The following is a 288,358-nucleotide window of genomic DNA, read 5'->3' as shown; positions in this document are numbered from 1 at the left end:
TCTGGCCTTTGCACAAGTCACTCTCAGGCCTCATGATTCATTCTCTGCCTTCTTTACCAGGCAGTTCACTGTGCTTGTCCTGAGGCCCAGCTTTTCTCTGAACTCAGCAGGGCCTTGTGTATGCCTCATCATGGCCCTCACCATGCTATATTGCACTTGTCTGTTCACTTGGATATCCCCTCTACCTCGTCATTCCCTTGGTGAGAAGTCTATTTGGTATGGTTAAGAAGAACATGGACGTCATTGTGCCAGGTTTGAATCCTGGCTCCTAGCACTTCCTAGCTATGTGACTTATGGCAAGTTGCCTCACCTCTGTACCTTCATTTTTCTTATCTATAAGGGCAATGAAAAGTCTTACCTCATAGGAACATTTTGAGAATTAAATGAATTACTTGGAACCATTCCTGGTACATAATAAGATAAATAAAGGGAGGCTATTATTATTGCTATTGCTATTATTATTATTATTATCCCTGTCCTATTATGAATTGGGACCTCAAATAGTACCTAGTAAAAAGTCAGCAACATAAGTAGGTTTTAAGATAAAAAGACAATGCCCCCAACTTGAGCCTGATTTCATTGCTTATCACTGGGTAACAGATATTTGCAAGCACTTAGACCTCACTGCTCCCACTGTCCCACCAGGGCAGCCCCCTGAGGGATGCACTCAGAGGCCAGTTCCGAGGACCCTGGGTGGCTTGGGGCAGGAGAAAGAGTGTGCACTTTGGAGCAAGAAGTCCAGAGTCTGCCACCATAAAACCCATTATACTCCACACAATTTCCTTAATTTCTCTGTTTCCTCTGTAAAATGGAAAATCATACCTACTTTGCAATGAAATGTATAAAGCAACTGGCCTTGTGCTGGCATGTAGTAAATAGTGTCTACTAAAGTTAAAAAAGAGGCAGGTGGGAGGCTCACTAGGTTGAGCATCCAACTTCGGCTCAGGTCATGATTTCACGGTTCGTGGGTTCAAGCCCTGCATCTGGCTCTGTGCTGACAGCTCAGAGCCTGGAGCCTGCTTTGGATTCTGTGTCTCTTCTCTCTGCCCTTCCCCTGCTTGTGCTCTGTGTCTCTCTCTCCCTCTCTGAAAAAAACTAACCATTAAAAAACATTTTTTAAGTTAAAAAAAAAACTTTTTTTTCTCAGCATTAATGCAGAACCATTCTAACTAATCAAAACACCCAAAAATCTTACAGAAGAAAGTTGTTAAAAGTGAATATTGGTATAATGTTAATAGGAAAGGAAATGGTTATTAAAGAGAACTCTCCAGGTATGTTTTGGAGATGAGGAATTTGTGTAAAATAAATCCTTTCTGATAATTTTCTAATTCCCTGAAAGTGAGATCCTGGCAAGTACAATCTTGTAACAAGAAATGTCATGTGGAAGAGAACTGGCTATTTAAAGCCTGTTCTGGTATCTGTCTTTGATCCGTTCTGGGCCTTTCCCATACAGTAAGTGAGCCACATATCTGACCATGATTCCTATACAGACCTTTATTCCCTATCCCACACTGGCCAATGGGACTGGGCCCCTGCTATATACCAATGCCTAATAAATATTTACTCAGTTATTGAATGAATAAATGATCTCTTCTTAGCTCAGTGACCAGAGTTATTTGGTTACAGCCAAAGGCCACAGCTATGCTCACGTACAATTCCTAGAAATTACTTGTTCACCACTGCCTATCAAATAGGTCATGCATAGGAGGGAATATTTTACATGTGTGAGCTACACACTGCTCAAGTGAGGACTCCCCCCTATTCTTCTAGAGCATTCATTGTCTGGCCCCAAGAGATAAAGTTTGCCTCTTTCTCTTAAAAAAAAAAAAACAACAAAAAACTATAAACAACAAACAGTGGCTCCAGAACTAACTTCATAATAAAGAAAATTCTCTCTACCTCCAACCCCCTCATCAAGAAAAAGAAATCCTTAGTAACAAAACAAAAACAACCATTACTGAGCATTTTCAGAACATAATTTGTAGAACTCCTGGTAAGCATTCCAGAAGACAGGTGCCTCTTTATTCTGAGCAAGTTCTGCTATCCCTATGTCTCCAGGACAATTGTGCTGAGCCTTAACATAGCCAAGGGGCCGAGAACATAAAGTCATCACATGACCAATCATGAGTTCTGGGCATCATGATTACACTCCTTCTGGGCTTTACTCTCATTTCAAAGTTATTCTGTGGAGCACTTGAAAAAAAAATCTTCTGTCATGGTAGGCCAAACTTTGTATACAATCAAATGCTTAAAATATGATTGTTTTGACTTTAGAGTGAGACAGTTCAGTACAGAGCACAAAGCCTTGCCTGTGGAGTCAGGAGTCCTGGGTTCTAGTCCACTAGCTAGTTGTAGGACTTTAGGTACATCACTTAGTTCTCAAGTCCTCAGTGGTTTCAGCTGTAAAATGAGGTGAATTGGTCCAGACTATCTCTAAGTTTCCTTCAAGGGTGAAAACATATTCAAAGCCATGTGTATTTAGCACATCAATTTTATCATATAGTACTGCTTTTGAATTAACTAACATAATACATCCTAACAGTTCCATTGTAGAAGCTAAATTAAAGGGCACTATTTTAGCTTGAAAATCTTTTCCTAGATTACTTTTCCAAATTAGTATATAGGGTAAACCAAAAGTCCCTGTTCATCTATATTTAAAATGGCCACAAATTTGTATGTACCTTAACAAATAAGACAAGAACTGTAAATGACATCTACAAGCAACTGGGGTATATTTTCAACATTTATTGTGACATAATGAATAAGAATTGTACTAATACCTGTGTGTGGAGTCACTGATAACATATTTGCATGATATATGGATAGTGACGCTAGGCAGATTCAACACATGATAGTAAAACATTTGTTATTTAGAATCTCCCAGAAATTAGTATGAGAAACCAACCAATCATGAACATAAAAGCACTTTTTCTTCGCAGCTGTGATTTCACTTCACAGCAAAACAAAAGATATTAAAAAACAGAGTCCCCCACCCCATTTCCTCTTGGCTTTACTGCCTTACACACATTTACTCACACTCCCTCCAGTCTCAATGGAGGTAAGGCTCATTCTTGAAAAAGTCAGTGTCTCTCCCTTGTATTGATAATAGTTTTGCTCTTTGATGGATATGTGCCTAAACCAGAGTTGCCACACTCTGTCTCACTCATATATCCTCAGTCCCTCTCTTTCTCCTGGTTCCTCCCTCTTTTCTACTAACTCATACAGTTATCCTGTACAATTAGAATAATTTGCTTGGCTATAATGAAACCTGTATTAAAACTCCTTCTATTTAGATGAAGGGAAGCTTCCAAATACATTCTATGAGGCCAGCATTACCCTGATACTCAAACCAGAGAAAACACTACAAAAAGGAAAACCATTGTCCAGTATCCCTGATGAACACAGTTGCAAATATCAACGAAGTATCAGCAAACCACATTCAACAATACGTAAAAAAAAGGATCAGACACCACAATCAAGTGGGATTTATTCCAGGGATGCAAGGATTGTTCAACGTTTACAAATCAATAAAAGTGATATAACACATTAACAAAATCAAGCATAAAACATACAATCACTCAAATAAATGCAGAGAAAGCATTTGATGAAATGCAACATCTATTTATGATAAAAATTCAATAAGGTTGGTTTAGAGGGAATATACCTCAAGGCCATATATATCAAAAACTCACAGCTAACACTAAACTCAATGGTAAAAAACAGAGCCTTTCCTCTAACATCAGAAACAAGACAAGGATATCCACTTTCACCACTTTTATTCAACACAGTACTGTAGGCTCTGGCCAGAGCTATCAGACAAGAAAAATAAATAAAGGCATCCAAATTGGTAAGGAAAGTACAACTGTCACGACTTGCAGATGATGTGATAGGTGACGCAGAAAACCCTAAAGATTCCATCAAAAACAATTAGAAGTAATAAATAAATTCAGTAAAAGTGCAGGATACAAAGTAATATACAGAAATCAGTTACGTATCTACATACTAATAACACAATAGCAGAAAGATAAATTTAAAAAAAACAATTCCATTTACTGTTGCACAAAAAGAATAAAATACCCAGTTGTAAAGTTAACCAAGGAGATGAGAGACCCATACTCTGAAAACTATAAAACACTGATGAAAGAAACTGAAGACAACACAAATGGAAAGTACTTCACGCTTAAAGATTAGAAGAATTAATATTGTTAAAATGTCCCTACAACCCAAATCAATCTATAGAGTCACTGCAATCCCTGTCAAAATACCAACATCATTTTTTACAGAACTAGAACAAACAATCCCATAATTTGTATGGAACCACAAAAGACCCTGACTAGCCAAGACAATCTTGAGAATGAAGAACAAAGATGAAGGTATCACAATCCCATATTTCAAGATACATTACAAAGCTACAGTAATCAAAACAGTAAGGTACTGACACAAAACAGAGTTCAAAAGAACAGAATAGGGAACCCAGAAATAAACCCACTCTTATATGGTCAATTAATCTATGACAAAGGAGGCAAGAACATACAGTAGGGGAAAAAACAGTTTCCTTAATAAATGGTGCTGGAAAACTGGACAGCTACATGCAAAAGAATGAAACTGGACCACTTTCTTACACTATACACAAAAATATACTGAAATGGATTAAAGACTTAAATATGGGACATGAAGCCATAAAATTCCTAGAAGAAAATTTAGGCAGTAATTTCACTGACATTGGCCTTAGTAACATTTTTCAACATTTTCATTATGTCTCCTTCAGTAAGGGAAACAAAATCAAAAAAAGAAAAGAAAAGAAAAAAACTATTGAGACTACATCAAAATAAAAAGCTTCTGCACAAGCAAGCCAGCAATAAAACTAAAAGTCAACTTACTGAATGGAAGAAAATTTGCAATGATATATATGATATAGGGCTATTGACTAAAACATATAAAAGAACTTACACAACTCTAAACCAAAACAGCCCAAATAATCTGATTTAAAATGGACAAAGGATCTGAATAGACATTTTTCCCAAAGAAGACATACAGGCCAACAGACACATGAAAAGATGCTTAATGTCATCAATCATCAGGGAAATGCAAATCAGAACCACAATGAGATATCACCTCACACCTGTCAGAAAGGCTAAAATAAAAAAGACAACAGATAAAAAGTGTTGACCACGATGTGGAGAAAAAGGAACCCTCATGCACTGCTGGTAGGGATGTAAACTGGTACAGCCACTGGGGAAAAGAGTATGGAGGTTTCTAAAAAAATTAAAAATAGAAATACCATATGATTCAATAATGCCGCTACTAGGTATATACTTGAAGAAAATTAAAACATTAATTTGAAAAGATATGTGCTCCCTTAGGTTTACTGCAGTGTTACTTATAATAACCAAGGTATGAAAGCAACCTAAGTGTTCATCAAAAGATGAACAGATAGACTCATTGTGTGGATAAAGATACACAATGGAATATTATTCAGCCATAAAAAAGATGAGATCTTGCCATTTTCAACAGCATGGATGGACCTAGGAGTATTATGCTAAGTGACATAAGTCCAAGAAAGAAAAATACCAAATGATTTCACTTATATGTGAAGTCTAAAAACAAAACAAATGAATAAACAAATAAAAAGCAGAAACAGACCCCTATACCTTATCTCACTCTTGATCAAGAATCAAAGCTCACATTTTGGTGTATAGTCTTATATACTTCTTTCCATGCTTATAAATCATGTGTGAATATTTAAGTACATGTATTGAACTTTGGGGTAATTTATAGTAAAAAAAAAACAAAACCTTAGATTCTATAGTATTTCCTTATTTACATCTCATAAGAAAACCCTTCTAAGTTACCTAGTTTGGATATAACTCATTTTTTTCAATAGCTGCATAATGATATGGATGCACCACAATTCATTCAACCAATTTGCTATTAATGAACTTTCAGGGTATCTCTGATTTAGTCATTACACATGGTATCGTAATGTTCTTTTTCAAACTGGCATATTTATTTCTAAAGAAAAAATTTCCTCTAGGTGAAGTGATACTAAAGTATACATGTATTTTTAAGTTATAAAAGATGCTGCCACATTATAAGACTCTAAGATTATAATGCTTCAATTTCAATGTATAATATTAACACTACTCTGATTAAAACTGAAAAATACAACATAGTAGAAAAATGGACAGAGTAACAATTCACTGAAGGGTAATTCCAAATAGCTAATAAATATAGTACCTCACTGATCATTAGAAAAATGCAAATTAAAGAAACGTAAGATCATATCCAACTCATCGAATTGGCAAAAAAGAAAAGAAAAAGAATACTGATACTAAAATACACTGATGATTTACATCAGGCAAAAAGGGAAAAGGGCATTCTTTTAACATTAGGGACACTAATCATTTTCTGTTCTATTTGCTTGAAATATTTTTTTCAACTTCTTTCACATCTTTTGACTTGTTATAGTATTTTGGGCCAAGTTTAAAAATCCAAGTTTACATAGTCATATGTTTTTCCCTTAAGGCTTCTAGTGTTCTGTCTTGCTTCAAAAGATACTGTTTACCCCATCCTCTCCTAATTTTTCTTCTAAAATTTTTACTGCCTTTTGTTTTATATTTAAATTTGTAATATCTTTGGGATTTATTTTTACATGTAATTAGAGATGAGTATAATTTTAATTTTCTTCCAGATGGAAAGCAAGTTATGTCAACACTGTTTATTAAGTCAATTATTTTTCTAACCTGAAATTGAAAATATCACCTTTGGCATATGTTAACTTCCCATAGTCACTAGAATTTATTTTTTGATTCTCTGTTCGATTCCATTGGTCTTTTAAATCAGTATCATATTGCTTTAATTACAGTGGCGCCACAGCAGGATTTCATCTCTAGTAAAACATCACTGCTTTTATTTTTAATAATTTTGTTGATTACTTCAGACATTTAATCTTTCATGGGTTTTTAAAAAATTACTCTTTGTATTTTGAAGTAATTATAGATTCACACGCAATTTATAGAGAAATCCTATGATTCTCCCAATACCAGCATACTGATAAACTATAATACTGTATCACAATCATGGTACTGACATCAATAGAGTCAAGATATGGAACATTTCCACTGCCACAAGGATCCTTTGTGCTGCCCTTTTTAATTTTTATTTAATTTATTTTTTAAATTTACATCCAAGTTAGTTAGCATATAGTGCAATAATGATTTCAGGAGTAGATTCCTTAACGCCCCTTACCCATTTAGCCCATCCCCCTTCTACAACCACTCCAGTAACTCTGTTTTTTCTCCATATTTAAGAGTCTCTTATGTTTTTGTCCCCGTCTGTTTTTATATTATTTTTGATTCCCTTCTCTTATCTTTATCTGTTTTGTATCTTAAAGTCCTCATGAGTGAAGTCATATATTTGTCTTTCTCTAATTTTGCTTAGAATAATACCCTCTAGTTCCATCCACGTAGTTGCAAAAGGCAAGATTTCATTCTTTCTGATTGCTGAGTAATACTCCGTTGCATATATATACCACATCTTCTTTATCCATTCATCCATTGATGGACATTTGGGCTCTTTCCGTACTTTGGCTATTGTTGATAGTGCTGCTACAGACATTGGGGTGCATGTGCCCCTTTGAAACAGCACTCCTGTATCCCTTGGATAAATACCAGTAGTGCAATTGCTGGGTTGTAGAGTAGGCCTATTTTTAATTTTTTGAGGAACCTCCATACCATTTTCCAGAGTAGCTACACCAGTTTGCATTCCCACCAGCAGTGCAAAAGAGAGCCTCTTTCTCCGTATCCTCGCCAACATCTGTTGTTGCCTGAGTTGTTAATGTTATGTGCTGCCCTTTTATAGCCACACCCACTTCTGTTCCCCCCCACTCCTTCATATCTAGCAACCACTGATCTGTTTGCCATTTCTATAATTTTGTAATTTCAAGAATGTTATATAAATGGAATCATGGCAGTATAAAACTTTTGGGGATTGACTTTTCCACTTGGCATAATTCCCTTGGGATTCATCCAAGTTGTTGCCTGCATCAGTGGTTCATTTCCTTTTGTTGCTGAGTAATATTCCATGGCAACATACCACAATTTGTTTAACCATTCACTCACTGAAGAACATGTATCACTTCCAGTTACAAATTAAGTTCGTTTGGACGTTCACATCCAGGTTTCTGTGTGAATATAAGTTTTCACTTTTCTAGAATAAATGACTAAGAGTTTAATTGTTAAGTTGAGGTTATATGCTACTTACATGTTTAGCTTTATGAGAAATGGCCAAACTGTTCTCAAATGTGACTACCATTTGACATCCCACCAGCAATGCCTTAGTGGTCCTGTTTCTCCTATGCTCACCCGCATTTGATGTTGTCACTATTTGTTATTATAACCATTTGGATACGTGTGTGGTGCTATCTCATTATGGTTTTAATTTGCATTTCCCTAATGGCTAATGATATTTACCATCTTTTCGTATGTTTATTTTCCAACTGTATATCCTTTTTAATGAAATCTCTATGCATATCTTTTGCCCATTTTCTAACTGGATTTTTGTTTTTTACTGTTAAATTTTGAGAAGTCTTTATATATTGAAGATACTGTTTCTTTGCCAGATATGTGGTTTGCAAATATTTTATCCCAGTGTGAAGCTTGTTTTTTCATCCTCTTAAAAGGGTTGCTCCCAGAAGTTTTTTTAAATTTTGAATAAGTAAAATTCATTGATACTTTTGGTATCAAATATACCAAGTCTCTGCCTAGCCTTAGATCCTGAAGTTTTTCTTTTATTTTCTTCTTAAAAATTTTATTTTTGCATTTTACATTTAAGTCTGTGATCCACCTTGAGTTAATTTTTGTATAAAATGTGAGACTTAGAATCAGGTTCTTTTTTTTTTTTTTTTTTTTTTGCCTGTGGATATCCAATTGCTCCAGCACCACCGTTGAAAAAATCTATTTTCCTGTATTGAATTGCTTTTGCACTTCTGTCAAAAATCAATTAGGCATATTAGTGTAAGGATATTTCTGGTTCCTTTACTCTATGTCCATTGATCGCTGTGTCTAGCCCTCTGCCAATATCACACAGTCTTGATAACTATAGTTATATAATGTTCTTGAAATCCTGGAAATTGATCTTCCCCACTTTTTATTTTCAAAATTATTCTACCTATTCTAATTTCTTTTCTTTTCCACATATATTTTAGAATAGTACTGCTTATCTCTAGAAAAATAGTAAATTTTTTTTATCAGTTTGGGGGAGAACTGACATCTTTACAGTGTTGGATTTTCCAATCCATGAAAATCTCTATCTATTTGGATCTTCTCTGATGTCTTTCATCAGTATTTCATAGTCTTCATCACACAAGTTCTGTACATTTTTTATTAGGTTCGTATCTAAGTGTTTAAAGTTTCTGAGCAACTCTAAATGATAGATTTTCAATTTGTATCCATGTGATCATTGCTAGTATACTGAAATATGGTTGACTTTGTGTATTTTTAACTTCTTTCTTGAACTTTGCTGAATTTACTTTGTGATTCTGTAGGGTTTTCATTTTTTAAATGTGTATTTATTTTTGAAGCATGTGTGCGTGCGTGTGTGTGTGCGCGCGCGCGCGCACACACACACACACACACACACACACACACACACACACACACACATAGGGGAGGGACAGAGAGAGGAAGAAAGAGAATCTCAGGCAGGCTCTATGCTGTCAGTGTGAACCCTGAGATCACTACCTGAGCTGAAACCAAGAGTCGGATGCTTAACCAACTGAGCCACCCAGGTACCTCCACCTATAGGGTTTTGTTTTTTTTTTTTTTTTTTTGGAGATTCCTTAGAATTTTCTATGAAAATGACTATATCATCTGCAGATAGAAACGGTTTTATTTCTTACTCTATGCTATGTATCTTTTATTTATCTTGCTTTACTGTCATGGCTAGAACTTCTAATACTATGGATGAGAATAATAAGAGTGGACATTCTCCCCAGTTTTAAAGGGAAACCATTCAGTATTTTACCACTAAGTATAATGTTAGCTGTAGGGTTTTCTGTAAATTGGCTTCTTGAATTTTTTCAACATTGGTTGAAAATTGGATGATTTTTCAAATATTTAGCCAGCCTTGTATCTCTGGAATAAACTCTACTTGGTCATGATGTATACTTCATTTTACACAATGTTGAACTCTGCTTATTTTTGTTCAAGATTTTAAGTCTGTATTCATGAGAGATACCGGTCTGTAGTTTCCGTTTTTTGTAGTGTCTCTGTTTCTTTCATGGAGGTAAATATTAGCTTCATAAAATGAATTGGTAAGTATTCTCTCCTTTTCTGTTGTTGTTTTTTTTTTTTTGAAGAGATTGTATAGAATTGTGTTATTTCTCTTCTAAACATTTGGGCCTGGAGGTCTTTTTTGGCAATTTTTAATTGTGGATTCAATTTCTTTAATATTGAGTGAACTCTGATAATTTGTGTTTTTCTTTTTTTTTTTTTTTAATTTTTTTTTTTCAACGTTTATTTATTTTTGGGACAGAGAGAGACAGAGCATGACCGGGGGAGGGGCAGAGAGAGAGGGAGACACAGAATCGGAAACAGGTTCCAGGCTCTGAGCCATCAGCCCAGAGCCCGACGCGGGGCTCGAATTCACGGACCGCGAGATCGTGACCTGGCTGAAGTCGGATGCTTAATCGACTGCGCCACCCAGGCGCCCCAATTTGTGTTTTTCAAGATGTTGGTTGATTTCATCTAGGTTGTGTGTAGTTATTCATAGTATCTCCTTGTCATCGTTTTGGTGTCCACAGGCTTCACTATAGATGTCCCCTGTCTCATTCTTGATTTCAGAAATTTGTATCTTCTCTCCCTTTACTTTTGGTGTCAGTTTTGCTAGTTGTTTTTCAATTTGATTCTTTTTCAAAAACCAATTTTTTTGTTTCACTGTGTTTTTTTCCTATTGCTTTCCTGTTTTCAATTTCACTGATTTTTGTTCATATCTTTATTATTTTCTTCTTTTCCTCATTTTCCACTTATTTTGTTCTTCTCTTTCTAGTGTTTTGAGGCAAAAGCTTAGATTATTGATTTGAGACTTCCCTTCTTTTCTGATATAAGCACTCAGTGCTATAAATATAGTTCTCTTTCAGCACTACTTTAGCTGTGTCCCTCAAATTTTTTATGTTGTATTTTAATTTTCATTAATTCAATATATTTGTATTCCTTTTAGGTTTTCTATTGACCCATGGATTATGTAGAGGTATGTTGTTTATTTTCCAAGAATTTGGAGATTTTCTTATTATCATTCTGTTACTGATCTCTAACTTGATACCACTGTAGTTAGAGAACATAATCTGCATGATTACAATTCTTTAATAATTGATCAAGTTTGGGGGCTCCTGGGTGGATCAGTCAATTAAGGGTCTGACTCTTGATTTTGGCTCAGGTCATGATCTGCAGTTCGTGGACAGAGCCCTGTATCAGGCTATGTGCTGAGAGTACACAGTCTGCTTAGGATTCTCTCTCTCCCCCTTTCTCTGCCCTTCTCCTGTACTCACTCACACACTCTCTCTCAAATAAATAAATATTTAAAAAATGATTTTAAAGTTTGTTTTATGGCCTACTATATAGTCTCTCTTGGTCTATGTTCTGTGAGCACTTAAATAGAATGTGTATTCTTCTGTTGGGGATGGAGTGTTCGAACATTGATTAGGTCCCATTGTTTAATGGTATTGATTTCTTCCATATCACTGATTTTCTGTCTAGTTGTTCTGTCAATTGATGGGAAAGCAGTGTTGAACTCTCAACTATAATATTTAATTCTTACAGTCTGTATCTGTTTTATTTCACATATTTTGCAGGGATTTTTTGTGTATGCATATTTAGAATTCTAGGTCTTATTGATGTATTAACCCTTTTATCATTATATAATATCTCTCTCTGATGTCTGAAGTCTGTTTTATCTGATATTAAAGTAGCTACTCCTGCTTTCATTTTATTAATTTTATATGTTATGTCGTTTTTCCTACTTTCAACCTACCTATATCACTATGGTTGAAGTCAGATTGTTGTAGTAGTGTATTTTTAGGTAGTTTTTAAATACATTCTGCCAAACTTTGTGTTTTAATTGGTTCATTTATACCACTTACATTTAATATAATTATTGATATGTTAGGATGTAAGTCCGTCATTCATTTTTTGTTTTCTTCTGTTGTTCTTTGTTTTCTTTTTCCTGCTTTCCTTTGTGATACATGAATATTTTCTATACTACCTAAAGCAAAGTACAGATTTAGTGCAATCCCTATCAAAATACCAACAGCATTTTTCACAGAATTAGAACAAACAATCCTAAATTTTGTATGGAACCACAAAATACTTGAATAGACTAAGCCATCTTGGGAAAGATTGCTTTCTTTCCCAAAAGAAAAAGCTAGAGCCATCACAATCTCAGATTTCAAGATATAGTCCAAAACCACAATAATCAAGACAATGAGGTATTGGCACAAAAACAGACACATAGATCAATGGAACAAAATAGACAACCTGGAAATAAACCAACAATTATATGGTCAATTAATTATATGGTCAATTAAGAAGGCAAGAACATAACAGGGCAGAAGACAGTCTCCTCAATAAATGGTGCTAAGAAACCTGGACAGCTACATGCAAATAAAGTGGACGACTCTCTAACACCATACACAAAAATAAATTAAAGACCTAATGTGAGATGTGAAACCATAAAACTCCTAGAAGATAATATAGGCAATAATTTCTCTTACATCAGATGTAACAACACTTTTCTAGATGGGTATTCTGGGGCAAGGAAAACAAAAGCAAAAATAAATTATTGGGACAACAACAAAATAAAAATGAATGAGAGAAGATACCTGCAAATGATATATCCAGTAAGTGATTAATATCCAAAATATATAAAGAACTCATAAAACACCAAAAAAATAAAGTATTATTTTAAAAATGGGCAGAAGACATGAATAGACATTTTTCCAAACTTTGTATGAAAAGCATGAAAAGATGCTCGGCATCACTAATCATCAGGGAAATGCAAATCAAAACCACAATGAGATATCACCTTATACCTGTAAGAATAGCTAAATTCACAAAGATAACAAATAACAAGTGTCAGAGAGGATGTGGAGGAAAAGGAACCTTTGTGCACTGTTGGTGGGAATATAAATTGCTACAACCACTGAGGAAAATAGTATGAAGGTTTCTCAAAAAATTAAAAATAGAAATACCATATGATTCAATAACTCCACTACTGGCTTTTTACCCAAGGAAAATAAAAACACTAATTCAAAAAGATATATGCCCCATATGTTTACTGCAGCATTATTTACAATAGCCAAGATATGGAAGTAAACTGAGTGTCCATCAATAGATAAATGGGTAAGGACATTATCTATGGGAAGATGTGAGGTGTGTGTGTGTATGTGTGTGTATATCATCCAGTCATAAAAAAGGAGACTGTGCCATTTGAAACATGGATAGACCCAGAGTGTTTATGCTAAGTGAAAGAAGTCAGACAGGGAGAGACAAAATACCATATGATTTCACTCATAAGTAGAATCTTAAAAAACCCCACAAATGAATAAACAGACAAAAAGCAGAGTCAGACCTATAAATACAGAGAACAAACTAATAGCTGCAGAGGAGAGGTGGGTGGGGAGTTGAGCAAAATGGGTGAAGTGGAGTTAGAGATATGAGCATTCAGTTAGGAAGTAAGTCACAGGAATAAAAGGCACAGCATAAGGAGTGTAGTCAATGATATTGTAATAATGATGTATGGGGACAGTAGCTACATTTGCAGTGAACTTGTCCAATCACTAAGTTGTAAACCTGAACCTAATGTTAACATTGAGTGTCAACTGTACTTAACGTTTTTTTTAATTAAAAAACATTCAATGAAGCAATCATTTGGAAAAAAATTTTCAGTAAAGCTTTACCCAGCTGAGCTTTACACAATATCTTCCATCCATACTCAGACTGAAAAATCACAATGAAAACAATAAAAGGAGAAAGAAACACAAATTGTCTACAGACACCTGGCAATCAACTAGCCACTCAGGCAGATAGGTTTGATAGGGTACCTGCCTCTGCTCAACTTCCAGGCAATATCCCCAGGGTCCCAAGTGGCACAAAAATGTAAAAAAATGTTGTCTAGAAAAGAGTAGGGTAATTTGGGGACAATTGCTGCAATATGGAAATAAGTCCATAGACTTTAGCTCATTTTTATAAGTATTTCTACAATAGTATTTCACTCTTCACTTCTTCTTAAAGGCAGAGTTCTAGCCTTCTCTAACATTTTCTGTGTGTCATTCAATGAAGTGATCAGAGACCAATGGTTTGGATTCCTGAGCAAAGACCCTCTACAGAGGCCTTGCATGTAGCATCCAGTTTGACTCTTGTCTTCCAGAGAAAGAAAATGAAACCCTCATATATCTATTCCTTAGAATGTAAAAACCATTGCTTCACGGCTAGTCCTGTCATTTGGAAAGTGTTAATTGGTTGAAATAAGATCATCTTGGCCTTCGTTAATATTGTGTCCCTGTTCTTTTTTGCCATAGAGAAAGCACTGTTATAATTGAAAGGCAGGTCCACAGCTTCACAGGTAGGGATGAGACAAGTACTGCTAATTTGCTCAGTGTCACACCTGCTTTGTTCTTCATTAGACCAAAGGGGAAAGTCAAAGCTTCCAGGAAGCCTGCAGGGGGAAAGAAGTGTTCCCAGTCCCAGTTGTTGCCTAGGAACCCAGGCAACCCCAGAGGGGAAAGGACAGTCCTTACCAAAAACCATCACCATAAAGTACAATCCTTCCAAATTTCTACACTCATACAGAATATTACTGAACATCCAAGATGTGACACCACTACTCTAGGTACTGGGGACATATCCGTGAACAAGAAAGGCAGAGCTCCTGTCTTGAGATAACTTACACACCGGTGAGGAAGACAAAGATACGATGTATTTTCGGTTATTAATAAGAAGTACAAAGAAATGCAATGCAGGAGAGGTGATAATGATGGAGTAGGAGTGCTATCTTAGATAGAGTAGCCATCTTGAAGGGATGGCATTTCAGCAGAGACCTGAATGAAGTGGGGAGCAAGTAATACTAAGTTCTAGGGGCAGAGATTTCATGAGGAAGTACCAAGGCCTGGAGGCAGGATGTTGCTGGGTGTGTCTGAACATTGTCAAGGCCGGTGCACTATCCCCTTACATCAGGCAACAGAAGCCTGGCCCTCAACTTCTGCTTCACAAAGACCCAACTCCCTCCCTTCTTTTCTCTCTCTCTCTCTCTCTCTCTCCCCCCCCTTCTCCCTCCCTCCCTCTCTCTCTCTCTGTCACACACACGCACACACACACACATGCACGACCAACACATGGATGTCTCCATCACACAGAAGCTGGTGATCCACTCTGGCTCTGGTGCACAACCTGTAATTTTAAACAGTGACTTTCATGATTCACTCTGTCCAGGTTCCAGAGTACTGTTTTCTCCATATCCCTTGCTCTCTATCCTTCAAACAAAAGGCAACTGTCTTCCCACAAAGGCTTGAGATCTGCTGAGCTGACACACAAATTCAGAATGCAGTGAGTGAGGGCCTGAAACATGGAACCACTTTGGCTTACAAAAAAGACAAGTTAATTAACTTGTCAAATCCTTTTTCTCAGTAAACATGAATACAATTGATTCTTGCATAATAAAGGTTGTTTCTCAGTAGTACCAATCATCCATTTTCTTCTCTCCCCATTCTATTTCCTGGTTCTTAAGGTATCCAGAAATTTAGGTGATATTTGCCAGTTACACATGGAAACTGAGGAACATTTCACAATATTAAACAATACGTATTTCTCCTAAGTTTGTATATATGCAGGTCCAGATGTAACAGGTGTGACGCATGATACTGAGACACTGAATCCTAGAAGTGTGTATATTTTAATATTACAAAAATACTTTAGAATATTTAAATGTTCAAAAATTAAATAAATTTCAGCTTTGCTAATTTTGTTTAAAATTGTGATAGTCATTGTAATTTCTATTTGCCTTTACATCTTAATAATTAGATATTTTAGAAAAAAACTAGTCTTCGAAAACATTGGCAATATCTTCATCTTCATCTTTTATTTTTATTAAACACCTGGATATATGCAATGATAATTCAGATATTTTACAGACTTCCAGTCATATAAATCCATAAACCATAGCTTTTGCTTTTGTCATTAGAAAGGTATGTTTCCCAAAACGGGAGAACAGAACATATTTTGTTTAACAGTTTATTAGCTTGGTTTATAGTTTTTAATATTTGGCGTATATTTTAATATTTACCCACAAATGTTAGGGGACAGTCTAGGTCAATAACTGGGACCCTGGCTGGATTACATGGGACTGAGTAAGCTGTGGTAAGAAGTTGGGATTTGATTCCAAGTTTGATGGGAAGCCCCCTGTCACCCCCTAGATACTTCTGAACTGGAAGGTAGCCAACTGGAAGCTCATCCCTAATGTGTAGAACCAATTCAACATGGATTTATTTTTTTGGAGACCAAAGTAGCAAATGAAGGATTTTTCCACCCCCCTACTGCTCTTCACTAGAAGCACCAGAACGGGTGTAGGTGTCATAGGGATTGCAGAACCATCTCGGGCTGTACCACCACGTTCAGGGAGTGTCTGGTATCCAACACATGAGGCACAACTTAAGTGCAACAGAGCCTTTTTTTTTTTTTTTTTAGTAAAGAGGAGATTTTCCTGGGCACAATTTTCTTCTAAGAGGCCTTTACTTTGTTCATGTAAACAAAGGACAGAACATATTGATTTTGCAGGTTGAATCTATACCATGTTCAGACGGTATATTCTCTACAATCAGACCACTTAGTATCCTGGCTCCTCCACTGTCTACTTGTATGATCTCAGACAATTTACTTGACTCTTCAGGGACTTTAATGATAATATATGCCTCATAGGATCATCATAAAGATTGAATGATATAAACTACATGCAAATTTAAAACAGGGTCCAGCACAATTAAATACTTAAATATATTGGTTATTTATCATTATTTTCATCTTCTTATCTATCAAGTGATGGCTGAAAAGGCGAGATTTCAATTCTGTGAAATTCTTTTTAACTGCGCCATTCACAAAGACATGGGCTTTCCACAATTGGCAGTATTCAGGCAGGACCGCATGGTTATCTTTGCAGAGCACTGCAGAAAGAAGCACAGCCTACGAGGGGAATTGAATTTCCTGAGTTCTCATCTACTGTCAAGACTGATTCCTGTGGGTTCTACAGCCTTATAGAGTTTATAATTTCACTAGAGAGACTAAAATGACTCACCTAAAACAGATAAAAATTAAGGAGAAGGTGATCCTGATGAGAGGCACTGAGAGTGAATGGTTCAATGAAGGAAGCAGACAGGAAGATCTCATGGACCAGGTAGGATTTTCCTCAATTCAAAACACAGAGATACACTGGTGGGGTAGAGAGGAAGGAGGAAGGTGACTGAGGAATGCCTATGTCTTGGCCCCCAACCTCCCCAACCCAGTCAGACCTTCACATGTTCCCTTCTCCCCAACACTGCTGTTCATGTTGATTAAAAGCTAATGAGTCTTTTCAGTACCCTACCCATATTGTCTTCCATAATGATCCTCTTCTTTGTCTTTTATATATTCTTTCCTTGTATTATCTGTCAATGTATCTTTCTCAACTTTTCTATAGACTATAAGCCCTGCAACCCTCCATCCTGCAGCCCTCAGCAGACAGAGGCCTGGGCTTTGAGGAATATATGTGGATGCTTGATAGACAGCAGAGGTAGGGATGAATTTGCCCTTCTCCCTACTGGGGTTTAGATTGTTCCTCATTCCCCTTAACCCAATGAGCTACTGTGGTTCCATTACTGACAATGCTGCGTAGAACCCTGCTACTCAATGTCATTCAGGGACCAGCCACTTTGGCTTGTTAGAAATGGAGCATCTCTAGCTTAAATCCTACTTGAATCATAATCTGCATTTTACAAAAGCTCTGGATGAGTTGTATGCACACAGAAGTGTGGAAAGCACTATTAAACAACAATGGTTTTCAAATCTGGGAGACGTGAGAGAGATTCTACCTGGGAGAGCTGACACCTAGGTCCTTTTTTCAGGCGTAATGAATCGGAATGTCTAAGATGGGTTCTTGGTAGCTACAGTTCTTAAATGTGTCATTTCAAACATGGGAGCAAATGTGATAATCAATCAAGTTTCACAACCATTGCTTTAGGAGAAAATCTCACTGTAGTGCAGATACCTAGATATCTAGTAGCAACTAGCACCAAACTGTAGCAATTGTGGGGGGAAATATTATGTTAAGCCCCAAATAATTATGGGGACCTTCAGAAGTCATCCAAGTTCCCTGAAGCTCTGGGGGGTGCTCTTTGTAGGATTTGCAAAATATTTTTCTCTGTAAAGTGGGGATATTAAAGTATCCCATGAAGTTACTAAACACACACACCCTCTGTAATTCTTGCTAATGTTGATAAACTGGATTTGGCTGTTGGCTTTCACCTGGAATGTTCTTCCCACAGATACCCACATGACTCACTGTGGTACTCCTTCAGCTATCTGTTCAAACATTGTCTCATCCTGGTTAGGCTTTCCAAATTCCTCGTGTAAAATAGCATGACTTGCCACCATCATCACCACCACTTTTTATCCTTTTACCCCTCTTTTAATTCTTCATAACATTTATCCTTGTCTGACATTTCAGATATTTAATAACTGTCTGTCTCCTCCAACTAAATTTTAAGATCCACAAGAAAGAGACTTTGTCTTTCTCTTCACCATTATATTCCCATTGCTAGAACAGTGCCAAGCAAGCATTCAGTTGGCATCAATAAATACTTGTGAGGTGATTGAGTTAATAAATACATTTTGATGCTAATATCCCTTGACTCTTTAAGTATTCCTGATTAAAAGCCAAGTAGTCTTTTCAATACCCCACCCATATCGTCTTCTGTGTGAAATCTTCCTGGCAGACTTCTCCTGCTACAGAGAGAACTAATGACCCTCTCCTTTGTCTTTTGTATATTCTTTCCTCCTATTATCAGTCAGTATATCTTTCTCAATTTTTCTACAGACCATAAGCTCTTCAAAAGCAGGGGTCATTTCTTTCCTTTTTTTAACCATTTTAAGTAATCTCTACCTTCAACATGGGACTTGAACTCATGACTCTGAGACCAAGAGTCGCATACTGTACTGCCTGAGCCAGCCAGGCATCCCTAAAGGAGTCGTTTCTAAATCATCTTTGTGCCACTGGTCATAGTGTTTGTTGGATGAAAAATGAGTGAGTTCTTCTACCATGAAGGAGGAGCTCATACAGATATTCAACAAAATGGTCTTTCTGATTCCAGAGTTGTAGCTGAGGAAGAAGTGGGGGAAAACCAAACAGAACAAAACAGATCTTCTTAACAAGCCTGTTGGCTTCCATTCCTGCATTCCCAATCCTATATCACAGCTCTCTATCAAGATCAAAATGAAAGCCCATTGCCTTCATCATGAAGTATGATGCCAGTAAGCCTTGAGCAGGGCAGAGGAGACCTGGAACTGCCGAGGGGACAGCCAAGTCCAGAATCATAGGGAAGCCAGAAGAATGGTTTCCAAAGCATTTTGACAGCCTCTGAGTCTCCAGTTTAAGGGGCCAAGTGCATCAATCTTTCAGCAGATCTGCTCAATATGCCCGGAGAAGCATGCAAAGTACATTTATTTCCAAGGGCCTGAGCTACTGTACTAAATAACAAAAGAAAGAGCAAGGAAAACAGAGAATAGATGCTCTCTGCCTGCCATGTTCCTTACCCTTGCAGCCAAGGCTGTCAGGCTTGTTCTTACTTCAGACTCTGTCAGGTCCAGGAAGGCTGCTTTCCCCATGGTGACAAGTTTGGGCAAAGATGACACACCACACCCTCACTTTCCAACTTCCTGAGTATCGATTCAAAACCTTCTTTGTCAAAACTCAGAAGGGTTGAGGAATCCAATCTACTTAGACTGTTTGAAATCTGGCTTTATCAAATCTTATTTAAAAAACCAGGGTTTTCTTTCCTTTTTATGAAAATGTGGCTTTTAGTATCTTGAAAAAGGCCTTTACGCTCTTAAATAAAAGGTTTCCATTTAAACAGATAGCTTCTGTCTCACATATGATGAAACCAGTTTCCTCAGTTTTTTTCATGCCGTCAGTATTTACTGACCACCCAGTCCTGGGCACCACTTTAAGCACAACATGGGGCTTTTTTTCAGTGAGAGAGACATTCTAATGCTGGGAAGTAAAGGTCTGCCAATACCCCTGTCATGGACAACCTATTAGTGACAAAAATGAAAGAAAGAAACGCAGATCATTTCGTCATTACTTCCAAGATGCACCCAATTACTGGGCTTCTGCTATTTATATACTTGCCACACATAAACATTTTCTATCTGGTCCTCACTAAACATGTCCCAAGTGCAAGTTGCAAACCAGCCTCAAGTCAGATTAAGGACATACACCCTCTGCCCCGATTGCTTGCGAATGAGCTGATGAACATTCACTTGCTGTTCCCCATTTAATTAATTCTGATGGGCTATTGATGTACCACAACTGTTTGTCCTAATAATGAGCTCCAAAATTAGAACGGCTGCAACCCACTTAGACAGCTGCCACAGAAAATAAGCATTTGAAAATGCTCTTGGTCGAGGCAATGGGGTAGAAATGGCTGTAGTTCAACAGTAAATTCACATGATTATGTCACACGAGTTTTATTTTTCCATTTCAAGCATAGTTAACATACCAGCAGTGATGACCGCAAGAACCGTTACTAGCTGTAGACTTAAGACTGCTACTTCATATCAGTATAGCAAGGATAAACATGCAGCCTGAAGTGTGCTAATCGTGGAGTCGATATAGCAACAGGCATTAAACAATTTAGGTCAGTTCCTTGCAATGTTTAATTAGACTAATATATCTGTTTGCAATTAATAGCAGATGTGACAAGCTAATGTGTCCATGTACAGACAAATTAACCTCTGCCCATCAGCTGCTAGGATCTGTGAGAAAGCTGCCATGTTTTGCCTCCATCCATCCAAGTCTAAATAAAACTGCAGGATAATTATAAACATAGATGTTAATAGAATATACACTTCACATGAAGCACTGTCCAGAGGAAACCATTTTTCAGGCAGGCTTTTAACAATAACAGGAATGAACACCTGTGTTATCCTTTATATTTTACAAAATATGGTCACATAGATTAGGTTATTTACCTGGTAAATAGAAATGATTCTGCAATTTTTCAACTGTTGTAAAAGAGGCCCATCTGCTCCTAATGCAGTTAAGGCTTCTGTTGCTAAAATTTGGTGTTTTCTCCTCAAAATAGTGATTTCTACATTGTAGCTGGAAGCAATGCCTACTTCCCTATTTCGATTAATCACTGGTATCCAATTCTGAAGGGAGAACTTAGGCAACAAGACAGATTTTCACGGGGCAAGACCTTTGGCAGACAGGAATTCTGAGTGTTGGGTTTGTTTGGTGGGGAAGAAGGTCAGGGGCAGGACTCACCTCAAGTCATTGCTCCTCCTCCTTCTGAAAAGCCATGGACCCAGCCAGAACCCACAGAGGAAACACCCAGATTGTCTCAGAGCTGAGACATCTAGCTTTTTGGGGTAAGAGAAGAATTAGGTCATGATTCTTGATCCCTGAATGATTGGCAAGGAGCCCAACATGGTTGCAGGGCTTGTAAGTTACCATCTCGCAGCGGCACTTAGACTGGAATGAGAGAGACTCTTAAAGATGTAACTCCAAGAAGTCAATTTTCCCTTCCTCTCCTGTGAGCTGAAGTCAGTTTCCAAAATCCTCCTGGCCTCTCTCATGCCCCTGTTTGCTCCCACTCTGCCAGCGACCCTCCAATGTAGTAGGAAACTGGGGATGGCGTGGGAAATGCCCGGTTACGTATGCACAGAATCCAATGACACACTCCTCCTCCATTGTACAGTGTTTATGTGGACAAGTCTTGAAAATCAACCACCTAGAGGTAGTCACTTACAAAGTGATTTTGGCATTAGAAACCCCTACAAGTCACAACTCCTGCCAAGGAAAAAAAAGCCCAGCTTGAGACTTCAAAAACTTCAGAGGGATACGGGAAATGGGCAAATGCAAAAAGGATAAAGCCCCCGGGATTATTTAGTCTCAAGAAGAGAAAGAAATGGGTCACTTAATGTCTCTTTAAATATAGAAAGGATTATTATTCAGAAGCTGTATCCAGATGTATGAACATTTCTCTACTGAGGATAGAATAGGAAACAATGGGCTTTAGCTAGAAAGAGAAAGGATATATATGTATAAAGAGGGGCTTCTTGACATGTGTGGTTATAAAGCATTGTAATGGGATACTAGAGAGGCTGTCAAATCCACTTCCCCACAGAATTTTAAGAACACGACAGACACCTCTTGGTAAAAATGGTTTAGATAAAACCTCCCTGGAGGCTGGAGGATGGATCAGATGACTTCTCAGGGGCCCTTTCAGCCCTATGTGTTTATCATTTTAAAACTGGACTACAACGCTTTTTCAGATAAGCCTTATCTGGTAAACTAGAAGCTATATCATTTCTCCTCCCCACCCCCCTTAGCCCTGTCTAATCTTATTTTCTCTGTTTATACCTTGCTTTGCTGATGCCTACTTGACACTTGTTCTTTGGATATTGTGCTCACTGTTGTGGCATGCTATAAGGCCTACAGACACTACCAAAGATGGATGGGACATTTGCAAGGACACAGAAAAGATGGTCTCTTAGTACACTGTACAAAGGCACTGTAGGCTCCCTGCACTTGGAAACATAATCTCTAACAAAGCAAGCCTGATTTTAACAATTCTTTTTACAGTGACTTAAATCTCAAGACACCAAAATATTTTGCTTACATGGGGGAGACCTTCTGTCCTAACACATATGGTTTGATTTTCCTCAGACTTGGTGATCCTTTCAAGTCACACACCCCATTTACTTATAGTACCATTTTGAGTGGCTTGTGCTGGAGGAGACCCGGGTGGCTGTCATAGTCCTCTACAGTGCAAGGCAGACTTGAGAGCACGTGAATGATGCTTCACAACGTGAAGGGCTCTTCTGAAACCCTGCACTTTTCCGGTTCCAGATGGTTGCCTGTCTTCTGTAATTCAGAGTTTAACAAATGCACGTTAGCTTTCCAAGATATGCCCTAACAAGGGAAGGTTGAAAATTAAGTCTGAGATTTACAAGGCCAAGAAATTAGTTTAGGTCACCTGAGAATTACTCAGTTAAAGTCATTTGAAAAATAATTCAGTATCTTAACTGCCAGCAGGGAGAAAGTCCACTAATTTAAGGAGGACAAAACTATCAGCTCTAAATGTAACTAACACCACCCACATGCAAAATGCAGAGTACCTACATGGAAAGCAGTGCATGTACAAACAAACCAATTCATAAAAAAGTCATGCTTTTACTTTTGTGGTAGGTACAAATCTTCGGTTTGTGCATGCAAGAAACGTCACTATTTTTATTATTATTGATGAACTTTATTTTGAGGCCCTGTTGGGCAGGGTGTGAGAAACAAAATCTCAGGCTGTTCCAGGTCTCCCCCGTATCCTCTTGGGAAATGAGGAGTTCACAGATACTTGTGGGATATCAAAGCATTAGCTGGGAGCCTCTGGTCCACAGTGGCATCCAGTACCTGGGCTAGCATCCACCAACATGTCTACTGTCCCATCTGGTCTTTTGTCACCAGTCTATGCACATCACTAATGCATTTTCCTTGTCCCCGTTACAAAATGTCAGTTGTCAGCTGTCTCTCCCAACTACTTCTCTCCCACTCAGTGGGTGGGAAACATTATTACACTGGTCCCGTTTAGGCCAGGGACTCAGAATTGTTTCTGGTCTCTTTGTGCAGACAGGACCAGCTACATAATTTGTGGGGCCCGGTGCAAAATGAAAATTCTCGGGCCCTTGTTCAAAAATTATTAAGAATTTTAAGACAGCAATAGAAGAGCATTAAACCATGGGCAAGGCCCTTTGTATGACTACACAGGTAACTTAAGAAGCCAGCCCTGTGTGCAGATACCCTACTTTTTTTTTTTTTGTTTTTTTTTTTGCCACACGCCATGCTGGATGTCAGCGGTAACAAGACCTTTTTCCTAAGTGAAGCAAAGGGCCAGCTGTTCTCAAGAACTCAAACCTTCCTGGAGATTCCACCTCCACCACCACTCACTGCAGGGTGGAAGTGGTTGGTGCACAGGATACAGGTCTCCTCCTCTCAGACCAGCTTCTTTCTCTTTTCTATCCCTCCTCAAAACCATCCGTGGACACCATCAAGTCTGGGAGTGTGACACCCTTGGCTCTTTTCTATTCTTCTGAACCTGTTTTATGGTGGGGTGGGGGACCAGATCTGCTTATGGCCTGAAACCTTTAGAGCTTAGACTTCTGAAATGAAACCAAATGAGCAGGGCTATCCTAACTCAAAGGCTTTTTCTTTAATAATATATCTCTTATTTGGTATAGGAACTGTTTTGAAACACAAAAGCTCTGTTTTTTTATTCCCTTTTATTTCTACTGTGATATCCTTTGCTGGAGTGAATAGCCATCCAAATACTCCAGGTGCTAATAGAATGAGGAAAGAGCTAATACGTAATAGAAATGGATGGAAAAGCCACTACTGGTTCTCAGTTTACCAATAAGGGAGGTTAAATACACTAACCAAGGTCACAAAACTAAATGGTGGAAATGGAATTTCAGCCTTGTAGCTTGGCTCCTGGAGTCTGATCCTTGATCATAATGCACTACTGCCTCTTATAGTTAGCACGAATGTATTGCAGCTTCAGTGTTTATGATGATAAAGAAGAAATAATTGGTTCCTTACATTTCCCGGAAACAAAAGCATACACAGACCATCAAACAAACATATTTAAGGTACTGGGGTGCCTGGATGGCTCAGTCTTAAGCAGCCAACTCTTGGTTTTGGCTCAGGTCATGATCTCATGGTTGGTGAGTTCCAGCCCTGTGTTAGGCTCTACACTGACAGTATGGAGACAACTTGGGATTCTCTGTCTCTCTTTCTCAAAATTAAATACACTTTAAAAATTTTAAGGAAACATATTTAAAGTACAAAAAAGGAAATTTTGTTTAGTTTGCCATTTATCAGATTGTCATCGATCTTTAACAAAATGTTAAAACAATACTAGAACATAGTGACCCACAGGACTTAACATGGGTTGTCTCATTTCTTTTTTAACAGAGGTAGGCAGGCCACACAATGAAACAGATAGTAGATATAGGCCAATACATTCAACAACGTCCTGGACTTTTTTTTTTTTCAGTTTCTCAGCTACATTAATTAAGTGCAGCAGTAATCTTAAGGCTCCATAGTCTTTCAAAGTCACAAAGCTTGTAGGACATTCTTCCAACAGGAAGGTGACAAAGAGTGACTTCTGAATATAAGCCTCTACTTAGGCTACCTCAGGGTCGTCATGAAAGAACATGAGCTGCCCTGGCTTAATCACTTCCTACCTGTGTGACTATGAAGGGACATTTAGCTTCACTGAGCCTCAGTGGTAACAGTTACCACATAAGACACGGAATACAAGCACCCGTGTCAATGTCAGAACTTGCAGGTATTTAAAACAGAGTCACCTTTCTTCGTCCTTCTTCTTAGATTAAGACAGTAACACAAGCCGTGCACATTTTAGCTAACACTCAGACATTTTTATATGCCCAACACTAAGCAAAGCACTCGACATCTATTCACTCATTTGAATCTCACAACAATCCCTTGAAGTAGGCACAATTATTTACCTCATTTTACAGATTGAGAAACTGAAGCACAGAAGGTTAAGCAACCTGCCCAAAGTTACACACTCAGAAAAAACACCCACAGAGTCTGGCTGAAGCATCTACTCTACTCTGATAAAGCATTTGGATTGCTGGACATGTGGTCCTTCATTTTCAGATGACTTTTTATTCTCCTTATAACAAGTGCACATTACTAGACAAAAACACAGAGAATGTTTTAGTAATCTTAGGGTAGGGTGTCCTTCCTAAGCAAAATGAAGAAGCTATAACCCACAAAGCAAAAGATACACTAACTACATAAAAAATTTTAACTTCTAAGATTTCCTTAACAAAGTTATAAGACAAATGACAAACTGGGAGATAATGCTTGCATCACGTGTAATAGACAGTTAAAAATCTGTAACATATAAATACTTCCATTAAATGAATGAAAAATAAAGACAATTCAATGGAAAAATTAGTGAATATAAAAAGAAGCCACAAAAAAAGAGAAATAAATGACCAGTACTTATGAAAACATGCTGAATCTTGTTAATTAAGAAGTCATAATCAAAACAGTACCACTTTTTGCCCATTGGATTGCCAAAAAGGAGAAAAAATTGTATCTGTAGTAACAAATACGTGGGCAAAAGAATATTTCCATATGATATTGTAGAAGTGTACGTTGGAATAGCCTTTTTGGAAAATTGGCAGTACTTATCAAAATTTAAAATACATGTACTCTTTCTCTGACTGATTTCACTTAGCATAATACTCTCTAGCTCTGTCCATGTCATGGCAAATGACAAAATTTCATTCTTTTTATGGCTAATATTCCATCATGTATATGTGTGTGTGTGTGTACATCATATCTTCCTTATCCATTCATTTGTAGATGAATATTTGGGCTCTCTATATAACTTGGCTATTATTGATGATGCTGCAATAAACATTGAGGGGCATGTATCCCTTCGAATCAGTATTTTTTGGACCCTCTGGCAAATACCTAGTAGTCCACGAGAAAAACAAATGCCGTATGATTTCACTCATATGTGGAATTTAAGAAATTAAAAAAAATGAATATAGTGGGGAAAAAAGAGGCAAACCAGGAAACAGATTCTTAACTATAGAGAACAAACTGAGGGTTACTGGAGGGGAGGTGGCAGGGGAGGGGGATAGGGATTAAGGAATGCACTTGTTGTGACAAGCACCAGGTGTTGTATGTAAGTGATGAGTCACCAAATTCTACACTTGAAACGAATATTACACTGTATGCTAACTGGAATTTAAATAAAAACTTAAAAAAGAAAAATAAAATTTATATACTCTTTGATTTAGCAATCTACTCCTAGGAATCTAACCTAACAGGAATATTGTGCATGTGTCCAAAGCACATATTTACAAGATGTTCACTGTAATGTTACTGTTGATGGTAAAAAAATGAAAACCAAAATTCAACAAAAGGGACTGGCAAAATAAAGACACATCTCGGCATTCAAGTAATACAAAGGAAATGGAACCTTAGGCACGGACATGGAGATATCTCCAAGAATGTTGTTAAGGAAAAAAGTGGTTTTTGTGAAGTAAAATGAATAATGTAATTCCCGTTTATAAAAAACAAAACTGGGCACGCACACACGCACACACACACCATATGAAATTATAATATCCCTTATATTACAAATACACCTTATATAAATTTACAATGATGGGGCCAAAAGGATGCACACTGAACTGTTGACAGCAGTTATTACAAAATAAATTATGCTGTGTGTGTCTCACAGGAATAACACATAGATGTGCATTTAGTGAATTCCTTGTCCATAAAGGAACTCCACTTTGAGTATAGTGCTGGCTGGTATCACAGTGAACTTTGATTTTTACTCCATAACATTTTATATTGTCTGAATTTTTTATAATAAACATATTCATTTATTACTTATACAACTCCAATATTTTTAAAAAATCAAATGCAAGGAAAATAAAAAACAAAAATATTGGAGGGGGCGGGAAATGTGCTCTGGTGGCTAAAAAAAAATGTCCACCAAAAATGTCAGGTCCTAATCCCTGGAACCTGTAATTTTTAATTTATTTGGAAAAAGGGTCTTTGTAGATGGGATTAAGGATTTGGGCATGAGAAGATTATCCAAGATCATCTTGGTGGGCCCTAAATGAAATCACACGCCTTCTTATAAGAAGGACACAGAGATTTAACTGCACACAGGGGGAAGGTGATATAAGATAGAACAGAGGGAGATTTGAAGATGCTGGTCTTGAAGGATGGAGTGATGCAACCACAAGTCAAGGAACGCTAGAGCCACCAGAAGCTGGAAGAGGCAAGAAACCTACAATCCCCTACAGCCCCCAGGGAGCCCAGTCCACCGACACCTTGATGTTTGTTTGGCCCAGCGATACTAACTTGAGACTCCTGGCCTCCAAAACTGTGAGATAATAGATTTCTGTTGTTTTTAATCCACCCAAATTGTGGTGTTTTGTTAGAGTAAACACAGCAAATATATGTACAGCCTAGAAAATATAGAAAAAATGTATAAATGTATGCAAAAAATTACTTGTAATCCCACTGCCTATGAGTAACAACATTTTTAGTGTTTCTTTCAAATCTTTCACTTTTAAAGTTTATATACTTAATAGCTTTTGCATGTTTTCGATTTTATTGAAGTATAATTGATGTACAATAAAATTGCATAGATTTTAAGTATGTAAGTTAATGAGTTTTGGCATATATATGCACCATGAAACAACCATCACAATCAATATACGAATATTTTCATCATCTCCAAACGTTTCCCATGCCCCTCTGTAGCTCATCCGTCCCTAGCCCTGCCTCCTTTACTTTCTAAAACTATACTGCATTTTCTAGGATTCTATGTATATACTGTTTTTATCTGCCTTATCTCACTTGGCATGTTATTTGAGATTCATCTATGTTGTTGCATGTACCAAAAACTTATTCCATTTTGTTACTGAGAAACATTCTATTAAACGGATGTACCACAATTTGCTATTCACCTTTTGATGGACATTGGATTTCCAGATTTCAGTTATTACAGATAAATCTGTTGTGTGTTTATATACAAGTTTTTGTGAGGATATATGCTTTTATTTCTCTTTGTGTAAAAACCTAGAATTTCTGGGTCATATGGTGTGTGTATGCTTATTTTTTTTACAAAAGTGCCAAATGTATTTCCAAAACACTTGTACCATTTTAAATTCCCACAAATAGTTCCAGTCCATAAATACTTGTATGGTCAATCTTTTTAATGTTAATTCAAGTCTAATAAATGTCAAGTGGTATTTCATCATGGGTTTGGATTTCTCCAGTAACTGATAATATGGAACATCTTTTTATGTGTTTCCTGTCCATTTTCCTATCTTCTGTGAAATGTATGTTTAAATATCTTGCCCAGTTTTTACTGAGCTGTTTATCTTGTTATTGAGCTCTAAGAGTTCTTTACATACTCTAGATGCAAATTATTTGCCTGATTCATGTGTTACATAAACATATACAGATATTTCCTCCCATTCTGTGGCTTGCTTTGTTTTCTAAAAGGTATACCTTTTCAAAAGCAGATGTTTTAAATTTTGATGAAGCTCAATTTATCAGTTTTTTTGCTTACACAGTTTATCTTTTATGTGTTAATAAAACTTTGCCTGCCCCAAGTTTGCAAAGATGCTCCCCTCTGTTTTTTGGGGGATGGGAAATATTATAGTTTCAAGTTTTAGATTCAGTTCTATGATCTATTTTAAGGTAATTTTTGTGTGTGGTGTGAGTTAAGGGTCAATGTTCATTTTTTTTTTCCCACATGGGTATCCATTTGATCCATTAACATTTGTCAAAAAGCTTTCCTTTCCCCATTAAATTGTTTTGTCAAAAAAAAAATCAATTCACCATTTATGTGTGGGTCTGTTTCTAAACTCTTCCTCTGTTCCAATGATCTTTTTGCCAATATCAATTTATCTTAATAAATGTGGATTTATAGTAAGTCTTGAAATCAGAAATGGTAACTTCTCTTTGTTTTCTTTTAATTATTTTAGTCTTTCTAAGCCCTTTATATTTCCATATACCTTTTAAAATCAGCTTGCCAGTTTCTACCAAAAAACCTGTTGAAATTTCAATTGGAGTTGTATTGCATCTGTAGATCAATCCTGGTAGAACTGCCATCTCAGCAATGAGTCTTCCAATCCACATATTAAAAAACCTCCCAAAGACTACTGCTTATATATGTAATTCAAGAGTTCTCAAACCTAACTTGCACAACGTGCATATGCAAATTCACCCACTCATTCATTCATTTGCTCATTCAATGGAATTTTTAAGTGCTTACCAGGCTCTCTCCTTCTAGGTGCTTGGGATACAGTACTACACAGGGACATAAATTCTTTGCTGTCTTGGAGTTTAAAGGGTTACCTTTATAGATATCACTCCAATTCCTTTCCCTCTACCTGCTGATGAAGGACTCTGGCCCTCTTGTGTTCTGGGAGCCCTCAGGAAGTATCCTACATGTGATCAGAAACATGGCCTATCAGCCACAGAAGAACATCCTCCAGGTATCATTATCCAGTATTACTGTCCTCCACAGTTCACTGTGTTCCACCACTATGGACCCTGCCAGCCTTAACAACTCCAGCCCAGGGACTATTCAAGATATCCTTTTACTCAAGAAGAGAGGGGGACAGTTCTCCATCTGAAGTAGAACTTAACTTCATCCCTAGGTGACAGATAAGAAGACTAAGGCCCAGAGATGGTAAGTGGCTTGGCCACAGTCTCACAGGTAGTAAGAGGCAGAGCCTAGATTCAAATGCAGATCCAATTAGGTTAAGTTAAATTGATCTTTCCACTATATATTGTTGCCTCCCAACCTCATAGATACGTATGTTCAGATATAGGTGCATAACCTGAGAGAGCCATACAGAAAATGTATATTCATGAATTAAGTAGGCTGTTTTCTGCCTGCTGTGAGAGAAATCAGTAGGTGCCTTGACCTTGCCCCTAGAACTCCTAGAAGGACTCTCACACAGAACAGGTCCTTTTACAGCAAGATTCTTTTTAATATTTTTTAAAAATGTTTATTTATTTTTGAGAGAGAGAGAGAGACAGAGCATGAGCAGGGGAGGAGCAGAGAGAGAGAGGGAGACACAGAATCTGAAACAGGCTCTAGGCTCTGAGCTGTCAGCACAGAGCCTGACGTGGGGCTCAAACTCATGAACAGCTAGATCATGACCTAGGCCAAAATCAGACTCTTAACCAACTGAGCCACACAGGCAACACTACAGCAAGATTCTTAATCAAGATTCTTTAGATCGCCTTCAGGGGGAATCAGGGAGCCCTCTGCAAGTATATACATAGGTTTTGTTTCTGTTTATATGTACCTTTTTTTGGTAGAAAATTTGCAATTTGCATCTGTTTCCTAAAGGGGTCCTCTCCTTTCCCAAACTATTACAAACCACTGCTCTACTGACAAAGACTATCTACCCTTAGGCCCTCTGTCTGGAACATGCAATCTAATCAACAGGTATTTACTTACTAAACACAAAAAGGGAAAGCCATGGCCAACACTTATTACTAAGGAAGCAATAGAAAATGCTGAGTGGTAAATGCATGCAGGAGGGAGGGAAGGAAGGAGAAAGGGGGTTAGGGGGAAAGAGGGAGAGAGTGAGAGAAAGAGAGGGGGGAGACAGTGAGAGAGAGATTGGGTTCTATAGTTGTTGAGGGGAGAGGAAGAACATCGTAGCGTCCTTAGGGAAGACTTTAAAGAAAAGGCAAGTCAAGAACTGAAAGTTGAAGGATGCATGCTTCCATGATTTGCTCTCAGGTGTAAACAAGAATGAAACTCTTTGCTCCTGGGGCCAAGTTCAGTATCAGTGGGTAACCAGGCAGCAGTGGCCACCAGATTACCATTAAATGCAACTTGGCTGTTATCGTCCTGTTGGGTCATCAGCATTCAGCTAGTAGCATAGCATAAAGGGGGAAAGGAAAGCTACATTGAAGAGAAGATAAAAAGAACACAGCAAGCAGAAAATAAAATGCCTTCAGTCTATTTTGCAGACTCAAACCCACTAATCGATCTGACTCCAAGTTGAGCTACTATAGGACATAATATACACCCAGCTCAGGAGGAGCACACACATTTTGACATAATCTGGCCATGGAAAAGAAAGTCATTTTCAAGAAGTCATTAAATCATTTGGCTACAGGAACTGCCCACCAGTCCACATCTCTGCTGTCCAATCTGAGCCAGCTTCTTGTCTCCAATCCGAATTCCATTCTGTGCACACGCGAGACACATTGTGTCACTCCAGCACCGAGCAGGCACACTTGATATTTAAAGCAGGTTATCTATTTTTAGTTGGTTGCTGAACATCTGTCGGCCTCTCTCCTTAATAGACTGCTCAGTAGACAAGAAGGAGAAAAGCAGTATAAAATCATTTTGTTGTGCAATACCATGATTAGTTTTCTCAAGTTGACAGCCAGCCTTAACAAGATTCTCCTCTTCAGGAAAGGTTCTTTTGATGGATGGTGTCCCTGTGGCTCTAAACTGAATAGCAGAAGCAAGAAGGAGGTGAATTCTATAGTTGGAAAGAGTCTTTTTCCTGCTAACTCAGGTGTAATTGATAAAACCCCATCCCTCACATACCCCCTAAGTACAAGTCCAAGAAAAAGGACAGGCTTTTTCTTTTTTTTCTTTTTGCTTTGTTTTAACGGAATTATCCCCAATTCTGCCTCTTCTGAGCCTGAACTTGGTTACAAATAATAACCTGGGGCCAGCCGCCAAGTTTAATATTTCACTGTACATTTTGGACAAAAAAAATCTCCAAATCTCACTTAACAAACAAAACCAAAACCAAAATGGCATGCTGTCTATGAAAACAAAGGAATGCAGCATTGGTAGAGAAACCTAGAGATTCAGGAAGGTAAATGGCTGATGAAATTATAAAGATCTCATTACCTAACAAATCGTCTCAGGAAAGGTCTTGATTTTTCTCAATCGTGAACCTGGAAATAACAAAGCCTGGATAAACCTCAAATTTCTCTATAAAATATGCCATGCTTTTTAAACAGCGCCTTTAGGCTTTGAATCATCTGGCCAGGATCAGTAATGACATCACTTCTTCGGGCTGCTAAAGGTAGACTTAAGTGGATGTGTCTTTGAGAGAAAATATGGGAGGGGGTGGGAAAGCACACCTAAGATGTGGGCCTGCAAGGATTTTATTCAGGATTTTATGATATGACTGACCTATAGGCTGGAAGCAGAGCTTTGAAAAGAGAAGAAAACAAACCTCTTCATTTACATCCATGTATTTATATATTACAGTTAAATATATTCACATACTTTCATATTTTCTATGGAAATTGTATATTTATTTATACCCACTATATCTACATTGTGAGATTTATAGTTGTACACGTGAAACAGTCCCAAGAGGCTCTCATGTGGATGGGGCAATAGGAAATAGAAATCTTTCCTGTAATTTTCTATTTAAAAATGAGCATGAATTTAAAGACATAGCTTCAACAAAACCAATCATAAAGAGATTTTAAAATCCTAAAATTTGAAACAAAAATAAACCACCCTCAAATTTCTTAATAATTATAGCACATTTAGGGCATTTTTATATATTTTTTTTAATGTTTATTTTTGAGAGAGAGAGACACAGAGCATGAGCAGGGGAGGGGCAGAGAGAGAGAGAGGTGGGGGGAGAGGGAGACACAGAATCTGAAGCAGGCTCCAGGCTCTGAGTTTGTCAGCATAGAGCTCAATGCAGGGCTTGAACTCATGAGCTGTGAGATCCTGACCTGAGCCGAAGTCGGATGCTTAACCGACTGAGCCACCCAAGGCGAGTTACAGGGCATTTTTGAGCATAGAGCGTAAACAGTCATTAGAAGGCATTTGTGATTTGGTGATCTCACAGAAGGATGTCTCATACAATATTTTGGGGGAGGAAAGAAGTTAATGAGATGGTTGCATGCATCTGATAATCCTACCCCATTACTTGTCATGGAGCATTAACAGAATCCTTACTATGCCAAAGAGTATTCACTGGAATGTAAAGATGGGGATGCGTGCTGCTCTGCTTTGTCATGACAGGTAACCCTTAGCTCACTGAGTGTGCAGTCTTTTCTCCCAGAGAGTGAAACAAGCCCTTCCCTGTCTAACCTCCAAAGCTCATCATCAGGGCATGTCTACTGGTAAGATGTAGAAGGTCAAAACCAAACACACCTTATCTTTACCAAAAGTTGTTTTTTTTGTAAGTTTTATTTATTTGAGAGTGACACAGCATGAGTCAAGGAGGGGCAGAAAGAGAGGGAGAGAGAGAATCCCAGGAGAGCTCTGTGCTGCCACTGCAGAGCCCAGTGTGGGGTTTGAACTCACAAAACTGTGAAATCATGACTTGAGCCGAAATCAAGAGTCGGACACTTAACCAACTGAGCCACCCAGGCCCCCCACCAAAAGTCATTTTAAGTAAATAAGAAGTTTGGAGTAGCAAGTGCTATCACCAATACAGAACAAAATACTATTAGAATCCACCGTGCCTACTCTGACATCCTATGTGCAGGATCCATTTAGACAATTTTTCCATTTTAATCCACTTGTGCTATGTTTTTACATTTTGACACACACCTTCGTGATAACTACCATTTTTGGCCACCTACAGGGCTCTCAACTGGACACACAAATACACTGTCTCATTTAATCTCACAAGAACCACTTATGCTAAGTACAATCTTAAACATCTGCATTAAGAAAAAGCCACATGGAGGCCATAAGAGGACAGTCATGTGGCAAAGGTCGCAAGGCCAGTGAGGAGCAGAGCCTGGGACTCAAACACCATTCTAAGTGATTCCAAAACTCTGGCCCTTCCACTCTATGCTGTAGTTGCGTGTCTCCTCTTAACTGAGTCTTTCCAAAAGATAGGCATAGCTGAGGGGCTGGTACCCATTTCTGCCAATCCTGGTCATCACTTCCCTCTAGGTCATTTCAATGTTTATTTTATTTTTGGGACAGAGAGAGACAGAGCATGAACGGGGGAGGGGCAGAGAGAGAGGGAGACACAGAATCGGAAACAGGCTCCAGGCTCTGAGCCATCAGCCCAGAGCCTGATGCGGGGCTCGAACTCCCGGACCGCGAGATCGTGACCTGGCTGAAGTCGGACGCTTAACCGACTGCGCCACCCAGGCGCCCCATCTCTAGGTCATTTCAGATGGTCTTTCCCTGACACTGGCCATCCCCACCCATGCCACTATTCTCAGGCTGATCCAGAGACTATACAAATAGACATACTGGCCAACAAAAGTAGTTACAAGGGTTAATGAGAGAAAGATACTTAATGTGTTGGAAATGCAGATTCTCAATAAAGTTCATTCACATTTGTAGGGAGTAAAAAGCAACAAACTAAGTGCCGTGTGACTTTTTCACTGGCTCTGAGCCTGAACTTCCAAGAGAGCTTTATACTTATGTTAGACCCTAACAAAAACATAATAAATAGACTCTCCACTTAAAATATTTATGTGCTAGCGGACAGAAAGTCTCCATCAGTAAGATGGATAATTGAAGAGAGAAAAGGTAAATTGTTTGGGGAGCATACTACATACATCTTGACTAGCCGGGATTTTTTTTAAGTGATTGATTTTGAATTCTCTAATAGGTCACTGTGGTGCACATTCAGTTCATTATTATTAATACAACTGGTTATCAGTTTTAATTTAAAAAAACATAACTGGGTACCTCTGTGACATAACTGTTTAGTGCATTCAGCTATTAACCCAAAGACTTCTGATAAGAGCCCAAGGTAAGGTGTACTTTTAACCATTCAAGGATATAGGATTTTCCTGACGTTTATCACCTGTAGACTTCCTTATGTAAAGTTTACCCTCCACCATTCTGGGTCCTGTCCACCTCACCTCTGATACTTGTAAAGGGCATCTGCCCCTACCCAATCATCTGATACCTGTCAAGGGTCATCTCACTTCCCCAATCCAATTCTTACAGAATATCTGCTGGGTTATCAGATTTATAACAGGAATTTGTGAAACAGAGACAGAAGAACCCAGGTTTGGGGGTGGGGTGTGTGTGTGAAATTTTTAATGAGATGCTACTATCCATCCACCTATTAGAATGGCCCAAATCTTGAACACTGACAACACCAAATGCTAATAAAAATGTGGAGCCACAGGAACTGTCATACATTGTAGATGGGAATGCAAAGTGGTACAGCTACTATAGGAAACAGTTGGGCTTTTTTTTTCTTTTTTAACAGAACTAAACATAGTTTTACCATACAACGCAGTAATTGTGCTCCTTGGTATTTACCTAAAGGAGTTAAAAACTTATGTCCACATAAAAACCTGCACACAGATGTTTACAGCTTTATTCATCACTGCCAAAATTTGGATGCAACCAAGATGTTTTCTAGTAGGTGAATGGATACACTGTAGTACATCCAAATAATGGAAAACTACTCAGCATTAAAAAGAAATGAGCTATCAAACTTTGAAAAGACATGGAGAAATCTTAAGTGCATGTTACCAAGTGAAAGAAGCCAATGTGAAAAGGCTACATATTGTATAATTCCAACTATATGACACTCTGGAAAAGATAAAACTATAGAGACAGTAAAAAGATCAGCGACTGGGTAGGGGGATAAATTGGTGGAACACAGAGGATTTTTAGGACAGTTTAAATATTCTATATGATACTATAATGGTGGTAAAAGTCATACATTTGTCAAAACCCACAGCACATACAACACCACGAGTGAACCCTACTGTAAACTATGCACTCTGTGTGCTAATGATGTGTCAATGTAGATTCACCTATTATAACAAATGTACCAGTCTGGTAGAGGATGTTGATAATGGGGGAGGCTATGCATGTGTGAGGACAGGGAGTATATGGTAAATCTCAATTTTGCTATGAACCTCAAACTATACTAAAAAAATATAAAATCTTACATGTATCTCTATATACATATAGATATGAAACTGTTAATAGACAACTATAGAGAAAAAACTGTCTCAATTAGATGAGAAGCAACAAACTGATCACAGGTGATGCACTTAATTTCTCTCTCAGTGGGTGTAAATAACAAACCATCTTAAAGATAGTTAAGCTTTGATGAAAACCCATTTTTTTTCCTCATGATAAAAAGTTCTTTTAAGTTGAAATGTCATCATTATTTGATCGTATTCAACCCAAAGTGCTTTTGGAGGTTGGGGGCTGGGGAGTCAAGTTCTTTAAAGAGAAGAAACAGTCCTGTTCACTACTGAGCACACATGAAGAGTTGAAAGTGTCCCAACTGTGTTACCTCCATGTTGACAGAACCAGTGAACATGAACTTCTGTATGGTTCAGTTTCCTATACAAAGGCTGAATTACAAAACAAAGAGACTAATGAAAGGAAATCCATTGATATTCACTTGAAATCAAATACATATAAAGGAGGGAATAAAATGCTATCCTGTTAATGATTGCTGTTTTACTTCAATAAAAAAAATAGAGGCTTTAAATTTTTTCTTTTCATAAAAGCCCCTCAACTTTCACATCTTACATTGAAGGACTTGGTTGTTTTTTTTTTTTTTTTTATTTTCTCTATGATGATATAATCAAAGGAGAAATGTATGAGAAGGCTGATAATTTCAGAGTCTTCATTTTGAACCATTAAAGCTGAATTGCATCATTTCCTTTCTAAGGATTGAAGCTCTCCAAAAATGAATAGATGAAAGGTCGCAGCTTTCTAAAATACTTGTTCCTCCACTTATACAAATAACATATAATAACATGCATTCTAAGACTAGTTATTTTTCCTTTAGTATCTCAAAACAGTATGAATTGATACAGCCCAGATCAGCTCTTAAGCCCCTCCATTGCTTGCCCATCAAAATAGCAGGTCAGCACCAGAGGTTTACAGAGCTGTATTACTGAGCCACGACATTACCAAACAATGATCATCATATGAAATTAGATTCACCATCAAAAACAAAAAATTTTTTTGTGTGGCTGAAATTATGATTCTGGGTGCAGGCCTCCAGCTCGAGCATCAACATTGATGCAAAATTGATGAAACTTCCAAGTGAAATTGCATTGTTTGATCTTCACAGCCCTGGAATAACATAGCCTAAAGCTACAGTTTCTATAAACTTACTTTGCACAAACGACTTAGCCAGTATGGATGTATTGACACAGAGTGCCCATGAATGACATTAGGGCTACTTAGAAAAGAGACAAAATAACAGCAAAAAGAATGCAGCAATTGGTTCTGAAAATTACCTTTTTCCAGTGAACCTCTCTGAAAAATTACCTTTTTCTGCTGAATCTCACTCAAAAATTACCTTTTCCAACTGAGGCTCTCTCAAAGTGCCTTGATGTTAAGCAATATTATAGTTTTAAGTTGAAAATGTCACAAGGCCATGGAAAGAAATTGATAGAAAATTTCAGGGTTCCTTGTTGATATTTGAAGCAGCCTGTGGATTTTTGTTCTTTAACACAGATCTGCTCTGCTGTGCTACCACTTTGATTTCTGTATTGCCAAAAACAGCATGTTTCTAGGCTTAATGGCTTCACAGACAAGAGTATGAAGGTGATTTAGTTATTGCTGCTGAGGTTCTGTTACCAGTAGGAAATTGGTAAACAGATGTTTTCAAAATCCTCTCCATTCAGTGTGGAACTTTTCAAAAAGTGCAGTAAATAAAATTTTGAATTTTTTTATCCTTTAAAAGAAACTATAATACTGGCTACTACAGTATCCTTTTAGAAACGATGCACTTGAGCTGAGTTGTTTTCTTTTTCCTGACAGAAGGAATTTTTATTTCTCCAAAAGATGCAGGAAAGGCCTCATGGGTTTTGCAAGAAGGATCACTGGTATGGACATCTAAGGACTCGGGTCCTAGCTTGCAGTCTACCTCTCTCTGCAGTGTGACCTTGGGCGAGTCCTTGTGGAAAAAGAGAATGGACAGGATAATGTGACAGGCCCTTTCTGCTCTAACATCTAAAAGTTTCCTCTTAGTCTAGACTTAGAAAGACAAAACATGTCGCGGTGTTACTGTTATTACAGATATTGCTAAAAAAGGAAGTTGTAGAATTTTTTTTGCTTGTCTGGTGTGTGTGTGGGTGTGTGTATCCCTTAAGAGCCAAAGAAGTGCTCCCCAGTATGGGATGCTCTGAGTACGATCTCTTCTAAAGACAAAGGGAAGACCCAGGAGACAGAGCCAGTTACAACAGCAGGGTATTGAGTAATTGAGCCCTCCCTGCCACGGAGATGAATTTTCTTTTTCTTGCTTCCCTTTTCCTTCTCCTCTTCCTTTACCAGTCTCTCTGCCACTCTGCCTCTTCTCCACCCTCAGTTCTCCCTCTCTGCCCCCTCTTTCTCATTCCTTCTCCTCACTTACCAGCCTTTTAATTTCTCCTTGTTGCGTGCCAAAAGGACCCTCCTGGTAGAACTCACGATTATAAACCGTATGGATGGACTATTGTAGTAGACCACTCTTTAATTTTTTAAAAAAAAAATCATGGAAAAAAAAGACAAAACAAAAAACAAACTCTTAACTGTAGGGAAGAAACTCACGGTTACCAGAAGGGAGGGGGCTGGGGGGGGTGGATTCAATAAGTGATGGAGATTAAGGAGGGCACTTGTGATGAGCACCGAGTGTCATATGGAGGTGTTGAATCACTACCCTGTACACCTGAAACTAATATTACACTGTACGTTAACTGGAATTTAAAACTTTTTACAAAATCATGAAATAATTAGAATTTGATAATTAGAATTAGTAATTAGAATTATATCAAATGACAATTTTGGCTAAGCGTTTAACAGTCAATATTAACTAAAATTAATATTCTGCCAAAGCTGTGGCTAAATTTTGGAATGTGATAATAAGTCTGACTATTCATACTCAAAAATTAATTCAAATAAGAAGTTTATTAACATTTTTAATCATCAAATCTTACAAGTTTGACACTATCGTGTAGGAATGATAAGTTCTTCATTTGCTCATTGCTGAATTGCTTTTATAGCCTTTATCCTGAATATTGTGATACTAAGTAGAGTCTCACTTTCAAGTGGCATATTTAATATTTGATTAACTGTTTTGCACAAAACAAATTATCTTTAAGAACACTTTCAAGTAGCATTTTCGAGAAGAAACTGTACCCATGTTTCATAACTTGGGAAAAATTTTAAAAATCTTTCCTTTTCAATTATAGAATATGGTTGGCAGTCAGAAGTAACAATTACAGAAAGATTTTTATTTAAATTTTAGACTCCACAGATTTAAATTTTTAAGAAATTCAATTTAAAATTATAGTAAATACATTTTATAAAGCCCATTGTTTTGAGGTGTAATTGTTTTGAGGTGTAATTGTTTTGAGGTGTAATTGTTTTGAGGTGTAATTAATGAGAAAAATTTGTTTTAGTGATCTTTTTTCTCTAATGTTTTCCCCTTTTCTTCATATACTTTATATTCTTGATCCTATCATGGATGTTGTTTTACATAATTTTGGAGTTTTCCTCATAAAATTTTAAAATCATAAATTTGAGATTGAAATTCTGCTGTTAAATTCATTCCCCCAAGAGGTGGTGAATCCTAAAACATTGTTCTTTCTTTAAAAAGATCATAGATGAAATAAAAGTAAATATCTAAAATTGAAATGCAGCTCTTAGTGGGATGAGGGAGAACACACCCTCCCATACATCTCTGTGAAAATACAACCTCTATGGAGGGAATTTGAAAAATCCAACAGTCCTATAAATGCATTTACCCTTTGTTCCAACAATCCCACTTCTAGGAATGTACCCTTAAGATATACCTCCAACAATATGAAAATAAATAGATGCAAGCTTATTCATTGCAACATTTGTAATTGCAAAATATTGGACATTTCTTAATGTCCACACATAAGATATTGGGTGAATAAACTATACTACATATAAATGGTGGGTGACTACCCAGCAGTAAAAAAGAATGAGGAAGATCTCTAGGCACTGATAGGGAGGGATTTGCAAAAGACATTTTTAAAGGAAAAAAGCTTATATATATATATATATGTATATATGTGTGTGTGTATATATATATATATACATGTGTGTATATATATATACATGTGTATATACATATGAATATATACATATATATATATACATATATATATATATTCCACCTTTGTGTAAAAAAGAAAGAAAAAAATTCATTCTCTGCTTATCTTTGGGGGAAAAAAAAGAAGGGTAAACTAGAAACCAGTTAAATTCTTTTTTTTTTTTTTCTTTTCAATTTTTTATTTAAATTCTAGTTACTTAACATACAGTGCAGTGTTGGTTTCAGGAATAGAATTCAGTGATTCATCACTTATATACAACACCCTGTACCCTTCCTAACAAGTGCCCTCCTTCAGGCCCATCTCCCATCCAGCCCATCCCCCCACACACCTCCATCAACCCTCGTTTGTTCTCTATCTTTAAGAGTTTCTTATGGTTTGTTTCCCCTGCTGAAGTTTTTAAACAGGGGAGTTACATAATCAGATGTGACTCAGCAACATCATTCAGTCCATGGATTAGGGTTGGGTCATCAGAAGCCAGGATGCCTGAGAGGAGACTGTTGTGGCCATTTAAATAGAATACGCCAGAGACCGTGGGATGGGAGAAAACAGGAAGATTAAGAAGCTATTTTGGAGGTGGGATCCATAGATAACAAAGGATGGTGTGGACAATGACGAAACCAGTTAAATTCTTTACCAACACGGGGTAAGAGATGGGTGAAATGGTGTAAAAGGATGCAGGAGGGAGTAACACTTCTCTGAGTGCACTTTTTACAAAGTCTGCCTTTCAGAAGCATGTTAATATTATACATATTCAACAAAGCAAAATGCAATTAATAAGAATGGGGGTATTTTTCCAACACTGAAAAACGGCTGTAGCAAATGAATTCAATTATGTTTCAAAGGAATGCCATAATCATACTGAAAGGGAAAGGAGGGAAGGAAGGAAGGAACTCATCTAAGTAACTTGTGGACATAGATTTTTACCATATACTTTTAGTGTTGGAGAAGTAAGTAGGTAGATATAGCTGTGTGTGTGTGTGGAGGCGGAAGAATTGCGAACACATCATGAACTCTTTCTAATAGGTTTATTATAGTAGTATAGTGGACCAATTCTGAAATTATTTTAGGTATATTATAGGATTGAGAAAATGAATAAATGTATTCTTGGGAATCAGTGTTCTCACTGTAGAAGAAGGAACATACAAACATGGAATGAGGGAAGGCAAGAATGAACCCTGCGGGAATGGTCTGAAATTGGTGTCATGATTTCTAAAATACATGTGTAAATATGTATGTATATGTGCAACATATATGCACCTATGTGTCTGTATGTATATTTTATGTATGTAGATGTAGATTATTTTCAGACTTTGCCCATGGAATCAAGAGCCAAGAATCAAACACAGCTCAGTAGCTACAAGTATACCTAGCATCCAGATCTTGGAATGAGAGCTCTTCAGATAAATGGCTGATTCCAAGATTGGGGAGGGTGCATCAAGGGTTCTGGAACAGCTTCTTATGCCAGAGAGTAATGAAGTACTAGGGTGGGGGTGGGGGGAGAGGAAGTCATGTCACAGGAACACAGGAGTCAGCTTGAAGGGGTGCCAACTGGGACAACATGAATATCAAAATAATTTAAGGCAGTAATGAACTACACATAAAATGTGAGAGAACAGGGATTTCTATATACATAGTAAATTAATACACAAATTGGAGGGATGAATGGCTCTTGCTTGCAGTCGAAGGCTCCATGCCAACTAGCAAGAGTGGAGGCAGTGATGGAGTTGGAGAAACCAACATTCTGCAACTATCACAGGAAATAGTCTTTAATTGATATTAAATCTAGAGGAAAATTTTGATGAGAAGCAGGAAATTTTCATTCCCTTCCCTTAATGTGTCTCCCTACAGACTGCTTATTATTTGCAAGAAGGAAAGTAATAGTACAGTGGCGGAATCAGAAATACCTTGACTAGATGATCAAAATTTTAATCACCAATGAGGACTTGATATGATACTTACAGAAAGAAATAACATCACCTCCATAGTATTCTGGAAGAGAACAGAGAAGGTGAATCTGTTCATAACAAAATATTAGACAAAAACCAAATAAAGAACATTCTATTTAAAGGAGGGAAGGGGAAATATATTCTTTGAAAAGTCAATATCCCTTCTTTCTGATTACCAGGAGCTCCCCTTTTCAATCCCCCAGCTGTTTTAGTTATGCCACTAGGCTCACACACTTCTGAGACTGTGCCAACATCTGGGGCCAAGTAGCATGAAGACAGAGAGGGAAAAGCAGGTATGTTTTCTTCCACTTCACTAGGATTGCAACTATCTTTCTTAGAAAGTTTCTCCCCTCGCAGAGTTTTGGCCCCTGTGGGCTCTCTCCATCTCTGCCACCACTGCCATGAGACTGCTTGAGGGCTGGAGAGCAAGAGGACAGACAGACAGAAAGAAAAGGAAATGTCTGCACTCTATCTCATCATTAGGAATTCCTGCTCCTTGAGCCCAAATGAGAGGGCTTCTCCTGAAGGTCTCTTTTGTTCTGCGGATAACCACCTTTTGGGATTCAGGCTGTGTTGAGTTCAAGCAGGGAGATACCAAAGGAAAGAAAAATCCCAAGTTGGGTGGTATTTCAAATTCTGGTCTTCTTCCCCAATCTACCTGCTACTATTTACTTTTCTAAGTCCTACAACAATTACTCCAGGCATTCTGTCCAGGCTGCACAGTTGCCCACTGAGGGACAGATATAGTGGGGTGTGCTTATATCATTCTACCCAGAACCACAAGTGCTCTAAATAGCTTTTTATATTGATTTTTAGTTTAATTCAGTTGCAGTGAGAGAACATACTCTGTAATACTGCAGTGTTTTAAATTTTACTGATCATCTTTTCATGGCCCAATATGTGGTCTCTCTTGGTAAACATTTAATATGGGCTTGTAAAGAAAATGTACTCCAATGTTTTGGGGTATAATGTTCTAGATATGCCAATTAGGTCATATTGACTCATAACACTGTTCATACTTTTCTGTATCTTTACAGATTTGTTGTTGCTTATTTCTCCTATCAATTACGGAAGAGGAGTAGGAAATCTTCAACTGGGGTACAAGATTTGTCTATTAATCTCTTTAATTCTCTCATTTTTGGCTTTTATGTGTTTTGGAACTCTGTTATTAGCATATTTATAATTTTTCTGTCTTAATATATTCTTTTATTCATATAGTATATTCATCTTTAATGGCACTCCTTTTCTTGATGTCTATTTGTCTAGTATTTTTATTTACTTGATATGTTTCTGTCCTTAACTTTCTGTTTGTTTTTATTTAAAGTGTGTCTCTTGTAGACAGCATCTATTCAGTCCTTTTTGAATCTACTTTGACAATGTTTCTCTTTTATTTGGAACGTTCAGATCATTTACGCTTATAATAGTTGTTGATATAATTGGATTTAGTTCAACTATTACATTGTTTTCTGTATGTCTTACCTGTTCTTCTTCTCCTTTTCCTACTTTTTTTGATCAAATATATTTTAGTATTCCATTTTAAGATACTGATTTGCATTTTTAGAGTACACATTGATGGACACAAGATTTAGGACCTTTCAATAATCTGTCATGAACTGTCTTCCGAGCCTCATGCTCTATCAGCTGTGCTCAGTCCTCTTTCTGCCCTATGCTTTGTCCACTTTAAGCTTATTATGCCATCTTATAACCTTCTATGGTGATGTCATGCCTTCTAGGTACTACAATATACTCATAAACTCAAATGAAATTACTAAAAGTAAAAAGCTAGTCACTGTGGCTGGCCAACTGCATCCAATAACATAACAAAGGAAGCAAATGCGGAGTTATGATTTTCAACATTGTAGCCTCTTCTCGATTTTCAACACTGTAGCCTCTTCTCGCCTCACCTTGTTTATTCCTTAATGTCAGTGGGGAGGTATTCTTGCGCTACTGCAGCACCATTTATTTTGTAAAATATCCATAAAGAAAAAACTTACCTGGTATTGCAGGGATTGGTTTAATAATAAATAAAAGCAGAAATAGCTAGTTGAGGCTTTTGAGATTGAGCTGATTAAGGCTTTATACTCTCCAGTATAAATTTTGAACATAAAGAGAATCTGAATCTCTCAGTGGTTAGTATACTAGCTATAATAAAAGGAAGTGGCCAATCCAGGGTGCATTCATGTGGATCAACAGAAGACATAGAAAAAGAGGATTGCCCAGGATGAAGCTAAAGAAAAGATAATCTAGACATGACCAAGACAAAGCCATTTGTCACAGCTACTTCTGAGTATGATCTCCATCAACTCTCTAGTGAAAAGGTTAAGAAGCAAACTGTGGTTATAGCATTTCCTAATTGTAGACTGGTGTCTCTATTGATATATACATCCATATATATTAACATAACCACATATTAAATTGTGTATAATTTTTTCCATAGTGTGGGTTGTGGTATCTTTAACGTATACTTTTGTTTAAAGTCTCAAGTTAAAAGAATCTTCTCAAGTATGTTAAAATGAAACACTTAAATCAAATGGTTTCAATTATTAATGCATGAAAGATTATATTACTCAGTCTGGATAGATCAGTTTGCTACATCCATTACAGAATAATAAATAAATAAGACTTACTCCTACTTGTGTATGTCACACTTTATATTTTCTTATGGTGTTTTCCCCACCTAGCCAGCCTTTTTTTCCTTTTCTATAATTGGATAGCCTCTAAGCATTTTTAAGACCCACCCTTATATTATTGTCCATGTTAGGCCATTCATGGAGAGTGTTAAGTAATTTGTTATTCCTTCTTCCATGCTCCCATAGCACTGTGTTCTTACTTCTATCGAAACTCTTATCATTAATATTAGATTCATCCTTTTGTGTCCTATTTCCCCCCAATCTATGAACACACTTCTAGCATTTACTGCAGAGTGGGAAAAGAACAGACAATGAAAAGAGCAGAGAATGAAAAGGGCAGAAAACATGAAGAAAGGAAGAATACCATATTTTGTTCAATGACAAACCCTTTCTTCACATTTTAATGTCTCTGAAATAGGGCTATTCTTACAGTCCTTTGTCTCTGACAGTCAAAATCTAAGTGACAATCATGATGTAGCTGTTACTGCCTCCATGTGCATGACCTTGGTCATTTGGATTAGCATGTCTAAATAATTGCAAACCCACTTGGAGCCCACTTTATGAAGGAATACAAGTCATAGTTGTCTTAAAACTTTGTTGTCATATTCTGGTACATTTTTAAAAGGTTCACCATCAAAATGTGCAGAACCTGTATCAGTAGCTTGGAAGAAATTCCCAGAAACTACATGGAAAATTATTTTAAGAAATGCTGTATTGCCAATAATCTTGGTAAAATATGTGGATAAACACTAACACTGATTTGTTTTAAAGTTAAGAAGGGACTTAGATGAATCTAATGCACATATAGAGATACATGGAGAACTTTAAGAATACCTTAGCCACCTTATTTTACCTAGGTTTTCTGCTTTGGGTATTCATAAATGTAATATGTGATTAAAAAAATACACACACACACACACACACACACACACACACACACACACACAGTATGTCCAAGTAAGGTTTTAAAAGCTCTTTCAGGAAGCAAAGATAAAGATTCTATACATCAAAAAGACATTTGTTTAGTTGACAATATTTTTGTTTACATCTTACAATCAACTGCAAGATAGATTAAGTGGAATGTGTAAATAATCATCAGCTTATGAGTACTGATTAACAGAATTCATATTACAAAAAATTTTGCAAAATTATCCATAATGTTTGAAACCTCTACATGCTTTAGATAAGTTTTCTTATCTAGAGAACAGTCTCCTGAATAACATGGTTTCTTTTTTTTTTTTCTTTTTTAATGTTTATTTATTTTTGAGAGAGAGACAAAGCATGAGCAGGAAGGGGCAGAGAGAGAAGGAGACACAGAATCTGAAGCAGGCTCCAGCTATCTTTGCCGATAGTTCAGAGCCTGATGTGGGGCTTGAACTCACGGACCATGAAATCATGACCTGAGCTGAAGTCATACACAACCGACTGAGCCACCCAGGCACCCCTCTATTACTATTTTCAATACCAAATTTTTTTGAAGTGGAGAGTCAGAAAATAACTTAATTTCCAGAGAAAGGATAAATGCTCTGAACAGTTCCCATAAATAGAGAACATCTCAGCATCAGCTAGGATTGTTGAATTCTCAAGAGGACAGCATGACAGCTAAGAAAATAATACTTTTATTTCAACTATTAGATACTCTGAGCTGTTCTTATTTAATGTTAAAAGTCATATCATCATCATAGCACCTCTTTTGCTGAATGCCTCCCATCTTAATTTAGTGAGAAAAACACATGACAAACACCTTTCCACAGTAAACATTCAAATTAGTAGAATGGACAAATGCTCTGGTTGAATCAGTTACATTCATAAATGTAACAGCTCTGAGTGATAACAGAATGAAATGTATCAAGACGGGAAAGAGCCTTTCAAATAAGAACAAAAATCCAGACACCACTTACATTCAACATGAGTACTTTGGCACTATTTTAAGGAAAAGCATATGGGCCCAGGTGTTCAGACAAGATCTTTCTTAGAGTAATTAATTATATTTTCGGAAGCTGCTTTCCTCTGCAACATTAACCAGTCATGAGCCTCTTTTCCTCTTCTTTCCAAAACATACCTAACTGGGAGTGTTAAAAGCTCTAATGTAGGCTTCTACTTCTTTCTATGGTAGAGTAAGAAAAGCCCTGACTTAACCCCATACTATTAACAATTAGATAGCTGTACAGAACTGTTGTCAGACATTGGGTAGCAGATAGTTCAAGACGGTAATCCTCAAAAGAGAAGCGAACAAGGCAAGCTGCATAATCACTCTGGTAGACTGCTTGGAGCCAATTTTCAAGTTATATGGGTAAATTGGTTGTGGTGCCAACTCCAACATGAGAAGAGTGGGTGGCCTTCCCACACATCACCAAGCGATTGTCACACATCAGCAGGATGCCCAAGAATTCAACTCAATTCAGGCACTATCTACCCAGAGATAGCATCAGATGCCACAGGTTAAAGATTCAGTTCTGTAAGACTGCTCCAATCCCCCTGATTTAGATGCTAGTTGCAAACCCAGGTTAATACCTGTGCTTCTGCCCAGCTAGCTATAAATCAGAGGTTCCCATGACCTTCCCCTTGGGCTCGATTAATTTGCTACAGTAGCTCACAGAACTCAGAGAAACATTTTACTTACTAGATCACCAGTTTATTATAAAAGAAGATAACGCAGGAACAGTCAGACAGAGGAGCTACATAGGGCAAGGTATAGGGAAACAGCACAGAACTTCCATGTCCTCTTCTGGTGCACCATTCTCCCCAAATCTCCATGTGTCCACCAACCCAGAAGCTCTCCAATCCCTGTCCTCTTGGGTTTTCATGGAGGCTTTATTATCTTGTCATAATTCATTAAATTAGTGGCTGCTGATTCAACCCCCAGGCCCTCACCTCCTTCCAGAGGTCAGGGATGGGACACAAAGTTCCAACTCTCTAGTTACATGGTTGGTTCTCCTGGCAACCAGCCCCTATCTGCAGGTGAGGTCTAGAAGTCACCTCATTAACACAACAAGAGACAACTTTGTCACTCTCAACACTTAGGAAATCCGAAGGCTTTGGAGAACTGTGAGTCAAGAACCCTGGATGAAGACGGATTATATATGAGATATCTATTCTGGTCCTATCACAATATCACAATGCAATGAGGGAAGTGAGAGCCCACTTCCCTCAACTAGAGCCCAATGGCTCCACAAAATTGAGGGTACTGAAATGCTGTTTTTCTTGTGGTCATAAAACATATTCTGTATTATTTAAAAGTATTGGTATTTATTTTATGGACCAGCACACAGTCTATCCTAAGAAGCTAGGAAAAGAAGAATAAGTTGAACTCAAAGTAAGAAAAAAGAAATAATAACTGCAGAAATTAATGAAATAAAAATATAGACCTACTATAGAAAACCAGTAAAACAAACAACAGTTTCGTTGAAAACAAAATCAAGAAAACTGATGAACTTCTGGCAAGCATCTAAGAAAAACTAACAATCAACATTTTTTAAATCCTATTTATCCTGGTCTTACTAGGATTAGGAGTAAGAATGCCCACTCTTACCACTTATATTCAACATCAAACAGGAGGTACTAGTCAAGTTCAATAAGTCAAGAAAATGAAATACAAGGCACTCATACTGGAAAAAAGGTAAAACTTTTTATTCATAAATGACATGGTCAGGTGTAAAGAAAATTCTAAAGAATCATAAATAAATAAGTAAATAAATAAGCAAGCAAGCTACTTCAACTAAGGAGTGAGTTTAACAAGGTCACAGGTAGGAATTCAATTGCTTTTTGTATAAAGCAAATTTTGTTTAACCAAAGAATTATTTGTATATATGAGAGATTAGACCATAAATTTTTAAAATACCTTTCATAATAGTGTCAGAGCTATGAAATATATAGGGATACATTTAAATATATACCTCCTATATACTGAAAACTACAATACATTATTGAAAGCTACTAAAGTATAGATAAGTAAATGGAGAGATATATTGTATTCATGGATTGGAAGAGTCCAATATTCTTAAGATATAAATTCTCCCTAAATTTATCTATATATTTAATACAATCCCAGTCATAATGGCAGCAAACTTTTATAGAAACTAATGAGCACATATTAAAAATTTATACAGAAATGCAAAGTGAACTACAATAACCAAAATTTTTTGAAAATGAGAAAAGTAAATAACATAAATTACCTGAGTTCAAGACTTGTTATAAAGTTATAACAGTTATGACACTCTACTATTGGCAAAAGGATAGACAAAAAAAAAATAAAGGAAGCAGAAAAGGATGTCCAGAATTAAACCTAACATTTACACTCAACTGATTTTTCCAAGAAAGGCAGCAAGATAATTAAATGGAGAAAGGATGGTTTTTTCAACAAATTGTGATAAAAACTAGCACTTTTTTTTCTATTTTTTCACCAAAACCACAGTGTCTTGATTACTGATTACTATAGTTTTTTTTTTTTAATTTTTTTTTCAACGTTTTTATTTATTTTTGGGACAGAGAGAGACAGAGCATGAACGGGGGAGGGGCAGAGAGAGAGGGAGACACAGAATCGGAAACAGGCTCCAGGCTCTGAGCCATCAGCCCAGAGCCCGACGCGGGGCTCGAACTCACGGACCGCGAGATCGTGACCTGGCTGAAGTCGGACGCTTAACCGACTGCGCCACCCAGGCGCCCCTGATTACTATAGCTTTATAGTAAGTCTTCATTTACCTGTCTATTCTCCATTTTTAGTCAACATTTTTTGGGTTTTCTCCATATAAATTTAGAATCAGTTTGTCAATATCCATAAAACAACTTGCTGGAATTTTGATTGGGATTGCATCAAATCTATAGACCAATGTGAGATGAACTGACATCTTCCCATCTATTCATGAATGTGGAGTATCTCTCCATTTGTTTAGGTCTCCTTTGAGGTATTTCATAAGAGTGTTATAGTTTTCCTCTTGTAGAATTTGTACACATTTTCTTAGATTTATACCTAAGTATTACATTTTGTGAGCTGCTAATATAAATGATACTGTGTTTTAATTTCAAATTCCACTTGTTCATTCTTGGTATATAGGAAAGCAATTGACTTTTGTATATTAGCCTTGTGCACCTTTATTTTTAATAGTTCCAACAGGAAACATCCTAAATGGATGCTTGGGATGGATAAACACATAGTATCTGCCTATGACGGATGCTACTCCACCACCATATATAAAAATTAACTGTGGATACACTGCACAACACGGACACATCTCAAAAACATTAGTCTGAGCAAAAGAAGATTCGAATGAGTTTATGCTGTATGATTACACATGTGAAACTTCAGAAAAGACAAACCTAATTACAGTGACAGAAAGTAGATCAGTTGTCTTGGGCGGGTGGTGTTGGAGTGAGTGGGAGTGAGTGGGAAAGGACACAGCGAAGTTCATGAAGTGATGGAAATATACATCTTGCTTGTCTGGTGATTATACAGGTGTGTAAATTTGCTAACTTCCTTTCTACTTACACTAGCTTGCATGGTTTCTATTATTACAGTAGGACGCTAACTGAGAAAGAACAGGAAGCTGCCTGGCAAACCAGTAGGGAAGTGCTTTCCAGGAGAAAGGACAGTGCGCACAAAGTTACCGTAGGAGGAGAAAGTGTGACACACGTGACAGGCCTTGTTAGTCAGTGTTACAGATTCTATCAATCACAGAAAACGGACATTTCTACATAAAAATGTTCTTAAAGTGTGTCTCCATTTTCTAATACCATAGAGAAAAGGCAACATTTTCCAAAAGTTCTCTCCACTTGAACACGAAGAAAACTATGCTGAGCCAAAATCAAGTGGAAAAAATAAAAGTTACTTTGTAGAATGTGATTTCATTTTAATTTTTAAGTACATAGAAGAAAAAAAAAAGACGTTTAATTATTAACATCAAATGAAGGGAAAATAAAAAGACCAAACAAAAACAGCAATACTTTAAGTCAATGCCCAATAGGCCTTCCTCTTTTAGGAAGGTTTCAACAGACTTGTCAGCCTTGATAGCAGCAAAAGGAAGCTGTGCCATTATTTTTGCTTTGTCCTAATGCTGAGTTAGAATACTAGAGGGGTTAGTGTTTGCTTCTTCAATGTGCGGGGGTGTGTTCCAAGTCCTAACTTGTTAGATGGATAAATGCCAAAGTCATGGAAGCAGAGTAAATCCTTCATGGCAGGCTCAGTGTGTAGATTCATTCAACATTAGACATGATGCCACTGCTCCCCAAAATGAGAAGTTCAATTATAACAGAATTAAAAATGGAATCTTCTGAGAGCCATAAAGTATTTATAATGTCATATGGTTTCTCTGGCTGCAGCACAGGCATTCTAGAATGTGTATTTTATTTTATTTATTATTATTTTTTTTAAACCAAATTTAGGTTGAAAAACAAACTGTTATCAATCCCTCCTCTCCCCCCCCCCCACTCTACCCACCCCACCTGACCACTACCAATGCCACATCAGTATTTGGATACAGAGGATACGTCAACAGGTCATTCCATAGCAGCAAAGGTTCACATTAAGCTTAGAAAAACATGCATTAGACACCCCTAGTGCATGCAGGTATCCCCATAGGAATTTCTGTAACCTTAGAGAAGATTTGGAGATACTTCTAATGAGAAGAAGAGAATTCATTTAAAAAAATAAAAATAACCCATACCCTAGAAGTCCTGATTCTTCCAAGGAGTCTGGCTATACAAAATTCAGGATTAAACATATCTCTTGAATCAGAAACAACAAGATGCAAAATTTATACAGGTGAAAATACAACTAGTAAACAGCTAAGAGAAAATGTTCACCATTAATGGTAATCAGAAAAGCATTAATGAAAAACATTGAGGAGGCTTTTTCCCCTTAAACCATTAACCAAAAATAAGAGATAATTCCAAACACAATCAAGGACACAGTGAATGATATGGCCTAAACTTGCTAGTTGCAGTGAAAATTTACATAACGTTTTTAGAAAGAAATTTGGCAATGTGAAATAAGACCCCTACCTTTTTTTATCAAGCAGCTTATTTCTAGATGCTTATCCCAAGGATATGTTTAGATGGCAGAACTTAATGATGAAAGATTTTCACTATAACATTTTTTATAATATCGAAAAATTAGAAACTACTTGAAGTTCAACGATGTGGAAATGATTAAATCATGGTATGAAATGGGCTAGAATGTACAGTAGTATAAAAATACTGTTATGCTATCGTGAAATGTGATATGTAGAATAAATTAAATCACATTATAATTGCAGTAGTGGTTAAAAACTTGCGCTTTTGAACAAAGACTGGAAGGAGATAAAGAAAATGCTAAATTAAGTTAGGTAAAAGCTTTATGAATATCTTTTTCTTTTTCCTAAGACTTTTGTAATATTTTGTTTTTTATAATAAATTAAATAGGAGTATGTAATCTTCTGGGTTATCAAAGGTTACAATAAAGGAGTAAACAAATCACTAACAGTTAAAAACTACAGAAGAAACCATCCATCTCGTTATGAGGAAAGTGGTTGTAACGTGACCATGAGAGCATCAAAACTGATTAATTTGGTGGAAATTTTAAAAAACATGATAGGGGCGCCTGGGTGGCGCAGTCGGTTAAGCGTCCGACTTCAGCCAGGTCACGATCTCGCGGTCCGTGAGTTCGAGCCCTGCGTCAGACTCTGGGCTGATGGCTCAGAGCCTGGAGCCTGTTTCCGATTCTCTGTCTCCCTCTCTCTCTGCCCCTCACCCGTTCATGCTCTGTCTCTCTCTGTCCCAAAAATAAATAAACGTTGAAAAAAAAATTAAAAAAAAAATAAAAAACATGATAGATTTCTGGACATCAGATTTAAGCTTAAGGAGGAGAAAGAGCTCCTAAGTTTCATTTAAAAGTCCTAGAATGGAGTTCTGGCTTTACCATTTAATATACGTATAGCATCAGGCAAATCACGTAAAGATATGTTTACCTGTGTGCACAAGGAGGATGATGGTAATGCTCCCCTGACTCATCACTTGGTATAGTTTTAAGAATTATAGGAGATAACGCAAAAGAAAGTCTTTTGTAAACCAAATATTGGCTATGGGCATTTGTCACCATTCATAGCTTGGACTAAGTTTCTACCACACTAACCTCCTCAGGAGGTCGACATTGTGAGGAAGTATCACATTAGATATTCTGTGGCCTTAGAAGAATGTCTAGAGAGACTGATCACTGTCAGCATAACTTCAAATTGGTCTAATCACCTATAACAATTGCGATTTCCATAAATGATCATCTAGGATAAGAAAAAAGAAGGCCTGAACAGAACTTTCTCAATTTTCTTTGAGGAAAAAGATGAAGAAAGAAGGCAACAGAGAGATCTTCTTCAGAACACACAGAACCAGGGGCACCTGGCTGGCTCAGTTGGTACGGCATGCGACTCTTGATCTCCTGGTCATGAGTTCGAGCACCATGCTGGGCCTAAAACTTAGGAAGGGAGAGATGGAGGAAAGGAGGGAGGAAGAAAAAAGAACAATTCGTAATACTGATAACCAAATTTCCCTTCAAGGTGGATACCTATCTGGCAGCGATCAAGAGGTAGAGACCAACAAAGCTTCCTATGAAAAAGAGTGTTCCTTCTTGGTGATGCAATGGAGACCAGTCTCCTTGAATTGCCAGATCAATGGTGCAGACAGCATATGTTAGCAGCTAAGCAGAGGCAAAGCAACCAAAGGTTTGTGGTCACTGGTAAACTCTCTTTTTTTTTTTTAATTTTTAAAGTTTATTTATTTTGAGAGATAAAGAGAGAGCAAGCAAGCAGGGGAGGGGCAGAGAGAGAGGGGGAGAGAATCCCAAGCAGGCTTCGCACCATTAGCACAGTGCCGAATGTTGGGCTTGAGCCCTCAAATCATGAAATCAGGAGTTGAGTCGAAACTAAGAGTCAGGCATTTAACCCACTGAGCCACCCAGGTGCCCCAATGGTAAACTTTTAACAAATGTTGAGAGAAAGTTTAACAGTGGTGAGAGGAGCTAAGCAACCTAGAAGCTTCTACTAATAATAATGTTTCAGAACCTAAATTTTGTGCAATTGTTAAAAGCTTTCTTTCTCAAACTTTTTGCTCTGCCTGCTAGCTGAAGGGAAGGGGTTCTTGTGCAAACTGACTGCCAGTTTCAGTAATATTAGTAAGTCACGGCACAGCAACCATACTGCTTCCAAAAGAATTTTCTTGGCTTGATTTTAAAACTGATTGCATCCTCTGTTGGCAAGTGGATCTGCTCATCCCTGAAGGAAGACTAATAATTTCTGATTTGGTTGCCAAATATTCTCAGACATTCTAAATATATTTACTTAACAAACATATCTCAATCAGTGCCAAGCACTACTCTAAACACGATGTAAATATTAACTCTTAATCTGAGAGGCCCTCTTTCTGTGGAGTCATGGGGGCATCCCCGCACAGAGTAATTTTCAATGGCTCTGCACTAGCTGTAAACATCGCCTTGTCTAGTCTGTCCCCCCACCCCCAACCACCCTCCAGCTGCTGACGATTCCCCACAGTGTGTTCTCAGGGGCTTTGTCCTGACGAGATGTAAATGGCTTCTCTCTCCTCCCCAGGGAGCCTGGCCATTAGAAATGTTTTCCTTTATTTGAATTGATCCCACTACAGGCAGAGAGAACATTTGCTCACCACTCTTTCATCTCTTCTACCTTCCTGATGTTTCTACCTTTCCCATCTGCAAGCCTGACGAGCATATTGTAAGACAGATCTGTTACTCCGTGATCGAGATGGCTACTTTTCAAAAATCTTCAATCAAATTTTACTCCCTCAAGCCCTTTTTTTTTTTTTTTTTTTGGCTTTCCATTCTTTCTTATTGGTTAACACCTTTCTAATAATCAGGTGTCCAAAGTCTTATCACTTTGCAGGTTCAGTTTCCAGGTGCTGTTTACTGTGACTCTAGGGCTTTTGAGGCATTTCTGCCTTTCACTAGATATGTCTGTTTCCCATCATTTATCTCCAGGCACTTAGCTCCTTCCTATTTTCAACTTTAGTTATTTTCTGTGCCCCATTTTTAGTCTTACTGGGTTACATCTCTCATTGCTTGTCAATCTATAATGCAGGTAACACTTCAAGGCTTATAATTACTTGGTAATACAACTCCTATGTTACTTAATTCTTCAAAATCACTTTTGGAACTTAATAAATGCCAATAACAGCTAACAGTTTTATATTAGTAATGATAAAAGAGCTAGCATTTACTGAACACTTTTCGCATGCCAGGCACCATGCTAAGTGCTTTCATGAATACTCTTACAGTAAATCATAATCTGTAGATGCTATTGTCATCTTCTTTCTGTAGACAAAGAGATCTGAGATTTAGAAAAATTAAGTAGCTTGCTCAAAATCAGAGCTAGTAATTTGAACCCAAGTTGTGAACTTAATCATTAACCTACATGGTTTTTGCCTATATTTAATAAGGACCACATAAAGAGGCTTTAGTTTTGTTTACGATTTTGAGTAATAAAAAATAGCTCATCTCGTTGTTTTCAACAATGAAAATGCCTTAATAATTAGCTTACTCTTTACAAAGAGTACTTCAGGCTCATGATAGAGAATTTTAACAGGGTTACTTTACAGAGACGTGAAGCATAAACCCTCGAGGAGACTTTTCAGAGATTATGTAGCCTGGATGTCTTATTTGAAAAGGGAGGACTCTGAGGCACAGTTCTGTAAGTGACCTGATGAAGTTTACAGAATTAGTTCACAGCAGAGCATGGACTCCAGCCCTCCTTCCACTCCAAGATCTTGCCTCCGTGTTGAGGGGAAGCGGCAACCCAGGAACCACCCAGGCAATGAGGCATCTCTGGGCCCTTGGGGCTCTCTCTGGGCCAGAGCACCAGAGCCTGCTACTCTGTATCTCACTTGCAGATGAAACCTTGCATTTCTGCCCTGGCAGTGTTGCTTCTGCTGTCACCCACATGCCTGTCTTCCATCAGGGCCTTGGCCAGTTCTGGGCCCTGTGCCTGGCCTGATATGGACGACAGCTTAGGGAGGCTGCTTACTAGTGTCCCTGCTCTGACTACCAACATGCTGCTAGAGTCCTGCTCTATCTCCTCTGCTGGCGGTCCCCTCCCCTTCTCCACCTGCTGTCTTAAGCCATCAGTCCTCTGAGACCCAGGTCATCTCCCACACACCCCCTAAAGCCTCCTGAACCACCTCAGGCCAAAAGTGATCTCTCCCACCTCTTAAACACTGGAGCTCCTATTTCCCAAGCCACTCATTTACCACTTATCATATGCTGCTGTGTATTGTCTGTTTGGTATCTTTTATCTAAGAGCCTGGCTTGCCTCGAGGGCAGAGATCATCTCTTATTCATCATTGTATCCACCACATTGCTTAGCCTAGGGCCCAGAACAAAATAGGTGTTCTATAAATGTTGATTGATTTATTGTACGTGGAAATGAAAACGACTTCCTTGCTTCTATGGTGACCCAAGAAAAGAAAGTAAGTTTTCTGAGACCCATGAGATCAACTGAGAAAATACTTTTAGAACCCTCAAAAGAAAAATAATTTGAAGGACTTATGATTGTATGAACAAGTCTGTGTCTAACATCTGTTAAAATAGTTAAAAAGGTTTGCCTTGTTAATGGCTATTAGGCCAAGAAAACTAAAACCAATGTTCACTCTACAGATTTGGATGTTTATTTTTCATTGAGGTTTTCAAACCAATTATAAATACAGATACGGCTTGAATATTAGACTGGTTACCAAAACTAGGGAAAACCCAAAGTCACAATCCTGAAATTCTCAATATGTAGTGCATTTATTTTACTGGGTTTGAACATTCTGTTGAGATGAGGCAACATATTTTCATGGCCTTCTTCATTATAGTAACATCTTGCACCTTAACAACTAATCAAACCTTTATAGGTAAGACTTTAATTCAGAAATACCATCTTTCAGTTGTTTTCTTCCATTGGCAATATCTGGCTCTTTTTTATCCTGAGAATGAGGGAAAGCTTTTGAGTATATTTTTCTGGTATCTCCATATCTTTTATCAACAGACTGATCATTTGGACTGAGGCTGATTTAGTTGATATGCTGCACCATGTTTTGGTTGGCAACTATTGAATAAATTGGGTCTTATCATTGTCTAACACATCTTTCACTCTGTATCATAGAAGAATAGATTTTAGAAATCAACTCATCCAGTTCTTTTACAGGGAGATATGGAAACCAAGAAAGATAACTTACCCACAGCCATACATTTTTACTGACAACAATCCATAAAGTAATTATTTTTATTATAGCATAAGTTCTTTTAACAATTAACCTGATAGGCAATAAACTTTAAATATGTTTTTAGGATTATTCTCTGGTAGAATTGCACTCTGGGTAAAATACAGAAATAAGATACAAATAATAATAGAAATAATTTAAACCCACAGATAAGGAAACTCCTTAATAACAAAGACAAGCTTTCAAAAGTGTGATTGGTGGGGGTAGCAGAGCCCTGTGATGGCTGCAGGGTTCCCATCCTGCTAAGAAAGGACCAACCTTGAAATCACGTTAGTTTGTCTTCAGCATCCCCAACGGCCCTTTCTGTGGTCCTTCCCCTCTCCCTGGTGGCTTCTCCTCTCCTTACCCACCTTTTCAGATGTTCTATGCCCAATCTCCCTCTATCAAACAAGGAATTAAGCATTCAGTTACTTAGTGTAAATTTCAACCTGTTATTTTAATCAGACTTTTCCATCTTATTTAAAAAGTTATTTATTTTGAGAGAGTGTGAGCATGTACATGTGAGCAGGGGAACGGCAGAGAGAGGGAGAGACAGAACCCCAAGCAGGCTTCGTGCTGCCAGTGAAGAGCCCAACATGGGGCTGAATCTCACTAACTGTGAGATCATGACCTGAGTCATAATCAAAAGTCAGACACCTAATCTACTGAACCACCCAGGCACCCCCAGACTTTTCCATCTTAAGTGAGACTTTGATTATTCTTATACCATCAAGCAAGTGGAAAAATGTTTTTGGACTTCCTAAAATCATACATATGGCCAGTGAGGAATCTAAAGTTGATTTAGTAATATGTAGCCAGTAAGTAAGGACCTGTCAGAAGAATCATCTATCCTTTCCCTACTCCTGGCCCTTTAGATGCCAACTTCCTCCCTTGGAAGGATAAAACAGGGTCTGGTGACCATTCCCAAGAGTGGATTGAGACAGAAGAAATTATGGCCTATTGTTACAAGCACCTCCTAGATATGAATTCAGTCTTCCCTTGACTTGGTCTTTTTGGCAGGTTTTCTCTTATTGCCTCCGCACCAACTAAGCTAAGTGATCATAAGTCAGTCATCCACCAATATTCATTAACTTCTCATCTGTTTTCCAAATCACATCTTGTATTTTCTAGCATCTATTATAATGATTACATTAACAGTTTTATGACATGATCATCACACTTTTTCCATCATTCTGGAATAAATACATGTTACATCTATTCTTTCCACCATGATGATAATTTCTGACAATATGACATTGGAGAATATGTCTTCACTCATAGGTATTATTTAACTGTATCTTATAATTAAGAGCATGAAATTTATAAGACTACTATATAATGTACATTTGTAATCATAATAACTCAATATTTTAGGGCTTTACAATTCACACTGATTACAATTTCACCTTATTTTACAAGTTACAATGATTCCTTGAGATAGAGGAGGGAAAGCAATTACTATCATCATGCCTATTTAACAGTTAAAAAGACTGAGACTCTGTCACTTGCTTGGTGGTATTGGCCTCTCTACTTTTTCTACTTCTCCTAGAGGGGAAAAAAGAAACTGGCATTTGGTGACCATCCATTACATGTTAGGCACCATGTTACAAGTGTTTTATAAATAAGATCTTTGGCAACTTGCCCAGTTTCCAATGGCCAGTCAATGTAGAACTGACCTCTCTTCCTTCTTCCCCCATCCTGAACCTCATGGCTGATCATCTGAACAACTATCTCATCAACACCTTTGATTCTCCTTACACTTCAGTATTTCCACCTTACCTCCTTAGCAAAGCCCAATTCGTTTCACTGTTGTAATTTACTTTCTCTGCTTCCATATCCAGGCATCAGTTTGTTGCTTGAGAGAAACCATACAACCCAAATTCATGTTCTCTAAACACACATCTCCCTGCCTCTTTTTATTTATTCTTGGTCAGCTCCTCCTTTGTTCTTCCCACAGCTATTTCCTCTTCGTGCCTCACTTTGCTTTCACTCAACACATGATCAGAGTCCCTCTGCCACCCAAAAATCTAGCCATTATTCATGGTCTTCCTCAGCTTCCAGAATGCCTAACTACAAATTTAAACAGAACCACAGATGCTTCTCCCCTTCTTTCTTCCTTCCAGTTTCAGAAGAGACAGCCCTCTTCTTACTCTACAATAAATTCACTTGTTCTTTTGACCCATTTGTTCATTTGTTCTTATTATCACAATTCTTGGGCTTCCTGATTTTATCCCACCATGCACCCTAACAAGCTCAAATCTCTCACATTTTCAGAAAAACATACTCCTCTTTAGCCTCAAGACTTCTCTTACCAGAACTCCCCCACCCCCTTTCCCTCTTGCCACCCAAACCCATAAAAGACAACAAAACAAAAATCTAGGTTACCGTTACCATATCTTGAATTTACACTCAGCTCACTGCAATTTCATTGTTTTTCCCCAACTTCATCACTGCAAACTCTTTCCCTAGAGCAACCAAATATATCAGCAGGGCTATTCTCAGCTTACTGATTTTCTGCCTCTATATAACTCTCTGTTCAAGGGAAAATGTCCAGTTAGAACTACACTGAGTTCCCACATAAGTGGGAAGGCTTATGCAAATATCCTTCTTTTCTCCTCTAGGATCAGGCAACTTTACAGCCTTCTATAATCCCAAGATTAACCTATCTAGTAAACAGGGCTATCCATTCATTCTCTCCTTCTCCCCATATCCCTGTAATTTTCCCTCACTTGTACCATAGTTGATATATAAGATTTATACATTTTAGTATTTATCAAGTACATACTTAATACTTATCAAATCTACTAATGCAGAATATAAGGAAGGACGCCAGTGACATCCTTGCTGCCACCATATTCAAAGAGGTCATGTTCACTTGGATGCCCATCCTCTTTTATCATACATCATGACTGGAGACATAACCATCCACTCAGGCAATAAAACCAAAAATTCTGACTCAATCTTGAGTCATCTTCTCCTTTCTTTCCTCTCCAACAAATCAATCACTGAGAGCTGTCAGTATTATCTCCTAAATTCTTTTAGAGTCTGTCACGTATTCTCTAGTCCTATTACCAATTACCAAAGGGCTAGAGTGACTCTTCACAACTTTTACCCAGAGCAGTGGTTCTCCAAGGCAACTGTGCCTCCCAGGGGACACTTGGAAAAGCTCTAGAGACATTTTTAGTTGTCACAGCGGGGCACGGGGTGAGGCTATTTCTAATAGCTAGTGAGTATTAGGTACTACAAACATCCCACAATGCAAGAGAACCCCTCACAAACACACACAACACACAATTTTGTGTCCCCAAACGTCAATGGTGCCAATGCCTAGAAACCTTTACACAGCCTATGGTAACAGCCTCTTAGTAGGTCTCTCTTCCTTCAGTTTTATCCCCCTTAAATCTATCACACAGAGCCCTAGAGTGATTTATCTAAAATGGAAATCTGTCCACTCCACTATCCTGCTTACAATTCTAATAGTTTACATTGTCCTCTAGGATAAGGTCACCTTGTGCCACTCTTCACTTACATTCCCCCCCCCTTCCTGACTCTCCACGCCTCTTTACTATCCAACAATAAAATACTTTTCATTTCCCACCTAGTTTGTGGCTTTCTTATCTGTATTCATGCAGTTTCTCTCTTTAACTGCGGTGTTTTTTTTTTTCTTATTCTCCCTTATCTTTCTAACTCCTTTCCCTCTTTAAGACTGAGCCCACACAGCATTTCCTTCAAGAAACCTTCTGCTGTGGGTCTTCCTTCCCCCCACATGCTGAGATGTATTTCCAAAACAGCTTGAACCAATATGAGTTTAACATTAGCTCTATTATACTGCATTTAAGTTTCTGGGTTCTGATCCACTGCCATTTAGACTAAGTTGCCTGAAGGAGAGTCTGTGAGGGCTGTATCTTCTACATTTTTTTAATGTGGCACATAAAAAATGCTTTAAAAAAAAAACAATCAGTGAATGTTAACTTACGCTGACGTAAGAGCTCTACACTTTACAGAATTCTTCCACATGTAAAATCCTATTTGATTATAATTCTGTCAAAGAATGTAGCTGGGAAAGACCTAACAATACTAGTTTTTTTATGTCATTAAACGGGCTCAGAACTTGAAATCATTTACCCACAGTGACTTGGTTTATAAGTGGCAGAATTAACAACGGAATCCCGATCTTTGGCTGTCATGCCCTACGCCCTTTCCACAATCCCAGACTAGTTGGCCTCACCTACACACTCACTTCATCACTACCACCTCCACCACACAGGAGACACAGATATACTTATATATTTGTGTATACATATTTATGCCTGTGAAGGCACATGTGTGTGTCTATTTATATATGTTTATATAAATATGGCCTATATATATATCTTTTGCATCTTAACATATAATGCATAATACATACACATACACGAATAGAAAATCTATGAGATTACATATACCTTAGCTCTGTCTTTTAATTCTTACAATTATTTTTTTAATGTTATTTTTGAGAGAGAGATAGAGCGAGAGAGAAAGAGAGAGCATGTGAAGGAGGGGCAGAGAAAGACAGAGGGACAGAGAATCCCAAGCGGGCTCTGTGCTGACAGCAGACAGCCCAATGAGGGGGGCTCAAACTCACACATCGCGAGATCATGACCTGAGCTCATGTCTGATGCTTAACCAACTGAGCCACCCAGTCTTACAACTCTTGATCAGAGCATTCATTTCATTCATACCTCATCCTAAGTTAACAGTGGAAACTAGTTCACTAGTCACATCTTCAGGAAAGAAGAGGTGCAAAGAGTACCAGATGATGAAAACTGGCAAGTCATCTGTATTTGGTTTGGCTTATTCAGAGACACATTCTCATATTCCACTTACCCTTTTGCAAACAGTGTCACCACGTGACCTGAGATGCAAATAGACAAGTGGAGACCACAGACCTCACGACTGTCCAGGCCTCTCAGAGATAACTAAACACAGCTTCGATGAATGTCTTCTATCTTGAAGAAAGTGCAATTTTTGTGAATGTCTGGTAAAAAATTCAACTTCAAGTATCAAGCACAGAATATAGCATCTAGTCCCTAAACAAAACAGACCTATTCCTCTATGATGAGGTGTATTAAACAGATTTTCTCCCTTGTGTGAGCTCACCATTGGTATTCATTAGATTCAAAAGAGCAAGTGCACAAAGGGAAGATGCTGGAGAGAAATTGTCAGATCTTTCTGGATGTGGAAACAGACCCGTGTACAATATTTGAAGAGGATAGTTTGATTTTTTCTAAAAGCCTGGTTAGGTAACCCACTTACCTTGTGATAACCCACAAGGAAGCTTTACAAATTAACTTTAATGAATGTATTAAGCATGATCATCTGCTGAAAGCCTCAGCTATGAAACAATATAACCCAACAAAGATAGTTAACAAACTGGGGAGACATAGCTTCAACAGTACAGTACATATAATAACAAAAGAATCCATGTACTTGAAGCAACTGCTGGGCAATTAGTGGAAAATATTTTATTTTCAGATAAATTTATTTAATTATTTTATGTACCTGAGATGTGGAGAGCCATTTAATATCTTGCATGTTATGTTTTTATTTCTTCATGAAGATCAAGGAATGAAGCAGTCATTAATTTTAAAGAAAAAAATGGATTAATCAAGAACAAAATATTTTCCTATGGGTAAAGCATGTGGGTTCTGGATTTTAAGGATGAGTCTTAGATCCTAAATGGTCTCCAGTGAAACCATCTGAAATTTAAGTTTCCCAATTATCCCAATGTTTTACAAATTTCATTGACTATTGTCATGAGAATTCTTCTACGTTATGATTTTTGCTTCTAGAAATATATCAACATTTTCAACTCCGGCAAGCTTATTTTAAGAAAACCTGGAATATTAAGTCTCATCTATGAAACTCACATACATTAAAGGATATTTGAATTAGTAAAGAATTTTCAGTTGGCAAAATAACACCCCCTTAGAGTTGGTTCTGAAAGGATTTAAATCTGCAGTTACACAACTTCTGTTAGATAGAACTGAAGTTACACTTATGGTAGACGTTTTCAGGATACAAGTGTTTTACAAAATAAGGTGCCCTTACCTATTGACTTACTTCTTCCCATACTCTGAGGTTTCAGTATTGAGTACACCAGCAGATTTGATACAACCCAGAAAGGCTTGGGAGAGGAAGTAATGCACTTTTGACATTCTCCATATGCTGAGAGCCTGTGTGCTATGCCAGTTCTTGTAAGTGAGCAGTGGCGGCTAACTGGATATTCAATTCAGCCATTTCCAGAACATTCATAAGCAGGGATAAACCTGAACAATATGACAAGATGGCCTAAGACAAAGGCCCAAGACACCTCACACCAATAAGGTAATGGATGATATTGGCAATTCATGGAAGTATGCTGAAATACGGTCTTAGACAGAAACTTAGTAGGTCTGTAAAATGTTTTGTTATTCAAGTGTGCATTAATTCCTTCATTTAGCAGGCGTTTACCAAGCACCAATCCAGACACTGTTGCAGCTGGATGTTGAGGCATAAGACTGCAGAAGACAGAGCCACTACCCCAGTCAGGCCTCAGTGCACTGGAGAAGACAGACTGGCAGAGACAAGTAAATTGCAACTGCATCATAAGGTCTGAAACAGGGACATGAATGAAGAACCATGGGAGCACTGGGACAGGAAACAAGTGTGCATCAAGGAGTTGACAACTCTTTCTGACAGGTGGTGATTTTTGAGATGGATTTTAAAGGATGAGAATACATTTTCCAAGGACTTAGTGAAAGGCATTCCAGACTATAAGAACAGCATGTACACAGGAACGAAAATTTATTAAGCCTGAAAAATTAAGTTCCATGTGCCTAGAACAAGAAGAGGTTGTCGACTTTAAGGAAGAAAAAAAAAATGGGCCAAAAGGTAGCTCAAGTATGATTATGAGATTTTATACATCAAGTTAATTTACATGCACAAGTAAATGTTCAACATTCACTTATGAGGAAAATGGTGAGAAAGGAGCAGGTATAGGGAGGTGTGTGTTTGTGTGTGTATTCATATGCATATAAACACATATACACACACATATACATATATTTTTCCAGAAAATATGGTATTTGCCTTACAATTTCTTCCGAGTCAGAGAAGCATGAAACAGGCCCATGCAGAAAAGGCCCTTTATGGTGAGCTTTAACATTTACTACCTTACTTGGTAATCAAACACTCTTTCTTGCTGTCTTCTATTGTTTTCTTGAGCCATTAAATAAAATGTAACATCACTGAATCTTTTGGAGTGTCTTTCTGTCTCCCCAGTTATTATGCTAACTCTTTGAGGGCCTAGACTGCCTTGTACAATTTTAATTTTTTTAAACAGCTAATACACTTACTTTAGAACATACCAGCCTCATCATTTCCAGTCTATGTCTGACATTAATTGGTTCAGGAAGAGTGACTTCATTGACTTATGAGTATATTTAAAACCATCTGATACTTTTCAAATGGGCTCTTGCAACAAAATAAATGACAGTGCTGAATTACAACAAAGAGAATAAAGGAAATATCCATGAATCTATATTTATATCCATGACTGGAAGGAAGGGAGGGAAGAAGGAAGGAAGGGGAGAGAAATAAAGAAGGGTCAGCTCATTCTTACTAGTGAATTCCAATTCATAAATTAAAAGGAATGAGAAAGGTGAGAGTTACCATTAGGCCAACATCACAGACATACTTGTTGCAGGCAAGAATCATCAATGGATGCTAAAATTAGTATGCAAAAGTATGATGAGTAATAAAAGATTTGTATAGTCTCAGAGTATTGCCCCACTTATTAATTAAAAAGAGAATACTAACTTTATAGTGGGTAAACCTGGCAGATAGCACCTTTACCAAGGGATCCAAGTTACAATCACCAGTAATAAGTTGCAGCAACATCACACCTCCTGGTAAGATGCACCGACACTGTCATGTTACCTGTGGTATTCTAGCCCAAAATGTGTAACCACCATCTAATCATGACAAAACCTCAAGCAGAAATTGAGGAATATTCTAAAATGACAAATTCTCTTCAAAAGCATCAAGATAATGAAAGACAGACCAAACCACCATTATGAATGGGGGAAATTAACAGCTAAGTGCAATGTGGCAATTGTCCAGAAGGACACTAGTGGGAAATTGGCAAAACTGCAACACAGTCTGTAGATCCATTAACCAGATTGTATCAAATGTTAACTTTATTTCTATAATTGAACTATGGCTATATATGCTAACATTAGAGGAATCTGGGTGAAGGCAATGTGGCAATCATCTGTACTATTTTTGTAACTTTTTATCTAAAAATGTTACAAGCTAAAAAGTTATTTAAAACCATAAATGGGCTCTTGTTATAGATTGAACATCTACAACAACTATATTTTTGTAACAACTGCAGTGAGATTAACTTTTGCTTTGCAACTCTTTAGCTGAAACTTTTATATACATCAAAGCAATAGAAATACACATGTAAGTAAAGCAGCAGACCTTTCTAGCTGGAGATTTAGCTCTCTTGTACTGCTAAGAAAGCTGGTCACAGTTAATACAATACGTAGGATTTAGAGCGAAGGAGAAAATAACAATCTTAAAAGGCAAAAGAAGCCTATGAATGCAAAAGCATTATTAATTTACAAGGATTTATTGAGTATCTATGTGCTAATTACTTTACCAAGACAAAGAAGTAGAATACACAGTCTTTGAACCAGAGACCTTTATAATCTGGTTCAGGAAACAGGATGAATATGTGAAGTGAAGCAACAGCTCATGTTAGAGTGATTCTTATTTCCTACTCCTGGCATTTCACACGAAGGCATTTTCACTAGAGTAACACTCTTGACCACTGTATTAGTCATCCTGGGCTGTCATAAAAACAAACAAACAAACAAAAAAAAAAACCAAGAGGTGGAGTGGCTTGGACAACAGAAATGCATTTTCTCACAGTTCTGGAAGCTGGAAGTCCAAGATCAAGATGTCAAGAGGGCTGGTTTCTCCTAAGGCCTCTTTTCTTGGCTTTCAGAAAGCTGACTTTTCACTGTGATCTCACATGACCTTTTTTCACATGATCTGCATCCCTGGTGTCTCTCTTCTTATAAGGAAACCAGTCCTATTGGATTGACCTCATTTAACCTTAATTATCTCCTGAAAGGTCCTATCTCCAAATACAGTCACAATGGGGGTTAGTTAGGGCTCAACATGTGAATTAGAGCAAAGAGGAGACACAATTCAGTCCATAAAAGCCACCCTGAAAGAAGACTGACTGGTATAGACTACCAAGAAGTACTGAGCAAGTGCAGCCTTTTAAAATTTTTTTTAAATTTTTAATTAATTTATTTTTTAATGTTTATTTATTTTTGAGAGAGAGAGAGAGAGAGAGCAAGCGAGTGAGCAGGGGAGGGGCAGACAGAGAGGGAGACATGAATCCGAAGCAGGCTCCAGGCTCTGAGCTGTCAGCACAGAGCCCGATGCGGGGCTCAAACCCACGAACCGCGAGATCATGACCTGAGCCCAAGTCAGACACTTAACCTATTGAGCCACCCAGGCACCCCTCTGCCCTCTGTTCTTCAATTCTGCCTGACTGTGAGAAATGTGTGTTCCCAACTGCTCTGTTGCCCAGGAGGTAAACTTAGCAAGACAGTCTCTGCTCCTCTAGATACAGGTGCATTTATGGGGAGGTAGAATCTCTGTGACCAGGTTAAGCAAGCTTGATTAAGTCAGGGTAAAATATTACCAAACCTGCTGTGCCAAAACTTCTCCTAAATAAAGCTTTATCAGTTAATCTTAGGAAAAGGTAGGATTTTTATCTCAATTTGCCTGATCCCCGTGCCTCTTAGCTGGTTCTGAATTGAGTCAAAAAGTACTATTTGTGGGGCTTCCTTGTACCATAATATCATATTTACCTATCTTACCTGTTACAGGATATAAAATATACTGGACAGTATGACTAAATAGTTCTCAGATATCTTTCTGGTACAAAACACTTTAACACCGTTTCATAAAAAATGACTTTATGAACAAGAATGCCCACTCTTACCACTTTTATTCAACATAGTCCTGGAAGTCCTACCCAGATCAATTAGGCAAGGAAAGAAAAATTAAAGCCACCCCAATCAGAGCAGAAGAAGTGTAAATGTCTCTATGTGCAGATGACATGATATTATACATAGAAAATCCTCAAAACTCCACACACACACACACACACACACACACACACACACACACACACACACAAACTGTTAGAACTAATAAACACATTCAGTAAAGTTGCAGGAAACAAAATCAATTTGTAAAAATCACTTGCATTTTCATACACTAATGGGAACCATCAGAAAATGAAACAAAAAACAAGACAAAAAATAAAAGACCATCACAAGAGTCAGTGAGGATGTGGAGAAAAGGGAATCTTCAGGCACTGTTGGTGGGGATGTAATTTGGTGCAGCCAACATATATGTACTGTCATAGATTTCTCAAAAGCTTGAAAATTAAACTACCCTATGATCTAGCTACCCCCTTCTACATATTTATCCAAATTAAACAAAATCATTAACTCCAAGAGAGATCTGCACCCCCATGTTGGCCACAGTACTATTTGTAATAGTCAAGGCATGGAAACAACCTAAGTATCCATCGACAGAGGAATGAATTAAGAAAATGGACAAAGATAGAATATTATTCAATTATAAAAAGAAGGAAATCCTACCATTTACAACATCATGGATAGAACTTGAGGGTATTAGGCTGAGGGAACTAATTCAGAAGAAAGACAAATAGTATATGATATCACTTATATATGGAATAAAAAAAAAGAACTCATCAGATACAGACAACAGATTGGAGGTTGCCAGAGGCAAGCAGGGCAAAATGGGTGACGGTAGGCAATAGATGCAAATTTGTGGTTTTAAGGTAAATAAGTCCTGGGGATGTAATGGTAATGTATAGCATGGTGACCACAGTTAACAATACTGTGTATCTAAAAGTGCTTAGAGAGTAGATCTTAAAAGCTCCCATCACAAAACTCTATTACTATGTGTGGTGATGGATGTTAACTTACCGTGTGATCATTTCACAATATGGACACTTATCAAATCATTATGTTGTGTACCTACAATTAATACAATGTTGGGGGCGCCTGGGTGGCTTAGTCAGTTAAGCCTCCAACTTTGGCTCAGATCATCATCTCACAGTTCATGAGATTGAGCCCTGCATCGGGCTGTGTCCTGACAGTGCAGAGTCTGGAGTCTGCTTTGAGTTCTGTGTTTCCCTCTTTCTCTACCCTTCCCCTGCTTGTACTCTCTCTCTGTCAAAAAAAAAAAAAAAAAAAAAAAAAAACAAAAACAAACATTAAAAAATAATAAATAAAATTAATACAATGTTGTATGTCAACTATACTTGAATTAAAGAACATTAAAATTAAAAAAAAACAAAATGATGGTCATATTGTTTTGTTTGACAAAAAAGATAATTACATAATCATTTAATTTCCAGTGAACCAACTTGTTTCACATTTGGCTATTAATTTTTTTTAATTTTTTGATGTTAATTTGTTTTTGAGAGAGACAGAATGTGAGCAGACAAAGGGCAGAGAGAGAGGGAGACACAGAATCTGAAGCAGTCTCCAGGCTCTGAGCTGTCAGCACAGAGACTGATGCGGGGCTTAAACTCACAGACCATAAGATCATGACCTGAGCCAAAGAAGGCCACTTAACCAACTGAGCCACCCAGGCACCCCATATTTGGCTATTAATTTCAAATTAGAGTCACAAATAAAGAGGCAGATAAACTCATTTTTACTATAATTTGTGCTTTATAGGTATGGATGACACAAAAATGTCATGTTTAGATGCTACTTCAGTAACTGTATTTGCACATCTATTTGTTTTTATATTTAAATTTTAGTTAGTTAACATATAGTGCAACACTGGTTTCAGGAGAATTCAGTGATTCATCACTTGCATACAACACCCTGTGCTCATCCCAACAAGTTGCACATCTATTTTAATACTTCCTATGTGCAGCACTATTTCTGAAAAACCACATCACTAGCTCAGTGAGGACTACTGGTAGCAACACAAGATGAGCCTTTCCTTCAATGGTGATTACACAGAAAATGAGAAGGCAACAATAGTAATAGATATCTATTTTTATACACAGTGAACACCTATACTTTGTGGATATGAATGCTTTTTGCTTTAAAATAAGTTTAACAACTGAAAATAACCTCCTCTTAGTTTATTTAAGACATCAGCGCCCCATGCTATGATGTTTACAACTGATCTGTTACATGTGGGAAGTATTCATACTAACATGCTACATAATTTTCACATGTCTTGAGACTCTGTCAGACCAATCTGCATGGACAAAACAATCTATTTCTGAATTACCCATTTGTTAGTGTTCAGAAGTAGAAAGACTCTTTTGGCAATAATTAACAAGGTATGCCCATGCATATTAGCACATGAAGATTAAATTTTTAACACTCAACTTCATTTCATGCTGAAACAAATCCTATTGTGCTAACTCTATGCTAAACTACAGCATCTCATTCATTATTACCTAATTAACCTACTAATAGCCACATCATAGGAGTTTGTATCTATAATTATTTTAGATATTGGTTTTAAGGGCTATTAAAAGGAATGTGATCGTATTGATTTCCAAAACCTGGGAAACCAGATTGTTGCAAGGTATACATAGGAAAATGCCCTGCCCATTGGATATTGTCTGTTACAGCCTATGTCATTTCTTAGAGTCCCCATTTTAATCTATATATTAAACACTCAAAGTGTATACTGGAAAAAAATAGTGAGGCAATATTCCCAGATATTTGAGAGCCAAAGCTAAATAACTGGTACTAACAACATAAAATACGTTTCTTGTTTTGTATTATTTTTTAAACCTGCCCGAATAGGAACAAAGTTTTGAAAACAAAATCGGAACATTCAAGATGAGATCGCTTATGAAGCCCATCACAAGGTCCAGAAAGAGAAGTTCTCCATGAGAACCATACAGCATTATCAGAATTCAAAACTTGTTGCTTGAATGATAACCTATGCATTATGAATACATTGGTTTCTAAGTCCTCTTTCCACCTCAATTGCACAGCTGCCCTGTGACTGCTTGGATCTGACTGAGAAGTTTGTACTTGTTTTCCATGCAAAACTGCAGACGGCCAGTCTTCCGTTTCCTCCCAAGGGCAATAAAGAAAAGACTGGTGTCCCTTAGGAAAGGTATTGGCGGTGGAAAATGCTGGCAGGGTCCTTCATGAGCTGCTGCTACTGCACCGTTTACCACTAGATGTCCTGTGGACTAAGCAAGAAGAACACTGGTGCATATATTTGCATTCTTATCCTAGCAATGGATGTTTCTGGTTCTAATAATTTAGCTCTTGGTTTCCAAAATAGCCTGGTCAACCATTTTCTGCTACATTTCCTATTGACAGCGGCAAAATGAAATACAGCGATGGAGGTTATGTAATGAAGCCCAGCATGCCATTTGTCGTGCTTGCAAATAATTATAGAATTATGATTGAAATATTTATCTCAGAACCTTTCATAACGAGGAAGGAATACACATATGCACACACACAATTAGAACTCCCCTTATCGCAAAGATAGATCTTTTAATTAAGCTTCATTTTTCTCATTTAGCAGGCTCAACAGGCTGTCTTGTTATAGATTTCCTTCCTTTTTTGTGAAGGGTAATACATGGGTATAGCAAAACAATTATAGTTTATTCAGGGGAACCGTTCACACTGTGTTATCTTCCATGACTGCTAAGCAAATTAAAGTTGAAATTTTACTGTCTGTCAATTTGGGTGATTATTATGGTGAATCTGTGAAGTACAGAAGGTATTTAAAAGCAGTGTGATGCCTTTCTAAAATTCCACCTCCTAACAAGGCATAAAAGTACCTGCAGATACCACTGATGTGTGCCAACGTGTGATGTGAAGGGACGTGTTTAGCTACAATTGTTTCGGTACGGCACTCAGTGTGGGGAAAACTGGCAGTGCATCCACTCGAATCCCCGACGTTGTCAGAAAAGGAGCTGGAGGAATAAACCGTTCTCAGTGGTGCCTAGTGAGAACCCCACAGATATGAGGGCCAACAGCAAATGCCTTCCCTGGCAGCACTGTGACCTGCTGGCAGGACGGGAACCTCGGCATGGATGCCAAGGCTTAGGGATCATCATCACCAAGGTCTGTAATTGCCAAATCCAGTCTTTTTTGGAATTGAATTAAATGCAGTGAAAACCATTTTTAAGTGGAAAAATTAAGAGCCAATGAAATTACTTTACAGTTTTAGAAACATTACACTGCATATTACCAAAAAAAAATTTTTTTTGTGAAGTATCCTTGGCCTCCCCAAACATACGTGTGTGCCATATTGCAACAGTGCACAAGTGCCCTATTAGACATTCGGAGAACACGAAACCAAGCTGATGCATGAGATTCCAGGTGCAAGTAACCCTGCAACCCTGTGAAGCAAGAGGTGTCTTTTTTCTTAAATGAGTGGGTTAGAACTCTCCCAAGACAATTGCCTTTGTTTTCCCCCTTGGCTAGCTTGCTTTGGCTGTGGCACCCTTAACTATCTCCCCAGCAGCCACAGGCCGTGACAAAGGGAAGAGATATGATGAACTGCAAACTTTCTCAGCTTTGCTGAGATGCACCTCACGAACAAGGTTGCGGGAGGGGGGCGGGCAATCCTTCTTTAGCATAACCTGCAGCTGCCACAAATTAGGTGCCTTCCATTGGGACTCCGAGCTAAGCATTTAAAAAGGACTTTTCTGAATCACTTTCCGGTTTCTAAGACCTTTGAGCTGATTTCTCAGGGCCAAAGAGAAGAGACTGGAAGGCAGGGGAGGACAGAGTGGGAAAGGGAAATTCATTCCTTTGTAATTTTACCGGACAAATATTTATCGAGCACCTATTTGTGGCATGTTTTATCAAAGTTGATTCTGTACTGCTTTGCATTCATGCAGGACAATGAGACTCAGAGAAAAATCCAAAAAGCAATTTTTAAATCTGATCACACAATGAGGAAAAGGGAATGTTGAGGTACTAGGCAAGAAGGTTAAAAATGTTGTGTTCCGCAGTGTGTACAGTTCCAAGTCACTGAAGCTGACGATATACTTTCTTGCCTCCACTCCTTTGTTCATGGGGAGCTCTCTCCCTGCAAACTTCCATGTATCCATCTTTGTTTACTAAAATTTTACCAACTTTCAAGGCCCATTTTGCACACCAGTTCCTACATAGAGCTTTTTCAAATTTACTCACCTATCTACAATTTATGTATCATTTGAACAATGATGATTCCAAGTTGACACTTCTTTAAGACTTTGGTCTTATTCCATCATGTATTATTAATGAAATTGGTTTTCCTCATAAATAAATGGTATTGTTCTTAGGGACAGGTCCATTTTTGTAAAGATTTGAATGACTTATACCAAATAAACTCTTGTTGAGTATTTGTTAAGCTGAGTAAGTTTACCTTTTTATGGTATTACAGACTTGTAGCAAAGTCAATGCTAGAAATCAGGCCTACAAACATGCTGTTGCTATTGAGGGCTGGCCTACTCTCCGCTGTTCCTAGGTTGATATGCTAATTAAGTCTTTAACACAGTAACCAAATGGGATAATCACATTTCCAAATGTGAAGTTTATATGTATCTAAATATACTAGATTAAATCCAAACTGCCCATAGATAGTAAGGAGTTCGGTCTTAGGAGAAGAGAAAAGCTAATTCATTATTATTTTAAAGTGATTTCTAGGGGCGCCTGGGTGGCTCAGTTGGTTGAGCGTCCAACTTCAGCTCAGGTCATGATCTCGCGGTTTGTGAGTTCAAGCCCCGCGTCAGGCTCTGTGCTGACAGCTCAGAGCCTGGAGCCTGCTTCAGATTCTATGTCTCCTTCTCTCTCTGCCCCTCCCCCACTTTTGCTCTGTCTCTATCAAAAATAAATAAATGTAATAAAAAAATTTAAAAAATAATAAAGTGATTTCTAAGGATCTTTTATTATTTTCATGTTTATCTTTGAGAGAGAAAGATGGAGCAGGATCAGGGGAAGGACAGATAGAGAGGGAGACACAGAATTCAAAGCACACTCCAGGCTCTGAGCTGTCAGCACAGAGCCCACCGCGAGCCTTGAACTCATGAACTGCGAGAACATGACCTGAGCCAAAGTCAGAGGCTCAACTGACTGAGGCACCCAGGTGCCCCTCAAGGTTCATTTTTTAAATGGCAAATAATTACAATTCTAATTGTTGAGTAACAATAATTTTATTTAAAATCAAATCATTTAAAATGGTGAAAGTTAAAAATATTAAGAGACACCAGCAAATAAAAAGTCACGTTTCTTTAAAAAAAAATTTAAACCAGACCAATAATTTTTAGATCAAATAGATGATGAATTGGTCAGATTGCCCCATTTTATTTGATATACCAAGATAACTGAAAAGAAAATCAGATCCATAAAAATTACTTGAGTTATTTGGTCCAATATAATTGTGTGATGATTCACTTTTTGTTCAATTATCAGCCCTTACAATAATTGGGCTTTTTTATCATTAAAGTTTTTATAATGAGAACACTTGTTTCCTTCATTGAACTTACTTCAACGTTTTATTGTTTTTTTGTTGTTTCCTTAACTAGACTGTAAATTTCATCAAGGCAGGGAACATAACTTTTTCTCATTGCTCTTTTTCTAGCGCTTTCTATAGGACATAAAGAGTAGGTATTCAGTTAATGTTTTATGAATGAATACGAATCAAAGAATGAGTGAATGAAGCAAAATTTTAGAAGCTAAAACTATATCACATCACTATGTAGTCTGTATTAAATATGGGATAGGACAGTTAAAAGGTGAAAAATTCAGCCAATCAACCAATTGTTAGGTCATGCCTCACTCAAATTAATCACTTAATTATTTTATTGCATGATATATCCTTTGAGTTCATATCATCCAAATCCATGGAGAAATGACCCTCTAGTAAGCCAGGCTATATCTGATAACATAAATGGCAAGACCTTTCAGAAACTTTAATGCAAACAAGATGTTCATATATTCATATTGGAATTTTATGCTTATAACAAAATCAATATTTCTGCATTTTCAAAATTCCATCTTCATTTAGTCTATAAATCTCCACTGCAAGGATTCAATAAATCAGAATCAATAAACATAAGGAATCACTTGATGCAAAGCATTTAAGTAGTTTAGGAGAGAAGGAGGGAGGGAGGGGAGTAATATATATCATGAGAAGAGAATTATAAATATACTAATAAAGTAGCAACTGCCCCATGCATACACACACACAAGCGCACGTGCGCGTGCGCGCGCACACACACACACACACAGTGGACGTTACCTTGAGACATACAGGCAGCTACATGAGCAATATAAAAACATCCTCGTTTCCACTAAAATAGTATCTTCAATTTTGGAATCGAGGGGAAAATAGAATCTATTTTATAAAGATAAATTTCAGACATGTCTATGACTGTTGATTGACTTAGTATTTAATATTTATGAACTGGAGAAAGTTCATTAGGGCAGTATTTAAATAGAATTCCATGAAATAGATACAGCACATTTAATTCCACACTTCAAATTTATCATCTAGTTCTACATGGATAGTGAATTATTTTGTATATTATTAATAGAAAATCTAAGAGAAGCTATTAGTAAGCAAGGTTTGCATATTCTGTTTTTCTGGAAGAGTTTTTTTTTTTTTTTGTAATGGAGAAGAAAAAGAAAGCAAAGCATAAAACTAAAGCATCTCCTTTGTTCACTTGAGTAAGTACTTCTCCATATTCCTTTTATGCTGTCTGGATTTCCAAATGTGCCCTTATCATTTTTAGCAAGTGAAAATTGAGAAGAAAAACAGAAATGTAATATGTATTATTATATTTTAATGTGATGTTCTACTTTTCTGTTTGTAGATATTGAAGTTTTTGTCTTACTTCATTAAACATTTAATAAATCACCACCAGTTTTGTGACAGATTTTAGCCATAACACAAACAGCAGGAGGTATCAACCCAGCTCAGTTCATATAGGCATATAATATCAGTGTCTACATCATCATGCCCTGCAGGCATATTGGCAGAACGACCAATGGAAGGTAAGCTTTTTCCGACAAAGCTTCGAAAATAAAGTTTTCTTCTTTTATCTTACTACAAATCAATTGGAGCCCTTACAGCAAAATCCTATAAAATAACTTCAAACACCACTTCTTAGTCTAAAAATTTGTATTATGGCTATAACTCTTTGAAGTATTATGACTGAAGTTTGGAGAAAAATGATTTAAGCGCTATCTGCTAGACATCAGAGCTTCAAAAATTCTCTCAGTTTTTCTTGACACATAAACTACTACTCACTGTATGTTTTAGAATTTTTTTCTTGCTTTTAACCACCTAACCCAGTTTGCTTGATAAAAGTTATTTAACTGCAGTTTATCCAATTGAATTAATACTCTTTAAAGGTTCACCAACTTACAATTGATTATTTTACTTTGGCTAAGTTTTTTTTTTCCTCCCATTCTGTTAGAGTTTGGGAATTCTTTATAAAGAATTTCCAGACTCTCAAGCATGTTGACTTTAAATTAAAAAAAACAACAACAACAAAAAGCAAAAAACACTGAGAAAAGTATACAACATGGGGTTAAAGGCACTGTGATTCCTGCTCAGAAGTTAAATGTTAGCGAAAACTCTGAAGTTTCCTGATGGAAAAGTCTCCCTTACACTGAGGGGGTGATGTGACCAAGGACACCTTCTGCAAAAAACATAAGACTTCTCAAGCCTCTGCGGCCACTGGATGGGAAAGTGTTGCTCAGGATTCAAGTCACTGCATACTCACCAACATTCTTCAATTACTAGAGTGGAAACTTTCATAGTTTAAATTTTTTAAAACAAGACACACACAAAGTTTAATTTGAAAAAGAGGATTCCATTCAACAAGCTCTTAGTGAGTATCTACCGTATGCATGTACCTCTGTGAGAGGTTATGGGGGGGTGTGCAAAAATGGAAGAAAAAATAAAAAGAGTCCCTGACCTCAACAGATTGCATTTGACTTAATACGTAAAGAATCCTTTGGTTTTGGGCTGCCTGGGTGGCTTAGTCAGTTGGGCATCCGACTCTTGATTTCTGCTCAGGTCATGACCTCATGGTTCATGAGTTTAAGCCCTGCATTGGGCTCTCTGCTGACAGCGCAGAGCTTGCTTAGGATTCTCTCTTCCTCTCTCTCTGTCCCTCCCCTGCTCACTAATGCTTGCGCCCTTTCTCTTTGTCTCTCAAAATAAATAAAGTTTTTTTTAAATCCTTTGTTTTTTATCCTATATCCCTGAAGAATATTTTCGGTTGAGTCTTTTTTAAAATAAAATTATGCTTTGCAGAGTCCAAAATAAATCATATAGCTAATATAGGTTCTGTAATCATATGTTCATATATGGCATATATTCATATATTCAAAGCAGCATTATTTTTAATAGGCAAAGGCTGGAAGCAAAACAAGTGTCCATTGATGGGATGCACAAACTAAATACGTATTTGCATAAAGTGATTATCCATCTTTGAAAAGAAAAAATTCTGCCACTTTTGATAACATGGATAAACCTTGAGTAAACTGTGCCATGTAATAAACTGGTCACAGGAAAACAAATGCTGTATGATTTCACTTATATAAGGTACCTAAGTAATAGATTCATACAGACAGAAAGCAGAATGGTGGTAGCAAGGGGCTGGGAGGAAGGAGAAATGGGGTGGAGTTTCAGTTTTGCTAAATGAAAAGAATCCTGGAGATTGCACAACAACATGAATATTCTTTTTCTTTTTAATTTTTTTTAATGTTTATTCATTTTTGAAAGACACAGAGAGACAGAGCGCAAGCAGGGGTGGTACAGAGAGAGAGGGGGACACAGAATCTGAAGCAGGCTCCAGGCTCTGGGCTGTCAGCACAGAACCCAATGCGGGGCTCGAACTCACCAACTATGAGATCATAACCTGAGCTGAAGCTGGACGCTTAACCGACTGAGCCACCCAGGCACCCCAACAACGTGAGTATTCTTAATGCTACTAAAGTGTACATGTAAAAATTGTTAGGATGGTTGGTTTATTGTGTAGTTTACCACAATTAATAAAAAAATTTTAATATTTATTTTGTGAGAGGGTGTGTGCACACGTGTGTACGCATAAGTTGGGGAAGGGCAGAAAGAGGGGCTATCAGCCCAGAGCCTGATTTGGGGCTCGACCCCGTGACCATGAGATCACAACCTGAACCAAAATCAAGACTCAGACGTTCAACTGACTGAGCCACCCAGGTGCCCCTGAACAATTTTTCTTTTTTTTTTTTATTTTAGAAAAAATCACTCTGCATTAGCAGAGCAGGGGCAGAAAGAGAGGGACAGAGAGGATCCCCAGCAGCCTGTCCACTGTAAACATGGATCCCAACTTGGAGCTCCATCCCAACAACTAGGAGATTGTGATCTGAGTCGAAATCAAGAGCTGGATGCTCAATCGACTGAGCCATCCAGGCGCGCCCCCTGCTGCCAAAAAATTTTTTTATATAACACCCATTCTTAGTTCACGGTTATATAAAAACAAGTGGTGGGCCAAGTAAGTTTGCCAAATCCCGGTCTAATATGTGCACAGGTAGCAAGTGAATCCCAAATGTCTCAACTGCTAGTCCAGCAACTCAATACATACAAATTCTTTCAATGATTCTCTATAAATGACACATGAAATGCCATAAAATAGACACAGATCAAGTACCATGGGAATTTAGAGGAGGAAAAGATGCATCTAGCTGTGGAGATCAGCAAAGCTAGTGTTGACTTTTGTCAACAAGTAGAAGGTCTATCTCAGATAGCTAAGCTTTTGCACCGATAGTATTTAGATATACACAGATGGAGAAAGAAGTCCAACACAGACCAAAAGGTCAGCCCAAAAGGGAAAATACAGTGTTCAATTTAAGAGCAATACAGGAAGTCAGAAGTAAGACTGGAAATTTTATTTGGGGTTACATCAAAAAAGTCATTAAATAAAGAACTTCGACTCCTTAGGCAATGAAGAACAAAGAAAGGTTTTTGTACAGACTGATGGATGGCAAGACCAACAATACATACTAACACAATTTGTTTCTATGTGTGTCCACTGGAGTACAGAAAATAGTTAAAGCAGGGAGACTAGCGAAGTGGCTACTGCAATAGCAATGATAATAAGCCCTCTGACAGGATAAGAACAGCCGAGTTCAAGAGAAGCTAGGGGGTTTGAGACATGTGGTAGAGCTGAAATATATGGGATTTAACCACTGGTTGTGAAGACAAAAGAAGAGACAAATTCAAAACAATATTAAGATTTTTAACCTGGTGGTTAGGGAGAAAGGCAAGTTTAGGTGAAAAGATGTGAGTTCATTTGATCATGCTAACTGTGAGGTAACAGTACATGAAGGTGTATCATGGGTAGCAAGGAGAGAAGAGTATATACACTGTGGGAGGGGGGCGGTCATTCATAAAATAATACTAAAGAGTAATGAATATGGCGAGATTTCCAAGGAACATAGAGAAGGCCAGGAATTGAACCTTGAAGAATAATGACATTAAGAAGTAGAAAGAAGAAGATCCAGAGAAGGAGTTCGAGATATGGTTCAGAACGGTGGGAGCAGGGAGGGACTCATATTTTGTTAATACCTAACAACTGTGCTAGGGATAACACACACGTAGGTCACCTACTTTTAATCTTTAAGTCAACTCTATCCGGTATTATCTGTTCCTCCTTTTAGAGGTGAGAAAACAGAAGCTCAGAAAGTGAAATAATGTGACCCAGTAACAAAGTAAGCGGCAGACCTGGGATCCCCACCCCAGTCCTTAGAAGGAAAACCAGGTGGGCACATATCACTAAAGACAAAGAAGTAGAGTGTTTCAAGAATGCTTTGGTATCAGCATCATTACATGCACACAGACAGTATGGAGAATAAACACTGAGAAAACTAACTAAATGGCTGTGAGATTTGCTTACAAGGAAGTCACTGAGTTGCTTCCTTCCAGTGCCAGAAACGAAAACTAGATCGCAAATGTTTAAAGAACAAGAGGCTGGCTTGTAAGTTACTTACATGTAACACCCAGTGCTTATCACAAAAAGGGCCCTTCTTAATGCCCATCACCCATCTATCCCCTGGGTACATTTTTAGACCAGAGATCAGAAAGAGCATTTGGAGATCAGATAGAATGAGGATAGCTCAGCTCAGCTACCCATAGCTAAAAAGGCCTAAGATAAAGGCAAGTAATAAATTTGGATATTTATAATTACTAAGCGTAAGGAAATTTTTCACATAGAATATGCTAGCTTGGGTCAGTCCACAAAATAGTCATCTGTACTTTCTCAGTGTGTTTTACTCAACAAAGACTCTCTTTTTAGCAGTTTAATATATGCTGCACAAACCGGTTATATAAAGCAAGGCACGAGGCTGGAGGGCTCCCACTCCAATTTGACAACACCATCTTGCCTTCACACCACCTGTCACATCTATCAACATTTTAACTAATGTCAGAGTTCTTCTTTTGCTAATGAGCTGCTACACAGAGAAGTGCTTCTCCTCCCAGTCCGCCAGCTACAGTATAATGAGGTGGAGAGAAAGGCGTGATCTTCCTCTCAGAAGCCCCTCTTTGCTCAGAAGACCATCACTGTTCTTTTTCTCTTTTGTCACGGACCCAAATTTGGTTAGTTGAGGCCCTTTTAGATGTGTTTTTGCTTTGATGTGATTAAAAAAAAAATCTCTCCTCCATCTAAAGGTCAACCCCCCAGGTTGATGTTGGTCGTAGCCCAAGAGTTATCTGTATGGTTACACAAAGTGGCTGTGCTCTATCTGAGCACTTTGCCAGCCCTCCCCTCTCCCAAACGTTACAGTCTCTTCTTCCAAAGAGATACCTTTTTATATTCTTCTCTCTGTAATATCAAAAATGAAATACCGTACTTCCCCCATTTCCCTCACCTATGTTTATGGTCACGGTGTTCTAGCTGGAAGCTACCTCTCCCTGCCACACATGTGGTTAACTTCTCCTCTTCCTTTAAGAGTCAGTTAGGGCATCACCTCCTCAAGAAAGCCTTCCCTGAATGCCTAGGCTGAGTCAAGCACCCCTTCTCTGGGCTGGCATTCTATTTTGCACATGCCTCAGTCCTGGCAATGACATCATCATATCGAAATGACTAATTTTTATGCCTTTCCCCAAACTAGACCATAATCTCATTACATACAAAGTAATGTGTCTTATGTAGTTTTATCCCCAGTACTTAGCACAGTGAACTGGAGGTGCTTCAGGGACAACTCTGCTGACAAACAGGATGCCACACCCATCTACTTGCAGTAACAGATGTCTGGCATTCCCTCCATCGGCTAGTACTTCCTTGGTTTAAGTCTCCAACTAGAATAAATTCAGATGAACTACCACTTATCCTGGATAGAAGAAACTTCATTAGTCTTTCCCAAAATTTGCTTTTCAGAACACTGATGCTGATAAGCCACAGGGCCCCATCCTTGTTCCCATGCATTTAGGAAATGCTTTCATACTATCCAAACACTTGGAAATTCACAAAGCACATTAGATTTAAACAGCTCTAAGAAGTCAAATCTGTTTTAACCCTATGTTTCCAAAATCATTTATTTGACAAAATCCTTATGGGGGGAGGGGAGGGACCTATCACCCGTTAATATCCCACAGACTTCGTATTCCTCAGAAAATACTTTGAGGGGCGCCTGGGTGGCGCAGTCGGTTAAGCGTCCGACTTCAGCCAGGTCACGATCTCGCGGTCCGTGAGTTCGAGCCCCACGTCGGGCTCTGGGCTGATGGCTCAGAGCCTGGAGCCTGTTTCCCATTCTGTGTCTCCCTCTCTCTCTGGCCCTCCCCCGTTCATGCTCTGTCTCTCTCTCTGTCCCAAAAATAAATAAACGTTGAAAAAAAAATTTAAAAAAAAAAAAAAGAAAATACTTTGAGAAACACTGCATTATTAAGCAGTCATTCTAGCAGTCATTTCATATACATGCTGCAAGTCAGAGGTAGATTCTTCTTGAGAGACCATCTGAGCTCCTCTAACATTTCTTTAGCTCTTGTTCATAAAGCTTATTTCAGAAATAGACATGTGGAGGGGCGCCTGGGTGGATCAGTCGGTTGACAGCCGACTTCAGCTCATGTCATGATCTCACAGCTCACGAGTTTGAGCCCCGCATCAGGCTCTGTGCTGGTAACTCAGAGCCTGGATCCCGCTTCAGATTCTGTGTCTCCCTGTCTCTCTGCCCCTCCCCCGCTCACACTCTGTCTCTGTCTCTCAAAAATAAATAAATATTAAAAAAAAAAAAGAAAGAAATAGACATGTGGATTTGACTATGGGCATATGAAAGATTGGTTACTCTAAAAGATAATTTTGTGAAAAGGACACATTTTTGTAGTGAATTTTTCTTTTTTTTTTAATTTTTTTTTTTTTTTACCTTTTATTTATTTTGGAGAGACAGAGAGAGACAGAGCACAAGTGGGGGAGGGGCAGACAGAGAGAGGGAGACACAGAATCGGAAGCAGGCTCCAGGCTCTGAGCCGTCAGCCCAGCACCCGACGCGGGGCTCGAACTCACGAACCACGAGATCATGACCTGAGCTGAAGTCGGACGCTTAACCGACTGAGCCACCCAGGCGCCCCTGTAGTGAATTTTTCTTATGACTACATCCCAGGCATTATTCAAGTGCTCTGAGAGCCCATGGAAGATTATTTTATTCTTAGTACCATCTCCTCACTTTTACCAGTCATGGTGAGATAGCTGGAAACATTTATTTTGCTAACAGTTGGTCCATCTGGCATAGTGTCAGGTGTAACCACTAAAACACATCCGTATTTTCTGTCAAGAAGTGTTCTGCATGATACTGATCCAGGCTTCATGGACACAAGTACATGTACAGGTATGCAGACATATACATGCCTTTACCTGTCTATAAATTGGTGGTGAAAATTAAAGCAAGCACCTATGGGTGTTTAATTTGGTGCACCCAAGCATTTATTTATTTTTTACCTAAAATTAGCATTTTCTGTCATTCTTGAGGCTATTCCAGCACTTTCTGTGACAGCACCTCATCAGAGGAAAAGATAGGTTTCCAATTTTATAACACTGGAGGGATATCTGAATCAAAAATGAATCAAAGTTAACATATTTACTAAGGGTCTATTATTGGCCAAATTCTGCATGTCACTATGAGGACTACAAGACTACTTTTTTTGTTTACCAACAATGCATATAGACAAGTCATTCTATGTATACATTTTAAAATGTGTTGGCTCAGATGAGGTTGCTCAGTATAGAAACTGAACGATAGCTGTTCTAAACAACATATTCACTTTCCTGAACTAGAAAGAGGGGATTCAAAGCTTTATGGGCATTGTTTACACAACCCTTTTTGATTCAGTACAGACCATCTCAAAGACCATCTGAAGACAACGGGGCAAGTTGATGAGTTAGGAGATAATTACATATATGTTACCTAATTGCCTTAAGTCAAACTCATTTTCCAACCCTACAACAATTTCCTGACATTCCTAATAAGATCACAATAAATGTAATAAAAAAATGTGTCCTAAATAAATTCCTAATATGATTTCAATAAATGCAAGTTCAACAGCATTTTCAAGTATCTTTCTGACCCCTTTTTTTTTTTTAATTTTTTTTTTTCAACGTTTATTTATTTTTGGGACAGAGAGAGACAGAGCATGAACGGGGGAGGGGCAGAGAGAGAGGGAGACACAGAATCGGAAACAGGCTCCAGGCTCTGAGCCATCAGCCCAGAGCCCGACGCGGGGCTCGAACTCACGGACCGCGAGATCGTGACCTGGCTGAAGTCGGACGCTTAACCGACTGCGCCACCCAGGCGCCCCTCTGACCCCTTTTATTAAACCCTATACTCCCTATAAGACTTACCACTCATAATTGTTGTTCCCTCTTTTCTTTGCTGGTATTTAGGCTGTCTGAGAACATGGATTTTTCTTTCTCATTGTTCGCCCCTGTGTCTGACACAGGAAATGTGAAATTAATCTTTGTGGAATGAATTAATATTTTCTAAGTGTCAACTGTTGCCTGTCTCTTGTGTTAAACTATGGGCCCCTTCAAAGGAGATATTTTTTTTTCCTATTTTATCATTTCATCAACCCCCAGTGGATATTTTCACTGAATTGACATTTAAAATTTCTTGGGTCTGTGTTCTATCTGCCCTCCTAGAATAACTTTCTTGAGGTCAATGATGGTATTTTACTCATCTTTTTATCCCAATCATTTAATACATTCCCTGATGATTAGAAGGTGAATGACAGTTATAAATGAATAAAGGAATAAATGGAGTAAAATTTACAAGCTAGTACGCTAGGCAGACACAAGTAAATCTAATACAAAGATGAGTGTAACAGTATCATTACAGTGATGGAAACAAAATGCACTAAGCAAGTATTGGGATAGATGAGATTTAGTAAGATTGGTCAGGGGGTTCCTGGGCGGCTCAGTTGGTTAAGCATCTGACTTCAGCTCAGGTCATGATCTCACGGTTTGTGGGTTTGACCCCCGTGTTGGGCTCTGTGCTGACAGCTTGGAGCCTGGAGCCTGCTTTGGATTCCGTGTCTCCCCCTCTCCCTGCCCCTCCTATGCTCATGCTCTCTGTCTCTCAATAATAAATAATAAATTTTACAAAATTAAAAACAAAAAAGATTGGTCAGATCTGCAAAGACTTCATAGAGAAGTCTTTGACCAAGACCTTCAAGGATGAATAAAACTTCAACAAGCAAAGATGGGGTTAAAGCACTAAGAAGAAAATAAAAAGAGCACTTGCATTTGGAAGAAGAGGCGAAAGGTAAAAGGGGAGTTATGGCTAAATCACACTAGAGCCAACTTTGAAAAGAGGCAGGAGAGATGCACTGAGAGATGTGGTAAGAAATCAGTGTTCTGGTAAGACTACCAAGGACTCTTTTTAAAAGTTTTTAAAGTTTACTTTTATTTGAGAGAGAGAGTGAGTGCAAGGGGAGGAGGGACAAAGAGAATCCCAAGAGAATCTGCACTGACAGTGCAGAGCCTGACGTGGGGCTCAAACTCATGAACTGTCAGATCATGACCTGAGCAGAGACCAAGAGTCAGATGATTAACCGAGTAAGCCACCAACGTGCCCCAGGTTATTAAGGACTTTAAATGCCACTGGATTCAAAGTGGAACAGAACTTTTCCCATTGCCTTTGAGTTTCATCTGAGAACAATGGGTAATAAACATACCACATTTTTAAAGTGTAGTCCAAGATATTTTGATGTAACATTTATTCAAAGTTAACCAAACTCTGTCACTATCAATGCTGTATTTAACAGCTAGATGTTTATTGAGAAGATCTTCTGAGGGAAGAATTATGATCAGTTGGGAGTGCTGTGACATTTTCTCTTCCCACCAACACCAACCTCAAGCCAAGGGAAGGAGACTCTGAAGAACAATTCTAAGTCCTGAAAGTACCTGCAGAAGAAGAGATTTCATTCTCAAATTCAAGTCAGATGCTTTTTTATAGCTAAAAACTAGTAGGCCTCCCCATGCTTCTGTCACAGCAGAACTCAAAAATGTTCTTGGGCAAGCCTTAGGCATGTATCCAGGGGCCAGGAGGCCATGTGATGAGTAGAGTGGCTGCTGCCTGCTTGAGGCTGGCTAGAGCTGCAAGGCAAGGCAAGCAACAAGAGACAGGTGGCTATCAAATGCTGCCATTTGATGAAGCAAGGATGTCTAAGATTTCCCACAGGCCAGCCACATGGATGCCTGATTCCAGTCATCTCCAATGAACTCTGCTAGTAAAAGGAGATCACAGGGGAAAAGGACAAGGGATCTACCATGGGAAGGCAGGAACTGAGCTCAGTAAGACTCTCCCAAGTCAGGGAACAGCACAATGCAGAGGGCCACACAGGGTCTCCCAAGGAAGACATAAATGTGCCCAGTAGAGGGCATTAACATTGGGATGCTGCCATTCCAGAGCATTAACATTCCCAGAGAGCTGCAAATGGTACCCCCGTTCTCTCTCCCTTCCTCTCCATCTGTACTTTGGAGGATCTAAATGGGAAAAGAGAATTTGGATTCAGGAAAACAAGTGGCAAGGGCCTCCTATTCCCCCATTAGTTCTAGACCTTAGCTAAACAGAGGGAAGATGCTTAGAATCAAATAGGAAACAGAAGTTTTGATGTATATTGGAGTGGAATACATACCAAAAAAGATGACTTCTAATACCCGAAAGCGACAGAAATTAATAGATTCTGCCCAAAATACCATCAAGCGTGATGGCAATGGTAGAAAAAGATAAAGCCATTTCTGGATGGTTTCAATCCATCTAATAAGCTGCGTTGAACTTTTTCTGCTTATGATGGAAGGTCAACATTTTTAAAGAAAGAAATGCTACAAACTGATTTGTGCTCTAGAGATCCCCTTTATGACTGTATAGATTATTGAGAGAATGGATGCTTGCCTCTGTGTCAGAGCTTCATAAACTTCAATTGTACTATTCAATTTCCCCACATGGCAAGAGTGGAATGAATCTGTGAAAAAGGAAGGTATTTCTTCCCCTTCATACTAATTCCCAAAACAGAGTAGCATACAAAGTCCTTAATAAACCATCAAAAGTGCCCAGTAGGAAATATTTTAAAACATTTCATCTGCCCACTGGACCTTAACGGACTCATGAGTAGTTTAATATGTGGAAATCCTACCTTTCAGCCTGTAGACTCTTTTTTGTTTGTGCATCATGAAAATGCTTTGTGCTTGAAATTCTCTCTTGAGAAAATGGTTTAACGGACACACCTTGGCAAAGACCAAGTGAATCCACAGATATACCTCTGAAACTACTGCCTCCACCCCTGGGCCTCTGTTCTCTGCTGCAGGAGATGAATGTGCACAAAAAACTAATGCAGATACTAAGTAGATGCCTCAGTCCTATTCATCAGTGTTATGAAGATATAAAAATAAGACTTAGACAATGCAATCAGGAATTTGATATATTTAGCTGGTCACAAGCTGAATTTTGCTCGTCACTGCTATAAAGAGGTGAGGAAAAGCTTTTTAAAAAACTGTTTTTAAGATGCAAGGTGTAGGGAGTTAAGATCATCCCTATAACTTGCTAAAACTGATTCTAACAATACACAGTGCCACTTTCCATCTGTTGGATGCTTATGCAACCCATCATCACTGGCAATGAGAGCTGGGTCAGGACCGATTACCTTTCTCCACAAACCTCTATTTCCAAGGCCTACACAAGCCCTGCAGGGCATATCACCACCAGACCTCTTCGTCCAAATTAGAGCCATGTCAGCCTGGTGGTTACCACACCTGGTGGTCTCTTGCTTTCTCTTTTTCCTCCTATCAGTCCTCTTTGGTCTGAAATACAGAATCTCTCCTTTTCATCTGGCAATTCCAATGCCAAGAGATAGATTTTCTGAATAGTATCATTAAACTATAATAGAATCCTAAATAGTACATTTTAGACAAAGCAATCACCTGTAATGGTATGGGCACCAGGTCTTACTGTTCTGGGTCTCTGGACATCATGCTGCCATTCACTACTACCAACAGACAGTTCAACTACAAGTTATAGTTCAAATGACTCAAAACAGACCAACCTGAAATTAGGATTCTGGGTTTTATTCCATTATTGTCATTTTTTTAAGTTTATTTACTTTTGAGAGAGAGAGAGAGAGAGAGCACACAAGTGGGGGAGAGGCAGAAAGAGAGAGGGGGAGACACAGAATCTGAAGTAGGCTCCAGGCTCTGAGCTGTCAGCACAGAGCCTGACATGGGGCTCAAACCCACAAACCATGAGATCATGGCCTGAGCTGGAGTCGGATGCTCAACTGACTGAGCCACCCAGGTGCCCCCTGAATCTTTTTTATATCAATAAACAAACACTATAACGTGGAAAAAGAACATGGTAAGAACTGGTCTTTATTTCTGTGTGAATACCTGCTTGGTCTTTTGTTTGCTATCTTGCTTCTAAACCCATGGCAACTGAATGCATCAGGCTTTTCAGCTCAGAAGCAAGGCAGGCAAAAACCAGGAATTAGTGGGCACCAGAGCAGAGGTCAAGAGAATAGCTACAAGGTAAGGAGGAGTCCTAGATACCAAATCAACCATCTCCTTAAGCTTCACATACACCTCCAGCTGGAATAACCAACACCAATGATTGCCAGGCTGACATGGAACAAACCATCTCACCTGGTAACCCCTGACACAGATCTGATGCCGAACCTCAACTTGTCATGTTCAATCTATCCTGAAATGGCCTAATAGTAATGGGTCAGTTACCATTTCTACATCATGATTTTCCAATTAATAAAAAAGGGAATCATTATGAAACTCTGCCTCTAATCTCCTCTATTGTCTACTTTGAAGGTAAGTAAATTAATACCTATGAAACAGCACAAGTTATAAAACGGAGGACTTTGTTCATTTCATTCAAGCATTAGGTGAAATACAACAACCACATACCAGCATTGTTTGCCGTGGTAGTGATCTTAAATTCTGCATGCTACCTATTTAACCAGGGACTTAGAGGAAAATTTAGGTTTTGATAGTGTCTTGATCACTGATGACATCATGGTTATAAAGCAAATCATACAACAAACTCAACCAAATCAATAAACCTTTTCAGTGTATCCAAACAAGTAAGGGTGGGGTGTTAAAAGCTAGCACAGCAGTGTAGCTGTGGAATGTGGCACCAGCCTGGCACATTCAAGTAAGTACTGACAGTTCTTAAAGCGCAGTCAGTGCTCTGTACATGTTACTTCCCTTCCTGCACTTTACATCAGCTGCCCTCTCATCTTTAATCTGGTTTTTAAATCTTTCCTGTATATTTTGGTCATTTAGTGTTTACTGAGCATCTACTGTGTGCAGGACTCTGTTCCAGGCCCTGCAAGTCTAGCGATGAGCACGAGGGGCACTGTCTCTGCCCTCTTGTGCTTGCATTTTAGGGAAGAAATATACAACATGTAAAAAAATAAATATGACCACCTCAGAGTGTGAAACCTGCAGAAAAGATCACTGTAATAGACAGGGAGGAAATATGCCTCTGAGCAGGTGACATTAGAACCAACAATGAGGGGGCTTGCCTCTCCTGTCTCCTGATAAACCCATGGCACCAAGAACTGGTAACTAGTAAATCATCAAGAGTTTGTTGAATGAGTGAGTGAAAGAATGAATACAGAGAAGGGCTCACAGATGTTTGAATGTGCGTGAAAGGAGAGAGGTGAACAAATGCAGGAATGCTGATTGGGTACAAGAGAAAGACAAGGAAATGTGGCTTCAGCACAAGCTAGGAAAGAAGTGGTAGGAGGGGATGGAAGAGAGGGAAGCAGGGCCAGACCGTGTTTCTCGTTAGACATTGACACCCCAGGCTCATCAGCAACCCGTATTTGCAAACCACCGGTCAAGAGAGTTACCACTGCAGATGGCAAACCCACATCTGTTTTCCCAATTCTGAGGGAGCATCCTGTCCTTTGTGCAATGCCTGTGACACAGTGAGATCCTGTGCACATCCTGTCTTCACACAAGCTCTAGCTCCTACCTGTACCACCTCTCACTAAACCCTCAGCTCCTCTCGGAGAGGCCATGTCTCCTCCCCAAACCTCCCTCTGTGATAACCTCCCCCTTGAACCCACTGCCTCCCCTTCATCACACTCATCCTCCATTTTTACCTTGTAAGATATCGTCTGTGCCCACTAGATGGATCCTGCACATTCAGGGCAGGAGCTGTGTCAACTTGCTCATCACTGCTGCACAGGGTAAAACTCAGTGAATATGCTCATACGAATAAACTAACTCCAACCTTGACTTAAAAGGACTGGAGAAAACATATTTAAATTTTTCCTAGTTTTGGACTGAGAAACAATTAACCATAGACTCCAACCTTACAACTACATGTTCTGGAAGAAGGCAAAAGAAGGCAAGTGTTCTCGGCTCTTTTCCTGACTCGGACAGTGTGTGACTTCAAGCAAATAATTTAGCCTTGCCTGTGTCTGGGAGTGAGAGCAGGGCAGGAGAGCCTCACCAGCACAGGACGGGTTTGAAGTAGGGGACAGAACGGAATATAAAGAGGGAGGCAGGGAGAAAGAAGGGCCTAAAGTTCCCCGGGACTTTTAAGTAGCATGTCTACTGGATCTCAAAGTTATAACCACAAATCCTAAGGCTTCTTTGTATCTGCAAGCCGTTTTAGGAAATCAGCTTCAGTTTGTTTCAGAGCAAAGCTAATGGAGCAAACGCATGTGAAGGAAGGCGTCCTTGGCTGGGATAAAGGTCAGCCATAAACAGAAAGTTGCACTGACAGCTTAATCATTGCTTATTAGGCTAACAGTTTTTTAATTAAATATTTAAAACTGAGAGAGAGTCATAAGGAAGAAGTTTACATGTGTATTTTTCCCCCTGACATCAATACTGCCATTGATGAGCAGATCCAATTTAGTTTCACTCGGAGAGTGCAGACAATGGTCAGTTTTCCTCCAGCTGGCTTATTTTACAAGCATTAATGAACAATTAACCAACACTGGCACTCTTTCCGTCTGTAATCCTGTAGTAGGATCACTAATCTCTACCACTAGCAGCTAATGATGAAGGTCTCTTAAGCTTTACTTCTTATCTCAGCCAGTTCTTAATACTTGCATAAGTATGCTTTCTGAGGAGGGGGGCCCCCTACTGCTATGCAACCCCGAGAACAAAAGCCCAGAGACATTTTTGAAGGGGTTTCTGTTCAATAACACTTCTATGCTTATGTTTGCCTTCCTCCTACAACAAACACCAGTGATCAACAGAGGGCCCTGCGGGTCACGGAGGGCTCTGTGTTTCCATACTTCTAATACTTATAAGAATGTATTCAGACGGCATTATACACAACCCCACCCCCAATCACACAGGCAGACACCCTAAAGTGGGGAGGGAAATGTGGACTAAATAGAATCAAACGCTATTTTTCTCCGTGAGTCAGCTTTGATTTAGGATCGAATTACACTGAGTTTGAAACCACATTGTCATTAAAAATGTATAGGGCAGAGGCAGATTTATCTCAAAAACCCCACACAGGATAGGTCTTGGTTTCTCTGAATTTAATACAACTTATATTCAATTGTCTCTCTCTAGTGGGGCAGAAACCAATTCACCATTTCATTAGAACTCCTCCACAGGGTCAAGATTTAAAGAAAACGCAGGGTCAAGATAAAACAAAAAGTCCAACTGTAGAGAGGCACAACTGGAGGATAATGGCTCAGGCTGAAACGACACACTTTTCATTCTTAACCACCTTTCAGACTCTTACAGCTTGCCGGGAAAGTTATTATTTCGAGGAAACATGGACCTGAGACTTGATTCCAAGACCAAGTTGCTGGAAAGGGTTTTGTGAACACAGGTGTCGCCGGGCTTCACGCACCGGGGTGGAAGAGAAGGAGCAGACAGCGAGCAGGACCTGTGCACGGTGCTTCTGATTCCACGTGCAAAGACACAGAGTGAGCAACAGCACACGCCCAGGCAGGGCTGAAACACCAAACCGGGCATTTTCTATAGTTTTTGGTCCTTGTAAAGTCCTAGCGTTGCGTCAACGATATTGATCTGGAAGCAGCAAAAAAGAGCAGGGTAACGTGGCAGGTGACATGTGTGCTGAGGCACCGAGCAATGCGATGCACCTGAAGGGGATGGGACGTGCTCTCTGGAAGATGACGACCAGGAAGACCGGTATCTTTCCACAAGCTCTACCTACACACACTGCCTGGAACGGAACGCAATTTGGACACTTCTAGACATAGGATGCTCTAAAATTATTAAGTAAAAAGTTGAACTATTCCACAACTCGGACCCAAAATGAAGGGAGTATTTTTCATACACCATCTCACTTGTTAATTTCTCCTTTTGGAACGCTGAGGCACTCCTCTTCTCCCCTAACGTTCAGAGCTGCCGGCAGGAGAAAGGGGGCTTAGTGGGCAGAGCCCTGGACTCAAAGTTTGGAGGCCGAGTCCTATTCACACACAGCCTCTGACCCTTGTGTGATTTATACAAGTCACTTAACCTCTCTGCCCTTCTGTTTCCTCATTCATTCCACAGACACAATGCTACCTGCCCCTCCCCACCTCCGTGGAGCCATGAGAGGGAGTGACCTATGTCAGCGAAGCGTTTGAAAATGCCATGCGTCAGTGCGAGGCTCAGACAGCGTAAAACATTGTAATAGGCCTGCCGCGCGGTAACACACACAATGAAAATACGGACAGACTAGAAGTTACGGAAACATGGAGGTCAGGAGCATTTGCCACTGGAAATTTAGTAGCTGTGTGCTTTGAAAGTGAGTCTCAGTGACAGGATATTGAGTTTATTTGCTCTTTAGGAATCACTGGGCTTATCTAATTAAGTTAAGTGATTGTTTGGACAGGAGTAGTAAAGTTTAAAAGGGAGTGGATGAAGTTGTGGGGTCTTGTGACTCTCAGATGGGTGCTTATTAACCCTCAATTAGAAAGAATTAATTCAAGATTATCTACTACTCTTCCTCCCAGAAACACACTCTACTGCCCCACAAATGCTCAGTTCCACTCCTTATCTTTCCATACAGATTCTCACCTTCTCCCCTTTACTCAGCTTTGTATTCCAACTTAGATTTTACCTACCTCCCCCATCAAGTATTCCATAACATTCCAGTGTGTACCTACATATATACATTTCTATCCCACACAATTCCTGGGACAACACTGGACACAGTGGCGAAGTCCAATGGACTCTCCTGCCATGATGTGAAAGAATGTGGCCTAGAAAATCAGTTCCTGAAACACACCAGCTATTTCCTGCCTCAGGATCATTGTACATGCTGTTCCTTATGCCTGGCACCTGCTCTCTGCATCCCCACCCCTGCCACCATCACTCTGTCCTTTTCCTATCCTTCTGGTCTTGAGTGCAATCTATTCACAGAGGCTGACCACCCAATGTAAAGCAGCCTCCTCACTCCACTCTTCTCTCACATGTCATATTCTTCCTTCCTTGACAGCAGTTATTGCAATTTGTAATTACATATTTCCTATTTCGTCTACTTCATTATGTCTTCACTACCAAAATGTATGCCCCTTTCATTTGTAACACAAGAAGTTTATCTGTTTTGCTCACCACCATTCAATATTTGTTGGATTCACTGGTTATGATGTCATCCAATTTTTAGCCAATATTGCCTAGCGCCTGTTCAGCAGCCCTCATCATTCTCCCCGAAGTAGTTAACATCTCCCTTTCTACCAATGTTGCAACTTGTTTATCAGGATCCCCCAAAAGGAGCACAGTATGTTTTATATTTTATAGTACTTTTTTGTTAAGACTCTTACCAAACAAACTCAGTTTCTTATCTCCACTCTTAAATTTGGGGTAAAGACCAACGGGCTGGCAAGAGAACAATGAAATAATACTACACATACTGTGTCCAAAGGACCCCAGCCCACAGAAAAGCCATCAGTGTCCCAAGACAGAGCTCTGGCATTTCACTGTCCTGAGTCAGGGTTTCATGCCTCATCCACTCAAGACCCTCCTTGAGAAACCGAACATGACCCTTCCTCACCATTTCCTTTGTTCCATGGCTTGGTATGAGGGACCAACCATTAGTTCCAATCAAACTTTTCCTGGACTCTCAGGGGAATCTGTCAGAATTTCAATAAATAGCACACTCTCCACCTCAGATTCCCCAACATAAGCTTGAGGTTAGTGCCTGTTCTGGGACCTTGATACTTAGTAATACATTAACACCCCACCTGACAAGGTTACTTTAAGAACCAAATGCATTGAAAAGCACTGTGCACTGATGATTGGTATACAAATGTTAGATTTATCACTGCCACAGCAATGTTGCAAAGTACTAGACGCATTAGATATATATGTCCTGTCACTGCTGTGGGCTGCCAAGCTTTCACAATATTTATAAACAAGTACGGTGATGGTATCAGATAGGGTGGTTTTGCCTGTAAGTAACAGCTCCACCAAAGGACGCTCAAATGTCACAGTAAGTCCTGAGGTAGGGAGGCTCCAAGGTTGGTTAATTCAGAGGCTCAATTTTGTTATCAAGGATCCAGGTTTCTCCTTCCACTCTGCCATCCTTAACATGTCCACAAGGCCACATGTTTGCAAGTATCACATCTTCATGCACCAATATCCAGAAGTTTCCAGCAGATTTCCTTTCATATTCATTTCCATCATGTGGAACTAGGTTAAATAGGCAACCCTAAATAAATCACCTGCTTGGGAATGGATTTCTCAAGACTGTCTTGGACCAGTCAAGACTAACCCAACTAGAACTACAGGCAAGGGCCACTTCAGCCAGGATGTGTGGAAAGTTGATGCAGTTTGGGTAGGCAGCCAACACTGTTTGCTACAGTGACATAATGAAGGCTGAGCCCCTAATTGTTCCCCAAGCCAAACATTATTTAGACACATTCATATAGGTCAGTGAAACGTCTCCATGGGAACTAGTGTATTTTGAGGTGACACATTCTTCCTTCAGATGCTACTCCTTCCATAACATTGGCAAAAAGTTTTGCTTCCTCTATGGACCTGGAAAATTGTCCCATCCCTGGTTAAGAGAATGACAGTTGCTAAGTCCTGGGATGGCCAGACTATGCATGGAGAAGATTCAACTGCAAACATTAAAAAAAAAAAACAAAAACAAAAACCCAAAAAACCACAATGGGTTATTTTCATGCTATTATATTGCCAACTGGCTGGAGGCCCTGAGACTCTTGCCTCATTTCATCTGATGTGCTTATTAACCAACCAAAATACACATTTTCACATGATGCCTACAGGCAACGAGACTGTTTTTGAAAACTGCCACGTTTTCAAATTCAAATTTAATCTTGTCAATCCACTGCTTAAAATCCTTCAATGGCTCCTGACCATGGATGGGAGAAATTCAGCTTCTAAACGTGGGCCCTGCTTACCTTTACAACCTTCTTTCTTGCCATACCTCTCCTCTCCCCGTATCAAAGTTATGGGAATAGAAAATATTAAGCATATATATCTATTCTAAAAATTAGTTGTCATATTTTGGAAACAATTTTTTAAAGGAAATAAATTAAAGGTCCAAGAGTAAGGTATTGGTTACATTAATTATGATAGATTCATATGATGACTATAAAGCCGCCATTTAAAATCATGCTGTAGAATATTTAATGATACGAAGACAAGTTCATACAAGATATTGGTAAATGAGGGGGTTATCGAAATCTAGGTACCAGTATGACCCTAATTTATAATATATATGAATAGACATGTATAGGAAAAGAACTAGAATATTATATAAAAAATCTTAACAATGGCTATTTATGAAGAATAAGATAAAAAGAAGACTAAGTTTATTCTTTGGACTTTTATCTAGTTTCGAAATTTTATATAGTGAACATGTACTCCTTTGACAATCAGAAAGAAATTCCTGGAAAAAGAAATTGAAGTGCAAAATACATAAGTGGCCGCACTACAAATAAATGTTTCTTCATCTTTCTTCCATCAGTGTCATAGCCGGCCTCACCCCACTTCCCGGACCATGCTCACATTCAAGCACACATTTAGCAGCACTTAACCTCTACCTGGCTGTTGGTTTACTGCAGTGTCATGGACAACACCCACATGAGAGAATTCAGGGCCTGGAATTTAATTAAAATCCAAATGTTTCCAAATTTGATAGAGAAGATTGTGGGCTGATGGCCCCTCACTGGACTTTTCTTAGGGTACACATCAGACTGTTCTTTGAACTACAGCTACGCCATTGTAGCTACTCTTCCTGTTAGAGTCTACAACTTAGCTGTCTTTTATATTTGCTGAGGCATGTAGCACAGTGCCTTGATCATTGCACATGCTTAATAAATAACTCTTTAGCTGAATACAAATGATCTACCAACTATTGGATTGATATGTCAGTCATCAGATCAACTGATTTCAGGGTTCCTGGGTGGCTCAGCCGGTTGAACATCCGACTTCAGCTCAGGTCAAGATCTCAGGGTTCTTGAGTTCAAGCCCCACATTGCGCTCATTGCTGTCAGTGCAGAGCCCACTTGGGATCCTCTGTCCTCCACCACCCCCCCCCCCCGTCTCTCTGCTCCTCCCCCACTCATTCATTCATTCTCTCTCTCTCTAGGGCAAACAAACAATTAAAAAAAAAAAAGACAATGGATTTCTGAGTGTCCATAGTTCCCAGGAACTGCGCTAGGTCTTAACAACAGCAATAGAGGTAAAGTATCTCTGCTTTCAAGTAACGTCCAGCCTGATAGGAAGGCAAAGCTACTGCAAATAAGCCACGTATGTGCTAAATTGTGTCATATTGATATAAATGAAATAGAAACTCAGAGTTGAGAAAGATGAGCATAGACTAGAATACAAAGCAACTATAAAATAGGATCTGCTCTCTGGCCAGACACCACATCCTCAAGCCCACCTACCAGGCTTCCCCTGACTCCTGCCCATCCAACATGACAGGTTCTGCCCCAATTCAATCCACTGAGTCAACCAACCTATTGAGCCCATATACCTAACTTTTCCTGCACAAGGAAAACTGTAATTATCTACTAAAAAGCAGAACACAGCACTTTATCCCTACTTGCCTAAGGCTACTGAGTGTAGGGGTGGTTCTAGAGAGAGGACTGATGCATTCCAGGTTATTCCAGAAGTTCAAGTGTACGATGACTTAGACCTTGGACAGGCCTCCCTCCCTTTTGAGAATTTCACTTTATCCCTTACTTTCATTGACTCAGCTAACCAGCTAGCAATTCCACAAATACTCCTATTTCAATCTAGAAGGGGAGATAACTTATGTATATAATACACCAAGTAAGTTAAGAAGGTGTTAGTTGCCTTATGAGAGGTGTAGATGAAGTGTTAGCCAGAAGTAAGTGCCCTACCAATATCGAAGAATATGTTGCAGCCAAAAGAGATAGATGGGAGAGCAACAGGTAGAAGTCATGGGGAAACTGCATTATCAAAGCAGGTTAAATATGTTTCTCTCTCTCTCTCTCTCTCTCTCTCTCTCTCTCTCTCTCTCTCTCACACACACACACACACACACACACACACACACGGGCACTGAGAGGAGTAGGAATAGCTTGATTTGGTAGGAGGACAGAGAGTACAAATGTAAACTTGGACACTCATGCAGAGGGAACTGGACTTCATTGTTGAGATCATAGGGAGCCAAGGAATCAGTCTAAGGAGGGAAGTAACAGACTACCACCCAATTTTTACTTGCAGGTGCCAAAAAAGAGGAATGCCTACCAAACGGCTCTCTTACCTAACGGTTCAATTTTGTCTATTCAGAATAAGTACCTTCTGTAAGTATGCCTACAAAGCGTACCTTTCATTTTCACTGACAACTGCCATCCCCCATCTCCCCCTTACAAAGGAGTTTTAGGGCTTGTGCTATGGTAGTCCTAGAATGTTCCCACTCTGTCTTGGCTGTGTCATGTCATCAACCTAAAAATAGATGCTAATTAACAAGGTTATTTCTAACTTACATTGTTAAAAGAGAGGAAAACAGTGATGAAATGCACGGCATATCAAATTAACCAGAGATGCAACCAACTTCTAGTTCAAAACTCCCACCTCGCAGACATTGAATTCACTAAATAGTCTCCTTTTTTGTAAATCAGATAGTAATTATCCAAATTTCCTATCCCTGATGTGATAATATAGTGTGAGGAGACATGCCCCAACAGAACACAAATTGACTTTGGGAGTCCAGATGCTGCATGGAGTGTGTGGATGGTAAAGCAAATATCTCACTCTATTATCTGTTGTCTCTGAACCAACAGATTACATGGTTCACTGACTAGCTGAATAACTTTTAGACAGTTTGCTAATGTCTATTTACACATATTCCACAGAAATATATTAACAACTGAGGAACAGCTGTAAAAATTATATGGCAAGATGGATAGAGGAGAGCAACAATCTCTCTGTGTACATTTCTGCAGAGAAGACGCAAGTTTTACATGGTAAAGGAAATGGGGAAAAACACACATATGCACATTTCTATGTTGCTGCAACTACAAAGTGTGAATTCCATACAGTAATAGAGACAGTCAAAGAAAGCACATCATAAAATCTCCTGGGGACTCCTTACATCTACCTGGGATATTACTATAATATTTATTTTTACAGCCATGGGTTTGTGCTCTAAAATATTTTACTGGACAATTGTATTTCTTACCACTGTTCATACTCATTTGACAACCATAGAAATAACCAAAGTTTTCTGGCTTGTACTTTTACTTAAAAAATATTTACTTTCAAATCAGAACTCAATTTTAATACCCTCTGCAAGTCATGTATATCTCACACTCAAGGAAATTATTAACAGATAGAAGATCCTCCTATCTACTACAATAACCCTGGTCACTAAATATTGTGTAAAACTTTTTTCAGATAAATGTTGCCTATCACTTCATAAAATTTCCAACTTAAACTATGTAAGCAAATGGATGGCTGGATGGCATTGGGATTGTGTTGCCCTAAAATCCAGTGGAAAATAGGCTCCATGACGTTTAAGTCTGAAAAACACTACATACTGAATTTCCTTCCAATGATTCCGACACACCACTCCCTTCTAGAAGCATTATCTTCCTTTGAGTCCTGGGATGTTCCACGTTTCTTTTGTTCCTCTATGGCAGCCCTTCCCAACCTCCTTGGCAAACCTATCCTCATCTAAAAACCATGAAATATGGGAGTTTTCTCCAAGGTTTAGTAATTGGCCCTTTGTTTAGTACTGCCTCACAGTAATTAGCTGTATCCGATTCTTCTATTTCAGTTACAGATGACAACTCCATTTGCTGGGAGCTCTAGACACATACATACATTTTCCCGTTCAATGGCGCCACTTGAAGACCTCCAACTCCACACATCTAAAATCCCCCAATCCCTGGTCCAACTTAGATCTGCCTTCAGTTCCCTAGCCCAGGGATGGCACCATTGTCCTTCACCTAGACAAGGCAGAAGAACCCCAGCAGATGTCTTTGATGCCTCAGTCTTCCTTCCCTCCAAAATCAAATCTCTCAGACTAGGAATACCTTCACTCTTTCATGTAGTCCTACTGCTGACTGCTTCTACCACCATTCCTACAGCCGGCTCTCTCCCACTGGATTTCTGCAGTCACCTCCTAACTAGTTTCCCCAATGCATTCCCTATAGCATAAGTAAAAATAATATCTTTAAATGCAAATGTCATTGGTCAATCTCCCATCTAAAACTCTTCAAAGGCTTCCCATGGCTTTTGGGATAAAGACTACAATTGTTAAAAAGACTGTGCTTGATCCTGCCCCTGCTTTCTCTCGCCAGCCTGATCTCATGCCCACCTGTGATGCTCGCCTCATCCTACCTCAGATGCTTTGTACACACTGTTGTCTCTGCCTAGACGGTCCCCCTCCTGTCCTTTCATTTTCTTCATCTCTACACATGCTTTAGATTTCAACTCCTTTCCAAAGTCTGCTGTTTTGTATCAATTACAATTGGCTACAAACATTTTCTTTCTCCTTTGCCATACTACTAACTCCTTATGGGGTATTTGTTTTTATACTTCTCCAGTGTCTAGTACACTGGTGGGCACAGAAGTGACTCCCCTAAGATGTGTTCACCCTGGAGATGAAATAAGAACTGGGTAACTGTGGCTGGTAAAGAAGAAGGCAGCACAGAAGAGTGGTGAAAATCCAGGCCCCAAGAAGCAAAACCTGGGGACCATTTCATACTACTTCAAGTTCCTAAGGTTAAAAGTTTAGTTATTGAACTGGCCTCCACATTACAGAGTCCAGTTTCCCCTGTTATTTTTCAGATTCTGTAAGTCAATTATCTTTAAACCCTTTCTGAAGTTCAAATGTTATCCTTTGCACCTAGGAGCATGTTCTCAAAACCAGAAAAGAGAACATTTCTGAGGACCCAATGAAACTTCACTAAAGCTATGACCAAAAAAGTCACCTTCCTGTTTACCAAACAAACCAACAGACAACAAAAGTCAGAGAACTGTGATGATAGTGCTAATGCCAACAGGTTTCAGAACCTGAACATCCAACTCATCCATGTCTTTCAGTGAGTCGTGATACTAAGGATTCTTTACCGTGTGAATCGAACTTTCTTAAACTCTCTCAGACTTTTAAAAGCCCAGATTGTAATACAGCCTCTTGGTGCTTAGGTCCATGAATTAAGATGTTGGTGTATTATTTAAATGCCATTAAGTCAATTTTGGAAAGAAGGAAGTCAGGTAACTCTAACAATCCCTGGACATTCCAGTTTTCCCATTAAGGTCCAGCTAAATGAAACTTGTAGATCAAGGCAAAGATTTTTTTTTCCTTCATTTGTTTTCACTAGCCAGATCTCTCTTCATATTGCCCATAATCTAGATTTTGATTACAGTCAGTGAAAATCACCACTGTGTATGATTCAATCGCCTTAAGCTGTTCTTTGTTCAAAAGGCACATAAAGAAGTTGCTAACAGGCAGGGAAAAAAAAATAAATTTTACTTCAGACAAAAAATATCTGATATGTCCAAGTTCATATCCACTCCAGCTTTGTGTCTATTTCATCAGTACCCAGGAATCTAGCGTTCGTGGCTACTTTTCTCTTTGGGCTGAATATCATTGAAACTGTTCTTCTTATAAACAGAAATCATATGAAGAACATGTCCTGCATTCCAAGTGAAAATTAAAATGATTTCCAAGCTTTATTTCAAAGCACGTAACTATTGCTATCTGTTGCTGGTCGAGGTACTTAAAGCCAAGTTGTAAAAGCAAAGTTCCAGGACTAATTACCTTTCCTTTTTGCTGCTCTGCTGCCAAAGCTGCAATCACGGAGGATAATCTTCAGAAGCTTGGCTTTGTTGCTAGAGCAACCAACCCAACTTGAAGCATTTTTCAATATGTTCCTCTGGAGTATTTTAAATCACAATAAGACATAACTGATCTAGCCCACCGTAACAAGTGCTAAGCACATTTTTACAATTCTGATCTAGTTATAAGAAAATTCGGAACCTAGTCTGGCAAGAATTTTCAACAACAAACACTCTTTGTGTGGAAACCACATGGCATGTGCCACCTTCAGGCCAGTATTCCATTTCCCCAGGGTGAGTGGTCACAATCAAAAGGAAAAGGCTGACAAGAAAATTTCTGCTTCTTGCAGCTCAGACCCTCCAGCCATCTCAGAATTTAAATGCATCACAGCCCAATTTTACAATGCCCTACATTTCTGTTTACTTGCACTGATCAGGAAATAAGCAGATTCTGCAAACCTGATTGAAAATTAAGAAACTTGGGCATCTGTATCTGAATTCATCTAACTAGTAACAGCGAGCTCCTTGTTGCCACTAACCAGTTTTTAGGGTGTTTTGTTTAATTGTTTTCTACATTATATCAAGGAAACTGACACACTTTTTGGAAGTGGGATAGGTATTAATTTTAAATAGTAACAAACACACCACACATAAAACCAGAATCCCTACATAACTGTACAATTGCAGTAATAGTCCCCCTGTATTTGCTGCCTATCCACTTTCTACAGAGCACAAACCATTTTTACACAGCATCCAGAACAGGCATCTGCATGTAGCTGTGGCCTCCACTGAGAAAGAAAAAAATAGGCTTTTTAGTCAGTCAGTCAGGAAGTCAGAGGTTATTTATCAGGTACATAAACAGTACTGGAAGCAATAAGCATATGACACATTTCTACCTCAAACAGATTTAAAAAAAAATCTAATGATTTTATATAGGGTTAATAAAATAGGGGGGGGAATGTTTACTGGGCTTTGGAGAAACCAGGCAACAGAGGATTATATTAGTAATAGTTCATTAAAAAGGTAAGGAAATAAGCTCTGGCAAGTTAAATAACTTCCATGGCTCCTGCTTGAACAGACCCTCAAATCAAAGATGGCTGTCTTTACTAAAACCACTTTTCCAAGGCTAGGGTACATACGTACCAACCTTTGATCCCTAGACTATGAGATAAAGTGTCCCAGTAATAGTAATAATATAGTAGCATTACTGGAAAACTATATTAGTTTTAACTGTTAATTGAGTTGGCTTTCATTTACTTGAAGCCCAGTGGGTGAGTTCAACATTTTTTTTAGGAGGCCCTCAAATGATGTTTCCATGATTCTTCCTTAAAGGACATTCTCTTTTCTTGACATGTTAAGGATAGATGCCATTTGGGTCCTCCTCAGTAAATTGAATGATGATTGTAAATGTACTATGTGCCATTAAAGACAACACACATTCATTATTTTAGTGGTAGTTTTTAAATGCATAGCTCTCAAATTGTTCTCACTATGGTGATTCCATTTCTTTGAATATAAAATTTGGCCTCTACCACTTTGCCCCTTCTTACCTTTTATGGATGTTTATTCAGATGTTCCATCACCTAAAAGGCCTTTCTACTTTCCTCTAAAATAACATGGTAAAAATAAAATAAAGTAACACTTAATACCAAGCTCAGTATAATAAAAATACTTTAAGACTCCACCATTTTACAAAATCTATTTCTAAGAAACCATAATACAATGATTTTTCCTCTTTGAGATCTTTCAGATTGTAAGATTCATTCTGCTTTGTCATTTAGTAGCTTCACACAAGGATATGTCTTGCCTCTCCAACTAAATGCCATGCTTCTAAAGGAAAGGGATCTTTTTTATTTATATCTGAATTGCCTATGATATGTTCAGGAATAGATTAAGTATGTTGTAACTATTATTTGAGAAGATAAAAATAAAGATGAAAGTCTTTGTGAAGTATGACATCTGTACTTAAATTACTTTTCTCTTTGTGGTTCATTAAAAAAAATCTTGATATTTTCAGGTAAGACTTTTACATAATTAAAGAGGTGAATTGATCATTCAGTAAATATTTATTAAACATCTACTATGAGCCCAATGCCATGCTACGTGTTACAAGAAATATAAAATTATAAATAATATATGCCTCCTATCCACAAGTGCCTGTAATCTAGTCAGGTCTAATGGCAGATTTTGCTACTATCAGATATGATCAGATACAAGTTAATGGAATGACTAAATACATAAGCTGCCCCCCAAAATTTAGAATCCAAATTTTAAAACAGAACAGTTCAAGAAGTTGGATACAAAATTATTTACACAGAAAATTAAGTTTTAAATATTATGAAAAAAGCCAAGCAATTAAGTAATAAGTACTTCTTAAAGTAAAACAGACAAAATAAATATCTATGAAATTACATTTACTGATTTTAGGTTTTTCTTTCATATCAAATCAGCACCAGTTCTATTGCTTAAACAACAACAACAACAAAAACCCACACAACCAAAAACAAGTAAAACCCTCTGTGATCAAGTTCCTTACTTTCCATCTCACTGCTATGTTGTTAATTGAGACACTCATCATTTCTCATCTGACTCCATAGCTTAATTGGTCTCCACATCTTCAATCTCAGCACTACAAGAGTTCCTAAAGTACCAGTTACAATCATGTCATTCTCTTACTGTAAAGTCTCCAGGGTACTGCCTTGCCTAATCCATAACATGATATGCAAGACCCTCCACAGTCTGGTCCTAGTCATTCCATCTTCTTCCACTACCCATGCCCACACACCCTTCTAGTCCAGACATAGCAACATTTCTGGGGTACTCACTTTCAATTCACTCCATCAAAAAACCTATTAAGCAACTGTGCAAAACCTGTTGCTAAGCACTGGGAATATAGATGAGCTCAGAGTCCAGTGCCGGGGACAGAGAAGTTGTCAAATGGGCAAGCAGTCATTAGCAGCAATGACAAATGCTGCTGCTAGCTTGGCTTGCTCATGTCCCTGGATTTGTAGAATAAGAAGGAAACAAGCCCAAATGGACTCAGACATTTTATTACTTAGCCAAAACAGGAACTGCATGGTGTCAGTTACCCACATCCCTGTTCCCACAGGATGATACCACGCTGGAGGGACCAGACAACAGATGGCACGGGTGGTAGGTTGCTTGCCCATGGAGGAGCCAACTCAAAACTATAGACATGCAGTTTGATAGACTTACAGAACCCTGCAGCTGTACTCGAACAGGAGAACAGGAAATGAGGTGGAAAGTCCTTTGCTCAACTGAAACACAGGAGATAATGAAAAACTTCCTCATGGCAGCTCCCACAAGACATAAGACCTTGTGCCTTGTGGTAGCTCCTCACCAGGCTCATCTCTATTACTCTAGGAGGAATCACAGGGCATGTGTCAAGATTCAGGGTCAGGTCATGGTCAAGCCTTGCCTACTTGGCCTAAGTGGAAACGTGTAAGGTTGCCAGGGTACCATGACTGAGCCACCCCCCTACACAGGTAAAGAAAATAGCAGCAATACGTGTAAGGATAGAAAAATGCTCAGCATACTGGGGGGAGCACATTGGAGGGGGCCTGGCACAGTGACACAATGGGCCTTTGCACACACTTGACCTGCCTAAATGTTTCTCCCCCCTGCATGTTTGTCCAACTTAAGTCTAGAATGAAAAGTTCCTACCACCTCCTCTGGTACCTTATCCCACCATTCTAGGATGTATAAATTGCTCTTTTCTCTCTATGTTCATAGCCCTCAGATCAGGCCTGTGTTTATTATTTGCCATCAACCATTCATTCTTTCATAGGCCAGGCACTGCCTCAGGCACTGTCAAAACGGCAGTGAATAAAATGGAAAGATCCTTCCCCCGTGGAGCTTCCATTTGTTCTGTTCTCTCCTGTCTATTCTATTCATAGTTCCAGTCAAACTCTCAAACTCGTGAAATGGTCTATTAGTCAGGATCCCTTGACTGATCAGGAACATTATTTCCTTTCTTAATTTACATTTAAGTTAAAGTAGGAGAAACAAATCTCTAATGCCATTTTATATTTGTACAACACTGTAATCAAATTTCATAAAACTTGGTTTTGCCACAAAGCTCATAAAAGAAAAATACTGTATCAGTGAGAGTTGTGCTCATCATTCTCCTATCAAAGACCCTCATGTTGAGGATAGAGAAGGCTTCTTCAGTTCAACTTAGGACTTAAATTCAAAACAAAACATTGGAAAAGTTTTCTTTTCCAGTTTACAATACTATCAGATGCAACCAATTTCTTCCTTCTCTTATTGCAGCGCCTTTGAATTCCTCAGTCTGAGTTTTGGATTAGAAAACAGACTTTCTCCTAAGTTGACTTGTGCTCAAAAGCCTTTTTTCTCTCTGATTAGTGAAAACAACTTAACCATCTCATCAACTTGTCCATGACAAGATCTAACCCCACTGAAAGGAGTCAAATGTCAATTCTTTAAAGATTAGAATTTTCTTCTTAATCGATGTTTCTAAAGATGCAAAAACAAATTTGTGGTAAGAGCTGTGGGAAATCATTACAAACATGACAGAAAAAAAGAACTTTATACCAACATTACAAACATGACAGAAAAAAAGAACTTTATACCAACAAATTTGACAAACTAGGTGAAACAAATTCCTAAAAAATGCAAATTATCAAAACTGTATTAAGAAGAAATCAATTACTAAGAAAGTAAATCTTAAATGTACTCACTATTCCAAAAAAAAAAAAAAGGTAACGATGTGAGGTGATGAATATGTTAACTTGATTGTAGTAATAATCATAGAATGTGTGTGTGTGTGTGTGTGTGTGTGTGTGTGTGTGTAACTCAAATCATCACATTATACACCTTTAACATACACAATTTTCACTTGTCAATAAAGCTCAGGAGAAAAAGAATAGAATTTATGGATCAATATATATCAAATAAAAAACGTAAATAATTTAGATTCCCCCCCATAAATTTTTAAAAATTAAAATTTTACAAGGCTTTACTGATTGAGTTCTAAAAACATTTAGGGATGAAATAAGAATCCTTTCAGAAACCAGAGGTAGAACTTCATTTTATAAGACCAGTATTACCCTGATACCAAAGCCAGACAAAGACATCACAATAAAGTACAGACTAATAACCATCATGACTATAGATGCAAAAGTTCAGAAAATTTTAACACACTAAATCCAACAATACATAAAATAAATTATACACCATAACCAAGTAGGACTTATCCAAAAAAAAAAAGGGGGTGGGGGGTGTAGTATCCAAAGACCAATGGATGTAATACACCATACTAATAAAGAACAAAAAAACCCCACATGATTGTTTAAATTGACACAGAAAAAGCACTCACAATACTCAAGCCCATTCATGATTAAAAAGAAAAACAATCTTTCAACAAACTAGGAACAGATGGGTACTTCCACAAACCTATAACAACATCTATGACAAACCTACAGTTAAAATATATTTAAGAGTGAAAGACTGAACACTTCCCCCCTGAGAACAGGAACAAGGCAAAGATGTTTCCTCTGATCACTTTGATTTAGCACTGTACTGTAGGTTCTAGCCAGTGCAATAAGGCAAGGAGAAGAAACTAAAGATCCCAGTTTGGAATGGAAGACATAAAACTGTCCTCTTTCACACAGGACGTGATTCTGGAGAAAAAAATCTTAAGGAACTTAAATAAAAATCTACTGGAAATAATAAGCAAGTTTTGCAAGGTCACAGGATACAATGACAATATACAAAAAAAAATTGTACTTTATATAATAGCAATTAATTCTAAAATAAACTTAATTCCACTCACACTAGCATCAAAAATATTCATTAACATATTTTGATGTAGAATTTCTGAAAACTACAAAATATTGCTCAAGTTTTTTTTTAATCTGAATAAACGAAGAGATATCATTTTCATGGATTCTAAGAATCAATATCACTAAGATGGCAATCTCCCTAAATTTCTCTGTAAGTTCAATGCATTCCCAATCAAAATCCCAGCAGAAATGTTTTGTGGAAATTGACAAGTTTAATTTAGATAAAAATCAAAGAGCCAAAATCAGACAAAACAATTTTGAAAAAGCAGAACACAGTTAGAGGAGTGATAATACCTGATTTCAGACTTATTATAAAGTTGTGTGGTATTGGGAGAAGGAGAGAGCTGTAGAAGAGACTACAAAGCCCAGAAACAGACTTTCACATGGAAGGTCAAGTGAATTTCTACAAACTGCATTTGTAGAAATTCAATGGGGAAAGGATAGTCTTTTCAACAAATAGTGCTGGAACAATTGGATATCCATACGCCAAAAACAAAAAACAAACAAAAAAAAAAACAAGAAAAAAAGCCTTTTATCTTTTTCAAAGAAAAATCAGGAAAAGAGGAGGGGGAGGGTGAAGAGAGAGAACTTAGACCTTTACCTCACACCATACACAAAAATCAATTTAAAATAGATTGTAGACCTAAATAAAAGAGTTAAAACTAAACCTTCTTGAACAAAAGACAGGAGAAAATCTTTGCAATCTTGAAGTATGCCAAACTTTCCTAAGTGCAACACCAAAAGCAAAATCCATTTAAGAAAAAAAACAGATAAATTAGACCTCATCGATACGGAAAACATTTGCTCCCCAAAAGAGACGACTAATAAAATGAAAACAGACAGGCACAGATAGGCAGCTAATATTTGCAAATAGTATAACTGATCAAGGACTTTCATCCAGAATATATAAAGAACTCTAACAATTCAATAATAAGTAGACAAAAATAAACAATTTTAAAGTAAGCAAAAGATTTAAGTAGACATTTCAGTGAAGAAGATAGATGGCTAATAAGCACATTAAAAGATGCCTAACATTATTAACTGTTAAACAAATCCAAGTTAAGAGAATAAGATACTACTATCCATTAGAATGACTGTGGTCAAAAGCATAACAATGTTAAATATTAGCAAGGATGTGAAGGACCTAGAGACCTCACACATTGCCACTGGGAATGTAAAATGGTACAACCACTTTGGAAAACAGGTTTGGAAGTTGTTCTTGTTGTTAGGTTAAACATAAACCTACCATATGACCACCAATTCCATTCCTAGGGAACATGCACACAAAGCCTTCTTCATGAATGTTCATAGCAGCCTTATCTGTAAGAGGCAAAACCTAGAAACAACCTAAGGGTCTGCCATTAACATGTAAGTGCTAGCCATTGATGACTGGCTCAACAAAATGTGGTCTATCCACAGAATGAAATACTGCTCAGTAATGAAAAGAAATGAACTACTGTTAAATGCCATAACATAGATCAAACTCAAAAACTTTACACTGAGTAACAAAGCCAGACAGAAACAACTACATGTTGTACAATTCTGTTTATGCAAAATGTTTAGTAATGGCAAAATAACAGAGACAAAAAGCAGAGCAGTGGTTGCCTACAGTGAGGGGTAGGTGCAGGGATTAGCCTCAAATAGGAGATCAATTTCTGGGGGGGGGGGGGGGCGGGGAGAAGAGTTGTTCTAAAAACTGGATCGTCGGGCGCCTGGGTGGCGCAGTCGGTTAAGCGTCCGACTTCAGCCAGGTCACAATCTCGCGGTCCGTGAGTTCGAGCCCCGCGTCAGGCTCTGGGCTGATGGCTCAGAGCCTGGAGCCTGTTTCTGATTCTGTGTCTCCCTCTCTCTCTGCCCCTCCCCCGTTCATGCTCTGTCTCTCTCTGTCCCAAAAATAAATAAAAACGTTGAGAAAGAAGAAAAAAAAAATTTTTTTAAACTGGATCGTGACGAAGATGCACAACTGTATGCACTTACTAAAATCATCAAACACAAACACCTACAATGATCAGATTTATGGTTTATAAATCATATCTCAATAAATCTGAAAAGATAAAAGTCCATGCCTAGGTTAGAAGAATCTCTGGAGAAATAAATACTGTCTCAGTATTTAAGGAAGGGATTCCTGATCACCACAACCATCTGAAAATAGAATGAGCTCCCTTAGAAGGTAATGAGTTTCCCATCACTAAAGATGTACTAGCATTGGCTAGCCATCCATGTGGAAAAAAATATTATCAAAATGGTTTATTCAGAGATAGAATAGATGATTGGACTAAAACATCTTTAAAGTCTCCTACAACTTTTATATTCTATAGTTTTTCAGTCTAATGTTTGCAAGAGAAATCTCAATTATCATTGATAATTACTGAAACTCTTTAAAATGCTATTATCTAAAGAACGCCACATTTAGGCAGTTCTTGTACCAATTTATGGGTGTCCCCACATGCCTATGGAATAGGTAGACCCTTCACAGGCAGGGCATGATTAGAAGTGGATTCAACAATTAGGGTCCAACAATTAGGTGTCATTCAGCCCAACTTTTTCTGTTTGTTTTCTAAGTATAGGTTTTTATTGTGCTTTCCTCTCATTTTTAAAATGTATTTGGTGTGTACACATGCATCTCTATAATAACAACTATTATGGATATTTAGGACATCACACAGAAATCTCTGAAGCAGATGTTCACTTTGCAGTATCAAAGGCATGAAAAAAGGTAACACAGAAAAAAACCAGGTAACTTATGCAACCTTTTTTATTAACCATTTTGGTTTTGGGGAAAGTTTTGTTCTATATAGTTATTTCACCACGTATCATGTGTGTTAATGTTTGTGTGTGCACATGCCCATTAGTTAATTTTGTAAGCCTTCTCTTTGTATATTCTATTTGAGTTAACAGAGCATCTAAGTAAAGAGGGAAGGGTGGACAGATGGAAACAGGTAATAAAAATAACAAAGATAAAAGAGTGGGAAAGGCCAGAGGTAGAAGAAAATTTAACTGCAACAAGGCAGCTGTCAGAGCCACTGAAACAGGGTGGAGATTCACCCCTTGTCCTCCACAATCAGCATAAACTCATCAATCCCTAGGGAAACATTGGCAGGGCAAAGGTAGAGAGCTCAAATTAAGATGGAGAAAATGCAGCAGGCTGGTATTTCCCATTCACTCATGAATCTCGTGGTAAAGATGATGGTGCTAAGTTGCCATTTATTGAGTGTTCACTCTGTGACAAGTAGTGATTCTTCAAAGCACTTTATCAGCTTCAGACTATTTAATTCTCATAACAAACATTAATGGTAAGTCTGAAGTTGCTTCTTCTGTAACATAAAAATGGTAAAGTCACACAGGTGAATTAACTTTCCCAGAGTCATGCAACAAGCAGGTGGAAGAAACAGGATTCAAACTCAGGTCTGTCTGGCCCTCAAGACATTGTTTTTACCCCGCACACATACTGCCCCATTCCACAAATATTTGAAGAGTACCTACAATCTCTAAATCAGTGGACTTAAGTACACCATCATAGTCATGACCCCTGCCCCTACTGTGGAGAGCCTAAGACAGGTGCACAGACTGCTATTTGGGACAATTCTCAGTCCCCATATTTAGTCCATTAATACCCCAGTGTGCAGCTTCCTTTCCTACTCCATGACCACCAAGAACCTTCACTTCAGGATTAAATCCCTCTTCTTCCTAAGAACACAAGAGGTGTTCAAGAAGTCCAACCAAATCCAGCACTCAAACAGGAAAATTTGTCACAGAAATGTTATCAAGGGAGTGCCTCAGAGGCTGAACTTAGGTGGCGTTAACAATTTCCTAAACAATGTTAAGGCAGGAAAAGTGGGGTTTGTGTTGGCAGACCTAACAAAGTTCCAGAGAGAGGAAAATGTGGGCCTATTAAAGCTCACAGCATTGAAACTCACAACCCTGTCTACAGAAATAAGATAAGCAACAAATCCAGCAGGCTGTGATTATCAGGAGATGGTACAACGATAGTCTCGTGTGCATTCTGATTGAAAATTCAGCTGCATAACCTTCCATGAACTGTTTATCTTACATACTTATTTAACTAACATTCAAACTGACAAGACTCCTATTCTGGGCCTTCTTTTTATACTTTCATGTACCAACGATCAGATGAAGCTCAGATACCACAAACTTTGCATGTTTTTGATTTTGCACATAAACTGAAGGTTAGAATTCTAGTCTGTGTCCTCAGTCACTCAATTCTTTTAGATCTTTGAACATGACTTCAAACCCTGCCAAAACACAACCCAAATACAGACTTGCTTCTGTGTCTGTACATATACGTAAAAGAAATGGGTATGTCAACTTTCAATGGATACCAGCCTAATTGAAGCTTTAACTACTGTCAGTGAACAAAGGCAGCCAGTGCTAACTACGTCTGCTTTGTTCAAGGGTAAGAAGACATTCAGAAACATGAGGAACGAGTAAGTGCAGGTAGCACAATGGAAAGAAGCCAAAATCTTCACTGGCTGCTTCAATCCACACCGACTTCTCCCTGTTCTGGCTCCCACTGCACTTGTAACAGCCACCTTAAGTAATTAATTAAACACACTTGTAGCTGTACAAAGTATTCGTTTCTTGTTCGTGCAATGTTGGTCTCACAAAGAAAATATTACAGGTATAGGATATTTCAGCACTTTCATACACAGTACTTCATCTTCTCTGCACAGGGCCCACTGAGGTAGATCTATGTAGACACGTAGAACGATCTTGATTTCACAGCTCACAAAATTGAGGCTGAAGAAGTCATTTATGCAACAGTGTTCACTAGGTGGAGATCTGGGAATCTAAGCCAAGGCCCAAGCTCCATGGCTTTGATTCTTTTCCTAGTCTCATACCACCTTAACTTGACAGCAGTGAGATTTTTATTTCTTCTATTACTACAGAGCTAGAAAAATGTTGAATAAATACTTGCTTGTAAGACTCCAACCTCTACTCCTCCACAGGTAAAGCAATCTGTAGTAAACAAAGTGTAGCCTCTCAATTATGCTGTGACAGTCCATTGGAAAACTGTGTGATTATGTGTGGTGAGGGTTGTTAAGTAGACTTCTTGTAGTCATCTTTTCAGAATATATACACATATTGAATTGTTATGTTGTACAGCTGAAATGAAGACAGTGAACCCTTGAACAATATGGAGGTTGGGGTGTTGAACCCCTACATCCTCAAAAATTCAGGGGCACCTGGGTGGCTCAGTTGGTTAAGCGTCCGACTTCAGCTCAGGTCACGATCTCACCATTCCCAAGTTCAAGCCCCACATTGGGCTCTGTGCTGGTATCTCAGAGCTTGTAGCCTGTTTTGAATTCTATGTGTTTCTCTCGCTCTCGCTCTCTCTCGCTCGCTCTCTCTCTGCCCCTCCCCCACTCAGGCTCTGTCTCTCACTCTCAAAAATAAACATTAAAATTTTAAAAAGAAATTCATGTGCAACTTTTCACTCCCCAAATATCTAATTACTAATAGCTTCCTGTTGACTAGAAGCCTTACTAATAACATAAACAATTAATACCTATTTTGTATATTATATGTAGCTTATACTGTATTCTTACAATAAAGTAAGCTAGAGAAAATATTCAAAAATTTTTAAGGGGAAATAAATTTATAGTACTGTATTCATCAAAAAACATCCATGTAGGGGCGCCTGGGTGGCGCAGTCGGTTAAGCGTCCGACTTCAGCCAGGTCACGATCTCGCGGTCCGTGAGTTCGAGCCCCGCGTCAGGCTCTGGGCTGATGGCTCAGAGCCTGGAGCCTGCTTCCGATTCTGTGTCTCCCTCTCTCTCTGCCCCTCCCCCGTTCATGCTCTGTCTCTCTCTGTCCCAAAAATAAATAAACGTTTAAAAAAAAAAAAAAAAACATCCATGTATAAGTGGACCCGTGCAGTTCAAGTCCAAGCTGTTCAAGAGCCAATTATATAATGTTATAGGTCAATTGTATCTCAATTAAAAAATCCATTAGACCAAAGAAGTACAGGGAGCTTAGAGAAAACATAACTTTTCAGCTTCCAGGCACTATAGTGACTACTCAGATTTCTTTAAATCTTCAGTGCGTTAAGTGGTCTTAACTGTTTGCATGTCAGGTTCAAACTGTACCCTCCCCTGCTGACTGCTCACACAGGTTGATGGACCATTAAATGGTGATAATCCATCAAGGGTGGGAAACCCAAAGTCCAGTACAGACACTCTGATTTTCACATAATTGCTACATTTAGCTCCTGTTCCCCCCATTTGTCTACAGCCCTCCTTAGACATAGCTTTTTTGTCTCTACATTCCAATCTCTCTCCCCTGAATGTTTTTTCTCCTGCTGGGTCACTCTGGAAATATTGTAATAGGTGTTATAACAGCTTTTTTCCATGGTATTTCACCAAAACAAAAAGACATATAGTCCCTGAAAACAACACACAATCAACCTGAATGGAATAGCGTTGGCGTGCACTGGTCTCACTCACCCACACCTTACCCTTACCCCAACGGAAAAGTCAAAATTACTGAATTTAACATAAGCAAGATCAAATGCGGCAGCGTATGTTTAAGGACAACTCTCTTAGGTTCTTAGAATTCATATTAGGAGGCCAGCATCACAACTGTGCAGCACCATAAAGAGAAAACAGAAGGTGAGGTATGCAGCATTTGAAGCCTCACCCTGTACCATGCAGCTCTGTATCCTAGTTGCCTAATGTGGTGGCTCTCAAGGTGGATGGGGCCACACATTTCATGCCTCTTTCCCTCACCCACAGCCTCCAATCAACACAGATATATTCCGGGTCCTTAATCAAGGAACTGCTCTGAGCTACTTAATCTGGAAAATGCTAAGGCATTTTCATGTACAGGATGTGCACGTTTACTCTGCATTCCAAGTAACACACATGCATTTTAACAAAACCTTTCTAAAATCTCTGCATTAACTCAAAGGCTTGTGTGAAGGGTGAGAAGTCCAAACAATAGGACAGGGAAGCCTCCAATGACATCATGCTTTCAAGACAATGGACTCTTTCACCTTTATTGGCCAAAAGCTCCAGATAAACTCAAATGCTAGCAAATTCACCAAAACAAATCACTTTAGGTCAGATGGGTAGTTGTAGCATTTTTCCTCTGAGCATTTTTCAGTTAAAGTCAAGGTGGACAAATTTAATGTAAGTCGTTGAACATTTATTGGGCACCTACTTTGTAGGGCCCTATAGTCCATGCTAGGAATACAAACATGGATAAGGGGCTGCTCCTGCCCTCAGAGATTAATGTGTTGAATTAATCACTCATCTAATTCACTGTCTAAACCTCTAAGTCTTTCGAAAGTTAGCATATTTTTGTAGTTCTTTATTAAAAATTAAAGAACTATACTCCATCACCACCACCAATTTCCTTTAAACTCCCTATTCCAATCAAATTCATAAGCTCACCCACACTTTGAGTGTTAAAGTTAATCCCAAGGGATCATGTGTAGCAAAAACACAGCTGACAATGTGCATGAGTTTACAAGCTCTCGGCCCTAAGTAGTCCCAAAAAGTCAGATTTCTACACCACCCAAACTAGGTAAGCAGTATCTGCTTATCAATTATCAAATAGGGTATTATTCAGATCCTGCTTTCACTTCTCTGTGATCATATCTGAAACACCAGTGGGCCAGGGCCCACTGCATGCAGCCCAGGGGCAGTAGTCCCTTTGTGACAAGCACTTTCTTCACCACCTGCACCAACAATGAGGCCATGAAGATTCTCAAGTGTCTGAGCACTCCGTTACGGCCGACTTCCTACAGCAGAATTTCTTCACCCTTTTCCTTTACTCAGGGCTTAACTTTGCCTTTCTTCTCAGCCACACACCACCCAGTCATCCTATTTGGACCTCAGGACTATTTTCCACTTACACTGCACCGATTCTCTGGAGCTAGGCCTGGTATGGTACAACCTCTCCTGGCGGCTCCATCCTGGCACAGTTCAGACCACCCAGGGAATTGGGAGGCAGTGGTGCTAGCTATTTTGTTCCCCTCCCCACAAAATAACGTTCACGGTTTCAGATTTCAATGGCCATTATTTAGAATTGATATTAACATATGTTACGGGCAACTTAGAACTTCTTTAAAAGATAAAATCTGAGAGAATACAATGCTCTAGACACAAGACAGAAATGCAACAGAAATAAAAACAGAAATACAAAGAGACATTTTTATACTACCAAAATAACAAAGGCTGAAATGGAGCCCACTCTGTTATAGCAAAGCAGTGGCCCTCAAAGAAAATTGTTTACGGAGTTCTACATGAACAGCAACCACAGGCCACTGACTGGCATGAACAGTTTGCAGTAGTCATTTCCAGCCTGTCACCCTGCTTTAGGTTGGTCATCTAAAGTTACCTAGAGGAGTGAATATATAGAATAATAAACCATCTCAACAAGCCAGTCCAAAATCATTCTAGATACTATGCCATTAACATACCACCCCCACTTTGTATATCCCTGCAACTTCCCATTACCATTCATAAAAGAGGTCTTGAAAAGAATAGCACAGTGTGGTCAACTCTTCTTATAACTCATCTCATAGCATGTTTCCAGCAAAAAAGCACCAGATGAGCTACCAAATGCAATGTCATTAATTTAACATCCTCAAAAATGTTGAGGAAGAAATTGACTCATTTTATTATCAAAAAAAAAAAAAAAAAAGTACACAGTTTCTAACTGCACCAAGCACTGAGCTGATGTTCTCACTAGCAAACTGCATGACCTCAGTGACTTCTAGAAACTTAGACTTGACTGTCAATGCACTGTAGAGACAGAGAGCCCTAAGATGGAGACACTGACCCACTACACAAATATCTACAGAGGCAACGTCAGTCATTGCTCCAAGAATTTTAAAGATGGAACTTGCAAAGGTAGACTATGGGAACTGAGGTAAGAGACAATAAGCTTAAGAAAATTTTCTTTTGAGTGATGGAAAACAAAGGCAGCAGAACTAGATTCCTCTGTGCTTCATATGGGGAGCGTGCAGGAGAATGAGAGAAGACCATGAGCACTTTCCTGATCCAGAGACAAAGGTTTCACTGAGAAAGTGGGACTTCAAGAGACATAAAAATGGTGTGGGCAAGGAATTCAGTTAGGCTGTGGAGACAAAGATGTTCTAGGTGTCTTCATTCAAAATTCATGTACTTCTTCAAAGCTGCTAAGGTATATTGAAAGATTAAGAGGTGAACCACAATAATGATCTGAGGGTACACAAATGGAAATAAAGTCTCCAGTACTCTTCCCTACACACTATTAAATCACCCTTCTAACCCATATTCATTCATTGAACAAATATTATTTGAGTTCCTATTCTGTGCGAGGTATGTGCTAAATAAAGGAGTCAGATAAGAACCAGCTCTCAGGGAACTTACTGGAAGTGGCAATAATGATAAAATTTATTAAAATAAATTGTCAGGAGACAGAGCTAAGTGCCTTAAGGAGATGAAGTGTTATGAGAGTTCAAGTTCAAAGGGTTCTCAGACAACTCAAATCCCATCTTCTCTGAGAATTATGGCCATCCCCTTTGAATTTCCTCCACATTTTGTTCATTTGACACTTGCCTTTTACTATCTTATAATAGTAGGTAGGGAAGTTCGTGCGTATAGGTCTTATCTCTCCAAGTAGACTATACAGGTTTCCCCCACTGTCCAAAAGTAGAGCATTTCTATGAAAACATTTGTAAGTCAAAATGGTGACAAGTGAAGAAGCAATTCATCAACTTATGTGGAAATTTTTTGAACCCAACCCAAAAAACAACCTCTCTTAGGCTCTCTTGACACCTTGGAACATGTTTTGCTAATGGAGGCACAAAACAAATCGAGATAAAGCACAGATGCTCACAAACAGTTCAAAGCTTCTAATGGCTTGATGCTGAGATGCTGAGTATAGCTCCCCAGGATGGAGCCTGGCAGAGCCCCTCTCACTGCTTGGGAAACACACACTACCTACATCAGGGCTCACTGCAGAGCAAACACTGAATGCTATTTTCACATTTCACCCCTTTTCCTAAAAACAAAAATCTACTTTGGATTCCTTCTGGTTAGCAAACACAGGTACATACTAATGTAGGTCATTCAGAAAACACAAGTGGCATAATGAGAACTTTCCAAACATGGGAGGATACCTGTATAAGGTACTTATGACTACATCTTCCTTCTCAGTAATCCCCCAGCCCCAAAACCAAAATACTTAGCATAGTGCTGTGTGCATACTAAGTTCTCAACCAATACTTGTTAGAAGGACTAGAGTTTCTTAAACTTTTAACAGTCCCAGATGCAAGATTTATTTTTTTGTGCCTACCTTCTGCTAGATTTTTGACTTCCTATGGCAGGAATTGTGTCTTACTGGTCTTTGTAAGCCTCCTATGCTCAGACAGTCTGGTACATGTCAACATTCAATAAATGTTTGCTGAATGAATCCATGTTCAATGGCAAACTTTCTAGAAGTATCATAATGACACCTTACATACATATAGGGATTTACGGAGTTTATAAAATTGCTCTAAAATACATGATCTCCTTTAATCCTCTCAACAGTACTGCGGAGTTGCCACCGAGATGACCACTGAACAGATAATATACGATAATGCTCATGGAAGTTTAGTCACCAAGCAGCTAAGAGGCAGAGCTGAAACTTGCAGGTGTGAGAGGCTCTGTATCAAGTCTCTCATTCTACCACAGAAATCACTGAATTTCATGGTAGAGTGACTTAGTTTGCCCTTGGACTGCCAGACACAGTTTGGTATGATGATACAGCAGCAATCAGGTGACATGTAAAGTCCCTTTCTTCTTTAATGTCATTCCACAACAACAGGGTCACTTCAACCACTGATCCAAGCCTAGTGGATTTTGGCTGCATCGAGTGGCTGATCTTGGTTCAAATGACAGACTGAACTACAATGAGCCATCTCAATGAAAGAAAGTCAAATCTATTCAAGTGATTCATGTAAGGAAAGAAAATCTTAAATGATGGGTCAAATGCCAAGTTTTTGTATGATGTGCGCAGAACAGTAAGTAGGCAATCTACGTCCAGGATGGAATCCATGTCAAAACTGACCTCAGTGGAACTCAAAAGGTCCACAAATTGTCTGACATGGGCTTTTAGGATATCCCTACCCATGTGCTCTCCAGGCTTCTAAAAAACACCAGTGACTCCCCCAAACTCATCTAGTATAGCAAATAAACTCTGGAGTTTTCACCCCAACTCAAAACTCAGCCATTCTAACCCTTCTTCAGCCATCAATAGACATAAGCTGCTTTTTAATGCGTTCCTTGTACTCGCCTTGTCTCCTGTCAGCAGCCAGAAGTTGGGTTTTTTTTATCAGGAGTAAGATTCAAAGAGCCTGCCCTGCAGCAATCCCATACTGCACTTCTCTGTCAGAATCCTAATGACGGATTCCAAATACTTAAGAGACAGTCTCCAGCTGTAAAAGTGAGGAGTTTCCGGGGGCCTGTCGAGTTCCCTGACCCCAGACCTATTTTTATATTTTGATCTTGGGGACCGTGCCTCGTGACTTTCAGAACCCTCAAGTTATCCCCGGGGTTACAGAGCCCTAGCTTAACCAGTCATAGCAAGACTTAAAACAGGGCAGCCAGGATCAAAGTGGCCAACAAACTAGTGCATTAGCCACCAGACCAGCCCCCGAGAGAACCGCATTAAGCTGCACTGAGCAAGTGGTTAAACTCTTCTCATGGAAAAAAAAAAAAAACAAAAACAAAAAACTCAACACTCAAGGCTTTTCACTGCATACATCTGAATAACCATTTAACAGCTACCCCTATTTTGATATAAAATGTAACAACGGTAGTTTCATGTTCTGATTGAAGTAAAGAGAAAACAACACCATGATTTAAATTTTTTTAATTTCAAGCTGCCTGAAGTGCCAAAGTTCAGTGTTACTTGCTCTATGTGTTCTTCCAAATGATATTAAACAGACTTTCCCCTATTCAAACAGGGAGCATGGGTGAGAGACAGAGACAGACAGAGAGAGGGAGGGACGGATGGAGAAAGGGAAAGAGAGAGAAAGAGAGAGAGAAAGAGAGAGAGAAAGAGAGAGAAAGAGAGTAAGAAAGAGAGAAAGAAAGAAAGAGAGAAAGAGAGAAAGAAAGAGAAAGAAGGAAAGAAAGAGAAAGAAGGAAAGAAAGAAAGACCCTGATGAGTCTGGATTAAGAATAACATAGCACAGAGAGGTTCTGTCAATGAACTGACACTTCATTTTTCCCTCCATTGTCTTCCTACCCAAAGAGCAGGAGACTAGCAACTGGGATGATCACATGAAGGCGGGAAAAACACAACTGTCAGGCTCCAAGGACAAAGCCTACTTTTAACAATACCATTCCTTAAATCCAGACATTAGAGCCGAAGGAATGAGAAAAAAGCAACTCACTCATGGATAGCTTACTGAGGATACTGCAGAAGATTATGCTAATCTTCACTTCATTGTCCTCTGCAAAATGTTTTCATATCAAGCCTTTTATCTGGGGAAGAAGAGATGCCCAACCTCTCAACTCAGTAACAGCGAGCACTTTCTGTGTGGTTTCTGCGTAATTAACACCAGCACTAGACCTTTTCATTTGTGCTACTCAAGCTTAGGGCCTTTTGAGGGTGTCCACGGGGGAGCGGCCCTCACCCTTTGCCTGTGGCCCGGGAGCCACAGCTTACGCTTAGATCTGCGTGCCATCTGTTAATGGCAGAGGGAGCAAAACTTGAGCTAACTTTTCCTTGACTGCCAGAGAATGCAAGAGACCAAATCCACCAGCATGAGATGAGCAAATTATTACTAGAACAAAACAAAACAAAACAAAACCTAACCTAGGAATTCAGACCAACTGCTTCATTTTCCGTATCAGATTTGTGCCTCATTATAAAGTAGCTTTCATTCAGGACTTAAATGGCATGAAAGCACTGGCTGAGGTGGGAACTTGAATGGGCCAAGGGAAGCTTATTTATTATTTATTAATTGAGTTATTATTTTTGAAGGATTGTGCTTCAGTATCCACCTCATTTTGTTTCAGAATTATGTCAGAGATGAGCCACATGCCAGCTCCTGGCTACCCAGAGGCTACAGGCAGCCCCCATGGGAACATAAGATTTAAGGATAAATTTTCCTCTCTAATCGATTTCCCTGGCTTTGGTTGGTGCAGGTCAAACTCATATGAATACCATAAAAGCCAATCATCATAATGATGAACGTCATGTGAAAGTGTCAAAAAGAGCCTGTAGCACATGATGTTTTTGTTTGTTGTGATTGTTGTTGTGAGAAATTAGTCACTAGGAATTTCCCCAGAACATCTAAAATGAAAGATTAATATATATAACAACACATTTTCCTTCAGATGGATGCCACGAGTCTAGAGATGAAGCACTATTGCCATACTTTTTACCTCTTCTCTGAAAAACTTTGACTACACTTACTAGACGCAGCCTACTCTTTTTATTCTGCTTCAAACTCAGCCTAGTTTTTACTCCACTTCAAACTAACTTTATGATCATGGTGGGAGGTGGGGGGTGGGGGGGTGGGGGGTGGAGGGTGGGGAAGTCTGGTTAACTCAAAACCTTCATTGATTTAACAAGGTCACACAAGATGACAGATTCCCAAACTGGGGCCAAAAATCCTTCAGGAATCCCCACCCCCACCCAAATAGATGTTACTATTCCTGAAATGAAATATTTGCAATGATTTTTTAGCCTAATGGAAACCAAGCTCACATGTAAAGTATTTCATTATCTTCCAAAATGTGGGTACCATAAAGATAATAAAAGAGATCTTGATTGAAGAAAATGTGAGAACCACAAAACCAGAGGGTCTTTAAGATCTTTCAGCTTTGTACTTCTCTGATATGAGTGTCCTTTTCTAGCTGAGGTGGTGCTCTTGGTAGCAAGCTCCAGAGTTAGTGCTCCATATGTGTAGCATGTACTCTTTGGCAGTGCTATGTTCTCAACAGATTTTTGTTGAATTAACCCAAACAAGTGAGTTAGCAGGGTTCCAATTAATTGGTATGAACCAGCACTGTTTACCTCTCAAATATACTACCGTTCAAACACACTACCACTCTGAAGAGCTAAAAAAAAAAAATGAAAAAAAATGCCACTGTCCCTCAATAGACCTGCTCAGTGAAGAAGGCTGCTTTAGGGCAGTGGGTATTCACTGTGGGGACTAGGGAAATGTCTGTGTGCCCCTGACCACCATCATGGTCAATGCCAGAAGGCTTGCTCTTTAGCCATTTCACACCAAATGTTCTGCCTTTCAAAAATGGGGGTCTCTCCTGCTTTTTTTAAAAAAATTTTTAATGTTTATTTATTTTTGAGATAGAGACAGAGCATGAACGGGGGAGGGTCAGAGAGAGAGGGAGACACAGAATCTGAACCATGAAGCAGGCTTCAGGCACCGAGCTGTCAGCACGGAGCCCAATGCAGGTCTCTAACTCACAAACTATGAGATCATGACCTGAGCCAAAGTCAGAAGCTCAATTGACTGAGCCACCCAGGCGCCCCTCTCTTGCTTTTCTAAATTTGTTAGTATTTATAACAAACAGTGATCACACTATACACTGTCAAGCAATCACCTTGTAGATTCCTCTTAAAAGATTTGGAGGGAGGGGTGCCTGGGTGGCTCGGTTGGTTAAGTGCCTGACTTTGGCTCAGGTTATGATCTCATGGTTCATGAGTTCAATCCCTGCATCAGGCTCTGTGCTGACACCTCAGTGCCTGGAACCTGCCTCGGATTCTGTGTCTCCCTCTGTCTCTCTCTCTGCCCCTCCCCTGCTCGTACTCTGCCTCTCTCTCAAAAATAAACATTTTTTTTTAATTTTAAAAAAAGATTTGGAGGGAAAAAAAGTTTTTGAAGGAAAAATAAATGAAAGAAGATAAAGAGCAAGGCTGTGAGAAATAGTCTGAATTCTCTCTCTTCAAAATGCTAAATATTTGTTAGATTGCATTTTGGGTAATCAAAAATGTACACATCCCACTTGTAATTATAATACGTCTTTTTTCATTACTGTGTTCAGACATGAATATTACAAGTTGTTTTTAAACTCTTAACTTTAGGTAAACCTTAAAGAAGATTTTTCTCTTTGAGACTGTGGTGAAAGATGAGATGACCAAGAACAAAATAAAAGTCTTATAATATATTCTTTGTTCCTTTTATGGAAGTTTATTTTTCTACTTTTTCCATATACATATGCATGCACGCACACACACGCACACACACACACACACACACACACACACAAAACTCTCTCTAGTATCTAAGGTTATAACTTGACAGTGCTCTAAATAAAAAGGATCAAAAAGGCATTGCATGATCATCTAAACTCAACTACAGTAAGTAAGCACGTAAATCTTCACTGTGTAAGACAGAGATCCTCTAAAGTTGGGACACCCCATAACAGCGAAAGCAGATAAATGTAAAAGGCCACCTGCTTCATCCACTAACCATTTGGTAGAATTAAACTATTGCAGTGCAGCTCAATCTTGGAAAAACTGCATAGCTGTGAAAATACCATTTACTGACTACCCAGAGCTTGACTTAGTATAAGCTATTTAGACCACATGAAATCTGCAATGCACGGTTAGATCTTTACAAATTTCATGAAATCTTTTTCGGATATCCAAAAAATCCTGAACTGCTTGAATCTTTTGTATCCTAGCACTGGGGACTGACCCATAATCTCTTTCCCAGCCAGGATACCAAGTCTGGACCCAACCTTGTCACTGATTCCGGCAGCTGCTTCAATTCACCAGAGGGGATGGCAGCAATCCTACTTCTAAAAGAACCCCACAAGGGCTTACGTTCATGATGCCTTGAAGAGAGCCTGAAAGAAAGGTCAAAGGTGAAGAAAAGATAAAGTGCCAAACAAGGAGATCAGTAACATAGGGTCTTCTTGATGAAATCCTAATGTCTGATTCTTCGGGATGCAAGCATCATAATTGCATTTCCAAAAAAGCCTCAGTTTTATCAGCATTTGTGTATGCATGTATGCCTGTGAGTGTGAGTGTGTGTGTGTGTGTGTGTGTGTGTGTGTGTGTGCAGTGTGGGTTTTGTTTTTAGGTCGGATCACTGTGCATCTAAAAGCCTTATTCAGCTGTCCTTGTCCTGAGTACTTTGTCTTACACAGGCCGCATTACTCTTGTAAACAGAGGCTGCATCAAAGTGAGAGCAGAGAGAGTCACATCAGTGGATTAAGGTCTTCTGCATGATAAAGTAGCTACCTAGGGGGGGATAAACTTAATATGTGAAAGAATGTTATTGAGAGGAATAAAGTACCAAAACTCTGTCATTCTCTTCATAATGTCCTAATCTAATGCCTGACACTGGGGCCTTAGGCCAGGGTTAGTGTTAATCAATGAAATACCCATCTGTGTTCCCTGTCCTTATCGCTATTTAAAACTAGCCTAAACTCAATTATTGTCCCTTAGAGACCAAGATGGGATATTAAGTTGATTGAAAGGAATTGTGTCCCACAAAGAAATCCCAGTGTTAAAATGCAGAGGTGTCAACATTGCTAACTAAATTTCAGCTAAACAGAGATTAGAAGCTAATTCTTGGAACATGAAAAACTTGCAGAGATGACATCTGGTTAAAAATCCTTATTTGAAAACAGATAAATTCTGGTCAACAGAGTAATCAATCCAGAGCAGACTGTGTGTTTTAGAAGAGATTGTGTCTCGTGTAACATGTATGACATCATCAATATACATTCAAACAAGGATTCAGATCTTGGGGCTGAAGGTGAATAAGAGATCAACATTCTCGAATTCATAATTCCTAACAATCATGATGATCATTACAAGGATATATAACTTCTTCCTTGAATAACTAAAAGGTACTGTCCAAAGCTGCCTTATTCGTGATGACATTAGGAAGTATTTTTAAAAGGGGAATGAGGGGCGCCTGGGTGGCTCAGTCGATTGAGCCTCCAACTTCGACTCAGGTCATGATCTCACGGTTTACGGGTTCGAGCCCTGTGTTGGGCTCTATGCTGACAGCTTGGTGCCTGAAGCCTGCTTTGGGTTCTGTGTCTCCCTCTCTCTCTGCCCCTTCCGCATCATGCTCTGTCTCTCTCTCTCCTTCAAAAATAAACATCAAAAAAAATTTTTTAAAGGAGAACAAGGCGAGGAGGAGAGAGGGCAAGGAGGCATAATCCTATAGCTCAAGGATGCCCATAATGGTCTTACTAACATTTGGATACAAAATGGTAGCTTTTGTCATTCATATTCTTCTCTGCTTTGTTTTCGCCTAGGTTTAATGGCAGCTTGCTTTTAGTTCTCTATAACCAGATCTCGCGGCACACGTATTGAATATCCCTTTCAGAAGCTTAAAAAAAAAAAGAAGAAAAAAAAAACAATAATGCCACTCTTAAATATGTAACAAAGTCTAAAGCTGAGTGAACATGCTTTTATGCTTTTATCATACTTCTTGAGCCTATATACACATTCAAGTGCCAACAGATTCATAGGATACCATATAATAATAATAAAGTTATAATTAAAATCTTCCCTGCTAACTACTAAGTGCAAAAGTATCCTCATTCCTTGTTGCAATACTAGCCGTAAGCATACTAATGAATACCAATTAGCAATACTAGTTAAAACAGGCATGATTCTAACACAAGAATGGACTGCCAAGCCAGGAGAATGGAACAGAGGACTCAGGAGTAAATTGTATGTGTGATCCGTGATAGAGGAGAAATCGCAAGTCAGGAGAGGAGAGGAATGTTGGCTCACTGAACAGTGTTTACTGGCCAGCAGGATAAGCTGCCAGTTTGGTCAATACCTCGTACCATGTACCCATATCAATTCCAAGTAAGTTTTAAAAGTTCTGTCATGCTTTAAAATTAATCAGTCAACAGCAAGAAGAAACAGTATCAAATACCCAAGTTTTGGAGAGAGATCACTCTAAGCTTAAAACAGTGAAAGAAATTACCAAGTAAAAACTATCTGATTTAACTACATATAAATTTTAAGTCATTCAAAGGAACTAAAACTGCAAAGTGAACAGCAAACTAGGGAAATGTTTGTAGCAAATATCACATAAAAAGGCCCAATGTCTCACACGCGGAGACGAAGGACTGTAAACTCCTATAGAACAGGGAGATCTTTGTTCAGCTAATCATAACCAGTTTTGCTTGGAATTCTCCCTAGTCAAGGTCAAAACTCATCTAATTGAACATCAGCACCTTGGGCAGATCGAGAATAATTTTTAGAGGCCTTGCTTTTGCATGATTTTTTACACTGCCTCTCTCCAACAGGGGTTCCTGAGGTTGGAGGCTAAATAGTCCATACATCTGTTTTCAATGGTTCAAAACCATTTATCCTCAGCTTTCCATTTAGAACTTTGGTTGATGCCAAGTAGTATCTGCCTCCTTAGTGCGGCCACCAGCAGCCAGCTGACGGGTTAACCCTGTACTTTTTCAGAGGGAGAGGAAGTAAGGAGAGAATTAAAAAGACACTTGGAAATCTCAGCTAACAGCTTTGCGCACAAAGTTTTTAGGAAGCCCAGGCTCGTCTCAATCCCCTGCTGCAGATAAAATTCTTCGCTCATATCTCAAGTGCTCAGGCAGTCAGGAAACCAAGAACAAAAGACTAAATAGGGAAACACGTTCCAACGTGCTGATATTAATATACAAAATAACTTCAACCACCTCACTGTAATTGCAGAGAACAGTACATACTAGTGTCAGCCTATTTACATATAACAAATAGGGAAATGGCCTTTGTAAAAGCCAGTTATTCAAGAGCAGCCAGGATGAAGGCGGAATGCCATGTGTCAGAGCCAGAGAGGGAAACGGTTCCGAAGTCAAGAGCATCTGGAATAGCCTCCAAATGTCATACTGGGGGGAAAAAAAATGAAAGAAAAAAAGATTGTCATCTTTCAGGGACTGAAGTGGAAGCTGAAGTGCTCTCCCTCAATTAGGCGAAGTGTGGTGCAGCTGATTAACCTGAATGTTACCTTGGTAACCCAAGAATTACACTGTAAATGAAATATGTGTCGATGATGGGTACCTTTAATCAGACAAGAGCCACACGAGCATTTTGAGCCAGAGAGCCATAAATCTTGGGTTTCTAGCACTTTAATCATTCATGAAATAACAGTCTTTTTTGACAAGAGGCAAGCATGGCCACTAGTTATTAAGTAAGCAGTAACAGAACATGTGCTGTAGCAGAACCACAAAATATCCAAGGTTTGACTCCAGGCATGATAGATGTAAATACAGTGCCTGTGGAATATATAGTTATTATAATACTAACTGACATATAAAGCAGAGATTATTAAAGTGCCTCAGTTTTTCAGTGGGGCCTAGGTTTTAAACGGCTATGCTGCAATAAACATTGCTCTCCTTCTTAAAAACCATCCAAACAAAGAAATAAACATCACTAGTATTTGCTGCATTGACATTCTTTCTCTGCATATTACCCATCCCTGAAAGAGTTTCCATACAAAAGATAAAATCTAAATCCTTCAGTGTGTGTCACTGCGTGCGTTGTGTGTGTTGCAACATTTCCCCTTTAATAGAACCATTATCCTATTTTTTAAAAATAATTAAATTCTGGGCTCCATTCGTTTCTTATACTTCTATTGAATTCTGAAAGTCTCTCTTGGCCATCCACAGTGCTGGGAGCACTGATAAACATTTGAAAACTAAATGAAGCTTTTAAAGCACTCAAAACTGCCTCCAGGACATGCTTGTGACCATCATCTTGAACTTGAGTCTAAAGAGTAAAGACCTAGGGCCATATTTAGAGCTTTAAAGACATGTTTTAAAATTGATGGCAAGTCTTTTAAAACCTGTGATCAGGTGAGGGGGAAAAGGTCAGCCATTCATCCTTTTTTGTGGCTATGCCCTTGCCAAGGCGCACTCCTTCCAAAGATCTCACTCCTTTGGTTTGGTTAGATAGAGAAAGCGATAGACAGATAGATAGACAGACATATACCTCAATTCCCTCTCTCTTTAGAATGTTTATGTTACTCATTTAACCCTTAAATCATTTAGTACCCTAAGGCAGTGTTTCTTAAAGTGTATTCTGGAGAATTCTCTGACCGACATTTATAAGACAGCTTCACCGAAAGGGTTCAGGGCCAAATAAAATATTGAATTAAACAAAACTTAACATGTTTCTTTAGAAAGGACTTTTTGGAACCTTTTGTGCTAATATTTTTTGGCCTCCTGCCAGACACTCAGCCCTGGGTGGGCAACACCAGCCACGGCCCTTGCCATCAGGGAGGAACATTACACATAGCCCACTCAAATGTGTAGGTTAAAATGTCATCCTGAATTTTATCTGGCACTTTATTTTTCAGGACCTTTCAACATCCTCTGCACAAGAGACCAAGGATGCACAGAGTATTAACACCCCCAGTTCTCCCCACAAATTTACATGTGTTTCTAATCTAAAGAGTGGGACTGCCTTCTCAGCACTTCAGGCTTGAAAACACAATCCTCTTCCCCTTCTCTCTCACCATAAAATCCAGTTGCTACTAAACCCTTGCAGTCTCTGCTCCACCTGCAGACACACACCGCAGTGCTGGTTTATATTCTCAGCCGTCCTCAGCTAGTCCAATAATGTTACCACTTACTCCGTCCCTCGTCTCAAGGTCCCTCCTCCCCCAACACAATCACACATATTTCTGCTCTCACACATACCATCTAAGAGATCCTACACGAGTTTTCTTGGCCTCAACAACTAGACTAAAAATTGGGGTTTCCAATCTTAGTTCCTAACAATAATCCTCTCTCCTCTCCCCCCTGCTTTTGCCCTCAAAGTTCCAGGAACATCCCTCTAGTTAAGAACTGCAACCTTGCCAAGAGAGAGCCTTGGCCCATGCATGCCATCCTTTTTCCAGCTTACATCCCACAGCTTGGAGGAAGTCTGTCCTGACCCTCCCATCAGAGCTCCTTTCTTTTCATGCAGTACTTCAATTGTATTTGTAGCCAGCACTTATACAGTCTATACCCTGTATTCAAAGCTTTTTATGTATTTGTCAGTCTCACCTCCTACCTAGTGAGATGCTGAAAAACTGAACGTATCTTTTTACCCCACAGCATCTGGTACCAGACACATAGTAGGCAGTCACTACACTTTTGTTGAACCAACCAGAAACAAACTAGACTAGAGAGACTTTGGTTCAACATAGGATCCATAATAGGGTTTGATCAGCACTTAACAGTCATCAGCTTGAAAACCGCTTCTCCAAGGCTGACCTGGCAAGCCCTACTAGGCATATACTGAAAAGTTCAAGGGCTACTGAGGGAACAGTAAGAAGTTTTAGGTGCACTTTAATAACATCACTCCTTAAAGAGTTAATGTGCCAATTTCAGTTGGAACAGATATCTTGAGTTCCCATGTATCTGTCAGAAAACATTGGAGAAAGGGGAAGGAATGTATCAATAGCCAATTGAAACACCATCAGCTCTCAACCACTTCCACTGGCAATGACATATTGCATGGAGGGTCATTGCTTCTCTCTACTTTAATCAGCTATGAACTGAGGGAGTCCAAAGGTTCTACAACAGACAGAAGGATGAGGTCCTAGTGTACGGTGTTCTATATGGCTCTAGAAAAAAGATGTGGAAGAAAAGAAAAAAGTAGAAAGAATGGAAAAATTGTAGGCAAGTTGACTTACTCCAGAGTTTTATCAGACAGATGATCATGCAATTTTTTTACTACACTGACAGCTCCTTGGAAAAAGCAGCACCTTATTTTTTTCCCTAAATCTTCTGGTACATTATAGATGGACAATAAATGTTTTTCAAATGGAAATAAAGCAACAACCCACTGATAGTAGCTGATTAACAGTTGTCTGTTCAATAGCTCATTTCCTATTAAGTACTCATCCATCACAAGGATCTCAAAAGAAGCTTTAAACAAAACCTCTCATTTTGAAGTTGCTGTACACCTGGGTAGCGATGAAATCCTCAAGTGTCTACCTGACAGAGTGATATCAGGAAGCAACAGGAAGCAGCCAGAAAGGCAGGTAGCAGATGCCAAAATTAGGAGGCAGTTTACACTCTTCCAGAGAAAGAACTGTAAAAGGAGTGATGGATTGCAGCACAAAGAGAAGCCTTTAACTAGGATTTGCTCGGCATGGCATCCAGTAAGTAGCATCAACTGCATTCAGTGGAGTAAAAAAAAAAAGTGTCTGTATGCTGAGATGTCAGCTTGTAAAAGTGTCAGTCTCCAAAATAAATCAAGCAGCAAATGGAAAACATAAATAACTATACCTGATGCCAGCAACACTAAGCAAGGGGGGAAAAAAAAACATTTTAAAGGAATTGTCCTTGTTAACCACACAGTGAGTTGGGCTTAGCTCAAGGGTTTTCTAGATTAGCAAATGAAGTTTTCCAGTTTTCTATAAAAGAGATGGTGGTTACAGGGTCTGCTGAAAAAAGCACTGATGGAAAAGGCCAAAATCTGGGACTTTGCCTTAACTCTGTTAATGTAACACAACCTGTGCCTCACAAGAATGTTTACCTTTCAGCTTCCTCCTCATAAAATGGAGACTGAGAACTTTGTTCTCTCCTTTCCTTTGCCACACCTCACCTAGTCACACAATTTAGAAGCCTGTGGTGACAATGACACCACAATTATACGCTCAAATTCTGGGGATAGGGCCCGACTGTTACCTAAAGAATAAACTGCATGACTTTAGAGAGGATCAGGAGGGCCCTCCACCCCACAAACACTTGACCATCTGCTCAACACTGCGAAAAAGTCCTCTAACAGGAGTCAAAACCTTAACATTCTAAGGTAGAAAATGCAAATGTTCCTGAAAGGGACACTACACAAGCCTGAGGAGGTGGCATCAGGATGCAGATGAGACCATTAGCTTTAGGGGCAAGAGATCCGCACTGTTACCCTAATTTAACACTGTTTTAAGTGTGGGGTTTCAATTGAGTCCCCATTTCCTCATCTGTGGGGGAGGAATGGGGTAAGAGGTGAAATATCCACAGGTCAGCTGAAAGCAGTAAATGATAGAAACAGCTTATCTATTGCACAGATAAGAAAACGTTTTTGCCAAGCATGGGTAGGGACAGAGTCTCAGCAATCAAACAGAAATCCTGATTGTCTACAGGGCGGATGAGAGGAGAAATAAATAATCTTACGGTTATTGCAGAATCAGAAGAGTTCTGCTTGTTTCCATATCTGTGCTCCCAGCATCTGGTGCCTTGCCTCCAAAGGTTAGAACTATTCAAGGTCTTCCAGAGTCAATGGGAAGACTTCATCAACTTTAATATATGTAAATTTCTGGATAATGGGCCTCAACTTCTGCCCACATCACTATTCAGCTGGTTGCCTGAGATCTGAGATATTTCCTTAAAACCCACATGGCACCATATTCAAAAGGGGGAGGATAAGGTATTGAGAACCAAGAATGCTAATATCCCACTTCCACTCCCTCTCTCAAGGACTTGCATTTGCTACCAGTTACCTAAGTGCCTACATGACACAAGACCCATTGACATGCCCACCTTGTGATATTGAGTCGTGAAGTTATTTTCCACCTAAGTGATTTAAATCCTGAATTGTCACTGGCATTTGAAAGAAACATTGATGGGGCACCTGGGTGGTTCAGTCTGTTAAGTGTCCAGCTATTGATTTTGGCTCAAGTCATGATCTCACAGTTCCTGAGGTCAAGCCCCACGATAGGCTCTGTGCTTCAGTGTGGAGCCTGCTTGGGATTTTCTCTCCTTCTCTCTCTGCCCCTCTCCTGCTCATGCATGCTGGTTCGTGCTAGCGCTCTGTCTCCCCAGCCTCCTCTCATAAATAAACAAATAAACGTTGAAAAAAGAAAGAAGCATCTAGGATTAAATTTAAATGGCTATTTCTGAACCAATATACCTATATTTACATGGTCCATATTTAAAAATATACACTTCCACAAAATTATCACCTCCAGTGATATGAACTTATTCTGTCAAATGGCTTCTATTATAGAGTGTTCCCTTCAGGACCCCTTCATTTTAACCTCATTTCTCTTCTTTGGCCTTCTCTTAAAGTAATAAACCAAACAATTTATAATTAGGAAGATTTCTATGTTAGAATATTTGAATTGGTTACAAGGTCACCTGCTGCATCTAAAGTAATTACTTAATGGTGAATAATCCAACTAGCTCAGGCCAACAGATCATTCAATAACATTCCTAATTTTCTAACAAATTGTCTTCTTTCCTACACATATAGATTTTCTGTCATGCAAATATTCTTCCACTAGCCCCACCTCCATCTCACTATAACGAGCAATACTCTGTAAGTAACAAGAGGCCAGTGTATTACACGTGTTCTATTGCTCTAATAAGTAAAAGGGATTGACTTGTTTATAACAGCCCATGTGGTCTGTTAATTTGGCATTTCATCTGGCTCTGTTTGACTGCAGAGACTAAAATGAAGCCTGCGTTCATTTTTCATTTTTCCAGAAATTTAAAATCAACAGGATAATTTCTCAACTACCCAAACTTTCCACTACTAGGAATTTATCCAAAGGATACAGGAGTGCTGATCCACAGGGGCACATGTAGTCCAAGGTTTATACCCCAACTTTGGTACCTGAGATGAAAAAAGACGAAGGCAGATCTTTACTTTGTATTTTCAGTCCATTCAGCATCATGGCCTGGTTTTTTCCACGGCTGAATAATATCGTGATTAGTAAATCACAATATTAGTAAATGATTATTTACTGTTACAACTCTCACAACCTGTAGATAAATCCTTCACTTAAATTAAAAAAAAAATCAAGGAAAAATTAAGAGTCCCTACATTATAATTTCAGAAACAAAATCTTGATCATAATGTTAACAACCTTAACAGCTTCGTGGAAGGAGAGAGATCCTTTTTCTGGGCCTTCTAAAAGCAGACTCAGCTTGAGGTATTTTCAAAATGTGCTTCATGAAACTTAACATCATGATACTCATTCCTAAAACTTTCAGAAACCTTCCGGTTGCAGCCTGATTCAAATGTGAACTTTACTCTTACAGAGTCTAAATTTTCAAACTTGTTATTCTTCCTTCAATTTTTTTTTCAATCTATCATTTTCTTTTTCCACTCCTTCAAAAATCTTTTATGGCCTTTCTTATGAGGATACGTCTACAGCCATCTACTTTTCTTCATATAATTCCTTAACACTTCTCTCATAAGACCTTTCCAGAACTACTAGAGTACATCCAAAACATGACAAAAGAACAATCTGCCACCTGCAACAAGAATCAATGACCTTTCAAGCCCTTTTCAAATCAAGAATCTGGGATTCTTTGATTCCATTCTTCTGCCTAGACCTTGAACTAGGGTATAACCAGTGGGAACAAAAAAGATGGAAAAAAAATCCCTGACAATTAAAGTCACCAACAGAAAACTAAGCATAACCCCCAAAGGGACACTTATCCAAAGAGAACTATCACGTTGTCTTCATGTCTCATGCTCCTATAGTTTTTTTGTTTTTTTTTTAAGGGCAGGACTACAAAAACAGCCAGCATTTATACTCCTCTGAACTGCTTTGTATTTGGCATAAATCTTGCAAAGCTCAGTTTCCTAAAATATTTAAGGAGAAAAGTAGAAAATAAATCTTACATCTTTTCTGTAAGCTATTTAATACTTTGGAGCATTGCTAACTGGGTTAGGGGAAATACAAGAGAAGGATCAGAAGGACCATCTGGCACAAGCCAAGGGAGCAAATGTTTGTTGAACATTCACTGTATGACAGACATAAGGTCAGAGCTTCACAGGCATTACCTCATTTATCCTCAAGACAACTCTGTGAAGTGGATACTGTTTTTATCTTCATTTTACCCATGAGTAAATGGAGAGTTGGAGAAAGAAGCTAGGTGACTTGCTCCATGCCCAACACCAATATAAGTGAAACTGGGATCTAAACCCAAGCCTAACCACTCCAGAAACCACGATTTTAACCACTCTTTAAAACTGAACAACTCTAAGGTTTACAGCTAATATCTGGAGAACTTATTATGATTCCATTTTAGTTGTTAGGTGATGATAATCACACTCACTGGTGCTCAACCTTTCAGCTTAGACTGGAAGCCAGTAGATATTCTATAAGTTAGAGCATAATGATGATATCTTCCTGTCCAGAATTGCCAAAGCAAACCCAACAGAAGCCCAGCTGCCAGAGATATGCCATCAAATAAATCCAACACCAAACGTGATCTTCACGTTCTGCCGGCCATGTGGCCCTGTACATATGGTGGCCTTGCTCCCTAGCAGGAGAAACATAGGGGGAAACTACTCGAATGATGAAAAACAGCAGGTATTTAAATACTTCCGCTCAGACAGCAGGTAGCTTGTTACCTGAAATGCCCAGGATCCATCACTTGGCAAGGAGGGCACAAATACCAGACACTGATTTCAGGAACCCAGCAGGAAAATACCACTGTGTACAAATTCAGGGTGGAGAGAGAGGTTTTCTGTTTCAGATCTGGGTTACCTGTAGCACCCCACTTCCTCCTCCATCTTATACCTCCCTCATAACAGTGAGCTCAGAACTTTTCTCCAAAAAATCTGAACAGGTCCAGGTCACTCTCTCCCCTACCACTTTGGAGAGCTGCAACACAACAGGAACTAAGGGATTCTCAGCAAGCAATACAGTATTGCTGATATACTGACATTATGGAAGCCTATAGGAAGCCCAATTCAGCTCACCAGCTTCACAAGAGACTGAAGGAGGGTATTGCTATGTGTGACTCTGTCTGTTAACTACAAAGTTTGATTAACAAGGAACTTTATCTGATGACTTATAGCTAAGTAACACTGTAACTCAGTTGTTCATCATTCGTTCATTCTCTCTCTCTGACTCCCAACTGCTGCCCTCTTGCAATGGACAAATCAATAAGGTTCTCCTACTTCTACGAAGAACTTTGATAGGATTAGAAGCCATGAAGATGCCAGATAACACCGCCAGTTCAGGCTCTGCTTTTGAAGGTTTTGCGTTACTTATTTGCAGATTATGTACTTGAATAAAAACTACTTGAAGACTATGAGTTCAAGTGATCTGTTCTCTATCAGGATTACCAAAAGCATTAAAGAGTAATAAATCAGCAGAGAAAAAAAACCAAAAGTGGCTCCTGACAAACATCTATGTTCTCCCTCAATGTAGAGATAAATGCAACACTGCTTTGTAATAGAGGCTGAGAAATGTGGTTAGTCTTTTGAGGGAAGGAGGAATGTCACTTATTGTTGTAAAAGGGGTTTATGTTTAGCTGATTTGATTACAAGCAGCAGACATCACATAAAACTCACTCAAGAAAACATTGGGGAGGGGTGCCTCAGTGGCTCAGTCGGTTAAGCATCTGACTTTTGGTTTCAGTTCAGGTCATCTCACAGTTCATGGGTTTGAGCCCTACATCAGGCTCTGCACTGACAACACAGAGCCTGCTTGGGATTCTCTCTCCTCTCTCTCTGCCCCTCCTCTGCTTGCATTCAAGGAAGGAAGGAAGGAAGGAAGGAAGGAAGGAAGGAAGGAAGGAAGGAAGGGAGGGAGGGAAAGACAAGACAAGACAAGACAAGACAAGACAAGACAAGGAAAGGAAAGGAAAGGAAAGGAAAGGAAAGGAAAGGAAAGGAAAGGAAAGGAAAGGGCACCTGGGTGGTTCAGGTGGTTAGCTTCCAACTTCTGCTCAGGTCATGATCTCACTGTTTGTGGGTTCAAGCTCCGCATTAGGCTCTGTGCTGACAGCTCAGAGCCTGGAGCCTACTTTAGATTCTGTGTCTCCCTCTCTCCGCCCCTCTCCTGCTCATGTGCATGCTCTTGCTCTCTGGCTCTCTCTCAAAAATAAACTTAAGAGAAGAGGAGACAAGAGAAAAGGGGAAGGGAGGGAAGGGGGAAAGAAAGAGAAAGAGAGAAAGAGGGAGGGAGGGAGGGAAGAAGAATGAATGTTGGGAGGTAATAAGTGAGTTAACATAAGGATATGTGTAAGTAGAGTAACAACAAAGAGATCTTAAAGGAATCCCAGAAATGCAACAGGCTTCACTGGGTAAATCCCATTAACTCTAGGGAACAACTCATTTCACGTGTGAGTCTTCATGATCTGTCTCTGACTTAGGATGAGTGGCAGCTCACTCTCCTGCCCATCAGGCAGTTTCCTTGGCTGTCCTTAGCCTGCACATGGCCCAGCATGAACTTACCCTACCTTACGCTATCTTTTAATGCATGCTGTTTTGTCCAATCTTCTCACGAGCAACTTCTACAACTCCTCAAAAGAATCCAATTGGCCCAGTCCATCTTTCATAGCTAGTCTTGGGTCTCTCCATGACCTTCTCCTGATATCTAGCTAAAATAAATCTGTCTCAATAAAAAAAAAAAAGAAAAAAAAAGACATGAGGTGATTATTAGCCAGATAATTGCTTGGGAGTGAGAGGCTGGGAAAAATTAGGAGGTCCTTTGTGCATTCTATTGCCATTGTAAATATACTCTTTATTTGATTTTCTAGTCCTACTTTATTTTTTTCTTAAGTTGGTGAATTATCTACACAATAAATTCAGAACCAGGTATTTCTTTTGGTCCTACTCTACAACCTGGGACAAATAACTTCAGTGAGCCTATCTGTAAAGTGAGAGAATATTCCTTAGTCGCCTCTTTCTCTTTCATAAAATACAATGAATTGGGATCAGCCCCTAGAAAATCTCAGGTGAGGATCTCTGGAGGTAAAAGGAAATGCTGTTTCCCTCTATCACTTGAGATGGGGATTTTCTGGGATAACTGCTGTTCGCTTTCTCTAAGAACACTGGCAAGGCTTTACATCCAGGTATACACATATTAAAAATCCACTTCCTGACAGCTTCCCAGAATGGGCTCCCAAGATGAGCAATTAGCATGGAAAATTATATGAGCCCCAAATATAACTTCCCATTTTGCTAATTATTCCTCCTTTTTGGCTGTGTAATTTTGATGAGGGCAATCACTTGGAAAACCTATGCATAGGGGATTTTGAAATTTCTGAGTTCAAATAAAATGACATACATAATTAGAACATTAGGTAGTATTTTCCATGAGTATAAAGTGTACTAGAATCTTAGTAATGAGCTCATGAAGATAAAGCTTAAATTCATCCATTGGTTTGAAAATTGCTATCTTGAACTAGGAAAAGTACATGCTGATGAAATGTGAATGCTAAATGGTAATAATGATGATAATGCATCTCATTGACTTAGTGCTATAACCTGTTCAAAGCTTAATGCATTGGGACTTAATGCATAGATTCTCTGAAAAGAAAGGAACATGAATAGCTATAGCCCTAGGGTAAACTTGTGTATTTTGATCAACTACTCCATGCTCTTCCTAAACAACACAGTTTTTGTATAGTCACGTGTCTACAAAGGAAAAAGATCATGAAAAGTGTGTGTTGCTACCCAGACTAACTGTTATCCACATAGAAAGACCATCCCCATTTTTCAAGCTCTAAATACTTTTGCTTCCATAGCAAAGGGTTTAGGATTCTATAAATTACTCAGTTACCTTAACCCACCTATTCTATCTTCATACTTGCTTTAAGTACCTACCCAACAAGTGAAGGCAAGGTAAAGACTAATAAAGGGTTATTTTAAATCATATGGGAAGAAGATTTTAAAATAATGAAATATAGAGGCACCTAGTGGCTCAGGTGGTTAAGCATGCAACTCTTGATTTTGGCTCAGGTCATGATCTCACGCTTTCGGGAGCTCAAGCCCAATGTTGGGCTCTGCACGCTGACCATATAGAGCCTGTTTGGAATTCTCCCTTTCTCTCTACCCTCCCCCACTCACGCTGTTTCAAAATAAATAAACTTTAAAAAAACAAAATAATGAAATATAAATTATTGTCAGGACCAGAGATTTATGGGAAGCTTAGAGTTAGTTGAAAAAAAAAAAAAAAAAAGATAGTAATTCAGCAAAAATACTGACTGCTGTATTTACATAAATGGAATGAACTACATAAAAAATATAAAGATACTACAAGTTCAGTTATGACTTCGGGGGCACCTGGGTAACTCAAGTCAGTTGAGCGTCCAACTCTTGGTTTCAGCTCAGGTCGGGGTCATGATCTCATGGTTCATGAGTTCGAATCCCACATTAGGCTCTGTGCTGACAGCACGGAACCTACTTGGTATTTTTCTCTATCCCTCTCTCTCTGCCCCACCCCCCCCCAGCTCGCTTTCTCAGTCTCTCAAAATAAATAAACTTAAAATAAAAAATAAAAGTTAATTTATGACTTCAAAGTATGGGTACTCCTTTTAAATACTCCAAACAGTAAGCATTATATTTCTTTGTGTGTGCACACAACACACACACACAGAGTCATAGGCATTCAACATAAACATCTAAAAATCATTTTTATTTCCAACCCATGAATTCACCTACTTGAAAAGTTAAAACATTTTAGACAAAAATAACTTAAAGATAGGCACATAGTTTTCCACATCGACAAAAAATTTGTAAATGTTTCTCTCAGTCACATTTGCATCCTAAGAGCCTCACAGTCTTTAGCAAAGTCAACTAGTTGCACTATGAGAAACTAAATAAAGGAAGATGAGGAGAGAAGGAGGGAGGATACAGAGACATGAGGAAGTCGAGCAAGGAGAAAAGGAAAGAAAGAAGAAAAGGATGGCTTAGGAAATTCTTAGATGCAAGGCTAATTTCTATTTTTAACACTAAGTACATGTTCAAATGTTTCTTCACTTGATGTGCTGTATCTTCTGGGTGTTGTCATTCTTAAAACTTAACGTTGCCAAAGTCATGATCTGACATCCTAGCCCACTCCTCCCTGCTCATGGCCAAGGCCACAAATGTCCCATACAAAACAGCTACAGCTATTTTTCAACAACTCAGATTCCTGCCGAGGTCCAACTCTGTCTCTATAATCTGCACCTAGAGGCCTGATGTGCTGGCGTATGTTCTGTCCTGTCACCTCCTCCCTGGATATGCCTCCCCCTCTTGTCCCTTCAGAACAACACTTCTACTAGACAGCATGCTTGGCTTTCACTTAGGTTTCATTCCTGCCTCAAATCTCCCTAAACTTTATGATCTGGAACCTTCATGCCAGGTACCAGACATGTCTACCGGCCTGGATTCTCACTTGTCTATGGGTGGAGTTCCAAGTCCTGGTGTCTCTGAAAACCACTGCTGGCAGGACTGGAATCATTACAAGGTGCTCTATGGTTTCTATTACTCAACTTGTCAAGACCTCCTACACCCAGTTCCACAGTCAGGGGGAGGGAGGTCGTCCCATACAACACAATTCTCAGACATCAGCAGGGCGTCTAAGAATTCAACTCAGTTCTGACACTACCTGGAGATAGTATCCTAGAGATAGTATCAGATTCCACAGGTTAAGGACTCAGTCCTACAAGACTGCTCCTCTCCCCTACTTCAGAGGCCAGTTGCAAGCCCTAAACTATTACCTGTGTTTCTAATCTACCTGCTACAGATGGGAAGTTCTGAGAGCCTCCTCCTTAGGTTCTTTTAATTTGTTAAAGCAGCTCACAGACCTCAGGGAAACACGTTTACCAGTTTACTAAAGGATACAATAAAGGATTTGAACCAAAAGCCAGATGAAGAGATAGAGTATGGGGAAAGGGTGTGGAGCATCCATGCCCTCTCCAAGTGTGCCATTCTCCCCAATCTCCATGTATTCACCAACCCAGAATCTCTTCGAACCTAGTTCTTTTGGGTTTTTATGGTGACTTCATTGCACAGTCATGACTGACAAAGCCATTGACCATTGGTGGATTCAACCTCCAGCCTCTCTCCCCTCCCCAGAGATGGGATTAGACCTCCAAGTTTCAACTTTTTAATCACAGAGTTGATCCTCGTGGCAACCAGCCCCCGGTGTTGGGCAGTGTCGAAAAGTCACCGTCATTAATGTAACAAAAGACACCTTCATCACTTGCCACACTTAGGAAATTCCAAGGGTTTGGGGAGCTGTGAGCCAAGAACGGTGGACAAATAACAAATATATATGAGAAATATATTTTCGTCATCTGAATGACCAAATATGGATTTCTCACAAATCACAAAATCGTACCTCCCCACAGTTTCATCATCAGAAAAATAAAAATAACATCCAAGTTCACAAGGATACTCTATTAAATTTTTTAAATTTTGTGAGAAATACTTTATAGATATGTCAAGAACTATATTAATGTTAGTGATTTTCAAAGTTCTGTGGGATTATATCAGACAAGGAAAAAAATAAAAACTTTGCCTTGTGTTAAATTACATCCTATACCAAAACTAGAACTCCTCCTGCCAGAGCTATGACATAAAGCAGTATTATACCTGTCGTGTTCATGATAAGATTAACTATTTCTTGTTCGGTTATTTATCTCATGGCCAACAGAAAAAGGAGTTTTATGTTTACTACTGTAGTTCAACAAGAGGCCAGAGGGAAGTTTTGTAAGAAAAGGACAAATATCAAGAAAAGGGAGACAGTACTATAAATAACATGAAAATGACTCCCCCAGAGTATCTAGGACATGGATGGAACTCTCCCCATAATTCAGTGGCTGTGGAACAAAGAGAGTCCTGGCTCACAGGAGAAATGCATGACGACAAGGACATGAGGCTCCAACGAGGTCCATTGTCCATCACATTAAAATCTATGGTGTGGTCAGTGAGGTCTCCTGGTTTCTTATGTGCTCACAAAAAAACACCTTACTAAGTGGGCAAGGGATTACTTTTTTATGTTTTAACATCACATGGTAGTTAAAGCCACTCATCAGGAAGCTCCGACAGCATCTCAGACCTAATTTTAGGAAGAGAAGAAACTCAGGAGTCCATTATTTCAGAGAAAAAAACCTGCATCTGAGAGCACTCAGCACCATCAGTACAGTTATTTCTGAGGTTAAACCAAATAAAACCTTCAGAAGTGTGAGTAACTGCCCTGAAATTTCTTTTCCTGTCAGGAGCACTAATACTAAATTAGATTTAGGATTGCAGATGCAAGAAATCACCGTGGGAAGTTTTCCCTCCTTTTTTTTTTCTTTTTCCAAGAAATTCTTCACCATAGACACTTGGATTAGCAGCACTGTCATTTCTATTACTGGGTGCCCAAATTAGTTAAACTATCACAACGTATAGTCTTTACAAGCAAGAATATAGTTTCTATTGTTCAGAGTTAGTTGTCAAAGAGAGAGATGCTAGTGATCATGTAATACTTCCCTGTCTCATTATTTTTCAAGTGAAATCTTACTAGGTCTGTGGTGTGTATTATGATGTCAGTTCATGCCATGATTTATATGTGAGGAGAATGTTTTCTATCTGTGAGACAGGCAATACTTTGCTTTTCAACACTTCCAGGGATTAAATAATATGCATATGAACAAAAAAATGCACAACCAAAGTTCACACATTCAACAGGCATCAATACAGGTGAGGCACAAAGAAGTTAGGTAGCTTGCCCACAGTCCCTCAGTTAATAAATGGCCACGAAGAGCCTCAGGACCAGTCCTCTCTAGCCTAAAACCCTGTTTCTTTCTGCTACCTCACACTGTTGCCTCCTCAGGAATCTCACAAACTCTAGGGGTAGATAAGACAGAGATGCACATTCACTCAGCATTTATTCATTTGTTCAACAACTATCTACTGCATGCCTACCCAAGTGACCAGCATTGCCTCAAGTATAGGGGAAAGTGGGATGTTGGCCAAAAAGAGGAACGAAGTGTGATATGTAGTCATGGGATGTATTTGGTAGGCTTCCAACAGAAGGTAACAGTTAAGATACTTCCTGAAGGTTCTCTGCCCCTCCCCAGTGTACTCACTTGCAGTCTTTCTCAAAAAAGATAAACATAAAGACAAATATGTCCTGAAGGATAGATCCATGAGTGGGTATGGACCAGGAGAGGAGCTTCATTTTCAGTGAGGTGAATGGTGTGAAGGTGTTTACAGAGAAAGGAAAATAGCATGATATGAATGGAATATAGGCAGTTTAAAATGTTGAAAAATGCAGCTGGGGGCCACAGCCTAGAGAGCTTTAAAGGCCAGAATTAGAAGACTGCATTTTATTTATCAGGCAATGGGAAATCACTGAAGGTGTTTAGCTGAGAAGTTACTTAATCAGACTTGTGTTTTTGAACGATGAATCTGGAAGAAGTGTGTATGTTTGAATTGAATGGCAGCAGGAAAGAGCCCAGTGGCCCTAAAATGATGGCAGTGGTCCAGGGAAGAGATAGGGAACGGTGTTGGGGCAGGGACAGTAAGTGAATAAGGAGGTAGATGGAATGCTTTATATGAATAAGCTCAGAAAATCTATTGCAACAATTTGTAGGCAATTGCCCCTAATGAATAACATCTCTAGAAATACAAGGAAAAATACAAGCATCCTTTTGATGAGTCCATCAACTCTCCAACAGCTCAGCAGTCACTCAACTCATAAAGCTGCCTGAATCTAGAAAATACCAACTATCTTGGCTTGGCATCACCTCACAGTCCATCCCTAGACATGACTCATTCTCAGCCACATCACTGTCCCCTCTAACTCTGAGGCAGGAAAGAGCAGAAAGAAGAGACCAAGAAGGGCCAGTTGCAGGATGCCTGGGTGGCTCAACCAGTTAAGTGTCAGACTTTGGCTCAGCTCATGGTTTCTCAGTTTGTGGGTTTGAGCCCTGCTTTGGGCTCTGTGCTGACAGCCTGGAGCCTGGAGCCTGCTTTGGATTCTGTATCCCTCTCTCTCTCTCTGCCCCTCCCCCATTCGTGCTCTCTCTCAAAAATAAATAAGTATTTTAAAAAAATAATAAGGGCCAGTTGCATGTGGACTTTGAGCAGTTTCTCCAGGAGGGATGACTGCACTAAATCATCCACACTCCTTCACATGGATCCCCTCCTGCCCACGGCATGCACAGAGAGGCGAGCAGACTTTTTTTCTTTTTTTCCTCTTAGTCATGCAATTCTCTCGTGCAATTAAATCATCGCATAAACCTATGGAATGGCTGGGGCTAGGAGCTGGTATATGGTCCCTGTCAGTGTACAGAATTAAAACTGCAGCCACAGAAGAGAGGAAGGCTACTGGGCTCAAATGGAGACAAGACCTATGACTCGGCCCTACAGCCTGAACCAACTTGTGGAAGCCGTGACTCACACCAGACCAAGGCTGGAAAGTTTGGATTCCTGGCCCTCTCTGAAAACTGAAAAGTAAACTCTGGGCTGAGTGCTTCTTTGACCCTTGCATTTCTACCCTAAAGAGATGAAGAGAGCAGAGATAGAAATGAAGGCTGCACTTCTCTTTTTAAGAGCCTCTTTCTAGAGCGGGCCAGACAGCAGTGTGCAGAATCTCAGGCAATAAAGGAGTCAGTAGGGACTGTAACACACCAACAGCAAGTTTATGCCGATGAAAAACATGAGCTTACATAATAAAGTTGGGGCAGAAATTGTTGTGAGTGGTGTGAGAAGAAATGTTTTGCTGACTGCTGTTGAAACGGGTAACAGACTTTGCATATTATATCACCATTTTTTGTTGTGTTTCACATGCAGTGTTTTTCTGCTCTTGACTTTGAGGTGTGAGGGGGAGGCTCTAATCATATGGCCTTGTGCAGATGCTCTATTTGCATTTCTATTAATCCAGGCCCTCCTGGAGATGCTGGAGCAGAGACACAGCATGCTTTGTGTTTGAACTTGTGAGAACCCATACCACCGCTTAATAACTTAATACATATGTATAGCCTCCCTCAGACAGCCCACTAGGAGGCAGAAGCAAGAGGAGGTGCTACCAGCTTGCGGGGCTCTACGGAAATGTGTTCTGACAGGAAGGAGCACCTTGCTCAGCAAAGAGTCCCCGTGCCTTAATCCCAGCTAGCCAACCCACCTGCCTGCCTGGGGAAGCCTCTTTTTTTTTTTTTTTTTTTTTCCAAGCTTGTACCCAAAGCATTAGTTCTCACACAGTGATCAGAAATATCCAGGTGAGGCTGCCTGGCCCCTCACAGTATTTAACTTGGTAACATGGCAACGGCTGTTCCTTTGTTTCTGGCAGGAGTTAGGGGACGCAAAATTTTAAAAAGCAGGTACCATAGGGAAGGAGCATGGCAGTTATGGTGTTGAAAGCACTGGCCTTACAATCCAGCAGACCTGTTCCTGAACCCCAGCTGCACCTCTGAATAGTTGGATGATCTTAGCAGGTCACTTGACTTTTCTAAGTCTTGGTTTTCTCATCCCAACTAACAGGGTCAACACCTATCTCACAGAACTGCCATCAAAATTCAAAGAGATGGTACCAGTGAAGCACCTGCCATAGACTGGTTATTTAATAAATTGTAGCTGTTACTATTATATCATTTTGCTGTGATCACCTGGTTTCCCAATTTTGCCAGTTTATTTATCCATGGACTGTTTTTGCAGAGGCAAACTGAAGGAAGGGCAGGATGGGGGAAGGCAAATGGTTTTGTTCAATGAAGACTTTTGCCCTGTCAGAGTGATGCCATGAACTCAACTGTTTCTGAGAAAACTCCTCTCTGCCAAGTTTGTGCAGAAATAGACATCATTTTTAAATATATTCAGGGTTTCCTTCTGCTTTTTTGTATTTTATGCTGGGAAAAATCTATGAAGTTGGCAAACATAAATGAAAAATCACTCAAAAGTCGTCTAAGAGCCTTCCCAAAGAAGTCCATCGGAGCAGCCTGTGTGGCCATCCTTACTTGGGCTAAATATCCCAAGAATTACTTTTGACTGATGAGATTACGCAGGATTCTAGAAAGAGATCTCACCACCTGTTAAGATTTCCCCAAGATTATATGAATAAGTAATGTTCCCTCCTTTGCTTTTCTTTTTTCCCCCTGAAATAAACTAGAGCTGTCAGAAGTCACAATTACAAATTTCCCCCATCGAGTTTTTTCAAGTGTTGGTGTCATATGTATAGGGTCTAATACATTGTGTACATTCATCTGATAAAGGACCAAGAGGCAGAACAATGCCTGGCAGAGATGATGTTCTACTTGTGTAAAGTAGCACCTACCTGGGCCCTTTCAGTACCTGCCTCAAACGTGGCAGAGAAGAGAGAATTTTAACAAAAATTAACTAGAGGGCTGACAGCACTTGTCCAGGTGACTCTCAACTAAATAAATCAGCATTGCTAATATTAGGAAGGATGAGTAGGGTCAAAGGAAAACATGATTGTTGGTAATTTTTTTTAACCTACCAACAAGGATGACTGTGTTCATTTTAGGATTCTGCGTAAGACCTCAAACAAATTAGATGCTAAGTATGAAAAGCACAGTAATTTCTTTCCAAAAGGTAATTTCTTAGAATCCATCCAAAACACAATGACAACTGGCTTGTCCAGAGTATACCACCATCAGTTTTGCCAGATGACTAGGGTGGTAACCAATGTCCAGACCCCTGTCCCTGGCCCCCCACCCCCATTATCCCCACCATGCAATGTTACTTGGAATACCTACATGCACTTTCTAGTTTCCTTTGTTCTACTTCTTCCACAATGCCTGCCTAACTAGATGGTAGATTTTGACCCAGCTCCCCACCTTGATTTGCCCCTGCTTTATTTATACCAACTCTAAGCTTTGGTCACTCACCTCCTTTGATGCCTGTGAACATGATTATCTCATTTCTTCCCCCAATACCAGAGGCAATAAGGGAAGTTGGTAACAAAGAACAATCCTACATTAGGTCCAGTTTTATCCGAAGTCTGAAATTCAGCAACACTTTTCTGATTCCGGTTTCACTCTGACTTCCTGGAGGTTAGCACCTTTGTACTGATAAAAATGAATGTCCTTTGGCATTCCCATGTTCTATCTGCCTCCAGAAGCCTCTATTTTTCCTCTATTCTCTAGCATTGTTATTTCTGCCAAGAGCTTGACTTATGATGTGGTAACTATACCTACATAGCTCCTTTCTTATATTAAGTTCAAGAATACTAAGAGGAAAACACAGCACTAAGCTTTGGGAAAAGCAACCAAACCAAATGTGGGCTCTCGAGTCAGACTCCCTGGACTCAATTCCCAGCTGTGACATTTGCTATCTGTTTACACTGACCAACTCATTTTCTGTCTTTATGATACAGTGTCTTTTCTCATCAAATGGGGATAAGAGTAGCTACCCCATAAGGTAGTTGTGGTTATGAAATGAGTTAATGCATATAACGCTCTTGCAATATTGCCTATCACATAGTTTGTGTTCAATTAATATTTTCTATAATATCATCATCACTATTATTTTATAGACCTATGATTCCTTTCTTCTTCCTCATATTTTAAAATACTGTCACTTTTGTGTATTTCTTAAATTTTTTTTTTTTATAATCTAGAGCCACTTATTGTTACCACATTAAGTTTACATGCAGGCCTCATGTCAAACCTTTACATTTTTTTTTTAATGTTTAGTTATTTTTGAGAGAGAGAGACAGAGTGAGAGCAGGGGAGGTCAGAGAGAGAGGGAGACACAGAATCTGAAGCAGGCTTCAGGCTCCGAGCTGTCAGCACAGAGCCCAGTGTGGGGCTCAAACCCACGAGCCATGAGATCATGACCTGAGCCGAAGTCCGATGCTCAACTGACTGAGCCACACAGGTGCCCCTACATTTCCTTATAATAAGGTAAAAACTGGATTCTCTCAAGTTTTTCAGAAATGCCTGAATTTTTCTGTGGGATCATCACACACTCACAGGCACATGGAAATACTGGTGGTCTTTAGTACACACCAACAAGGGTAAGTTTTCATTCACTAAATATATTGACTAAAAACCCAGCAAACTATTAAATAGAGTTGTGCAAATAAAAGCTGTCAACTAACCAGAATGGATTGTTAACGCTTCAGGTGGGGATTAAGGCAGGAGAGGGCTACGTGTATCTTAATCCAGTAAAAGGACCCAGGACAGAAGCTCACTCATAACAAGAATGTGAGCATGGAAATACCAGAGGATACAGTTAGAGCTGAATTAGGGCAAAATATAAACAGAGCAGCAAAGCAGAATGAGGCTGAGGTTCACAGTGGAGAGTCCTGTGACAAAGCCAGATTGACAACATTTTAACACTGACTGGTCATTTCAGAAGGCCTACTGTCTGCCTTTCCTCCAAGCCATGCTTTGGAAAACTTAAATTATTTCTCAGTTATTTGACCAAATCCCAAGGGATCAAAGATTTGTTAGAAAAGAAGGAAAAAAGGAAGGGAAGAGGGAAGGAGGAAGAGAAATTTTCTAGCAAATATCCTCAGTTCAGTACGATTTCCGTCCAATCTGCTGTACTTTATGCATATGTAATTATGAAAATAAAATTAATTTTCATAATGTTGGCAATGAATTACAAGTTCTTCAAGGAGCAAAGATTAAAATGAGTCACGATATGAAGATTAAAATGTGTTCACCATACTCTAAGGCCAAAAATGTTCTGAAATGTTTCAGCCACAAAGTTAAAGGGATTTTCTAGCTCACTCTAAGTAATCCAAAATTTCACCAATTAGAATAGGGATGGCCAAAAAAAAAAAAACCAAAAAAACAAAAACAAACAAACAAACAAACACCTCATTACATAACAACTGTAATATATTGGTAGGAGCTGCCTGGATTATTGTGTTAAGAAGGATTCTGGGGCCAATCCAAGTTGAGCAGAAATGCATTCTGTGAACAATTAGTTCTATCTGCCATGGGTGGTGTTGGTGGCATATACTTTGTGTTTGCATTATTCTGGACGGTGAACAAGACGTTCTCTGAGAATTCTAATGAAAATAAAGATTTTGCTACATGTGTTTCCACTGATGTTAAACAAATAGTTAACATCCACTGTTAGTCGGAGAAACAACAAAATTTTCAGTAAAAAGTTCCAGAGAACTCCTCCATGATACACTTTTCTCATGATTTTCAAGTTTTAACTTGGTTTCAAAATTTTTAAATACTAGTTCAGTTCTTCTGCACATTTACAATATTTTTGGAGTTAACAAATAACCATGACCCCAAATACAGATGTCCCACTGGTCCCAACAATAACCATAAATTTGAAAACACTGTAGCCTCGTCTTCCTGACATCATCATCTAAAGGAGTTTGTAATTTAGGCACATCCTATTTGAGTTAATGAAGGTCCCAAAATTGTAAATGCTGGGCTCCCCAATTATTCTTACTTGCTTATAGGCATCTAATTCCACATCTTAGAGATAAATCATGTTATCATTTAGATTACTGGCCCTTAGCTTTTTGACCTTCCATGCATGTTTAAGTCTTTTTAGTTTGGCTTCTCTCCTTAATTAGGAGAAGCAGGCTTGTATTTTGAGAAGTGTCACTGTTTAAAACAATGTGAATTTTACATTACACATTTGCCTTGAAGCATCTGCAATGCACTCATTTTTATAAATCAAAACAAGAATTTAAAACCAACCAACTATTAGGTTCTATAGCCAAAATTATGATGTTCTTAACCCTGTTGGTATGAAAATTCAAATTCCTTTGTTGAAGATTGGTTCATACAATACATTCTCCTAAATCTCTTTATTTCTGGGGAGTTCAAAAGGAACAAAAACAAGACTTGCAGAAAAGCACCAAATTAGCAATTAAAGTCTCTAATATAAGACCTAAACTGTAATGCTCCATTCCAAAAGATTAAATATTAAAACTTTGGAACAGTTTATTCAATTCCATAGAACAGAAAGGGCAGCAGAGAAAGTGCAAACTTCAACATTAGTTGCTGAGTTTAGTGTTGCTTACAGTTTTCTTCTTTACTCTCAATCCTGTTACAAATAATGCAAACCTGTTTTTATTAATTTACATTAAGTTCATTTAACACTGATGAAACAGACCAGAAATGTATAATGAGGAACATTTAACAAGCTCCCGAATTAGGGCTAATCATGCTCTGTTTACGAGAGCTTATTTCATTCTTGGAAAATATCCTGGTAGAAAGCTCCATCCTTATTTAACAAGTAAAAAGGAGAGAGTCACCAGCTACCGATAACAAAGAAATGAACAAGCTTAATAATCTCCAATTTGGTTTTCCACTCCACTTAATGATGGAGGCAATTCGAGCTCTGTGGCCAGAGTACATGAGGAAGCATCCACAAGTACTAAAAATTTAATTAAAAGTCAGAAAGCCATTGCAATGAAGACTCAGCAGAAAGCCATTTATTTTTAAAATCTAATATATTCTTCATGACTAAAGGCTAAAGCACATGCTGACTTACACATTTAGCTGTAACTGATTTAAGCTACTTGATGATTTTTTTTCTTTTCTTTTTTTCTTTTTCTTTTTTTTTCCCCCTGCTCACAGGGTGGTGCTCAATTTGCAATGGAGTAAATTGGCAGAATTTAATTTGGTGGATTTTTTTAACTCTGTAAAAAGAATCCTCATTAAAGCTACACAATCAGCTGTATACTTTTTTTTTCATCATTAACTAGCCTAACTGCAGGTAAAAGAGATACAATTATGGATTTATATAAATCCGATTGTCAATTTACAGCTGAAAGACTGGTGAGTTACCTCATTTTAAATAGGTTATTTTTTCCCCTTAACCTTTCTTTGTTTTAATGAGGATTCAGTTTGTCACTGTCTGAGAAGTCTGCTAGCAGGAAGTTTCTTGGAAATTATAAGGAATAAAAAGTAGGAACAGGAGAAGATACTTGGCTAAATTTCAGATTTGCTCATAGACTCCACATTTGAAATTCATCTCCAGCGCAGTGTATTTATCGTCCATCAGGCGCCATCTTGTAGTGCAGAAAGCCAGAAAAACAAGAACACCTAAAGAAGGCCTTAAGAATGAAGGGGAGTAGCAAGCAATTTCCTCAGATGGAGTAGAATTGCAAAGGACATTACTTAAATTGTGCCTTTCATGCGACCTTGAGATGAATATATTTTTCCCTATTTTTTCATACCTTGTTCAAAAAAATAAGGCTTTCAAGCAACTGAATGCTCCCAAAAGCAAAACTTCTCCTACCCCAAGAGATGTGACTGGGACCTCTCTACCCTACAGCCCAAAGCTTCCTATATGGCTAATACTGCTTTTAAAACCTACATTCGCTTGGGCCACCCTGGGTGGCTCAGTTGGTTAAGCATCCGACTTCGGCTCAGGTCATGATCCCATGGCTCATGGGTTCAAGCCCCGTGTCGGGCTCTGTGCTGACAGCTCAGAGCCTGGAGCCTGCTTTGGATTCTGTGTTTCCCTCTCTCTCTCTGCCCCTCCCCTGCTTGCACTCTCTCTCTTTCAAAGATAAACATTTAAAAAAAAAAAAAACCTACATTCCCTCTGGGTAAAAGTAACTCTGTAGAACTCAGCGACCAACCTTCTACTCCTTTCTCTGAGATCACTGTTTGGGGGGCTTCTCAAGTCCATGGCATTCTTGGCCCTTTTTCCTCTCTGCTTTCTTCAGTCTAGATTAAATAGCAAATCTGTCCCCCTAGTTAGCTAAAACTAATCCGCTAGCATTGACTAAATTGGGGTGACCTCCTAGGGCTGGTCATCTCATTTTACCTCTGACACTTCCTACAGAGGAGACAGAAAAGGGGGAATTTTTCTAAAGGGGCAGCATAAACCTCCAGTCTTTCCCCCTCTCACACAAGAACATCATTATATATGGTAGTTATTTTTGTTCGTCAATGGGAACACGGTACGTGATTAGGATTAGCTGGTTTTAAAATGTAAGGTCTAGGAAAATAGTTCTAGACCAGCTCTCATCATTTATCTTCAGCTGTTCTATGCTCCCACATTTAGGCACTGGCCCAGGAGAGATGGAAAACCAGATGATCCTATTAACTCCCATTTTTTCTAGTGCCCCTAAATGTGAAGATTGCAGACTTTTTTAGGATGTGAACTCATTTGTTTTACTAGACATCTTTGGGACCAAGGTTTATGAAATTATGATGCATAGGTACATAACTGACTAAAAACTAGCCTTCTGCTTCTGCAAAAATGTTTGATTCCTACTCCATTGTAACTTCCAAATAATCTGAATCCTACTAATATTGGAACCAATAGCTCTCTTCCGTAACTTCTTGCTGCTAATCCCTCCCTGAGGATATGGAGAGCCAAACCACTTCTCATTGAAAATTGGATCCAATTTCCCTTACTAAAAAGCAACCACAATGGTACCTAACTAACAATCCAGGCTTTATCTGAAAATGCCCATATTCAAAGAGTCTCCTACACATGTATGATCTACAGGAGTAGGTTCAGACCAGAAAGATGATCCCTGTGCTATGAACCTGCCTTCAGGACAATAAAATATTTTTCAAACTTTTCATTAAATAACATAGAGCTTTCAGCAGTTGGTAGCCAGAATGAAGTATGATGGTCTGTTCCTAAGTGCTCGTGAAGCATGAACCTCTCTGCCAAGGAAAAGACTAAGGAATTCCAAAGGAACCTTCAGTACTCATTAATCTTGCAATGCTCTTCATCACAGACATGTTGCCTAACGTCATAGTGACCTCAACTCATCCTATGGCCACTCTACTGCCACACTCTAATATAAAAATCCTGATGACTTAAGATTCATATCCATAACAACTGCCAAAACTACCAAAATAGTCTATAAGGAGACTAAGTATCCATGACAAATGAGACCCAGGGATTTCAGTTCATCATTTTTGTGAAGTGTTCCTCAAAGTCTTAAAAAAAAAATTCAATGATGATAAAATAGGGTTTTCACTAAAACAACACCCATCATCAGAACTGTACGTTCCTCTTCCTTCCCATTACCAGTCTTATTTCAACACTGCCATCTATATCTTCTTCCCAACACTTTGTTCCATTGTATCCATAGTTACATACGCCAGATTTTTCTGGTTCCTAATATCTAAACTCTCTTTCCAGTGGACAATAATGTAATCAAGCCTCAGGGAGCTACAGAGGACATTTATTCTAGCTCTTAGAGTACAAGAAAGAACATAGACTAAGTATACTAACCAGCCACACACAATATGGAAAGCATTCACTCCAATGGCTGATTTGGTATGATACCTCAGAAGAACTGAGAGGAGTCTTGTCAGCCTATTGTCCAATGCCCACACAAGTAACCCAGTGGCCTTCTGATGGCAGCTTTCTCCATCACTCATGGTCCTTGTTTCCTCAGTTATTCTTCTGCTGGTTAAATCTGAACTAACGTTAGTCCTTAAAAGAAGCCACATTCATCCATGTACCACAATGCTAAGTCATTCAAAGGTCAAATCTATGTTCTATATTGCTCACACTGGCTGAAGAAGCAGAGACACAAAAGCAGTAACATACAAGTCACTTGTCTAGAATGGAAGGCCCTAGCATGGGCAATGGGTGCAGGCCAAGACCAGGGGTATGCTTTCCATGTAGCTTGAGTGTCCATGCTTGCTTGAATCCGATTGCTCTTCTTTTCCCTGGGATCATAGTACTCTTTCCCAGATTCTCCTTCTGCTCATGGTCTCTCTTGGTTTTTGTTTTAAATCTTGATAACTATTTTGCATTTTCTACTCTAGAAGGAACAAATAGAACATTGATATTAACAGTTCTATTGTACTTTCAGAATTTGGTGATTGATTTTAAGTAGCAGGTTTCTAGCCTGACATCCAGATGGATGATGATAGCATCAATTGCGATAAATAATAGGAATGCAAAGGGCAGAAGGGAAGGAAGGAGTTGGGGCATGTTCCATTTGAGGTACCTATGGAAAAATTAGGTGGAAATGTACAGCAGCAAGTTGAATATCCACACCAAAAGTTGGAAATGTAGATTTAGACATTTACAGCAAAAGGGTGGTAATAAAATTGTATGAATGCATGAAATAACCTAGATGGCTTTTATTAAAAATAGTAATAATAAGATCAGTGGGCTAGGCCAAAACCACTGAGAAACTCCATGAGATAAGATCTAAAGAGGAATCCAGGAGAGAGATTTAAAAGGGACACCTTGTCCAACCTCAACCCGAAGCACATTTTAGGATTAAGACACAAAGTGAAACGTATCTGCCTACATGGGTGTGTGTGCACACGCACCTGTGCATAAGGCTTATATGAGAATGGAGAAAAATACTTGAAGGATGTACACCAGATTGTGTATGTAGGTATAAACAAGGCTGAGAGAGAAAAGGAAGGGGTAGGAGTAGAGAAAGAGGAAAAAGGCAGTGAAGACAATAAAAAGCAAGTCAGAACAACTTTAAACGATCCCATTTATGTAAAACTGTGTGTGCATACATACTTTCACATAAAGAAAGTAGGAATAAAAATGAAAAAGAATAGAACTGGCTGTGTTTATTCTCTCTCAGGATTGTCCAGGATATACTCCAAAGGAAAAAGCAAACTGCACATTAATGTGCATAGTATGGTCCTACTTAGTACGATTTTTTTGAATTATGCATGAGCATGTATTTACGTACCTGTACGTAAGAAAAAAGAAGTAAAGTGTGGGAGGCCCAAACCAGTCAGCTAACACAGAATCCTTGAAAAGCATGGGGCTGGAAATGGAAGGGGCAGTAATAATTCGTGTTCTCCTTATTCATCTTTACATCATTTCACTTATAACAAGAACAGATTACTTTGTAGTTTAGAAAACATAAAATGAAAAAGTTAAAAAATCAGAGCAGTGGTCGCCTGAAATTTAAATTCAGCTGCAGTTGCCAGCTCCTCATTAGTGAAGACCACCACATCTTTTCTTTTGAATGCCCTATTACTCACTGTTGAGCCAGAGGCTAAATTTTGTTAATGGTTCCTGTGGCTACTTTTTTGGAAAACCTACTCAGTATCACCTTAACTCCTTTTATGCCTTATCTTTTTAGGCATCTTTTTTTCTTTATTTTCAGATGTAGCCCATTTTATATAACAACTCTTAAACACATTTGGCACCTTAACTATTTATTCCTCTTTGAGTTTTTCAATACGCGTGAGAAAATCCTGTCTATATTATCTTTGGAAAAGTAAATGAGTCCATTATTAGAATTAACCTTGGTTAAATTAACCAATGTGGCTAATATGTTCTCAAATTCTAAGTGATGCAATTATTTTTATACATTATGTTTATAGATTATATATTTTTATATATGTTTTCCAAAAATGTAATTTTTAAAAAAAATTTTAGAGAGAGATGTGAGCAGGGGAGAGAGGGTAGAGAGGGGGAGAGAAAGAGAGAGAGAGAGAGAGAGAGAGAGAGAGAATGCCAAGCAGGCTCCACACTCAGCATGGAGCCCAACATGGGGCTCAATCCCAAGACCTGGGATCATGTCCTGAGCTGAAATCAAGAGTTGAGTGTTCATCCAACTGAGCCATCCAGGTGCCCCTCCAAATCTATAATTTAGATTAAAGAAATATGGGAGCTAAAAAAAATTTGGGGGACTATTTGTACTTTAATGATTACTAGAAATTAACAACTATCCCTTGGAAATTTCCAGGATCAGGTTCCCTGAAGGGAATTCCATATAAATACTGAGAGAACAATGCCACAGAGAACAACACATTCACATATCCTTTGGCAAACTGCTTGGACTGATGTCAAAAGTAAGATTTCACAAATGATTTCAATTACATGGTGAAGACAAACATAAAATCTGCCTGAATGGGTCATGTCTTTTCCCTCTTCTGCAATGAATGACATCATCTTTTTTATTTATTCCACTAGAAGTTCATTCAAGGTGAAACTGGCTTTTATCAAGGATAGAGCCAAGACTTTCAGATTTCACACACAACTCTGAAAAGTGGCCAAGAACTACTGCCCTCTCCTAGGATCTCAACAGAGATTTAAGTCAGCAGAGTATCAATTCAGCTCAAGAAAATTTTTTTTTCAACGTTTATTTATTTTTGGGACAGAGAGAGACAGAGCATGAACGGGGGAGGGGCAGAGAGAGAGGGAGACACAGAATCGGAAGCAGGCTCCAGGCTCTGAGCCATCAGCCCAGAGCCTGACGCGGGGCTCGAACCCACGGACCGCGAGATCGTGACCTGGCTGAAGTCGGACGCCCAACCGACTGTGCCACCCAGGCGCCCCTAAGCTCAAGAAAATTTTGATGCCTGGTTCCAGCTCATGAAATTAAGGAAATATAAATTAAGCTCCAGTTTTAAACAGGGCCATTATTGAAAAACTAAAATATATGTATCAGTTTGGTTCATAGTTTGATAAAATTCACTGACTAGGTTCCAACTGAATTCCAGAAGATGCAGAAGTGTTTAAAAGTTTGACATAGGTACCAGGAAAAAAATGCAGGTTATTACTAACATTCTAGTTTTTTAAGAGATCTTCCTTCTGCTGGACAGTATGGTTAGGATTTTGTTTTTCTAAGCAATAAAGTATACTTAGTGTACCTTTACCTTGCGAAGAAGGATTTCACTGACACCAACCTGAATCTTCTTTCTATAGAAGATGACACTAGAAAGCAAAGGATGACCCCAATGTGGACCAACCAGAAATTCCTTTTTGGATGATCTGGGTGCGGAGAGCTAGACATTTGACAAGGCAAAATGAAGTGGAAAGGGGACATGGTCAAGATGCACCTGTCATATACAAAGAGTTCAAGACTTCATGACAGGCTGTACCCTGGCATTGGTTTAATAAGAAGACACAGTACGCAATCATTTAAGCATGCAAAAACTTTGGTTCATATGTCTCCTGAAATTCTAAAACTTTTCTTCCTTTATTAATATCAAGGACTCCTTGACAGGATCTCCCATCAGTCCTGGATAGCCCACGTTTCAGAAATCTACATCATGCCCCTAATTCCTGAAGACTTGGGTTTTTTGTTCTCTTCCTCTTACTTTAATTGTGCAGAAGTAAATGCAACATAAGCAATGTAAAAATCAAGTCTTGCTAGTTAAATATAAGAACACAGAGCAAAATATCTGAGAAAGGTTACACCTCTTTAAAGATGCAAATTGATAATGGAGCTCAATATCAAAACAACAGAGTGCTGTTAATTTTTTAAAAAGGTGCAAATTGCTAATCTTACTTAAGGCTTTTTTTTTGAATTGCTTATTAAGAGTCCTAGCACACACTTACAAAAATTAAACAAAATAAACTCTTAAAAACAGAAGGAAAGAGGGCTAACCGTGAGCTGCACTATATCCTTTGCTTCATTTTTGGACTTGGTTTCAATAACAGTTGTTGAAGTTTGGAGACTTTATATTATTTATCCCATGGTCAGTCTTGAAGTCCCCACACTTGGTTTATCCATTATCTATTTCCACAACAGTGTTGCATAACAACCACCAAACCTCAGTGATATATAACAAACATTATTTAGCTTCCAAGTTTGGGGTTCAGCTAATCTCAGCTGATTATGACTGGCCTCACTTATCATCTGCAGGTTAACTGTGGGTTGACTAGAAAGCTCTGTTGATGTTAGCTTAGCCTGCGCACATATCTGGGGTCACTTCTATTGACTGAGTACTGACTGGGGTGACAGGGCAACCAGTCTCTGCTCCATGTATTTCACCCTCCAGCAGGCTAGCCCATGCATGTTCTCATGGCCATGACAGCGGAGCAACACTTGAAGCACAAATGTGTAGGCATTTTTTTTCAAACATCTGCAAGTATCACATAGATGAACAGTTGTTTTGTAGTCATGCTGTGGAGGTGAGATGAACACTGCCTCTCCACCTTCCCCAGTTAATAGGTTGGATGTCAAGACTGATGATATTTCACACACCAAGATAATTTGAAAGAAAGCTTATCATTCATACAAGAGACTTCTTGGGGGAACAGAGTAGACACAAGACAATCTGGAATAGCATAAGAGGAGAAAGAAGGTTGCGCTTTTACATTGGCTGGCTGACAGGTGGGAATGGAGAAGGATTTGTCATGCAGGTTAAGGAGTTCAAACTTCCCATCGATGCGAAAAGCTCAGGAGGCGCATATGTATTTTCTTGTAAAAGCCAGATGTACATTGGTAGAGAAGTGAAGGGTGGAAGTCTAAATGTGTCAATGGTCAAACATCAAAATTAGAGTCAAACTAATTACATTCCACTGGCCAAAGAAAGTCATGTGGCAACTCAGAATCTAAAGGCAGAGAAATCAACTCCAATGAGAGGAATTACAATGCCATATGCTCAAAGTGCATAGATACAGCAAGGATGCAAAAGTCAGACTACTAATGCAATCAATCTAATGCACCTGATGAGGACTCAAGACAAGGGCATCATTGCCTCCGCAAAAATATTCGGATACTTATGATGAAACAATGTGTTATGCACTCAAGACACTGGAGAAGTGCAGGGAGAATCATAAACCCCTAGAGTTAATGAATTTTATGTGACCTTGAAAAAGAAAAAAAAAAACATGTAATCTAAAAAATGTCAACTGAATTAACAGATTGTGTTGTAGAGTACAGGAAGTGCTGCTAGACCTCAAATTTGATGTCTGTCATTTAAATCACCATGTTAGGTCATATCCTAATTCAGGGTAATTATCTCTTAGTGAATCCTCCTGAGGAAAAAGAATCCTAACCTGGTCAGAAGACTCCATAAAATTTATCAGTTTGACATCCTTCCCTACTCCATTATTTGAATGTGAGAAACCTACAACAATTTTAATGTTGACCTAAGTAGAATACATCAAGAAGGGAAAGCCTGCTGATCAGACTTCTCAAGTCTCTCCCTCCACATGTAATAATTTAATATAAAATAATGTACTTTTCAGGTTATCCACCATTCTGCATTATTTCTCCCTTCACCCAATCAATTACAGGGGACTTGGTCTATATAATGATTAAGTGAAATTCTCTTTAGCTTTCCCTCAACACCACCACCACTACCCACATACACATTATGGGGACACTGTTTCCCATCATCTGCCTCCTTCAGAAGCTTTAGAGTAGAACCAATGATTATCTTGAGAACCACCAGTGCTGGACAGACAAGTCAGCCCAATCCAAGAAAGAAAACAGAAGTACCACGATTTAGAACACTTTCTCCAAGAAGCTGAAAAGAGGCTTCAAATTTTAGATTCTTTAGGAAAGATCCTACTACAAAAGGATCCTACTACAAAAGGCAACACTAGGAGATAAAAAAAGGATGGAACTCAAGACAATTTGAAATCCTAGGGAGTAAATATGCCAATGAAAGCAAACGTTTCCTAATGTCCACTGCCTTTCACCTTCCACATCCAATCAGTCACCAATTCTGTCCATTTGACTTCTGTAATGTCAAACAAATCTATTCACTGTTATCCATCCCCTTACCCTACACATAATCCAGATACTTAAATCCACCCATGGCTCCCCAGTACTTACAGGATTCCTTTACTCCATCATACAGAATGTAAGACTCTCCACCAAACTGTCTCTTTCCCATCTCTCTAGTCTCATCACTTGCCACTATATCCCCGCATCTCCCATCTGCATTTCCCTGGACCCACCACATGCATTTAAGGCTTCATGTTTCCATAATTCATCTCTCACCCAGTAATACCCTTCATGGTTTCAAACTACTTCCAATAAGCCTCCAAATCATTCTTTATGTCCCAGTCCAAATGCCTCTTGCATAGTGAATTTTTCCCACATCTTTCAGACACTATTATTTCAGATCTCTGCATGTTCATAATGCTTTCCACCTAATTCTGTTTTAGCCCCATCATAACTGTATCATAATAATTGTTGACCTATTTATTTCTCGTTAGACTATGAGATCTTTGAAAGCAGGGATGATCTCAATCTCGTTATATCTGTCAATGTATCTGCAACAACTTGTCTCTTCTATCTGTGCCCTTACCACCATACCTGATACCTACTAGACATTAACTTAATCCCTGTCTGATAAATGAATCAATATATAAATTCATTATTTCTTCCTGACAGACCTCTTCTCTCCCTCAGACCAGTAGAGTGGTGTTCCAATGGCGGTCACTTGGACAAACTCAACATGGAACTTTCCGTCAGCAACTACCTGCAAACTTGTGAGAGGTAGAAACTAAAAGATCAAGACACCAAAAGAAGCATAACGAAAGACACATGGAAAAGTCAAACAGAGTGAGAGAAACATAGAATTGGCAGAACCAGAAGAGATAAATAACAGATTAAAAAGAGTTTGGATAGGCAAGAAGAAAAATAAAGGTAAGAATTATGACCATAAAGGAGAACCACACCATGTGAAGTAAAGAGATTTGAAAAAACACAGGGAAAAGAAGGAAGACAAAACTAAGGAAACCCATAAGATCCAGTTCAAAGGAAAGTGAAAAGACTTACTTAAGAAGTATAGTGTTAAAAAGTAAATGAACTAGACATTTTTTAAGTGTTAAACTCTACCCAAAACAGTATGACGGGAAATCTTCACACAATGAAACTTACAACAAGTGAAGAAAAGGCTTAACAAGTCTTTTGCTTGTGTTTAGATGGTATAAAATACTAACTCATAATTAAAGCACTTTACCAACACTCATTAAAGTAGGTAGGTCAACATTATTGGCTGGTTTTAAGAGAAAACAACCCCTGGAGTTAGAAAGATACCTCCACAGGATCGCACGAGTTTTCCTCCAAAAGAGAATTGTAGATCACACAGAGACAGTTACAGAAAGAATAGATTTAGGATAAAACTCCAAGGGCATAAAGAAAAGGAAAATATAAATGAGCAAAGGCCCGATAAGGCATGTGCAAGTTTATTAATTGGTTCTTGAAAAAATGGCCAGGGTTTCAAACATACCACCTGTGTCCATCAAGTTATATCCTAGGAAACCGAGAGCCAAGCCCATGATAGAAAGAGAGCTCCATTTGGCAACAAACTTAAGTTCCTTCAGTTTCCTGATTTACAGGTAAGGGCAGAGATACGATGAGAACCCAAAAGAGTGTTCTGGCAGGGTCAGGAATCCAACCCAGGTTCAAGTTGATAACACTTCTAATAGCTTGTCTCTTCCTTGCTGATATCCCCCCTGTAAATTAAGTCCTCTATATACATGAGAGGGCTTTCCAGCAATGTCACTGAAAACTCTGTGACATCTGAGTCATCTGGGTCCCCAATGTACTTCTTCCAGAGCTCTTATGTCTGTACCGTAATCACGGGTCTACCATGTTTTCCCCTACTAGGGTGTGCATACCTTGAGTTCAGGGTTGGTGGTGTCCTCCTCACCTCTTCCCACAAAGCACCCATCAAAATGCCCATCGTGTTGTAAATGATAAATAAATTAAGTGAAATAATGGATGAATAAATGAATGAGAACATTACAAATACTGCTTGATCTTTAAACCAAGCCCCCTGAGGGCTTGGGACAACTCTCTGGGCACCTAGCTACAATTTGAAATATTCACCACTAGATGGCACTATTTTAATGAGGTAGTAGAGCCTTTATTCTCACATCCTTACTATGTTACCAGTGTATGCTCTAAAGAAAGAGTAACAACTATTACTCCCAAAGTTAAATTTTCTAACCCCGAAATTGCTCTTAAATTTCCATAATACTCGAATGTTTGCCTTGTCCCAAGAATGCTTTCCAATATATTCTCACTTTCCCCCAATCCCATTGTCATGACCACATAAATAACCATTAGGAAGTTGGCTCCTTTCAATACCTCCTCCATAAGACTGGAAAACTTCCCTTGTGAGGATTTTCAAGTAATATACAGGGCTTCTAAAATCATATCCATGGGACAAAGGCAGCCCCAGACAATAACCACATTAAGCAGGTGCCTGTCCCATCATATTTCAGTCTGTCAAAGTTTAGACTCCAAGATCATAGTCACCACTGCCAATAAGAACAAAGCTCAGTAGCAGTAACAGGCAGTCAACACTGAGTGGGTCTCAACACACTGCCAGCAGGCTCTAGGAGATAGAGAACCCAGAATGCACCCTGATAAAAGTGGAGTAGTAAAGTGGCAGGCAAGAAGGAGGATGATTTCCCTCAGCTCCCCCACCCCCAGTAGTGATGGTTACTCCTAGGGGCCAAAGCATTAATTCCCCTTCATTGGGTATCAAAAAAACCATTTTCCTTGCACAAAGATAAAAATCAATTAGGGACGTTGCCTTAACCACATATATAAATAAGGTTACTACTATAAAAACGTAGACTTGCTACCCTGTCTTTATTCATTTTTCCTAAGCCTGATGCTGGGAAAGGAGGTCTATTTATTTTGGATAGCTTCATCAAGAAGGTCTTCCAGGTCATGCTGATCTTTGGACTCTCAGAATATCCTCTACAGGTAGCTGCTTTCAGGTTCAAGCTTGCCCCCTATGGCTTCTTCTTCTGCCCTTCTATACATCACTGCCCATAGCACTATTTAGTGCCTTGCACTGTTGAAATCAAATTGTCCCACCCACTCAACCGAACTCTGGGAGGTCAAAGATCATGCCATTTGTATCTTTTTAATCCATTTTCATTGCCTAGCACAAAGTCCTGTGGAATAAGTATCAGGAAGATGAAGTGGCCTGAGTTTGAGGTAGAACTCAGCAATACACTCACCTTCACTAGAGATGACAACATGGCTGAACATCTTAAGCAGCATCCAAATCTAGGTCACCTAAACCTGACATATTTAGATCACACACAACATATCCTATCCCCATTCCCCTAAATTTGTTTCTCCTCTTGACATTCCCCTTTCAACCAATGGCACCATGGTTCTTCCAATAATCCAAACTCAAAACCTCAATGTTTGCCTTGTTCTCCTTTCTTGTCTCATCCTTGGTGGTATCCATGGTCTTCCCTTGTGTCTCCATAGCCATTAACTCAGGCACCCACTGCCCTCCAGCTTTATAACCTGTCTCTCCACTATATTATAAGACTTTTGAGGATAAAGGTCCTTTATTTACTGATTTTCATATTTTCCTTGGGGCCTTTCATAATAGGGTACTTTATTCAGTAACTTGAGAATATAAGTTAAATGCAGTCAATAAAGCAATAAGAAAGGACATATACTTATATACATAGAGAGAGAGAGTATGATGAAGATCAGGAAAGTTTAAGTAAAAAGTGAAAGCTTGAGCTTGAACTAGCCTATACCTACTACAAGCTTTCCAAAGGTATTTTTCATTTAGAAAAAAGATTTTTGTTTTCTTGTATTACAAAATGCAATACTATACGGAGTACTACATAGATTACTTTCTCTCAACTATAAAACCATTGAAAAGAAAAATAGATTTGGGCACAGAGGAGATACACAGTTTAGTATTCAACTATTGTTAGAAGTGAAAGAATACCTATGTTCCATACCTTCCCTTGCCTCCTGCCCAAGAGACTTACTAATCTGATTTATGATTTCAGAAAACATGGTAAAGGATGGATGCACCATGCCTTCCAGGATTACATGTGTATTTTAGTAGAAGATGTCAATGCATCTCTCTCCAAGGGTAATGCATTCTGAAACTTTCAGTACCTCAGGCAGCTGGCTCACAAGCGCTATTCCCTGCCCATCTGATGACATCACACAAGCTCTTGCTTTGTCATCAGCAGACACTTTATCTACTGCACACATCGGAGTGTCTCAGGCCATGGAATAATAATACTGGCCTCCCCCTTCCCTCAAAGGAGGACTGTCAGGAATCTCAGGGAAACAAAAATGGTCAAGAGCACAGGCTCTGTAGAAAGATCTGACCATTGTTATATTGTTGTTACAGCTGTTGTTACTGCCATTAATTATATCCTGTACTTTTAGTATTCAGGATTTTCCTGGGCTATACTAATACTTATATCCAAGATGTCAGGGGTATCATCACCACTACAAAAAAAAAAAAAAAAAAACAAAAATAAAAAACAAAAAACCTGACTCTGAGTTCTAGGGCATACCAACCTGAAATTGAAACAGTAACTGGAATACTTGGTAGTGAACAAAGCCTGAGGTCTCCCTAAAAATTCAATTAACTACCCATATCCCTTACAGTCCCTATGACACCAACCCACTATCCACAGCTAGTGTTCACTGGGCGATGTATTATACGCCAGATACTATGCAAAGATCTCTACACACATGACCACATCTAATCTTCACAAAAACCTTGAGGAGTATATTATGTTAGTACCCCATTTCCAGAAGAGGAAATTGAGAATCAGAGGGTAATCCTGCCTCAGGTCACAAGGCCAACACAGAGAAAATCTATCTGACTCATTTTACCCTTCTTTCCTCCAACTTCCTACAAAGACGAGTCCTATTTTGTTTTCAGTTTGTTTTTAAATCCCTACCTTGATATTAGACAGTATTATATCAGTAAATTGATTTCTGACACTCAAGAAGGAATCACTCATTTAAGTGCTTGGGTACAATTCTATATCCATCAGCTAAACTTTGCCAATATTCCTACACTATGAGAAAACTGAATATATTGATAGAATAAAAAAATATTCAGTAGGTAACTTAAGACCAAGGTAGTCACTTTACAAATGAGAGAAATTAAGCCCACAGGTAAAATAGGTCTTGCTCAAAGTAACATAGCAGGAAGGAATTAGAACATGGAGCACTCACTTCTCTTCCCAAAGTGCTCAACTCACCGAGACTAACTCTGAAGAGCATGAAATTATTGTGAATAATGGAGTCTTCCTTACAGATAGCATAGCAGTTGTACTCCCCTGTATATTATGATGTTTAAGCTTAAATTTTTTTTAAAAACCTTTCTGACAAGGGAAAGACTGCCTCTTTTAGAGCTAGCCAATTTTTCCAGGTAGCAAAGAACCAAGCCAGGAGCTTGCCTTTGGATGCAAACTAAGCAGTCCAAAACAAAAGTCCTCTATCTAGACTACATACCTCAAAAGGCAATCATCCCAGGGTCAGGTAACAAGCAACAAGAGACCACCCTTAATGCCCTATTGTAAAGTAGCCAATCCTGAATTCTTTACCCTGCCCTACCTGGCCTTCCCTTGGTAATCCCAATAAACCTGTTTCTGCTCCTATTTCTGCTTCCTGGTGTTCCTCTGTGGCCCTGGGTGGCAAGCCATGCCACTTGTTTCTAGAAAAATCATGCATTTTATTAAACTCTTCTTTCAGTGGCATTGACCTCTCCATTTCGTCACTCAGTCACCTTCATAAATTAAGACCCGGCCACAGAATAGTGGTGAAAGGCAAAGTCTCTGTAATCAGACCCAACACACTTAACCCGACTCCCATCACTAAATGACCTGGACAGCTAGTGAGGTCTTAGAAGAGCTCTGGTGATTGAGTGAGACTTCACCAGGCTGACAGGGCAAGAAAGAGTATTCTAGGCAGAGGACACATTCAAGGCATAATCACAAAGGCATGAAAGAGCATAGAGTACTCAAAGAGGCATAAAAGGAAGATATTGCTAAGTCATAATGACCACAGCACAATTTGGGAAGCATGAGAAAGCTGGAAAGCTAAGCAGAGGCCAATGATATGTCAGGCTAAGGGCTTGCACTTTATTCTACAGGTGATGAGGAACGAGGGACAGGTTGTAAGCAGGGCAGAGATAGGATTAGATAGGACTTTTAGATACTTCTGGTTATCTATCACCTTCTGTTGCTTTCCACCTATCTGCAATGGCCTTACATCTCCTCTTCAAGTCAAATTCCAGATTAATGCAAGGTCCTGCTCCTAATTCATCACCGTTGGAAAGCCTTGTCTGGCTATCCCATCCCGTGGCACTCCCCTCTTTCTCTGCAAGACTTCCTCAGCAAGTCTGCTCAGATCTGTCATGACTCACTAGTTACTACTTGAATAGTCCTCCAGAGACAAGTATCTATGAAGCCCTAAATAATGGATTCTTTCAGGGCAGGACCGTGTACTCTGCTTTGGGATCCCCTTTCCATAGCCCACACCCAGACACTACTCTCCATTGTCAGCTTGTTGTCAAGCTGAGGGCCCCCTGCAGGTGTCAGAGAATTAATAGATTACTTATCCTGCACACACTCCACGTGTTCAAAAAACAGGAAATATTTCTTCTGAAATCCTGTACTTCTCCAGAATACAAGGATTCCCAGGGAAACTAGGCCACCTGATTCTTAGTTCTCCAGGGGCCTTGTTTCCACTAGCAGAAACACAAGAAGCTGCTATAAGGGCAAAGCTATTCAATTAGCTCTAGTTGAAGCTTCCTCTTTCCCCACAGGTGTAAATTGGGTGCCTTGCATGTTGTTTTGAACTTGACTCAACCTAAGAAGGTATTTATTTCCAGACTGTCTCTGGCTCCAAAGAGGAAGGCAAAGACACATTCAGGGCCTGCAGTTTACCCTGCATGCCCCAATCCTCTACCTGGGGAAAATCATGTACAGGGAGGGTTTCACTAAGCAAGTTACAGGTCAATTTTTCTTCCTAGGCCTGCAGAGAAGAGTATAACAGCAGTTTCTGAGGTATTTTTAAAGTGGTTAAGAATGTAAACAGCATATGACTGCCAGGCACTAAAGTGAGTTTCTCTCAGGAAAAAGCAAAGTAATTGTAAAATCAGCATTATAGAAGCCTACACTTTTCAAAAGAAGTCTGATCTAAGGATGCATCAAATCTTCTGGCAAAACTCTTGCCCAAATAGAACAGAAACAAGCATGTTTTCTCTAGTTGTTGCTTCGAAATAACGTAAGCTACATTCATACCACTGTCCTTCAATGGCTCTCCTTTCATATTCAGTATATAATGTGCTTCATGATCTGCCCCCATGCCCTGGCTAGTTTCATCTCCCGCCACCCCCCAACATACCCCCTTCTACCTCTCCCAAACTGGTCTCTGCATTTCTTCAAATGGGCCATATTCTAGCACATCTCCATTCCTTTTCCTACGCTATTTTTGCTTTATTTAGAGCTTGTTTCCACACATCCTCATTTCCACAGTTTTCTGGTTCTCCTATTCTCAAGTACAATAACCAAACTTCATTAGTGTCTCAAGTATTCCTGGCATTACATTAGGCTCCAGTATAATAAATACGAGACGTGCCTCCAAACTCTGGCTCAGGCAGCATCCTCTCCAGAAACCATCTTCATCTCTTTTTCTTCAGGAGCCAAGGAGGATTCCTTCCTCTTCAGCACTTTATTACAGGGCTTATCAGACTCCACTGTAACCAGTTATTTATTGATTAGGTCTCCTGCCAGGATGTGAGATTCTTCAAGTCGCAAACAGTGTCTTCCATTTCTGTCCCCGTAAGCCCCATCCCTAAAACATGATGACACTTAGCATGTGCTCAATAAATGCCTACCTAGTGAATCAAAAAATGGATGACTACAGAGATAGACTTTACATGGCAAGAAACACACCTGTGTCTGTGCAGATCAACTTGCAGGCATGTACTTAAATTCCCAGCCACATTTTAACTGATTGTGGTTCAAAAAGTTACTAAACCTCTACCTTCATCTATTTAACAAATAGAACAATGACCTAGTATGACTAAGCTTATGCCCTCATACAACTTATATTCTGGGGGGGAGGGGGGGAGACAAAAAACAAAGAAACAGGCAAGTAAAACAACTGTAAATTCTAACAAGCACTATAAAGAAAGGAAGATATAAAGATGGAAAATGACAGAGAAAGGGAAGATCTTTCTGAGATGATGACCCCAAAGTGGGACGGACTAGCAGCTGAGGAACTAGCCAAGAGAAAACAGGGACACAGAATTGCAGGGAGTTAGAAAAGTGTATGCAGAAGCCCTGAGGTAGGAAAGAATGGGCATCTTCAAGGCCTAAAGGACTATCAATGGAGCACGGTAAAGGAGAGGAAGAGCAGACAGTGGGTTAGAAAGGCCTGCAAAGGAAAGGCCAATGTGACCTTGCATGCAGGGGAAGGTAAGGAATTTGGAGTTTTTCCCCCAGATATGATAGGAAAAACATGGAAGGACCTTAGCAAGAAAATTACCTAATCAGATTTGTATTTAAGAAGATCACCTTTTCTGGGGCACCTCGGTGGCTTAGTCAGATAAACGTCTGACTTTGGCTCATGTCACAATCCCACTTGTTTGTTGCTTCAAGCCCCACATCAGGCTCTGTGCTGACAGCTCAGAACCTGAAGCCTGCTTCAGATTCTCCTTCTCTCTCTGCCTCTCCTCACTCCCACTGTCTCTCTCAAAATTAATGTAAAAAAAAAGATTTGAAAAAAAAAGGATCATCTTTTCTGATAAATGCAGGGCAGAATGGATCATATTTAGAAATAAGCACATCACTCAACTATTCCTACTTTTTTCTAGGAAAAGCCTGGTATTTTCCAATCTCCAACTTAGCAACACAAAGTGGCCAAGGTAGATTTATTCCTCTTCCATACCAAATGTGAGTCCTACTGATAACATCAAGGTAAAGGTAAGGCAAGGGGAAACTGTCAGAAGCCTGGTAGAGATTAAGCAACCAGAGCAAGTGCTCTCCTTCCCACCAGAACTGAGACTACACTCCTTAACCTAGAAATACCAGGCACTGGCCTGCAGAACCCCTTCTGCTCCTTGGGAAGCACCAGGAGGGATCCATGGAAGCCCCAACCACAGGAGATAAACCTACATTACCAAATTGCACCATAAATGCTCTATAAACTACAGTATCATTGGAATCACAGTCTAACCAAAGTAAGCCACGATCTGTTTGCTAAACTTAAACAGGGTGACTGCCTATTAAAATATAGGTTCGGTTCAAGAGTTACCTAACTTAATATCAAGTATGTTCAAGATACAATTTTTAAAAAGGCATCACACCAAAATCCATGAAAATCACAAATTGAAGGAAGAAAAAAAAAATTAACTGAAACCAATACCACCACCAATCAGATATTGGAATTGAGTGACAAAGATTTCACCATCATAAAAATACTTCAATAGCAAGTACAACTTCTCTTAGAACAAGTCAAAAAATACCAAATCTCAGCAAAGGAACAGAAATTATAAATAAAAGCCAAATAGAAATTATAAGAATGAAGAATGTAACAGAAAATTTTAAATCTCTTAGAGGTCTTAATTGTACAGTGGCTATCACAGAATATGGAGTCAGTAAACTTGAGAATATATTCATAGATTTTACCCAATCTGAAAAGAAAATAGAACCAGGGGGTGTGAGGGGTTGGGGGAGAAAGCCTCAGGGACCTATGAGACACTAACAAGTGACCCAACGTGCATATCACCAAAGTCTCAAAAGGACAGGAAAAGAGAGTGGTACTAAAATTGTATTCAAAGATATAATGTCTGAAAAGTTCCCAAATTTGGCAAAAAAAAAAAAACAAAAACAAAAAACAAAAAAACCCACATAAACCTACACCTCTAAGAAGGTGAAAATAAACAAAAATCCACAGCAACACACATCGTAATTAAACTTTTGAAAACCAAAGAAAAAGTCTTGAAGGCAGCTAGACAGAAATGACTTATTACTTATAAGGGAATACCAATGCAAATTACAGCAGATTTCTCATCAGAAGCCATGAAGACCAGAAGAAAGTGGCACATTTTTTAAGTGCAGAAAGCGAAGAACCATCAATTGTGAATTCTACATCTAGCAAAACTAGATGTATCTTTCGAGAATAAAAGGGAAATCAAGACATTGTAAGATAAAAGGTAAATTAACAGTATTTGTCACTAGCAGTCCCACCCTTAAAGAATGGCAAAAGAGGGTACCCCTGAATAAACATTACTCTGGTCATGCTGAACCAAGATTAAAGGCAAGACACATTATGTATTCTAAGAACATAAAAATATTCAGCACATGAAAAGATAAAATCCCAAGATCTGGCATCAAACCAAAAATTATTAGACATTCAAAGAGCAAGAAAAACCTGGCACATGATGAGAAGAAGTCAATGAAAACCAGCCATGAAAGGACACAAATAATACAATTAGACAAGAACATTAAAAACAGTTATTATAATTGCAGTTCATGTGTTCAGGAAGCTAGAAGAAAGATTGAGCATGTTAACTAGAAATATGGAAAATATTTTTTAAAAACCTCTAGTAAATTTTTACAAGTAGAAACTACAGAGGTGCCTAGGTGGCTCAGGTGATTAAATGTCCAACTTCAGCTCAGATCATGATCTCACAGTCTGTGGGTTTGAGCCCTGTGTCAGGCTCTGTACTGATGGCTCAGAGCCTGGAGCCTGCTTTGAATTCTGTAACCCTCACTCTCGGCCACTCCTCCACTTGTGCTCGCTCTCAAAAATAAATATTTTTAAAAACACATTAAAAATAAATAAATAAATAAATAATAAAATAAAAACTACAGTCTGAGATGAAAAGTGTACAAGGTAAGAATAAATTACAAGTTGCGGGGAAAAAAATGAGTAATCTTGAAGACATACAATAGAAATTACCCCAAAACAGCATAAAAAGACAAAAAAAGACAAGTCCAAGTGACCTAATTTATGAATAATTAGTCTCTAAAGAAAACAAAACAGAAATATTTGAGAAATAATGGTTAAATATTTTGTAAGTTAATGAAAATTATACACCCAAAGATTAAAGAAGGTCAACTGAGTCCAAGAAACTTGGATAAAGTTACACAAAGACATACTAACATCAAACTGTTGAAAACCAACAAAAAGAAATGACAAATTACAGAAATAACCATAGCATTGACAGCAGACTTCTCATCAGAAACAATGGAAGCCAAAAGATAATGGAGCAACATCTTCAGTCTTGAAAGTAAAAACACCTTTAAACCCAGAATTCTATACTAAGAAAAAATGTGGGGGCGCCTGGGTGGCTCACTCGGTTGAGCGTCCGACTTCAGCTCAGGTCATGATCTCACAGTCTGTGAGTTCGAGCCCCACGTCGGGCTCTGTGCTGACAGCTCAGAGCCTAGGGCCTACTTCAGATTCTGTGTCTCCCTCTCTCTCTGACCCTCCCCCATTCATGCTCTGTCTCTCTCTGTCTCAAAAATAAATAAACGTTAAAAAAATTTAAAAAGAAAAAAGAAAAAATCTGTTTCAAAAATGAACATGAAATAATGACATTTTCAGATCTATAAAAACTAAACCAATTCATTAGCAGATCTGCACTGCAGTAACTATTAAAGGAAGTCAATCAAACAAAAGGAAAAAGGTAATGGACAGAAATCTAGACAAATCTACACAAATCAATGAAGAACACAAGAAGTGGTAAATAAGTCTGGGTAAATATAACAGTATTTTATCTTTTTACTCACTTAAAATATAAATGACATTTTAAAACAAAAATAGTAACACTGCATTATGACATTCATAACAAATACAGTAATAAGATGTAGAACAATGATAGTCTAGATGCCAGGAGAATTGAATTAGAAGTATACTGCTCCATGGTTCTTTTCTTTTAAATATTTGTTTGTTTTTGAGAGAGATAAAGAGCAAGGGAGGGACAGAGAGAGAGAGAGGGCAGATGATCTGCAGCAGACTCTGTGCTGACAGCAGAGAACCGGACAAAGGGCTAGAACCCACAAACTGTGAGGTCATGACCTGAGCCGAGGTCAGACATTTAACTGACCGAGCACCCCCAGGCTCCCCTCTATGGTTCTTATAAGACACATGTAGTTGATTACTTAAAAACAGACTGTGATAAATTAAAGGTGGATACCATAAATCCTAAATAAACACTGAACTAAAACATCAAAAAATTATAGCTCAATTGTCAATAAAGGGAATAAAGTTACTTTAAAAAATAGTTGATCTAAACAAAAGCAGAGAAGAGTTGAGATGGAACAAAGAAGAGGTAGCAAGATGGTAGATTTTAACGCAACCATATCCTCAACATAGAATCCACTCGAAGGGATGGATTCTCACTGACCAAACTGGGGACAATGTGGGCCTTAAAATAAAAATATTAGTGAACTATAACCTGTTAAAATATGTAAAAACCAGGAGTCCATATGAATAAAGCAAGTGAATAAACTAAGTCTGATGAGGAATGAAGTATTTACTTAGTTTCAAAGTGTGTCTCTTCCAAAATACCTATAATTACAAAGCTAAAAAGAGCAACTTTATAGTTAAAGAGCCTGGAATTTAGGGGACTGTATCTTCTACATAGGTTTCATTATTCATTGTTTACCTCTTCTTAACTATCTTCAAGAGTGGAGCAGTTTTAGTGATACATCAGAAATAGTCGCATGAAGTCCTTTGGTTTCCAAGCCTGTATAAAATTGTTTTTAAACGAAAATCTTACTTAGAAGCATAGGGTTTAACAATTAAATGCAGTATTTTTTTTCAGAGAAGAATACTGCAAAACCTTATTTTTTTAACATGTTCTTACATCAATAGATATAATGAAGATGTTTTACTGAACTAAAATACCGAAATTGGCCGACTATGTAGTGTAAGGCATAAAATTTCATGTGCTGCCTTGGTATCTTAGAGCCTGATGGCTCCGAAGGCTTAAGCTCCCCTACCCTCACCAAGTAGATCCTTCCCACAGTGGAAAGGCTCCCCACTCAACTAGTTTCCCTGTGAGCAGGACCAGCTGCTCTCCACCTGCTCAACCCCACTGCTTTTGCTTCCCAGCCAGCCTGCAAAATTATTCAAACAAGCCCATCATATCACCTTGCAGGAACCAGGGGTCCCCTCATCCTCTTGTTACTACAGAGCCTGCCTACCACAGCCCCTACTTGTTCAGTCTGCTTCCAAGTGCAACCCAACACTGTATCACTTCTTATTTAAAAAAAAATCCCAGAGGAATCAAAACATTGCAAAAATAAAAGCTGTGAAATCACTAGAATAAACATAGGCAGCTTTACATATAAACTTCAATTGGAAAGATCTGGGTAAACAAGACATAAAAACTAGAAACAAAAAATGAAAAACTGTCCACATAGACACAAATATCTGTACAAAAAAATGCTTAAGTAAAGCCAAAAGATAAAATACTTGGAAAAATATATGTGATATGAATGCCAAAAGCTTATTTCCTAATTTTAAAAGACATTAAATCAATTTTTAAAAACTACAACAGACAATAGTCAAAGGCCATAAATAGTTCATAATAAAACTAAGACAAAGGTCTTATAAACATATGAAACATTGTTCAACTTCTTAAATTCAAAGAAATGTAAATCAAAATGAGATGTCATATTTCACCTATCTGGAAAAAATTTAAAAAAAACAATACCCAGAGTTGGCAATACTGTGTGGAAATAAAAACGTATTCAAGTTCCTTTGGAACTTCCACTAAATCTTTACTCAAGTATAAATTTACATAATATTTTTAGATAGTAATTTGGCCATACCTGTTAAACTTCTAAACACCATATACTTTAACCTAGCCATTGCCTTGTTGGAAATTTTTTTTTATGAATATGTATACTCAAAATATATGCCAAGATACAGATACATCTTTATAAATGCTGGTCATTATAAAATGAGGAAATGATCTAAATGTCCATCAACAGGAACCAAGTTAATATACTCTGGTACATTCATGGAATGGAATTCCATGCAGCCAATAAAAATAATGAGATTGGTCTAGAAGTGGTTAAGTAGAAAAAGCTCCTGTATATATTATTACATTTTAAAAGTTATGTAGACAGTGATATGCACAGTATGACCCCATTTGTGTCAATTACACATATTAAGAAGTATAGATGTATTATGTACCCATATACATACATATAACAGACACCCTATATATATATTTCTACACATATAGGTATATACATAAAACTTTTCTGTAAGTGTATTTACAAAAGAATGAGGAGAGAGGAGATGTTTTCTTTTCTTTTTTTTAAGCTCATTTATTTATTTTGGGGGGGGGAGGGGTAGAGAAAGAGGGAGAGAGAGAATCCCAAGCAGGCTCCTCACTGTGCAGAACTGGACACAGGGCTTGATCCCACAAACTGAGATCATGACTTGAGCCAAAATCAAGAGTCAGACACCTAAATGACTCAGTCACCCAGGCACCCCTATTTTATTTTCATTGTATGCCTTTCTGTAAGGTCAATTTATTAGTTGCATGGAGGAAAAATGTATTTTTATATATACACGTGTGTGTGTATGTGTATATATATATATATACATACATATATACATATATATAAATTTAAGTGTGATTAACTTACATAAGATACTTGGCACAAAGTAGAAATACCCAATAAATGTTCATTTTATTCCCCATAACACGAAGAGCTAATAATTCTCTAGAATCCACCCAACTCTTTTCAATTTGAGCTCATAGCTTTTGTCAATAAAGAATAATTCAGGATCTTAAAGTGGAAAATTTCTAGACAGAGACAACACAGATCATCCTAACTTTATTTTTCCTTTACTAAAAAAAGCTATTTAAAATTCCAATTTTTTAAAGGAGACATAAAACAGGCACAAGTCAGGGAGAGGGGCAAAGGTAAAGAGAGATTCCCAAACAGGCCCTACACCCAGCACAAAGCCCAAACGTGGGGCTCAAACTCATGAACCCTGAGATCATGACCTGAGCCAAAAATCAAGAGCCAGATGCTTAACCAACTGAGCTACTCTGATGTCCCTAAAATTTCAACTTTTGATCACTTAATTTTTTTTCTTCTAAAATCCTAAATGCTGGCATTGTTGTTGTGGTTTTTGTTTCCAATTAGCTTCCCTTATCCCCAGTCTTGATACAAAGAAGAAAACCCATGAGTAATCTCTTGATTATCAAAAATAGAAATTTTTACCCCAAAGGGTACATATTTTGTTGATGGTTTTCTACATTACCTCTGTTCATTCCTCAAAAAAGAAGCAAGCTTTGAGTCATGAGCAGCAATAGCTAATGTTATTAAATAAACAAACATCATCTTATCTAAGAGAACACTGAGGTACTACCTGAGCTTTCAGCAGCACTCATTGCCTGGACCAGCCTCCTCCCAGCACTAGAGCTGTTAGTGCCAGGATCCAGGCCAAATTCCAAACCAGAACCCCACCTCCAAGTGCTCTTATCATTTTTTAATTGCAGTTCTGTAGTTCATTACTGTCTGCCACTTAGTATTCCTGCATGTTGCTAAACAGCTGCCATGTTGTTTCCCTAGAGATACGTTCCTGACTATCCTTACCTATTTCACAAGGCTGTTGCAAAGCTTAATTAATTAGTGTTTCCTGAATGCCTTGAGTTTCCAGATGAAAAGTGCTAAGTTGAAGTGTAGAGTCTTGTTAAATCTCCAGTTTCATCCTGGAGATCGAAGTATCTCACCTGGGCTTGACTCCTGACAGGGCACATTCCACTCCCCTGTGCCTTGTGTAGCCATCAACTCAATCCAGCCTTCTGAGAGATGAGAGGTTATTCAAGACATCACACAAGGCTACAGGCCAAAACCACATTCTTCTTCTTCAACTAGTCTAAGTGTGATTAAGGTAGGATTGAATTTTCTCATAGAAAACCACAAAATAACCTTGTCAGATTCCAGAATGGACCTAAAACTCTTTTTTGGCATCTGGGCCAAAAAGGTCAAGAAAGCCGCAGAACAGAAAGTTGAAAAGAAAAAATAAAGTGCCATTGCCAACTTGTGATAAAAAAAAAAAGAGAAAGGCTATGAAAAACATGAAAGATTTCAGATAAGCAAAAGAAATGAAGAGGCATTTCAAAGAATAAGATATCCAAAAGGCCAAAAACCAATAAAGAGCTATGTAGAATCACAAGTGAACAGAAAAATGCAAATTAAAATATTAAAATATCCCCCACCTGATTGGTGAAAACCTTACCATTCCGTGTTTGCAAGGATGCAGAGTCAAGCGAAATGTTAAAAACTGTTGGTAACCAAATAAATTGGCACAATAACTTGAGAGCAATTTAATAAAGCTGAACATAGGACCACCCTATGACCCATCATTCTACTTCTTGTTAAAGAAACTTTTGCACATGTGCACATAGAAAAATTAAAAGCATTCATGGCAGCCTCATTCTGTAATTACCAAAAAAAAAAAAAAAAGTAAAACAACTCAATGTTCATCAGGAATAGACTAAAAAATATGGTATGGTATCATTAAGTAAGGCAATACTCCATAACTGTGAAGATTAAGGAACTAGGTGATCCCCTCAATATGGATAAATTTCATAAACACAATGTTGGGTGAAAAAAGACAATTGCTACAAATCCATAAAGATAACTTTATGGGAGTATAAAAATGTGCAGAAGCATACCATGTTGTTTAGGTATACATAGTTATGAAATAAAGTTTCAAGAAAATACATACCAATGATAAACTCCACCTACAGGAAAGGGGGTGGTGGAGGACATCAGGAATTTAGGGAAAGCACAGAAGGTTTCAACACAGTGGTGGATAGACAGGGGTTAACTATACTATGCTTGATACATTTTTATCTTCGCACCTTTTATATGCATGCAGTATTTCTTAATAAAGACTATTCATCAATAACCTTTATATGTTTATACGACCAAAGATCTTCATAACAATTTAATGTTTAAGAAGGGACACAAAAAAACTTAAAAGTCAAGATATGGTGAGTCCACAGAAAAGACCTTGAAGAAAAGGAAGTTCAAAGTGTAGCACATCAAGTCCACACTTCATGATGTCTGTAGGGACGCACCTGCGCTGCATGCAACCTTGCCTTAGTATGCCGGCATTACCTTCTAAATAGCACTGGCAGAGCACATGTTCTTGAAATCTGTTATTGCATAGACAATCTTACAGCTACATTAAAGTTATATTTGGAAATTTCAGTGTTTATTTTGAGAGAGAGAGAGAGAGAGAGAGAGAGAGAGAGAGAGAATGCAATTGAGTGCACAAGTGGAGAAGGGACAGAGACAGAGTCAGAGAGAGAGAATCCCAAGCAGGCTTCGCATTGTCAGCACAGAGCCCAATGTGGGGCTGAACTCACAAATCATGAGATCATGACCTGAACCAAAGCTGGATGCCTAATCCACTGAGCCACCCAAGCCCCCTTCAGTGTTTATTTTAAATGATTTATTAATGTTTTTAATGTTTTTATTTATTTTATCCGTGTCTGTGGGAGAGGGGGAGGGGGAATATGAGTGGGGGGGGAGAGGGAGAATATGAGTGGCAGAGCGGCAGAGAGGGAGGGAGACACAGAATCTGAAGCAGGCTCCAGGCTCTGAGCTGTCAGCACACAGCCCAACAAAGGTCTTGAGCCGACAAGCTGTGAAATCATGACCTGAGCCAAAGTCAAACCCTTAACCGACTGAGCCACCCAGGCACTCCTCAGCATTTCTTTTTTATTTTTTTTAAGAATTTTTTTTCAACGTTTATTTATTTTTGGGACAGAGAGAGACAGAGCATGAACGGGGGAGGGGCAGAGAGAGAGGGAGGCACAGAATCGGAAACAGGCTCCAGGCTCTGAGCCATCAGCCCAGAGCCTGACGCGGGGCTCAAACTCACGGACCGCGAGATCGTGACCTGGCTGAAGTCGGACGCTTAACCGACTGCGCCACCCAGGCGCCCCAGCATTTCTTTTTTAAAAAGAAAAGAAAATCACAAATTTCCCCAGCCCTTATAACAGTGATTTGCCAATATCTTATGTGAGTCGATATAAAATGTCATGTAGAATTCAAATATCTACACATAAAATTGATCATTTACAATGGGAGGATACACTCCTACCTTTCCTCCCCTTCTCTGTGACAGTGTCCAAGCACCTCTACAGGGTTCTAGGACTTAACACAATACAACTGGAATATCATTGCTCTAAAATGGCACTTTCTGAAGTATGTTTCACAGAAACATCACTACTGAGAAATGTTCTGTATTAGTTGGATATCATGGTCATACATGTTTGAGATGTGCTACACACTCTATTCTTCTTGGATGTTCACCATGCCTATTAAAGACTCAGACAAGTCCTGTATACAAAGAAACTGCCTTGACTTTGTTTTACCCAGTATTTCTCAAACTTAGGTGATCACAGAACACTCCTCCTTGCAAAAGATCTGTTATTACTATTCCACAAAACACTAAGCACTTTTAGAAACACTTGGTTTAGACCATGAAACCAATGTATCTTTCAAAATCCTATCTTCTGAAATTTTGTTCATTTTCAGTATAATAAACCTGCAGTTTCTAACAAGGTTTTTACATTGCCCCAGTCCTAATTTTTTCAAATGCATTTTTTCAAGTACTTTCCTTATTAAAAACATACACATTGCAATGCCTCCAGCAAGACTTTTCTTTCTCAAGATCGTTTTCACTATGTAGGGATCTGTGTGTATGGGTGGTACCATATTAATTTTAGGACTTTTTTTTCTCTTTTTTAAAATTTTTAATGTTTATTTATTTTTGAGAAAGAGAGAGAGAGAGAGAGAGAGAGAGAGAGAGAGAGAGAGAGATGAAGCATGAGTGGGGGAGGTTACAGGGGGAGAGAGAGACACAGAATCTGAAGCAGCTCCAGGCTCTGAGCTGCCAGCACAGAGTCCAACGTGGGGCACGAACTCTCCAACCATGAGATCATGATCTGAAGTCAGACGTCCAACCTTCCTAGCCACTCAGGCACCCCTTTTTTTTTCCTATTTCTGTAAAAAATGTCATTGGGATTTGATAGGGATTGTACCAAATCTGTAGATCACTTTGGGTAATATGGACATTTTAACAATATTAAGTCTTCCTATCCTAGGACATGGGATGTTTTTCCACTTATTTGTAACTTATTTAATTTCCTTCATCAATCTTTCATAGTTCTCCATGTGCAAGTGTTTGACTTCCTTCATTAAGTTTATGACTAAGTACTTTATTCTTCTTGATTCTATTGCAACAGGGACTGTTTTTAGTTTCTTTAGTTTTTAGTTTCTTATTAGTGAACATAAACGCAACTGATTTTTATATATTGATCTTGTATCCTGCAACTTTACTGAATCCATTTATTAGTTTAAATAGATTTTTTGTGTGTGGCACATTTAAGGTCTTCTGCATATATTATGCCATCTACAAATAGATAAATTTACTTCTTCCCTTTCTATTCTGATGTTTTCTATGCATCACACTTCCAGATTTTAAAATATATTACAAAAGTACAGTTGTTAAAACAATATGGTAACAGCATAAGAACAGACATACAGACCAATGGAACAGAATAGAGAGTCCAAAAATAATTCACACATTTACCATCAACTGATCTTCCACAGGCTACCAAGAATACACAATGGGACAAAGACAGTCTCTGAATAACCCAATTCAAAAATGGCCAAAGAACTTGAATAGACATTTCTCCGAAGATGACATCCAAATGGTCAACAGGCATATGAAAGATGCTCAACATTTCTAATCACTGGGGAAATCAAAACCACAATGAATTATCACTTCACACCTGTTAGGATAGCTGTTACAAACAAAACCAAAAACAAAAAACAACAATTGTTGGCAAATATGTGGCAAAATTGGAGCACTCTTACACAGTTGATAGAAATGTAAAATGGCACAGCTGCTAAGGCAACAGTATGGAGGCTCCTCAGACAAATAAAAAAGTAGAACTACCATATGACCCAGCAAACTCACTTCTGGGTATGTATCCAAAAGAACTGAAATCAGGATCTCAAAGAGACAGCTGTGCTTCTACATTTACTGCAGCATTATTAACAAAAGCCAAGGAATGGAAACAACTTTAACGTCCACTGATGAATAAATGGATCAAGAAATGTGGCATCAACATACAATGGAATACTATTCTGACCTTAAAAAAGAAGGTAATCCTGCCATATGTGATACCATGGACAAACTTGATAGTGATCATGCTAAATGAGGCAAGACAATCACAGCAGGCCCAATACTGCATGATTTGACTTATAGGAGATATCTAAAATAATCAAACTCAGAGTGCAATGGTGGTTGGGAGGGGTTGGGGGAGGGGGAAACGGCTGCTCAGTGAGTATAAAGTGTCAGTTACACCAGTTCTAGAAATCTTCTGTACAACAGTGTGCAGTGGTTAGCAATACTGTATTACACATTAAAAAAATTTTAAGACAGCTCTCATGTTGAATGTTCTTACAATTTTTAAGTAAAAAAATAAACTTTCACATTGCATGTTGGTTATCTATTTATTTGTTCAATACACAGATAGTGAGTGCTTACCCATAATAGGCATTTTAAATGCAAGGATGCCTAAGACCCACATTTTATCTTTAAAGAATTAAAGAACTGTGTTGCTTTTTTTAAAAGGCAGGCATGCAGCTGACAAAATAAAGCAATTTCTTTAAGCAGATATTTAACTTAAGTAAATTTGATATTTATGCAATATATCAAGTCCCTAAAAGTTTTCAAGCTCATTTCTGATGGCATGTTTAATGGTATGAGTGCATCTATGGCTGAAGTAGATACTTAATACTTGCTGAATTAACGAATGAACCAGCACACAAACTGTATGGAGCAAACACATTTAGAGACCAGTAGAGAACTGAGCCAGAGAGATTAGCAGCACTGGAAAGGTCTAGCAAAGCTGTGCTAAGGGCAATATCCACAAAACATTTTAATGAAGTACAGGTTAAGTTTCCATCCTAGCTATTTGTTTTAATTGCCTACCTCTTTAAAAAATAGGGCTTATTTTTCAAAATTAAAATTCCCATTAAAATGCTAGAGTTTACCAAATCCAAAGAGGGGGCTTGGGTATTTTCTGGAAATGTTTTCATTAGTCTCTTTTACTTGCAAGATGTATTGCCAAAATTGCAGAACACTGATTTAGGAATTTATAAGAAACTAAGGTGTGACAGTAAGATAATTATAAAATTTTCCTTTGAAATAAGGGACTTTCCCTCATTTTTGAAACAAGAGATTTAAAATTTTCTTTTTTTCAACGTTTATTTATTTTTGCGACAGAGAGAGACAGAGCATGAACGGGGGAGGGGCAGAGAGAGAGGGAGACACAGAATCGGAAACAGGCTCCAGGCTCTGAGCCATCAGCCCAGAGCCCGACGCGGGGCTCGAACTCACGGACCGCGAGATCGTGACCTGGCTGAAGTCGGACGCTTAACCGACTGCGCCACCCAGGCGCCCCGTGAAACAAGAGATTTAATTCAAGCAAGTACATAACCCAATCTCCCTCAACTAACCCAAAACAGTCTTCAGATGTGTGAATAAATAGCCCTCATCTGACTGCCTGCCTTTCATGAATAAATGTCAAGTGAGCAGATGTGGAAGACTTCTCTTAGGGCTTTTAAAGGATGAGCATGAGTCTGGGTAGCTCAATCCATTAAGCATCCGACTCTTAATTTCAGCTCAGGTCATGGCTCGTGTTGACAGTGTGGAGTCTGCTTGGGATTCTCTCTCTCCTCCTCTCTCTGCCCCTCCCCCACCTGCACGTGCACACATGCATGCATTCTCCTTCAAAATGAATAAACATAAAAAAAAAGGATGAACATTTAACACTACTAGGTGACATTAATGGCCTCAGTAGTCCAAACATTCTAGGCTCTTGGGAAATTGTGGAGTTCTCTTTTGATATTTTTTAATTGTTTATTTTTGGGAGAGGGTAAGTTGGGGAAGGGCAGAGAGAAGGGGACAGAGGATCCAAAGCGGGCTCTGTGCTGACAGACTGACAGCAGCGAGCCGGACGTGGGGCTCAAACTCACAAAAGGGTGAGATCATGACCTGAGCTGAAGTCAGTCACCCAGCCAACTGAGCCACCCAGGTGCCCCTTGATATTTTCTTAATAATAGTGGAGCAAAGTCTACTGAAAACAATTGTCTAACTTACGTTGGCAACTGAAAAATAAGGTATTGAAGACCTAAGATATCTTTCTGTGCTTTTCTAGCTTGCCAACATTATCTGAGCCTTTTTGATATACTACATACAAACCTCTTCCTTCAGTAATACACTCATTTGGTGTATTTCTATGCTTGTAAATCTTGAGCCACTCAATTCATTCAATCAAGATCAGTATACAAGTAGTGAGGAAAGTCCAAAGAAATATATAATTAGTTATTTGCCCTTGGAGAGCTTACAGTCTCACTGGAGACACAAGAGATCAAACACTTCTAGTTTAACAACAACATGGCAACCAAGTGATATAAGAAAATAAATGGAGAAAAAGAAAAAAAAAATAAACAGTAAGGGCCAAAATTCTAGGGTAGGAAAATGGGTGATACAAGTATTCAATTGTCTACAAGTTTAGGCAAAGGTAAGGCTGCAGGAAGATGAACTGGTCACGGAAATTTCACATGAAGGAAACCTGACCAACCTGACAGGGACAAAAGGATTAGAGAAGTTAAAAAGAGGTGTAACAACCTAACTATAGACAGAAAAGTTGGTGAAAAAAAAGGTTCATAGAAAGCTGGATCTAATACAAAACATCCAAGATCAACTGACTAAACCAGAAAGTTTACTTATAAAAACCCAAGCAAAAAAGAAAACCAAAGTGTATCAGAAACACTGCTCAGCACCTGAGCACAGCTTCCTTTGTGAAAGTCACACACATCCTTAAATCCCTAAATATCAAGCATTTGTTAATATGCATTTACTTTTTTAAAAGAAATGGGTGGAAGAACTGTGGAATCTGAACAAAAGTTCTATTACATTCCAAAACATTCACATTGTGGAATTCCTTTGTACTTCACCCATACTGGCCCGGTGGAAAAAGTCTTTTTTTTTTTTTTTTTCTAGGCCTATTTCCTAATTTTACCAAAGACAGTGGGATAGGAATATGTGAAGGAATTCGATCCAAAGCACATCATTCTTCAGGTGAATACATATTTACAAGAATGTCTATATCAAAAATAAAAATATAGAAATGACTTCCTAGACACATTGAGTTAGGCTTTACCAGACAACAATTTCTTCAACTTTTTCATCATGATCTTCCACAGCATCGTTCTGAATGAAGTCTTCTGCCAAATTCTTAAATTGTCAATGTAGTATAAAGGTTATAGAAAATGAACCAATTTATATTTATTTTGTAGTATCCAGTGATATTGTATTAGGTACAGTCTGGGACTACAGAAAAAGTACTTAATTTGAGGAAGCTAAGACAACATTTGAAAAAAATTAACAATCAATTGCATTTACATAATTGAATGCTATAGTTGGTATGATTCAGACTAGACAGGCAGACAGCAGAAATAATGATGAGAGTGTCAATAGTTAGAAAGAAGGACTTTCCATGTTCTTGAGTTGTACAATCGAGGACAAAGGAAAAAAAAGAATGTTCATGTCATGTAGATATGATAGCAAGAAGACAAGTCCATATATGGAAGAGAGGTTATGTGCTAGGAAAAAAATGAAACAGAAAAGAATAAGCAGAGTAAAGCTGTAGTGTAGAACATGAGTTGTCCAACTCCAGCCAGCAGTCTATTTTTCTAAATTAGGTTTTATTGGAACAAAGCCAGACTCCTCTGTTTACAAATAGTCTATGGTTGGTTTTTTTTTTTTTTGCTTATTTTGAGAGAGGGAGAGCACAAGCAGGAAAGGGGTAGAGAGAGAGAAAGAGAGAAACCCAAGCAGGCTCCACACTGCCAGCACAGAGCCCAATGCAGGGCTCGAACCCACCAACCGGGAGATCATGACCTGACCTGAAACCAAGAGTTGGACATTTAACTGAATAAGCCACCCAGGCATCTCTCTACAGTTGCTTTCGTACAACAGTAGAGATAAATAGTTGTGATAGTAACTCTAAGACTCATAAAGCTTGAAGTATTGATTTTCTGGCCCTTCTCAGGCAAGTCTGCCAGTCTCTGGTGTAGCACATATAAGTATTTAGGAAGATAGAAGAAAACAAACACGGGGTTCCGAAACTCCTGCAGGTAAGTTAGGTTTCCTTATACTGCCCCAGCCACACAAATAATAGATCCCATTATGGGTTGTCTTACAAAGGACAGATTATAGATGACTTTGAAAACTAGGCAGAAAGACTCATAGCTGATGTAGTAGGTGATGTAGTAAGACAGGAAAAAGATCAATCTGGAAGACCAACTGAGAATGAGGGCAAAAAGGAAACCTGAAGGAAAGGCACCAGGTACAATATTGCATAAAACCAAGTAGTGGTTCTCATTTAAAAATGATTTTCAAAAGATGACTCAAGTCATGGTGATAGCATGAGAAGGGTAGTAGAAGGGACAGCACATCAGACTAGGAGAAATACAGTCGGGATCTACTTCCAGCTCTCAATCTTTGGCATAGAGACACTTGATAGGTCTCTACTTACTCATTTATAATGCTAGGAAGTAGGTGAAAACATTAATATGTACTTTTTTTTTTTTTTAAGGATCTACTGGTGCCCAGCACTGAGCAAAGGCAATTCACAAATTTATCTCTAATCTTCACAAAGGGCACTTTTTTTTTTTGTTTTAGTTATTTATTTATTTAGAGAGATTACATGAGAGCAAGGGAGGGGCAGAGAGTGAGGCAGAGAGAATCCCAAGCAGGCTCCACCCTGTCAGTGCAGAGTTCAATGCCAGGCTCAAACTCACAAACCACAAGACCACAAGATAACGACTTGGGCCGAAATCAAGAGTCAGATGCTTAACCACACAGGTGCCCCTTCACAAAGGGCTTTAAGATAAGCATTGCCAAGCCCATTTCACTGATGAAGGAGCTGAAGCTCAGAAAGGTTTAGTCAATTCCTGATAGGACATAACAAGTAAAGCAACAATAATTTGGAAATTTAGAATTGGTCTCGGCATGCACAGGGAATCATGTAGCACAAATATTCATTACCATATAAAGGTTAATCACTACTTCATTCTGGGGAGTCCTGTATCATCTTCCTGTAAAGCATTTAGGTAATCAAGACTTCCCTTCCCTCTGCCCCTCCAAAACAATGTATTAGTGCTTGCCAAATATCACATGCTCCTTTATATTGCCAGATGCCCTTGAATTAACTTGTCTGTGTTTTAAGCCAGGAAGATGTGGGGAGAAGTGATATAGGCCACTTCTATACTTACATCCTAAAAACAAAGTGACAGACATATATAGTGCTTTATAGTTTCCAATGGACAGGCTTTCATATATAAATTATCTCATTTGACTCTCACAGAAAATAACAACTGGAGTTATTACTATCAGAAACATGATTACAGATAATGGATTTTAGTCACAAGCATATTAATTTGATTATCCAGTAGGTAAGAGGACGATTCTGAAGGCACTATGTCTTTCATTTCTTTGTCCCAGCACCCACCCATGCCTGAAGCCATCTGGTGCATATCTGTTGACTGTAATAATTTTTGTGTATAAACATGGCTCCAACTGGACACACACAGGCAGTTCTTGTCAAAAGAATTATCTCAGAAATCATTTAAAAGTTAGCAGTTTTTCGTAGCTCAATCACATTTTATCATTTTTCCTCCCTTAATAGAAGTTCTTCCACTTATAACCAATGTCAGCTTTAGTTCATTTTGCATAGCACAGCGTAATTTCTCTTTCTCTTCTGATCCCAACCCTTTACTTCCCACCCTGCTTAGTAATGACTTCATAGACAGAGTGAACCAGCCTCCTACTCCCACCCCATACTGGGCAAATCTGAGCCAACATCCTTTATAGACCCCTTCTCCTGGGATGGTTTAGGAGGATCCTGGGATCCCTCCTCTGAATCCATGTGGATATCTCAGAATGTTAAGGAAACTTAGTTGGATTCTATTCTGGATACCATTAAACTGCGCGACTATCTTGCTTATTCTCTGAACTGGCTCTCCGCGCGCCCCCCCCCCCCACCACTTCCAATGGAATTTAGTGACAAAATGGCTTCTGCTACCAGCCAGCCTTGTGTGATAACAAAAATGAAAATGAATGGTGATGGAAAAAAAAAATCAAAAGCTTTGCTCTCTGAGATATAATTTAGTGTCTGGCAGGAATAATTCAAGAAAATTGTGTCCACTTCCTGATCACATAACTAAACAAACAATGAGGGGGGATATCCTGCTGAGAGACATTTTCACATTAAAAGGTGCTAAAAATGGGCTAGATCTCCTCACAGCCCTGCTGGAGGCCTCCGTTCAATTTTTAGTCATTTCCTCTCTGTCCCCAGCCTGGTAGCAACTGGCGAGGCAGAGGGAAAAGGCTGCACCTCCATGCTGATCCACTTAGCAATTCCAGCCATGATTGGGCAAAGAAGGAGTCACATCTGTTCTAGCCATTTCCAGACGGTTGTGGAGAGGGAAGCAGAGAAAGACAAGAGGAAAAGAGAAAAGATTAGAAATCTTCTTAGGACTCTTCTTAGGTCAAGATCGAAAATGAGTCAAACTCATTCTCTGTGGTTCTGCATCAGAGGATCCATGTGGATTAGGCCTTCACCGTTGACCAGATGCTACAGAAAAGACAGAAATTAAAATGCTGAGACATCCAGCATTAGACAGAGCCTCTCTTGCAAAGCTATCAGTGCTGAGACTTATGAACAAACATTTTATGAAAATGCCCAAGTCAGAGACCATGGTTAATAGCCTTCTGCAAGTATTTATGCAGGCAGAACTTCCTCTAGAATATCATGTCCTCTGCATCAACACCATTCGCACAGGAACGATCCAACAAATAGTTTGAGCACCTCCTCCAGACCAGGCATTATACCAGAGTTGGGTATGTAAAGACGGAGGACCCTTGCCCTTTGGATTCAAAGCCTGGGGCAGAGTTTCCCAACCATGGCACTATTGACATACGGAGCAGAGTAATTTTTTGTTGTGACCCTATCCTGTGTAATGCAGGATGGTTAGCACTTCTGCAGCATCCCTGGCCTCTACATACTACATGATAGCACAAATGAGGCTGAGTGACTGGCAAGATTTGACATAGCAAAATGTGTCCAGACATTGCCAAATGTGCCCTGAAGGGAGGTGGGCAAGATTTCACACCAACTAGCCTAAAGAGACAAGGCTTTGTAATCATATCATCACAATACAATGAGAAGGGTTACTTTGTTGGAAGCAGTGTGAGAGCACTTGGAAGGGAGCACTTTGAGTGGAGGAAGGCAAAGATGAATGCCTCTATTGTGTTAAGCACACTCCAGTGGGCAAGTACAGAAAAGAACAAACACTGTTAATAACAGACAACAAATAGCACTAACTGAGCACTTTCTATGTGTACACACTGTTGTAAGCATTTTGCAGATTCATTTACTCATTTCCTCCTCACAACAGTCTTAGGGGGTAGATTCTATCATTATCCTCATTTTAAAATAAGCAGGCATAGAGGCACCTAGGTGGCTCAGTTGATTGAGCATCCAAATCTTGATTTCAGCTCAGGCTGTGATCCCAGGGTAGTGGGATGGAGCCCTGTGTTGGGCTCTGTGCTGAGCGTGGAACCTGCTTAAGATTCTCATTCATTCATTCTCTCTCTCTCTCTCTCTCTCTGCCTCCCCTCCCTCCCTCTGCCCCTCTCCCCAACTCGCACACTAAGAATAAAAAAAAAATTAAGTAAGCAGGCATAGAGAGATTAAGTAACTTGTCTAAGTCACAGAGCCAGTAACTCATGGAAGGGAGATTCAAAACCCAGGCAGCATAGCTCAATCATAGTGCTAAAATAATTTAAAAATTTAAAAAGGCAGTCTGGCCTCAGCAAACATGTTTTTAAATAAAATAGCTAAGAAGACAAAAGAGACCTGAACATACAAAAAGGAGAAGCACGCCAGGAGTGAGAAGACAGGGGGAGAAAGCAGTTTGTATTATAAACATCAAACCTGTTAAGAGACTAGAGTTAATTATTCCTGCCACAAAAAAGAAATGGTAATTACGTGATACAATAGAGGTGTTAGCTAACACTACGGTGCTAATCATATTACAATATAAAAATCAAATCAACGTGTTGTACACCTGAAACTTACCCAATATTATATGACAAATATATTTCAATTTAGGAAGGAAGGAAGGAAGGAAGGAAGGAAGGAAAGGAAGGAAAGGAAGGAAAGGAAGGAAAGGAAGGAAAGGAAGGAAAGGAAGGAAAGGAAGGAAAGGAAGGAAAGGAAGGAAAGGAAGGAAAGGAAGGAAAGGAAGGAAGGGAAGGGAAGGAAGGAAAGGGAAGGAAGGAAAGGGAAGGAAGGAAAGGGAAGGAAGGAAAGGGAAGGAAAGGAAAGGGAAGGAAAGGAAAGGGAAGGAAAGGAAAGGAAAGGGAAGGAAAGGAAAGGGAAGGAAAGGAAAGGGAAGGAAAGGAAAGGAAAGGAAGGAAAGGAAGGAAAGGAAGGAAAGGAAGGAAGGAAAGGAAGGAAGGAAAGGAAGGAAGGAAAGGAAGGAAGGAAAGGAAGGAAGGAAAGGAAGGAAGGAAAGGAAGGAAGGAAAGGAAGGAAGGAAAGGAAGGAAGGAAAGGAAGGAAGGAAAGGAAGGAAGGAAAGGAAGGAAGGAAAGGAAGGAAGGAAAGCAAGCATGAAGCAAAAAGAGGCAATGCTTAACTACTTTGGGAATCTGTATCTTAGAGACAACATGACTACAAGGAAATTAGGCACAGGTGACAATTTGCATGCAAATTTGCACTTGCAAGATTTGTGGATCTAATATAGTTTGAACAGAATATTTAACCTCAAAACCAAGATAATTCTACTTAGTATAGCCCAATTTTCTGTATTTCTCAAGATGGGGTACCCACAGGGTACACAGCAGGGTACTAAGGGGGATATCAAGCTTCAGGATAAATATAGCTTATTTTTGGAGTGTTCATGGTTTCCAAAGTTTACTCTTTTACAAAAATAGAACAGGCATATTGTAAATTTTGCACTCATTGTTAAGATAAACTCAAGGTTTCAGGAAAATTCCAGCTTGGAATGCCACTGCAAGCTCTTCCCCCACACCTCCGCCTCCGGGGGTATGCATGCATTCTCAGTCTCTAATTTGAGGGAAAGAAGCCAAGAATCTCATCCTAAAGCATGATGAGCATTTTTGGTTGGTTGGGTAGGTTTCTTAGGAGCATTTTTGGTTGGTTGGGTAGGTTTCTTAGCTTTTGCAAGTTAAAAGAGGTGGGCCAGGGTCTTATTTTCAGTTTAAGACCAAGCCAGCCCAGATGGACTGTGCCATCATGAACAGGCTTAGGGTAAAATACGTGGCAGTCTGTGTGACCAGCTAATGGTGCAAGTTCGGTAGAGTATCCTAAATCAATTTAGAGCCAGTGGCTTGGGATCAGCATTCTAAGAAGAAATCAGAACTGAGGCGCCTGGGTGGTTCAGTCAGTTAAGCATTCAACTTCGGCTCAGGTCATGATTTCACAGCTTGTGAGTTCCAGCCTCATGTCAGGCTCTGTGCTGGCAGCTCAGACCCTGGATCCTGCTTCATATTGTGTCTCTGTCTCTCTCTGTGCCCTTCCGCCACTTGTGCTGGTCTCTCTCCCTCTCTCTCTCAAAAATAAACATTAAAAAAAATTTAAAAAAAGCAATCAGAACCCAGTCTTGAACACAGACTGCCCCATCAGTGTCCTGCCTTAATTACAAAGCTCAAGATCAGCCAGGCCTGCTGTCAATGCTCATCTCAGGCCTTTATATTTGTTCTTCCCTCTGCCCCATAAGCTCTTCCCCAGGGAGTCTTCTGATTCTCAACCTCGCCTCCTTCAGGTCACTACGCAAGACCACCTCCTTCAGTGAGGCCTTCCTTGACCGCCCTACTTAAAATCAGAAATCCCCGCTTCTGCTTAATCTTTGTCCATAACACACCTACTACCACCTAATAGTCTACATACAGTACTTGTTAATTTTCTTTTATTGTGTATCATCCACCACTTCCAGAATGTTAGCTCCCTAAAGATAGGAATTTTTGTGTGTTTTATTCCCCACTGATATTCTTTAGCACCTAGAAAATAGCAATAAATATTTAAAGGAGTGAATCAATTATATCATTTAATCTTCACAGAAATTACATCTTTTAATGCCTCTCTTAGGTGTGAATCCTGCCATCAGTGTTGTTTAGATAATGACAATAAATAACCTTAGTCCAAGAGTCTTAGCTCAGGCTGCTATTAACACAATACCATATACTGAGTGGCTTAAACAACAGAAACTCACTTCTCACAGTAATGGAAGGTAAAAATCTGAGATGGCAACATCAACATAGTACAGATTCTGGGAAGAACCCTCTTCTGAGTTGCAAAGACCCATGTTCTTGCTGTGTCTTCACATGCAAGAAAGAAAGAAGGTGGATCTCTTGCCCTTCTGTTGAGGACACTGAGCCTATCATGGAGGCTCCACCCTCATGACCTGGTGGTTACCTCTCAAAGCCCCCACCTCCTAATACCATCCTACTGGAGATTAGGGTTTCAACATAGGGATCCTGGGAGGACACAAACATGCATCTGTAACACCAAGTATGCAATCACATATGTTGGCACCCTTTCTAAAATTGATACTATCACTCCTTTACTAGATGAGGAGATTGAGATTCAGACAGTAAATAACTTGCTCAAGGACACAGAATGAAGCACTAAACTCAGGTCTATCTACCTCCAAAGTTATGTGCTTATAAACTCAATGAATATTTTGATGACAAAAATAATTATTAGTAGAACTATTATTATCACACTCTTCATTAGGAAAAATGATTTCCCATCCATTAACTCACTGGATAGTCACAACAGCCCCAAGAAGAAGTTAGCAAAGCTGTCATACTCCCACTCCTTACAAATGTGAAAACTGAGAGTCTGAAATATTGAACAACTTATCCAAGATCACATACCTAGAAGAGGGAGACTGAGGGAACACTATGAAAACTCACTGCTGCCATCAACAGCTTTGGCCAAAGTCATCCATTTATACACCCAAATGACATGACTCCAAGTCTAGCAATCCTGCACAAAGTCAGGCTAAGTTACGGGATTTTTCGTACCTATTAATTTTTTCCATTACATATAAATACTTACATCCAAGCTGCAGATCCAGTCTCCAAACCTGCGAGACTGGACAGTTCCATACTTGAGTAAATAGGACAAAGGCAAGGAACTTAGCCCCAATATAAAATGCTTCATGGAAGGGGGCGGTAATGTGTCCTAGCTCCAGGGGGTGGCAGCAGTGACAAGAAGAACAAAGTCTTCAAAGTTGGACACAGACTTTCTTTCTAGAGCAGTCTGTGGGATAAGTTAAGGATTATTCTATACAAGCTCAGTTCTATTGGTGAGAAAGGGCAAACATTTTATACGAGTAAAATCCTGAAGGATTTTTTAACACATGAGAAAGCAGACACTAAGAAAGACTAAAGCTAGGGGTGCCTGGGCAGCTCACTTGTAAGTGTCTGACTCTGGATTTTGGCTCAGATCATGATCTCATGGTTTGTGGGATTGAGCCCCACACTGGGCTCTGCACTGACAGCAAGGAGCCTTCTTGGGATTCTCTAGCTCCCTCTCTCTCTGCCTTTCCCCAGCTTGCACATACAGATGCACACTCGCCCTCACAAAATAAATAAACTTTAAAACTAAAAATAAAGACTAAGGCTAGATTAATTGATAGCACAGACCTTTGGGGACTAAGGTATTGCTCTTGGATATTGTCCGTTGGAAAGCTATTTGGGGAAGGATGCATTATCCCACTCTCAAACTATCTACTGGGAGTAGATTCTACATCCCAGACCACACTGTATTTTGATTGTTTACATGTGTTCTCTGATCCCCATCCCCACCCCCACCTCACTTACATGTAAATTCCTTGAAGGCAACCACTGGGCTATGTTTCTCTTTGTATCTCAAGTACTCAGCACAATTTCTCCTGCGCATGACAATTATTTGTCAAATAAAATTAAATAAGATTTCATCATGGCATTTGTGTAGGGGCCTAAGCTCCTGCTACTAGCCAACTGAGAACTTCTATATAAACAAATATTGCTTTATTTTTTATTCCCAGTATTAGCACAGAGCCTGGTACATTGTAAGCTTTCCAAAAATTTTTGCAATGAATGTTTGGATAGATGAATGGATGTTACTAGAGTTCACAATTCATCTCCTTAATGGAGTGCAACATTTAAAAAATTTTTTTTTTCAACGTTTATTTATTTTTGGGACAGAGAGAGACAGAGCATGAATGGGGGAGGGGCAGAGAGAGAGGGAGACACAGAATCGGAAACAGGCTCCAGGCTCTGAGCCATCAGCCCAGAGCCCGACGCGGGGCTCGAACTCACGGACCGCGAGATCGTGACCTGGCTGAAGTCGGACGCTTAACCGACTGCGCCACCCAGGCGCCCCCAGAGTGCAACATTTTAAAAAGATAAGGGATGCTTAGCTCCCAGATCTTGGTTTCTAACACTACTTTTTAATACAACAAACCAGAGATTCTTGGATAAATGATTCCAGGTTGAATATGGGGCTGGCTGGGACAAAGAATATGCAAGATGAGTCTGGAACATCTTACAATGTGGGAAAGTAAGGAAGTACTCAAAAAAAAAAAAAAATGGAGTTTGCCAAAGCAACACAGGAGCCAATGATAAAGCTCCCAAAAGCTAAAACAATTTAAGCAACCCAACAAATAAAGTAGTACTGGATTATAACCCAAAGCATAAAATGAATAATGATATAAATGACTGAATAAAGAAGTTAGAAAAAAAGGGGTGCCTTGGTGGCTCAGCTGGTTAAGCATCTGACTCTTGATTTCAGCTCATTTCATGATCTCATGGTTTCTAAGACTGAGCCCCAAATCAGACTCCACGCAGTCTGCTTGGGATTCTCTCTCCCTTTCTCTCTTTGCCCCCATGCACTCTCTCTGTCTTTGTCTCTCTTCCAAAATAAATAAGCAAACATTAAAAAAAAAAAAAAAAGATTACAAATTTTGGGGCACCTAGGTGGCTCAGTCGCTTCAGTGTCTAACTCTTGACTTCAGCTCAGGTCATATCTCCCAGTTCATGGGTTTGAGCCCCATGTTGGGCTCCACACTGACAGTGCAGAGCCAGCTTGGAATTCTAGCTCTCCCTCTCTCTCGGCCCCTTCCCTGCACATGTGCTCGCTCTCTCTCGCTCTCAAAATAAGTAAATAAATGAATAAGTAAATAAATTAATAAATAAATAAGTTGGAAAAAAGAAGAATACTCCAGGCATAAGAATTCTCAGTCATGTGGGGTGCCCAGCTAGCTCAGTCAGTACAGCATGTGACTCTTCCTCTCAGGGGTTGATTTCAAGCCCCACATTGGTGTAGAGGTTACTTAAAATCTTTTTTAAAAAGAAGAATTCTAAGTAATTTATATAGATATCTGCACCCTCCTAGTGGTGGAAGATAACTCCCCACATCTTAAGTGTGGACTGGGCACAGTGACTTCCTTCCAAAAGGAACAGTATGCAAAGAGCGGGGGGGGGGGGGGAGGGTGGGTTGTGGGGGGAGAGAATCACTTTACAACAGAGAAAGGACACACACACCATCACTCAGGTGATCAAGGCTAACAACCATAGTGACACCACTTTGATAACGTACACTTGATAGGATGTGATGAGAATGGCACTTTACCTCTGTGTTTCTCCCCAAATTCCGTAACCCCCATCTAATGATAGGAACAACATGAGACAAATGAAAGGATTTTCCCTGAAAAATCCAACCACTACTTAAAAGTGTCAAGGCCATCAAAATCAAGAAACTTATATCCAGGAGGACAAATAAATGTAATGTGGTATCCTGGATTAGATCCTGGAACAGACAACAGGGAAAATCCAAGAAAATCTGAGCAAGCTATAGTCTTGGGGCACCTGGGTGTCTCAGTTGGTTAAATGTCTGACATCAGCTCAGGTCATGATTTCACAGTTCATGAGTTTGAGCCACACATCAAGCTCACTGCTATCAGCACAGAGCTTGCTTTGAATTTCCTGTCCCCCTCTCTGTCCCTCCCACACGCATTCTCGCTTTCTATAAATAAATAAATAAATAAATAAATAAATAAATAAATAAAATGAACAAACTTAAAAAAAGCTGAAAATAATTTTTAAAGTGTGTCAATACTGGTTAATTGTGACAAAGGTACTATACTAATGGAAGATGTTAATAATGAGGGAAATTGGGTAGGATGTATATGGGAACTTTCTGTACTATCTCCACAACTCAAACTATCCTAAAAATCAAAAGCTTATTTTTTTAACAAGTATAGGAAAAAAAATACAGCATACTTAAAATGATACCCTGGTGCTCCTTCACAAGAGATTTTGGTAAAATCTATCTACAAAAAATGAGTTACTTAAGGACTTAATTTCTGCAATAACACTTCTAAAATAAAGTTCTCTTATCAGAGCAGTTAGATGGCCACTACTGTCTACTATGTTCATCATTTCTAGGTCCTCAAATAATATTGTTTCCTTTCCCCATAGTGAGCTATTATAACCTACCACAAAGTTATGATTTGTAAGGCTTCATCTATAAAGTCACTTTTCTATGATTGAGGTGGTTACTGAAATTCTTCCTACTTGGGATTTTCCCCCATAGTCAAGGAAGACCTCCTAGTAAGTACTCTGGCCTCTGCTGGCCTGTGTTACCATTCCCTTCTCTTCCAATGACTGCCTCCCTCTCCCCTTCAAGCTCCACAATCACTGTTCGCCTCTCTGAATACACCCTGAGAAACCAAAATAATAGTTGAGCCTGGGGGTTGGCCAGTCATGGGAAGGAGGGCTGGACAGGTGCAGAAACCCAGCTGCTGGGCCTACCTCAGACTTGGCCTTTTCTTTCATTGATCTGAGTCATTTCCTCTGCCCCCTCTTTATCCAATTGAGATGAAAATTTGCCTTTCTATTTGAGTCGCAGTGCTCCTTTGGTGTCTAAAGTCTACCTTTATCCTTTTGGATTCGTCACTGATTCTGAAGGGAAAGATAAAGTTAAGCCCATGGAGCCTGCCTAAGGCCTCAAACTACTCAGCATGGCGGGAGGCCACAGTAAAGCCCTTTCTCCCTCTTCTCCTCGAAGTAAGCCTGTCCATCAACAATTACCCGCCATTTGTAGAGCCAGTGGCGTGAACACCTTCCCAAACCCCCAAACTGAAAAGCAGCTCCCTGAGAAACCTAGGTATTTGCAAGCACTGTCCAAGAGTCAAATTAATGAAATGGAAGCAGGTATCAATGAACCATATTTGAATGTATTCCTCAAGCAACACTCATTAACATGTGAAGCCCATTTATTTAAGACCAGCCATTTCTCAAACTGAGAATTCCTGTTTTATTTCACTTTGATGCAACTCTAAATTAGATTGTAAACAAGGACCTGTGAGGAAACCGAATCAAACGCAACTTTCATAATTATTAGAAGCGTTCACTCTCATTAACAAGGGGTAATTGTTTCTGTTTTGTAAATTGATCTCAGATGAAAGGAGTTAGTTAATAATTTATACTGTACTATGGAAAGGGGGCTGTGAAAAGACTCTACGGAAGGATTTGAATTAAACAGCCTTTCACCCTTTTAATATCTCACAAGAGATTCTTCTGCACTGGTTCATTTAATTTAGTGGACACCGCAGTGTGGCCCATTGATTGTGGACAAAACTTCTGAAGGGCCTGGTGTGCACCCCTGTTAAAACGTGGGAAGAGAGTAAAGTTGGATGTGAATTAATTTGATTCTGTACATAATTCTTTTTCAATGGGATTCTGTGTCCCATTGCAAAGGCATGAAAAAAGGAGACACTGAGTTTGATTGCTCAATATTCATCTACATTTTCCTCTCTATGGGCACAATATGCTTGGCTTAATTAACTTTTCTCAAAGGTGAAGCAGTGCGCACCATCTGCTGTGAGACAATCACATTTGTATGCCTCTCAGAATAATCCCTTTACTACTGAAAACAGCTATCATATAGTAGCCAAAACCAAAACTTTCAAACATTTTTGGCCTGGGAGCGAAAGACCAAATCCATTCTGGTCCAGAAGCACAGGACTGGGAGACAGCGTGGAGCACAGGCAACGGTTGTTAGTTTGTTACAGGCCAGCTCCTTGCTCACGAATGATTTTGAGTTTGCCTGGTCTTCCCTACGCCACCAAATTAAAAATTCTACATGCTTCATTTAAAGCCCAGCTCAAGAACAACTGCACAGCGGGAGCATCCTCCTTTTCTCCTACCTCTTAATTTCAAACCTACAGAAGAATAGGAAAGTGCACCATGAAAAGAATCATCAAGTCACTCAAAATCCCAATGCAAAATATTGAGGCAAAGTTTAGCCATTTAATTTTTTAATCAAGCCTCAAGGACCACACAGTGTTATCAAGGGCCTGCTGAACTTGCTCGAAAGCTGGGTCATTATTTGATCTTTGTGGCTGGTAATCTGATTATCTCATTGTGGAGGTAAACTTCAGACCCAATCTTGTTAGCAGCTGGCGAAGTTGGATTACTACAGCTACTGAACTGGAAAATGAACTGGGCAGTCCAGCTTTAGCCTGGCTCTCTTTGAGCCCACAGTTGGCTACTTCAGGGTATATACTTGTGTGTCTGAATCAGCACTTGATTCTAGAATCTCACACTGCAGTGTAAACATATTCTCTAATGATAACATCAAGCCAGGACTCTGATACACAAGCACGCTGTCACATATACACACCTATATTCCAGCCAGCGTGCGCACACACCCGCACCCACACGATCAGCTCCAAGGGATCCAACACAGGTAATGTCTGTTCAGAAAAGTAGATGGCCCAAGATATTTAATGAAGGAAATTAATGAGCAGCATTCTCGGCTTTGAGATTCACACTCAACAGAGTTGCTAAAATATGCAAATACTCACAAGAGTTGTGTGGTCCCTGCTTAAGACACTCACAGTTTTGCTTGTGGTCTCACTGAGGCATTGACTGCTTTTACAGTGAATGCCCAGCCCCGTCAAAGCCCAGAAAGTCTTGAAACATAGCTTGAAAGAGTTCAAAGGATCTAAAAGACAAAAAAGGACTAAGCTGGGATTTTTATGTACACTGAAAAGAAGAATAAAATATAAGTTCCTTAATGCAGGCTGTTATGGCAATGTTACCCATATCAAAGCGTTCTGGTGCTACGGAAGAGTGCTGAAAATTTTCTTGCACACCATATGCAAAAGAGAAATAGGAACAATTTAGGCCGGCGGTGATTTTGTGACATGAAACATTGAATGCTCTTTTTTGACACACTATTGAGTGAACAAGGAATTCAAAGAGTTTGAACTCGAACAAGTTTTCTGCCTCAATAAGCCATAATCAGCCCCAAAGAACTGAGTGCTCCTCAGAGTAGTGGCCTGCTCTCAGGCTGCCCATGGTGGGGTTTGCTGGCTATTATAACATGCATCAAAGCAAGAGCTCTTATGTTGGCTTTCCTCTTATCAATTCCGCTAAAACCTCAAGTCTTTGGTGCAATTTCTGAAACCAGAAAGCCGATCGGCGGCATTCCCAAATATCAACATCTCCCACAATCATCACAGAACCACATTAGTATACGGAGCAAGTTAGACAGGGAGGCAACTAAAAAAGAAGGCATCTTTGCTGGGTGTGTGATATCACAGACATTATTTAGTAGCACGTACAATGGTCCTTGATTTATTTCCAAAGTCTAGTGAATGAGGCAATCTTGCTCTATGATTCGAGTAGAGGCAACAAAGTGGATTTTTACAAGAGATTGCTTGCTTGGAAAAGAATAGCCTTTTTTCTTTTTTCTTTTTCTGTTTTTGTTTTTTTTTTTTTTTTGACTTGGTAAAGAATAGCCAGATTTAAAAATACCTCTTTGCATTTTAATTTCCTTTAAGTATTTTCAGGAAGTTGAATTCATTTTTACGGTTTCTCTACCAAAGTTGAAATTTTAATTTTAGCCAGAAAATGTGCAGAAAATCTGCACATTTACCAAAAAAAATCTGCCATTTATATAATGATTGTTTTTTAGCATCTAACAAATTTCAGTAGCATGATACAGAAACGTGGAAATATATCATTAATGATAAAAGACTGTCAAAGAGGAGTGCTGAAGACCAAGATCTATTTTTCAGCATGTTCAGTGATAATGGAGTTTATCACTACCAAACTGTCATAATCACAATGTAATAAACCACGCTGATGAAACTATAGGCAAAATAACAATCTGGTCTGTTTCTAAACAAATTTGCTATGCTGTTTTACAGGACTGATTGCGCCTCTGTTTCAAAGCAGTGACCAATTTTTAGAATAATAACATCGATTTCTTAGCCTGACAACGACAGGGGCTATAGGATCTGTTTTAGCAGCGCAATATAACAAATTTGTAGCAAGGAAACTAAAGTGTAATTTTTTAAAAAAATCCTAATTTTCAATGAGAATTTCAGCCAAGATATAAATGCCCAAATCAAATCTGTAACTAGTACTTGCTATATAGTAAGCTCTTTGCACACATTGCTAGGAGAAATGTTCTTCTCATCTTCAAACAAAAAGCAATCCTCTGTTTGGGGTTGTTCAGCAAGCCCCCAAATTACAGTGGATGGTTTTCTGAGAAAGATGGGGGAGGACGGATAAATTCTTAGGCCTAAATTTAGATCTACATTTGCAACGAACACCTTTTAATTAAGCATGACATTTGACACAATCAATTTTGAAGTTACCTACACACCTTCACACCTATGAAAATTGTTGTAAATTCTCAGTGCAACTTAACATACAGCATCTAACATGCACAGCAGTCTACCTGTGATAGACACATCCATACAAGAAGCATTTGTTTTTTAAGAATGTGGATGTGGTTTATTTTCCGAATTGTCTTTTTTTACCTTTTTATAAAATGATCTAAATCGTTTTATGTTAGCACATAGGTACATTGTCAATTTTCCTAAATCCTTTTGACCATATCTTGCACACATTTTTGTCATCCAATGCTACAATAAAACTGATCTACCCACTAGTAGAAGAGATAAAATAAAAATAAATGTCAAAAGACATTTATGGGATTTGTCAGAAGTCATCAAATGTAATGCTCCTCCTATAAAAACACATAATTTAGTATTATAAGTTTAAGAACATAAATAGAAAAACAAGTTTTGTATTTAAACTGTCAATATCTTCATCAAGAAACATGCATTTAAAACAAAATATACAATGCAAATTGGTGCAGCCACTCTGGAAAACAGTGTGGAGGTTCCTCAGAATATTAAAAATAGACCTACCCTATGACCCAGCAATAGCACTGCTAGGAATTTACCCAAGGGATACAGGAGTACTGATGCATAGGGGCACTTGTACCCCAATGTTTATAGCAGCACTCTCAACAATAGCCAAATTATGGAAAGAGCCTAAATGTCCATCAACTGATGAACGGATAGAGAAATTGTGGTTTATATACACAATGGAGTACTACATGGCAATGAGAAAGAACGAAATATGGCCCTTTGTAGCAACGTGGATGGAACTGGAGAGTGTGATGCTAAGTGAAATAAGCCATACAGAGAAAGACAGATACCATATGTTTTCACTCTTATGTGGATCCTGAGAAACTTAACAGAAACCCATGGGGGAGGGGAAGGAAAAAAAAAAGAGGTTAGAGTGGGACAGAGCCAAAGCATAAGAGAGTCTTAAAAACTGAGAACAAACTGAGGGTTGATGGTGGGTGGGAGGGAGGGGAGGGTGGGTGATGGGTATTGAGGAGGGCACCTTTTGGGATGAGCACTGGGTGTTGTATGGAAACCAATTTGACAATAAATTTCATATATTGAAAAAAAAATAAAAATTAAAAAAATTAACAAAAACAAAAAAAACAAAAACAAAATATACAGGAATGAAAAGTTCAGCCTAGAGAATACAGTCAATAATTTTAAAAATAAAGTGAATATATAGAGGAAAACTAAGAATATAGCTACAATTTGCTACACTCTGGTGACATAACTCAAGATTCTGAAGATAAGGTATATGAAAGCAAGTCTATCAAAACCTTATGAAATAGACTGAGCAAAGCAACTATGACTCAAGTGTAAGAAATGGATACAATTGGGGCACCTGGCTGGCTCAGTGAGTAGAGCATGCAACTCAGTCTCAGGGTTGTTGAGTTCAAGCCCCACGTTGAGTATAGAGATTACTTAAAAATAAAACTTTTACAATGTTTATAGCAGCACTTTCAACAATAGCCAAATTATGGAAAGAGCCTAAATGTCCATCAACTGACGAATAAAGAAACTGTGGTTTATATACACAATGGAATACTACGTGGCAATGAGAAAGAATGAAATATGGCCTTTTGTAGCAACATGGATGGAACTGGAGAGTGTGATGCTAAGTGAAATAAGTCATACAGAGAAAGACAGATACCGTATGTTTTCACTCTTATGTGGATCCTGAGAAACTTAACAGAAGTCCATGGGGGGAGGGGAAGAAAAATAAATTAAAAAAAATAAAACCTTTTAAAAAAAGAAAATGGATCAAGTTAATTTTTTTGCGTTTAAGGAAATGCACCCATTTTTAAGTCAATATAATAGTTCCCCTCCATTTCTTTGCCTGTGTACAAAGTAAAATAAATTTAATTAATGAAATTAATACAAGTAAGTGTTGCTCTTCAGGTACTCACCTTAGGAAGTCACTTTCATTCCCACAATTCTGCCATTGCTTAGAGGATATTCTTACACTACTTTTTGAGAAATGCTTTAGAGATGGCTTCCAAACACCCAAGAAAACAGAGATTACTGTTGCTTAGTAGTCAAGAAGCCAAATCTTTTATGTTAAAGAACTAAAATTGTTTCATCTACTTTGACTACCTTTCCAAATTATTCACCCAATTTGGTCATGAATGACTCAATGGTTTCCATAACACCAAATCCTCTTGCACAGAATGACACTGTACCACATTCGACAATTTCATAGTAACATTCCACACTTTCTGACAGCAATTCCCGAACAAGAGCAATGAATTTGTTTGAATGATAACAAACTTCATTGGAATAAGTACAGAATTATGCAGGTTACAACTATGACAAGGGTCACATTTCCTTATGATCATCCTTCTCATGTATACGTGGGTATTTAGGAAGATAATGTTTTATCAAGCATCAAAAAACTCAATAAATGGTTGCTATTATCATTGTATTGCATACTGAAGGACTTGTAGCACTGGTGACTATCACCTCTCTACGGGATTGAAAAGGCCAAATAATAATGAACAGACCTCAGTGAACTGTCCATGTAGATGAATTCAGTTTGGGGTTTTTTATATTACAATATAAAGGAGCTAACTTTTCTCTTTGACTGGAAGACTCCCTCTGACCTGTTCACTGATTAGTCTGTTGACTGCAGGTGCAATTCCCCACAACTCTGTCATATCATTTAAAGCTTTCCTTCAGGGGCGCCTGGGTGGCGCAGTCGGTTAAGCGTCCGACTTCAGCCAGGTCACGATCTCGCGGTCCGTGAGTTCGAGCCCCGCGTCGGGCTCTGGGCTGATGGCTCAGAGCCTGGAGCCTGTTTCCGATTCTGTGTCTCCCTCTCTCTCTGCCCCTCCCCCATTCATGCTCTGTCTCTCTCTGTCCCAAAAATAAATAAATGTTGAAAAAAAAAAAATTTAAAGCTTTCCTTCAGTACAAGTATCTTGTGTTTCCTTGATACCTACAGCACGTAGTCTTTAAATCCTCTGTACTATATAGTCTGAGTCACTTGTTTGGAAATAGTGCTCCCAAGTTGGATTGTATTACTTTTGACAAAAGTCATTCCAAAACTAATGATTGTGGGTATAGTGTGTTTCTCAGTGAGTTAGTGAGTAGATACTGTGGTATCAACTTCATGGCTCCATGAAATCTCTTCTTCAGAGCTGATTTACCCATCTCCCAGCTATTGGGGGGATTTAAGTCTATGGTAATGATCCCAGTAAGCAATGCTAACACACTGCAAGGATAGCTCCTGGAAGCTTGGAAAATCAGTGGCTCATACCTAGTAAACTAGAAATTACAGAATTACTGTAATTTGGGAAAAGGGAATTTAAAAGATCATACAAGTTGGTATGCTAGAATGGATATACGACTTAAGAAAATCCCCAAACCAACTATGTTCATTAAAGGGACCAGAGTACATTCCATTTACCAAACTTATGGATATGGAATGTGCTAGGAAAAGAGAGACCAGCATTACTGAGCAGCTCAGTGGTGCACTCTGTAGGCCAAGGTTGGTGGCAGAAGATACTGCTATAGAACAGAGATTCTAGAATCCTGGAATAAAAGAAGTCAAGTTGTAACACAGAACCAACCAAAGCAAAGTGGGCCCAATTATTGTGATGAATGGTAACACAGGAGTGACAGCCAGGAACCACAACCTCCAGAGAGATACGGAGATGGTTATTGGAACACAGTGTTCACAAGGGCAAAAAAAGGTGGGCAGGCAACAAAGGATTTCCTAAATTTATACACTCAAAGATAGATAATTAGGGAACCAAGAGCAGCCACCCAAGCCAAGTCACAATTTCTTACCTGACCGAGCCAGTTCTCAAATCCAGAACCTCTTTTAGACAAAAGACAGGCCAAGTCCCTAGGAGAATGAATCCTGCAACACTGCCTCAGATGTATTCAATAGTACTTCTCCAGTCCTTCCCTAAAGAAATGTATGGCTGTTTACTTGAATAACCATGCAATAGAAGAGGGGAAATATTCAGACCTTCTGAGAACTGTTGGACACAGGTTCTGAGAAGACATGGCTATCTGGGGACCCAAAGCACCATCATGGCTTTCTTTTTAGAGTGAGGCCATAAGGAAGCACTTTAATAATATGAAGTTGTAGCCAAGCTCTGGCTCATGTTGGGTCTACTCAATCCATTGATCACTACTTCAACCCAGTGGTGATCATTTCTTAGTCTCCAAATATGTAATTGGACTGGACATACTTTGTAATTGGCAGAACCCACATTTGACTCCTTGACCCGTGAGGTAAGAGCTATTGTAAGGCAGAAAACCATGCAAAAGCCTTAGAAATTTCCTTCTACTCCTAGCCTACTCCTAGGACAGTAAATAAAAAAATGACATCATATCCTGATGAGAATGGCAAGGTTAATACAATGCTAAAGATTTAAAGCATGTAAGGGTGATGGTTCCTCCTGTATCTCCATTTAACTCACCAATCTGGCCCCTAAAATATTCCAACAGATCATGGTGCATGAGAGCAGAGTACTATAAACCAAGCAGTAGCCATAATTGCAGCTGCTGTGCCAAATGTGGTATCTTTACCAGCACAGAAAAACACAGCCTCAGGCCCTTGGTATGAGGCCACTGATACGGGGAATGTATTCCTTTCCATTCCTATAAAAAGATCAGAAGTAGTTTACATTCTCATGGGACTGACAATATACATTTATCGTCTTCCCCTAGGACTATGTTAACTCTCCATCCCCATGTAATAATCTAGTCCAAAGGGACCTCCATTGTCTAGACCAGTAGTTCTGGACCATGGGAAATTTTGCTCCAAAGAAAACATCTGGTAATGTAAGAAAACATTTTTGTGTGTCACAGCTAAGGGAGGCAAGAAGTCAGGCTACTGGCATCTTGTGGGTTGAGGCAAGGGACACTGCTAAACATCTTAAAATGCACAGGACAGCCCTCCCACAAGATACTACACAGCTGGGGAATCTGGGGCAAAGATATGCCATCTGCAGCAGAGATGCACACACCACTTCAAAAGCAACTCCTACCATTTAACAGGGATCTGATAGGGGCATCAAGTAACCATGCAGCCAAAGCTTCCCATCATGAGCTAAGGACAAAAGTCATTAGGTTGAGAAGGCACAGCAACAATCCAAAATGAGATGGAAGCCATGCTTTCAGCATTGGGAATGAATACAACCAGAAATCACAAGTAGGCTGCATGAACAGGTGAGTCATGTCCTGCCTGTTGTCCACCACTATTGCACTGACATCTCCCACTCACTTTTCAACCACAGCTGTGTGGAATGGGGAGGGGTTACTTAAGAGTAGCTGATGGTGGAAAAAGAATGTAGAGTTTGGTTCATAGATGGATTTTGGTACATACTCTCAGTATGTGGCAAAAGCCAAAAATAGACTTCTGTTGTACAACATCCCACTCAGGAGTGATCGTGACAGAAAGCAAGGAGGTAAAATCCTCCCAATGGACAGAGCTCCAGGTAGTGTATTTTGTCATCCATCTCCTGTGAAAAGAGTAGTAGCCCAGGGTAAGAACTATACATAGACCTATGGGCAGCAGATAATGTCCTAGCTGTCTTTTCAGAGGGGCTTGGGGGTGGGGGGGAATGGATTGGAGGATTAAGAACAAGGCAGTCTAAGGACAAGGCATGCAGAAGGATACATAAGAGTGAGCACAAAATGTGAAAATCTTTGTATTTCATGTTCACTATCACCAGAAGGCATTCACCATGGAAGAGTTACTAAATAACCAGAGACAGTAGGACTTAGCCAGTTGATGTCCTGAAACCCCTGTCATTTCCTGTAACAGTGCTAGCATAGTTCATTAATGAAGTAAACAGGGCAGCAGGGATGCAGGATATGGATGGGCCTAATAGTATGGGCTTCCACTTACCATGGTTGATTTAGTTACCACCCCTGCTCAATGTTCAACCTGGCAGCAACTGAGATCCATGCTAAGTCCCTAACATGGCACCATTCCTTGAGCCCAAATAGCCCCTTTGTGACAAGATAGATAGCTGCGAAGTCTTGCATCCTTGAAGGAGTAGAGATTTACCTTATATGGGATCATCCCTGAAAACAACACGGAATCATGGCCTAAGCCAGTACTAATATCCAAGGACTCAGACGGTGCTTAATTCACCAACATGAGATCCCACAAAATACTCCATCAAACCAAGGGACCTGCTTTATAGCAAAGGTGTAGCTGTAGACACATAACCATGGCATCCACATATCACACCATCCAGAGCCTCTGACCTTATAGGCAGTGGAATGGCCTCTTAAAGATGCAACTAACTGAAGGGATTCCTCTTCCATCTGTTATGTAGAAAGCTAGAAAGAGCATCACTACTACCTGAACAACAACAAATCCAGATAAAGCACAAAATCTTAATTTTTCTTGCATCCACCAGAGCTAAAAGTCACATGGCAGCCAAGAAGCCAGAAATATAAAGAAAAACCTTTCTTTTTTTTTTTTTTAACGTTTATTTATTTTTGGGACAGAGAGAGACAGAGCATGAACGGGGGAGGGGCAGAGAGAGAGGGAGACACAGAATTGGAAACAGGCTCCAGGCTCTGAGCCATCAGCCCAGAGCCCGACGCGGGGCTCGAACTCACGGACCACGAGATCGTGACCTGGCTGAAGTCGGACGCTTAACCGACTGCGCCACCCAGGCGCCCCAAGAAAAACCTTTCTAAGGTGACAAACACACAAACGCTGGCTCACTTGTGGTAGAGCATAGGAGAAGAGACTCGAGGTACCAAGAAAGGATCTAAGAATTACTCAACTAAAATTTTTAACAAATTGTTAGACTGAGTGTACCATAGTATCAGAGTATAGTGTTACTGATGTCTGCAGAAACAAAGAGAGCTCACGTGGCCCTTCTCCTCTGACCTACCATTGTACATAAAATAGATTCAGGGCAGACTGTCAGAGAAAGTTTCCTATGGTGGTGCAGGATGAGAGGACAGGAAGAGCTGCCACAGCAATACAAGCCTGAAGCCCTGCCCCACCCTGCTTCTCTATGGACAAAGCTTTAATCTGCTGGGAAAAGCAGCCTCCAAGACTCAAGGGTACAAGGCCTGCCTAAGACTAAGGCTGGGGGCACCTGGGTGGCTCAGTTGGTTGAAGGTCCAACTTCAGCTCAGGTCATGATCTTGCGGTTTGAGAGTTCAAGTCCTGTTATCAGGCTCTGTGCTGTCAGCTGAGAGCCTGCTTCAGATCCTCTGTCTCCTTCTCTCTGCCCCTCTATGCTTGTGCGTGCGCTTTCTCTCTCTCAAAAATAAATAAACATCTTTTTTTTTTTTTTAAAAAAGGACTAAGGCCAAGTCAGTATATTAGAGAACTTTCCCAGCTCCCACCACCAAGCTACCAAGTCTCACTTGTAACTTCAATACCACTGACTTCGACAGTAATTAAACAAAAAACAGAAACTCAGTAAAGATACAAGAGATATGAGCCATACTATTAACCAGCTTGACATAACTGACACCCAACACCACCAGAATACACATTCTTTGACGTGCTCATGGGTCATTCACCAAACAATATTCCAGGATATAAATCATGCCCTCCTCCAAAGTTGAAATAATTGGAATGACATGAACTATGTTCTCTGGCAATGGCAGAATTAAACTAGAAATCAAAACCAGAAATATACCTAAAAAATTCTAACAAATATTTAGAAATTAAACATAGCAAGAGCAAGGCATAAAGAGAAAGGTATAGTATTAAATTCTTTCATTAGAGAAAAAGGGGATCTCAAATCAACGATCTAAGCTTTCATTATAAGAAACAAAAAGAAGCGCAAATTAAACCCAAGGCGAGCAGGAGAAAAGCAATAATAGGGACAAGAAGAGAAATCAATAATTTCAAAAATAGAAATAAAATCAGTGAAACAAAAAGTTATTTCCTTGAAAAGATAGATAAAATTGGTAAAACTCCAGCCAGACTGATTCAGAAGAAAGGAGAGAAGATGCAAATTACCAACATCAGAAACAAAAGAGGAGATATCACCACAGATCATACAGTCATAAGTAAGTGAATATTACAATCTTAGGGCCATTTATTTGACAAAATAGATGAAATGGACAAAACCTTTACAAGACACAAACTACCAAAGCTTACTCAAGAGGAAGGTAATTTGAGTTTTGCCGTATCTACTAAAGAAAATAAATTTGTAGTTAAAACTTCCTACTAAGAAATCCACAGGCCCAGATAGCTTTACTAGCAAAATTACTCAAACTTTTAACAGTATGTCAATTCCAGATACCCTCTGATTAAAAAATAGAAATGAGCACTTCCTGTCTCATTCTATAAGCTACCCATAACCCGGACAACGAAGGGTTACAACATCACAATACAACATTACAACATTACAACAAACCATTATCTTTCATGAATATAGATACAAAGATCTTCACTAAACATCAGCTAATTAAATCCAGCGTACATTTGTAAAAATTATATAGCATGACCAAATAGAGTTTATCCCAGGAATGTAAGACTAAACATTTGAAAACATCAATGTAATTCATCATATCAAAAGATGAGGAAAAAATTGTTATGATCGTCTTAATAGCAGCAGGAAAAAAAATCCGATAAAAATCAACATCCATTCACCATAAAACCCCTCGGCAAACCAGAAACATAAGAGAAATGCCTCACTCCATAAAAGGCTTCTACAAAACACCTGTAGCTTACGTCATCCACAATGTTAAAAACTAAATGTTTTCAGCAGTACACCTGGATGGAGGTCCCATGGATCTGTCTCTTGCTTCCACAGTGCTTGGGCACAGCAGTCCCGGGGACCCGGTCTTCCAGCCTCCCACCACCCCGCAACCCCCTCTCCAGTCCCAACCTTGGGAACCATCGTGGGCCCCCTGTGCCTCCCGGACCGGCAGACCCCGTGTTTTGCGCTCGGCTCCTCACAGCGGATCAAGCACGAGCCCCCGGGCCGGTCGGAAAGCCTCCCCTCGAGGGGCCGCCGCCCAGCCGCCCACCGCCTGGTCAACACGCAGCCACGGGCTCGCGCACCCACCTCTCTCCCGCGCCTCTTTCCGCCGCCAGGAAGTGGCTCCGGAGCGCGGCCCGCTTCTCGAGAGTCGGTGGAGGTGAAGCCAGAAGGCCTCTCCTGAACAGGCAGAGCCACGGCGGCGGCCGGCCTCTTCCGGGACGAGCAGAGGCACAAGCCGTCCCAAGAAGAGCGGGGGGAAGCCCTGGACGCCACGCAAACCACCAGAGACCTGGAGCGGACCCTGAACCCGGCCCTTTATCTGCGCGCCCGGTTCCAACCGCGCAGGCGCCCATCTCCGGGGCCTCCTGCAGAACCGCCGCGGGGTCAGCAGGTGAAGCTCATCCAGAAGATGGAGACCACCTGACTCACCTGGGAGGCCGGCGGCCCCGGGCCGGGCTGGGCGGGCACCGCTGCCAAGCGCCCAGCCTCCGGCACCACGAGGAGCCTCCGGAGCCCGGCAGGCGTTGAGGGGCCCCTCTGGCACCCCGGCCCTGGTGTCAGGGCCTCTGGCTGAGGCTCTCCCTGCGGCCCCTAGGCAGGTTTTTGACCACCGCGGAGCCCTCGCCCAGGCCTGGACCAGGTGGAAACAGTCAAGTTTTGTACCCCCTCCCAAGTAAAGAAGAAAAAGGACAAGAAGAAAGATTAAATGTTTTCCCCCTAAAATCAGCTACAAGGCAGAGATGTGTCTGCTCTTACCATTTGTGGTTGACACTGAAATGTAGAACATAGCCAGTTAGAGAAAGCAAGAAAAAGAAATAAAAGCCATACCACTTAGAAAGGAAGAAATAAAACCACACACACTCTCTCTGCAGATATCAACGCTAATTTAATGAGAAAATCTTAAAGAATCTTCAAAAAAGCAAATAAGACTAATAGGTCAGTTTAGCAAGATCACAATATATACAAACAACGAGCAACTGAGAATTGAATTTTTAAAAAGTACCATTTACATTATCAGCAAAAACATTAAATACTTGGGTATAAATTTGACGAACTATGTACAGACGTTGAAAAGTACAAGACCTAGACCTAAATGAATAGATACACATATTTAATGATTAGAATATTCAATATTCTTAAATTTGTTTTTCAACATTTATTTATTTATTTATTTATTTTTTTTTTTTGAAAGAGAGAGTGGCAGAGCGTGAGCAGAGGAAGGGCAGAAAGAGAGGGAGACACAGAATCTGAAGCAGGCTCCAGGCTCTGAGTTGTCAGCACAGAACTTGACACCGGGCTGGAACTCACAGCCTTGAGATCACGACCTGAGCTAAAGTCAGACTGTTAACCGGCTGAGCCACCCAGATGCCCGGAAGATAAAATATTCTTAATATGTCATTTCCTACCAAATAGATTTATAGATTCAGCACAGTTCAAATCAAGATCCCAGCAGGTTGTAGAAATCTTTAAGCTGATTCTAAAATATATATGAGGGGGTGTCTGGGGGGCTCAGTCGGTTAAGCATCCAACTTTTGATTTCAGCTCAGGTCATGATCTCACAGCTTCTGAGTTGGAGCCCCTTGTGAGGCTCTGCACTGACAGCGAGGAGCCTGCTCGGGATTCCCTCTCCCTCTCTGCCCCTCCCCTACGTGGGCATATGTACACGTGCTCTTACTCTTTCTCAAAAACAAATAAACATTAAAAGAAAACCTTAAATAAAATATATATTAAGAAATATAGAAGCCCAGCCCCCCTCTCTCAATTTCGGACAGCTGTGAAGGACCATCTGGTTTCAGAGCTCCTGGTAAAGTGAGCTGAGGCCTCAATAGCGGGTGTACTGTGCAGCAGTTTCTCCTTTGGCCCAAGCCCGCTTCCCTCACTTCCTTATAGGCGTGTCTACTGAGACCACGCCCCTGTAGACCTTCTATGCACAAACAAGTCTCCACCTCCCAGTCAGTATCCAGGGAACCTAATCTAATTCAATAGGTTTGAATGAGTTTCTTTTTTTTTTTTTTTTAACGTTTATTTATTTTTGAGACAGAGACAGAGCATGCATGAGGGAGGGGCAGAGAGAGAGGGAGACACAGAATCGGAAGCAGGCTCCAGGCTCTGAGCCGTCAGCCTAGAGCCTGTCGCGGGGCTCGAACTCCTGGACCGCGAGGTCGTGACCTCAGCCAAAGTCGGACGTGTAACCAACTAAGCCACCCAGGCGCCCCTGAATGAGTTTCTATAAATGAAAATGTTGAACACGTAAGGGATGATTTGCTGTGTTTAAAAAAAAAAAAAAATCAGCCCAATGTGACATAGAAAATGTGTCAAGTCAATTTAGGAATATTATCTATGATTTTAGTCATTATTCCTAAAGAAGCCTATAAAAAAATGTATGTATGCACTATACGATTACATTTATATAATCTTGAAATGACAAAATTATAGAAAGGGAGAGCAGTTGAGTGGTCGCCAGGAGTTAAAGAAAGGGTGTCAGCGGTAGGGAAGTAGATGATGTCATAAAAGGGCAACATGAAGGATCCTTATGGTGATGGAAATGTTTGGTATCTTGACTGTATCGATGTCAATATCTTGGTTGTGATATTGTAATTGACAGTTTTGCAAGATGTTACTATTGAGGGGAACTGGTTAAGGGAACATGGGATCTCTTTGTATTATTTCTCACAGCTGTGTGTGAATCTACAATGATGTCAAAACTAAAAGTTTAATTAAGAAAAAATAAATACAGGGGCGCCTGGGTGGCTCAGTAGGCTGAGCGTCAGACTTCAGCTCAGACCATGATCTCGTGGTTCGTGAGTTCGAGCCCTGCATCAGGCTCTGTGCTGACAGCCCAGAGCCTGGAGCCTGCTTTGTTTTCTGTGTCTTCCTCTCTCTCTGCCCTTCCCCTGCTCACACTCTGTCTCTCCCTCTGTCTCAAAAATAAATAAACATTTTAAAAATTTTTTTTAAAAAGGAAAAGACAAATACATATGTGTCTATGGAAAACATTAATGGACAGCTTTTAAAAAAACTGAGCTTGAGTGAGGTTATTCCAGCATAACTCCAAGACAGGATAGAGTAAAAGATAATATGAACCTTTTGCAGATTATAATTTACTAGTTTAATTACTTTCATTTGGAGGCTCACGGAATCTTCCTTTACTCATAGAAGTGGTATGACCCAAACACAGATTTTAAGAGGGCTTTATAAATCTAAGTAGGAATAAACCGGGGTCATTTTATGTACGCACTTTGAATTTTTTATGTCTTTGAAAAAATCTATAACGAATATATATTTATAACCACCTTATAAATGTTAATTTTTAAAACCAAGTTTCTGAGATTTGTGCCTGCTTCTGAAAAGACCTCTAAACTAACAGAAATGGAATTAAAGCAGACACTGACCAAGTTCCATACTCAATCCTTGACTTCTGAGAGTAAGCATATCACGATTTTAAAAGATGGTTATCAAGGGTGGTGGGAAGAAAGAGAGACAGACAGAGATATCTAATTGAAAGGAATTTAAATTCTACTCATTTCAAAATTTCCTATACATTAACAGATAAAAGGACCATTTACTGTTGATTGTTAGATAACATTCCTTATACAGGTTTGGGTTTTTTTGTTTGTTTGTTTGTTTGTTTGTTTTGGTGTTTTGGTTTGGTTTTGTTTAGAGAGAGAACATGCAGAGCCCAGTGTGGGGCTTGATCTTACCACCAACCGTGAGACCATGACCTGAGCCAAAATCAGAGTGTCAGACCCTCAACTGACTGAGCCACCTGGGGGCCTCATTATGTTTTAAAGTTAAAAGGTAATTTTTGCCACTAATTTGTATTACAAGAATTTTAAAATAATTGTTTCAACCAATATCAAAAAGTATTAACTTTTTAAATGATAAAATTTAACAGCTAATATAGGATACATCCATACACTAGAATACTCTGCAGCAGTTAGAAATAACTTCACCTTTCTGTGAATAATTGAAAAGATCTCTGAGATATCTTAAGTGAAAATAGCTAGGCCAAGAAAAGAATAATGTGAGTGGTAAATGTAAAAATTAAAAATAAAATAATACATATACACAGAGCATAACTGTGGGAAAATATACAAGAAACCAATAAACAGCAGATACCTCCTAAACAGGAGCAGAGGTGGGAGGTAGATGTGTTTTTCACTGCATACCTTCTTGGATCTTCAAATTTTGTAGCAGGTACACATATTACTTTGAATAGGAGTTTTAACAATATTTATCATTAAAATAAAGTTTTTTTAAATATTTAACATGTGAATAAATGTAAATAAATTATCGATTTAAAATTAGTACCATCAGAATCATATAAATAAGCATGGATTTTGAAGTAGAATTCCTAGTAGCTATAATCTGCCATTTACTGGATATTGCGGCCTTGGGCAAGTTATTTAATTGTTTTATCCTCAGACTGTTTTAAAGTGGGTATTCTAATGTGCATCATTAAGGTTTATTCAGTGGATTAAATGTAATCCATAAAAATAGCCCTACAGAAGGCACACAACTGGGGCGCCTGGGTGGCTCAGTTGGCAAGCGACCGACTCTTGGTTTCAGCTCAGGTCATGATCTCTTGGTTGAGTCCTGTGTCAGGCTCTATGCTGAGCAGGGATCCTGCTTGAGATTCTCTCTCTCTCTCTCTCTCTCTCTCTCTCTCTTTCTCTCTTTCTCTCTTTCTCTCTTTCTCTCCCTCTCCCCCCCCATCCCTCTCCCCTGTTCACACATACTCTGTCTCTCTAAAATAAAAAAAAATTTTTTTTTTAATTTTTTAAAGGCACAGTAGCAGCTACTTCCCTCTCTCATTATCCTACTCATAATCCCTACTCTCATTATCTACACTGTTGTGGCCCTGGGATGCTGAAAAACTAGAAAAATTTCTCAGCAGTTATAGTCTTACATGTGATAATGTTTCTGGAGGTCAATAGAACATGAGAACCCCAGTGGTGTTCCCTATTCTTTTTCTACATCCTCCATGCGGTCAAGGCCAGCAGTGAAGCACCTCAACCTCAAAGCTTCATTAAAATTCTAGAGTAGATACTTAATGATATTGTCTTAGTTTGGGTTCCATCAAAAACAGTCTGAGACAAGACCATAGGTACAAATGATTTCTTGGAAGGTGATTCCAAGGTGAGGGAACCAAGAGAGGAAGAGAAGAAAGAAGGAAAACACAAAATAAGGCTGTATTACCAGCCTCCCTACTATAAGCAACAAAGATTCGATCAAGTCAGGACCACGTGAGAAACACACAATGATCACCCCGCCCCAAATTGTCTACCCAAAAGACAGGAGGCTGGAGCCTTTATCCACTGTGTTTCATCCCCCACTGGTTGAGGGTTGAGCTTGGGGGCCTTAACATCCCCACACTTTGGGGCCTGCATGGGGAATTGAACAGACTCTTGCAGCATCAAAGAAAGCCCTAGGGAAGAGAACGGAAAGAAACACAGTGCACACATGGAGCATGGTATCGTCAGCACAAGGTGAGTATGAACTTGAATGGAACTGTCCACTGGAGTTGCAGCTGTAAACAGAGGTGGGCTGAGGAGATATGACATAGGGTGCCAGAGGCATTTGCTACATACGTCATCCAGAAAAATTTTGGCCAAGTTACAGCTGCTAAAAGAACAAACATGCCACAATTGTCATAATTTTCTTTCTTGTCTTCCTTCTCGAGTATGGCAGTAACAATTACATGTTTAAAGCTTGTGGCAAAGCTTCAGTGATCCAAATGCTGGGAACGTACTCGTGCATATTTCTTTGACAGGCCAGAGCTGCTGAGCCGCCATGACATTGACTTCTGTATGTTTACTACTTTCAACAGCTCTTATGCTATGCTCACTTTTCTAAAAAAATGGGCTGAATATTCTTATTTCAGATGGCTGATAAATGACATGTTTACCTCTTCTCCCTCCCCAAAATGCAAAAATTACAGAATAAATACATTTTTAAAAAATCCACTGCAGTGCCAGAAGCAGAGGAGAGGTGCCACCTACAAATCAAAACAAGGAGAAATTTCTGGAGACTGGAAAGTCAACAAGAAAAAGGCTGACAGAGACAACAGCATTAGGCTTCTTCTCTGCTCTTTGACCTTATTTTCCCTGCCACAGGAACAGCTGCGAACACAGTCACCTCCGTTTCAAAAACGAAAATAAACAGAGATCGTATCTGAATAAGGAGAAAATGCATCTGAAAGAATAAAAAGGTAAATCAAAGGAAACGCTGAAAGATTTTAGAAACGAAGGAAGCTGTGCTACCAGACACTAAAATGAACAATAAGAGTGTGGCACAAAACTAAGTGCTCTTGAACTTCCAGCAATGCACCCAAGCATATACATAGATGGCTGTTCACATCAGTGCGGAAAGAGTAATGATTCAATAAATGGTGCTGGGGTCACTGGTTAGCTATGTAAGAGGGGGAAAAGTTGATCTTTACATTGTTATTCACAAAAATAAATCATTTTCATGTAGACTGGGAATCAAAACTTTTAAACAAAATCATGTAAATTTTAAATGTGTACAGTCTAGCAGTCATGGGAGAAAAGGGAACTTTCTGGCGTAAAAGCAAGACATGATCATCAAAACACCAATGATACGCCATTTTTACCAAGGAAATATGGCCCTCAGTCATTGCAATAAAAAGAAAAAATTGATACAAACTCTCTGGGTGGCATTTTGATGGTAGATATCAAAAGTCTTAAAAATACATATGCCTTTTAATCAAGAGAAATAATTAAGAATGTGAGAATATAATTGGCTGTAAGAATATTCATCATCACAATACTCTCAGGGAAAGACTGACAACTATCTAAGGTGCACTAGTGGTGAATTAGTGAAACAACAGGATCACAACAACAGGATCAAAATAAAGACATGTTGGTAAAAGAAACAGAAACAGATTTTAAAAGAATATATACTATCTTCCATAATGTGGACCATCTGCTCTGTTCACAAGTATATATGCCAAGTGTCTAGTACACGGTAGGCTCTCATTAAATATGTCAAGTGCATGACTGGTGAAATGTAATTATATATATTATAAACACAACTAGCCACACAGAAACATTAATTACAAAGACTGTACAATACAGTACAGTTGTTTAATGTACAATTGTACATTAAACAATATGTTTAATGTTAAACATACTTAAGATAAATCTTAATAATAAATGAAAATATCTATGTCATACATTTAAACAAAAGGCAGAAGACAAATTATAAACATAGTGAAAATGGTTAGAAAAACAGACTGGGGTGCCTGGGTGGCTCAGTCAGTTGAGTGTCTGACTTTGGCTCAGGTCATAATCTCATGGTTCATGAGTTCGAGCCCCACCTTGGGCTCTGTGCTGACAGCTCAGAGCCTGAAGCCTGCTTCGGATTTTGTGTCTCCCTCTCTCTCTGCCCTTCCCGCACTCGTGCCCTATCTCTCAAAAGTAAATAAACATTAGGGGCGCCTGGGTGGCTCAGTCGGTTAAGCGGCCAACTTCGGCTCAGGTCATGATCTCGCGGTCGGTGAGTTCAAGCCCCGCGTTGGGCTCTGTGCTGACAGCTCAGAGCCTGGAGCCTGTTTCAGATTCTGTGTCTCCCTCTCTCTGACCCTCCCCCGTTCATGCTCTGTCTCTCTCTGTCTCCAAAATAAATAAACGTTAAAAAAAATTAAAAAAAAAAGTAAATAAACATTAAAAAAAAAAGAAAAAGAAAAACAGACCAGAGACTGATTTCTGTGAATAGAATTATCATTGATTTTATTTTTCTTCTTTCTCTCTTTCTACATTTACCAAATTCGTTGCCAATGAACATTTTGTAATGGGAAAGAAAATCTTTTAAATAAGTTGCATGTTCTGGAATACTAATTTAAAATTATATTTTAGAAGAATACTCGAGCTGAGAAAGTGTTCACAGTATACTATTAAATTAAAACAATACACTGGAAATACTACAGTCAGTGTGATTCCAATTACATGTATATACATATACACGTACAGAGGAAAGGAACAATAATTAAAATCCTAAAGGCTTGATTTCTGGGGAATAAAATTTTTTTCACTTCTTCCTTGTAATCTTCTGTATTTTCCAAATTTTCTACAAAAAGAAAACCTCTCTTTTGTAATCAGGAGGATGGGCAGCAGGAAGGAGGAGGAAGAGGTGTTTTTGCTTTTCAGAAATGAAAAATATATGGATGGGTTGAAGGTCAAGCCATCAATCCTTAACAGATTCTTTTAGCTTTGTGGGAATCCATTCTCAATGATAAACTTATTTTTCCCTCAAGTACATATTTTCTACAACTGTTCATGCTTATGCCTCTGAACACTATTAAAATATTAATGTATTCTTCTCATGTTGTCCTCTCATGTTGCCCACTTTCTATCTGAGCAATAAATCTATACTTTTCTAACCTCTGAAAGAGCGTGGAAACTTGCCTAAGGTGACACAATTACTTACTGGTGGCAATAGGCCTAGACCACAGTAGTCCTGGCTCCCAGTCCAGGATTGTCCTCTTGGGAAACAAGTCTCTAAAATTCATTCAACAATTTTGAAATATTTGTCCTTGACATACTCTTCTTCAAGTAGCAACAAGGAAAGTTTGACCACTTCGATTATGGGCCCAATTCCAAACAGCCTCCAAAGACTCCTGTCTTTTGGAGGAAGAAGACACACTAAGATCATTAAACACCAGTGTGCCCACACTACTAGGTACCTAAGGAATGTTTAATCACTACTTTTTATTTGGTTCATCAGTGGGTACAAAGCCTACAAGATGAATTGCGGAACCAGGAAAGTCTAGCTTAGGCTACAGTCTCCTTATCCATGTTGAAAGTCCCCTGGAATTCTGTAAAGCTTCCACAAGCACCAGGACACCGACACACTTAGGGAGAAAGAGCAACCATTCACACATATGTAAGAAATACACACACTTCACACACATAGCGTTATGTCAACACCCCTCCCCACAAAAAACAAAAAACAAAACAAAACAGATTTCAACAATCTGTCAAATCCATAAATGGCATGCCATCTAATGACTTGTAATAGGTTGTAAAACACATCAGTCTTTCAAATGGTAAATTTCCATCAACTATTAATGAAATGGCATCACTCTCTTTTTAAAAATTCCTCAAGTCTAGCATTTGAAATCTCAGCCAACTCAGAATCCTTTAAACATCAAATCCAACTTCTCATTCACAGTAAACACCATGTTCAGAAAGCATCATTAGCCCTAAGTTAGTTAATGAAATATTTGCTGCTATTTCTTCCCATCATAATAAGAAATGCTACTCAACAGGGGATGATTAAAAAACCCATATGCCCCATAAACCTCATGAATATAGCTCTCTCAGTTGCTTTAAGTATCAATCACAAAAAGAAAACTAATACTGTGGCTTAATATTCTTTTTACTTTGCTAAAAACCTCTCAACCACCACATACACACACACACACACAAAAAAGGCAGTAAAATCTAATTAACTTCTTTGCAAGTTAGTGCACAATTTATATCCTAGTACGTGTATACAGGCCATTTTAATTTCCAACCAAAGGAAGTAAGAACAGAGGCCTTTGGGTCTCCCTTGCTGTGCCTTCTACTACCATAACCCTAATCATGTTACAAAAAAGAAAATTAGCAATATCCCAAACTAAAGATTTCCATTGTAAGCTTTTTAATCCATCATTAATTTTCTCTTTACTCATAAGACAGAATTTCACATTCTGGAATTTAAGAGTGCTAAGATAAATAACCTTTTATGCTTACAGGAAGCAGATTAACTTTTAAGGAAATTACTGTTTCTTCTTAGAAAGACAAAATAGTATATCAAGGAAAAAAATACTAATTGATGGCTTTCTAAATAAAGCATGATCATTGAGCAATACTAAATTGGTTGTCTTGTGTGCCAAATTAATCTCTTCATTATATGGAACCAGGCTGGCTATTTTATGTTTCAATCCATCTTTAAGAGCAGCATTTGATTAATCAAGTTAATGATGACAGTTTTTAGCCAGTGACAAATGATACATTTATTCAGGCCCTTTTTCAGATGATACAAGCTATTGTGAGCAAAGGAAAAAGAAGCATCAATTTGGAAGATTAGATTAGTATGCCTAGTTTAAACTCTTCACTTACTCTAGCAAATGAGATTAGAAGTAAAGACTGGGTTCATGAGTAAATCTCTATCGTAAAAAATAATTATCATCAAATATAAGGCATACAAACTCTTTCAGATTATTTTATGTTAAGGACATATAAAACGCTGCATATTGGGGATAATTCAAAGTTGGTGGATTTAGAAGCACCTGGGTGGCTCAGTCGGTTAAGCGTCCGACTTCAGCTCAGGTCATGATCTCGCAGTTCTTGAGTTCAAGCCCTGCATCGGGCTCTGGTGCTGACAGTTCAGAGTCTGGAGCCTCCTTCAGATTCTGTGTCTCCCTCTCTCTCTGCCCCTCCCCCACTCACTCTGTCTCTCTATCCTTCAAAAATAAATAAACATTAAAAAAAATTAAAGTTGGTGGATTTCAAAAACAATGAGACCAAACAATTTCAGTTAAGCTACCAGCAAGGTAATTTTAACTAAAATCAGAATTGTTTAAGACGAGTCCTCTTGAAAGTAAGTCCTAATACAGAATGAGAGCAAGCCTCATGTGCTTCCTTTATTAAAGGTTAACTATGTAAGTAGTCTGAATAGTCCAATTTATCCATTTATGGCAAAAGCTCTAATATAAGGGTTGGCAGACTACAGCCCAACTCCCAGGCCAAATCCAGCCTGCCTCCAGTTTTTGTAAATAAAGTTTTACTGGAACAGTCACCACAGTTCATTTATGTATCATGTATAGCTGATTTCACACTAACAAGGCAGAGTTGAATCATTGCAACAGAGACCATATGGCCCACAAAAGTCTAAATTATCTACTACATGGCCCTTTACAGAAACTTTGCTAACCCCTGCTCTAATATACTGGTTTTCAGATCTTTAGCAGTAGAACCCTTTCCAATGAAATCTTATAAGACAATAAAACATCTGAAAGCAATATTTTTAGTGTACATTAATTTTATAAATTAAAATGTACAATATTTACTTAATATGAAGCCAATCAATGAGAACAGCCAGCAGTTTTGTTGAACACAAAATTAGAAATTGGGAGTGGCATGAAAAGATGCTCAATATCGGTCAATATCAGGGAAATACAAATCAAAGCCACACTGAGATACCACCTCACACCTGTCAGAGTGGCTAAAATGAACAACTCAGGAAACAACAGATGCTGGAGAGGATGTGGAGAAATGGGAACCCTCTTGCACTGTAGGTGGGAATGCAAACTCGTGCAGCTGCTCTGGAAAACAGTGTGGAGGTTCCTCAAAAAATTAAAAATAAAGCTACCCTTTGACCCAGCAATAGCAATACTAGGAACTTACCCAAGGGATACAGGAGTGCTGATGCACAGGGGCACGTGTACCCCAATGTTTACAGCAGCACTTTCAACAATAGCCAAATCATGGAAAGAGCCCAAAGGCTCATCAATGGATGAATGGATAAAGAAGATGTGGTTTACTCAGATATCACCTCATGCCAGTCAGAGTGGCCAAAATGAACAAATCAGGAGACTATAGATGCTGGAGAGGATGTGGAGAAACGGGAACCCTCTTGCACTGTTGGTGGGAATGCAAATTGGTGCAGCCACTCTGGAAAACAGTGTGGAGGTTACTCAAAAAATTAAAAATAGACCTATCCTATGACCCAACAATAGCACTGCTAGGAATTTACCCAAAGGATACAGGAGTACTGATGCATAGGGGCACTTGTACCCCAATGTTTATAGCAGCACTCTCAACAATAGCCAAATTATGGAAAGAGCCTAAATGTCCATCAACTGATGAATGGATAAAGAAATTGTGGTTTATATACACAATGGAGTACTATGTGGCAATGAGAAAGAATGAAATATGGCCCTTTGTAGCAACATGGATGGAACTGGAGAGTGTGATGCTAAGTGAAATAAGCCATACAGAAAAAGACAGATACCATATGTTTTCACTCTTATGTGGATCCTGAGAAACTTAACAGAAACCCATGGGGGAGGGGAAGAAAAAAAAAAAGAGAGAGGTTAGAGGGGGAGAGAGCCAAAGCATAAGAGACTCTTAAAAACTGAGAACAAACTGAGGGTTGATGGGGGGTGGGAGAGAGGGGAGGGTGGGTGATGGGTATTGAGGAGGGAACCTTTTGGGATGAGCACTGGGTGTTGTATGGAAACCAATTTGACAATAAATTTCATAAAAAAGAAAGAAGATGTGATTTATATATGCAATGGAATACTACTTGGCAACGAGAAAAGATGAAATCTTGCCATTTGCAGCAACATGTATGAAACTGGAGGGTATTATGCTAAGTAAAAGAAGTCAGTCAGTGAAAGACAGATACCATATGTTTTCACTCAGATGTGGATCTTGAGAAACTGAACAGAAGACCATAGTTTCAAGCAGAGAGAGAGGCAAATCCATAAAAGACTCTTAAATACAGAGAACAAACTGAGGGCTGATGGGGGGCTGGGAGAGAGGGGAAAATGGGTGATGGGCATTGAGGAGGGCACTTGTTGGGATGAGCACTGGGTGTTGTATGTAAGCAATGAATCATGGGAACCTACCCCCAAAACCAAAAGCACACTGTATACAATGTATGTTAGCTAACTTGACAATAAATTATATTTAAAAAATAAATAAATAAAAATAAAAGATCTTTTCCTATTGATGAATTAATAACTTAAAAAAAAAAGAAGGCAATTGGGAGTGGCAGATAACAGCCACAGTCATAGCTGTATCCCTGTTTTTTGTTTTGTTTTGTTGTATTTTGTTTAGTTGCAGAGAATTGATTCACACAGATAAGTGGTTGCAAATAGTAACAGTTGTTTTTTAAAGCTCCCTTGCAACTCAGGATATTCAAAGATTGAAAGATGATAGAGGTTTATTCCAAGGAACCGTAGAAGTTAACCTGGCAGCCCAAGTTAACACACTGCTGATCTCCAACATATTAAAAATCAGTACCTAGCACTTCTGTTATATGTGACTTTTATTTCTATCTTAAAAATAGATTTTTTAATTTAAAGGAATTTTTAGCTTGCCATAAAGGTTAATTATAAAGTACATAAAACTGCATGCCAAATACTCCTTCCCTATTTCTGAAAAATGGTTTTCCCAAATTTGAAAAACGCAGTCTTAGTAGGAGCTTCCGTGCTCCCTGATGATAACCTACCCAGCCACAGTGATGGACCCAAGCCAACCCACACCTGTTCCCAGAATTCCTTACCTGGGCATCAGGGGGAAGACACTTCCACTTCCTCACTGATGTTGAAGCAGAAAAATATAAGGCCCAATGTTGCCAGAGATGGTACTTTTCATCTTGTAGAAGAATTCGACGTAAGAGAATGTTACTGATAGACCAAGAGAAAACAGAGGTAAGTGATGGAAAGAGTGTTAGTGCCACTGAATGCTATGCTTCCAGTTGTCCTTAAGACCTTGCTGCATCCGTGTCCTCTTTGTGGTTTGATTATAAAAGCCAATAAATTCCCACTCTTCATGTCTGAGGTTCTTTGAACTAGGTTTGAATTGAGTATCCTAACTGATACACACACACACACACACACACAGAGAGAGAGAGAGAGAGAGGTCTTCATTGCAAATGGATCTGTGAAAGTCTGGAAGGACACCTGTGAAAATAAATACTTGATGCCCACTGTATGAACTCCTTTTCTAAATTTGTGTAATCCTCCTCTTCCACATACATCTTAAGGGGAAGAATCAAGTTTCACTACATAATCTGAAATCATAATAGTAATAATAATAACTAACATTTCATATATTTATCATCATTTCTAAGCAATTTGACTCAAATAACTTATTTAATTTTAACTACAACCCCATGAAGCAGTTATAACTATTATCCCTACTTTACAGAAAAGGAAACCGAGATGCAGAGAGGTCAAGTAACCTGCCAAGAGTTACAACCAATAAATAGATGAACAAGAACTTTGGTTCTTGTTCCCAAGAACCCAAGAACTTTGGTTCCAGAGTCTCTACTCATAATTTCTTCTTGACGTTGTCCCTGAAAATCCCAGATAGTTGTTTTCCAAACCCTCATTGCATCTAGGCTATGCTAAACAAAGCACCCAGCCCAGACTTGCAGGGACCAGGAAGATGTGTGTCTGCGGTGGTGATGGCAGGGACAGGAGGATGGAGATCCTGAGAAGCAACAACGGTGGTGCCGGGGCCAGCACCGTCCACACAGTGGCCACAACAGTGATGGCCTCCATGTTATTTTGGATGTTGCGTTTTGTTACCTCCTGTCTGTATCATCCTCAACACGGTTCTCCCTTTCCAAGATTCAGAAAGCTACCAAATATTTTTTTAAGGTTTATTTTTGAAAGAGAGACAGAGCATGAGCAAGGGAGGGACAGAGAGAGAGGGAGACACAGAATCCGAAGCAGGCTCCAGGTTCTGAGCTGTCAGCACAGGAATCAATGCGGGGCTTGAACTCACAAACCATGAGATCATGACCTGAGCCGAAATCCAGAGTCAGACGCTTAATCGACTGAGTGCCTAGAATTTATTCTTTTTAAGTTTATTTATTTATTTTTAGAGAAAGAGAGAGTGTGCACAAGCAAGGAACGGGCAGAGAGAGAGGAAGAGAGAGAATTCCAAGCAGGCTCCATGCAGTTAGGACAGAACCCGACTTGGGGCTCAATCCCACCAACTGTGAGATCATGACCTGAGCCAAAACCAAGACCAAGAGTCAGATGCTCAACCGCCTGAGCCACTCAGGCTCCCCAGGGACCAAGAATTTAAATGTATATAATGGCATCAAAAATAAAACATCAATACATGGGGCACCTGGGGTAGGTTAAGTGTCCTATGTCAGCTCAAGTCATGGTCTCATGGTTCATGGGTTCAAGCCCCGTGTCAGGCTTTGTGCTGACAGCTCAGAGCCTGGATACTGCTTCAGATTCTGTGTCTTCTTCTCTCTGTGCCCCTGCCCCACTCATGCTCTGTCTCTTCCTGTCTCTCAAAAATAAATAAACATTAAAAAATTGTTTTGACAAAAATAAAAGTAAAACATCAATACAATAAAAGTTCTATTCTGATATGACCTGCTTGTCACTTTTCAAGTAATTAGATTCTGGTTCTGAATGAGGAAGGCAATATTTTACATCTTCTCTGTAGGTTCAGAAGTCCATGGAATGTTTCTTCACACAGCTGAAGGAATTACAAATGATCTACTCCTGAATACACACGCATTCTCTCTTCTCTGTTTTTATTACATTTTAAATAAGACTTTAAAAATGCTAACTTATCAGAAATACACTAGAGGAAAAAGAAACAGCATGGATGTAACCCCCTACTAATGAGGCACTAATGCATAATTATTATAATACATGTACTTCTCTCCACAGACGAATATTTATAAACACTGAAACAGTCTAGTTTGCAGTGAAATCTCATGTACAGATTGTTTTTCTCTTGTGGTTTGTCCTTTTTTCTTATTGTGGCAATATTTAATGAATTTCACAGGCTCTGCTCATTCTCTGAAAATAATGAATGAACCTATATACATAAAATGCACTGCCTTCAATGAGTATATAGAGATGAGATATTAAGCTACATTAAACGCACCACCCCACCATCAGTAAAATTAGTCAGTCATCTCAATTTTAAATACTTATCCCTGCTAAAAGAAAACTTGGGTGAATTCAGTAATTTCAGAAGACAGAGTTTAGGGAGGTGATCTGGAAAAGACTACAATTAAAGTAATTCAGATTAATGCTCATGAGGTTTGAGGAAGCCCATTAAATAGAACCCTTTACTCAGCCAGAGTTCCAAACCAGTTGAGAGCTACACAAGAGATAGAGATCAGACTATCAGCAGGATTATTAGCAAAGGCCAGTCAAGGTGGAAGGACATGACTTAGGTGTGTCATCAATGGATGGAAGTAAATTCATTCACTCAACTCTGTGCAGTGCAGAAATGCAGACCTAATGGCTGGCCATTAGGAACATCAAGCATTGAAGGAATGCATTCTCCAAGATCCCACTGTGTAAATACTACCATCTGTTCATCCAAGTTCTACTTTAGAACCTTTACATAGAAAATCAGATTGGAATGTGTGCTTCCTATAAGCAGTTGAACACACACACACACACACAAACACATGAGTGCAAGCACACATGCACGCACACACATGCACACATGCACACAGGAGAAAATGGCCAGGCTTTGTATGCCCAGATCCTCTTCCAAACCCCCTAGATAGATAAATCACGGTACCTCTGTGAATTCCTCTGTGGATTGGACTAAAGGGTAGGGCAAGAGGAAGATTCTTCCCTATAGAAACTAGAGGTTTGAGCAGTGATTCCCATAAATGCAAATGATTATTAACTGATTGCAGTCAAGTTTATTTTGCTCTCTCTCAAATGCAGGTTGGGAATATAGACACATGGCTATATGCTTCACTTCTCTTCAGTTTTATTGGTCAAGATTACAACCATAAGTCTATAGACATGTACCAAATATGTATCTATAGACTCATTTTAAGGACAGAGCTTGAGCCCAAAATCCTAATTCCTTAAACTGAGATTCAACTGCTGACTAAGGAAAGTTAACACTGAGCTAAAGCATTCTATAAATTACATTCAGCATTGTATGAACACCATTATTCATTCCTTCAATAAACTTTTATTGAGGGTCTACTATATACCAAACAGTGGGGTAAGCCATGGAGATACAAAGATGACCAATTAAAACTCCTGACTTTTAAGAAAATAGGTTCCCCTTTAAAAAGTTCAAAGAAATAATGTATCAAATTACATTCAAGAAATTATGCTACCAAAACATTAAAAGTTTAGAAAATCCCAATACATAAGATAATTCATGAAAAAAAAATATCCTCTCCAACCAAAGAGGTATAAGTTGAACCACTAAAGAAGGAGTATCAAGATATCTGGGTGGCCATCCAGACAAAACAAATTTTATCCATTTTCACACCTTAAGCCAAACTAAATTCAAAATGGATCAAATATCTTTAAGTGTATAAAAATAAAATCTTAAAAATTATAGAAGAAAACATGCAGAATTTTTTATAATCTTAGAACAGGGAAAGTTTTTCCAATTATGACTCAAAACCTAAAAGCTATGTTCTCATCTCAAGGCTTGACTAGGGAAGGACCCACTTGCAAACTCCCTCATGTGGTTGTCAGAATTCATGGCAGCTACTTCTTCAAGACCAGCAACAAAGAGAACAAGCTTCTGCTGCTCTCAGTCTCTAACCTCTAAAGTCCCATTTAAAGGGCTCACCTGATTAGGTCAGGTCCACCCAGGATGTCCCTTTTGCTTAACTTGAAATTAAGTGGTTAGGGACTTTAATTAGATCTACAAAATCTCTTTATCCCTGACATATTCTCTTTGTTAGAAGGAAGTCACAGGGTCTGCCCTCATCTAAGGAGAGGAAATTATATAAGGGTATCACTCAATAGGGATCACCTTAGGATGTGTGCCACATCTCCTTAATATATAAAGAGTTCCCAAAAAATCTGTAAGGAAAAGAGCCAGTAGAAAAACTGGCAAAGAAAGTGGATATCTGAAAAGTACACATACCAGATAAAGCATACAAGTGGCCCTGAAACATATGCAAAAATTCAACCTCATACATGCCAATAAAAATGCCTTTAAAAAATTTTTTTTAATGTTTATTCAATTTTAAGAGAGAGACAAAGCACGAGCGGGGGCTGGGGGGGGCAGAGAGAGAGGGAGACTCTCTCTGAAGAATCCGAATCAGGCTCCAGGCTGTGAGCAGTCATCACGAGCCTGACATGGGGCTCAAACTCACGAACTGTGAGATCATGAACTGAACTGTGAGATCATGACCTGAGCCGAAGTTGGATGCTTAACCGACTGAGCCACCCAGGTGCCCCAGAAAAATACGTTTTTAAAAAACCTATCAGTGATGCCTAGGTGGCTCAGCTGGTTAAGCCTCTGACTTCAGCTCAGGTCATGAACTCAACAATTAGTAAGTCTGAGCCCCAGGTCCGGCTCTGTGCTGACAGCTCAGATCCTAGAGCCTGCTTCAGATTCCATCTCCCTCTCTACCTCTGCCTTTCCTCTGCTTATGCTCTCTCTTTCTCTCTCTCTCTCTCTCAAAAAAAAAAAAAAAACAACAAATAAACATTAAAAAAAGAAAAAAGAAAAAACTATCCTATTGGCAAAGATATGAAACTGTTAATGTATTATTTATGAGATAATATGCACTCTTAAGCATTGCTTAGCAGAAGTGTAGATTTGTTTAATACTTATGGAAAACAATTGATAATTGGCAATATTGATAAATGTAATGTCCCCTGTGGCCTAGAAATTCCATTTTAAAAATTTTACCATAAAGACCTATCAGCACACCATGAAATTACATTGATTTCAGCAACATTTGTAAAAGCAAAAGATTGGAAACAACCCAGATACCAGATGTCTACGAACAAAACTGACTATGGTACATTCATATAGTAGGATAGTATGCAACTACTAAAAAGCATGAAGATGTATACCAAATACTTCTATGGAAAAAAATAATGTGTAGAATAATATATATAACAGCTATCTTTTGTTTTAAAAGAAGAGGAAAATAATCTAATTTGTATTTGCTGCCAGATGCATAAATAGATCCTAGAGGATATGGATATATACTTGGAGGGGATATATCTGCTTTTACATATATATGTGGTAGAAAAATGATAGGTAGTTGTACATAGAATCTTTTTTAGCTCATACCCGGTGGTTGTTTCTCTGAGGCTACCCTTGCATAGGCAAACCTTCAGTCTTAAATTCAATCAGAACTAAAGTCTTATTATTCCAATATTTAAGGTGGGAAAATTCCAAAAGATATGCAACAGTAAACTGGTTATTGCTAAATCCATAATTTCCCAAATTCACCACATTCCTACTTTTACTACATTTTCTCCCTCTTCCTGTTCTTCGAAATCCCACCTCTACACCTGAGGGATCCTAGCCATACATACCAAGTAGTTATGTACTGGATGGAACAAGATTGCACGGGGACCTCTGAACATTATCTCCTGGTATGTTCAACAAATAATCCCTTAACTAACTTCCATAGAAGTTTACAGTTGGAAAGTATTTTTCAGACACCTGTAATTGTCTAAACTGACTTCAGAGAACGTGGCAATTTGAACTCCTGTATTATCTCTACTCCCTCTGGCCCCCTACTAAAATGACAAAAGAGGAATTGAAGGCTACAAACCGACAAGGACAAAGAGGACAGAAAAGGAAACAAAAACAGAAGAGAGATTTTCTTATCTCACTTGAAGTGAACAAGTGGTCATTCATTTCACAAAGCCAGAAAATCTGAAGCCCGAACCTGTAGAAGGAAAAACTAAGAAAAAGCAACCTTATTCACCTTATTCATACCACCAGAACCCCAGGAAAGCAAAGAAGGACAAGGCACCAGGAGAGTTGGATGGGTAGTCTGTATAAAGCTTTGTTGTTCACAGTCTGTGGACCAGCTACCATAGGCATCTCTAAAATGCTTGTTAGAAATACAGAATTCCAGGGGCACCTGGGTGGCTCAGTCAATTAAGTGCCTGGCTCTTGGTTTTGACTCAGGTCATGATCATAATGGTCATGGGTTCCAGCCACACATATCGGGCTCTGTGCTGACAGTGGAGCCTGCTTTAGGATTCTCTCTCTCCTTCTCTCTCTGCCCCTCCTCCACTCTCATGCATGGGCTCTCTCTCTCTCTCTCTCTCTCTCAAAATAAATAAATAAAATTTTAAGTTTTATTTATTTTGAGATAGAGCACATATGCACAAACAAAGGAGGGGCAGAGAGAAGGAGAGAGAGAATCCCAAGCAGGCCGCACACTGTCAGCACAGAGCCCAATGTGGGGCTTGAACTCACTAACTGTGAGATCATGACCCGAGTTGAAGTCAAATGCTTAACCAACTGAGCCACCCAGACACCCCAATAAATAAAGAAAAGAAAAGAAAAAAGAAATCCAGGTACTGCTCCAGACCTACTAATTTGCTTAAGATTCCAAGGTGATCTGTAAACACATTAAAGGTTGTGAGGCATTGGTATAAAGAGCCGTTCAATTCCCAGAACTGCCCCCACATCCTACGGAGCCATGAAACTGCTCTCTCCCACCCCAGCAGGAGATAAGAGGTTTTCTTCTTGGCAGGCTGAACACTCAGGGCCGCTGGCATAGCTGAAGACAAGACTGAAGTGACAATGAACAGAGCTTCTGCTCAAATCTACGTCGTGAAGAACAAAGCCCACAGAGCCTTTGCCCTTTTCAGCTTTCCAAGGCCTAGCAACAGGCTGCCATTCCCAGGTAAACTGTGACACATTTCCCCTTAGAGGAAACCAGCTAGCCCCCAAAGAGAAGACCTACCCACACTGACATTTGGGGATTCCCAATGAAAAGTCAGTTCCTCACTTTTTTTTTTTTAATTTTTTTTTTCCAACGTTTATTTATTTTTTTTGGGGGGGACAGAGAGAGACAGAGCATGAACGGGGGAGGGGCAGAGAGAGGGAGACACAGAATCGGAAACAGGCTCCAGGCTCTGAGCCATCAGCCCAGAGCCTGACGCGGGGCTTGAACTCACGGACCGCTTGAACTCACGGACGCTTAACCGACTGCACCACCCAGGCACCCCAGTTCCTCACTTTATTATGTCAACAGTAGAAAGAGAGCAAAGCACACAAATCTGACCCAGGTCAGAGAAGAAGGTGGTTTTTTAAATATAGCCTGTTTTCTGTCTCAGATTAATCTCTGGCCCAGCACCTATAATAAAAATGCCAAGTGCTCCAATCCATTGGTAATTGCTGTCTGTGACACTCAGGCAGGAAACAAAGATGTCATTCACTTGCAATATATTCCAAAAAGTGTGGGAGGGGATGTAGTCCTACAGGTAGTAAAAGGTATTAATACTATACTAACAACCAACATTTACTGAGAGATCATGATTTGTACTTTCCCTGTACTACCTCAATTACATCTTCACAACTGAGGAAAATACTATTATTACCCCGTTTCCACAGATGAGGAAAATGAGAGTAGAGGGATTCATAGACTACCAGATGAAACAGCAGATTGAATGCACACCTCCCACTCTTGCTCCCTTTAAATACATCACACACTTTATTTAAGTGAGATAGGGTAAACAGGAGAGGGGGCAAGATCTTTGCAAACCAGTAAATACACTGAGAATGGCAAATGACTTAGCAGACCCGAGAGCACTGAATCCTAAACTGGTGGTGGGGGAAACAGCAAACCAAATACTTCATAAAGCAGTACCCCTGCAAATACAAATCAAAACCACAATGAGACACCACCTCCCACCTCTCAGAATGGCCAAATATAACACAAGAAACAACAGGTGTTGGCAAGGATGCAAAGAAAGGGGAACCCTCTTGTATTATTGGTGGGAATGCAAACTGGTGCAGCCACTCTGGAAAAAAGTATGGAGGTTCCTCAAGAAACTAAAAATAGAACTACACTACCATCCAGAAATTGCACTGTTAGGTATTTACCCAAAGGATACAAAAATACAGATTCTAAGGGTACATGCACCCCAGTGCTTATAGCAATATTATCAACAATAGCCAAACTATGGAAAGAGTCCAAATGTCCATCAACTGATGAATGGATAAAGAGGATGTGGTGTGTGTGTGTGTGTGTGTATGTATATGTATATTTATGTGTATCTGTTACACACACACACACACACACACACACACACACACACACACACTGGAATATTACTCAGCCATCAAAAAGAATAAAAGCTTGCCATTTGCAATGATGTGTATGGAGCTAGAATGTATTATGCTAAGTGAAATAACTCAATCAGAGAAAGAGAAATACAATATGATTTCACTTATATGTGAAATTTAAAGAACAAAACAGAGGAACAATGGGAAGAAGGGGAAAAAGAAGAGAGAGGGAAACAAACCACCAGAGACTCTTAACAATAGAGAACAAACTGAGGGTTGATGGAGGGAGGCAGGTGGGAGATGGGCTAGATGGGTATTAAGGAGGGCACTCGTTGTGATGAGCATGGTGTTGTATGTAAGTGATGAATCACTAAACTCTACTCCTGTAACCAATATTGCACTGCATAGTAACTAACTGAAATTTACATTAAAAAAAAAAAAGCAGAACCCTGCAATGATCAGGAGTAAGAATTTCAGGTTCTTTTGGAAGCAGAGGTGAAAGGGAAAAGCACTAAAAATAAAGAGAATTAGCTGAAACCTTTGTTTGAGAAGCAGTTGGATCCCCCATACCTCCTCCTCCATCCCTGCCCCCTCTCTCATCTAGGAAAAAAGATGAGATTTCATACTTGGGGGGAGGGTTGGTAACAAGGTCCTTGACCTGGGGACCCTATATACAGTGAAGGGCATGAGTTCTGTACTGAAAACAGATTTCTCTCCTTGGTTCCCAGAGCACTGGCAATGGAGCACTCACCCTTCAGGCAGGAGATCATAGGAGTGTCTGCAACCCCATTAGACTCTAACTAGTGCAAGAGAAAAGGCCTAAAGACACTGACACTACAGGTTCTCCAGGAAACAGATCTCTCTACAGGGAAGTCACAGTGACAACCTGGGTTCATGGGCTTAGAGCCACCAATCCACTTGAAACAATATGCAAATATTCACTACAAGATTGGCAAAGCGCAGGATACGTGGTAGTACTCAATACTGGCGAGGATATAGGGAAGCAGACTCCCTCATACACAAGTGGTGAAAATGTAAATTGGCATAACCTCTTTGCAAAGCGATTGGACAGTACATTTCACAGCAATTTAACTGCTAGTGGTTTACCCTTCAGCAATTTCACTAGCAATGTACTTGCAAAAATAAGCCAAGCTATATATACAAAGATGTTCACTGAAGCATTGTTTATCATAAAAACTGAAAGAGGGGCACCTGGGTGGCTCAGTCCATTGGGCGTCCGACTTCGCCTCAGGTCACGATCTCACGGTTTGTGAGTCTGAGCCCCATGTCGGGCTCCGTGCTGGCAGCTCAGGGCCTGGAGCCTGCTTTGGATTCTGTCTGTCTGTCTGTCTCTCTCTCTCTCTCTCTCTCCCCCTCCCCCACTCACGCTCTGTCTCTCTCAAAAATGAATAAACGTTAAAAAAAATTTTTTTAACTGAAAGAAAAAAAACCTTAACCACCAGTAAAAAAAGAAAAATGGTTTAAGACACTCGGTAATATACACAAACACTAAAAAGAATGAAGTAGATCTATATGTATTGATGTGGCATGATTTCCAAGGTACAGTGAAAAGTAAAAACAAATTACATGCAGAAAAGTAAATATAATCTACTACCTTTTCTATTTACAACACATATATAGGGCACATGGGTGATTCAGTCAGTTAAGTCTGTCACTCTTGATTTCGACTCAGGTCATGATCTCGTGGTTCATGGGTTCAAGCCCTTCATCAGGCTCCACGCTGACAGTACAGAGCCTGCTTGGGATTCTCCCACTCTCCCTCTCTCTCTCTGCTCTTCCCCCATTCATTCTCTCTCCCTCTCTTTCTCTCAAAATAAATAAACTTTAAAAAATAAAATAAATAAAATTAAATATGTATATATATTGATATTTACACACAGTCACACCTATTTATACAAACATACCTGTGCTTGTACTTGGAAAGAAAATTTTGTGTGCACTTCTGAAAACTTAATAATAGCTACATCTAAAGACAGAAATCATGGGTCTGGGATGGGAGGAAGATTTGTTTTTTATTGCATCCATGTGATTGATTTTTTTTTACCATGTAGATGTATTTTTCCATTTAAAAAGCAAACAAAAGGGGCGCCTGGGTGGCGCAGTCGGTTAGGCGTCCGACTTCAGCCAGGTCACGATCTCGCGGTCTGTGAGTTCGAGCCCCGCGTCAGGCTCTGGGCTGATGGCTCAGAGCCTGGAGCCTGTTTCTGATTCTGTGTCTCCTTCTCTCTCTGCCCCTCCCCCGTTCATGCTCTGTCTCTCTCTGTCCCAAAAATAAATAAACGTTGAAAAAAAAAAAAAAGCAAACAAAATATTGAAAGGACATTTTAAAAGTTATTTTAAAGTCATGAACCTTTATCTGAACCCTTAGCTACTATTAGAAATAAAATATTCTAATCTAGATTCTCTCTTGACAGTGGGACTTACAAAATTAAAACCCAGCAAGTCTAAAACTAAGCTCCTGATGTGGCCACCTCACCCACAACTGCTGCCACAATGAAACACATTTCTGTTCCTACATTTCCTAATCTGACCACTCTTCATCCAGCCTCTCGTATCAGAAACCTGGAAGTTGTACAAGACTTTACCTTTCCCCTCGACCCCTATATCCAATCTCCAAATGCAATCAATTCTACCCCCTCGACTGCTCATGAGTCTACACCCAACCAGCCATCCCCTCTGCCTTAATGAACACAAGTTATCATACTTCCCCCAGATTATTCTAGTGTCCTTTTTACTCACTCTGCAGCCAGTATCTCTTGAATCCATATTCCACGCAATTGCCAAGGTGATTTCTCCATAGCCCCAGTTTGATCAGCCTTTCCCCTGCTGAAAATTCATCAGTAGTTCTTTGTCTTCTTATGGCATAATTGCAATCTGGCCCATGCCTGCCTCGTCTACACCCACCCCCCAACTCTACCCCTTCCCCCTCAACACACAAGCCTGCCTCTTCAAATACTTGCACGCTCCTAATTTCACTATGCAGGCCCCATGTTCTTCCTTCTTCCTGAAGTATTTTTGCCCACTTCTGTACTCAATTGCCATTATTCCTCAGTGTTGTTTTGCTTAGTACCTCAACTGTGATTATGAACCCCTCTATATTTATATGAACCTCTTTTATTTTCCTATCTTCAAATCCAGGCACATAAAGAGCTCTCAGTCAATACCTGCTGAATCAATGAAGAAAGCTTAAAAAAAAAACAAAAAAAACCAAAAAAAAACACAAAAACAAAAACCCAGGTATCATTCTTTTATTTTTAACATGTTTGTTTATTTTTGAGACATTGAGAGAGGGACAGCGCACATGAGCAGGGGAGGGGCAGATAGGGCTGGGGACAGAGGATCCAAAGCGGGCTCTGTGCTGACAGCAGCGAGCCCACTGCAGGGCTCAAACTCACAAACCATGAGACCGTGACCTGAGCTGAAGCAGGACACTTAACTGACTGAGCCACCCCAGGCACCCCAACCAGGTATCATTCTAATGCAGGTGATGACAACTTCTCTAGCTTCCTATAAGGTCTTTTCTTGAAAACAGTGATTCTTGTCAATGTATCTTTTGATTGTTGTCCACGCCACTTGTTCTTCTAACTCACATATTAAAGATAACTTTAGTGAATAATGTTTTTACACGATGCCTTAACAATTAAAGCAGCCAAACGACCCACGGAGGGGCATTACCAATGAGATGTGATAAAATCAGTATAAATGGCTCAGGTAAGAAAGGAATGGCTTTCAACCAATTAAAGCTAATATAAATAAACTATAAAATATTAAAGAACAGTTCACAGTCTACCTGTGGTTGGTCCTTTAAACTTGTAGCAATGTGTATAAGGGAAACACTTCAATTCATTTCACCTGGGAAAGATTCTAAATCATAGTAAATAATGTTTGCTACAACAATGGAACCAGGAAAAGAAAACTCAAACTATATAAAGCCCTTATGTGGAATGTAAAACATTCAAAGCTCAACTCATTTTCCTGTTGCCTAAATGTCCTGTAGTTGCAGAAACATTCTCCATCACCTTGACAGTTTTCTTTTGTATACAAATTTTATTTACCTGAATTATTAATGCTGCTTTGTTTGTGCCCATATCTTAATTTTCCTCTCTTCATTCACCTGTCATGAGTGTTGTGATTCACATTTCAGGAGATGATGAGCAAAATATTTCTTTGGGAAACTGGGTAGTGTCACCGATGTTTTTGTACTGGTAAGAGATTATTCTGTTTTCCCAGTTTAAAAAAAAAACAGCATTTCTCCTTTTTTTTTATAAACTGTCAATCACTGAAATTACACATTTAACTGTATCGAATGGATAAAAGATAGACTTTAAAGTGTGGATTTTGTGTCAGAGGAGAAAAAATAGTACACACAGAATCCAGTGAACAAGCAATTCGCAATATAAAATATGTGTCTTCAGGAAAAATTCCTCAGGCCAAGCATAGCAAACAGCAATTAGTAATGTTCATGAGAGTATTATGTTCATCATACAGCTAAAATGTTCATGTTTTTGCTAGTATCACCTGATGTAATACACAACGTTGAGTCTCAAAACCTATTTTATTTAGCCAGAAGTTTTGCTGAAGCAAAAGTTGTAGACAGAAATACTCAAGGACTGAGATGATAGCAAGGCAAAGTAGTCAACTGTCATTGAAAAGGAGGGGGGTGATTAACAGTCTTTCACATTTTCTGTTTAAAAATGTGCTTGTAGTTTATTATTTTACAATCAACTAAACTGTAATAACTGAAGAGGAAGAGAAAGTAAATCAGTCTTTTGGCAAGAGTTCCCTGCAACTTTTTAGGAAGAAAAAGGTCTCACCAGCTCCCAATGAAATTACAAAGATTCAGGTGAGATTTTAGAAGACCATATGTACAAACACCCTATGATTTCAAACAGATAAGCTCATTGGGAGGAAAAAAGTTTTGTCTTTGATTTCTTTTAGAATGATAAAATGAAAGGGACAGTAATACATATTTTAAGCCCTGTGAATTCACAATGGGGCTTTAGAATAAAGAGGTAAAAACCTTTGAACTAACAAAGGTCCATCACCATGCACTTTTTTTTTCACACAAGCGACTTGTGAAGGAAATTATGCTAGATGGAGGGACCAGCTGGCTCTTGCCACTATACCTTTAGCAACATAACCCATTTCCAGACTGTATCAATCCAGCCAGAATGGACCATATCATTGACTTCTGTTGGACCTCTCCTTTTATCGCATAGAGCTGTTTTTTAGTCCAGTGCCCTGTGAAAGCATTCACTCACTGGCTTACATCTGAGTATCTCTTTGTACTGACCCAAAGCCTGAAGTCTACCGACTGCATTAAGTTGATTAAAGTAGTCCCAGAGACTACCTAGGCTTTTATACTGCCCTTAGATTAAAGAAAGGAAAAAAAAAAGCCTCTTCTTCTGAGGACATTTCAGTTTTGGTTGGGGAGGTAATTTGGATGAGGTGTTGGGTTTTCTGGAATTTTTTTCTAGTTTCCCTTATTTTTCCTGTAATTGCCAAAGAACTGCACAAAAACACAAAGGCTCTTATACCAGAAAAAGACAGGAGGCTTTTATTACAAATGATTTCTAATTACTCCTTTGTTCCAAAGACAGCAGTTACAGCTATTGAAACAAGAAGCCATCACTATGTCTTAATGAAGCATTCCTCTTGGTCCCTGGGAAAAGAGCCCTATGTAAGTATTAGTAAGTTCTCTAAATGTAACTGAATGGAAATGGCTCCTTGGTCAAATTCAAAATCTAAAGGAAAAACTGGAGGCCAAAAAGTCAAATAGTCTGCATGTGAACTAATCACAAGCCCAGGAAAGAATCAAGAAAATGAAATGGGACACAGCACTATCTGATGTGTATTCTCTAGCATGCTGGAAAAGGTAAAGCATAGTGGTTAAGAACATGGGGACAAGAGTTGAACCCCTGGGCTAATTTGAATAGCTTCACCAATTATGTGACCTTGCATAAGTCAAAAGCTCAGTTTTCTAAACTGTAAAATTGAGGATAATAACAGTATCTACCTTGTTGGGCTATAAAAGAAAAAAGAAAAGACTTTAAGAGAAAAGTTATCCTGAGTATTTAGTGCAATTCTTGGTACATAGTAACACTTTAACAATTTCTATTCCATATGAAATATTTTCTAAAGTTCAATGAGGCAAATTTAGAAGTAACACATAGTATGGTTTAAGACACTAGGCTTAGCTCCAAATGATCTGGATTTTAGTGCTGGCTGTGCCATTTATTTGCTATGTAACTACAAGCCAATTTTGAAGCCTCAATATCTTCATCTGTAAAATGAGGGAATTACACTAGATTATAGATTCATGTATCCAATGCCTTCTCAGCACCATCACTCTATATGTTCAAAATTGAATTACTGCTATTTCCCTGAACTCTGTTCCACTGGGCCAAAAAATAACTTTTCTTTCTCTTTCCTAGCCCTACATCGGAATAAACTTTTCCATTTCAGTAAACAGCACTGCCGTTTACCTAGTCCTTCAAGAAAAAAACCTTAAAGTCATCCTTGACACCTCTTTTTTTTCCCTATCCCATACCAAACCCAATAGCAAGTCCTATTGGCACCTACCCACAATACATATCCAGAATTTGACTACATCATCTCACATCCACAGCTGTCTTTCTACTCCAGATCACCATCATCTCTGCCATGGATTACTGCAATAGCCTTCTCCCTGTTGGATTGTACCTTTTACAATTATGAAATATTCTTCTTATCACCAATAGTGCTTTTTACCTTAAAGGTCTACTTTGTCTGATATCAGGAAAGCTGAAACAGCTTTCTTTGGTCAGTGTTTTTAAGCTTATCTTTTTCTAGCCTTTTAACCTTTCTATGTCCTCAAATATTTGCATTCTTTATTCTCTGTAAGCAGCATGTAGTTAGGTTTTATATTTTCATCCAGTCTTACAATTTGTCTCTTACATGGAGGCATTACAACTTATACCACAGCAATACAAGAGATTATAAGAGCTACTATGTACAACTTAATGCCAAAAAATTAGACAACCCAAAAGAAATGGAAAAAATCCTAGAAACACACAACTTAGCAAGACTGAATGAAGAATGAATTCTTCCAAAAAATCAAAGAGGAGAGAAACTCATGAACTCATTTTATAAGGCAAGATTCATCCTTACACCAAAATCAGAAAGGATAAAACTAGAAAAGAAAACTACAGGCCAATATCCTTAATAAATACAGATGCAAAAATTCTCATAAACAAATTCTCAATAAAATGCTAGCAAACTGAATTCAGTAGCACATTAAAAGGATCATTCACCATGACCAAGTACGATTTACACCTGAGATGCAAGGATGGCTCAACATATGGAAATCAGTCAATGTGATACATCCCATTTAGAATGAAAAAGAATCATATGATCATCTCAATAGATGCAGAAAAAACACCTGACAAAATTCAACATCCATTCATGATTTAAAAAAAAAAAAAACCTCTTAACAAATTAGACATAGCAGGAACACATCCCAACATAATAAGGATATGTAACAAGCCCATAACTAACATCATACTAAATAGTGAAAAGATGAAAGCTTTTCCTCTACGATCAAGAACAAGACAAGGGTACCCCCTCTGACCACTCCTATTCAACACAGTACTGGAAATCCTACATAGATTTGCAGACAACATGATTTTATACATAGAAAATCCTAAAGACTCAACCAAAAAACTGTTGGATACAATCAATAAAGTCAGTAAAATTGTAGGATACAGAATAAACATACAAAATCAGTACCATTTCTATACACTAACAAAATTTCTGAAAAAGAAATCGATCTCATTTACAATAGCATCAAAAAAATAAAATACTTAGGAATAAATGTAACTAAGGATGTGAAAGAGCTCTATTCTAAAAATTATAAGACATTGGTAAAAGAAATTGAAGAAGACACAAGTAAGTGGAAAAGTATCCATGTTCATAAATTGGAAGTATTAGTATTATTAAAATGTCACTACTATCAAAAGCCATCCATAGAGTCAATGTAATCCCTATCAAGATTCCAAAGGCATTTTTTTTTACAGAAGTAGAAAAAAACACTCCTAAAATTTGGAACCACAAAATAAACCACAACAAATTGGTACAGCCAGTATGGAAAACAATATGGAGAATCTTCAAAAAATTAGGAATAGAACTACCATAAAATCCAGCAATTCCACTTCTGAGAAACAGAAGGTATCATAATTCCTGATTTCAAGCTATACTATAAAGCTGTAGTACTCAAAACAGTATAGTACTGGCATAAAAACAAATAGGCCAATAGAGCAGAATCAAAAGCCCATAAGTAAACCTAAGCATGTATGGCAAACTTATATTTGCTACCAGAAACACGAATACTCAATGGAGAAAAGACAGTCTCTACAATAAATTGTCACAATGGGATAATTAGATATTCATGTATAAAAGAATAAAAATGGATCCATTTATTACACACAAAAATTAACTCAAAATAGATTAAATAATTAAATGTAAGATCTGAAACCATGAAATTCCTAAAAGAAAACATAGGAATAAAGATCCTTGACATGAGTCATGGCAGTGATCTTTTTGGATATGACACCTATCTGATGAAGGTTAACATCTAAAACATAAATAAGTTGTACAACTCAATAGAAAAAAAAAAAACCACAAAAACAAAAACAGAAACAGAAACAAATAACCCAATTAAAAAATGGACAAAGGACCTGAATAGACAGTTCTGCAAAGAAGATACAAGAAAAGCCATTAGGTACATGAAAAGATAATCAACATCACTAGTCCTACAAATTAACATACACATTAAATACAAATTAAAACCACAATGAGATATCACCTTACACCTGTTAGAATGGCCGTCATGAAAAAAATAAGAGATAACAAATGAATGGCATGAATGTGGAGAAAAGGTGGATTACTATTGGTGGGATTACAAATTGGTACAGCCAGTATGGAAAACAATATGGAGAATCCTCAAAAAATTAGGAACAGAACCACCGTACAAGCCAGCAATTCCACTTCTGAGAATATATCCAAAGGAAACATTAACTCAAAAAGATACCTGCACCCCTATATTTATAGCAGCATTATTTGCAATAGCCAAGACATGAAAACAATTTAAGTGTCCATCAGTGAATGAATATGGAATATTATTCAACCATAAAAAATGAGGAAAACCTACCATTTGTGACAACATGGATGAAACTTGAAGGCATTTTGCTAAGTGAAATAAATCAGACAAAGACAAATTCTGCATGATCCAATATGTAGAATCTAAAAACAAACAAACAAAACAAACACAAACCAAGCTCATAGAAAAAGTTATCAGACTTGTGGTTACCAGAGGCAGGGGGTGGGAAGAAGGGGAATTGGAGGAAGATAGCCAAAAGATACAAACTTCCAGTTATGAGATAAATAAGCACTAGGGATGTAACGCACAACATGATGACTATAGCTAACAGTGATGTATGATATGCAGGAAAGTTGTTAAAAGAGTAAATACTAAGAATTCTTACCACAAGAAGAAAAAATTTCCCCTTTATTCTTTTCCTCTTTCTTTTCTTTTTATTCTATTAATTTGAGAAGATGAATGTCAGCTGAACCTACTGTGGTAAGCATTTCACAATATACGTATTGTATATTGTACCATCATATTGTACATCTTCAATTTATACAGTGATGTGTGTCAATTATTTCTCAATAAAACTGGGGGTAGGGTAAAGATGCTATTCCATTGCCTTCTGATTTCCATGGTCTAAGTCAAGAAGTCAGCTGTAAGTCTTGTTGATGTTCCTTTGAAAGTAATCTTTCTCTGGCTTAATTTTTTTTTAAACATTTATCAATGTTTTTGTGTCTTAAATGTTTATTTGTTTATTTTTGAGAGAGAGAGAGAGAGTAAACAGGAGAGGGGAAGAGGGAGAGAGAGAATCTCAAGCACACTCTGTGCTGTCAGTGCAGAGTTGATGTGGGGCTTGAACTCACGAACCATAAGATCATAACCTGAACCAAAATCAAGAGTCAGATGCTTAACCAACTGAACCACCCAGGCACCCCTTTCTCTGGCCTAATTTAAGACTTTCTCTCGTTTTTAATTTTTTTTATGTTTTATTTTATATTTATGAGAGAGAGACAGAGGATGAGCAGGAGAGGAAAAGAGAGTGGAGACAGAATCTGAAGCAGGCTCCAGGCTCTGAGCTGTCAGCACAGAGCCCGATGTGGGGCTTGAATTCACAGGCAGTGAGATCATGACCTGAGCTAAAGTCAGACGCCCAACCGACTGAGCCACCCAGGCACCCCACTACTCATTAGGTTTTAAGCAGTTTTATATATGAGATTCCAGATACTGTTTTCATTGTATTTATACTACTTAAATCTGTGGATTGATACTTATAATAGTTTTGGAAAACCGGTAGTCATTAACTCTTCAAATTAACTCTCCGAATATCACTTATACTCTAATCTCTCCTCATTTCCTTCTGGGACTTCCGTTACGTGTCCTTTTCAGAATGTCCCTTTTGCACTTACCTGTTTTTGTATTATTTTTCTCTCTGTGCTTTTGTGTGGGTATTTTCTATTGGCTTGTTTTCCAATTCCAAAAAAACCATAGAGTCTCCAGGAAACCTTTTTTTATTTCAGCAATAGCAAGGGCAGCTATTGGGAGAATCAATCTTTTCAAGCCAACCCAAGATTGAGCTGGACTAGGGCTGTGATGAAGTTTTGGGAAAACCCAATCTAGTTCTCTTGATCCTGTTCCTAAGGCATGATTTCCCAGGACTTTTAATTATAACCTTGGGACGACTTTGATTTACCAAATCTGAAAGCCTGAGATAGATTCAGTTCTTCTCTTCAGAGGTTTACCACTTAGCTCTTTAGCTTTCTACTCCACACAGCTTCAAATGGGGCAAATGTCTTCAAAGAAAGATGAGATAATGTGTCGGAGATTCCTTAAATCTCCCCTTTTGTTATTTTAGCCTCAAAAAAGCCCAAATTTCTGCTGGTTTCTCTGCCTCCCAGGAATGGTCTCTTGCCAAAAGCCAGGTCTGGATTTTAAAACTCTAGATGCACTCAGATTTAGTAAGTATCTCAGATTAAAAAGTACCTGTAGATCAATTCACCACTCTTTCTAGAGAATTCATCCCTTGCCTACTTTCCTTTTAATCCTCCTCCCCTGGAATGCTCTTTGTTTCCTGAGCATCACAAGACTATGAGATATTTCACTCTACTTTTTGGAAGCTTTCAAACTAGCTCCTTAATCTCCTGTAAAGCTTCAAAACTCAGCAAATGTCTTATAGGGAAAACTGGCCATGCATCTGACATCTCCCCAGTCTTGAATTTTGTCACTCTAGCTTCACACAACCACTAAAACCTTTATTTTCCCAGAAGTAGGTTCAGCCTGGGACAAATTCTGATCCTTAGGCCATGCCTACAACCATCACCTGCCCTCAGAGGGGGATAATCATCAGCTTCTCTCTCTGAAACTGTAGTCTAACTTGTCCTCCCATATCTCTCCGGCACTTTTTATATCATCAGTTTTAAAATTCACCCAGTTTTTCATAATTGTTTTCAACAGGAACACTGCCTTGCCACAATCTATAGCATCATGCTCAAAAGGAGAAATCTACACAAATCTCCTAAAAGTCTTTGCTGCTTCCATTCTGGCCACAGTGTAAGCTATTTGCCACACAGAAACCAGGATGATCCTTTTAAATCATAAATCAGATCCTGTCACTCCCACTGCACTTATAATAAAATCCAAACTCCTTATCATGTCTTCAAGGACCTATATGTTCCTGTCCTGATACCTTCCTAACCTCATCTCTTAGCTTTCTTCTCCTTGTTCACTGCACTCTAGCAGCGTGAACAGAACATGACTACTGGATACATATTGTGGGTAACTGCTCCAGGCCTTCTAGTTATTCCTCAAGCACACTTACTGGAAATCCATTCCTGTCCCCATCCCACTCTATCCCATTACATACTCTGTATAAGACCAGGGACATTGTCTACCTTGTTCCATACTTTACTCCCAGCACCTAAAATAGTGTCTGGCCATATTATAGATATTAGATAAATATTTACTTAATAATTGAATGAATAAAATCAAAGCCAGTTTGGCTGAAATGTGGCTGGGGCTCTGAAGCCCTAACAATTACCTCATCTTTACTGATGATGATAACCTAGTTAATTTAGAATTGACCACATATTTTTCATAAAATTTTAATTAAACTCTTAGAGGAATACTGAAACATATACAAAGCAACATGGGGTTCCAAGTATCACAGTTTAGAAATGAAATGGATCACTAAGATTCCTTCCAGTTCTAATAGTCTAGCCAAAAATAACATATTAGGGGAAGAATGACAACTGAATGTCCTAAAAGATCTGTTTCACTGATACTGTTTTTTTTTTTTTTCTGGCAAGAAAGATACATGCCCTTAAATGCCATAATAATCAAGAAAAACTATGTCCTTACTTTACAGCTCCAACTTATTTTCTAGTGAAACCTTTTTGATTCAGTGTCAGGTTTTAGAAACCCAACTGAAATTAGTTCTAGGCTTCTTTCTGAACAAAAAGGACACTCTTCTCCAGAATGCATTAGAATCTATACAATTAGATATGCTTGTGGCAATTTCACACGTGTGGCTTAAGTTTTTGCAGGTTTGCAGTTTGGGTCCTTAAGAGCTTAGGCACAGAGTTATATAAGTTTCATCTGTGGGTAAGAAGGAAAAATAAAATAAAATAAAATAAAATGTTCCCACTGACCTATGCTCTACTTTCCCTGCAGATAAAAAGGGACTTCTGTTTATGGAACTTCACAAAAGTAATGACTACATAACGTCCAAAGAACTCTAGTCCCTGGAAAGAAGTGCATTTCATCAAATTAGGTCATTAGTAATCATTCACACAGACCTGGTATTTTCTTCTCACCTCCATGAAAAATATCAGTTTGTTCTTTGTGTGTGTGCAACTTCCCATTATTCCTCAGGACAAGATTTCCCTGAAGTACCAGTTTAGAAGACGCAAGGGCTGTTAGGTACACCTTTGGTACCTATCCCTTTTCACTGCAATACATATCTTTCATGATTTTATTGACCAAAGTAGGGCATGATTTGGTTTATTTGCTTAAATAAAATAACATAGAAAGGATGAGTCATTATAAAGATAAAACTTAATCAAGCTAAAACTTAAAATGAGAAATAATTACCTCAGACTATGGAAAAATTATTTGGGGACAACCTAATTCCATAACCAGAAGGTAAATTATGGGTGAGATAATGAAAAAAATTTTGGTGTTTATTCTTAGCTCATCTTATTAGCATCATCAAATATTATGGTAACACCAATCAGAGCCCACAACTAATACTGTATATCTAAAAAAAAAAAATCAAGGTAATTTGAGATTTACACAAGTTCTACTGACTTTTTACAATTAACCTTGATGCATTTTTAACTCTCAAGTACTCATGTTATATATAGGTAATCATATATATATATATATATATATATATATATATATATATATAGCAAAACACCTGAGAATTTTTCATGACTAACACAGTTAGACTTCTCAGAGACAAAGATGATTTCTTTTCAAATTAGCCTTTAGGATTCAGATACTTAAAATGCTTCTTACTTCTGGGATCAAAATTGAAAACACTTTGACTCTAGATTTTTAGGAACATGGTAACCAAATTAATAAAAACTGTTACTTCTCACTTCTAAGGGCTAGCGTATAAATCAGAAGTTTCAAATGGTGACCAGGAGAGACCAAATTCAACACACAGATAAGTTTTATTTGATCTACACAGTGATTTTTTTAATTTGAATTCATTATCAACATTTAAAAGTCAGGAAATTTCACTTTAAAAATCCAGGTATCAAGCTTTTCTTGAGAAAGACCATATAGGCTGTGCTCTGCACAGAGAATCAACCTAAGTAGTAAGTGAGGCTGACATGCAACACATACGTATTTGTTGTGCCAGGTCTGTATCCACAAAATGAAGGAGTGCCTTTATCTAATTTGTAAAAAGGTGCTACACAGTCTGGAATGATACTGACTCCAGGCCTTCATTCCCACGTGGTAGCAATTACCTGCTGCCTGACAAAGAATGTAAGTTTGAATTTATTCCAGTCCCCACCACTCCCTATTACCCACCTGCTTCACTATGTTTGGGGATCTGCCTGGTTTCTATATAGACATTTCAGTTTACAACTTTTGGTCATCATAAAAAGGAAATGATATTTTTGATTTATTCATCTAAATAATGTAAGTTTAGATTCATGTTGCAGAGGTAGGGTGTTCAGCTCCTGATAACAATACAGATACTCAGTAATCAGGCTTTACAATGAGATAGATCTGGATATCTGTCTAACATTGGAAAGTTATAGGAACTTTCATGTATCAATTTCTTTATCTGGGAAATTAGTCTAATATTACCTATTTTGTGAGTTTGCAGAAGACTAAATGAGATTACATGTAATATAATGCTTAGTGTATATTAAGTACTTTTTTAAAGTGTGATTTCATGTTAAATGCTGGAATGACACCCTCTCTCTGGCCCTGAAGAAAAGGGCCTTGAGAGTTATTTCTGGAATCTTAAATTTCATGAATATTTGTTCAAATTTATTAGACTATAAAGCATAAAGCATGAAGGCAGGGATCATGTCTACCTTTCATTATTTTCTCCCCAACACTGGCACACAGTAAGAACTTTAAACTTGCTAGTAGGATAAATAAAAAATGAAATGACTTTCCAGGCTGCACTGGGAGTTGGGAAAAGAGCAAACTCCTTCTCACTCCCTAATCCATGGCATACTTTTCCAACATGAATCGGGAGATACAATTAAAATAGTATTCAATGTCAAATGAAAGGCAAATGAAATATGCAGGTGAACAGTGTAAACAAAATTAAACATTTGTCTTGGGTTGACGTAGATTTTCCTGGTCAATTAAACTGTATGATATCATGATACATTAAAGCAAAAACAGGAAGGGTCCAACCACCCCCACCATTTAAGATGCACAAGGAGGCTATTAATAAAAGCATTAACTCAGGTCATGTGATCCAGAAACCCAATGAAAGAGCTACCAACTGTCACTTTTCAAGTGGCCCCAGGAAGAATAGGGTAACAGATGACTAAAAGATATTTAAAGATAAGAATTTTGGAGCCTAATGCACTCTTTATAAAAGAATGGGCCAAGGGCAGAGTTCAATGACTTCTGAACACTGTCTCCTCTTTAAAATAAAACAAAAACAACAAGTTGGTGTGCCCAGAAGACTAAGCTACTCAATTGTCCTCTGTGGGCAGAAATACACTGAGACTTTGCCAGGGTTTCCTCAATGAAAAAAATAATAATAAAGTAGTTGACACCTTCTAGTTAGCCAGCTTGAATCTAAAATGTAAAGGCAAGTGAGATTTGTTTTTTTAACCTTTCTTTGAAAGCATGCAAACTGGTATGATATACTTTAGTTATCCAGGACCCTCATTTTTATATTAGTGCAACTAGAAAAGGGATGCTACCTCCATGTGTGCAATGTAGCACAAAGGTATGATCACTGAGGCATACAACCAGAATGTGTCAGTTCAGAGGGGAAAAAAATCTCCCATCTCTGGCAAAATATTTTACACTAAAATCTATAGCTATTCCATTGCAAGACTTACTAAGTGATATACCCAGGGGAGAACGTGCTTCATGTTGCAATAATAATAAGGTCTGGTTTGTACAAGGAATGGTTTGATCTACTCTCTTTTTAAAGGATAATGAAATTTTTTAGCTGTTCAAAAACTGGGTAATTTGTGATCATATATTCCCTAATATGGAAGGTTCTAGTGGCTTCACTTTAATCACCTAGGTCTTATGCCGTTGGAAAAAAATATATTAGATGTTGCTTTGATACATAAATGCTTTGTTTTTTAAAAAAGAAAAGAGATTTTTCTATTTCTACCAGTGAAAAGGCTATGAGCAGAGCTGCCATTCGTTGACTCCTGTTATTTGAGTAGGTGCCTGTAAAGGGCCAGGTGGTGTTTATGCAGATGACTGAGCAAGTTACAATGTGTTCTTCCTTTTGGATAAAACATTAGTGTATCAGATGTGACAAATCAGATGTTCATCTTCCGCACTTCTGCATTATTTTACATTGAGAATTAGATGATGTGCTGGCTTAGCTTTTTGCTTTTCTTTTTTTCTTGAGAATGAGTTCATAAATAAAGTTCTCTCTACACCCTGCATAATCACAGTCTCACAGAATAACTAACTGGCTAGGTAATATGATAATTACAGCCATATCTATCTTGCATTGTACAAGAGAAAAAGCATGTGTTCTGGGTAACAAAAAGCACACCACTCATATCCTCTAAGAGCTATTTAATATGTTACCCATCCTTATACTCTCACTGTCAAAGAAAAACATGATCTTCTCATTCTGACATCGTGGGGTGAGCCACCTGAGGAAATTAGCATCCTAGAAATGGATGCTAGCATCCATGTCCACCTAGGAAGTTAGCATCTTCTGAGCACCAACATGCAAGGCTCAAAACCGTTCTCCACTTGTACAAAGCAAATGCCTACTTCCAATCCAAAGGGATACCTTTGGTAGGTTACATAGAATTTTTAAATCAGACTTTAAAAGAGCCCCCAAATCATTTTTAAATGAACTGACAACACTCCCATCTGTAGAGACAGCATTGCCCCCACTTAGTATCACCATGCTTTCAAACCCCTCCAACTCCCCCTGGCTACTCTCCACACTACCATTTTGTCCAAGAAAAGACAGCCAGAGAATCCCCATGAAGACAGATTTCCAAAAAGAACAAATGAGAGCTTGCATTGTTTTGTGTACTCGAAATCTTTATTTTGAGAGCTCCTGTGAAGAATTAGAATAGCACTCAGTGTGGCTAGGGAGAAATTAATAGATTAAGGTAAGTGAATAGCTTAAGAACTCTTAAAGTTTTATTAATGCTCTTAATTCATGCATTCACTCAACAAATATTTATTGAGCTTCTATCATATGCAGTTCAAGATAAGGCCTTTTTAACCAGGGGACAATGACAGAGGAGTTATAAGCATATAAGAAAAACACAAATATACTAAAGAAATTTCAGAGGGTAAGTGGCATCACAGAAGAATTTATAGAAAAGATGTTTTTTGCTGAACCCTGGAGGGTGGATAGGCTCTAAGACATGAAGAGTAGCTGGAAAGAAAGAAGGATAGGAGGAAGGCCTCATAATTCCACACCTCTAATAACGTATGACTACCACGCCACCACTATTAATAATAATTTTATTATTTATGTGCAATAAGTACTATTAGCATTCTCATTTTACAAAAAGAAAGGGAAGAGAGATTAACTAACTTGCCCAAAGTCACTACAAGAATGTGGAAAAACGGGGCGCCTGGGTGACTCAGTCAGTTAAGCGTCCAGCTTTGGCTCAAGTCATGATCTCATGGTCTGTGAGTTTGAGCCCTGCGTTGGGTTCTGGGCTGACAGCTCAGAGCCTAGAGCCTGCTTCTGATTCTGTGTCTCCTCTCTCTGCCCCTCCCCTGCTCATACTCTGTCTCTCTCTCTCTCAAAAATAAACATTAAAAAATTAAAAAAAAAAAAAAAGAATGTGGAAGAACTGAATTCTAAGCAAAACAGTCTGGACTCCAGAGCCCATGCTTATGACTATGCTCTATTACCACAGAATGAGCCACGCTGTGGACCTTCCTGAGGCTCACATGGCTGTTGGCAGAAGTCAATTCCTTGTATTGCAGGACTGAGGTCCACCTTTCTTGCTGGCTGTCAGCTGGGGGCCAGTCTTAGCTCCCAGAGACCCTGCAGTTCCTTGCTATGGGGCCCCCTCACAATATAATAGCTTGCTTCTCTCCAGCCCAGGAGAATCTCTCTCCAGAGTGCTAAAACAGAGTCCATTATAATCAAGGAAGTGATTATCCCATCACCTCTGCCATATAATGCAACCGAATTAAGGAAGTGACTTTCTCATCATAAAAACAGACCCCATTCATGCTCAAGAGAAGGAGATTATTTATGCAAAGCATGTATACCAGGGAATCTTGAGGGCCATCTTAGAATTCTATCTGCTGCAGTGTGTTCCCAGAAGCACATCCTGGGACAAGGATTGATATGAAAGTTATTTTTGAAGAAGCTTTCCAAGAAAAAACAGCAAAGGAATGGGGAAGTGGGCAAAAATGTTAAGGGAGCCGAACAGGATGCCATTACTCAGCAAAGTCTCATGAGGGATAACCTTAACTCAATTCCACCAGTGGGTTGCACCGTTTAGGTTACAACTAAGGGCTGTCCAGATCCAGAGTGAGGGACCTGGAGTATTATAACCCCGTCCCAACTGGCCATTGGTTTGGGGGCTATCTGCCAAGGATGTAAATTCCTAGACTTTTCGGGCATTTGCAGGCAAACTATACACTCACAGCCTAAAAGCAGCTTTCTGGCAAAACAATGCAGGTGCTGGCTGTCAGGAGTGAAAGCCTCTGGGGGTCAACATGAACAAAATGGCAAAGGGATCTGAAGAAATAGTAGGGGAATGTTAAAATCATCTGTTACATGAACTTTTGATAAACAACTTTTAAGTATCAAAATTACATCATTGTGTTGTAAAAGAAATTACACGAATGCAATAAATTGTTTAATGAAATTGTGTAGACTTCTGGTTTTGTCAAAATAATAAGCTAAGTTAATATGGATACCCCCCCCACATACATACAATATAATACAGAAATGCAGAATAAATCTGAAAAGAAGCTGAAAATGATTCTTTAAACCTCTGTATGAAGCCTTGAACACACTCTCAACCTGAACATGCACAAAATCTACCAGAATCAGCACAGCAAAGGCTTTGAGGACTGAACCTCTGTAGACCACCAAGGAAGGTGCACAAACTGTGAAATAGCGCTGCAGAGTCTTTGAAAACTAAACTGACATCTAAGCCCACAGAAACCAAGTCAGGACTTGAAATATAAGTCTCACGGTGTTAACTGCTTGCTTTTTAAAAAAAGAGAAGCAGCAGCAGCCGACCCCATTCTCCAGATTTTAACTGAGCCCCGAATCTCAAAACACAGTATTCAAAATGGCCAACACACAGTCCAAAATTATTCAACATGCAAAGAACTAGGAAAATCTAAACAACTGAAAGAAAGAGGCAATCAACACACACCAACACTAAGATGACCACAAATATTGGAATTATCAAACCAAAAAAAGCTATGGCAGTTATTATAGCCAGGCCACATGGAGTAAGGGCAAACAACTACCTAGAAACAAATGGAATTTAGGCATTTTCAGTAAAGAAATAGAAGCTACACAATAAGTACTAAGTGAAAATTCTAAAACTGAAAAATACAATAACAGATTTTTTTAACTCAATAGACAGATCTCAGTAGTAGTACAGAGATAAGAGAGCCAGTAAACTTGAAGACAGATCAGTAGAAATTATCCAATCAGAATAACAAGGGGTGAAGGTTCAATAAGAAACAAAGCTTCATATTGGAACAATATCACAAAGTCTACTATTCATCCTCCTGGAGTCCCAGAAGGAGGGAAAAGAAAATGGTACCGACAAGTATGTAAATAATGGCTGAAGATGCCCCAAATTTGGTGAAAGACATACATTTACAGATCCAAGAATCTCAGTAAACCAAAGAGGATACATTTAAAGAAAACCATGCCAAGACATATAATTAAAATGCTAAAAGCTTTACCCAATTCTGCTTTCCTCACCCTTCACAGGTATGTCTCCTGAAAACACCCCACCACAAACCTCCACATATAAATACCAGAGTCTCAGAGCCTGCTTTCTGGGGAATCCCACCTGTGATAATAGCAAAATTAAGTCTACCTCTAGAGAGGCAGAGGAGAGGATGGAATTTGAGACATGAATAGGAGAAAGTTTACAAGCTTAACCTGGGTATCTATTATATTATTTTACTTTTTGTATGTTTGAAATAGTTTACAATTTCGAAAAACATATGTATGTCTCCAGCAGACATTGTGATACATATCACAGTAATTTAAGCCAATTATTTCTGCCAGTCACATAGTAACTTCTGGAAAATCCACAGTATGCAATGTAGTTAATAATCTGGACCAAGGGTGGGACGAAACTTTTAAATATCGAGATGTCAAGTGAAATTGTCTTAAATGTACTTAGCTAATTTTTTCTGAAAGTCGCTTGTAAAAAATATTTTTAAAGTCTAGAGAGAAAAATAACTCTGCAATAAAAACAAATATTCTATTCTTACAAGACCAAAATGATAGACTTTTCTAACAGAATTTCCTTTCATTAGGTTTTTAATAGCAATTTGAAAGAAAGACAGTATCAAAAAGAGGTTTAGGCTGCCACTGACACCTCGGGTCCTGGCAATGTACACCCCTTGGGCCACACCAGTAGGCCAGCCTGTCCAGCCTTTACCATGCTGGTCAAAAAAGGCACCAAGTGCATCAAGTACCTGATTTTTGGATTTAACTTCATTTTTCTGGCTTGCCAGGATTGTATTCCTTGCCATTGGACTTAGCTCTGAATCGACTTTGAGGCCAAGAGCATCTTGGAGCTGGAAATAATCATTCCAGCTTCTACACTGGAGTATATATTCTGATTGCAGCTGGTGCCCTCAGGATGCTGGTGCGGTTTCTCGGCTGCTAGGCTGCTGTGCAGGAGCCCCAGTGCATGCTGGGATTATTCTTTGGCTTCCTCTTGGTGACATTTGCCATTGAAATAGCTGCAGCCAGCTGGGATATTCCCACAAAGATGAGGTGATTAAGTCCAGGAGTTTTACAAGGATACCTACACCAAGCTGAAAACCAAGGACAAGCCCCAGCGGGATGCTAAAAGCCATCCACTCTGCATTGGACTACTGTGGTTTGGCTGGAGGAGTGGAACAATTTATCTCCGACATCTGCCCCCAAAAGGATTTACTCTCAAACATCCCAATGAAGCACTGCTCTGAGGCCATCAAAGAGGTCTTTGACAACAAATCCCACATCATCAGTGCATGGGCTTTGGGATTGCTGTGGTGATAATATCTGGAAGTCTTCAGTATGACCCTGTGCTGTGCTATCCACAGGAGCCGAGAGAGAATCTAGAGTCAGATTGTGCCCCTGAAAAGCAAAGTTTACCCCTGGAGGTGGGTGATTATTTCCTTGGGTGTTTTTTTCCCCCCGGGAGTCGGGGGGGATGCACTAACTTTAGTATTAATTCTGCATTTCTAAACAAAAAAAAAAATTATCCTATGTTTGTCTTTTTGATGCTTTGTTCAATACTGGTATTCACAGTAGCTTTGGTTTGTATTTTTTGGTTATTTGGTTTTGCTTATGTTAAGCAGAAATCCTGAAATGAAAGGTATCACATTTGCTATACTGTAGACAAAAGATATTGTACACAGAGAATTTTTTTACTTTAAATAGATTTTAAAATGTCTATCACATTTAATCAAGTTGTAACTTATGTTGAAGAAAATTTCATACATAATAAAAGATTATATGACAATTAAAAAGTTTATATTGCACTCATATTATTTCATGTTATCAATAAAATGTCTTTAGTTATGAATCCTCACGTTCCATGGCCACAACATGAAAATGAGCCATAATTTCACCCTTTCACTACTTTACATATTAGTCCTTGGAACTGTTCAAATTACAGGATGGCAAATCAAAAAACTGGTAAGGAAAACTGCTATCTTGAAACTTTACGGAAGTGAAAAAGCTGTTGGCCCTATGAATCACCAGGCGATAAATTCACCTTCTGCCTCCTCACCCTACTCACAGATTCCAAAACTAGCTGAGGACATTGGAAAGAGCCTGCTTAGTAAGAAATCTTTCTCTCTTTCTAATGTGTGCACACGCATGCACACGAGTACACACACACATACACACATGTGGCTTCAAGTTCACAAGCCTGCCAGCAGAGTGGGTGTGGAGAAGGGAAAGGATCTCTAAAAGCCATATATATATGTTCCAAAAAAAAAAAACCCAAAAAACAAAACTGCCCACAAGGACTGAACTTCCAGGAGTACAGATATATGAAGGACAGAGTAAGCAAAATTCTGTGTTTGCAGAATAGATTAAACATCAAAAAGAAGAGACCAAAAAGATATTCTCCTTAGAGTAAAATCTTTTGTTTAGTTATTTTTAATGCTTTCCCACAGAGAATAGAATATGAAACCAGGGAGCCCAATCTTATCTGAGAGAGAGAGCATTAAAGGGCATAAGAAAGAGGACTCAAGAGTTATTCAATGGACGAAAGATTGAAGAGCTTTGGTGGTATTTTTTTCCAGAGGACGACTTACACTACAGGAGCCTGAGGGAAAGAGTAAGAAGTCTTGGATAAAGGCTAAGACTGGTAAGCAAGTCTTGAGCTAAAAAAGAAGAATGGCCTTGTGGTAGTCAGCCAGAGGCAGTTTCAAGGGTTGCCATCTGCTTGTTGGTACTAGAGCTCTATCAGTGCTTGTTTCTAATCCTATGTCGGAAAAACAAGGCAATGTCACCAGATGAGATTCAGACTATCCAAGGAAACCAGACATCGTAGGTCTGTCAGCACTGGGTAAGTGACCACAATGTAAAGCATACTCTATCCAGATCTGCATGTCTTTATTAAGAAAACAAATTCCAAGTCTCTTGATTTCAAGAACTTTCTTACCCTATACAGGAGAAAAGATATCTGTGTGGGGTAACAGATGATTTTTAAAAACCATAAGCTGATGTCTCCCATTAACTACTGCTGTGTAACATGTAAGAATTAAGTACTTGAGGGAAGTAGAAGAAAGCAAGGATGGAAGAGATTCAGATGATGACCAGAATCAGAAAAAAGAACAATGGGAAACTATTTCCCGGAGGAGGGAAGTTTCACACATTTCTTATAAGTAATAGGTGTCATGGTTCCACAGAGTAGAGGAAGAGGAAGATAAAACAGACAAAAAATATTGTCACCTTCTAGAGTTCCAAGGCAGAAATGAGAAGAGTGTGCTTGAGGTTTTCCTGAAGCATTTACTAAGATGTATTCAAAACAAAACAAAACAAAATGCAATCAAAATGGGAAGCAGTTAGAGATTTAGCACAGATAGTTTTCCTTTGGCGAATGAATAAGAGACCTGAAAAGGGGCATGATTACAGCTTCAGGGGGAATTGCAGAGAATGGGTTAAAACTGTCAGGAACTATGAAGAGTCTGAGATTTTAATCTACTTGCAAGCCTACAAGTGAGCCTGCAGAAGTCATGAGCTCCTGCATCAGAGACAAAGGTCCTACTTTTTCATGGCACAACCAGCCACCTGCACATCAGTTTTGTTTTGGTTACCCCTACTCCCCAAATGCCACTGGGGTGATACAGAAGGGCTGGTGGATCCCGCACATACAGTAGGTTTGCATCACAGCTGAGGAATACTGAACTGAGGAAACCCAAATCTTCTATAATGAGCAGCGAGCAAGTCTGTCTGATCTTTGCTCCAATAGAAGGTATCATTTTATTATACTGGACAGTAAGCAAACCTGCATACTTGAAAAGATCATCCAGAACAAAAAGGCAGTTGGTCTTTCTGCTCACAAGATATTCAAAAATGCAAGAGACCTATAAAGAGTGGTCTCTGTACAAGCAGAGGATGGGAAGACCCTCAAAATGCATGCATAGGAAGTCAAGATGTCAGAGATGAAGGAATATAACAGAGCAGGAAATATAATAAGTGAGGAGAAAAGAATACAGCTTCTTTGCAGAAGAATCAGCAAAAATGTATTATGATCTAAAGGTCTGAACCTTCGGAACGGGTGTTGAAAGGAAAGAAGTAGGAAAGAAAGGATCCAACAAAACTACTCTGTATTGGTTAACTATTGCTACGTAGTAAATTACCTCAAAACATAATGACTCACAATAACAAACACCTATTATCTCACACAGTTTCATGGGTCAGGAATCTGGGGGCAGCTTAGCTGGCTGGTTCTGGTTCAGAGTCAGTCATGAGGTTGCAGTCTAGAGGTTGGCTAAGGCTACAGTCACCTGAAGGCTTCACTGGGGCTGGCCGATCTGTTTCCACACTGATGATTCATTCACATGCCTGGCAAGTTAGCACTGGCTGTGGTCAAGAAGCCTCAGCACCTACCCCTCCCCAAGGAGCACATCATAACATGCAAGCCAGCTTCCCCAAGAGTGACTGATCCAAGAGAAATCAAGAAAGAAGTCACAATGCTTTTTATGATTTAGTCTCAGAAGACACTAATGTTCTGATATTCTAGTCATTAGAAGCAAGTCACTAAGTCCAACTCACACTCAAGAGGAAGAGAATTGAGCTCACATCTTAAAGAGAATAGTAACAAAGACTTTATGGATACATTTTAAAACCACCACACACTCCAAGTGTATGTACTTGACACAATGAAGGAGCATATTATTAGTAAGCAATATGTGATGTCGCCACTAGTAAGACTGTAGTTGAAGCAGACAGGTCCTAGAGTAGGGTGTGGGTAGGTGGGCTGCTTTGGTGTGTTTAAGATAATATTCTAGAGAGGCAAAATTTCTAATTTGTTTCTTGGTTACAATGTATATTTTCTCAGGGCGCCTAGGTGGCTCAGTCGGTTAAGCATCTGACCAGTTCAGGCCATGATCTTGTGGTTTGTGGGTTTAAGCCCCGCATTGGGCTCTGTGCTGACAGCTCAGAGTCTGGAGACTGCTTCAGATTCTGGGTCTCCCTCCCCTTCCCCCCACTCAAAAATAAGTATTAAAAAATTTTAATGTATATTTTCTCTTTCTTATCTCTTTTCCCTATCACTAGTACGTAGTTCTTTGTACATAGATAATCGCAGATTTTTTTTTGTTTTATTTTGATTCAGCTATAATGCAAGTTGATGTTCCCATAGCAATTTTTAAAAAGCAAGCACTGCTGTCCAGGCAGAGGGGAAAAATTGATCCAGATGCTGAGGAGAAAATTGTGTTGATCTCTAACAGAGATTTATTATACTGAGGTTACAATCCGTTCCTTTCAGAGTCACAGGGTTCTTGTGGTCAGGTTGAAGAGCCAAAACCCTCTAATCTATGGCAGAACTCAATTTCCTCCATGGATTTATCACTTCCTAATGTTTGGCTTATTGCTTAATAGTGCCCTGATGATGAGATCTGTATGTATGCAGACAACTCTGTCAGTGCATCAGTGAGACTATAGTCAAGAACACCAGGTGGAATCCTATGACAATATCCCGGATATGAAATAATAAAGGCCTGAATGCAGGCAGTCATATTGAAAATAAAATAGAAGGGTAGGTTTCGAGAGAGTCCTGAGAGAGGATACTCAGAGCTTGGCAACCACTTTGAAGTAGGAGATGAGGGAAAGGAAAAGTAGAGGAAAACTCAGATATGTCTGGTTAGTCCTGGATGGCCCAGGGCTTTGGCAGTTTTAGCCGTGAAAGTGTTGTGTCCTGGGAAACCCCTCAGTCCCAGGCACAGGTACATTTGAATGCCCTGTGATAGGAATACCATTAACTTAAATACACAATACAGGAGAAGGAATGCTTTTGCCGTGGAAAATAAATTCTGTTTGGACACAGTGAATTTAAGACAACTGCAGAGGACACAAGGAAAAAAAAAACCAGAAATGCCTTTTTAGAGCCCAGTGAGAGGCTGGAGCTGGACACGGACAACTGTCAGGCATTCCATGAGAACTGATGTCAGTTCTCAGGGGATGAGAATCTCCTAGGGAGGCTTCTATAGTAAAAGGAAAAGGAGGGTGAGAAGAGGACTCAGGTTTGGGGCAGGGAAAGTGAGGGATGTGCATGCTCGTGGAGAAAGAGAACTCATCAAAGAAACTGAGAGGAAAGTGGGAAAAATAAGAGATGGTGATTGTCACAGAAACCAAGAAAAGAGGGAATTTTTTTACAAGATCCAAACGAAGGGCAAAAATGTCAAATGGTATAGAGAAGAATCCACTGGGTCCTGGAAATTGGGTCTGTTTCCTGTGGTGATGGGAAGGGAAGCAGACATTAGAGAGCAGTGCTAAGACTGTAGGGATCGCACCTGGGACCGGATAGCTCAGGGCGTCACATCCAAAAAATACATGCCCATTGGAGCCCCTGAGAACTGAGAGAGCAAAACCATGCACCATCACTTCCCACTCACTCTCTATTCCCAGGACCTGAGAAAACACTCAACCTTTACTGACAGCTTTATTTTAAAAACAACTCATATTTCTTGAAAACCTAGTATGTATCAGGCACTTGATATGCCTTATCTCATTTAATCCTACAGCAACTCAATCAGGAACTTATGAATATACATTATTTTGCTCCTCTTCAAGTTCTCTCCATTAAAAAAATATATATATGTAATGGCAAAAACTGAATACTTTTCTACAATGCGCCCTGTTCCAAGAACATCCCCTAGTCTTTGAGATTGTTCAGTATCTCTGAATCCTGAGTCTCCATTGTCTGCTTTGATTCCCAAGAATTAAATGAAATTTTTTTTCTTAAAAAAATTGTTCAAGGGCGCCTGGGTAGCTCAGTCAGTTAAGCATCTGACTCTTGATTTTTTTTTTTTTCAACGTTTATTTATTTTTGGGACAGAGAGAGACAGAGCATGAACGGGGGAGGGGCAGAGAGAGAGGGAGACACAGAATCGGAAACAGGCTCCAGGCTCTGAGCCATCAGCCCAGAGCCCGACGCGGGGCTCGAACTCCCAGACCGCGAGATCGTGACCTGGCTGAAGTCGGACGCTTAACCGACTGCGCCACCCAGGCGCCCCTGACTCTTGATTTTGACTCAGGTCATGATCTCATGGTTCATGAGATCAAGACCCACGTCAGGCTCTGTGATTCTCTCTCTTCCTCCCTCTCTCTCAAAATAAACAAACATTTTTTAAAAATAAAGATAATTTTTAAGATACCTCTGAATTCTCTTATAATTTTCTGAGGCAAATAACCCCACCCACTTTATGCTAGCTACCAGGTTAAGAAAGGCTACACTTCCATTTTTTCTAGAAGCATACTTAAACTCAATATGGGCATTCAAATACCCATAGCTCTGCAATATCATACTCACAACCTCTGCAATTAAATAGTTTGCTAATTGTTTTTGTTGGTAACTTCCATTTACCTACTAAATTATCAACTTCTGGATGTCTGAAACCAAACATCATATTCTTCTCATTCCCTGCAATACCTTATAAATTATTGGGCACCACAGGCATTTATTAATATTTGATGGTTGAGTAGTAATACTCAGATGCAAAATAGTGACCAGAACACGCATGCACCCTCTCTGTGATAGTCTTCCTGATGTTTCTGGGCTGGGACACCAATATTTAACCATGTTAGTTTGAGCTCTTCTCACCAAATCAGTTCATTAGTCATAGAATTAATTTATACACTGGGGTGCCTGGGTGGCTCAGTCTGTTGAGCATCCAACTTCAGCTCAGGTCATGATCTCGTGGTTCATGAGGTGGAGCACTGAGTCAGGCTCTGAGCTGACAGCTCAGAGCCTGGAGCCTGCTTCAGATTCTGTGTCTCCCTCTCTCTCTGTCCGTCCCCTGCTCACGCTCTCTCTCCCAAAAATAAACATTAAAAAAAATTTTTAACAAGAATTAAGTTATACACTGGTGGAAAATGGAAGCACACATAAACAAAAATGTACCATACGTGGTAATGGTCATAAAAGATAAAATGAATAAATACCCATAATATGAACTGGTATCATCTCAAAAACTTTACTGTTAAAGATTAATATAATTTATTTATGTTTACAGTTATAAAAGCTTCTGTGTACCTTTTCCCTATGATACTGGTCACAGAAATAATACCATATTCCCAAGTCAAGAAAAACTAAAACTCTCAAAGCTAGAACATATATAAGCAACTAATGAAACAGACTCCATTTTTCCCTCTCTGTATTACTGAAATTGAAAAAACTCCAGAGTTATCAATTCTTCTGTAAGACATGCAGGTCTAGGCTTGTATAACTACAATTTCTGCTAACTGGCCACAGGCTAGTATTTTCACACCTTTTTTGTACTAAATGGTTAGAACTGATCACTCCACCGGAACCTGTCACTGAGACATCTTCATTTAAAAATCTTAATACATGCAGCAATAAGATTGAATTTTTACAATTTTTCCTGTTTTTTCACATTTCAGTAAACTCTTACAAGTATGCCGTCCATTTTTCCCTTTTGTACAATTATGCACACATAAATACCTATTAAAATGACTGAATAAAATTTTATTCAATTTGTCACATAGAATCAGTACGTTTCTCGTCTGGACAATTCTTTGGATAATCAATCACCCGATTTTTTTTGTTAAGTGCTTCAGCTTGCTCACCTAACTTGGTAAAAAACCAGTTTGCTAAAAATAAAAGAGAAAGAAAAAAAGAAAAAACAAGTAAGGGAAGGGGGGGAGGAGGGCGGGGGAGGGAGGGAGTAAAACACCAAGCTTTGCTAATAAATAGTTCTCAGAAATATCAGCTCCCAATTTACTACTTGTACACAATGGGCCAGTTGGAACTTGCATGGTGATCCAATTTGCCACAGCTCTTGTTTTTAGTCTTTGTGGAGAAGCTGTGTGAGCACAGTGGGGGCCGCTCCCCCGCATCCCCTGAGTCAATCAGTGGGCTTTTGTTTCCTGCTGGTCAAAAATATCAGGTGGCTTTGAGAGTCTAATTATCAATGAAAAATTAAATTCAATACAGAAATGTAGCCACAATACCCCTCTCCTCACCCTTCCTGCGCCCTCCCCACCCCAGGCATGTGATGGAGTATCACGTTATTCCTCAGGATTCCAAAAAGACAGCAAGGAAAAGAGGCTCCAGCCTGGGGAAGCAAGCAGAAGACTAAGTGATTTATTTTAGCTTTCTCCTTTTTTGGTGGAGGACGGTTCTAATTACCATGGACATTCTGGAAATGAGAAGTGGGAGGGAGTTTCCTCTTAGAATTGCTAGGCCACATGTATCTCAACATTGCTTCATAAAATTTTCTGGCCACAGTTTCCAGCAGAAATTGAATAAACAGAAATGAAAGAATATATACGTTATTTCGGATAACTCTAATTTACTTGATAATCCAAGTATGCTCTTTTCTGATGCAGGGAAGGAGTTTACTGTTTATTAAAGTATATTCTTACCTCTTCTAAATTATCAACTTCTGAATTTCAGAATATTTTCTGAATTTCTGAATATCAACAACCTCTTCTGAATTTATTCCACTCAGTTTGGGAAACACAAAGTTGAAAAAAGCAAGCCTGTAATACTTTTAATTCAGGCTTCAAAGGTCAACATAGATACAGGTTCCTCACTTCATATTCTAAGTTAGCATAGAATTTGAGCCCACCAAATCCAGGTATGGTACAGCTTTAGTTTTGTGCACATATATTTTCTTTTAATCCTCTCATCTTAAAAAAAAAAAGTACTTTATTGATAGGTGATCAGTTAAGGTTATAGTTAAAATCCTACTCAAAATATACACTCTGACCAATCTTTCCTTTAAGAAACTCCCCTGCCAAAATGAAACATTAAAGTTAAAGCCATTTGAAACAACCCTTTTCAAGGTGCTAAAATATTTCAATTGTAATGTCATCGTACATTATTTTCAAATCCCACAATAAGTATTATGGTTGATTCACAAATACCATTGAAGTGTGAAGTGTTGTTCCATATGAGGAACTATTAAGAGATGGTATCAATCTTGGGTTAAATATCTCTGGAGATTATTTAGTAAGACAACACACCTTTCTCTATGAGCCCAAAAAGTATAAAAAGCCTTGAATATATCATTAGGTAAGTTTGGACTAGAAATTGCCACAGTGCTCCAAACTTCTTAAGATACCAGTTATATAATTGTCTGAATCTGTTTTCAGGATCACAAAGGCCCAATAACCAAATTACAGTTAAATCTGTCTAAGGACATTGTGGGAACTTGATCGTAAATATAATCATTGAAGAAACAAGAGGGGAATACTATTAAATCCATTACTATAACACGTGGATGTATACATTTTAATTTTTCATGTTTTAAATAAAACTTCCCATTTTTGCAAATATAAGTACTCAAAACAGAGAAGATAAATCTTTTTTGGTCTTTTAAGACTCTAACACTACTTTGAATAGGGAGACATTTTCTATATACTGAGGAATGTGTTATTGCTATTCATTTGAAACTTATTTTAAATGATCATATATAACTGAAGAATAGTCTATCTGTGAACATGGCATTATTAATAGAGCAGAACAGTTGTTTGGTGTTCTTCAGCTTTTATACATTTATCTGAATTTTGCTATTTTATCTTAATACCTAAGACACAACATATATGCACATAGCAGTGTACCACATCAGAAACACGAACTTGGACAAGGGTCATTCTTTACAAATGAACACAAGGTAAAATTCTAACCATTAAAAACAATTAACACTCAGATATAATATAAGCAGAAGATTATTTTTTCAATCTGCTTCAAACCTATAACAACCAAAGACATCTCAAAGATTGTTGAGGCACCTGGGTGACTCAGTCAGCTAAGCAGCTGACTTCAGCTCAGGTCATGATCTCATGGTTTGTGAGTTGGAGCCCTGCATCAGGCTCTCTGCTGTCCGCACAGAGCCTACTTTGGATCCTCTATCCCCCTCTCTCTGTCCCTCCCCTGCTTGCCCTCTCTTTCTCTCTTTTTCTCTAAAATCAGTAAACATTTCTTTTAATCTTAAAAAAAAAAAAAGATTGTGTTTCTGTCTTGATACATCTTTGTTGAACTTGGCTTAACTAAATGGGTACAAATAACCTTTTCTCATCTCATTCATTCTCTCAGACTCTACTGAATAAAATCAACTTTATCATTAAAATTACTTGGCTGCATAGAATATTACCCTTTTCCCTTTAATGGATTCTTCATTGCCTTCCTGGAGTTTTTTTCTTTAAGTAAAAATACGATTTTACTTAAAATTGAAAAGTATTATAATATTACATATCTATTAGTATAAATGGCATGCTTTACATTAAGATAAAACTTAACCAACATAAATGAGGATCTCTCTTTTTTATTTTTTTAATGTTTATTTATTTTTGAAGGAGAGAGAGACAGAGTGTGAGCGGGGGAGCAGGCAGAGAGAGAGAGAGATACAGAATCTGAAGCAGGCTCCAGGCTATGAGCTGTCAGCACAGAGCCCGATGCGGGGCTCAAACCCACAAACCGCGAGATCATGACCTGAGCCGAAGTCAGACGCTCAACCAACTGAGCCACGCAGGCGCCCCAGTGAGGATCTCTTTAAGTGAGATATAAGGTAGGGGTAAGCACTTTATGCAAATTCATCTCAGGTTTTCTAGTCTTCCTGACACCCAGAATCTTCTAAAAAAAAGAAGCTGCATAGGCTATTTAAAGTTGCATCATGCATCTTAAATGATAAATTATTAAAGGACTTAATGGACAATGCATTAGAAAGAAAACAGGGAAATTACAGAATAATTTAATGTTGCAAAGAAACAGAACAACTTGCAGGACATTAAACACTCTATTTTGACGTGGAATGCCTGAAGCTAAAGCAATTAAAGCCGCAAAATACTGCTGGCTGACATGATGTGTCTGTAAATTTGTCATTCATTGGCAAAGGTTTGTACCAATCACTAGGAATGTTCACAGTAAAATGATCCATGTACCATAAAATGCTTTCAGTGAAGTTCTCTAAAAATGTAGTCTTGTCTCATTTCAGGTATCTGGTCCTTTATGCACTGTAAATTTTTGGTTTAATGAAAGAATATTCTATGGAAATGACCTTACGATTGAGGATTAGTTCCTGACATACTACTTACATCTATGTTTATTTCATAAAGGAGAGAGGTCGTTTTTGACACACCCCACAGCAGGAAAAGAAAATACAAGCTGGAACTTGACATTATATTGAATTTGGTTATGTTTTTCCCTCTATCTCCCAAAGAAGGCCTATATCAAACTCTAGAAACAGCGTCTAACAGGGCCATACTGAATTCTAGCCAGTGACCTGATTTATCCCAGCTTAGAAATAGTGGTATTCTCCCACAGGAGGTAGGAGACAAAACACACAGTAATCCCTGAAAGGTACTGTTGCTATGGAAGAGAAGGGGATGCCTGCTGAGACTGAAAGTCACAGAGTATCTGGGCAGTTGAGAAAATGTAGGCCCATCCTCGACTGCCAAAGCCTGAAGACTCTCTTTGCCAAGACTCCCTGGTCATTTGGCATCGCAGAGAAACACTGGACAGAACCCCAGCAGAAGATATAAGGAGACCAGACACAGTTTCATATTCATCTATCAGTGCTCTCCAATTATCCTTTCAAATTAGATGAACCAGTAATAAACTAGGAGCTAAGACAGCGTTTTAATAAATACCAAAAATTACTTCATGATAAAATATAGTCAAAAATAGTTGGTGAATGCCAACTCTTACATTTCTTAGACATTTCACCAATAAATTTTATTTAATTTTCCCAAAGTCTATGAATGGGAGACATCTTTCTCTTTCTCTCTCCATATATACATATACATGCATATATAAAAAATTTTATATATTCATACCATATACTTATATTGCATACATACACATACATAAATGTATTGTATATATATATATAATATTTTTTAGAAAGAAGCTAGCTCATAAGATTTCACAGCTCCAATTTCCCTTTCTAAAATCTTATATTCGAGCCTTTCTTTGCTGCTATAGAAAAGAAATAGGGGATTAATATGTTTTGGAGAAAAATCCTCATAAACCACAGGCTCCATTTCATAAATAAGAAGCTGTACAGGAGATTCTGATCTGCCAAACATTTAATATTTTACACATTAACATTGTGTTGGAAATCCCAACCACACTTCAATATTATGCCTAAATTAAACAAATTAGAAATTTAAATTTATATATGCAGATACTAAAAAGAAAAAAAAAATCCTAATTCTAGAGTTTAATCCTGACAGCCTCATACATAATTTACAAGACAAGAATGTTAGTTTGCAGGAGCTCAATAAACCTTTATTGAGCATCTCTGACAGGCACTAAGGGAATTTTTTTAATGTGCATTGTATGTCCTCAAAAGGCTTAGTCTAAGGAGAAAGACAAGTAATCAAATATACAAAATAACAGCAGAAGTACTAAATGGAGGCTAAAATGGATTTTAAAAAGAAGAAAGAGTAGAAAGAGCAGGAGGAGAAAGGAAACAAAGAAAGCAGAGAAAAGACACTGACATAGAGAAGGCAAAGTGTAGAATGACTCCAGAAATTGGCTAAAGCCCCATTCCGTGTATTCGTGCAGGAATCTATCCGGCTCTGCCCCTTGCTGTCCACAACCAACACTTTCACAGTGGTTGAGGCGTATGTAAGTCTCACCGAGGTATGCACCATGTACACACTAATAAGTATTAGGATCTACTTCTTTCCTAGAGTTATAACTTAGAAAAGGGATAGATAGTCTTGAAGTTTATATTCCAGCAAGACAATTTCTAAGTTGAAAAGGTGATAACACGTTTTGATGTTTCACAAACAGTAAGTATGAATCGTAGCGATGTTAGATAGCGTGAGTCGATTTGAGCACCCTAAGAAATAAAATAATTCTAAAATAATCTCCAACTTTGAACAGCAATAACCATAGGTTTTTCTTTAATTTGGAAACTTAAAAAATATTCTAATGTTGTTTTTCCTAAGCCTTAATACAGTAGGAGGGAGTTGAAATGTGGTCTTCTTTGTTGTAGACATGTTGTGTCTATGATGTGCAATATTAATCCCATTTGTACCATAAAAAGTATGATCCACTTGAGCCTCGGTCTCTTGTGAATTATGAGTCATTGTAGTACTCTGAGGATAGTTGTCATGTGTCTAAAGTTCCTATTTGTTTCTTCAATCTTTTCTTCAAATACCGTGGTACTGAAAGCATCTAGGAAATTTGAAGCCCCATATGAAATACATTAATGAATTCTTCTCACATATTCTTCAGTCTTTCCATAAGAACCAGAAGATCCCCAAATGAAATAATACTAGTTCCATTTTATATCTCAGAAGGAAAGGCTACTTATTCCAGTCTTATTCCTTCGGTAAGTAGCTAAAATACCCAATTAATAGGGTTTAACCGTCAGACAGAATTTGTTTTCAGAGTAATGAAAATGTGTTGTCATTACATTTTTATTCCCTTGTGTGTGTTTTTTGAGATGTGATTCATTATAACTTATTTTAGCTGTTCTGTTTTCTAATTCTTCATATTTTCACATCTTTTCCAACAAAATAATAATACATAAATAATACCTGACAAGATTTTACAGATTATTCTCTATTGCTATGCTTTTGTTCTCCAAGCATCTTAAAATATGGGTGCAGTAAAATCCAAAGAGAAACTAGACGTGAGCTTTCTTACATGAAAAAGCATCCTTTTTCTCTCTTCTCCTGCCACATGCATTTCAGATTCCAGTTAACAGTGCATTAAGCAATACAGAATAGTAATTTTGAGCCCAAACATCATGCCAAATACTTCCAGTGCAAAATAGTTGCTAAACGTAGCTTCATTTTGAAAGTCACTGTTTTCATTAACAGTGTCTTCCAACAGCCTTGTTTCAATAGTACTACTATTAACCATGAAATTTAGCTGCTTCTGTTTACTCTTTGAATTCTATGTATTAAATTGCCAACTCAATTTATTTTCCCGGTTGTCATTACCCTGTTAAGAGTATTGTTAATAAGCTAAAGGTCTCTCTATTCCTTTTCTTAGCTTATGTAGCTACCTGAATTTACTTACCAATACAATTTAGAATATAGGATCCAATGGAAAGTGGAGTCAATTCCTGACATGGGCCTTCACTCCTATCCCTATTAAAGAGGCTCACTGTTAGAAAAGAGTTGGGAAAGGAGTATGCTCTGCATTTCTCTACTTGCTACACATGATCAGCAACAAGTAAGTCTAGTGAGTCAAATAACTACTTTGGAGCTATGAAAAAAATGGAAGTTGAATAAAAAGTAGGCCAGTGGTACACTTAGTTCAAGAATAAGCTGATGTCCTATAGCTGGTACAATTTTATCAGTGCTGTCTTCTTATTGACATCTACAAGCTGTTAGCCAAAAACCACCTGAAAATTAAAATTAGATTTTTTTAGGGGCGCCTGGGTTGTTCAGTCGGTTAAGCGTCCGACTGTGGCTCAGGTCATGATCTCACGGTTTGTGGTTTTGAGCCCCACATTGGGCTCCGTGCTGACAGCTCAGAGCCTGGAGCCTGTTTCAGATTCTGTGTCTCCCTCTCTCTCTGACCCTCCCCCCGTTCATGCTCTGTCTCCCTCTGTCTCAAAAATAAATAAACTTTAAAAAAAAATTTTAATAAAAAAAATTACATCTTTTTAAATTTTGCACTATATCACCAACAGTCAACAGTGTTAACAAATACTCATTGTGCCTCTATGGTTATGCTAGGTACTTGAAACACAATGAAAGATCAGATATGCTTCTTCCCTTCAAGAAATATATATCAATTTGCAAACATCTCTTGGATAGAATATTTTTAATTAATTGGTGACTTCACATTCAATTGTATAAACTTTTTTTGGTTCCTACTTTAGCATAGGCCTTGACCTAAGGATTGGAGACAAAAAGACATATATAACACATACTGAGGATAACATTAGATGTTAATTCACTAGTTATGATCAGGAAGTATGTACAGATTAATGTTCTTGATAACCATCCAGAATTTTGAAACCAGTGCTTAGAGAGAGATGTGATGGCACTTTTCTTTAATTAGAGACTTTGAGTGTTGTGTTTCATTATTCCCTTACCAATCCACAAGGAATATTTCATATCTTGCTAAGGAAAACTACCATTAAGAACTTTCTTGGGGCGCCTGGGTGGCGCAGTCGGTTAAGCGTCCGACTTCAGCCAGGTCACGATCTCGCGGTCCGGGAGTTCGAGCCCCGCGTCGGGCTCTGGGCTGATGGCTCAGAGCCTGGAGCCTGTTTCCGATTCTGTGTCTCCCTCTCTCTCTGCCCCTTGCCCGTTCATGCTCTGTCTCTCTCTGTCCCAAAAATAAATAAACGTTGAAAAAAAATTAAAAAAAAAAAAGAACTTTCTTTTTTTTTTTAAGTTTATTTATTTATTTTGAGAGAGACAGAGACAGTGCAAGTTGGGGAGGGGCAGAGAGGGAGGGAGAGAGAGAATTCCAAGCAGGACCCATGCTGTCAGCACAGAACCCGATGTGGGGCTTGAACCCATAAAACTATGAGATCATGACCTGAGCTGAAACCAAGAGTCAGACGCTTAACTGACTAAGCCACCCAGGCACCCCTACCATTAAGAACTTTCAAAGGTAAAGACCAATATCTCTCATCCTAGAATGCAACTGGAAAGTAAACTTCAAGGGTAAAGCTATCAGCTGGAAAATTAGTTGAGATAAGTGTTTATGTACATACTGTGTATTTATAGTAGGATGAAACCTTTCCTTAACGAGGAAGTATGCAAAGTTTTACAACACTGGTGTTAAGTTGTAGGGGATTCCTAAAATGTTGCAACAGATACAACTCAGCCAATTTTTAAAAAACATGAAATTGATAAGGCAGTGAAACAGATTCTCACCCATGTCACATAATGGGTTCTCTTAAACAGATTCACTTTCATATAATTATAGAAGGGCCAATCTTAGTAGACCGCAAGCCAATCACAGTCCTTCTCTCTCTAGGGAATATAGAATAAAGCTGCCAAAAGCCAAAAGTTGAGTTTTCTATAGATGTGGCCAAGTTGCCATGTAAGCAGTGGGAGTGCATGTCTTTCCTAAAACTAACATCACAAATATATGTGGTTAAGATACCTCAAAAATCTGCTCTATGCATAATGCCCCACACCATATATACTCTTAGAACAATCTTGAGAAACTCTAACACTCACTCCACTGCTATCTTAGACTACAGTCACTCCAAGAGGCTCCTAGTGAAAGATAACATTTGTCCAAAAAAGAATTTTTTTGCAGTATGATATATGTTATATTTCCAGCTTTCATCCAAATAAAAGTGTCATTCTATCCTTTGAGTGATGAGGAACTATACAGTCACGAAATTCTTTCTGCCCATGGAGTAAGTTAAGCCAGAAAAAGGGCGGGACGGGGGATGGGAAGAAGGTTAATAAATATGGACTGAGGGACAAGACTAAACATTGTTTTTCTAGGTCAATTGTTCTAAGTTTGTTTTTAAAGGCCTATCCGCATTGCTTTGAAGAACACCATCTGACTCTCAGTATATTCCAAACACAGAACAAGAATTTTGATTATATCAGGGTCTAACTATATAACAATAGAAAATATGCAAACCAATTGAATTAAGCTTTCTTTTAAAATGTTAAATTTTCAATTTAAGGGGATATATTAAAGACATATTTCTGTGTCTTTTCTAAACACTCCTTATTCATATCACCAATGCATTAAGAATTATTATGACTCTTATAGACCATATAGAAATCATTCTATAATGAATACAATCCCACATCTCCAAAACCAATTTTTTTTTCAAGTAAGCTTTACCCCCAACTTGGAACTTGAATTCATGATCCCAAGATCAAGAACCACATGCTCGACTGAGTGAGCCATTCAGCCAAGCACCACCCCACAATATTTCTTTAAATGCATATTTTTAACACAAGCATCTTGGACTGGAAAACTGACTACAGAGAAAGAGGGGTTTTTGTTTGTCTTGTTTTGTTTTTAACATCATAGCATTTTGACTCGTAAAGCCTAAGGTATTATCTTTTTGTGATGCCGATATGGGGAAGTAAAGAAACATTTACATTATGGGCTCTGTGCTACAATGAAAGATATGTACTCTAGACTACAAAACAGAAGAACCATGATTTGATCTTCCCCATAACTAAGCATGTTAGAGAGAGTGCCTCAAAATGGGTTTTAATTATGTTTTGTTCCATAAAGTATTTCGAGTCAACAGAGTGATAAACTGATATTTCACATTACCCATGTAACTCCAAATAGAGTTTTCAAATCTGAACTCCATGTAGAAATCAACCGCAAAGCATTTCAGCATTTTCAAACACTTAAAAGTGCCACAAAATTTTCGTGGACGTTGAAATCTTTTCTATCCATCACAGACTTGTATAGATATTTATACAGGAGAATAAGGCTAAGTGCAGATACGCAAATCAATGCAAGTTGGCCTATATAGATAAAGAGATGCTTGTGTTTGCATATGGATATTCATGAAAATTAGGGGGAAAAAACGTCAAAACTAAATAAATATTTAATATGTCAGCACCTGTCATATAGTTTTTTGTGCGTGTGCTTTACTACTATTGACTAGCAGTAGTCCTGCTACTCTAACCAACTTCATTAAAGAATAAAAGAAAAGTAATAAGTCATTTCACACTCTGTCTGACCATTATACAATAATAGCAAGATTTCATGCAAGGGTACAACATTATGCCCATCTGCAATCACAGTCTCTTTGCAAAAATCTCAATTCACACTTCACATGCAGCTAACCTTGTTACCATCCCTTCCTAAATCCATCAGTGTTGCAGCTGCACGTCTTCACAGCCCAACATCTTAAAATTCATCACTTTGGCACCTTAGCATCACTATAGGTCAAGATAAAGAATTCAACCAAGAATAATTAAAGGGCACCCAGATGTTTAGTTTACTTATCTCAAGCCTTTCCTTTAACATATGTGAATTGCCTATGTGTACTATTTCTTTCATATTTTTAAGATATGTGCAATGTGATTATTTTAAGGGTATGAGACCTGGTACAATACATTTCAGACTTTTTTTTTTTTTACAAGTATAGTTCTTTGTAGTTGAAATTTGAACAAGAGGCGTGATAATGAGTAGGTTGAGGGAAGGAAAGGTGTTATCTCATTAAGGTAATTACTAAGACATCCCCACCATTATATCGGTTTGAAAATGTGGCAATTAAAGCGCCCTACATGGGCTCCTGGAGACAAGAGAACAAGACAGTTCTCTTGGAACTTCTATGTTACGGTTAATGTGTGTCATGTAAATGAAAGGGTAGACTACTGCTATTTCCTTCTTTTCCTTAAGGCCCACCCCCACCCTCAAATTTCTTTGTGGGTTATGTTTCTTTTTTCTTTAACCTGAATTTAGTTCTGATGAAAAGTGCCAGATTGACAGTCCTAGAAGGCAAAGCCTTCTATTTACCCACAGAATAGTTGGAGCACAGAAAACAGTAGGGCAAGATAGGCAGGCAACATGCTACCAACCTAAATCAGAAGAGACCTAACCTCTTCCTCCCTCTTCAGCCAGGCAAGTCTCCTTCCATGATAAGAAGGCTGCCAAATTCATACCCAAAGTCAGGGAATCTCAAAACACATATAAAAAAAAAATGGTGAGTGGTGTTCTTAGCTTACTTTGCCACAACATATACAGGCTAACTCAAGTTGCTTTCAATTCACTAAGGCTGAATTTGCACTATTCACTGTAACCACTACCTTTGGTCAGGGGTAATCCATTTCCCCTTTTGAGATGATCATCTTGCTATTTCATTGCTTCCACTACCCTAAACAAGATAAATAATAAATGTGATACAGCAAATAACATATAGGACCTGATCTCCAAGATCTTGCTTTCATGCTCATTCAAGCATTATTTATCTCAAATTAAGGAAAGCAATTTGAACATCCAGCTATTGAAGAAGAGTTGACTGGATTATGACATACTTATGGAAGAGAATACATATATCAAGTATGATACTTACAAAAAGTTTAAAATAATACAGAGAAACACTTGTACTACGTGGGAAAAACACAAATGATATCCCAGATGAAATAGATCACAACTATATAAAAATTCACGGCAAAAATCTACAAATAACAAATCAAATATTAGTAGTGGCTTTCTTTGAGTGATAAAAGATGGACTTTTTCTCTTCTCTTGACTCTTCAGTATTTTATAATTTTTTACAGTGAACATGCATTACTTTTTCAATAGGAAAGTTATTTTAATAATCTTTACAAAACATCCCAAGTTTCTTTTGCAGTAGGATTGGACCACATAAATTTAACTCCATTAAAATTGAAAGTCAAGAAGCATCTGAAAACGCTGTAATCTTGTAGTATCTCTTTCCTTAACCTTTATCTTCACAGAAAAAAAGTGGGAGAAGGGGTAGGGGTGGAAAGAAAAAAAACTAACCATAGAAAGAACTAAAGCTTAGTATAGGTATTAAACTAGATGACCTTTGAGATTCCTTCCAACCTTGGGTTTCCATCAAGATCAGTTCTGCTTAAAATCCAATTACCTATTAATGTGGATGTTGGAAAAGATCTTTTTGCCAAGTTTCTGAACAGAACCAAGTTAAAGTCATGCTCCCCTTACGGGACTAAATCATTCATAGGATTAAAAAAAAAAAAAAGCCTGTAAAACATGTTGCCAAATAAAGGCAACGCCCTGAAATGCCAGGGAGGTATGAAACACCACTGTTAATAAGAAACGTTTTGAATAGTTGGGTTTTTTTTTTTAAGTCCTGTTCCAAAACAGTAATATGCAATAAATTTACAAGCTTAATTCAACTTTTCAGCATTGACATCCTTCAATAGCAATGCTTGGTCCATCACCTTCGCCCCTTAAAAACATCCCAGACATATAAAATGGCAAAGCAAAAATCAGAGGATAAAAGCTGAGTGAGAATGGCGGGCAGAATAGACTCTACGAACCTACGCCTTTTTAAAAGTGTCCAGGCAGGCCAGGGCTTTCCGCTCTGGAATTCACTCACCTGACGCTCCTCACCAGATTCCTGGCCAGCATGTCTATTACCAATTCCTGAAATGAAAGTAGTCGTTATTGCTTTACTAAACGGGGTGGGAAAGTCTTGGTGTTTATATAAATTCTAATCGAATCCTACCCTAATAAATATCTTCGTGGGAGGACTTTCCACAAGTGAAACTAACTGTACCTTCTTTGGGGATAATTGGGCCACAGGACGCATGGTAACATGTGCAGAGCTGCATAATGTCAACCCTTAGGCACCGTCAGGGGCGAAAGGTTTAAACCAAAAATGGTAACAAGAGAGAAGGTGACGAAAGAAATAACAAGTTTGGGCCGGGTCTCTGCAGCCGGGCCGACCTGGGAAAACACCCGGGGACTGAATGACTAGCAAAGAGTAAGCAGAGTCAAAGGAAACCCGGAAACCCAAGTGATTGGGCAGCTGCTTTCTTTCCTGCACTCCGAGTGGACACGGGTGGGAGGGGGAGGGCAGCAGAATACTGACACGTGATGGGAATGGGTGGAGCTATCTCCAGCTGCAAACAATTGGTTCTTGATAATAGGCTATAACATAAATCTAGAGAATAACGTGGAGGATTCCAAAATACGGATTGCCAGAAATTTCTAAAGCAATCCGGAAAAGAAGAAAGACAAAATTAAACATCCCATGCCTGCATTTATTCATTTGGGCTTAATGTGACTTTCTGGTTAAATCTATTGATGCATAGCAATGAAAGATTATGTGACAATTATACATTTATTTACATATGAGTATATTTCATGTAATCCCACAATGTGGTCACTCAAATCTCGTGAGGAAGTAGGAGTCTCTTTGAAATCCTCTTAATTGAAACGATTTGGTAAGCTTCCATTACTAGAACAGTTTGTGGGGAGGGGGTACGTGGGTGGCTCAGTCAGTTAAGCCTGGGACTTCGGCTCAGGTCATGATCACAGTTTGTGGGTTCAAGCCCCATGTTAGGCTCTGTGCTGACAGCTCAGAGCCTAGAGCCTGCTTCTAATTTTGTATCTCCCTCTTTCTCCGCTCCTCCCCTGCTCATGCTCTGTCTCTCTTTCAAAAATAATAAACATTAAAAATAAAACAAAATAGAATAGTTTGTAGGAAATGGAACAGGTGAATAACAATGTGAGGTTTTGTTTTGTTTGGTTTTGTTTTGTTCTGTTTTCAGTGGACAACTCTCTTTGTTGATATCTAGGCTAGGATTTTCCTGCCCAATGACCTGCAGATGCCCAGCTTGGGGAAGTAGGAGGTGATGCAAGAGGAAGTTGGGCAATCAGCTCCTTCAGTCTATTAGCAAACATCATTTGATCTTTCAGAAATTATGACATGCCAATTTTCTCAAATGAGAACTATTAGAAAATCAAAATCTTTGAATTAGATTATTAGAAAGTGATTTAGGGACACCTGGGAGACTCAGTTGGTTAAGCATCCGACTCTTGGTTTCAGCTCAGCTCTTGATCTCCGTGCCATGAGTTCACGCTCCACGCTGGGTGTGGAGCCTACTTGAAAAAAAGAAAAGAAACGAGTGATTTCATAGCAGTTCACACAACCAGAAACCTCTCTACAGAAAAAAAGACCTACTGTGATCTGTTCACCTGGAAGACTTCCACTTTCACATCAAGCTTAGCCTCCCTTCAGCAGGAAGTAGCTCTGACTTCCATAGCCGTTTCCTAACACTATCAGCAAATTGGCTTTTAAATTATGAAATAATTTTGATCTAAAATGGAACCAGAGGATCTAAAATGGGAAATCTCATTCAAGTGCCCACAGGAAAATAAACTTAAGGACTGACAGACTGATTTCCCGTAAATGCCAGATCTACAGAAAGCTGGTAATGTTGGGATTATCTTTCAAGACAGGGAGCTGGTCAGGAGCTACCTCATATCAACCTCAGAGAAAAATTTACTTATGGTTTCCAGAGACATGAACAAAAAATAACCCAGGTTGGGTTGATCTTAAAGAATAACCTGAGTTGAGCTTTATTTGTATGACCGGACTGGTTTTGTCTGCTCAGGGAATTTTCAAAGCTGGTTTCTGTTTGTTTTTTACTTTAACAGATTCTAACTGAACTCTCCCCCCTTTACATTTCCTGCCCATTTATACAGCCTGCCCCAGACCCTCAGCACGCTCACCTGTAGCTTGGTACAGTTTGCAAGTCCTGAATTCCAATTACTCTGCTATACCCAAATAAACTCATCTTTTTGACAATTTTGAGCTTGACTCAGTTTACCTCATTTTTCAGTTGACATTCCTTGACATCAGGAGTAGGATCCAAAGGAGTCAACCCTCAAAGAACAACCCTTGGAATCCAGCGAGGTACCCACAAGGAGTCCCTTACATTTATTGCCTCTGCGGGTCATTGTCTCCTTTCAATTTAGTGAACTCTTTTCTTGGATTCCAAGCTCCTTGCCTTTGGTTGAGCTCTCTGACTTTATTTGGGATCTGTTTAAAAGCTTTGTCCCTTTTGGTAAATACTCGTTCGTTGTGTTATTAGAAGCACACTAGAATTTCAGTATAGTTTCTTTGGAATTCTTAAGAGCAAAACAATTTTTTTTAAACATGATATTAGTGGGCATGGGTTGAGCAAATAAGTTATACTAGAGTGGTTGCCACCTCGTTTCAAAGACTTTGGTCTCGGAAGCAACAGACTCCCCTGAAAGGATAAGGTGGTCAGGGACAGGCCAGGTTGACATTAGTTTGCCTGCCAAATGCAACACAATTTCCATGCAACAAGGGGACACCTGGTCATGGGTCAGACAGCTAGCGCAAAGGCCATCTGCCAGGGGAGAAAAAAAGGGTATCCCGTGAAAGGCACATCATAAAACAAAACACAACTCCCAACCCTGAAGCTCCCAACCCTGAAAGCATACCCATCAGGCTATTTAAGAGTATTGTTTTCTGTTGCTCTCAAGGAAACCTCTGAGACACAGGATCCCAGTCATCTAAATGCACTAAGGGTGGCCCTCCTTCAGGGACCCTGGATGGTTTTATGTGAAAAAATTATGGCCTCTCCTCATGAGCATTTTTAACTAAATTGACCAATCTTACTAAAGGTAATTTAGAACTTCAGTGCCTATTATGGGGAACTTTCAATCTCCCCAAACTTGCTTTTTTCCAGACTAAATTAGAAGACTGCAGGAATAGAATTAAACAATCAGAATGGGATAGCTATTTTAATTGGTACCTGGAGGCTTCTGAACGTATTCAGGATTCGAAAATTGCCTCTTTACAAAATACTATTTCTAAGTAACTGAAGCAAATAAACTACTGGAAGACAATTTACGAAAAAATCTGAAGCCTCTTCCTTGGCAACACTGGCCCAGGCCCCAGGTTGTTCCACCTCTTCTAGATTCACCTCTGTCTTCTTCTAACCCTTTCCTTTATCTGAACTCCCCTTCTTCTCTATTGCTGAAACGTTACCAACCAAGCCTGTTAAAACTCTCCCTTTTAAAATTAGGTCTTCTGAGGATCCAGCTAAACCATTAATTTCTTATGTCCCATGCACCAAATCTGAACTTAGAGCTATATATAGTAAAATATTTTCCCAAGGTAACCGAGGATCCTCATAGACTTGCAGAAAAATTCAACATTGTAATTCAAACTTATCAACCTCACTTCTATCTTTGTCAATTAGTCCATGTGTTTGTTGGAGAAAGTCAAGCCCAGCATTGGATGAAAACTGCTAATGTGGAAAGTCCTGAACAATCTTTAGAATTCCAAGTAACTCAGCCACCACCTCTTTTATACAACTAAGCTCATGGCATAGCCAAATGGCTGCATCTTGCCATCCCAAGGGCTCTCCCTAAACCAGTAGACTGGAGCAAAATTCAGGCATGCATCCAAAAGCCTGCCAAATCTGTTCATGATTGCTACAGCAGACTCCACGTTTATTTTAAATTCTGGAGTCCCTAGAGGTGTTGACTCAGGGTGGCCTTTAATTCAATGTTTATAAATGGCTTAAACAGAGATCTATCCATTAGTCAACAGAACCTGTGTAGACTGGGAAACAATGTATACCCCTGATCTTGTCAATCTGGCTCATCAGTTAGCCTGCACCCTAGAAGATGAATCGAAAACAAAGGCAAATCCAAACCAACAGCAAATAAAATTTTAAATTTCCAATTTCAAAAGATGGAATCTCACAAAATCTCCCTATGAAACTCTGTCATTATTCACACAAACAAACAACAAAAACAACAAAAACCCTGGCCTTTGGAGAAAGGATTGCTACAAATAAAAAAGCTCTAGACAACTACAGCCTTCCATGAGCCCGGGGCCAGACTCATCCCAATGATGGGACTCTGAAGAAACACAATGACTGTTCATTCTACCATTCAATAGGCTGGGGAAACTACTCTCCAGATTGGGAACCAACCCCTTACAATATTAATCAACACAGGAGCTATTCTACCCGTGGTCAACCCCTCTACAATTAAACAGGTCTTCCCTCAGAGTAATACATTTACTCAAATCGTGGGGATCTCAAGTAAACCACAATATGTCCCTATTTCTAAACCTATACCTCTTTGTTTGGGACCTTTGCAAGATAAACATCCATTTCTCCTCAATGAATCTGCTCCTGACCACTTATTAGGATAAGATTTCTTTCTCTTGAAAATGAGAAATAACTTTTGAGTTCAAATCTCCTGAACCAAAATCCCTTGAGCCTAATCCCCAATAAATTCCAAACCCTTTTTCTTTCACATGTACTTTACAAACCAGTAAAGATCAAATTTCAGACTCACTTCCATTATTAGATTTAGTGTCCCCTACTCTATGGGCAAAGTCCTCTACAGACATAGGTAGAATTCATAGTGCCCCCCTCCCCCTTAAGATCCAAATTGACCCCTCAAAACCTCTCCCCCAAATTAGCCAATACCCTATGAACAAGGAAGCTTCACATAAAAACCTATCATAGAAGGCTAAAAGGCACAGGGATTTATTATTCCTTGTGCCAGCCTTTTTAATATCCTTATTTTACCTGTAAGAAAACCTAATAGTCAAGAATAGAGATTTGTCCAAGATCTCTGAGCAATACGTAAAAACATTGTTATTCCCTGCCATCTTGTAATCCCTAATCCCCATACATTATTGGCATCCATCCCTACCAAAAGCAAAATTTTCATGTAATCCACTTATGCTGTGCATTCTTTAGTATTCTAATCAATAAGGCTAGCCAACCAATATCTTTTTGGTTTTACTTGGGAAGGATAAGAGTATACCTGGACAGTACTGAATACTAAAAGTCCTCTATACTTCTCACAAATTTTAAAAGCTGACTTAGACAAAATAAAATTTTCTGGAGATTCCACCTTACTATAATATGTAGACTATTTACTTCTCTGCTCACCTTCTAAGGTCTCCTCACAAGAAGACAATATTTACCTGTTAAAACTCTTACCACTAAGGGAAACAAAGTCTCAAAGAAAAAGTTGCAATTTGTTCAAACTCAAGCCAGATATTTAGGACATTTAATCTCAAAACAAGGGTTACATCTAGGCCATGGTAGACCTCATGGCAACTCGAGTTTCCCAAAACCTAAAACCAAATGTCAGTTACAGAGCCTTCTTGAGCTAGTTATTGTTGCAATCGGATTCCAAACTTCTTAATGGCCCAGCCCCTATGTGTCTTATTAAAAACTACTAAACCTGACCCTATTACCTAGGAAAACAAAGATGAATTGGCTTTCAAAACCTTGAAAGAAATCTTAATAAATCTACCTGTCCTTGGATATCAAAACTATCAACTATCTTTTTTTTCCTTTTTGTATTTGAAAAGGAGGGAAATACCCCCAGAGTATTTACCCAAAAAAACGGAGGCTACCACACACCAAACTCTAGGTTACTACAGCCAACATTAGATCCCACAACCCCACACTCCATGCCTTAGAGCTGTCACTTCTGGGAAAGGCCACTGAAGAAATAGTTATAGGATCCTCCTTGACAGCCTTTTACCTCATGCTATCAAAGCTCTCTAGAACTCAAGCCACACCCAACACTTTGCATTAAGCCATCTTTTATAAAATTTTCTTGCTAACCTCCCCTCATATCACTCTTGTTTGTTGTATCAATCTCAACCCTGCCGCTCCTCTTCCTTATTTCCTGAGTCAAGTCCCTATGACTATTTGACTTTGACAGATCATTAACCTCTCCTGATAACTTATAAGAAACCTCCTTGGCAAATGTTGATTTCTCATGGTTTACTGATAGCTCTTACCTGATAAATGAAAATGGTAAATAGTGTGCTAGATGTGCATTATCAACACCTTTTGAGGTCATTGAGGCCGCACACTTACCTTTGGCTGTTTCAGCCCGACAAGCTGAATTACATGCTCTTACTCAAGCATGTACTCTAGCTAAGGGTAAATCTACAAACATCTATACTAATGGTTAATATACTTTCAGACTAGCCCGTTATTTTGGAATGTTATGGAAACAACAAAGTTTCCTTCCTTCCAGCAAAGACAAAATTAAAAATTGTCCTTGTGGGGCGCCTGGGTGGCTCAGTCGGTTGAACGTCCAACTTCGGCTCAGGTCATGATCTCACAGCTCCTGAGTTCGAGCCCCACGTCAGGCTCTGTGCTGACAGTTCAGAGCCTGGAGGCTGCTTCAAATTCTCTGCCCCCAACCCACTCACATTATGTCTCTGTCTCTCTCAAAAATAAATGAACATTAAAAATTGTCCTTGTGTCTGAAATTTATTAGATACTATACTCCTGCCAGCAGTTCTGGCTATTATTAAAGGCCCTGGGCATTCTAAGTCTGACTCTCTGGAAGCCAAAGGAAACCACTCACAGATGTCTTTGCAAAAAATGCTGCTTACAGGATCCATAGAGCAAACCTCTATCACGGTCCAGAAAACTACCTCCTCTGGTGACAACCTAAGAGATATACAACAATTAGCCCCTAAAAAAAAAAAAATCGAGGTGTAAAGGCTATTGGTATCATGAAGAAAAGAAATTCTGGTTTCTGACAACCAGTCCTGCCAGAAAATCTAAAATTTCCATTATTAACTATCATACATGAATTAAATCATTGGTCAACTGATAAAATGATAATGTTCATGAATCAATAATGGTGGGAAACATCTGCAAGGCACAAAAAAAAGTTTTTATCTTTCTTGTTCCACCTGTCCTAAATTTAACCCAAGGAAACTCATCCATACTGCCCCTAGACATTTTAGTTTACCCAGTGGACCATTTGAGGCTTGACAAACAGATATCATACAACTGCCCCCATCTCATGGATATAAGGGCATTCCAGTAATGGTTTGCATGGTTTCACACTGGACTGAAGATTTCCCATGTAGACAGGTGACTCTTCTGCAGCTAAAATCCTATTGGAAAAGATTATTTCCCCCTTGGTCTCCATAGTAATGGGGAAATTCATTTTACTGGCCAAATACTTCAACAAGCCTGTGCTGTCTGGTCAATTCTGCAACACTTTCATTGTGTTTGTTGTCCTCAACACTCAGGACTGGTCTAACATACAAATGGAATTATTGACTCAGCTAAATTAGTGGAAACCATCCAAATACCTTGGGCAAAAGCATTGCTGTTGATCCTTCTAAATCTTAGACCTACTTTCTTTTGGATGCATAAACTTTCACATTTTAAAATAATTACAGGATAGCCAATGCACTTAGTCCCTGCTTCTTTTAACCCAAAACTAACAAAAAGGTGTATACGTTAATTTTGCAAACACCCAATGAAGTCCATAGAAAATAATCATGCTCTGGTAGAACAGTCTTTCCATGGAGCGCTCTCTGGAGATGAAGACATCAAACATCATACCTTTAGTCTGGAGATTTTGTCTATTGGAAAAGACATCGCTAAAAAGACTCTCTTCAACCTTGCTGAAAATGTCCCTACCGGGTATTAATTAATCTCTGTGCAGCCAGACCTCAAGGAATAGATATCTGGGATTCATACACCACATCTAAAGAAATACCCCAAATCTGAATGAAGCTGTTGACCAACTGGTGATCTGAAACTGAAAATTTGTAGGAACTGAAGCAGATGGCATCTGAAGTAGACAGCTTACTCAAGATATCTGTGTCAGGCCTATATAACTTTCTTGTTTGTTTGTTTTTAATTACTCTATGTTTTGTTAAATCAGATCATTCAGGCTTTTAATTGTTCTTTCCTTAGTTTTTGTGCCAGGCCAAGTATTACTCATGATGAACCTGAATTGGTGGCCTGGCCACTATCTTTATCTTTGCTGTCTTTAGATAACAAAACCAATCTGGTAAAGGGGCACGCTCAGTCAGTTAAGCGTCCAACTTCAGCTCAGGTCATGATCTTGCAGGTTGTGAGTTTGAGCCCTGCATAGGGCTCTGTTCTGACAGCTCAGAGCCTGGAGCCTGCTTCTGATTCTTTGTCTCTCTCTGTCTCTGCCCCTCCCCAACTCATGCTCTGTCTCTGTCTCTCTGTCTCTCTGTGTCTCAAAAAATAAATAAGCATTTTAAAAAGTTTTAAATAATAAAATAATAAGAAAAGAAAAGGAAAGGAAACCAATCTGGTAAAAAATGTAAGATTTTCCTTTGGTACCTTTGAGACCACACATGTTATTCCTTCTAGAAGACTGGTACCAAATACTATGGCTTTCCATTGTGTGCTACCCACTCATAAAGGGTTATCTCTCACTCAGGTCTGGACTCTTACACAGAATTTTTTCTTTATGTTTCACAAACAGTGACAGAAATGGCAAAATTCTAGGATATCTCCCATTAAATATTTGTGACTATACTATTTTATATGATCCAAATCAACATGAACTCCCTCCCTATTTGGCATCCAGAAGACTATATCATCTCCATTAATATATCTCAACGGTGGGGCAATGAAAGCCATAATAATGCCAGAAAATGGGAAGCTAATGTGTTCTCGTTCAGTGGTATTTCACTGGGAGTTAACCAAGAATCTGATGAATGGTGGAAACTTACTTTTTCCCTAGATATCTTCCAGATCTCCAGCAAAACCTTACTTATGCTAGATCAGTTCACTTGTGTCTTCAAATCTACTTTCTTCTACTTCTATAGATATTTAAGATGCTTACATAACCATTCCCATAGTGCTCATAAACCAGATTGTCAAGAACTTTATATAAATGATCATATTTCTGATCATGAGATTCCCTCTTTCATTCCAGGAATAAGAATCTGGGCAAAGAGAACCAATTAAGCCTTAGTCTTAGAATACACTGGGTATTTCTTTTTGTGCGGAAGAAACATATATTCTATACTTCTCCTTAATTGGAAAGGAGGTTGTAGGATCATTACCCTCACCCCTAATGTCAAAATTAGAAAAACTCTTCCCTCTACTACTTATATACCTACTCTGAGGTCTTTCTCCTGTCAAGCTAAAAGGACATGTTGGAACTGGGAATGTTATAATTTGGGGTGGCTGCCTACCTATAACCCTACGGTAGACAGAAAGGGTTTGGGGCATGCTTTCGCCAGAACTCTTTTTCCTTAGGCTGGGAGTAGCAGACCTTGAAAAAGCAATTCACAATCTTTTCTATAGTCATGTCTACCACTTTCAATGCTTCTGTTCAAGCTTTTGAATATCAACAAACCCAAACAGACAGCCTTGAAAGTAATCCTATGAAACCACAGAGCCCTAAACCTCCTCACTGCCCCACAGGGGGAAGCTGCACCTTACTTGGAGAAGAATGCTGTTTTTATGTCAATAAGTCAGGGAAAATAACGCAAGAACTAAAAATAACAAAAGACAATATCAAGCTGTTAGCAGAAGTTGGCCAAGCTCCCAGAACCTGGGACATTTTCAATCTATTTAACATAGGCAATTGGGGAAAATGGTTGAGAGGTGCATTTCAATCAATAGCTATCAGTGGGCTTTTGGTCCTCAGTTTAATCTTTTTTATCAAATTTCTACTATTTTGTATTAGTACAAATGCCTTCTTCCCAAATGTATATACTAATTTTTTTTCCTTTCAAAGGCTTTTCCTGAAACTCAACTGACCACAGAAACTAAATGGTCCACTTTAGAGGGATATAACTGAAATTCTTAATTTTCAATCATCTTGTTGCTCAAATGAGCCCAAAGAAATTCCATATCATTTCCCTCCTCCCTGAGACAAGACTCCTGAGGATGGCCTTTCTCAGCTTCATGGTAAATGACACCTGGCGGTCCTCCTCGGCTTCACAGGACATACAATGCAATCCACCTTTGACAAAAATTAACAAGCAACACCTGAATGACATAACTGATCAATGGTGCTTTCTATTAAAGATCTTGATCAAAAGGGGGAAATGTAACAGAATTTCAAACTAAAATGGAACCAGAGGATATAAAATGTAAAATCTCACACGTGTGCCCTCAGGAAAACAATATTTAGGGACTGAGAGACTGATTTCCCATAATTTCCTGATTTATAAAAGCTGATAATGTTGGAATTTTCTTAAGTTGATAGAGAGTTGGTCAGGAGTTACTTCATATCAACCTTGGGGAAGTTGGGGTTATGGTTTCCAGAGACATGAACAAGAAATGACCCAGGTCTGGTTGATCTTACAAAATAAGCTGAATTGAGCTTTATTTGTATGACTGGACTGGTTTTGTCTGCTCAGGGAATTTTCAAAGCTGGTCTCCATTTGTTTTTTATTTTAACAGATTCTAACTGAACTCTCCTCTCTTTACATTCTCTACCCATAAATATAGCCTGCCCCAAACCCTCAATAAGCTTGCCTGTAGCTTGCTACAGTTATCATGTCCCAAATTGAAATTCCTCTGCTACTCCCAAACTAATCTGTTTGACGATTTTGAGCTTGCCTCTTTTTTTTTTTTTTTTTTTTTTAGGTCGACAGAATGTAGACTAGTTTTCCATCGTGGGTACTGTGCAGCATAGGAGTGGGGAATCAAGGTACCACCAATGCCTAATTTCTCTCTCCTAAGGCGGCATTATAAATACATATTACTCTATAGATAACTTTCCCTCCCATTTCAGGTAAAGATGCGCACCCTGTAACACTTCTTCCTACAGCCCCCAGGCTCTTTGGGGGCTCCCCAGGGGTGCCGGAACCTACAAAATGTAAGTAATCCGTGCCACTGCAAGTCTCTATCCGCTCTAAATTCCATTTAGCAATTCCATCCCTCTAACTGTAATGGGGAGGAGGCAGGTAATCAACAAAGAGGAGTTGGCTTCAAGAACTGAGGGAAAATCTGAAGGAGGCAGTCGTTTGCAGCCACGAGGCCCTTTGAGGGGAGGGGGAAAGGAAAGGGGATACAGAAATGAGCTCCCACCTGGGCAAAGATTTACATGATTACCGGAAAAGGAGAAGTCTTTATAATCTCTCCCGAGTCCACCGAGATGTGAGAGAAGGGCCCTGCTCTGTAGGCCCAGCCCAAGCACGGATCGTGAAAGCATCTGGACTCCTGCCCCTGCTCTATAGGGTCCCTGTCCTAATGCACGCATTCCTCCCTGAAACACGGTCGGTAACCGGGCGCGGGGACTTGTGGCCGCGGGGCTGTCCTGGGGCAGAGGAGCGCAGAATCTCGGCTGGGGCGCGCACGCTGGGAGATCCCGCGCGGAGCCCTAGCGCGGCCGCGGACCTTGGGAACCTCCGCTCAAACCGCGGGCTGCAATGTGTGTGTGAATCGTTAGAAGGCGGGAGGACCGCCACATCTAGGGCCTCTGCAGTAAAGAATCGAGTCTGGCGGCCAGATATAGGGGCGGGTGGGGGCGGGAATCCATCAGCTCCACAAAGTAACAAAGCCCTTTTATCGTAAATCAAGTTCAACCTCGCGCTCTGGAAGGTCCTCTTCTTTTGGTGGAGCTCCCGCGGAGGCGACCCGCTGTCCTGGACCGGATAGTAGCGGAAGCGAGGAGACTCTCACCCGGGAGGAGGACCGGGGTGAGAGCGCGGTGGAGATCCGGCCTTTCGCTCCACCCTCCCGGCTGGGCAGCCGCCTCGGGAACGCTTCTCTCGGCCTTCCGTCCGCCGAGGCGGCGGTTCGCGGAGCAGTCAGGGCAGCGCGAGCGAAGGAAGTAAAAAGTGCCATTTAGAGCGATTCCACTGGCGACCTCGCTGCGGCCGCGGCGCAAGGGCTTCGAAGCAACAGACCTGAGGCCCCACTCCTCCCCAGTCGGCTTCCACTAAGAACTTATTAAATAGGGACGGTTTAGAGTTGATCTGTCACTGAGCACTACTTACCCCGAGATCTTTGGGTTTTTGAATTACTTTATTGATCTGAAGATTTTCTTCTTTGGAATGTGACCCTGTTTGGACTTAGAGCTAATCAGGAAACGCTGCCAGGAGGGCTCTTTGTAATCACCTCGCGGACCTCCCCCGCTGGTGCCGTCGACCCTTCCCCGGCGCGCCCCTTGCGGTCGCCTAGGCTTTGCAGGGAACCCATCAGCCCCCGGCTCTCCGCTCCACCGCGCGCCCTGGGAGCTGTCTGTGGTGCTAGGAGAGAGAACTCAGGAGAGGGAGGCCCGGGGGAAGAGACCAGGAGACAGAGAGGAAAGAAACTGAGAATGCAGTTTCTTGTTGGCCAAGACGGTCCGCCCCGTAACATTCGGACTGATAGAGACCTTCAAAATTCAGCCGGAAGGAGGGGAGGAACAAAGTCCCTTCTGGGTCACCGCACCGCCCTGAGGCAGATGACCTGCTTTTCCAATGCAAGAGGCCAGTGACACCTCCCTTTCTCTGAAAGCGCACACCCTCAACTCTACACACGAACCCCCCACTCGGCCCTGGGGGTGTTCAGCCTGCCAGAAGTAAGAAGGAAGGGGCACTGGGCCCTGGCCATGCTCCAGGGAAACAATCAAGTGGTAGAGAGGAAGGCTGGAACTAGCCAAGAAAGTGGGACAAGACAAAGACCTAGTGGGAAACTCAAGGAGCCCAGAAGCACTTTCCAGAGTCCATGAGGTAAACCCTGGGAAAGCCCCTACTTATCCCTCTGCCCGCACCTCTCTAGCCAACAGCCAAGGCAACAGCCAGCTTTCCCTCACTAAGGATTCCGAGCTAGGGAGGAAACATCAATCCCCTTGGAGGCTCCACCCTGCCCTTGCCCATTCCCACCAGTGGAGAAAAGTCAATCTCTTTCCAAGCCTGTTGACTTCAAGCCGTGCCTGGCTCTTTAGAAAACTAAGCAGCTCTCTTCCAGTGTATTTTTGTAACCACATGGCTTAACAGGAACTAAAGTTTCCCTAGCCCTGGGGAGAGCTTTTCCAAATATTTTTAGAAAGTTAAAAAATGTAACAAAACAAACTACTCACAAGCTGCAGTTTAAAGCGGGGAGGTGGGATTCAGCAGACTCCTGGGGAAGGGCTGCCTAGGTAGGAGTCAGAAGGCAGGGAGAAAGGAGGAGGGAAGTCTTGGTTTGAGGGTAAGTGGGTTTTATTTGCAACAGAGGAAATCCGCTGTCTAATTTGCCATGTGTGGGCTTTCATTTTAAGGGGTGGAGCAAAAATAAACTGATACAAGGTGTAGGTATATTTGCTGGAGGCTACAGACAGGCTGCAATCGTTACTTTACAACTCACTGAAAATTGCTGGCTTGGACTAAACTGGCTGGCTGCTGGCCGGGGAGTTAACTTTTTACTTCACCTGACTACAGATTTCTGCTAGGTTTGCTGTGGTCCCAGAGCGGATATTGGAGTGGGCAAATCTAAGGGGGTCATTGTGGGTGTGTAAACATCTCTCTGAAACAAGTTCGTTTTCCTGGGTTTCTGGAGGAAGCAAAGATTGCCACTGCAATTCCCTGATTTACCAGTCCCCACCTTAAAGCGCAATCCAAATAAAATCCAACCGTGGAGTGCCCTTCAGACACCAAGTGAAGCTAAGGAAAAAGAAAAGGAGCACAGCTCCCAGGGACAGCTGTCCTCTGGGCTTCCATAACTGACTCCAGATCTCCCATGAGAAAAGACCTTTGCCTGTTATCTTTGTTCCTGCTTTTCAGAAAACCTAGGGTTGCACTCCTCATTTCTTAGCCAATCCCCATCTTTGTTGGACAAGCACAGAGGAACAGAGGACCCCTTTTGAGGAAAAGGATGGGTTTGCATTTGACTTTTAAGCCATAGTTTGGGGACATTTAGATAGAAGGGCACCTGATTAAGTGCCCTTGGCAGTGCTGCAGCAGAAAGAAAAGAATGAAAAGAAGAAATCCAGCACTCAGTTTTCTTCCTGAAACAACACCCATCCCTAATATCCAGTTTGCCAACTTTTATGCGACAGGAAATAACTAAAACAAATTTAGAGGGGAACTGACACTTTTAGCTCCCCAGTTTAGGGGATTGAAGAAAACATGACTCTGATGAAAAGCAAATTTAGGACTCTGGGGGATCCAGAGTAATGGCTAACAGCAGTGGAATATAAGGCTAATTAAGAAAACTTGGTCTGTATAGACATAGCGCTTCCCCCTGCATTGTCCACCTATGGAGTCCAAGTTCACCCTTGAGAGCGAAGGGGCAACAGGCAGGCTCCTCCGCAGAGTGGCTGGTGAACTGCGGGCTGACTGCTGGTAGCAGATGGGTGCTGTGGCATTGCTTGTATTTGTAAGTTTGTTTATGTGTTTTTCCCAACTGGACCTGAGGTCATTCTTCATAGGGAATGTGTGATGTGTGAACTCCAGTGACTTCCAGGTCCCTCTTGTGCCCGAAGCTGACTGGCCCCGGGGCCAGTGCAGACAAAAGCTGTAGTACACACACCACCCCCCCAGACGTGGAGAGTGCCCTTTTAGGCCCAGGCAGACTATTTTTGAGGCATTTAAACTTGACTGTAAAACCCACCAGCAGCTAAGATGGAACAAGGAGAGTCTGCTAGAGTGCCCAGGCACTGGGCATTCCCCACTGGACACAGTGGTGCCCAGTTTCCAGCCCAACCCAGCTATCTTGAGTGTGCCTCCAGCTCAGCAGGAAGAAAATGAGAAGGGCCAGTCCAGACCCTTTTGTTAGAATCAAACAAGACCAAGACCACTTTTGAAGCAAATTGATGAGCTAGATAGAAATCTGCAAACCACTCCCTAATTAGCCAAAGACTGATCAAGGCGCCTGAGGCGATTTCCTCCTGGATTTCACCCCTTTCTTCCCTTCTTCCTTCCCACCCCTCCCCAATCCACACTCCCATAGCACTCCACTTTTTAAAAAATGTTTTTAACTCTACTAAGGTTCAACATCAGAGAAAGTTGGAGGATGGGTCTGGATGTGTTCTCGCTGTGTCCCTTTGACACGGGACCAGGGCAGGAGTGAAGCTAGAGATATGAGAATACCCACCTGGGGGATCTAACTCTGGCTCTCAGGAAATGCCCTTGGGGCTGCAGAAGGTGGGAGCAGCCCTAGAACTGAACCCCTGTTTTGTTGTTCCCTTAGTCTTGAGTGCTGAGCCTGGTGGGGAGCCAGTCTGGTGGGGTGCACCTGCAGCCCTCGCAGAGATGCTACAAGTATTTACACATCCGTTCACACACGCTCCCAGAGACCTCCATCCTCTGGGCAGGGCCCCTCATTTTGTGGTCCCAACCCATCCATGGGTGCGGATAAAAAGCTTGGCAAGCCTGTCGTGGCCAGACTTGGATTCCTGCTCCAAGGCATCCCAGCACAACAAACTCACTAGGACAAGAGGCTCGGCGCGCGGCGCGGAGGTGGGGGCTGGATGCCCGCTGGGGAACGAGAACGCAAGGATCAAAGCCGCAACGAGGGTTTGTTAGCCGGGCCTCTCCGAGTCCCCCGGGCGTCCTAATTGCGCGCCCTGCAGCCGCCCGCTCGCAGGCTGTCCCGCCGCGTGGGCGCCGGGCTGCGGGCTGCAGAACAGCTGCGAGGCCCGAGGAGCGTCCACCCGCCCGCTGCCCAGCGCTGGGGACCCTCATTGCCCCGGGAAGAGCCTAGGAGAAGGAGGAGGAGGGGCCGACAGACCGCGGCTGCCCGGCAGTCTGGGAGCGGGGGAAGTTGGCCGCCCCACTCAGCCAGCACCAGCGGCCTACAAGCGGAGACTTTTCCTCCTCCGCCTCCCGGGCTGCTCTGAAATCATCCTCTTAAAAAGAAAGGAATTCACACATCAAATAACGGCTCGGAAGAGACCAGCGTGAAAACTGGAGCTGCTTTTATATAACTCAACCCAAAGTCGTTACAGATTTTGTAAATTCCTAATATGATGGGAGGGAACCAAGTCAGGCATTTCATCATAGTACGTTCTGCTTTAGTAAAATCAGCTCCCTTGAATTTCATCGCTTGTTAAAAAAAGATAAACTTTATTTTTGTAATTTTCAATCACAAAAAAATCTATATTTTTGTCTAAGCATTTATTTTACTGAATCAAAAAGACATGAAAAGAAAAATCATGTTTTACTAACGTATATAAGTGACTCTTTTTTGGACAACATATAATAAATATGATATATCACTTATCACTCAGTCTTTCAAATGTACATTTTTTTTTCATATTATGGAGCATGCCACTTTTCCAAAAGAAAAAAGGTCATGAGAAATCAGTGCAAAGTTCTCAGTTACCCTCCTCTTTTCTCTGGGGCAGACGATATGTCCACAGCAACGCCCTGTGCCTCGGAATCTGAGGCTGGCTGTCCATCTACAATTCTCTCTGCCCCTACGGCTTCCTCTCCGTGCCCTTCCTTCTTCCCTCCTTTCCCCTCCCCCCTCCCTCCCTCCTGCTTGTCCGTAAAGTCATTTTTAAAAAGAACTTGAGGTTTTGTTTTTGTTGATGTTTTCACTTACTGGTCGCACTTTCTGTGGGGGCAGCATTTTCGCCAGTCACACTGCTGTGGGGAGCTTTCCAGCCCTGTTTCTGGGGGTGGGGAGATGGACAGTGGAGGGCTGGCTCCTCTTTGGGGCCCCCCCCTCCCATTGGTGTGCGGCTTCTTCTCTCACTTCCCTGCTTCCCGGGGTCGCTATCGAGAGAGGCCTCTCGGCCTTGAGCGGGGAGAGGAGGGGCAGCTGTCCGGTCGGGGAGGGGACGGGGAAGGGACCGCGGCGCTGTCAGTCGCTCGTTCTTCACCGGGGGTGCGGGGTGCCTGGGATGGGGTTGGACAAGGGATTGAGGGCCGGTTGTCCCCCAGGCCCCAGGCCGTGGATGAGCACGCGGGGCACCAGGGGCCGCTGCAGCTGGGGGTGGGGCGCGGGAGGAGTCCGGTACATGCTGCTGTACATGGCTGCGGCGGCCGCGGCGGCCGTGGTGCTGTCCATGCTGCCCAGCAGGCTTGGGTGGTAGAAATAAGGCGACGGAAACATCCTCTGCAGGGCCGAGTAGTTTCCCGCCTCGGCCAGCAGCTCCAGGCCCACCGCGGTCTGCCGCTTCCACTTGGTCCTGAAAAAAAGCAGGCGTGCAGGCACCCCGCCGCTGTGGGCTCCGTCCAGGCACCAAGGCCCCTTCTCTCATCCTCTCCTGCCTTCTCTTTCTCGGGGGACAGGAAAACCGAGAGCTCTGAGAACCAGGAATGAACCGCACCTCCTAGCCCCCTCCCCCACGATCTTGCTCACAGAGTAACCCAAATTCAAGTCAACTTTGTAAATTACACCCTTAATATCTGAGACACTCATAAATGAAATTCTACAAGCTTTGCTGCCTTTACCTGACCCTCTGCTCTGCTGTTGCCCCCTTTATAATTAGGCTACTTCCTGAAACTTTCCTGAAGGCCAACTGGGACCACTCTTTCTATAGGCGGGTCTTCTCCTCCTCTTCTAATTCCTTTCCCCAAGTGGCCCCCCCCAACAATCCCAGAGTGTCCACTCTCTGCCCCTCCCCCCTTCCTCCAGGCCTAGTGAGTAGAAACCATAAACAAAGGGACACAGAGACTCCTGAGCCCCTCTCATTCCCCCAGCTCTGTGGAGATACATCTCTCTCCCCATTCTGATAGGACCTTACAGCGGGTGGGGCGGGGGGAGGGGGGGAGGCTTGGGGCAAGGGAGGCAGCAAGGTTTCAAAATGGAATTGGTTTGAGGGAGGACTCTCCCAAGGTGACAGTACCTTGGGGCCATTTCAGGAGGGGAAAAATGCATTTCAAGATATTCTCTCCTCTGGGAGAGAGTAACAATTAAAACCTGTGATCAGCTCTTCTCAGTCTCTTCCCTCCCCCACCATACCCCGCTAGGAAGAAGAGGCGATCAGGCCTTTGCTCAAATGCCCCACGAAAGAACTCAGGGCTGGTGGGCCATCCGTACCCGGCAGCTTCAGCCAAATTAATAAACATGTCGCCCATTTTAAATTGGCTACAAATGACACTAATGTTTTCCGACAGAATTAGGGTGGCTGAAACCGTATGTAATGAGACAGAAAATTATGGTAAAGATGACAACTGGATGGGCATTTCCAACCACACTTATGGACGATTAGAAGACAAATGAGAGAAGAGGAGAAGACCAAAAAAAAAAAAAAAATCGAGACAAGGGAGACAACTGCCAGGCTTGGAAACACAGCATAACTTCAGCCTCAGATTGCCTGGGCTCGCACTACACTTCAAGGGCCCGCAAGCCCTTTCCTGATTTCCTTTCAACAGAGGCAGTGATTCCTGGCAGGCTCTGAGGTGACAAATACAGGGGACAGACCCTCGGTCTGGATGCCTGGCCGGCTGCCTCATAAGCCGAGGCAAGGACATTTAAGCTGAGGCCAGTGGGGCAGTTCCTTCCGGACCGAAATAGCCAGGCTGTGTGGCCAGCTGTAGACATTCGGAACCAGCCTGGGGCAGGCCCAAAGGGTGCACAGCACGGGCTCTACAGGCCTGAGTGTCAGCTGCACAGATGTCTCAATTTGAGAAGGTGTGGCTTGATCGATTTGGGGGCAGAGGGGGGTGGATTCCAGCCACTGGGGTTTGAGAGAGAAAGCAGCATATGTTAAGACACTCAGCAATGCAAAATGTTCCAAACTCCAGCTGCCTATCAGTCCCTCTCACCTTGGGGATGTGGCTAATCCCTGTTCCAGCCTGGAAGCCCACCCCCCCCAACCCCCAGGGCCCACTCTGGGGCCTCTATCTGAGTTCCTGGGGTCTCCCGGGGCCAGGAGGGGAGAAGATGGGCACGATGGTCATGACCTAGATGGCCAGATGCCTTTGCTCCCTGCCACAGCCTCCCTTACCTGCGGTTCTGGTACCAGGTCTTGACTTGGGTGTCTGTGAGGTTGAGTGCAGCTGCCAGGTCCATGCGGTCCTGCACACTCAGGTACTTCTGCCGCTCAAAGCTACGCTCCAGTTGATTGAGTTGATGGTCAGAGAAAGCTGTCCTGGCTTTTCGAGGCTTTTTGGCTCTCACAGGGGGACTCTCCCGGCTACTTGTAATCTCCCGGTCTCCTTCCTCCTTTGTTCCTATGGTAGAAACCCATAGCCGTAAGGTACTGTGGAATAGGAAAGGGGAAATGCCCTCCTGGCACACACTTCCACATCCCCAACTCAGCTGCTGGTCTCGGGGGACTATACTCTGCCACCCTCATCACACACATACTTGGACCCTAGCCAGTATGAAGAAAGAAGACCAAGGCCAAGGAGTTTGGAACTTTGTGCGGCGCTTCTAAAAGGGTTCTAAAAGGTTGTCTGATCTTCCCATCTTTGGAAGTTAAAAAGAAAAAACAATATTGTACAATATAGTAGGGTCCTTTCGTTATTGTTTCCTTCACTGGGGGGGGGGGGCGCTGTCCCATTCCTTAACCGTTTTCACTATGACCTCATTTTTGCCTGATTTGGAAGTTTTCAAAAGATCTTTCCACTCTGTTTTGTTTTGTTTTGTTTTGAGGAAGGGACACCTTTTTCATTTCACTTTTTCTGTTTATTGAAAGTTACAGGCACTTGTTTTCCTTTTTCAGATGCACTTGGCAAATGTTGGAATCAAGTTCTCTGCAGTTGCTTGCATTGAGTCTTGTAAAGCTTCAGAGAGAATATGTCACCCAGACACCAAGCAGAGCTCAAAATCACTGAGCCCATCCAGGTGACAGCCCAGAGATTTCCGGATTCTATTTGTCAACTTTGGTTTTTTACTGAAATGCTGGGAAATCGATATGTCAGCCCCTCTCTGTTTGTACCCGTTTTTGCTGCGCTCCTTGATCTTCCCTGCAGGAAGAACAATAATCTCTCTAATTGACCCACTGGGGAGGTTGGTGCACAAAAAATCGCCAGACCAGACTGTACATCTGTTTTGGGCACTATTATGCTAATGTGATAATAGTAAACCGAGGAGCCAGTATCCTACCTTCCAGATAGTCAGCACACATCTTTCCCAGAGATGGCAAAGGTTAATAATAATAATAATAAACTTATTAGTAAGGGAAAAAAATAACTCTCCTGGCACATTAAAACTCTTCTGTCATGCAAAGACCAGAACACTTCCTTATAAAATTGTATGAGTAGAAAATGGAAAAAGGGAGTTGAAGGACTGTTTCAATTGCCATCTTCTGATTTTACAAAAATAAATAAATCCAAATTCCATCCAATTTTATTTTCATAAGCGCCATTTCCCAATTACTTGCAGGGAGACGAAAATCTTACTAAAATACAAAGATTCAGTTGGGGCCATGGAGTCAGAAGGGTATTTTAAAAACTGAAAAACTATAAATTTTTACCATATCGGCTTCCCTATATCAATCACAATCTAATTTTTAAAAGTTGCTTTGTTACTCAACTCGGAAAATTTTCCCTCATTAAATCTGATGATTCCTGTGACGGTGTTTAGAAAATATGGTGTGCTGGGAGGGGAGGGGGAAGAACGAAATAATTTACATTAAAGAATAAACTCTTTCTGCACACACCCCTAAACACCACGCTAGCTAAGCGCGTTCCTCTCTCCCACCTCCCCCCATTCCCACCCCCAAGGTCTCAGCTAGAAAAATCTCAAGTACTTCCCTTTTATCAATGAAAGTATGCCCGTCAGATCCCCTCCGCCTCCGCCCTATTCCTAATACATTGAAATTAAGTAAAACAAAGAAAGGAGTGGGACTGCGGGGAGGTTGAGAAGTGGCAATGTAACAATAAACCGAACTTCGGACGAGTCCTCCCGTCGCGCGCCCAGGCCTCCCTCCCGCTAGCAGTTTTTGACCCGGGCGCGATCGCCCCAGAAGCTCCCGGAGTAACCCCGCATCGGAGACTCGCGGGGGTCCGAAGGGGAGACCGAGAACCAGAGGACCAGAAGCTACACGGCTCAGCCAGCCAGCCGAGGCGGCGCGACTCACCGTGGCATTTGATGTCGCTCTGGGAATCTTCCCGCTTGTCGAGTTTGGTTTTGCTGTCCTCCTGCTCCAGCTTTGGCCTGAAGCTCTCGTGCGCCGCATTGCTCTCCTGCTTCGGGGTGTGGTGGGGAGAGGAGACGCTGGTGCTGTAGGGCGCACACGCCGCCAGAGGTTTGCTGTCGCCCAAGATGTCCTTGATTAAAAAAGAAGAGGTGGAAGTCCTGGGGGCCGAGGCGGCCGGGCCCAGCTGCTGGGCCGGTGGCTGCTGCTGCGGCGGCGGCGGCGGCTGCTGTTGGGGTGAAGGCTGCAAACTTTGCGTGGGGGCCGCGGCTGGCGGCGGCGGCTGCTGGCTGTGGTGGAGGTGGTGGTGATGCTGGGGCCCTTCTGCTACCAGATGCGGCTCCGGGGGCTCCATGGTGACGGAGATGGGAGAAGAAGGCGCCGTTCCTACGGTATCAATCTCCGAACAGGGGGACGGAGTGGCCTGACTCCTAAAATCCGCGGTCCTGGCCTCGCCGAGCGGGCGGAAATCT

General features: G+C 39.4%; 1 protein-coding gene and 1 pseudogene across 1 annotated transcript in view; one reads left to right on the top strand and one right to left on the bottom strand.

Moving 5' to 3' along the window:
- Nucleotides 1-246,441: 246,441 nt before the first annotated feature.
- LOC124514114 (CD9 antigen-like) lies at nucleotides 246,442-247,111 on the top strand (annotated as a pseudogene).
- A 36,561-nt stretch (nucleotides 247,112-283,672) lies between these two features.
- Nucleotides 283,673-288,358, bottom strand: part of BARHL2 (BarH like homeobox 2) — a 4,778-nt gene continuing 92 nt past the window's right edge. Inside the window, exons 1-3 of the mRNA XM_047082582.1 lie at nucleotides 287,829-288,358; nucleotides 285,750-285,975; nucleotides 283,673-283,985 (exon numbers count right to left, since the gene is read on the bottom strand). The exon at nucleotides 287,829-288,358 is cut by the window's right edge and continues 92 nt beyond it. Of these exons, the coding sequence (XP_046938538.1) occupies nucleotides 283,673-283,985; nucleotides 285,750-285,975; nucleotides 287,829-288,358 (1,069 nt within the window). The remainder of the gene's footprint in view (nucleotides 283,986-285,749; nucleotides 285,976-287,828) is intronic.

Source organism: Lynx rufus, unplaced genomic scaffold, assembly GCF_022079265.1.
Source record: "Lynx rufus isolate CCGP_SWC_20201006 ecotype Redwood Valley unplaced genomic scaffold, mLynRuf1.p SCAF_2, whole genome shotgun sequence".
NCBI classification, from domain to species: domain Eukaryota; kingdom Metazoa; phylum Chordata; class Mammalia; order Carnivora; family Felidae; genus Lynx; species Lynx rufus.
This window is presented reverse-complemented; position numbering and strand designations above follow the sequence as displayed.